We start from the raw sequence: 265,620 nt of genomic DNA, 5'->3' as shown, positions 1-265,620 counted from the left end.
AGCAGAGACAGGAACACAGGAATTCCATTTTTATTTTCTATAATTTTTATTTGATGGTTTTAGTAATTTAACATTCCTCATTTTGCTGCCCTCCCACTCTCAACAAAATATTTTTTAAATGTTATGATTGGCTAAGGTTAAAATTAAGAGGGCTAAATAGAGACTAAGAACAAATTGAGACTTTCAAAATGGTCTGTATTTGATAATCATCCAATCACCTTTCTTAAAGGACAGGAACTCTGATTTGATTTTTTGAAGCCATTATTAGGAGGATGAAACTACATCAAGGTCACTGAACAAGGGCTATGTTTACCATTCTGTAACTATTGCATTAAAAAGGAAAAATAAAAGCAAAGAGAGAAAAGGAGACTATGAGAAGAAAAGGGAGGGAGAAAGAAAAGTATAATGTTAATAGAACTTAAGGGAAAAGGGCAAAGAGAAAGAAGGGATTTAGACTTGACTGTGTTGTCATTTGCTAAAATTAGCAAGAATTAAGAAGGAAATTAAAAGACACTTACTCCTTGGAAGGAAAGTTATGACCAACCTAGACAGCATATTAAAAAGCAGAGACATTACTTTGTCAACAAAGGTCCGTCTAGTCAAGGTTATGGTTTTTCCAGTGGTCATGTATGGATGTGAGAGTTGGACTGTAAAGAAAGCTGAGAGCTGAAGAATTGATGCTTTTGAACTGTGGTGTTGGAGAAGACTCTTGAGAGTCCCTTGGAATGCAAGGAAATCCAACCAGTGCACCCTAAAGGAGGTCACTCCTGGGTGTTCATTGGAAGGGCTGATGTTGAAGCTGAGACTCCAATACTTTGGCCACCTCATGCGAAGAGCTGACTCATTGGAAAAGACCCTGATGCTGGGAAAGATTGAGGGCATGAGGAGAAGGGGACAACAGAGGATGAGATGGTTGGATGGCATCACTGACTCGATGCACATGAGCTTGGGTGAACTCTGGGAGCTGGTGACCAACAGGGAGGCCTGGCATGCTGCAGTTCATGGGGTTGCAGAGTCGGACATGACTGAGCAACTGAACTGAACTGAAGAAGGAAATATGTGATGATTTCTATCTTCTGAAAATAAAACCATAGTTAGTGATAAATGTCACTAAGCAGACAACAAAATATATGAAAAGGAAATGAAATACTACCCTAGGGACTGTGGTTTCCTAGTCTTGTATTCTATCCAGGCTCAGGTGTATTTTGCCATCCTGTGGCCAAATAACAGTATTGATTTTTATCACATACTACAATATATCTGAAATTAAAATTTCATGAAATTTTATGGAAATTGATATTTTGAAATTTCATGAAAATTTTATGAAAATTTCATGAAATTTCAAAATATCATGAAATTAAAAGACGCTTACTCCTTGGAAGGAAAGTTATGACCAACCTAGATAGCATATTGAAAAGCAGAGACATTACTTTGCCAACAAAGGTTCGTCTAGTCAAGGCTATGGTTTTTCCTGTGGTCATGTATGGATGTGAGAGTTGGACTGTGAAGAAGGCTGAGCACTGAAGGACTGATGCTTTTGAACTGTGGTGTTGGAGAAGACTCTTGAGAGTCCCTTGGACTGCAAGGAGATCCAACCAGTCCATTCTGAAGGAGATCAGCCCTGGGATTGCTTTGGAAGGAATGATGCTAAAGCTGAAACTCCAGTACTTTGGCCACCTCATGCGAAGAGTTGATTCATTGGAAAAGACTCTGATGCTGGGAGGGATTGGGGGCAGGAAGAAAAGGGGACGACAGAAGATGAGATGGCTGGATGGCGTCACTGACTCGATGGACGTGAGTCTGGGTGAACTCCGGGAGTTGGTGATGGACAGGGAGGCCTGGCGTGCTGCGATTCATGGGGTCGCAAAGAGTCGGACACAACTGAGCGACTGATCTGATCTGTGATCTGACAATATGTCTGAAGCCTGAAAACTTATCATTTGAGATTTACTGAGGAATGATGCTAAAGCTGAAACTCCAATACTTTGGCCACCTCATGCGAAGAGTTGACTCATTAGAAAAGACTCTAATGCTGGGAGGGATTGGGGGCAGGAGGAGAAGGGGACGACAGAGGATGAGATGGCTGGATGGCATCACCGACTCAATGGACATGAGTTTGAGTGAACTCCGGGAGTTAGTGATGAACGGGGAGGCCTGGCGTGCTGTGATTCATGGGGTCGCAAAGAGTCGGAGATGACTGACTGAACTGAACTGATAATGGATTCTACACTTCACAAATGAGCAATTATAACTCTTGACTAGAGATTTATATAATGTCTCAGTTTTAAATAATCTGAGTCATTTTAGGAAACGTGATGATCTTCAACTGAAGTGAAAACAGAGAAATCAGTTATTCAAATGATCTATCCTCAAGAACTGGTATCTAGAGTGTAGTATGTGTTTTATCTCAAACCTGGAATTACTTTCTTTTTTGATTCTAATTTTACAGATGGAAAAAACTCACATGTTCAAAGATAGATATGTATTGGCAAACTCAGTTCAGAAGTATGTTCTGATTCCTAATTTTTATTCCACTCCACTGCTTAACATGATCTAGGCAAGGACAAAATAGAATCCATTTAATTTTCAGTGCTATCAATATTATCCTCATCTCTAATCATGGAGGACCTACTTTGTGCCAATCACTTAGATAGAGGGCTTGACATGTACTATCTCTTAGTCCTCCCACAGTTCTCTAAAGTAGAGAATTATTAATTTCACTGCCTGCCATTTTACAGATGAGGTAACTTGTCTATGCTTGGAACAAGGACAAGCATCTTAGTCTATGTAATTACAAAGTTCACGCTCTTGAGTACTGCTATTCCATTATTCCAGTCAATATACATGGCCTCTTCTAATTTATTGTGCAATGACATTGGCACAGACCCAATTTAATTATATTTTCCTGTCTACACAATGGGAGCTATACTATTGGTTCATCAGGTAAAATATAATAGAAAGCCTTCTCCTTCCCAATGTTCTACCACTAAAAAGTCACCCTCCATTCTCTTGTTTTATGAAAGCATTTAAAATATAATTGTAAAGTTAAGACAGAAAGGTTTTGATTAGAAATACTTGCTAGAAAATGACCACTCTTGTCAAATTCTGTAAATGAGTAAATGCTATTTTGAATGGGAAATGGATGATTTTCAACTAATGTAGAAACAGAGAAATCAGTTATTTAAATGATTTAATAAATGCTTTTGATGATGCTTTTTACAGATGCAATTACATTTAATTGGAACAAAGTCTCCAACTTTGAATATGTTACAGTTTCTTCTCCCAGGTGAAGTTTAACACATTATATAATTAACATGTATCTGACAAGCTTAAGGACCAGCACAGGGCTTCCCTGGTAGCTCAGCAGTAACAAATCTGCCTGCTAACACAGGAGACACAGGTTAGATTCCTGGGTCTGGAAGACCCCCTGGAGAGGGAAATTACGACCCACTCCAGTATTCTTGCTGGGAAATCCTATGGACAGAGGAGCCTGGCAGGCTATAGTCCATGGAGCTGCAAAAGAATCAGACACAACTAAACAACAACGACAACAGGGACCAACATTTAATTCAAATCCTTCACATCTTCCTTGATTGATAACTTGTTATTTCTAAGACAGGTGGAAAGAGCTTTGAACTTGGACCTCTAACACTTCATGAGAAAACAGCAATATGTTGGCAAGACACTGCTTAACCCGAGTCTGTTTCCTATCCATAACAAAGCGATAATATTACCTGTCTCATTGGACTATTACAAGTTTTAAAGGAGGTTGCATGTTTTTTAGAGTAAATTCACTATTGCTTCTCAGCTTGGCAGGGAACACAAGATGGCAAATTCCTCATCTTTTTTAAAACCTCCATTTTTTCCGGTTTAAACGTCCTTTCTTTGTGCCTCCTGGCTATCTCCTTACTTTGAGGAACCATCCTAATTTAATGCAGACCCTTGTTCTCAAGAAGGTATTAGAACTATGCCTCTTGATTTCCTCCAAGAAACCCTTGTTAAATCAAATACCAGCCCTCAGTATTTACACATTCCTTGCTTCCATTATGGTCTGAAATCTATAATAATCTTTCTGCCACCTCCCCTCTTATAATCTCTCCTACCTTTACTATCAGAGGAAGGTAGGTTTTGCAGAACTGAAATTGGCCCATCTAGTTTCAGTAATAATTCTCTAAGATATAGTTTGTAGATTAAGATTTAATTTACCTGCTATGATGTATTTTATTAGAAAATTGTCTGTGTAGTTATCCTTCAAACCTCTTTCAAGTTGAAGATACAGGAACAACGAAGTTCGTAGGTAAATCAAAGAAAACCTGGCCATTAGAAAGATAAGCAAGCACCTTACTCTTCAGCATTTCTAACTGTCCCAAATCACAGCTGCTCAACTTGCAGCTGAGATCCAAGAATCAGAGAAACAGGAAACCTGTGTAATTAAACAAAATGTTTAATATTATTTACAATACCAGGCCTTGCTGTATGGATAAAGAACCATTTGATTGTAAATGATTCACTGGTCTTATTTTGAATTCTTTAGTGGAAAATTTCATTTAATAATTCCTTTAATTTCATCACATATCCAGTAAGTGTTCAAATTTCCAGTTGTCTTACAAATTGTCATCTTTTATAGTTTATAGTTCTGTGTATTGTGATTGACTGTTAAGTCTCTTAAATGTCTTAAGCCTGAAAGTTCCACTCTCTTTCTGAAATTGTTTGTTGAAGAAGAGACATCATTTATCCCATACCTTCTCAGGGTCTGGATTTTAATGACTGCATTTTTGACACAAATAGTTTTAAATGTCCCTGCATCCTCTGTATTTTTTGTAAATTTTAGTTGGATATAGACGCTTGATCACATTCAGGGTTTATATTTTGGGGCGGTAGGAGTGTGAGTAAGACTACTTTACAGGTGGTAGTATTTTCTTCAAGAAGCACATAATATCTGGGATAAAAAGTTTTTAAAAACTTTTTAAAAAGGACAGGGATGTCCCTGGTGGCCTATTGCTAAGACTCTGCACTCCCAGTGCAGGGGCCTGGGTTTGATCCCTGGTCAGGGAACTAGATCCCACATGCCACAATTAAGAGCCTGAGCCATCAAATAAATAAATACTTAATTTTTTAAAAAAAGAAGGACACAATGTCAGGGTATTTTCCTTTTTATGATGCTGGCAGATGTCAGTGTCTATCTCTTAATTTATTAGAGTTTGGGAAATGGTGATATTTTATGATTCTTTATTCGCTTATTAGCTACTTCTTTAAAGAGAAACATCCTCTTATTTACTGTACTGGTTTCCTGAGGCTTTTGCAATAATCACAAACTTGGTAGCTTAAAAACAACAGAAATTTATTCTCGTAGTTCTGGAGGCCAGAAGTCCAAAACAAAAATGCTGGCAGTGACATACTTCCTCCAGAGGCTCTAAAGGAGAAATCTGTTGTCTCTTCCAACTTCTGTTAGCCGTTGGCATTCCTTGTTGCTGTACTGCTCCAATTTCTTCCACTGTAGTTACATTTCCTCTTCCTCTCCTGTTTGTTCATTTCTCTGTCCCTTATAAAGACATTTGCCAATGAATTTAGGGTGTACCATGGTAATGATCTCATCACAAAATCCTTAATTTAATTATATGTGCAAAGACCCTTTTTCCAAATAAATAAATAAGGATTAGAACGTGAACATATCTTTTGGGAGGCTACCAGTCAAACCAGGACATCTACTATTTGATACTTGGTGTACAGTTCATAGGAAAAGCTGGAAATGCTTGACTATTTTTATTTACCAATCTTCAAGATGATGAATTGTTTCTCTACCATTCTCCAATGGTGACCAATCAGAATTTTCATTTTTTTTAGCAGCATTATAAATTAACAAATATAAATATTCGATGGAGTTCAACTTGCTGCAAGAACAATCTTATTGATACAAGAATTCCAGGGGTTGCTAGCCACAACCAGAAGCTGGGAGGAGTCAGGGAAAGATTCTAACCAGAGTGTCAAATAGGGCACGGCCCTGTTGACAGCTAGATTTTAGACTTAAAGCTTCCAGAACTATGAGGCAATATATTTCTGTTGCTTTAAGTCACTCAGTTTGCGCTATTTTGTTACAACACCTCTAGAGAACTAATATACTTCAGTGCTAGCTGTATGAAAAGATATCCCAGGTTCATTCTGTATTAAGTAGGGCAATACTAAAAGAACTTTCCAGGTGGCTCAGTGGTAAAGTATCTGCCTGCCAATGCAGGAGACACAAGAGACATAGGTTTGATCCCTGGGTCAGGAAGATCCCCTTGGGGAGGAAAAGGCAACCCACTCCAGTATTCTTGCCTGGAAAATCCCATGGACAGAGGAGTCTGGTGGGTTACAGTTCCATGGGGTTGCAGAGTCCAGCAAAACTGAGTACCCACACACTCACATTGCAATAAGGCAATTTGGTTAAAATTAGTATTTTTCTTGCCCCAGTCCTGGAGTCAGAACTATTTTCAAGCAGTTCTGATTCCTCTCAGTGGAAAATGGTACTGTAAGATTATAACTTGGAGCTAGAAGTTATCATGTATACTGGGGTGATCACCAGTGAAGCGTCTAGGCTTTTTCAGAACTATGTATATAAGTTAAAATATACCAAATTTGGATTTTAGTTGCTTAAAAAAAAAAAAAAAAAAAAAGACGTTTCCTGCTCTTGACCTAGAATCAGAGTAAGATATTTCTCCAAGGAAAACTCGTCTTGAAGTATCATAATCTAGGTACTAGGTGTACTCATTGCTACTGGCTTGGTTCTTGTTTCTAGGCTTTTTCAGAGCCAGGGAGAAAAATTTAAGACAAAATACCTCATGATATCTCTATTTCAAATTCAGGACTATAGAATTTTCACTCAGCCTCTTCTATCTTAAATCTAAATCTCTCCTATGTTGGGACTCCAGATTCTCAAGAATGATTGGAAGGGCATAATTCAATTCAGTTCAGTTTAGTCACTCAGTCATGTCCAACTCTTTGCGACCCCATGGGCTGCAGCACTCCAAGCTTCCATGTCCGTCATCAACTCCCGGAGCATGCTCAAACTCATGTCTGTCGAGTCAGTGATGCCATCCAACCATCTCACCCTCATTCATCCCCTTCTCCTACCTTCAATCTTTCCCAGCATCAAGGTCTTTTCCAATGAGTCCGTTCTTTGCATCAGGTGGCCAAAGTATTGGAGTTTTAGCTTCAGCATCAGTCCTTCCAATGAATATTCAATGATTTCCTTTAGGATGGACTGGTTGGATCTCCTTGCAGTCCAAGGGACTCTCAAGAGTCTTCTCCAGTATCACAGTTCAAAAGCATCAATTCTTTGGCGCTCAGCTTTCTTTATAGTCCAACTCTCACATCCACACGACTACTGGAAAAACCATAGCTTTGACTAGACTGACCTTTGTTGGCAAAGTGACTCTGCTTTTTAATATGCTGTCTAGGTTGGTTATAGCTTTTTTTCCAAGGACCTAGTGTCTTTTAATTTCATGGCTGCAGTCACCATCTGCAGTGATTTTGGAGCCCCCAAAATAGTCTCTCACTGTTTCCCCATCTATTTGCTATGAAGTGATGAGACTAGATGCCATGTTCTTAGTTTTCTGAATGTTGAGTTTTAAGCCAACTTTTTCACTCTTTTTAATTAGAACATCATATAAAGTACTCATTTTCTTTATCTTACACATCACATTAAAAAAAGAATACATATACAACATTACTACCACCAATAAAACTACTAAAAAAAGTGAAAATAATCTTTTGATATGTTTGTCCTTAGAGAATATTCCACTGCAGATATACAATCTAACTACTGTGTTTTTCAAGTCACTTGAAAAAGTTCTTCTCTGTGTGTTAGGGAACATTCTGTTAATAATCTGCTTCATTTTGTTTTCAATTTTGGGATTTTTCTCAAAAGTTAATTTTGTTTTATAAGTAAAGTATTTGTTTCCAGAGTCAAATCTAAATAATTCAGTATATTTGTATAAGCCAGCTTCTATTCCTGTCCTCTATACACTATTTTCTCATTGTTCTTATAGGTAACTTTATTTTTAAAAAATTATGGTTTATCTTTCCCTTTCTAATTTTTAATGTAAGCAAACATATATGTGCATATTTTATGGTTATTTCTTAAAAGGTAGCATACAAAGAATACTTTCCTATTTTCACTCAACACTATATCCCAAAGATCATTACACAGTGGTACATAGAGATATTCCTCATTTCTTGTCATAGTGCACAGTAATCTACTGCTCATCCAACCAATCTCCTTTTACGCACATGTGGGGTATTTCCATTCTCTCAGTTTACAATTAGTCTCACAATGAATAGTCCTGCATATACATCTTTCCATATTTTTGCCATATAGCTGTGGGTCAGAGTCCTAAAACTAGGACTGTAAATGGGCAAGTTCACAAGTAACTTTGCTATATATAATTGGATATGTGAGTAAGCAACTTGATGAATTCAACCAATAAATTATCATTCACCTTAACTTTTAACTCATGATAGCACATAATTATATTTTGTATTCACCACTTGAAATACTAAAGCTTTGCCAAAGTTTTTGTAGAAAAGTAATCACTGACCATTGGCATCATTATTAAAATCTAATAGTAGTGTTCTACAACTGAGTTAGAGACATTCCACCTATTTGGACATCATTGATACAGCTGTTGTATACTTACCATAATTAATAAATTACTTATTAATAATTAACTAGTAATAATATAATACTAATAATTAGTAATAATAAATTACTTGCCACCAAATACTTATTAAAGCACTTTCTAGTACCTTTGATCTTCCCAACATTCATATGCGGTGGTCTTAGCAATACAGAGAGGCTTAGTTACTGCAGAAGGTCATACAATAATTACAGTCAAGCCTGATTCCACAAAGCCTCTGCTAAACTAATTTAATTCATTTTTGCTAAGTCACCACAGACTACTTTATATTTTGGTATATAGAAACTGCAGTTTAGTTTGCTGTTTTAAGGAACAGAATAACAATATCAAACTATAAGTGAGAAGGGAGGAAGAGAACATGAATAGAAATGATTTCTGTGGTCAGCCAATTTCATATTATACACTGGATCAAAAATTATGTGAAAATCAATATATATATATATATATATATTTTTTTTTTTTTTTTTGTAAAAGCCTAAAAATTGGGTGAAACCTTCTCTGAAGAAACTCTGCAGGCCAGGAGGGGCATGATATAGCTGAAGTCCTGAAAGGGAAAAATCTGCAACCTAGACTACTCTATGACTCAAAATATTTAAAACAGAAGAATTTAGAATAGAGAGATAAAGAGTTTCTCAGACAAGCAAAAACAAAAAGAATTCAGCAATACTAAATCAACCCTGGGCTTCCCCAGTGGCACTAGTGAGTGGTGAAGAATCCATCTGTCAATGCCAATGCTAGACACATGGGTTTGATCCCTCGGTCAGAAAGATCCCCTGGAGGAGGAAATGGCAACCTACTCCAGCGTTCTTCCCTGGAAAACTCCATGGACAGAGGAACCTGGCAAGCTACAGTCTTGCTACAGGGTTGCAGAGCTGGACACGACTGAGCACACTCACACACACAAACCAACCCTAAGAGAAATAGTGAAAGGTCTTCTTTAAATAGAGACGAAACAAGAATCTATTGGAAAGGGAACAGTCCAATAAAAAAAGGCAAAAATATAAAAACTTTGGTAAAAGTGATTATAACCACAGCCAACAGAAAAGGGTTGTGTTAATCATTCAGCACAAGGCTAAGCATAAACATGTAAAATTAGACATCAAAATCACAAAGTGTGGGGAAGGGGAGCATAAAAATCCAGGTCTTTTAGAATGTGTTTGAACTTATATGATCATCAAGCAAGCAGATATAGTTATGGGTCAACAGACTTGAACATCATGGTAACCACAAATCAAAAACATGCAACAGATTCACACACACACACATTAAACAGAACCCAAGCATACTACTACTACTACTACATCGCTTCAGTCGTGTCCGACTCTGTGCGACCCAATGGACGGCAGCCCACCAGGCTCCCCTCTCCCTGGGATTCTCCAGGCAAGAACACTGGAGTGGGTTGCCATTTCCTTCTCCAATGCATCAAAGTGAAAAGTGAAAGTAAAGTCGCTCAGTTGTGTCCGACCCTCAGCGACCCCGTGGACTGCAGCCTTCCAGGGTCCTCAGTCCATGGGATTTTCCAGGCAAGAGTACTGGAGTGGGGTGCCACTGCCTTCTCCAGAACTCAGGCATACTATACAAGAAAATCACCAGGCTATCAAAAAAGAACAAAAAGAAGAAATGAACAAAGAAGAACATAAACAACTGGTTTATGTTGTTTATGTTGTTATGTTTAACAACTGGTTAAAATGGTTGTAAGCACATACTATCAATAATTACTTTAAATGTCAACAGACTAAATGCTCTGATCAAGAGACAGAGAACGGCATATTGGATTAAACAAGAACCTACAATGTGCTGCCTACAAGAGACTCATTTCAGGGTAAAAAACACAAAGACTGAAAATATTGAGATGTAAAAAGATATTTCAAGCACATGGAAACAGAAAGTGGGGGTGGAATCGGTAGCAATACTCATATCAGCAAAAACAGACTTTAAAACAAAGGACATAAAAGAAAGCAGAGAAGGACATTCAGTTCAGTTCAGTTCAGTCGCTCAATCATGTCTGACTCTTTGCAACCCCCATGGACTGCAGCACTTAACCAACAAGGTGGCTATGTGTAAAAACTGTAAGACACTGATAAAAGAAACTTAAGATGACTCAGAGAAATGAAAAGATATCCCATGTTATTACATTGAAAGAATTAACACTGTTAAAATGACCATACTACCCAAAGCAATCTACAGATTTAATGCAATCACTATCAAAATACCCAAGATATTTTTCACAGAACTAGAATAAATAATCCTAAAATTTACATGGAATGACAAAAGACCAAAAGAATCCTGACAATACTACAAAGCTAGAGTATCAAAGCAGTATGGTACTGGTACAAAAAACAGACAATGGAACAGAATAGACAGCCCAGAAATAAACCCACACAACTACAGTCAATTAATCTACAAAAAAGAATATGAAAGAACATAACATGGAGAAAAGATAATCTCTTCAACAAGTGGTGCTGGGCAAGCAGAACAGTGATATGTAAATCAATGAAACCGTAACACTCCCTCACACCTTACACAAAAATAAGCTCAAAATGGCTTAAAGGCCTAAATATAAGACATACTGCATAAAACTCATAGAAGAGAACACAGACAAAACATCCTCAAACATAAATAGTAACAATATCTTCTTAGATCAGTCTCCCAAGGCCAAACAAATAACAGCTAAAATAAATAAGACCTAATGAAACTGAAAAGCTTTTACACAGCAATGGAAATCAGAGACAACGTGAAAAGACAACCTACAGAACGGGAGAAAATATTTGCAAACAACGCACTCAACAAGGAGCTAATATTCAAAATATACACACAACTCATATAACCTAATATTGAAAAAAATCCAGTCAAAAAATGGGCAGAAGGCCTAGACATTTGTTCAAAGACATACAGATGGCCAATAGGTACATGAAAAGATGTTCAACATTGCTAATTATTAGACAGTCAGTTCAATCGCTCAGTCATGTCCGACTCTTTGCGACCCCATGGACTGCAGCATGCCAGGCTTCCCTGTCCATCACCAACTCCTGGAGCTTGCTCAAATTCATGTCCATTGAGTCAGTGATGCCATCCAACCATCTCCTCCTCTGTCATCCCCTTCTCTTCCTGCCTTCAATCTTTCCCAGCATCAGGGTCTTTTCCAATGAATTAGTTCTTCACATTAGATGACCAAAGAAAATACAAAATTATTAGAGAAATGCAAACCAAAACCACTGTGAGGTATCATCTCACACAGGTCAAAATGTCTATCATCAAAGATCTACAAATAAGTGCTGGAGAGGGTGTGGAGAAAGGGAACCCTCTTACACTGTTGGTAGGAATGTAAATTGGTGCAGTGACTATAAAAAACAGTATGGAGGATCCTGACAAAACTAAAAATAGGCTACCATATGACCCAGCAATCCAACTCCTGGATATATACCTAGAAAAGACGAAAACTCTAATTTGAAAAGATACATGCACCCTAATATTCATAGCAGTACTATTTATAAAGCCAAGACATGGAAACAATCAAAGTGCCCGCCAACCAATGACTGCCTTCAGAAGATGTGGTATATATTTCTGGTGTGTTCACGTGTGTGTATATTTATCACTGAATATTAGTCAGTCTTAAAAAAGAATGAAATATCACCATTTGCAGCAACATAGATGGATCTAGAGAATATTATACTTAGTAAAGTAAGTGAGACAAAGAAAAGGAAGTATTATATGATATCACTTACATGTGGGATCTCAAAAAAAATCCAAATGAACCTAACAAAACAAAAACAGATTCACAAATATAGAAATCAAACTAGGGCTACCAAGAGAAAAAGGGAGGGTGGAGGGATAAATTAGCAGTATGGAATTAACAGATACAAACTACTACACATACAATTGATAAGCAACAAGGATTTACTGTATAGCACAGGGAACTATATTCAATATCTTATAATAACCTATAATAGAAAAAAATCTGAAAAAAATACACATATATAACTGAATCACTTTGATGTATACCTGAAACTAACACAATATCATAAGTCAACTATACCTCAAATAAAAATTAGGTGAAACCAGAATATTTTAGTAGGACTGAAATATATCAGTGCTTTTCACACCTTGAATGAATGCAGTATATACCTTGAATGAATGCAATAACTATGCAGTATACTTTACAATAAGACTTTCATTAGGATTAGCAAGTTTGAGATATAAGATCTTTCCTCTCAACTTCTGTATCCCACAAAAGAAACCAACACTACTGAACATATATGAGCTGCATGATGCCTATATACATCATTTGCTTTATTTATTCATTTATCATTATTTAAGATATAGGATAAAGGGAAATTACAAAACGATATTTTACTTTAAGCCAATGAGTAGTCTTCTTAGATTTTCTTCTTCCTTGGTATTGTTGCTTAATAGTCATTTGGACAATAAAACATTTAAATGCTTGGACACACTCAAGTTTGGTGTCACTCTGTTCATGGTATATTAAAATTCAGGTATTGAGTTTTTCCTTTTCTTTCTTGACAGTTACTCAGTGTTAGGCAGATATTAATATTAAAAGAAATAAATAAGTTTTTATTCTCAAACATAAAATGTTTTGAAGTTAAAAAAAGATTCATTTAGAGGCAAGAGAGCACTACTAGGTTACTATCTAAGTATGTGACTGCTATAAAGTATGAATTCACAAACTGAAAATCCAATATAAGTGTTTCATATATGGTATAAGGAGATGATAAAATTAGAAAAGTTATTTAAACTTTCATATATTAAAAAAAAGTTTCAGTTCAGTTCAGTTCAGTCACTCAGTTGTGTCCAACTCTTTGCGACCCCATAAACTGCAGCACGCCAGGCCTCCCTGTCCATCACCAACTCCTGAGTTCACTCAAACTCACGTCCATCGAGTTGGTGATGCCATCCAACCATCTCATCCTCTGTCGTCCCCTTCTCCTCCTGCCCCCAATCCCTCCCAGCATCAGTCTTTTCCAATGAGTCAGCTCTTCGCATGAGGTGGCCAAAATACTGGAGTTTCAGCTTTAGCATCAGTCCTTCCAAAGAACACCCAGGACTGATCTCCTTTAGAATGGACTGGTTGGATCTCCTTGTAATCCAAGGGACTTTCAAGAGTCTTCTCCAACATCACAGTTCAAAAGCATCAGTTTTTCGGCGCTCAGCTTTCTTCATAGTCCAACTCTCACATCCATACATGACCACAGGAAAAACCATAGCCTTGACTAGACGGACCTTTGTTGGCAAAGTAATGTCTCTGCTTCTGAATATGCTATCTAGGTTGGTCATAACTTTCAAAGAAAAAGTTTAGATAAAAGCAACTGAAATATGATGGTAACCCCAGTCTTACATGGGAGGTTTTCTGTTCACAAATTTTCAGTTTTGTGAAGTCGAGAGCTATGACCTCCAAATTACTCAGACTACCATTTTGGTGCAAGATCAGAAAACGTCTTTTTCAGAATTAAACTAGCTGACATATACATATTGTGATTGAAGGCACATTATAGTTAAATGAATATTGTAAACAATTAATTGGAATGGAATCCATGATGGTTTCTTAGATGCTAGTCATGGGAGAGGAGCAGTGGTGAAGGTAAATGTGCCGTGCTCAGTTGCCTTCCACTCTGTGCAGTCACGGACTATAGCCCGCCAGGCTCCTCCGTCTGAGGAACTTTTCAGGCAAGAATGTTAGAGTGGGTTGCCATGTCCTTCTCCAGGGGATCTTCCCAAACAGGGACCAAACGCATCTCCTGCATTGGCAGCAGGATTCTTTACCACTGAGACACTTGGCTAAGTATGAATCAAGGTATTATTGTAATGTAGAGTATGTAAAAGGAGGTTGATGCAGAGCCTCCAGGGAGTCTGAAGGTCCTAAATGGAGGCCTGGACTCAGTTTTCTGCCTTTTTAATCCAGTCACTGTATTCTATTATTTTACAGGTCAGATCCAGTCAGAGAATAACTGTCATCAATTCCTTTAAGGAATAATTCTGTGGCAAATAAATCTCATAAATTCTTCCCCATGCCCCATCTGCAATGATCTTAATTTTAACCGCAGAACACTTATCATTCAAGAACATGAAGCGATAAAGAAAATGAGGTTAAAAGTGAGGGATTCCACAGGCAAACAGCAGTATTATATAAGGCACCAGCAAGTCTTCTTAAAATAGAAAAGGAAAGTGTTGGTTAGTATTAACTTTTCCGACTAAAGGTCACCTGACATTTAAATGAACTACAAATGTAGACAGAATCATAATTTTATATAATGTATAAAGAACACTAAAGGAAATCAACCCTGAATATTCATTGGAAGGACTGACGCTGAAGCTGAAGCTCCAACGCTTTGGCCACCTGATGCGAAGAGCCAACTCATTGCAAAAGACCCTGATGCTGGGAAAGATGGAAGGCAGTAGAAGGGGACATCACCGACTCAATGGACGAGTTTCAGCAAGCTCCGGTAGATGAAGGGTGTGCTGCAATCCATGGGGTTGCAAAGAGTCAGACAACAACTGAGCGGCTGAACAGCATAAAGAACACTATCATTTTCCGTGATTTTTTTTTTCCTTTTGATGCTCCCAAACAAGCAACTCTGCAGGGAACTGAGAAGCAAGTGATGTTCCTCCAATATGGCTTTAGAGACTATCTAACTTTGACATTTTGTTTTGCTTTGCCTTTTGAGGATAAACTCCCTCATTTGTCCAGACTACATTCCGTGTCTCTGGAAATTCCCTATGGACAAAAAAATTAGGTACTGTTAAGTTCCACCTTTTAAAACATAGAACATTCTCTGTTGTGTGAAATGCTGCTATAAAGGCGGGTGATTAGCTTCCGCAGAGTAGGTCAAATGTCTATTGAGCTGCACCCCAAGACAAGAACATTTTCTGCCCGCTCTTTAGCAGCAGCAGGCCCTACCAGTTAGTGGGGGTCAGAGGCCCAATATTTCAGATGTTAATATACCTTTGCCACGTGGAGTCACTGAACTGGGGCAACGTTTTTAAAAACCGGTGGGACTTGTGCAGTCATAATCCCGGTGATCCGTTTCGGGTTGGAGAGGGAGGGGGTGGCTTTTTCCACTGCCTTGAAAAGTCATTTAAAGTACGTGGAGGCCGGACCTTTGGGAAACTTGAAACCCAGAGGCTTCGTGGATGTACCCGCGGAGACAACTCATCTGGCTTCAGGTGTCATTGATTCTGGAATGTGTTCAAGTGGGGAGGGGGGTGGTGTGGCAAGTCAGCTTTCATCCCTTTTAGGAACTCGGTACAATTCTGCAAGCTAAAGACCCAGGCCAGGCGAGAGGTGCCCACGCCTCCGAATGTGGTATCTGAGCTGAGCTCCTCTTCAGAGATGACTCCGCATTTGAACCTCTGCCCACGGTCCGAGCGCGCGCGGGCGACGGGGTGGGGCACGTGACCGACTCTCCTCCGCGGCCAGGCCTAGTAGGGTGACCGCCACAGGCCCTTCCACATCTTCGAGCCCCTCCGGCACCGGACGGCGTATAGACACCCCTCAGGAGGCGGTCCCCCAGCTAGCTCTGGACTCCAGGGTTACCAGCACTCACGCCTTTTCTCCAGCAATGGTTAGCGAGCCCCTATATCCCGAAGCCGGAGAAGGAAATGGCAACCCACTCCAGTATTCTTGCCCGGAAAATCCCACGGACTGAGGCCCCTGGTGGGCTTACAGGCCACAGGGTCGCAAAGATGCGGACACGACTGAACCACCTCACTTTACTTCACTATCCCGAAGCAGCTGCCCGAGACTTCCGCCTGGGTGCCGACCACGTGATCACGCGAGACTTGGGGAGGCGGCGGGTCTTCTTCACAACTTTAAGTCGGCCCCGCCCCTCACGATGCCTTCCACAGGGCTCGACAACGCGGCCTGCGGCGGCCTCCGCCCCGGCGCGCCTGCGCACGCGGCTCTCGCGGTGTTCTCGCGCTCGGCCCCGCCCACCGCTGCCCCCGCCCTTTCCGCCCCTCCCTCCCCCCCTCCGCCCTGTCTCTCGGCGGCGGCGGCGGCGGCGGCGGCGGCGGCTCGCGCAGCTCGTTGGCTCACTATATAAAGGGGAGAAGCGGGCGGACCGGACGGCTGGAGCTGCAGCCGGTGGCGGCGGCGGCGCGGGGAGCGGCGACTGGTGGTGGTTTCCCTCCTTGCCGCGGGGGTGGGGAGCGGGCAACGCCCCCCGGGACCCCTGAAGGGTCGTGGCCTTTTTTTTTTTTTTTTTTAAAAGGGCGATTCTCGAGTTTTTTTAGCTCCGGGAGGACTCCCCCTCCCGCCGTCCTCCCCTTCCTCCTCTCGCCGCTCCCCTCTCCTCCGTCAGGATCCGATTTTGTTTGAAAGATTTTCCCCTCAGTTTTGCGGTGGCTTGGGTCACCCTCGAGTGTTCTTTTTTTTTTTCCCCCTTTCTTTTTCGTTTTGTTTTCATCTTGTTTCCTCGGGGTGGCCCCCCCCACTCTTGTTTGTGTTGTGTGTGGAAATGGCGAACTCGGCAAATACAAACACCGTGGTAAGGACGTGGTTCGGTGGCCGGCGGGGGCTTCGTTCAGGCGGCGAGCAACGGCCGGACCGGGCGGGGGCGGGGACGGCGGCGACTCCCCGGCCTCGACTCTCCTCAGCCGCCCGCGCGCGGCCGCCGCTTCCCGCCTCGGGCGGCGCGGGCCGGGGCGGCGGGGCGCGGGGGGTGGTGGGGGGCGGGCGCCGGGGCTCGCGGCGGGGGCGCCGGCGGCGGGGAGGGCGGGGGCGCCGGCCGGGCCTGGGGCCGCCGCGGGGCGGTTGGGCCGGGGCGAGCGCGCGGTCCCGGCCTGGACCCCCCCCGGCCGCCAGGAGGGGAGGGCAGGAGGGGAGCCGCCGCTTCCCTACCCCCACCTCGCCCGCCCGCCCCCGAACCGGCAGGAGAAGGGGCTCCCCGCGAGCCGCCTCAAAGAAAAACCGGCGTCTGGGGGAGCCGGGCGAGTCCCCCCTCGAGACCCACCGCGATCCACTGTTAACGCGGTGGAAGGCGAATGGCTACTCTGGGGGTTACTCTGAGGTGTTCTGGCGGTTGTGCTTAGGGAGCCTTCACTGGGGCCATTTTATGTATTATTTAAAAAAAAAAAAAAGACGAAGGTTGAAAAGCACTTATCTCGGTTCCTTCCGAATCGGTAAAATGGCGAAGGGGAAGCAACCCCCACCCCCCCGCACGTCGTATATACCTCCGACTAGCAAAAGCACCAAACAAAACAAAGCCTCCAGTGTCCAAAGTGCCCCGCTTTCGCCTTGAAATCTGCCAACTTGCCACCGTTGGTCCCCTTTTTTTTCCTTTTTTCCTTGCGATCACGTAGGTTTGCAAAAAGCAGTCACATAAATAACCTTGTCTGTCAGTCACCAACGCAGTGTGATCACGAGTCCACCCCCACTCTTTTTTATTTTTATTTTGACAATAAAACACGTTTCTGCCCGGTCCCAAACGCAGACCAGCCCCGCGGCAGCCCGGCCCCGTACCGTTGACGACTCGGGTCGATCCATCATGGCTGCGGCCGCTTACCCTGCTTTTCAGTCCCTGAGCCTTGTGGTCCTCCTCCCTTTGGCTGCCCTGTTTATATAGAGCCATTGCCGCTCTCTAATATAGACTCTGCCAGGATGGGAAGGTGCTTTTCAGGCCTACGTCACCGCCTCTCCATTTAAACACCAGATCCGGCTTTAAATAGTGAGAGCTGCTGAGAGCGGGGCTGGGAGGTGCGTGCTCCCGAGGCGAGAAGCAGGCGCGTGCAGAGCTCACTTGTATTTCTAGGTCCTTTTCTCTCGACTGTGATTTTGTGCCCAGTCGGGGCGGCCTTCGGAGCCGCAAGTTTTTGTTTGGACGCAGCAGCTGGGATTTGCCGGTCTTTGTTAGGGGAGAATAGACTTGCCGTCTCTTCTTTTTATTTTTGTTTTTAAAAACAATTTTAAGCTCAGATGTCTAGTCGTTTCTGTATTTAAGAAGGTACATGCATTATTGTCAGTTATTTTTTTAAAAAGCTTTATAACCCTAACTGCTAGCTGTAGAGGGTTTGATTTGGTAGTATTTTTTTCACCGAGCATTCAGGACATGCTAGAAATACAGCTTCTAATATTTCAAAATGTTTTCCTATAATAAATGTTTGAGACACACAGCTTTGCAAAGAAATAGAGAAGTGCCTAAACCTTCGACGTAGGGTCTTGTGTCTACAGTATATTAATTGTTAGGGGAATTGTGAGTAATGTGAAGAGGCTTAGTGCAAACTGGGTATTAAAAAAGTTCTAAGTAGACTTTTTGCTGCATTGGATGTTCATATGGTATCCAGTGTAGAAATTAATCCAGTTTATTTTCCAGTATTGTACTAGGAACTAACACTTTTGAAAGAAATTCTTTGTTACTTAATGACACTAATGGCCCTTTAATTTACGAGTTTGGAATATCTGGTGTTTGAAAACCAGGACAAACCTCAATTACTGTGTATTCCATAAAAAGCAAAAACTGGTTCAAGTAAAGTTTAGCATTTTAAATAATTTGGAAATTGCTTTTTTCAAATATTGCCTATGTACTCGCATACTCTGAAAGATCACAGTAATTTGGGTGCTTTTTAACTCTTGAACAATTTAAAATTCTGGACTTAATGATGAATACACATTTCCCTTTAACTATAGTGCATACGAACACATTAAGTGGTCAGGTTGTGGGTTAATTAAAGCAGAAAAACAAAATATTAAAACAGGATTGTTTCATTAACTAGGGAGTGCCAGAAGAAAGCACATTGTACCAATAAATGTGCAGATATCCAAGCAGAATATTTTTAGGGATGACTAACTTCAGAAACATTACAATTATTTTGCTGAAAAATAAATTTATATTGTCAATATGAGATTTACACTGCCAATTGAAAATTACACTGCATCTTTATAATGCCTTGAATCATTGGTTAAAAAAACTTTATAAATGTATTTTTGTAATTCAGTAGTTGAATCACTATAGATAAAGTAATATCCATAGTCAGGCTTTCCTTGTTTATAGAATCAGAGAGACATTTTAAGGAGATATTGTAGAGATGGCAGAAGTCACTTGAATAATTTTAGTTCACAGAGACAGATGTGGCAAAATAAAAAGAAGTGGAACAGCAAAGGTGAGAACTCAGATACATTGTTATTCTGTTGCGTTGAAAGGGAACAAATGGATTTTAATGGTTGAGGTAAGTTATATAGAGGAACATAACTTGTATTTTTGGCTGGACAAGGACACATAAAGAGGTTTCCCCTGTGATAACAGTATTGCTGATGGAGATGCTAATAAAACTTTTCTATTTGAGGTTTGCTTATAAGAGCAAACCTTTGGTTTTATTGGGTAGCAGTAACTTTTACCTTAAGCAACATATAAAGTGCAAATAATGACAAAGCATTAAAACAAAAAGGCTGTTAATAGCTTTGTGTGATAATGGATAGAATTTATAACAAGGTGGTTCTGGTTTTACACTCTGACAGCAAACTTCCTTTTGTCCAACATGTTAAAAATAGGATGGGTTGGGCAAATTGTTCTCCTACTTTTTGGTTTTTTAAAAATACTTTATATACTTTTGAAGTGCTTTCACATCTATTCTCATTTTACTTTTTGGCAACCTTCTAAAAGCCCCCCCCCACCCCCGGCCAGTAATGCCAATAATAACAGTTATGATAATAATAGTTTAAAAAATAAGTATCAAGGCTGCTCAGTATTCTGTTCCATAGCGTCATCTGGGGCAGCTCCTTGGTTTTAGTCTCTCAGTCATGTCCGACTCTTTGCGACCCCATGAACCCACCAGGCTCCTCTGTCCATGGGATTTCCCAGACAAGAATGCTGGAGTTGGTTGCCATTTCCTTCTCTGGGCAGTAGTAGGAGAGAAATCCTGGAAAAGAGATCATTGTGCCTTGTTCCTCTGAGACCGAGACCTGTTATTGTGGTTATAGGAAAGGCTTTATGGTATAATTTAAAGGTACAGACTGGGTAACAAAAGCCAAAATCAGGTGATTTTAAATTTGAATACTCATTAACTTGCAAATTACTGCCAGGCAAATAATCACAGAACATAAGACTCTCCGAAGTCTTAAGAGAGAGATGAGATTAGGAGATACAATGGGTTAAACTAAGCAAGGAATAATAAGAACCAGACATAGCAACCAGTAATACTATATTGTTGGGTCCCATTGACTGTTTTGACTATAACAACATAGAAATTATAACTGAAAATAGTGTGGGCTCTTTATGTGTAATGATCTTCTCTGTTAAATATGAATTGTATTAGTCATAAAACTTTTGTTACAATATGCAGTCATCAAGTCATTCAATTTAACTAAGGCAAATGATCTTTTTACAATGACCATTCCTTTAAAGTTACATCTTCTAAAATAAGTTTTAGAGAGTTAGAAAAATGACTATTGTGTTAATTTGTTTTGAATTTGTGAAACATGTTACCTATTTTAATATGTGAAAAACAGTCTTTTTCAACAGTCTTAAATTTTTATTTTCCCTTTAAAGCCTAAATTATATAGATCTGTGATTGAAGATGTTATTAATGATGTGAGAGACATCTTTTTGGATGATGGAGTCGATGAACAAGTTCTGATGGAACTAAAAACTGTGAGTTTGCCTTTTTTTTTTGCCTTTTTAACACTCTTCATTCAAAAACGATACTCCCATTATTTTTTCATATGATGACCATTTGACTTTGTTGCAGGAGGCGGTGTAGTTATGTGAAGGATGCTCGTTTTGAATTCCATTTCTACCATACATTCTTCCTCTGACCTTAGGCAAACCACTTATATTTCAGTTTCTGTATATATCAGATGGGAGTTCATAGTACTGACCTTTTAGGTTTGTTTTGAGGATTTAATGTAATAACTATCTGAAGTGTTTAGCACAGTGCCTGGCAGTAGTATTAGCTATTATTAGTGGGCAGTTTCATTTATGATCTAATAACTTCATATTTATATTCCTGTAAGTTTTTTTTTCTCTCCTTTTTTTTTGTTGTCTCAATGTATGGATATTCTAAAATGTGTATGCTGTAGAGATTGAGCAAGTGCTTGATAAATTTCACATTCTGGAGTCAGATTTTCCGTGTGGGCCAAGTATTTGGTTTATCATATATCCTAGTTTGGGAGCGCCTTTTCTGTCTCTTAGATGTATGTGGATTTAAGCAGAAAAATATAGATATTTTTATTTTATGTTTGTGTTTTCTTATTGATCTAATGAGTCATGAAATCAAGGAGTATTTTTACCTTACTGCTCAGAACCGAGGTTCTCAAAATATGGTCCATGGACTTTCCCACAGGCTCTTCCAAGGGGTCAGTGAGGTAGAGCAATGCCCAAGTCTGAATAATCATAGTATGTCTCTCACATTTCCAGTAAAAGTTGTATTACATGAAAAAAGTGACCAGTTAAACTTGAAACTCAAATGAACAAGTGCTATTGCTTGAGATAACTGCTCCATATGCAGCAGAAGTGCATTATGCATGCTTCATATTTTGGTGCACTGACTGTTAAAAATATGCTTACTTTTACAGTTGAGATAAGATCATTGTTGATATTAAGATATTCAGTTGTTTGATATTCTGTAGTGAGATGCGTTAACATCAGCCTATCTGCATACTACACTGAACTCGCATTTTCCAAATGACCAATGCATGATGTTGCAAAATCCTTTCAAAGTTAAAGATAAATGAATGGATTTTAATCTAAGAATATGAAAAGTTAATTAGTATGTGGTTTCACATAGTACATTGCAGCTAACCTTTAAGAAACCATTACTTAAAATACTTCTTCCTTTCCCAGCTACTTAGCTGTGGAAAGACAGATTTTCTTAATATACGTCGATGAAAACAAAGTGAATGCAGAAGCAGATGAGAGAACCCAACTATTTTCCTTTAAGCCATTTCTCACTAAATTTTATTTGGAAGACATGGTTATTTTCATTGAAAGTATTTATGTTAACATATAATGGATACATGTTACTTTTAAATAAGTAAAAGTTTTTTTTTCAATCTTATTTAAAATTTTGTAAAAGCTCATTGAGGGACTTGCTTGGTGGTCCAGTGGCTAAGACTCCATGCTTTCAATGCAAGGGGCCGGGGTTTGATCCCTGGTCAGGGAATTAGGTCCCACATTGGGCAGCAGAGTGTTCACGTGCAGCAACTAAAGAGTGCACATTGCACAACAAGGATGGAATATCTCATGTGCAGCAACTAAGACCCAGTGCAGCTGAGTAAATAAATAATTTTTTATTTTTAAAGCTCATTGAGGTCCTCATTAATTTGTGAAAATGATAAAGGAGCCTGAGACCAAAAAGTTTTAAAACTGCTGGTTTAGAGGCTGGAAATTGAGCTCCTTTAGAGCTCTGTATAAATAAGAAATCACAGTTAGTGAATGCTATGTAGCACTTGTTGTGGTCTTATTTATCCGTTCAACAGAGGTGTGGAGGCTGCAATTTAGCAACTTATAAATTTAAATAAAGCAAATCTCACTTGTATTGTGGTGATGAAATATATCTTAGAATATTGCAGCATCTGTAGGCAGCTTCTGTAGGGTTTTCATTAAGAGTCTGCCCATGTGAGGAAGGGAGAATACAGGTTTGAATGAGACGAGGAAACATTTATTTACCTTAGGAGAAATATGGTGGTTACTGCAAGTGAAGAGTAGGTATCTAAAAATAAAATGAAGGAATGCCAACTTTGAGATATGAGTTGGAAAAATAGCAATGGAAATTGCTCAAACACATAATGTATCTCAGGGATATGAATAAGAGTATAAACTTATTTTGATTCCTTAGTGTTTTTTGGAATGAATATTTTACAAATTATGTTATAACCCTTAAGATGATTGTTGTAGTTCTGTGGCCTTATGTAAAAGATACAGCATTTTTAGGTGTAGAAAATTAGTCCCAAAGCTTTAATTTACCCTTGGTCAAACTACTGGTCAATCCAAGTTATTATCTGCTCTAGCTTTTCAGTCTGAGATTGATATTTTGCTACTGGTCCCAGTTAGAATCAAGGTGTTGTCTTCAAACAGAATGAACTGTCTTTGAGACCAAATAGTTCCACCTACATTTTTAGTACATAGGATTTTACGTATATATGCACACATACTTGCAGATATATGTACGTATATTATAAAAGTAATATATATATCTATGCTCTATAGGTTATGCACTGATTTTTTGTTTAATGCTTAGCTTTATATGACAAAAATTGCCTTATTTAATTTTGAATTCCCAGCCTCTACCACAATGCTTGGTGTATGTGATTGGCATTCAGTAAATATTTAATTAAACAACTTAATAACAAATGTTGCTTCAGAATCTAACTGAAAAAAGTATTTTAATGTTTTTGTTGCTTTTTAAATGGGACATACTCTTCTATTCTGGGTTGTAGCTGAACTTAAATATAAAACTGTTAGACTGAAATGAGTTTGCATTATTTTAATTCTCTGCACTAGATTTCTTCCAGATCTCATTAGAATTTACAGAATGTGCCCTAGTTTTTACAGTTTTGACAGCCAGCATTACCCAGTAGAACTTTCTGTGATGAGCAAATGTTCTATAATTTTTGCTCTCCAGTATAGTAATCACTGGCCACATGTGACTATTAAAGCACTTGAAATATGGTTAGTGGAACTGAAGAGCTGAAGTTTATTTAATTACAATTAATTTCACTTTAAATCATCACATGTAGCTACTGTATTGGACCTTATAGGTTTGAATATTCTTGCTAATGAAAACTAACAGTGTTTCATATTCTGTGGTTTATAAAGGACTTTGTCATTAGCTCTGTCCTCTTTCTCACCCTTTTATGGTATTTGACAGACTTTTATCAAAAACTTCCATGCGGCTGTGAAGGATACAGTGGTGTATTAGATTGTAAATTAAGATGAGTAATGAGAGTGCCTGTAATTTGAAGTTTAGCTAGATAATACAGGAAGGGACCTCTTGCGTTAAAAAATTCAACCTGATTCTTGAGGTTATTAACAGTATGGGTCTCCTTTAATGTATAAATTATAGGAGATAGAAAAGACACGTGAAATGTAGTGTTTTTCTTTCTTTTCTAGTTGAAGTGTAGTTGACCTACAACACTATTAGTTCTAGGTCTACAACATAGTGACTCAGGATTTCTATACATTTCAAAATGATCACCACTTGATTTTCATTAAATCTATATTTGAATGTAAATTGTGTTTTAGATTGGTGAATGACTACAGGTGGGAGTCTTCTTCAAAGAAAGTGAAAGAATTATCCTGATTTCTAAACTGTCAGACCCACCCCTGTCCAAGTACTGTGGGAGAGAGAACATGGACCCTCTTTTTAGCAGAACAAAGTGAGAAGAATTCCTCAGTTGGAAACAAATCTGAAGTAGTTAATCTTCCCCTACATCTGTTTTCTCATCCTTGGCACTGCTGACATTTTGGACGTGTTAATTATTTGCTATAGAAGGCTATTTATTGTTGGAATTTAGCAGCATAACTGATCTCTGCCCACTAGATGACAGTAGCACCCCTTAGTTCTAACAACCAAAAGTACTTCCAGGCATTGCCAGGTGTCCCCCAGGCAGAAGGGGCACAACCACCCCGACTGAGAACCACTATTCTAAATATTCTCTAGTTCTATATAAACACTTGTTGAACAGGGATCTACTGTTCTACGTCTTTTGGCCTTGGGGAAAGCTCTGTTTCCCAACGTCATTTCTACAGAGCCCTAAAATACATTTGTTTTATGTTTTGTCCGGAAGCTAGATGTTTTTGTGAGAGTAGGAGAATCCCTCAGAATTTCTAGCCCAGCGTACTTCCAGGAAGCAGTAGCTCTGATCACATTTTATAGATCAAAAATAAGACTCAGAGGGAATAAATATCTGATTGTTCAGTTTAGCTAGTGGTAGAGACTTGAACATAAGCCTTTTGTGTCCAGATAAGGAAGGCACCAAAGATGTGACTAGACCTGCTCTGATAGCAGCAGCACAGTTTAAAGATTAGAAATTTGGACCAGAGCTGGACTTGTATGAAGCAAGCAAGGTCCCAGAGTCCAAAACTTAAACTTTATATTTAAAGGACATTTATTCTCAGGTTCCAGTGTTCCTGACTCCATGTCTGGGAAGATTGGAGTCAGATTGCCTGGATTGTACTGTGGTTTTGCTTACTATTAGCTGGTGATCTTGGAAAAGATACCTAACTTCTTGTTCCTCAGTTTCTTTTTCTGTGAAAAGAAGATGATGACAATGTCTGTTGTAAAGAATTTTTGTGAAAAATGAGTTGGTACACATAAAGTACTTATCAGGTGCACATTAAGCTCAGTATTAGTCTAGTAAACGTGATCCTCAAATGCATAACCAAATCATTTTGGGAACAGAAAATGAATTTTCTCCATGTCTAATTTCAGAGACCTGGTGAAGATTGCTAAAGAAGGACTGCCAGAAATAATAGCCTGTTGGGGGAAAAAAGTACTATGAAAATGAGTAGAGAGTTCTTTATATTTTCTAAGCTAGCTGAATAAATAGCAAACAATTCAGTATTCTTGGTAGTCTTCAGGAGTATTAATATGATTATTGTTGCCACAAGAGTATTACATTATTTATAAAATATTTTGACTGATAAAATTATTTAAAAATGAAATTGGAGAGAAACAAACATTCAAGTAATTTTAATTTTTTGTGATATTAGAAGCTTAATGCTAAATATTTGTATGGTATTATTTTTCACAGTACCTAGAACAGTATCTGATACTTAGTAAATACGTATTCTCAGTGACCTGCTACTCCCAACATCCTCTTCCTTTGCTCCCCCCAAAAGCAGCTGGAAGTGCGTGCTTCCGTGTTTGCTTGTCATGACTAGAGGGCATCTTTGACATATAGTAAGCTAGAGGAATGTTGTATTTCCCGTACACTTCCTGTGGTAATATCCTGTAAATAAAGAGTTATTCTGCCTAAAATGTCACATCTTTATCGGGAAACTACCTTAAAAAACAATAGTTTATTTTCCATTATCTTCTTTGAAATTAATATTAAATTTCTGTTAAGTTCTTAGTCGTTTTGTTAGGTCCTGAATAAGACATAAGTCTTTGCCCTGAGGGAGTTCATAGTTTAATAGAGAAGGAAGACTTAGTGCAAAAAGTGTATCAATAGAGATATCTCTAAGATATAGAAGTAGTTAGTGATTTTTTTTTTCCCCCAACTATGACTTTGCCTTTGCATTCTTCAGGGAATTGTGTGCCAGTCATAAAGCAGTAGTTTACAAAGGTTTAGACATGAGATATGTATGCTATATTCAGGGAACTGCAGGTAGTTTGAAAAATAGAGTGCAAGTTATAGTAGTTGGAGAAGTTAGCATAATAACTGCTTGAAGGAGCTGCATCTTTAGAATGAGAAGGATTCTCTGGGGTGCTAGTTAAAAGGCAGAGTTTTGGACTTCTGCCTCAGAAAATCTCACTTGATAGTGGTACATTCTAACATTTAAAAAGAAAAATTTGCATTTACCAAAAAAACCCACCCTAAATTAACAATTGAAAATGCATTAATGGGTTGTAGTCTGCAGTTTTTAAAGTATTGGTTTATACTTTAAAGCGGCAGCTCTTCATTTAGTGTACATAATAACCTGGACAGGTTGTTTGAACAGATTCCTGGCTCTACCTTCAGAGTTGCTGATTTGATGGCGGGGGCGGGCGGGAGGGGGCTTAGAATTGGTCTGTCTTAACAAGTTCCCAGGTGATATTGATGCTGTTAGTCTAGAACCACTGATTTATAGAGGATAAGTTGGAAGGACAAGTTTGCACTAAAATGTTGAGTCTCTAAGGACAAGGATTTTTGTCATATTTGTTCACTCTGTTCTCAATGCCACTAACAGTGTAGCATATGAGAGATACCCAGTAATTATGTGTAGAATGTATGATTTGAAGCAGGGAGCTCAGTTAGCTTATCATTAACACTTTGCAGTAATATTGATGGGAGGAAAGGACTTGAACCTGGGACCATAATAGTAGGGATAGATTGGAATAATGCTTTGGAAGGGAAATCAACAGTGATAATAGGGTGTCAGGGTAGATTCTGACTCACAGATCATTGACTTGAGAGGCTAGATGAGAAGTGGTAAATAGCACTTAGCACGTAATGTGTATTCATTAATATTTGCCTTTATCATGGAAACTTCATTGAAGTAAGGGGTCAGGATTACAGTGGGGAGACCAACTGGAGGTGATAAAACTGAAGCTTTAAATTTAGAAAATTATGGTAAAGACTTGTATCTTAAAACATTAATTAATAGTACTTTTTTTCAACCTTGATTTTGGCCTACAAGAAGCAAGGTTTTGTGTTAGAGCAGAGCAAAGTGTCGACAGTTTGGGTGATAGACTTGTTTGGGAGGCTTACTATATAGCCTTACTGCATAATACATTTAGAGTGTATCTTACACTGTATAGTATATTTTATTAAATGTCTAAGCCTATTTTTTATTTTGAAGCCTCACATGAGTTAGACAGTATCGGAAGAGCAGATCCTAGGGGAGAAAACAAAGTTTCCATAGAGTCTTGTATACAAAATGATGGGATTAAATTTGATGTGTATGTTTAAGGAAGGTTTGCAACTTTCTTGGGCAATTTTTTATAAGTGCTCTATAGATTGAACATTGAACCTTGTAGAGAGAAAATGTATTTGGGAGACGGATGAAATAGTTGTAAATATTTTCTTACTTTTTTGCCCACTTTTTTTTTTCTCCTTCATCACAGAAATGGGTTAGATGAGAAAATAGAAGTGGTTAAGCAAAAAAGGATTGTCAATCCTTGTCATAATGAAATGAGGGAAGGGAATTTCAAGAAGTGTGGAGGTTTGAGAATACCTTTGAAAGTGCATTAAGAATTCTTTTCCCTTATATAGGATTGGACAGATAGAAAAGTGGATTTTTGTAACTTGAGAACTGCCTTTAATAGTGTTTCTCATAGTTCGAGGAAAGATGGATTTGTGTTTTACATGTTATTTAAAAGGAAAGAAAGATTTCCATAAAGTAGATAATGATTTGATATTAAAAAGGATGATTTTTGATTGCCGAAAAATTACTTATATGAAACTGGTAAATAAGGAATTACTATACAAAGTTTGTTGAAGATAATAGAAAAAATTCTTCAGTAGCAAAATAAGTAGCAAAAATGAGGTTTGATGCTTTAGAAATTGGTTTTCATATTTGTATACACTTGGGTCAGAATTAGAGATTTGCAGGTTTTATGGTTTTATCAGTTTTGAAAATGGAAGAATTTTATAAACAGACGAATAAAGTATGTTTTATCCACATGTCCAGATCTTCCCTCTTACTTAGAAATCTTTAATGTTCTTTGCTTCAGTTATGGGAGAATAAACTAATGCAGTCTAGAGCGGTAGATGGATTTCATTCAGAAGAGCAGCAGCTTTTATTGCAAGTTCAACAGCAACATCAACCCCAGCAGCAGCAGCATCATCACCATCACCACCATCAGCAAGCTCAGCCTCAGCAGACAGTGCCTCAGCAAGCGCAGGCCCAGCAGGTCCTTATTCCTGCTTCACAGCAAGGTGAGACTGGGTAATCCTACTACAGCTTGGAGGTGAAAGCTGTCATTTTCAAAGAAGAGAAATACTCTGCATGTCTCCTTTCTGTTGGCTGAGGGGTTGGATCTGTGTGTGTCTGTATATACGATGTGGGTCCTATTTGTGTAATAATGAAGAGTAATTCACTAACAGAAGCCTAAAATGATATTTAGGTAAGTATATTAATACTTTGAGAAGGCTACGCAATGGTGAATTTCCTAAAATAAGTCAGATCTATAAGTTTGTTTATTAAGAGTTTCATTATTATAGTAGGATCATTATCTTTATGAAACTGATTTGTTCCTTCAAAGATATTTCACCTTAGTTTTTATTAATAAACACTGGAGGATTTTTGTTACTATACTTTGGCAGTCTGAAATTCAAATTCCCATTTATGAGAATTTACTAGATTAGATTTCCTTTAAGTAAAGAGTGGATATATGATATCTTATATGATTTTACATAGGAGAAGGCAATGGCACCCCACTCCAGTACTCTTGCCTGGAAAATCCCATGGACGGAGGAGCCTGGTAGGCTGCAGTCCATGGGGTTGCGAAGAGTCGGACACGACTGAGCGACTTCCCTTTCACTTTTCACTTTCATGCATTGGAGAAGGAAATGGCAGCCCACTCCGGTGTTCTTGCCTGGAGAATCCCAGGGATGGGGGAGCCTGGTGGGCTTCTGTCTATGGGGTAGCACAGAGTCAGACATGACTGAAGCGACTTAGCAGCATAGACTGTGTCCATAGTGTTTTTGTACTGTGCAAATCATTTTAAAGATTTTGTTTCATTGAAGCCTCTTAAAGGCTTTGTGAAATAGCTCTTAAAAATCACAAGTGAGGAAAACCTGGGCCGTGAAAAGTCTTAGAAGCTTTATCCTCTACATGGAGTATTTTCTGTCTTGACAAACAGTTCAGTTGTAAAACTTCTGGGCATTCAATTATGTAAATCAGAGAGGAGAATGAAGGTAAGATGAAAGCTTCAATTTAAGGTAACTGTTTACTCACTTGCCTCACCTGAGAGTTTATATGAGACTGAAAATTGATATTGATGCATATTAGAAATGTTTGTTTTACTGTTTGTATCAAATATGACAATATTTGATTTTATTCTATACCTTATACTAAGTAACTTTGTCCTTTTAATTTTTTTTGATGACTGTTCCTCCTATTGCCTTCAGATCTGGCACTAGGATTTTAGGTCATCATAAATTAAAATTTGATTTTCTTCACTCAGAGGATATTAGGATAATGGAATTATCTGTTTATTCTCTGAAATTTGCGGAATCAAACACCTAATTCCTTTTATATCAGCGTAAGTATTGCCATTATTTATGGGTTGTGTTTTTTTTTAAGCTGAAGAAAATAAGATTCTGGAAACTGTCAGATTGGGAGAAAAAGATTTTTAAATGCTAAATTATAACTTTTTGAGTTCACTCTGAATGAGTTAATAACACATTCAGCAGTAATATATTAATAATATGGTCAGTGCTGAGTTGGCAAGACAGTATTAAATTTTCCAATTTAAGAATATACAGAGGGCTTCCTTGGTGGCTCAGTGGTAAAGAATCCACCTGCCAATGCGGGAGCCACGGGTTCAATCCCTGATCTGGAAAGATCCACCACGTGTGGCAGAGCACTGAAGCCCACGCGCCATGACTGTTGAGCCTCTGCTCTAGAGCCTGGGAGCTGCAGCTACTTAGGCCCACACCCCCTAGAGCCCATGCTCCCCAACAGGAAAAGCCACCACAATGAGAGCCTGTGTACTGCAGTTAGAGAGCAACCTCTGCTTACCACAACTGGAGAAAAGTCGGCATAGCAATGAAGACCCAGCATAGCCAAAAATAAACAAATAATATATTTCTGTGCATTTTTTTAAAAAAGTTTTAGGTGTTAGGTATCTCATTGCTTTGTGTTTCCAAGGTCCCTTGTATTTGTAGGTAGTTGTTAACTCAAATATTTTAAACTGTGGTTTACAGTAGAAGGAGGGTATATCATGGCTGTTATTTACCATAGAAGTTTATAACATTCTGAGATAGCAAATATTTGGACAGCATGAAAAAAAATTTCAGTATGGTATAGCCTTCTTATGAAATAGCCTCATCGTCCATTGTCTTTATGTGTGCTTATGTTTTTTATAGCTGCAGCACCACAAGTTATTGTTCCTGATTCTAAGCTGATACAACATATGAATGCATCAAACATGGTAAGACTCAGAACACAGTTCTTTGCTTGGCTCTATTTATTCTAGTCCAGGTTGTGATTATGCTTGAGTATGTTGTGTATTAACATCTTAAAGTTTTATTCAAGACTTGAGAAAAATACCTGTTTTGCTTGGTTTCCTAAGTATTAGATTTAACAGCAAATCTAAAGTTTAGCTTGATACTTAAGACAATTAAGGTTCATAAAATTACATAATTTTCTGTTGAAAATACCAAAAGGATGATGCTTCATGGGAACTATTTTTTGAAAATAGGTTTAGGGGACCTACCAAACATTATGCCAAGTATAGTTATGTTTCAGAAGATCTATTAACTGAAACAGGTTAGGAATGCTAAGAATTATAAATTTTTTTAAATGAAAATAAACTGTTTGAATAAAGATACCTAGTATCTTTAAGATCAGACATTTACAAATTCTGCTCTGATTTAACCATAGCATCGCCTAGTAAGTTTTATTACAGTATATAAATTGCTATACAATATATAAAATGCATTTTAACCGATTGAGTTTATTATATGTAGACTTGATATTTCTAAGGGATAGCCACTGAACTTCATAAGTCCTCAAATTTTCACATTTCACTCAGCACATAAAGTGTATCCCGTCAGATATAATACAGTATAACTATAAAACCGAAACATTAAAATAAAGTTGAATTACCATAGTTGTTCCAGTACTTTCTTATAGATGACTTTTCTTTTGTTTAAAATACACAGACTGTTAGTGGTATCTCAGCTCTGGCACTCCATTCTTAAATTCAACCAAATCTTTTTATTAGGTAAGAATTGTTATTTTAAATAACATCTCTTAGTTTAGTGCTATCTATGATATTTTCTTTTCTCATCCAAGTTTTTTTTTTTTTTTTTAAATGAAGAAGCAATTAAAAAAAAGTCAGTTTCTATGATTTTGTGAATGATGAGCAGTGAACCTGAAAACTCAATTGTGTTTTATAAGACATATAGGGAGCAGCGCTTAACATACCAGACAAATAACTTCTATCTGTTGCTATATACCAGCCTTAACATATGTATAATTTTACAGAATTTTCCACTTCTGTATGACAGAAATTGGAATTTTTAATTCACAAAAAATTGAGAATCTCTATTTGTACTTCTAGTTCAGGTTGCCAGAGTCAGTTATTTTGGGTAAAAATCACAAAAGTCCACTGCTGTTGATTCTAACACATAGTTTTGTTATTTTTTAAAAAATTTCCTTTCAAGTTCCAGGCACCAAAATTTTCTTTTTAACCTCCACCCTTAAAAATAAACCTCAGATTTTCCTGGTGGTCCGATGGTTGGGAATTTGCCTGCCAGTACAGGGCACACAGGTTTGATCCCTGGTCCAGGATTTCCACACGCCGCTGGGCAGTTAGTTAGCCTTGTGCTCTAGAGCCCGTGAGCCACAACTACTGAAGCCCACACACCCTAGAGCCTGTGTTTTGCAGCAGGAGAAGCCACTGCAGTGAGAAGCCTGCACACTGCAACTAGAGAATAGTCCCCACTCAGCAACTAGAGAAAGCCTGCATGCAGCAGTGAAGAGCCAGTGCAGCCAAAAATAAAATTAAAAAGTTCTCAACAAAAAAGTTTTACAGTACGATCCATATTATAGTTGGTACTATTGAGGCTGTTTCCTAGGGAATAACTTGTATAACTATAAAACAGAAAGTTTGGCAGAATCACTTGTAGTAGGCCCATCTAATTTTGAAGAATTTTTAGTGTTGTGGGAAAGAATTTTGAATTAAAATTGTCTTTAAAAGGACTGGCAAAATTAATGACCCATCTCTGATTAGTTGTGTCTCCTTGATTCTAAAGAACATATGTATTTAAACAGATCATAGGTCAGACTTCAATCAATAAAATGTGTTAGCATTTATATATATTTCAGCATTTTACTTGTTTTCAGTTAGTGTTTGTTCCATGTGTTTCTCATGTTCTAAAATGCAATCAGTATAGGCTCTTGCAAATAAAAGTTTTTTGGATTTTTATATGTTTGCATTACTATTCCTGATTCAGAGATAGCCATTAAAAAGTTTGATTAAAAAAAAAATCTAACAGCTCTTTGTGCATTGGAAATGAACATATTGAAGAGTTACATAATTTCATAAGATATGAAATACTGATAATGTATTTGGTAGAAGGCTGTTTCAGGGAACTTCTAAAACAGGACCTTATATCAAACTAGTTTTGCAGGTTCTCTTTATGAAATTATTGCTGAAATGCATTATTCATGTTATGGCCTTTTCACAAGATCCAGGAACGAACTTTCAGCAGACATTAAAAAGATGGTTTGTGTATGATGTATGTGTGTATACTCAGTTGCTCAGTCGTGTCTGACTCTTTGTGACCCCATGGGCTATATAGCCTACCAGGCTCCTCTGTCCATGGAATGAATTCTCCAGGCATAAAAACACTGGAGTGGGTAGCCATTTTCCTACTCCTGGGGATCTTCTCAACCCAGAAATTGAACCCACATCTCTTGTGTCTCCTGCACTGGCAGGCAGATTCTTTAGCGCTGAGCCACCTAAGAAGCCCATGTGTATGATACATCACAAGAGATATTTATAGCAACTTGAATGTGCAGAGGTATGCAGGTGGTATTGTGTCATGTGTGCTATAAGGAAAATGGTAGGTCAGTTTGCTAGTAGAGTGAGATCTATTAATCTTAAGTTGTGAATTACAGGCACTTAACATTCCTAAATAATATTTCTCAATACTGAGTGGTTTTTAGTATATTCCTTAAATTTAGATTACCTTTCATTTGCTTATATGGACAAGATTTATTTAAATCTTTCATTTATTTAATAAAATGAAATGCAGAATGCGGCATTTTATAAAGAGAACCTGGCAAGCTGTAGCTGAATTAGGAGGATATAATGGGAATTTCAGGCTTGAGATATAAAGATTACTTAGGGCTGTCAAATGGCAACAAGCATGTTTTCTTGGAGGGCTGTTTCTAGAGCCTAACTTGATAGTTACATCATTAAACTACTTCAGTATAATATTCCAAGATTTGTTGGCTTCTCGAAGATTAGCATCTCCAGAGCAGTTAATGTTTATTTCTTGAAGTGTTTTCAAATTAAAGTGTTAGTCACTCAGTCCTGTCTGACTCTTTGCAACCCCATGGACTGTAGCCCACCAGGCTTTGTCTGTCCATGGGATTCTCCAGGCAAGAGTACTGGAGTGGGTGGTGAATCCCTTCCCCAGGGGATCTTCCCAAACTCTAGTCTCCTGCAATGCAGGCAGATTCGTGGGCTGTGAAAATTCTAAAGGAATTCTCCCTTGATTCCCTAACCTGTATTGTCCCTGCACTGGCCCCTGGAGGGAGTGGAGGGTGGTGAGTACTCAAATAAAAGTGTTTATAAAAATGTGTTCGTTAGATTGTATATACGAGCCTGGTACCTTAAAGAAGGTTGAAGCGTGCTTCATGCTAAGTTGCTTTGGTCATGTCCAACTCTTTGTGACCTCATGGACTGTATGTAGCCCACTGGGCTCCTTTATCCGTGGGATTCTCCAGGCAAAAATACTGGGGTGGATTTCCATGCCCGCCAGCAGGGGATCTTCCCAACTCAGTGATCGAACCCCTGTCTCCTGTGGCTCATGCATTGCAGGCGGATTCTTTACTGCTGAGCCACCAGAAGCCCCAAAAAAGGTTGAAGGAGAGGAGGGGGGGAAACAACTCTTCTGTAGTTTTATAGTTACAGTATAGTGAGATACATGGAAATGGGCTTCCCAGGTTTCACTAGTGGTAAAGGACCTGCCGACTAGTGCAGGAGAATTAAACGAGGGTTTGATCTTTGGGTCTGGAAGATCCCCTGGAAGAGGGCATGGCAACCCCTCCCAATATTCTTGCCTAGAGAATCCCCATGGACAGAGGAGCCTGGCGGGTTACAGAGTTGCAAAGAGTTGGACATGACTGTAGTGACAGCATGCATGTGTTTACGTGGAAATACTTACAGCTCAGGATTTTTCTTTTTTTTTTAACAAAGAGGAAAAACAGTAAAAACGTATAATTCTTTTGGAGGAAAGGGGAGAAATCTGTTGAAGTAGTAAATCAAGAATTTATCTTGGATTTAAAAACAGAGTATGTAATTCCATGTATATTTTTGTAGCTTAAAGTCAGAAAATATAACTCCATTTTAAAATGCAGAAATTAATTTTTGTGACTCAAGATTTTTAAGGCATTTTTTATATTACTAAAACTGTTAGTAATATATGTTTAACCTTGATAATGCCAGTGTTGTCACCTTATGCCATAAGTATACTGTCATTTCAGAAATCTTAGTTAACAGCTCTCTATAAAGAAAATCTTTTATCAGAAGATTGCAATTCTTAGAGATGCCAGCTAAGAATTGCAATCTTTTGATAAAAGATTTTCTTTACAGACTTGTTACTTACGGTATAAATTAAGAATATTAGGATCTCTGAAATGAAGATATACTTTTGCCACTAGTATATTAGTTGACAATAAGGAATTGGGGGTAAGCAAATAGAATAAGAAAGAAATAATGGAATGGATATTTTATTTATCGTACGGCATTATTAGTGTGGGTTAGAGTTCCTTAGCGTACGTTCTCTAGGAGCGGAGAACCTCTTAATTACATTATTCTGCATAATTGCTTGAAATAATTAGGTAAGATATTTAGCTCATTGGTCTTTATTGTACCATTTTATTAATTGGGAGGTAGTCTACTGCCAGAACTTTTCATTTTAGTATATTCTAAATGAAACTTCAAATATGATTAATATATGCCAGAGGTAAACTGAGGTGCTGTTAAGCACATACATAGTTTGATTGTTTTCTTTTCAGAGTGCTGCTGCTACAGCTGCAACCTTGGCACTCCCTGCTGGTGTGACTCCTGTTCAACAGATATTAACAAATTCAGGTAAATAGAAATAACTGAACTGTTACTTACTTAACTCAGAATATGGTACCATCTAGCCTTAGTTTCGGAGAAGGCAGTGGCACCCCACTCCAGTACTCTTGCCTGGAAAATCCCATGGACGGAGGAGCCTGGTAGGCTGCAGTCCATGAGGTCGCTAAGAGTCAGACATGACTGAGCGACTTCACTTTGACTTTTCACTTTCATGCATTGGAGAAGGAAATGGCAACCCACTCCAGTGTTCTTGCCTGGAGAATCCCAGGGACAGGGGAGCCTGGTGGGCTTCTGTCTATGGGGTCGCACAGAGTCGGACACGACAGAAGCGACTTAGCAGCAGCAGCCTTAGTTTTGTCTTCCTTGAAACACAGAAAATTGTAATATTTCTTTTGCCATTTGGCTTACGTTATTAAAATAAGATGATTTGAGGACTATAGCTTATTAAACCATAGACACTGCTGAGGATGCAGTAAAGAAGATGAGAATTGCACTTGAACTTTTGATCTATGAATGAAATACTATTTCTTGAAATAAAGTATGATTATCTAGAATGCTTATTTCACTTGGTCTTTTTTTCTAAATGCATTTAACCTGTGAAATAATTAAAGTTTTACTTAAATTTAAAACCTGCCAAATTAAGCTTAATTTGTTTGAACTAATTTGTGGCATTAAACTAAATCCTATAGTACTTTACTATAAAATAGCAAAATTTATTGCATTCTAATAGTATCTCTCTATAGGCTGGCAAAATTTACTTCTGAGCATAATGTTTGAAGAATTTATTTATCTGGATTTTAAGTATTTTCTTTGTAATATTAATTATGCAATTTCTTGTTATTTTGTTAATTTCTTAATTTTTGAAGAACAAACTTAGGAGCTTATCTTGCTGCATATTTTAATGAAATATAATTGCTTGCTACTTAACTCAAGATTGTGAATTATCTAAAACAATATTTTAGAGGGATTTTGCGTAAGCCAATCATGCAGTGTTATATGGCATTGATAATTGGTTCAGCAAACTCTTACTTTTTTTCATGTTGAAGCTAAGTTAATGCAATGCTTTGGTTCAAGATATTAATGCTTTATTATACTTTTGTTTCTTTAAAGCTTTGAAAATAAACAGCCCCTGAAATATTTGGTCTTACATGACTTATCAAAAATAATTTATGCTTTTAATCAATTTATAACCTGTTAAAACTTTTTTGGAAAACAGCTTTATCAGGAAAATAAAGTATTTTAAGCAATGTATTTCACCATATGTGGAAGTTAGAGAAGGTGAGGATTATAGTTTACTGTGTATAGATGATAGCCCTTAATAATATTGTTAATTTTCTTACTCAACAATTTCTGACATTCACTATGGGCTGTCAGTCACTATAAATTTGTTTTATTTTGAGGTGGTCACTGCTGAAGTGGTAACTTGGAATGCATACTTTTTGCTTTAGGCCAGCTTCTGCAAGTGGTCAGAGCAGCCAATGGTGCCCAGTATATCTTTCAGCCTCAGCAGTCAGTGGTTCTGCAGCAACAGGTTATACCACAAATGCAGCCTGGTGGAGTACAAGCTCCTGTTATACAGCAGGTAAAAATCTTTTAAGTTCTGACCACCATGGGGTTCTTTTGTCTTCTCCGTGCTTCCCTTTCCTTTTTCCACAGCTGTATCTACACATATTCTTAGACTCTTCTCCAATACTACACAACCTGTCATTCTGAATTTCTCCTGTACACCTCATAGCTTAACTTAGATTCAGTATGTTTGACTGAATTGTTATCACTACTAATGGTTTCTCCTCTCCCCCCACCCCCACCTTCCTTTTTATATGTGGCACCACTCTCCATCCAGCCTCCTAAGCTAGTTACTCAGCATTCATTCAACACACATTTACTGGGTGGCTACGTATCAGGGTCTTTGCAAGAGACTAAAGACTTAGGAGCTTAGGAGTGAACAAAGCAGGAACACGTCTAGTTTCATTTTGCTTTTCTATTATCTGGAAAGGGGTACATGGACTCCTCCCTTTTGCTTACCTCTAATATCTAAGGTACCATGAAGTTCTACCAGTTCTTAATAGTTCTTTTTTTCAGACTTCAGTTTAAACATGTTTTCAATCCTTTAATATATTTGAAGCAAGTTTTGTTTTCCCATACTCCGTTTTCATTTTCTTAGTTCATGTTTTCATAATTTCTAACTTAAAATACTGTGTTATCCTCTTGATTTCCCTGCCTCCAGTCTTATGCCCTCTTAAGTTGACTGCCACTCTATTTATAGTCATTGTTCTAAACATATGTAAATCTTTTTTGCTTATTGGAAAACATGTAAATTTCTCAGCATGGGTCGTAAGATCTTTTTTTGTGATCTTGATTTTTTTTTAATCTTTCCTGTTTATTTTTTGCCATGCTTCCAGTTTTTACCTGCTTCAGCTGTTATTTATATCAACGTTGACAGATAACTTGAATCTGCTTGTGTGCCAAGTGTTAAACACTTTTGTGAGGACAAAGATGAAAGAGAAATAGTTATTTTCTTGAGGATCTTGTGTACTGTGAAAAAGAGGTAGAGACAAAAACACATGTTTATATGATAGTATGATGAGGGAGGTTAGGTCAGAGGAGTCGCATTCATCAAACCTGTTCACAGCTTTCCCAGTTTTGCTCTGCTGGTTCTTCTGGGTTTCTCTTGATGCCAGTCTGTATAGAATGCCACCTTTGGCCTTCCTTCTAGCAGTTCTCCCCACTGTCCCCCCGGGAAACAGAGAAAGCCTGGCTAATCTCCCAAAACACAAATACTAGAACCTCTAGTATTACCTACTAGAGAAACTTCCTTGACCAGGTCTTGTCCCCCATAGCTGAGTTTAGTACTCGTTCCTGTCCTCTCATATGCTATATCATATGTCTCTTACACCTTCTGTCTTTTTGAGTTGTTATTGTTTTGTCTATTGCACTTTATCTGTAAACTTGTAAAGAGAAATACTATCTTGTTATTTTTGCTTTCCTTGAACCTAGAGACAAGACATTGCCATTTAGTACTTTTAATTTATAACTGGGTATTCTCTGCTTTTTACTTAGTAACTATAATTATAAATATGTCCATTATAACAGATGTAATTAATGTTTATTAATATGTTCTTTTTGAGCTGCGATTTACTTCAGAACCCTAGAATGCAGAAGCTGGAAGGAACTTTAGAAGTCATCTGACTTGGTGGTTCGCAACTTCGGTTATATGATTAGAATTATCTGGGAAGCCTTAAATAAAATGAATAGATATTATCTCATATCAGTTAAATCAGAATATTAGAAGTAGTGACTTAGGTATCAATATTTTTAAATTACAGGTTGTTATAATTTGTAGCAGGGTTGAGAACCATTGACCTTAAACAATGAAGCGATGTTAAATGACTTGCCTCTGCTACATCTTTATCTGTGATCTTAGAACTGGAACCCAAGGCTTCAGTTTCCAGATCAGTGTTCTTCATAGAGTGAAAGTGTAGCATAGTATTAAGAGCAGAACCAGAAAGCCTAGGTTCATGTTTTGTCTCCTAGTGACTAGATTGCAAGCTTTGCAAGTTATTAAACCTCCATACCTCAAGCAAATTAATAACATATAACTCTTGGCCTGGAATCTGAAATATACATAATAGCAATTACTTGATAAATGTAGCAGTTGTAATTTTTTAAAATCTGTTTTTCTTTAGAAATTTGAATGGTAAAATGAAAATTGAGTGGATCTGTACACTCAATAAACATTCCTCTTGTGCTTTGGTAGTTTTTACCTGTATATGAGATACGGCCATTTGAGGGTGATTCTTTCCCACTGGGGCCTGTTTCTGTGTATCAAATGATGAATCTGAGCAATTTGATCCTCTGAGTAGTTCCTAATGTGTAGTTTTTCTTTTGTCTTAGGTCTTGGCCCCTCTTCCTGGAGGGATTTCACCACAAACAGGTGTCATCATCCAGCCCCAGCAAATCTTATTTACAGGAAACAAGACTCAAGTCATACCTACAACAGTGGCAGCACCTACACCAGCACAAGCGCAGATAACTGCCACTGGCCAGCAGCAGCCACAGGCCCAGCCTGCTCAACAGCAGGCTCCGCTGGTGTTGCAAGTTGATGGAACTGGGGATACATCATCTGAAGAAGATGAAGATGAAGAAGAAGACTATGATGATGATGAGGAGGAAGACAAAGAGAAAGATGGAGCTGAAGATGGGCAAGTAGAAGAGGTAAGTTTAAGTAAAAGACTCGAAATGAGGACCTGTTCAGTTGTTCTTCCTTCACTTGGTGCCAAATTGATGAATTCTGTTTTTAGAGGCTGTTAGGGTACTATACAATGTAAGATTTTAAATACTAAGATTTTAAATAATTTAAAAATTACTATACAGTGTAAGATTTTAAATAATGTTAAACTATTAATAAGTTTTTTAGATTGTTCTGGATGTATTTATAAAATATTTCTGTAGCTGGTAACAAAAAGCAGACGTATACCAAATTAGGTTTTACTTAGAAATGTGATGACAGTGCAAGTAATTCTAATTCTTTGACTTAATACATTCATCATGATGTGGCTTAAGGGTAAGACATTGGTAGAACCAGGTAAATGTGGTTCATCTTTTCCTTCAGTAATCTAAAACAGCATTTGGGAAGAGAAGACACTTCAGAGTTAAAATGTTCCATATTCCATACCAGTTCCTTAGATAACCTCATCTGCTCTTATTGTCTGTCGGCAGTTTCACAAACCATTTTTTCTTATTCATCTTTTGTTGTGTATTTCTAGAAGTACATAAATATATCTTTGTTTTCCTCAGTGCTCCAGCTTAGGTACTTATAGTCAAGATGGTGTTGGTCTTATCCACAGTTTTCACTGTTATTGCCTCTTGCAACAGCCTAAGATGTGATCTTCTGGTTTATCTTCTTTCTTCTTTTAAATTAAGTAATGTTTTTTAAAGAGTACTATTTTATTAAATATTGAATAGATAAAACAAATAAAAAGTGTTTTATGGTGTAAACAACCCAGTGTCTGCATCTAATTAAAAAAAAAAAATCCCCTTACCAAACATAAAGTCCCCTGAGTGCCCCTCCCTAATCCCCATCTTCTTCCTTCTACCATCAGAGTATCCTTGCTCATGAATTGTGTGTTCGTCACTACCTTGCCTTTATATTTTACCATAAGTATTTATATTCCTAAGGAGCATATTGTTTAGTTTTTCATGCCTGTTTAGAAGTGGAATAATTGTGTATTCTTCTGCAAGTTGATTTTTTTCCCAAGATGGTATTCTTGAGGTTCATCTAAGTTGTTGCATACACCTAAAAGTATTTTCACTGTTAAATGTTAAAAGTTTATCCATTTTTGTGATACATTGGGCATTAGGGTTGTTTCCACTTGTTAACTGTACAGTTATAAAATATTCTGGAATATGTCTTCTAGGGACACATTCAAGTGCTATACCTAAAGATTGAATTGCTGAATCATAAGGCATGCATATCTTCAAGTTACAATAAAATGGCACAATGTTGTACTAATTACACTTCTGGCATTCAGTATATAATGATGCATGCATTGTCTTCACCAATACTTGACATTGTCAGGCTTCTTAATTTTTTTTGCCAGTTTGGTAGGCAGAAAATTTTTCATTTTGATTTTAATTTTTATTTCCTTGATTAATGATGAGCAGCAAAAGGCTTCTGCTACACCACTTTTTTTTTTTTTCAATTTTCTTTTTTGTTATAAACACCATAGCAAATTTTAAAAAGCTCTTTGAAAAGAGAAACATATAGTTCTTGATTTCCTGAGTGTACTTAATGCCTACCTACTCCTTCCCTGTACACAGTGGGATGATCAAAAGAAACAGGATTTTCAGGTGAGGGTGCCGGCGGCCATGGTCATCTGTATTTACTGGGTAGCCTCTTGACTCTTTCATGTATTCTTTGTAGGCAATCAAATCAAATGTGAAAAAATAGCAGTTTTTCTTGCCTAGTTGGCTAAGTTCTATAATATTGGTTAGAAACGGTGATAGTGGTGATAATTGCACATACTAAGTGCAAATTGTACACCTTAGAATGGTTAAAAATGATGAAATTTACCTCAGTAAATTTTTTTACATTTATGTTGGTGATAACTATTTTGAATTACAGAATATATACATATACATGTGTGTAAGTAGGTACAGGCTTAGAGACTTAAAATCTGTTTTTTTCTTTAAATTGGAGTATAGTTGCTTTACAATGTTGTGTTAGTTTCTCCTATACAACAAAGTGAATCAGCTATATATATACACATATCACCTCTGTTTTTGGATTTCCTTCCCATTTAGGTTATCACAGATCATTGAGTCCTGTGCTATATAGTAGGTTGTCATTAGTTATCTGTATTATACACAAGAGTGTATATATGCCAATCCCAATCTGTCCCACCCCTGCCTTCCCCTTTGGATCCATACACTTATTCTCTGTGTATCTGTTTCTGCTTTGCAGGTAAGTTCATCTGTACCATTTTTCTAGATTTCATAGTTTATATACAGTATTTGTTTTGATTATTTTTCTTTCCATTTTTATTTTGCCCTAGCTTCTCTTTCTTCATTAATTAGAAATTAGAGTTGTATGTTTTATTGTCTGTCACAACTGAGGTCAAGGTTAACTTGATTGGTCATTTTATGTTCTAGCTAGATCTTGGCATTTGATTCTCTTCATTAGTGAGATCAAGATCCCCCCCTTTAAAATGTGGTTGCCTTAGTTATGCTTTAAGCCTCCACCAGTAGACATACTAATTTGTATTCCTAGTCTTTAATGTCAAGACTAGCTAGGCTGCCGACCTTTTTTATATCCTTGTTTTCCTTTTCCAGCTTCACCAGTGTTTTCTTTTTTTTACACAGCTGCTTCTGGTGGTACACATACCATTATCTCATTAAATCTTCATATTTTCCTAGGTCCACTTCTAGACAAATTGTTACTGGAAAGAGTTATCTTCTTGTGCTATTCTGAAAAAATGAAGTAAAGTAACATCTTTTGAGTCATATAAATTATATAGCTTAACTATTTTAATTACTATATTTAATTTCTTGCTGGAATTTCAGTGACACTGGCAGAATCTTAACATAGCCAATTAACAATATGTTCATGGTGTATGTGGATCTGTCTGGCCCTTGGTTCTCAAAGAACTTCAAGGTCACTGTGTTTCTTTTCAGTGAATATTAGAAGGACCTTTTTTTAGTAATACATGAAATATAAATAAATGAACTCTCTTTTTTAATTTTTAGGAACCCCTCAATAGTGAAGATGATGTGAGTGATGAGGAAGGACAGGAACTCTTTGATACAGAAAATGTTGTTGTGTGCCAGTATGATAAGGTAAGGATTTAATCAGTTCTTTACTGTCTGAGCCACCAGGGAAGCCAGTCATCAGGTTACTAACATTTTTGCTATTGTAATTTCTTTCTTAAACCATCCTGTCTGCCGTGTTCAAGCATTTGGTTAGCTGATTGGTGCCTCTTAGAAACTTGAGTATAAACTGTGTGAATGAAAACAGTGTTATACTTTAGTAGATTATTTTAATGGAGTGAGAAATTAATTTGTATAACTATAGTTGAAAAATAAGTTATGCATGAAATCATAAAAAGTATGTTGTTTTCCATTTAGATTGTGTCTCCCAACTTATTAACAAAGTAAAGCCAGTTTATATTGTCTTTTAATATGAATATTAAGTAAGTGGGATAACCCTATTTTCCCTCTGACCTCAACGGCCTCAAAACTTAAAAGGCTTTAATTGAACCTTTCTGTAGCCTTTTGAATGAGGGTAATAAACAAGACTGGTAACTAACAAAAGATACGTTTTTACTGAAAGTTATTTTAAATTATTTAACTTTGCTGTATGCAGTCCATGGGGTCGCAGAGCCATACACAATGTGGGGACTGAACAACAACAAAATTTTGGTAGCAATAGAAAAATTTTAAACTAGGTTCTATGAAAATTAGCTATTGACTCCTTAATTTCTTAATTCTTAAAAAGGATGTTACTTCTCAAGTATTTTTGTTATAGATTTGGCATTGTCGAGATTTTTTTGTTTATTGAAACATTTAATCAGAATTGTTTTCTGGCTATAGCCATTAAATTTATAATCCACAAATTATGCTTCATTTTTATAGTTTAATTTCAACAGAGATCTTTTCCGAGTGTTGAAAACTATGATAGATATAGTTGGGTTTTATTTATAAGCACTTCTCATTCACTAAACGTCTATTTATTAAGTGCCTAATTGTGTCAAGTACTAGAAGTGAAAGTGAAAGTTGCTCAGTCGTGTCTGACTCTTTGTGACCCCATGGACTGTCCATGAAATTCTCCAGGCCAAAATACTGGAGTGGGTAGCCTTTCCTTTTTCCAGGGGATCTTGCCAACCCAGGGATCAATCTATACTCATGCAAAATTTGTGCTCTTTATGCCCTCTTTTACAAATGATGAAAGTCTTAAATTTGTGTTGCTTTTATAAAATGAATATTATAAATAGCCATGTTTATTGCAAACATCTGTAGGAAAAATGTTTAAAAAATGAATCTTATCATTTCCTAATGTAAAGGTAAAATTAAGCCAGTTAAGTACCAGTGAAATTATAGAATTAGGTTAGTGAGGTCACTGATTCAGAGTAGCAGGGCATCCACTTTTGTACCTTATGACTACTAAGTTAAGCACTCAATACCTTACACCAAGCACATGATAATACAAGTAATTTCTTGTTATATGCATTTGGAGGAAAAGTATTGAAGTTGAAACAACAGGGGATACCAGTAAATCTTTATTGTCAGGAAGACTCAAGGGACCCTGTTGGCAACCAGATTATCCAGAATGCAGTATCATGATAGCAGGATGTCAGATACATAAGAAATGACCTTTACCTTAGCTTGACTGAGGAATATGCTTCTAAGTATTTTCATATTATAAGAGACTAGTATTCTCCTTTGTACACTTAATATTTTTAATGTTAAAATTGGTTTCTTTTGCTCATGGAGGCAATATTTTAATGTTTTAAAGTAAGAAATTTAAAAGTAACTTTTAAGTAGTTTGTTGTATGGTAAACAGTTTTAAAGTTTACAGAGATCTAATTTTTATTATCAAATGAGTTTTGGAGATTGGAGGGTTTTAGCCAACAGTGTAAGAATGGTGGTGTTCTGAAATGGGCTTGGGTGTAGTTTGAGGCAACTTGAACTTTAGGAGTTTATTTTTGAAGCCTAAATTTCAACAGTGAGTCAATTTTAGCAGCAGTCATACAAAGAATTGATTGTGTTGCCAGTCAGATGAGAGCTTTAAATCTAATAATGAGGCAGAGTTCTCACATAGTGTGGATAGGTAAGGACTGATGGCATCAGGTATTGAGGCATCGGCCTTGTTTGTAGATAGTGTTACTTAATATTTTTGTCATGAGGAAAGTTCAGAGGCCTTTTTCCTTGCACTCAGTCCTGTATACTCCTTTATACAGGACTTAATGTAAGGCCAGTAAATGAATTGTTTTTCAAGTTATATTTTGTGATTTAGTCAAGTAAAAATATTTACTACTTACTACTCAATATGACTTCAGTACTTAGTATATGGAATATTACTTGATGCACATGATACTTTCTATATTTGCTTTTTGCAAGTTGTCTTGCAGCAAACTGCAGTTTCTTTACTTGTCTGTGGAATTCTTTTTTCCTGGCTACTCATTGCTTGTTTATTTAATTCCATATCTTTCAGCTTATAGTTACTTGTTCCGTACTAGAAATAAATTTATATATCCATTTTTAGGATAATTAATACTTTCTCTATAGGAAGTCAAAGAGAAAAGGAGACAGAGATCTTTTTATTCAAAAAATACTTAATAGTGTCTGTGATGTTCCAGGGCACTCACTGTTCTAGGAGCTTGAGATAAGCCAGTGAACAAAACAAAACAGTCCCTGCCATTTGGAAGCTTACTCTAGTTGAGGGAGAAAAGGCTAAAACATAACAAAAAGATAAAACAAATTACAGTTACCTTAATACAACACTGGGGCTAATTGCATGTAACTTAGAGGCAGCCTTCTGTATCTGTGGTTCGTCTGTATATGTATAGTCATCCAACCACAGTCCACTTAATTCTGTGGTATTTATTATTGAAAAATACCTGTGTATAAGTTGATTTGTGCATTTCCAAACCCATATTGTTAAAGGTTCAACTGTAATTAATATGCTATGTTAGAAGTTGATAATTAGTGTGGGTAATTATAGAGTGGGAAAGGAAACAGGATCAAAGGCTTGATGAAAGTTAGCCATGTCGTTATTTGATGGCATACCTGCCTTCTTTGTGTGAGAAGCAGCAAGGAGGCCAGTGTAGCTGGGCTTGGGGGAGCAGTATAGCAGGAGATTAAATCAGGTAAGTGAGGGCAGGCGGTGTGGTGTAGGACTTTGTGAGGACATGGGCTCTCACTCTGAGTGAGAAGCTCTTGGAAGGTTTCAAATATACAAAAGTAGTATCACTTACATTTTAATCTTAAAAAAAAAATTGCTTTGTTGGGAACAGAATATAGAAGAAACAAAGGTTGAAATGTAGAAGAAACAAAGGTTGAAATGAGATTAATAGAGGGAAATCATAGTAATCCACATGAGTGAAAATGGTGATTAAGGCTAGGATGATAGCATTGGAAGTGATGAGAAGCATCTGGATCTTGGATGTTTTGAAGGAAGAGTCAACAGGCTTTCCTGACTCTTGTGTATGTGGAAGAAGATAAAAAAGGGAATCAAGAATGACTCCAGGATTTTTTTTTTTTTTAATGAGGAATTAGTCAAAAGAATGAAGATACCATCAACTGAGATGGGAAAAGCTGCAGATGGAGCAGATTTAGGAGGGGAGAGTGGCTGGTTTGGGACATGTTAGTTTTATATCTGTTAGATGTTCAAATCATCCATCCTAAGGTGTTAAGTGTAATAATCTAAATAGTGTAATTAGACCAGAGTTATAAGACCACTTGGACTTCTCTGGTGGCTCAGTGGTAAAGAATCCACCTGCCAGTACAAGAGACACAAGAGACATGAGTTTGATTCCTGGGTCAGGAAGATCCCCTGGAAAAGGAAATGGCAACCCACTCCAGTACTCTTGCCTGGAAAATCCCATAGACAAAGGAACCTGACAGGCTTCAGTCTAGGGGAAGTCACAAAAGAGTCAGCTACGACTTAGTGACTAAACAACAACAAAATAAGACCACTTAATGTAAGAGGCCCTCTTCTGAATACTGTTTCACTTTATTATACTCTATTTTGCTTTAATAAATGAGAAAAGATAGATATATGGTAAATTTATATATAGCTTAAGTTAGTGATCTTAAGGAAGGGCATGAGAGTGGTTTTCAAATATATGAAGTATTCACTGTTTTTTAGATTAACTTTCCAAAAGGCAGGACTAGGATCAATAAGAAGTTTGGGGTAAGCAGCTTTTAGTAAGGGGTAAAGTATGAAAGACTTGCAAGGGGGCTGTCCCAGGAAGGGATAACTGAATTTGCAATTCTTCACCTTCCACTTTTAATCACACTCAAGCAGACACTAAACAGTGATTTGCCAAGAATACTCATGGAGACTGTTTGCATGGGGATGTTAGACCATGGAGTTTTAGCAGTGGGATAAGAAAATGCCTGTACATAGTGAGAATTTCTGCATTATTATGGAAAACAGCCTGATAAATAGAAAGCGTCTTGGACTGGGGCAAAGGAATCATCTTTTGTCACTTAATTGTGATATGTCATTGATCATCTCATTGAACTTCTCCAGGCTGTAATTTTCTCCTTTTAAAATGAAAGCCTGAAATGGGAGTGATGCTTATGATTGAAGGTAAGGGAGAGAGTGAAGACCTGGAAATCAGTTAAAAAGTATTTTAATATGTCGTATGACAAGAGGCTATTGATGCAGTAACTAGAAACTTATTGGTGGCCTTTTAGAAAACAGTTGCCAGGTGTCCTGAAGACAAGTAAAGTAGAATTATAGATAAAATAATAATTAGAGAAATACTAATATTAGTATGAATTCTTATACTGGGGGGCCACAGTATTTAAAAAGTCAGCAATATGTAAGTTGTTAGTGTATGTGAAGAAGAAGAGAGTAGTTGTAAGCATGATACCAATAATGAGGAAAAAATGTCCTGGTGGTCAGTAGATAGGGAGAATGAAGAAAAGCCTATGGTTAATTAAATCGTATAGACTTAAAAGGAGTTACAGAGAAAAGGCAAAACATAAAAAGTGTTCCAGAAGCATCAGGGAGAACAAAGGGTATTCCTGTTTTAAATATTTGCCTCTAAAGAATTGTATAGGAAATGACACGTATATGCAGACCTGGTAGAGATTAAAATAATTTGCAGAGAAACATTATTAACTACTTTAATGAACCCAAATACTAAGAGCTATAAAATAAATATTAATTATAGACTTTTGAAAAATTCACCTAGCTAATTGGTTTTTTTGAGAGAGAGATTGTATCAAATTATTAAAATGCAATTTGACCACAGTTGTATGAAAATAGAAATCAGATGGAGATTAAACAATATGCTACTGAACTTGAAAATACTTTGAGACAAATGAAAATGGAAATACACCATACTAAACATGTAGAATACAGCAAAAGCAGCTCTAGGAAGGAAGTACATAGAAATGCCTACATCAAGAAACAAGGAAAAATCTCAAACAATCTAACTTTACACCTAAAGGAACAGGAAGAAGCCCAAAGTTAATGGAAGGCTGGAAATAACAAAGATCAGAGGGACTAAATGGAGACTAAAAAGATAATAGAAAAAAAGATCAATGAAACTAAGAGCTGATTATTTGTAGAGATAAACAAATTTGACAAACCTTAGTGAGACTCAAAAAGAGAAAAGAGAGGATTCAAATCAAATGAAAGAGTTAACAACTGATAATAGAAATACAAAGGATCATATGAGACTACTGTGAATAATTATACTTTAACAAATTGGACCATATAGAAGTAGATAAATTCCTAGAAACATAAAACCTTCTAAGACTGAATCATGAAGAAATTAAAAATCTGAACATACTGATTACTAGTAAGGAGATTGAATCAATAATGAAAAACTTCCCAATAAACAAAAGTCTAGGACCAGATGGTTTCACTGGTAAATTCTACCAAACATTTAAGAAAAATTAATACCAATCCTTCTCAAATGGTTCGAAAAAACAGAAGAAGACAAAACATTTTTAAACTCATTTTACAAGACCAACGTTAGTTACCTTGATACCAAAACTAGACCAGGGTGCCATAAGAAAAGAAAATTATAAGCTGGTATCATCCTGATGAGTATAGATGCAGAAGTGCTCAACAAAATATTAGAAAACTAAATTCAGCAATTTATTTAAAAAGATCATATACCATGATCAAGTGGTATTTATTCCAGGGATTCAAGGAAGGCTCACCATCTTCAAATCAGTGTGATATACCATGTTGACAACATGAAGGACAAAAATCATGGGATGGTCTCAGTAGGTGCTGAAAAAGCATTTGACAAAATGTAACATAAAAAGTCTCAACAAAATTGTTGTGGAGGTAATGTACCTCAACTGAATAAAGGTCATATATGACAGACCCACAGGTAACATACTCTGAAAAGCACAGAGCTTTTCTTTTAAGATTAGAAAAGAGACAGGCATGTTCACTCTCACCATTTTTATTCAGCACTGGATGGAAAGTCCTAGTCAGAGCAGTTAGGCAAGAAAAGGAAATAAAACACAAATGAAGAAAGGAAGGAGTAAGACTCATTATTCGCAGGTAACTTGATACTACAAAAAAAATGCTAAAGACTTCACCAACAAACTGTCAGAACTATAAATGAGTTCAGTACAGTTGCAGGATACAGAAATCTGTTGGGTTTCTATGCACTAATAATGAACTATCAGAAAGAGAAAATAAGAAAACAATCCCATTAACAACTGCAGCATAAAGAAAATCTAAACAAAAAACCCTGAATTTATAGATACAGAGAACAGATGGCCAGAGACAGGGTTTGGAGGTTAGGTGAAATGAGCGAAGGTGGTCAAAGACAGAAACTTCAAGTTATAAGTATTCACGGATACAATGCACAGCATGATGACTACAGTTGATGACACTGTGTATTTGAAAGTTAACAAAGAGCTTAAATGTTCTCATCACAGGAAAAAAATTTGTAACTATGCATGGTGATGGATGTTAACAGGCTTAACTGTGGAGATCATTTTGCAGTATACACAGAGATCTAGTCATTACTTTGTACATCTGAAACTGCTATGTTACTTGTCAATTATATCTCAAAAAAGAAAACAGTTTGCAATTGCAATAATATACATGTTTGGTGTGTGAATGGGTTTTGTTGTTGTTTGTTTCCTCTTTTTATTTTATTTCATGCATTTTTTACTTATTTATTTAGATACACAGAAGTAAAAACAAATGGAAATTTCATCTCAAGGATGGCATTATGAATCTTAATGGAAGAGATTATATATTTTCCAAAGCCATTGGAGATGCAGAATGGTGAAAAGAGTTGGTTCATTTTCTTTTATAAATAAAACAAAAGAAACTTTAAAAAAAATTTAAAGTGGACAGTTTGAAACTTGGGACATATACCAACCAAAACTTAACTTCTGCATGTCAGAAAAGTGCAGTAGAAGCAGAGCTACTGGAACAAAGAGACCTTGACAACACAGACACTACTTCTAACTGGCAAGCCATGGAACTGTAGCACCTGGGGTTGTTGGGGTGGGGAGGGTGGGGATTTGTGTAAGAAAACCAGAGTTGTCGATTTTAAATACAGGTACCTGCCACTGGTGATTAGCATGTAAAGCTTTGTTTATATTCCTTCCTCCAACTTGAGTTCAGCCAGAAGATACTTGTTGGAATGAACTGAAGAAACTTCCCTTTTGATAGATTGAACTGAAACTGCTTATTGTACGTGGTTATATTTGGTAAAAATTGCGTGTTGAGCTTTTTACAAAAGGGTAAGAATTATGGTGTTGAATTTTAATTCACTTGTATAAGGAAACAGTTTAGAACTCTTATAGGTCTTAAATATTTTTACTTGCTGTTCTCCCTCAGTAATATATACCTCTTCCTTCCCTGCTTGATGAAACATCTATTTACAAGTTAAAGGAAGTGTATAATCAGTAATTACAGTTTGGAGACAAAATTTACCTAGGAGTGGATGTTTATTTTAATTAGGTTTTCAGACTCATTATAAAGACTTGGGTCTTGTCTGAGTTGAGCAGAATTAAAATGACAACTTCAGTTTCCTAACAGAATTGTATTTGTTTCTTTTAGTCCCACACCTTAAAAAGAAACCCCAAGTGGCTCCTCAGGAATGCAGTTTTGTTGCACACAGGTACCATCTAGCTGGAATTATATACATATGAATAGATAATTTTCCTGTTGGGCTGAAGTGTATGCTTATATATATGTTTAGTCTTTAAGCTAAACAAACATTTAGATAACATTCTGTGCATTGATTGATGCATTGGGCAGGTGGTGAGGACCTGGATTTTTATCAAACAGTTTAGTAATTTTAAAAGTTTCTTGTGTTTACTAGTAAAGAATTTTAAAACTCTTACTCTAATTGAACACATTTTTTAAAATGCAACTTTGTAATTTGAGGAAGAAATTTTTGGGGTTAGAGGAGGGTGGGCCACTAAGTACATACTTACCTCTCTTGCACTGGCCCTTCCAGGCCGCTGATAATACAGACATGGGCTCCAGTTTGCACATCGGGAAGACAGCATAGAAATTTGACTTGTATATTAAAAACAGTAGAAATGTAATATGTATATGAAGAATGCATAGCTTTGTATTCTGTAAGGGGCTCTAAAGAACGATGTGGCAGTGCTCTATGTTCAGTGTGAACGAGTTGCTTGGGAGAATTGCAGGAACACGTGTCCTCACCTTTGTTCTTAACACCTAATTCTTTTCATGGTTTATTTTGACAAAATTCACATGTGTTTAACTTGTATATTGATTTTTTTTTAAGTCTTCCAATTTTGTCTTCCTTTTATTTGCCTTTGTGTTTCCAGAAGTAACAGAGAAACACTTTAAAGTACGTTGCAGAGAAAAACTGTGAGCTGTTTTATATTGTTTTTTTTGTTTTTTTTTGTTTTTTTTAGCACAAATCTTTAAACTTCTTGAAAAGGCTAATTTTTTTTTTTTTCTTTTGCCTACTTCCCTCCCAAAATACCACCTTGGTCCCTTTAACTTATGTTCTGAACTTTGATATAAATGGTGGTTTCTAGCATGCTAGTAGTTAGATTTATTTCGATGCCATATCTGGTGATACGGTTTTAATTTTTACTATATTAGTTTTTTGGAGGTTTATTTGTTTACCCCACTATGCTCAAAGCACACGCAGGTTTTTTGCTTTGTTTTTTTTGAGCCTGGGAGGAGAGAGGAAGGGAGTAAAATCACAGAAGTCCTGTTGTTCGTTTGTCCTTCAGTATAGTTGCTAGTAGGTTTATATTTACCTGGTGAAGAAGTCAGTGACCTGAACTACCTATAAAAGTTTAGCATTGCTGCAGTGTTGATTGAAACCCTTTGGCTATCTAGTAGTTCTTACGCTACTGAACCTTGGATTACTATATGATACTCAGCTTATATTTTGGACTCTATGTAGACAAAAACATTGTATTCATAATAGAATTGTATACTAGCCTGTTTTTATAACATTGAAATATGAACAACCACTGCTTTCAGTGTGACTTAGTAGGGTTGTTTTGAAGCAGGAAATAACCATTTATATTTGCACCTGTGTATATTGCATATCAATTATAACATACTTGGTAAGCGCTTTTCTTTTACCTGTGAAAATTCTGAAAACTGGTCCAAACAACACTGCATACCAAATTGTGCTCTTATATATCACTGCATTGTGTTCCTTTACAGTCAAATAGCATGTTTTAGTTTTATTATAGTGGCTTGCTGTAAGAATGCCACTTGCTTATCTTTTATTGTACTTGAATTGTTAATCATGCTTTTAACATTTTATTTAACATCATTTCATTAGGTTCCATTAAAAATGTCATTCCTTTGAAAATGCAAGGATTCCCACTTTGAAAATTTTGAAGTAAAGATAACGTTTATTCAAAGAAGGAAAATAGTTCAGACTTGGTATTATGAAATAAGTGAAGGTTTCAGAAAAGGATTTGTTTAGATTTGCACAGATGATGATGGCACCTTTTATTAAAAAACAATCAACAGTGCTAAGGAAAATTTACACAAAAGTACTAGGTTTAAGTGTGAAAATGTGTGCCTTTCAGTGTATGTACTCTTTTTTTTTTTTTTGGTGGTCATTTGGATAATCAGACCATTTGAATGGCTGAGAGCACATTTAAATTCTGTGGAGTGCCACATTTGGCTAAAACAACTCTAATGTGCAATTAGTTTCTGGACTAAAATGTCTGTTATATGAGGGGGATCTTTATATTGGGCTTTTATATTTTTTTAAATGTTCACATTTCTTTCTATTAAATGCCATCATAGCACCACATTTATATTGTTGCCTCTTAAAATCAAAGCCACCTTGATGATGTTCTTTTTGGCATGCATCAAGATTTGAGCAGTGTGTATAGCGATTAAAATGTGTTCTTGAAGAGCATAGTCTAATAGACTCTGGTTTAGACTGCAAGAACATAAAAATAAAAGTATAATAGCTTTTGTATAAAGATTTTCTTTTGCTATATGAAAATCAAGGATTTGGTTTGCTTTTTTTCTGGCTTTTATGGAGGAATGAAAAGTGTTATCTCCTTCTAAGAGTAATTTTTGATTATCTTATAGCAATAATGTCACCATTCTTTTCAGAAATAAATAAACCTTGTATAAGAAATCAGACATAATTTTCTTGGGAGCTCCCTTTATATCTTAGCTTTTTCTTCCTCTTAAGAAAATTCCTGTATTTTCAGATTATTTCATCTTGAACTTTTTGAGCTTTTGTGCAATGTAATATTTTATTGATCCACCTTTGTACATTTTCATTTTATTTCATACATCTATCTATCTCCCACCTATCCGTCTGAATCGGCTGTTTCAGGTTTTTAATTCATTGGTTAAAAAATAGTTGCTTTATATATTTCCTCATGGGTTTATGTTAAATAGTTTTGCATTTTAATCTATTATGCTATGGAAATTATTCTGAAGTTTGTATTCCCTTTTTAAGTCTGCCTTAGTCTATTTTTTGTCATTTTTTATGGTTTAAGGAAGAACACACAGAACTTGAAATTTTTATTTTGAGGAACAAGAAAAATTGTTTTTTCTTTTAGGAGAAGAACTACACTGAGTTATTAACTACTATTTCAAGTTAAGTTTCCTTAAATCATCCGGTATGCTTCAGGGCTACAATTTGGGGGGAGGAGCTAATTCTTTTTGCTGTTCTGAGCTACTATTGTCAACTGCTGTTGTACATACTGTTATGTGTAAGGGCGTAAATATATTTATTATGTTTGTAAAATTCATTCTGTACAATTGCAGATCAAGGTTGCTCTTCTGTGATATACGGGATATTATGTTTTAAAGACCATCTTGGAATACAATTAGAGAACTTAGTATTTTGATGTACTAAGACCTATTTTAAGTTTAATATTTTACCTTTGCAAAAACTTTAATTAAAGATGTTATTTAAAAAAAGTAATGCTGCTTGCTTTGCTTACTAGTTTATAAAATTGTTATATAGATAACTGAATAAAACTATAGAGTTGAGAAAGGAAAATGCTTCACATTGTTAATAAGTTCCATTATCAAAAAGAGGTATCATTAAATTCTATACCTTTAATTGGGGTGGGATGTCAGTCTGAATATTAAACTGTTATAAATTCTTAGTACTTTTTAAAAGGAATAGTTGTAATTTCTAGGCACACAGGAATTTAAATTGGGCTAAAGCCACACCAACAAAGTGTAACTAAAAATTGATATAAATAACATATTGTATTAAGTGAGTATTTCTACTCCAAAGAATAGATTACTTAGGATAAAATTATTTGAGAACAACCTTGTTTTTTAATTTCACTGTTTAGCTATATATTTTTATTTTACTTTAGAGTTTGTAAATAGTTGCATAAAAGAATCAGATCATTAAGGCCTGTACTACATATTGAATATATTTTGTGTTATTTTAGAAAGTATTAAATAATTAGCAAGTATTTTTATTTATAGTTATTTCAAATGAATCATTAAGAAGCTTGCTTTTTTGTAATTTTTTTTATCCTGTTACTATTTTATCTAGGAAACTTGCAAAGTTTAACCATTAAAACAATCATAATAAAGATGCTTTCTTTGTTGCAGCAAATCTTGTATTTTTGCAGTTTAATTCAGGCTCCTACATTGATGACCTTAACCTTTTTGGCCTCAGTTTCTCCATACATAAAATTACAGCAGTATGGTTTTGAGAATTAAGTGAGATAATATACATAAAGATCCTAAAGTGGTGCATTTTGTACCATAGTAGGCGCTCAGATATCCCAGTTATTAACTTCATAATATCCGTGGAGCTGAAAAATACTTTTAAATGGTCAAGAATAGCAAAAGAGAATATGGTCTGAATTGAGAGGCAGTAAAAGATTTGGATACACCAAAACAAATTAAGCCTGGGAGGTTTGAGTTAATGGAGCTGTGCGTCTGTCTGTAGCAGAAAGGGCCTAAGAGGAGAAAAGTGAATGATGGGGTATGGAGAAGAAGAATGAAACACACTGGGAAGTCTGTAAGCTTTGCTTTCCCTTCTTGAATTATATGTCTAAAATAGATTGGATTTTTCCCAAAGCTAAAACTGTAGTAATGTTATAACATTTTAAAAATTATGTAATTTTCCTAAATAGCACTGGGTTCTGCTCATTTCATTTGTGGAGAAAATAATGAAACACTGTTAATGAAAGACATTGAAAGAATGATTACATCACTCTGACATGAACCTCTCTCCCAGTGCTTGTTGGCAGTCCTGTTTATGGAGGCAAATAGCCTTTGTGTCATTGCTCCTACTTCCAGCCAAAGAGGAAGATGCTGTGTAAGTAACTGGTTACTTCTGTTTCTGTCTGAAATGTAAGTTTTCTGAGGCTGAAAGGGAATCAAGCACAGAGCATGTATTAACATACTCATTCAACTCTGTGATCTTCCATAGGCATGGAATTGTGATCAGTGTTATTGGATAAGCCACAGATGAATAAGGTAGTTGCTGTCTTTAAAAGCAGTGAAGTTGGATTGTCTGGGTTCTAATCCTAGTGTGGATTGGATTGACAGCAGTGACTTTGGGCATATTACCAAACTAGACTACCTCATAGGTTTGTTGTGACATAATGACAGATGACACGATACATACATTGCATTTATTACAGTCCTTGACACGTGTATGTACCCTTGACACCTGTATGTACCCATATGTCTTTGTAAGGCATGATGGTCACAGAAAAGATCTTAAACTGGCCAGGTTACTTATGTGAGTTCTCCTTATCTTCCTATTTAATAGAAAGAGGTCTACCATCTATAATGAGACTTAAGCAGATTAAAGTGAGAGATATGGTGTACTGGGACAACCCAGAGGGATGGTATGGGGAGGGAGGAGGGAGGAGGATTCAGGATGGGGAACACATGTATACCTGTGGCGGATTCATTTTGATATTTGGCAAAACCAATACAATGTTGTAAAGTTTAAAAATAAAATTTAAAAAAAAAAGGAATTTTAAATTAAAAAATAAAAAAAGAAGTGAGAGATCTGAGAACTTAATATTAGCAATTATTGAGAGCATTGAACTTGTTAGTGGAAATAGTTCTAGAAACTTATAGTTGTGCTCCTCACATTGGAAATGAATTTTGTGTCCTTGAACCAAGAATGGCCTGGATCTTAGCTTTGAACTTCAGCTTTCTGAAGGTTGTTGTGTTGATACGATACCAGTTACCTCCTGAGCACTTCTTGAAATAGCCTACTTTCTCAAACACAACATGACAGAAACAGAATTCATTCCGATTTCTATTTCCCCACTCCCAAATACACAATGTGAATTAGTGACTACTGTTTTCCCAATCACTTTTTTAAAGCAATAAAAACAATTGGAATAACTAAATCTGCAAAAACAGGTCCTTAAAAATAGCACATGTGCCTGCCTATATACTAGTTTTCTCTTGTTAGCCAAAATTATAAATTATCCCTCAGGGAAGTGCAAGTTACCAAATAATCAAGTTTTCACTCTCTTTACAGTGAACCAACAAATTATCAATTGGAAAATGGGTCACCAGAAATGGCCTTGATCATTGTAGCTTTAAAGACTTACACAGGTAACCTTGCTGTCAACTGTTTTAAATCAGTCCGATCATTACTAGGTGTCTTTTGGGACTCCTGAAAAGTGTCTCTAGCCCTCTTCCTTTTCCTCAGCACATATTGGATTTGATGGCTATTCTTGTTTTTTGTTGTTGTTGTTTTTTTCCCCCAGCCATCACTGGGATTTGAAGCTCAATATCATCTAACCTAGTCTTACAAATACTAGGAAATAGCTCTACTGCCTACTAAGTTTTGCTCAAAACAAAATCTACAAGTTGTTCCTTATTCCCTTCCTTTTTCTCTTTTCACAGGTACCAACTGTAAGTCACCCCTAAACCCAACCGGCATCAACCGGTCTGACAAAAGTTACACTTTACCTTCCTACAAAGGGAAGGGGCAAGCTTTCCTTAATCGGATCTCAGCTGTGTCTGTCAGAGTCCCTGGTCTGCCTCTCAGGATGTGGGCTCCTTCCTGTTCTTTTCTTGCTGACCCTGACTTGCAGATTTGTCTCACTAAAGCCCATTTCTTACCCCACATTCATGCACAGGTGCAACTCCACAGGGGGACTCACCTGGTCACATGAGCATACAAGTACAGTTCCTAAGTGAGGCATTTGCAGCTGATTTTTCTCTAGTCCTGCAACACTCTCCCTTCAGATCTTTAGATTCTAATTATCAAGAACATTCCTGTTGCTTCTACCATGCTTTGTTTTAACAGTGACATCTCTTGATTGGTCCTCCTTCCTCATTCCAGATTTGTTCTAACTTACTCTTATTAAGACAGCTGATATTTTTAATATATAATGGACTCTAAGAATGAGTAAGATACTCCAGGGAAAATGCATATGTGTAGCAAGTCAGTTCATCAAAGAAGAAAAGCACATATCATTTAATTGACTCTCTTAATAATTGAAGGAGTACAAAATAAGACAATATTAACAACAAATAATAACAAAATATTAAGTCATTTTTCTACTTACCCAGTGATCAGAAAACAATACTCTGTCATAGTCAGGGTGTGCATAAATGGACCTTACAGTGGATTGCTTGTGGGAGTGCAAAATGGTACTACTTTCTGGTGGACAGAGGGAAGAAACACAAGTGCTTCAAGTCAGGGCGGGGACGGTACCTACTCGTCCCCCTTAACAAAAGCTATCTAAGAAGAGTGTAGTGACCGTGGGGGAGGACAGGCCCCTGGGGGTGGGCTAAGAAGACCCATGTTTGGAATATTAACTTTGTGGTGCCTGTTAGACATCCAGCTTGACATACCAAGAAAGCAAGATAAGGAGACGGAGCCTGGAGCTCAGCAGGGATGCCTGAGCTGAGTAATACCTTTGGGATTTATTAGCATGTGAAGAGCATTTAAAGCCACAGAGATAATCCACCCAAGCAAGAGTGTAAAAAGAGAGGGTCAAGGACCAACCCTGAAGGCACAACCAAGCTAAGTATTGAGAGAAGAATTAGCTAACAGGAATGGCTTCATAATTTATAGAACCCAGTACAAAATGAGAAACGGAGGCCCATTGTTCAAAACATATTAAAAATTTAAAGGTAGTGACTGTGGGACCCTTTGTGAGTGCACTTGTCACATACCCTTGAAGCTGGCCCTGGGAGTCAGTCAGGGAGAATGAGGAAGCAAGGCTAGTGAAGAAGGAAGAAAGGGGAGAGATTGGTATCTTACAACTCAAAGAGCACAGTATTTTAATAAAGGTCGGGTCCTGGTCAGCTTGATGCTTTCAAATTGTGCTGGAGAAGACGCTTGAGGGTCCCTTGGACTGCAAAGACATCAAACCAGCCAATCCTAAAGGAAATCAGCCCTGAATATTCATTGGAAGGACTGGTGCTGAAGCTGAAGCTCCAATATTTTGGCCACCTGATGCGAAGAACTGACTCATTGGAAAAGACCCTGATGCTGGAAGAGATTGAAGGTAAAAGAAGAGGGCAGCAGAGGATGAGATGGTTCGATGGCATCACTGACTCAATGGACATGAATCTGCGCTAGCTTCAGTAGATAGTGAACTAAGGACCTGGCATACTGTTGTCCATAGGGTCACAAAGAGTCAGACACAGCTTGGCGAACACTGCTTTTTGTTGTTCAACAACAAAGCTTAAGCCATTCTTCCCTGGCTATGGTCATTGATTCTGGGGTTCACAGTTCTTACTTGAAATGCTCAGACTCTCCCTTCAGAGTTGAATGAGGAGGTATTAGTTCAACAGCCATCCTGTGACCTTGAGAAGAACTAAGCTTAAGGTAAAGATGATATGGGGAGGCAGAGCAAAAGACATAAAGAAACAATGTCTTTCATGACCTTATAACTAACTAAGCCTTTTAGTTGATAATTTATTCTGTTTACACCAACCATAAATACTGATTTTATATTTTCTGTTTACATTCTTTTCCTTTAATCTTCCTCACCTCTCTGCCTTTTAGCTGTATACAGTTTTCTGCATTTTACCTTGCTCACTTGCTAGCTTGCTTTAGGCCTGGGTTGTCAGACTGAGACTTGGGCTTCTTGGTGGCTCAGATGGTAAATAAAACGTCTGCAGTGCGGGAGAACAGGGTTTGATCCTTGGGTCGGGAAGATCCCCTGGAGAAGGAAATGGCAACCCACTCCAGTATTCTTACCTGGGGAATCCCATGGACAGAGGAGCCTGGAGGGCTACAGTCCACGGGGTCACAGAGTCGGACATCATGGAGCGACTAACACTTCACTTGTGAGATGGTTTCCCTGCAGACAGAGGAGCCTGTAAGCGTAGCTCCCAGACAGTGGACAGTACTAGAGGCTGAGACAGCTCTGACTTTGGAACCAGATCTGGGGGTGGGGGCTAGCTATACCACTCTCTCTCAGACTCAGATCCCTCATCTATAAAATCTATAGTAAAACCATTGTTATAATGGTTACCTTACACCCTTTTTGTAAAATGTAGTGTAATGTAAAGTGTAGAGTACACATTAGGTCTAATTTTTTTTTCTTTTTAGCCGTGCACTGTGGCTTTCAGAATCTTAGTTCTTTGACTAGGGATCACACCCCGGCCCTGGAGGTGAAAGCACCAAGTCCTAATAATCACTGGACTGCTAGGGAATTCCCTGAAAAATATTTCATTATATTAGCAAAAGGGCCTTAAGTTTCTTTTGGTTTGATCTTAATACTCTACAGTTGAGGCCTTTAAAAACCCAAAAACGAATGCAAACTAACCAACATTGTGCAACTAGTATAAGGTGTAGCCAGAAAGCCTCCTGATGCCTAGGTGGAATCCTTGAGGCAGGCGGTGGTGGTCCGTGGCAAAGTTTCATTGAATTTAAACAGTATGCTGTGATGTTTTTTAATGCACAGTTGCAGCACAAGAATAGCAATTCTCTTCTTGCACCCGGTCTACTGTACATATTTGTCCTAACTTTTTTTTTTTTTTGCAATACATCTCTGATCCCGTGTAACAGCCTGTCAGCTTGTGTTGGTTTTAAGAACAGGTTCAAAGTGATTGGTGAAAATACACCATTCAATTTGGAGTCAAGTGGTTACCCTCCTAGCCCACTGTATTTTCTCTGGGTTTATCAGTGAGAAGGTGCTGAAAGCCTTGCTGCCTTTTCAAATAAAAGTCAATTGTATTCTACAACAAGGCAGACTGCGGGGTAGTAAGGGGATACCTGGAGACCACCACAGTGTCTCTGTGGGCTTAATCATGTACCTTTGTGTATGAAATTCTCCTGAGTGTAATTAGAGAAATAGAGTAGAGCTGGCTGTTTTGTTGTCAAGCTTGATTTAAAGGCATAATTTCCATTCCTTGATACTCATTCCTTTATTAAGAGGTCTAAAATATGAAAAAAACTCAATATGAAAATTTTACACATTCCAAGTTTCCCATAGGATAAAGGAAACGAGGGGTTATCTGGGTCATTTTGTTTTCTTAGGCGTAGACTTTGGAGGCCATGTTGACTCATAAAATAGTCACAGTCTAAAAGTAGAGAGTTATATTATTTCCCATGGGAATTTTTAGGTCCTCAAGACTGGGAGACAACAACTCCAGTGACCCTGAGATAACTGCTCCAAGGACGTGAGGGGAGGAGTCAGGTGCTAAAGAAATCTTACAACAAAGGGCAGGTGGTCTAAACATCAAAAGATCATTGTTCATTAAAACCAGCTATCTTAAGGAATGTAATGCTTTTCTATGTTTGGGAAGATGCGAGAGTCTGCCCTCATTGAAATCATGCCTTTCATATGTATCTCACCTACCTGGGGCCAGTGTCCTGCTTTGTTTCATGTCCTGAGTTCCTCAGTGCTCACCATAGGCACTGGCATTTGCCTTACGGCTGCCAGATGGCACATATTGTCTCTTTCCTGGTATTGTGCCCTCCAGACTCAGAAATTTCCTTTGGAGGGTTGGAATCACTGATGTCTGTGACATCCATACTACTGATATGGCAGGAAATATTCCATTTCTCAGCCATCATATTGATCAGAATGTGGGCATTTATTAAAAGCCTCAATAATATTCTATGCGGTTCCTTAGGAGCTGAAGATGAACACTGGACTATACATTCCATTGGGGTTGTTCAGTTGCTCAGTTGTGTCCAACTCTTTGCGACCCCATGGAAGGTAGCACACCAGGCTTCCCTGTCCATCACCAACTCCCAGAGCTTACTCAAACTCACGTCCAATGAGTCAGTGATGATATCCAACCATCTCATCCTCTGTCATCCCCTTCTTCTGCCTTCAGTCTTTCCCAGCATTAGGATCTTTTCTAATGAGTCAGTTCTTAGCATCAGGTGACTAAAGTATTGGAGTTTCAGCTTCAGCATTAGTCCTTTCAATGTATATTCAGGGTTAATTTCCTTTAAGATTGACTGGTCTGATCTCCTTGCTGTCCGAGGAACTCTCAAGAGTCTTCTCCAACACCACAGTTCAAAAGCATCAATTCTTCGGCACTCAGCCTTCTTTATGGTCCTACTCTAACAGCCATACATGACAACTGGAAAAAAACATAGCTTTGACTAGATGGATCTTTGTTGGCAAAGAAATGTCTCTGCTTTTTAACATACTGTCTAGGTTGGTCATAGCTTTTCTTCCAAGGAGCAAGCATCTTTTAATTTCATGGCTGCAGTCACCATCTGCAGTGGTTTTGGAGCCTCAAAAAATAAAGTCTGTTACTGTTTCCATTTTTTTCCCCACCTGTTTGCCATTCAGTAATGGGACCAGATGCTATTATCTTTGTTTTTTGAATGTTGAGCTTTAAGTCAGCTTTTTCATTCTCCTCTTTCACTTTCATCAAGAGGCTCTTTAGTTCCTCTTCGGTTTCTGCCAAAAGGGTGATATCATCTGCATATCTGAGGTTATTGATATTTCTCCTGGAAATCTTGATTCTAGTTTGTGCTTCATCCAGCCCAGCATTTCATATGATGTACTGTACACACAAGCTAAATAAGCAAGATGATAACATGCAGCCTTGATGTACTCCTTTCCCAATTTTGAATCATTTCATTGTTCATGTCCGATTCTAACTGTTGCTTCTTGACCTGCATACAGATTTCTCAGGAGGCAGGTAAAGTGGTCTGGTATTCCCATCTCTTGAATTTTCCAGTTTGTTGTGATCCACACAGTCAAAGGCTTTAGTGTCGTCAGTGAAGCAGAAGTAGATGTTTTTCTGGAATTCCCTTGCTTTTTCTATGATCCAGCGGCTGTTGGTAATTTGATCTCTGGTTCCTATGCCTTTTCTAAATCCAGCTTGTACATCTGAAAGTTCTCAGTTCATGGACTGCTAAAGCCTATCTTGAAGGATTTTGAGCATTACATTGCTAGCATATGAAATAGAAACAATTGTGTGATAGTTTGAGCATTCTTTGGCATTGCCCTTCTTTGGAATTGGAATGAAAACTGACCTTTTCCAGTCCTGTAATCAGTGCTGAGTTTTCCAAATTTGCTGGCATATTGATTGCAGCACTTTCACAGCATCATCTTTTAGGATTTGAAATAGCTCAGCTGGAATTCATCAACTCCACTAACTTTGTTCATAGTGATGCTTCCTAAGGCCCACATGACTTCTTATTCCAGGATGTCTGGCTCTAGGTGAGTGATCCCCATCCTGGTTATCTAGGTCATTAAGACCTTTTTTGTCTAGTTCTTCTGTGTATTCTTGCCACCTCTTCTTAATATCTACTGCTTTTGTTAGGTCCATACCATTTCTGTCCTTTATTGAGCCCAACTTTGCATGAAATGTTCCCTTGGTATCTAATTTTCTTGAAGAGATCTCTAGTCTTTCCCATTTTATTGTTTTCCTCTGTTTCTTTGCATTGATCTCTGAGGAAGGCTTTCTTGTCTCTCCTTGTTATTCTTTGGAACTCTGCATTCGGATGGGTATATCTTTCCTTTTTTCCTTTGCCTTTCACTGCTCTTCTTAGCTCTTTGTAAGGCCTCCTCAGACAACCATTTTGCCTTTTTTCATTTCTTTTCCTTGAGGTTGGTTTTGATCACTGCCTCCTCTACAATGTCACGAACCTCTGTCCGTAGTTCTTCAGACACTCTATCAGATCTAATCCCTTGAATCTGGTTTCCCTTAATTAAGAATGATCTTGTGATGTTCAGACTACCTTCCACTTATTGCAGTCTTCTACGTAACCTGACTCTTCCTCCTCACCTCCTCGGAAAAGTTCCTTCAGGGTCACTTGAAATGCTGTCTTCAGGCCTTGACGTCCTAAAAATACCCACCAAATAAAACATAACTCTAACTTCTAGGTTGTGACTAGTTTTTGAGCTGACACATCGTAGTTGATGCACACTGGGGTTGCTTCCACGTTTTAGTTATTGTCAGTGATGCTTCAGTGAATATGAACGTACAAACATCTCTTTGAGATCCTGCTTTGAATTCTTTTGATTACATATCCAGAAGTGGAACTGTTGCATCATATGATAATTCTGTATTTAATTTTTTGAGGAACTGCCACACTGTTTTCCACACTGCTTTTCCATTTTATCAACAATGCAGATTTCTAATTTCTCCACATTCTTATTAACATTAGTTTTTCTTAAAAAAAATTTATAGTAGTTATCCTAATGGGTGTGAAGTGGTATCTCCTAGTTTTGATTTGCATTTCTCAGTGATTAGTGATGTTGAGCTTTGTGTGCTTATTGGCCATTTGTTTATCTTCTTTGGAGAAATATCTGTTCAGGTCCTTTGCCCATTTCTGAGATGAGTGATTTGTGTTTTCTGTTGTTGTGTTAGGAGTTCTCTGTATTCTAGATGTTAATCTCATATGATTTGCAAGTATTTTCTCTCCGTGCATTGATTTTTTTTTTTTACTGTTGAACTTCCTTTTTGAATACAATTTATCTATTTTTAAAAATTCTGTTGCCTGTGCTTTTGGTGCAGTATCCAAGAAATAACTGCCAAATCCAGTCTTGTGAAGATTTTGCCCTTTTTTTTCTTCTTCTAAGAATTTTATAATTTTGGGCCTTAGATCTAGACATTTAAGTTAAATTTTACATGTGTTGAGTCCAGGTTCATTTTTTTGCATGTGGATATAAAGTTTCCTCAGCACCATTTGTTGAAAAGACTGTCCTTTCCCCATTATCCTCAAGATTGTCCATTCCCCATGAATGATCTTGGCACCCTAGTCAAAGTAGTTTGACTATATTTGTGAGGGTTTATTTCTGGACTCTCATATTAGTCTAATAATCCAGACTCTCATATTAGACAAGCATATTTAGGCTATATATTTGCTTTTATAATTGGTGCCACATTGTTTTAATTATGATAGCTTTGAGGTAAGTTTTAAAATCCTAGAACTCTGAATCTTGAGAGTTTGAAACAAAGTTTCAGGAGCAGGCGGAGGTCCTGTATGTGTTTTGGTTCAGTGGTGTGACAGTGGCTATCTGGGGCAGGGGGCGCATAGTAGCTGCCTGGGTACACTGTTGCTGGGGCAGGGCTGTGGCTTTGCCTCCTTCACTTGGTTACTCACTGAACCTGGTTTTTCAGGCTTTGCACTGATTCAGCAAACTATTCCAATTTATTCTTCTGCTTAAGTTAATCAGAACCTGTTTTTATTGTTCACAACCAAGAACCCTGATGGTGTAGCTCATTTCATCTGGGAATGAGCCACAATGAGTTAACAGGTTAATTAATCATGCCAAGCAGTGTCCTTTGCATGGTTCACCAGCAAGGTTCACACTCAGTTATATATACCTATGCAGTATTCAAACACTTCCACATTTATCCCTTAGTAAGCTGGGGTAAACAAGGTTTGATTCAGCAGAACTGTGGAAACAGAGGTATGTCTTAACCATCTTCCTACGCTTAGTTGTCCGACTTCGTATTAACTCATTCCTCCCATTAGGCATTCAGTATCCCATAACCTCTCCAGGCCAGAATACTGGAGTGGGTAGCCTTTCCTTTCTCCAGGGGCTCTTCCCAACTCAGGGATCAAACCTGGGTCTCCCACATTGCAGGTGGATTCTTTACCAGCCCTCACTGGATACACAAGACAGCAATGTATTATTATTAATGTTATTTATTGTTTAATAGGGCTTCCCAGATGGCTCAGTGGTTTAAGAATCAGCGTGGCCATGCAGGAGACACAGAAGATGTGGGTTCAGTCCCTGGGTCAGGAACATCCCCTGGAGAAGGAAATGGCAACCCACTCCAGTCTTCTTGCCTGGGAAATGCTATGAACAGAGAAACCTGGTGGGCTACCGTCCATGGGGATCACGAAGAGTTGGAAATGACTGAGCAACTGAGCACAGAAACTTCTGCTCTTTTAATTCTCATAATAGCCCCAAGGATGGTTATTTTTGTGGAAGTAAAATAACTTGCCTAAGATTACATAGTGAAATGGTAATAGTGAAGCTTAGGTCAAAATGGTAGCTAGGCTGAGTTAAAGTCTCTCTGCTCAGTTTGCAGGAAAAAATGGTTTTCACCTTAGCTAAACTCGTTGAGAAGAGGCTGTCGCCTTCCAGTAGCCTGGTCACCTGTTTTTGTTATGAGGTAACATTCTGGGAACACTCTGAATCACCACTGTTTGCATTTATCACTCTAAAAAGGCACTGAAAAGATAGGGAGAGAAATGAATGTACCATCTTGGGCCACGTGGCAAAGCCAGTCTGCAGAGTGGTTCTGTGCTCACTTGAGGATCAGCAAAGTGGTTAGTTGTGGTTTTTCCCCTCTACTAATAGGATCAGATCAGATGAGTTAAAGGAAAAGAATATGGTTTCAGAAAAGAATTTTTTTTGTTTGTTTGTTTACTGGAAGGGAGGGCTGTCTTCACAGCTCACATTGCTTCTCTTCTGGAAGTTTACTCCCAAGTAAGCTCCCTAATGCAATCAGAGCAGTTTCTGCAGCTTTTGAGTGTTTCATTGCAGGGCACAGCAGGTATATGGAAACCCAAAGGCTGATGCCCTGCAGTCATCAAAAAGCCCTACTTTCAGTCTTTAACTGAAGTACTTGAGCATAGGTAGCTCTTCTTGCCTGCAGGTAAAGCTGTTGCATGCAGCCCTCCCAGACACATTTTGCAGCAATGACATCCTCAAGGCAGGGAGCAGTCTGTCCCAGGAGCAAGCAAGATGGTGGCAAACCAGAGAATTTAGATATGACGATAGCGCTGATTAAATTCGGTATGTTTTTATTATTAGTGTGTATTACTTTATTATTTATAATATTATTTATTATTTTATTATTACTGTGTATCAGCAACCCTAAGCAATGTAAATAGTAAAACAACTCCTTGCAAAAAATAATTTTTAGTGTGAGTTCTAATTGACCTAAATATAGCATTATTTTTAAATAACCTATATTATTTTAAAATATAGGTTTAATATATTAAATATTGTGTTAAAAATATAGGTTAAAAAACCTATATTAAATATAGGTGTTAAAAAATGAACCTATATAAAACAACCTAGTGTTGTTTTAATAATATATGTGTTTTCTTCATTTGCATTACATATCTTTTTTAAAGCCATTTTTCTTCATTTCAGGTGAATGAAAAAAGACAGTTAAAAAAATACAAATACTGTATGCTTCCACTGATAGGTGTCCAAAGTGGTCTGATTCATAGTAACTGAAAGTAGAATGGGGGTCCCAGAGGCTGGGGAGGGGAAGTGGGGAGTTGCTTCATTGATAGAGAGTTTCATTTTTGCAAGATGAAAAAGTTCTGGAAATTATTGGCACAAAAAGATGAATATACTTAACTGATAAAGTATATGCTTAAAATTAAGATGGTAAATTTTATATGTTTTTAACCAAAATTTTTAAAAGTATAAATAGCTTTTCATGACCATTGTAAGCAGCATGTAAGTTAATTTGGAAATCTTCCACTTAATACTGCCCCACCCAGACACTTGGAGCACAGTCGGACTTGTTTCAAGAATAAATTCCCCTGCGTCCAGTACCTTCACACTCACTGAAGGCTAAGCTCATGAACTGAACTCTTGTGGTACTATATATTTCTGCATCTAAACAGTAGATTAGAAAGAAACAGTTGGAACACAGTAATTGTAAGCAGAGAAACAAAATTTAGGTTTTTAATTATGTCCTTTGATATGACCGTTGGAAATTTTTATTTATGCTTAAGTACCAAACAGTGGGGCTTCCCAGGTGACTCAGTGGTAAAGAATCCACCTGACATTGCAGGAGACTCAGGAGACGGGGATTCAGTCCCTGGGTTGGGAAGATCCCTTAGAGAAGGAAATGGCAACCCACTCCAGTATTCTTTTCTGGAGAATCCCATGGACGGAGGAGCCTGGTGGGCTACAGTCAGACTTGACTAAGCACACACATATCTATGTGTCAAACAGTGAAACAATACAAACTCTGAAGTGCAACCGTTTTGTTTGGTTAATGCAAATTTTCATCTATAAATGGAATACACTCATTTCATATCATGACCGCTACTGAAAATAATTGTGTCGTCTACGAGAGGAGGAGGTGTTAAAAAATGAAGCACTCTGGGTGTCAGATATTCTAGAAACTGAGCATCAGGATGAGACCCTATTTAATGATTCAGAAACAGTTTATTAAATACAGAAATAGAGGCATGGTGGAATGAGCATGCGCCTCTGAGTTAGTTGGATCTGAATTTGAATTCAGTCTCCACCTTTCCTCAGGGGACTTTGGGTGAGGCATTTAAATCTTTAGTCTGTTCAGGGAGAAGAGCATTACCTCCCATGGAAGGAGGGTTTGCCCTGAACAGAGGAGGAAATGAGGACAAAGCACTTAGCACAGGGGCTGGCACAAGGCAAGCACCACGAGGGCCATGCGTTCCGTTCTAGGGCTGCCATAACAACCCAGCACCAACCAGGCGGCTCAAAATAACAGAAGTTCACTCTCTGATCTGGAAATCAGACATTCGAAGTCACATATCAGCAGGGCCATGTTCCCTCTGAAGGCTCTAAGGGGAGAATCCTTCCTTGCTTCATCAGCTTCTGGTGGCCCAGGTTTTTCTTATAGATAGCTGTGTCCCTTCAACTTCTGCCTCGTTTTCATGGCCGTTTCCTCATCTCCCTGCCTCACTCTGTGAAGACACTCGTCTTTAGGGCGCACTTCAGTAATCCAGGATAATCTCATCTGAAGGTCCTTAATTGTATCTGCAAAGTGCTTTTTCCAAATACAGTCACATTTAGGGAGCCACCATTTATCTTTTGGGAGGTCACCATTCCACCTACTACAGTCAGCTATTAGTATTATTAAATGCTATACACACCTCAGTGTTCATTACAGCACTATTTACAATAGCTGGGGCAGGGAAGGAACCTAAATATCCATCAACAGAGAAATGAATAAGGAAGATGTGGTACATATATACAATGTGATATTACTTAGCCATAAAAAGGAACAAAATTGGGTCATTTGTAGAGACATGGGGGCTTCCCAGGGGACACAGTTGGTGAAGAATCCACTTATCAGTGTAGGAGATTCAGGAGATGGGGTTTTGATCCCTGAGTCGGAAAGATCCCCTGAAGAAGAAAATGGCAACTCACTTAAGTATTCTTGCCTGGAAAATTCCCAGGACAGAGGGGCCTGGTGGACTACAGTATATGGGGTTGCAAAGAGTCGGACACAACTGAGCATGCACAGATGCACGTAGAGATGTGAATGAACCTAGAGACTGTAATACAAAGTAAGTCAGAAAAAGAAAAATACTGTATATTAATGCATATATGTGGCATCTATAAAAATGGTATCAGTTCAGTTCAGTTGCTCAGTCGTGTCTGACTCTGCGACCCCGTGAATCACAGCACGCCAGGCCTCCCTGTCCATCACCAACTCCCGGAGTTCACTCAAACTCATGTCCATCGAGTCGGTAATGCCATCCAGCCATCTCATCCTGTGTCGTCCCCTTTTCTTCCTGCCCCCAATCCCTCCCAGCATCAGAGTCTTCCAATGAGTCAACTCTTCACATGAGGTGGCCAAAATAATGGAGTTTCAGCTTTAGCATCATTCCTTCCAAAGAACACCCAGGGCTGATCTCCTTTAGAATGGACTGGTTGGATCTCCTTGCAGTCCAAGGGACTCTCAAGAGTCTTCTCCAACACCACAGTTCAAAAGCATCAATTTTTCGGCCCTCAGCTTTCTTCACAGTCCAACTCTCGCATCCATACATGACCACTGAAAAACCATAGCCTTGACTAAACGGACCTTTGTTGACAAAGTAGTGTCTCTGCTTTTGAATTTGCTATCTAGGTTGGTCATAACTTTCCTTCCAAGGAGTAAGCGTCTTTTAATTTCCTGGCTGCAGTCACCATCTGCAGTGATTTTGGAGCCCAATAAAATAAAGTCTGACACTGTTTCCACTGTTTCCCCATCTATTTCCCATGAAGTGATGGGACTAGATGCCATGATCTTCGTTTTCTGAATGTTGAGCTTTAAGCCCACTTTTTCACTCTCCTCTTTCACTTTGATCAAGAGGCTTTGTAGTTCCTCTTCACTTTCTGCCATAAGGGTGGTGTCATCTGCATATCTGAGGTTATTGATATTTCTCCTGGCAATCTTGATTCCAGCTTGTGCTTCTTCCAGCCCAGCGTTTCTCATGACGTACTCTGCATAGAAGTTAAATAAGCAGGGTGACAGTATACAGCCTTGATGTACTCCTTTTCCTATGTGGAACCAGTCTGTTGTTCCATGTCCAGTTCTAACTGTTGTTTCCTGACTTGCATATAGGTTTAGGTGATCTTATTTGCAAAACAGAAATGGAAACACATATGTAGAGAACAAAGGTATGGATACCAGGGCGGGGGAAGTTGCGGGGGGAGGAATTGGAAGGTTGGGATTGGCATATATTTATATAGTTGCTCTACTCAGTGCTCTGTGCTGACCTAAATGGGAAGGGAATCCAAAGAAGAGGAGATATGTGTATACATGGGCTTCCCTGGTGGCTCAGCTGGTACAGACTCTGCCTGCAATGTGGGAGACCTGGGTTCGATCCCTGGGTTGGGAAGATTCCCCTGGAGAAGGGAAAGGCTACCCACTCCAGTATTCTGGCCTGGAGAATTCCATGGACTGTACAGTCCATGGGGTCACAAAGAGTCGGACACGACTGAGCTACTTTCATTTTCACCTTTGTGTGTATACATACAGCTGATTCACTTTGCTGTACAGCAGAAACGAACACAACATTGTAATGCAGCTCTACTCCAATAAAAACAGATAAATACTGAACATATATTGAGCTCTTCTCCCTAGTCACGTGCCAGGGCAAATTTGGTTCTGTGTCTTCTCTTTTCGCTGTGTGGTCCAGATAATGTAGCAGACTCTGGAAGCTCCTTCATTACAGGGTTTTCTTGCCTCTAGGTCTTGGCAACTGAAAGAAGTTCATGAGTAGGAATGTGAAGAGGCCTTTGTTCTGATGAACTTCTTTCTTAACATATATATTTTATTGAAGTATAGTTGATTTACTATGTTTCAGGTGCATAGGAAGGTGATTCAGGTACACATACACACATAAATTGTTTTTGGAATTATTTCCCATTATAGGTTATTACAAATATTGACTATACTTCCCTGTGCTGTACAGTAAACCTTTGTTGCTTGTTGGAGGAGGGAGGAGGGTTCAGGATGGGGAACGCGGGTATACCTGTGGCGGATTCATTTCGATATTTGGCAAAACTAATACAATATTGTAAAGTTTAAAAATAAAATTAAGAAAAAAAAAATCTAGCATTCTGTTCATACTAAGTCAAACAAGTGGAATCAAAATGTCATACATTTTTTAGTTAGGCCAAAATTCATAAATTTTCTGAAATATATATGTTATGCATATTATCTGTATATATGTATACAAAAGCTTTTCTACTACACTTGATAAAGGCTTGAGAAAGACCATAAAAAAAAAAAAAACAGAGTTGGAGAAACTGGAAAACATAAACTAAATGAAATGGGAGTACTAAATATGAAATCAAAAAAGTGAAACAAGCTAGATAAAAGTAAAAGATCATCATATAGTCCAGTTGTTTTCAAACATGGCTGCTCGTTAGAAACATACCTGGAGCTCTGAAGGAAAAAAAAAGCAATACCTGGCCTGTGTATTTTTAAAAAAATTCTAAGATAATTCTGATATGCATCTGGGTTTTAAAAAATGATTACAGGTATTTTGTATTAAATGGTACTTTGGGTGATATAGAATTTTATTGTTTTTTTGTTGACCAATCATGATACAACAGTATTGAGTAATAGTTACATAATCACAACAGAATTATCTTTTATTTTTTGTCTGGCTATTAATTTGTGAATACTGATAAACATCTCTGATGAACTCTTAACTGAAGCACCCCACTTAAGGGGACTGACAGGGAGGGGTGAGCGTTTGTGTGGAGGGAGATGCTGTTTTCATGCTGGAAGGCTTCAGGAAAAGGAACCGATCCCTGCCAGGTTATAAATATGTTTAAGAATGAGGAGAATTAGATTGAAAAGTCAAGGGATCTGGTCAGGCACTGAACGTAGTGAGATGAGGGCCTTGCCTCTGTGGTCTGATGTTTGCCACCTTTTGCCTAGGGTTTTCTGATGAGCTTTAAAGCCAGTGTGAACCGTTCAGGCTCTGACCTTGGCAGGAAAGGAACTGTTTTATAACCACCCAGGCACAATCACGGAGAAGGCAATGGCAACCCACTCCAGTACTCTTGCCTGGAAAATCCCATGGACGGAGGAGCCTGGTAGGCGGCAGTCCATGGGGTCGCTAAGAGTCGGACACGACTGAGCGACTTCACTTTCACTTTTCACTTTCATGCACTGGAGAAGGAAATAGCAACCTACTCCAGTGTTCTTGCCTGGAGAATCCCAGGGATGGGGGAGCCTGGTGGGCTGCTGTCAATGGGGTCACACAGAGTCGGACACGACTGAAGCGACTTGGCAGCAGCAGCAGAATGGATAAGCCAGCTACTACTTTAGGCATACATTCTTGGTTTGCCTCTCATCTGGGCTTTGGCCGGTAGGAAAGGGGTATGGGGAAAACGGAGAGAGGGTCACCGTCATTCCACTGCTATTGATGGCCAGACCTGAGGCAAAGGACACCCTCAGGGCAGGTATGGGGTGGGAGAGAAAGTCACCCTTCACTGACCATAAATAAGCCTCGCTCTCTGTTGCTTACTGAGCGGTGAGAGGAAGGGAAAACTGTTGTGACCTCTCACTTAGCATGCAGCTTCTCTGAAGTGGGCCGGGGGAGTGGGGGTGGGATAGACTTGTGGTGGCCATCTCTCGAGCCCAGGTTATAAACAGCACTCCAGGACTATGGGGCCAAATGCCATGACTGTCGCTTGGCGGTTCTTTATTGTTTCATTTGTAAAAGAGGAGTGGAGGCCTTAAAAGTTACTGTGTAAGCACCAACTCATTGTTGGGACTCTTTCAGAATCACATGGTACAAAAACCTGGCTTAAGCAAAAATAGAAATGTAGTGACTCACAGAATTGGGATACCAGGCTTTTGAAGCAAGACTGGAAGTAGAAGCTTGTCTAATGTTATAAAGGCATTCCCTCTACCTTCATCTCGTGGTCCAATTTAACCTTAAATTTTAATCTCATTTTGATCTACCCTTGACAGACCATGTCAAAGGAAGATGGTGGCCACAAGTTGCCCTGTATATAAATTCTTAAAGCTTGCGAGCTAAGAAAGGGATATGTCTCTTAACTTCATATTTTTTAAAATTTAGAGAACTGTACCAGTTGGCCTGGCTTGGACTGTATACCCAATCTTTGGACTAATCACTGTATCTGAAAGAATGCAGGTCCATAATTAACCCGAGTTGGTCACATCTTCACCTCTACCCAGGAGTGTTAGGGGACACGCCATTATTGACAATAAAGACCACGCAGAGCAAGAAAAATGACTTCAAGCAAAAATAGATGTAATTTCTGTCATTCATTCATTTATTCACGCAGTGTATCCAGTTTATTGAGTGTGTACAACATGACAGGCACTGTTAAGTGCTGAAGATTTAACAAGGAACACAACAGACCAAGTCCTTGCCTTCTGGGAGCTCACATCCTAGTTGGGAAAGACATGATTCGTTAAAAAAACTTTTAAATTAATTAATAAATGGACAAGATAATATTGGAAAATAGTAAGTGCAATTGAGATCAAAGAAAGATGATAAAATAGAGTGGCCAGGGGAATGAGTACTGCTCCAGAAAATGGTTGGGGAAGTCCTCTTGGAGGAAGTAATGTTTGAGCTTACCTGTAGAAAATTCCTCAAGAGATAGGAATACCAGACTACCTTACCTGCCTCCTGTGAAACCTGTATGCAGGTCAAGAAGCAACAGTTAGAACCAGACATGGAACAGCAGACTGGTTCAGAGTTGGGAAAGGAGTATGTCAAGGCTGTGTACTGTCACCTGTTTATGTAACTTCTATGCACGTGGATCAGATGGTAAAGAATCCACCTGCAGTGCAGGAGGTCTGGGTTAGATTGCTGGTTGGCAAGATTCCCTGGAGGAAGGCCTGGCAACCCACTTCAGTATTCTTGCCTGGAGAATCCCATGGACAGAGGAGCCTGGTGGGCTACAGTCCATGGGGTCACAAAGAGTCGGATGTGACTGAGCGACTAAGCACAGCACAGCACATGCAGAGTACATCATGTGAAACACTGGGCTGGATGAAGCACAAGCTGGAATCAAGATTGCAGGGAGAAATATCAATAACCTCAGATATGCAGATGACACCACCCTTATGGCAGAAAGCAAAGAGGAACTAAAGAGCCTCCTAATGAAAGTGAAAGAGGAGAGTGAAAAAGCTGGCTTAAAACTCAACACTCAAAAAATGAAGATCATGGCATCTGGTCCCATCACTTCATGGCAAACAGATGAAGAAACAATGGAACCAGTGAGAGACTTTATTCTCTTGGGCTTCAGAATCACTGTGGACGGTTTACTGCAGCCATGAAATTTAAAAATGCTTGCTCTTTAAAAAAACAATGACAAACCTGGACAGTGTATTAAAAACTAGAGACATTACTTTGCCTACAAAAGTTTGTATAGTCAAAGCTATGGTTTTTCCTGTGGTCATGTACAGATGTGAGAGCTGGACAGTAAAAAAGGCTGAGTGCCAAAGAATTGATGCCTTCAAACTGTGGTGCTGGAGAAGACTCTTGAGAGTCCCTTGGACCGCAAGGAGATCAAACCAGTCCATCCTAAAGGATATCAGTCCTGAATGTTCATTGGAAGGACTGATGTTCAAGCTGAAACTCCAATACTTTGGCCACCTGATGTGAACAGCTGACTCACTGGAAAAGACCCTGATGCTGGGAAAGATTGAAGGCAGGAGGAGAAGGGGATGACAGAGGATGAGATGGTTGGATGGCATCACCGACTCGATGGACATGAGTTTGAGCAAACTCCGGGAGATGGTGAAGGACAGGGAGCAGGCAGTCCACAGGGTTGCAAAGAGTCAAACACAACTGAGTGACTGAATGACAACAACATTTGAGCTGAAACTTAAAGGATGAAAAGGGAGTAGACCTTGCTAAACTTTGGGGTAAATGAGTTCTAGGAAGAAGAACTATGGATAATATCAACTCTAGTGTCCTTTGGGTGAGAAAGTGTTCTCTGTTTTGTTCATGTGCTTAAAACATTACCCAGCACATAATAGATGCTCAGTATGTTTTGAATGAGAGCAGTGAAGGAAGGCTAGTAGGGCTGGAGTGTAACAAGTGTAAACAAGAAAGGGATTGATGGTCGATGAGGTTGGAGAAAGTACAAAAGGGCTAGAAAGTAGGGTCTGTAGGCCCTGGATTATATTCTGAGTGCAAGGAGAGTCTATTGGAGAGTTTAAAGCAGAGGATAACATGATTTATTTATTTTTAAAAATCAGTATTCCCAAAATAGGGAATGCTGCTGCTGCTGCTAAGTCTCTTCAGTCGAGTCCGAGGCTGTACAACCCCAGAGATGGCAGCCCACCAGGCTCCTCTGTCCACGGGATTCTCCAGGCAAGCACACTGGAGTAGGTTGCCATTTCCTTCTCTGAGAGAGGGAATAATACCCGTCAGTATCAGAGCGGCCACAATGCCTCCATCCCTAACACACGCCTGTCATTTGCATAGTCTTATCCATTTCCCTTCCAGTGGAGAACAAGTATTGCTCCCAGTAGTAGGAAGGAAATGTTACTATTTCAAACAAGAAATGGACTGTCTTTAGTTCTTTAAGGGAGATAACAGCAGCAGGTGGCACAATTCATACAATAGGAAGGAGGAGTCTTTATACCAGTTCCTTCTCTGTAAAGACTTTGAAGAGCAAGGCAGCCACTTCTGGGAATGTGCTGTGTTTGGGTTGGAGCTAGGAAAGAGGAAATGGATGACCCTTTCTTTTCTTTATCTTTTTTTGACATTACATTCATTCGGAAATTTTTTTCTTTTTTAAGTTTTTAATAATTTCTTTAAAACTTTGTATTTTGTATTGAAGTATAGTTGGTTGGGCTTCCCAGGTGGCACCAGTGGTGAAGAACCTGCCTACCACGGCAGGAGACGTGAGGGGTGGGTTCCATCCCTGGTCGGGAAGGTCCCCTGGGGGCAGGCATGGCCACCCACTCCAGTACTCTTGCCTGGAGAATCCCCATGGATAGAGGAGCCTGGTACCCTGCAGTCCATGGGGTCGCAAAGAGTTGGATATGACTGAAGTGATGTACCACACATCCATAGCCAATTGACAATGTTGTGATATTAATAGTTTCAAGTGAACAGCGAAGGGACTTAGCCATCCATATGTATGTATCCTGGGCTTCCCCAGTGGCTCAGTGGTAAAGAATCCACATGCAGTGCAGGAGCCATAAGAGACACAGGTTCGATCCCTGGGTCAGGAAGATGCCCTGGAGGAGAGCATGGCAACCCACTCCAGTATTCTTACCTGGTGAATCTCCATGGACAGACGGGCCTTGTGGGCTACAGTCCATAGGATCACAAAGAGTTGGACACAACTGAAGCGACTTAGCATGCATACATGTATCCATTCTCCCCCAAAATTCCCTCCCACCCAGGCTGCCACATAACACTGAGAAATGTTTGATGTGCTATACAGTAAGGTGACCTTTTATTTTTGAAGCACATTAATGACATTAAAAAGTAGGCTTCAGAAGATTTGAGGTAAGGCGTGCAGAGCAGAACCACTGTGTATAAAAAGTGCCAACAGGTTGTGGAAACTCGGAGGCTGGTTGGGGAAGAAAGAAGAGAAGTGAAGAGGGCTGGTCCTGCACCACGTGGAGGGGGTCCCCAAGGAGGAAAACAGCCGGGAAAAAAATCGCTTATCATTGACAGTTTTTCCAAGTTAATTACGTTCTACTATTTCTGATAGCCATCAGCATGAACCCTAATGCCTAAATGCAATCTCATTTATGTGTTTGAACAACTCATTATTTGATTACTTGAGGATAAATATTGGATTAATTTCATTGGCAAAGTCTGTTGATATTTTGTCTCATAAATTTAACTTACCTATACGTGTATAGCAACAAGTCCTAGAGTCCACCTACCCTCATAGATGGTGATCACACTTTCTGGAATAGTGTTGCTTTGGATTTGACAACAGTTGGACAGAGGAGCTCAGCATGCAGAAAGAAGAAAAGAGAGGTGTGTCAAAGGGATCTACATCACTGAGTTTGGTTCCACCCAAGGAATACAGTCTAATTCTTATGGAAGTTTAGAGAGAGACTGTCCTTTCAGAGTCCAGTGTTCAGTATGTTCAGTGAAAGTTATTAGGCTGCAAAAAGCATTCTTATCTTGTCTGATGTTCTCCTTAAAACAATTCCTGCCTCTTGACTGTTCACAAGGTCACTTGGCCTCAGATTAACTGGATTCCAGTGTCCCACCTATTTTGAGAAAGGAAGCTTGTCTTTAAACCACCTGTGGTGGGGAGGTGAGGTGAGGGGTACAATCTCCCATTCCCCAATTCAACCATCATTATCAGATGTGACAAATATAGTCCTAGAGAGTTTTAACTAAAACGAAAGGATGCTCTTATGGGATGCAGTAAAGCCCCTTAATTTGGTGTTTTCTGGTACTGTTGGGGCCATGTTAACATGGATGTGCCTTACTCATGGCCTATATTGCAGACCAAGGCAAAAAGGTACAAAGAACTAAGTTTTAGGCTCACACATTTTCCATCCAGAGCGAGAGGGCCACCTTCTAATTTGTATAAAAGTTCAACATGGGCTAGTGATGGCCTTGACTGTGCTTCCAAGAATCAAGGGAGAGGTCATTTGTCTGTGACTACAGCTGGTGTTCAAGTGGACTAGATTTTGTCTGAGGTCAATGATACTTCCTGAGAGAGCTCCAAGAGGAAAAAAGTCATGCAAATGGAGTTGGAGCTCTAAAGCAGAATTTCACAACTAATACGTCTTCAGTGTGTTGCACATATGCCTCATGGTTGAACTGCTTAACCCTTGGGGAAGCTGGCCAAGGCGGGGGCAGCTGGAGCCTCTATCTTTGTCACCTCTGGCCAAGAGCAGCCTCATCCATTCAGGTGATATCCTTGGCAATATGACGATATTCTCAGTGCACCATGATGAGGGCAAGTGTGGGGAGCTCTGCTACAAGCTCTCCCTTGTCAGAGGACCTGGGTTTCACATCTTGAAGGAAATGTCTAATCATCCTCATACTTTGTTATTTGGTTCCCAGAACCACCACAGACTAACATCAGAAAATAAGTGGGGAAATGTCTGCTAAAGACCCTTCTGCTATGACTGGTTTCTAAGCCAGAAATGCAGGAGGATCCTGCAGAATGGGCACAGGTTGATGCACAGGATGAACTCTGGAATACTGGAGAGAATATGAGCTATTTAGCTCAGACTTACGTAGTTGTGACGACTTCTATTTAAAACCGACAACCGCTCTTGCCTGGGTTAGTATCATAAATTGCCCATGATAATCTGAGCTACTGGTGGCATTGTCAAGTTGATTCTCTCCTTGAAATATCTCCCAGACCAGCCTCCTCTGTGTTCTCCTTAACCACGTCACCCCCTTTCTTAAGAGGAAGGCCTTCACATTTGGTTGTGTACTGCACAACACAGTACTATATGCTAAGAGCCTTGATATTCTCCACTGTATACTGGATAGAGGTAAAATTTTACAGTCTGGCATGTAAGGCCTTTTCATGGTCTGGCTTCAGTCTACTTGAATCAGTGAAGATGCTGGTGGGAAACAGATGGCCCACTACAAGGGTTTAACTGAAGAGAATTTAATGATCAAACTATTTACAGAGTGATGGGTGAGGCTGAGGGAACGCAACAGGGATGATGAAACTCTAACCCAGGAGTTAGCCACAGCAAAGCTGTTGCTACCCCTGGGCTGGGCTGAGTGGATAGGGAAAGCAGGGATGGTGGTACTAGACCCTGGAGAGAACTTGGAGCCAAAGAAGAGAGATGGAGAAGTCGGAAGCTGAAACCATTTACCTACCACCACCAGAACAGTCAGGAGACAGGGAGAGAGCTGGAAAGCTGATTCTGATCTGAAGCCAGTGCCCACCCCACCCTCGTTGCTAAACCAACTGGAATCCAGAGGGCAGCAGGGTGTGGGTGATGCCATCCCTAGGGTCAGCGTCTGCAGGGCAGAAAAGGTTGGAGGACGCCTCTGGGAAAATAACCTGCACATTCCTTCCCTCCTCCCAGTCCTCTAAGCCTAAGCGTTAGGCGTCCGGGTTCCTTTTCTTATTGGTTCTGTGGTGGTTCACATCCCTGTGGTGGCTCATGTTTAAGCCTCAGTCTGGAATGCTCTCCTCATCCCCCTCCTGTATTTATACATTTGAAATCCGACTCATCCTTTAATCCCAGCTTACAAATGGCCTTCTTGAAGTCTTCTTAAAGACTTGTCTGATCCTGCTCTGGCAGGATCGTCTAGGCTAGGGATATGAGTGGCTCGCAAAGCCTAAAATGTTTACTCTCTGGCCCTCCCTGTGCAGAAGAAAGTTTGACCGTGCTTGCTCTCAATCTGCTGCTATCCACCATGGTAGCCATTAGCTGCATGCGGCTAATGCAAACTTGCATGTGGCTGCTGCAACTGAGAATGGAATTTTAGGTTTTACTTAATTAAAAAAAATTCTATTTATTATGTATGTATTGCATTTTTGTCTGAGCTGGGTCTTCATTGCTGTGCGGGCTTTTCTCTAGTTGTAGACAGTGGGGGCTACTCTCGTTGCGGAATGCGGGCTTCTCATTGCGGAGGCTTCTCTGGTTGTGGAGTACAGGCTCTAGGGCACGTGGGCTTAGTTCCCCATGGCATGTGGGATCTTCCCGGACTAGGGATCAAACCTGTGTCTCCTGCATTGACAGATGGATTCTTTACACTAAGCTACCAGAGAAGCTCGAATTAATTCAGTTTTAAGTTATAAAACCAATATGTAATTCAGTTATGGGCAACTTTTAAGTGTTTAGAACACTTTGGGTACGAAAAATCTGTTTATTTTTAACCTGTAAATTTGATGAACGTTGAATACGGATCAAGTATTTCTGAAGAAAATTTAGCTGAAAGTTGCAGTGTGCCATAAGTCCACAGTGACTTTTGAAGACAGTGAGAGAAGAAAAAAGGATGTAAAACATCTTAATATTATTTTGACATGCCAAAATGAAAGTAGTTCATATATATGGGGTTAAAGTGTATTATTAAATGTAATTTTACCTCTTTCTTTTTAAAGTGTGGTTACTGAAAAGTTTACAGTTACATAGTGGTTTGCATTGTGTTTCTACTGGACAGCATTTTTTTTATACTAACATCCAGAAACTCTTTGCAAATGTTTTTATTACAGTGAATATATCTCTCTTCCTCTCTCATTGTAAATTTCTTAAAGACTGAGACATAGTTTAAAAAAAAAAATCTCTGATTTTCATGTGTTGCATGTAATATTCAATAAATGCACAATGAATTGAGCCATTCAAACACTTCTTGGAAGTTGTGGTCAATTCTCTGGGTTTTTGAAAGGGAAATTTAGGCTGAATTTCAGTGATCTTCAGGAGTTTCAGATTTGTAATCCCAAGTGCTTCCTTAGATTTATGCCTCAACAAATGACTTCTTGCAGAGGAAAAGATATATAGTGGAATCTTTTTTTCCTCATACTCATTAAGAAGAATTTATATAAGGCCATCTCTGATTTTTTAACCACAGCAGATGTCTAACTGTATCATAAAGCAGAAAATTGATATATAGTTACACTATACCAGAGATGTACTGTTATAATTGAAGTATGCATTTTAAGGATTCAGCATCATTTAAATATTTCATAGACATTAAGGATAATTCAGTTAAAATCTAACACATATTTATTGAGCATCTACCATGTGTTAGGGATTCTTCTAGGCTCCTGGGATATTACCAACAAATAGAAATCAACAGAATGTCTATTCTTTTGGAATTTATGTTACATTATATTTAGTATAACATGATAAATAAATAAATCCAGCAGTTTGTTAGGAGGTGATGAGCACAATAGAAAAAAAAAAAGAATAAGATAAGGGAGACTACAATTGTAGCATGGAACAAGTTACAGTTTTAAGTCGGGTTGTCAGGACAGGACTCTGAATAGGTGCCATTTGGGCAAAGGCTGGATGAATGTGAGGGATTTATCCATGGAGCTATCTGGAGTAGCTCCCCAAGAGGTGCTAGTGGTACAGAATCCGCCTGCCAGTGCAGGAGACTCAGGAGACACAGGTTTGATCCCTGGGTTGTGAAGATCCCCTGGAAAAGGAAATGGCAACCCACTCTGGTATTTTTGCCTGGGAAATCCCATGGACAGAGGAGCCTGGCAGGGGTCTCAAAGAGTCAGACATGATTGAGCATGCACACATCTTAGGGGTGAGCATTCCAGACAGTGATGAATCCATGCCAAGAGCCTGGTCAAGGAGCTTTTGGTGTAAGCAAGAAATAGTAGGCAGGCAGAGCAGCTGGAATACAGTTAATAGTGAGGAAAGTCAGAAATGAAAGCAGTGAGGCAGTTGGGGCCAGATCAGAGGGCCTCGGGGACGACTGTAACACTTTTGCTCTGAGAGAACTGGAGAGCGCCTTACTTTGTGCAGAGGAGTGACCAGGTCTAGCCTAAGTTTTAAAACGACAACTCTGTTCTGTTGAGAATATACCGGAGGTTGGCAGATTGCTCTGTAAAGGAGCAGAAAGTAAACATTTTAAGTGACAGCATGTGATATTTATCTTTCTCCTTCTGACTGACTTCAAACTTAGCGTGATAATCTCTAAGTCTATTCATGTTGCTGTAAATGGCATTCTTTCTTTCTTTTTTTTTTTTTTTATGGCTGAGTAATAAAAAATGTCAACTCCAGTATTCTTGCTGGGAAAATCCCATGGACAGAGTAGTCTGGAGGACTGTAGTCTGTGGGGTTGCAAAGAGTCAAACGTGACTGAGTACTTGCTGCTGCTGCTACTGCTAAGTCACTTCAGTCGTGTCCGACTCTGTGTGACCCCATAGACGGCAGCCTACCAGGCTCCTCTGTCCCTGGGATTCTCCAGGCAAGAACATTGGAGTGGGTTGCCATTTCCTTCTCCAATGCATGGAAGTGAAAAGTGAAAGTGAAGTCGCTCAGTCGTGTCCGACTCTTAGCGACCCTATGGACTGCAGCCCACCAGGCTCCTCCATCCATGGGATTTTCCAGGCAAGAGTACTGGAGTGGGGTGCCATTGCCTTCTCTGGAGTACTTGCTAATTAATAATATTCTATGTATGTATGTACCACATCTTCTTAAACCAGTCATCTGCTGGTAGGCATTTGAGCTGATTCCTTGTCTTGGCTGTTATAAATAGTGCTGCTGTGAACATTGGAGTGCATGTATCTTTTAGAATTAGTTCAGTTCAGTCACTCAGTCATGTCCGACTCTTTGCTACCCCATGAACCACAGCACACCAGGCCTCCCTGTCCATCACCAACTCCCGGAGTCCATCCAAACCCATGTCCATTGAGTTGGTGATGCCATCCAACCATCTCCTCCTCTGTCGTCCCCTTCTCCTCCTGCCCTCAATCTTTCTCAGCATCAGGGTCTTTTCCAGTGAGTCAGCTCTTCGCATCAGGGGCCAAAGTATTGGAGTTTCAGCTTCAACATCAGTCCTTCCAATTAGAGTTTTAGTCTTTTCTGAATATATGTCCACGAGTGGGATGACTGGGTCATATTGTAGCTTTATTTTCAGATTTTTAAGTAACCTATTAAGGAATTTCTCCCATACTGTTTTCCATAGTAGATGCACCAATTTACATTTTCAGCAAGAGTACACAAGAGTTCCTGGATTTCATATACTTTTTATGTCTCAAAATACTCTTAAACAAATTTTTTTTTAACCAATAGTCTATAGGGAGACCAGAGAGGTACAATGGAGATAATTTAATAATTGAAAGAAGAGAGATGATAATAGTCCAGATGCTAGCAGTGAATGAGTAAGAAGAGGTCATATTTTAAATATATTCTGTAGGTTAAGCCAAAAAGACTTGATGATTTGGATGTGGGGAGGAAAGAAAGAGAAGAATCAAGAACGGCTTTAAGATTTTGGTCTGAGCCCCTTGAAGGATTTGCAATCAACTGAGATGGGAAAGGCTGTAGGTGACGTGGCTTTTGTGATAGAAAATGAGGGGGTTAGTTTTGGACACATTGACTTTGAGATGTCTGTTAGATGTCAAGTGGAGTTGGTACAGAGGCAGATGGATATGCACATACAAGTTTGGAGAAAGGTCTGGTCTGGAGATGTACTTTTGGGTATCATTGTATACAGTTAGCATTCAAAATCTTTTGCCCTTATGAGATCACTTAGGGCACAAATGTTGCTAGAAAAGGCAAAAAAAGCCTAGGACTGAATTCCAGGTTATCATGACATTATGAGGTTGATGCATAAAGAGAGAACAGGAAAGGTCTTTGAGAAAGGGCAATTCATGAAGTAGGTGGAAAACCAGGATAATACGGCATCCTAAAAGCAAAGGGGAGAGAAGGCATCAATAGGGAGGAAGGGAGCAGTTGTATCAAGTACCCCATGTAACTGGTCAAGTGACATGGGGACTGAAAACAGGCCATTGGGTTTAGTATCATGGATTCATGAATTACCTTAATGTAATCAATTTCCATGGAGCTATGGGATTGAAGTTCAGTTCAGTTCAGTCACTCAGGAGTGTCCGACTCTTTGTGACCCCATGAAACACAGCATGCAAGGCGTCCCTGTCCATCACCAACTCCCGGAGTTCACCCAAACCCATGTCCATTGAGTTGGTGATGCCATCCAACCATCTCATCCTCTGTCGTCCCCTTCTCCTCCTGCCCTCAATCTTTCCCAGTATCAGGGTCTTTTCAAATGAGTCAGCTCTTTGCATCAGCTGGCCAAAGTATTGGAGTTTCAACTTCAACATCAGTCCTTCCAAAAAACATCCAGGACTGATCTCCTTTAGAATGGACTGGTTGGATCTCCTTGCAGTCCAAGGGACTCTCAAGAGTCTTCTCCAACACCACAGTTCAAAAGCATCAATTCTTCAGTGCTCAGCTTTCTTTATAGTCCAACTCTCACATCCATACAGGACTACTGTAAAAACCATAGGTTTGACTAGATGGACCTTTGTTAGCAAAGTAATGTCCCTGCATTTTAATAGACTGTCTAGGTTGGTCATAACTTTTCTTCCAAGGAGCAAGCGTCTTTTAATTTCATGGCTACAGTCATCATCTGCAGTGATTTTGGAGCCCCCCAAAGTAAAGTCTCTCATTGTTTCCATTGTTTCTCCATCTATTTGCCATAAACTGATGGGACCAGATGCCATGATCTTAGTTTTCAGAATGTTGAGCTTTAAGCCAACTTTTTCTCTCCTCTTTCACCTTCATCAAGACGCTCTTTTTTCTCTTCACTTTCTGCCATAAGGGTGGTGTCATCTGCATATCTGAGGTTATTGATATTTCTCACAGCAATCTTGATTCCAGCTTGTGCTTCATCCAGCCCAGTGTTTCTCATGATGTAGTGTGCATACAAGTTAAATAAGCAGAGTGACAATATACAGCCTTGACATACTGTGTTCCCAATTTGGAACCAATCCATTTTTCCATGTCCAGTTCTAACTGTTGCTTCTTGACCTGCACACAGATTTCTCAGGAGGCAAGTCAGCTGGTCTGGTATTCCCATCTCTTTCAGAGTTTTCCACAGTTTGTTGTGATCCACACAGTCAAAGGCTTTAGCGTCATCAATGAAGCAGAAATAGACTTTTTTTCTGGAATTCTCTTGTTTTTTGTATGATTCAGTGGATGTTGGCAATTTGATCTCTGGTTCCTCTGCCTTTTCTAAAACCAGCTTGAACATCTGGAAGTTCTCAGTTCATGTACTGTTGAAGCCTGGCTTGGAGAATTTTGAGCACTACTTTACTAGCGTGTGAGGTGAGTACAACTGTGCAGTAGTTTGAGCACTCTTTGGCATTGCCTTTCTTTGGGATTGGAATGAAAACTGACCTTTTCCAGTCCTGTGGCCACTGCTGAGTTTTCCAAATTTGCTGGCATATTGAGTGCAGCATCCGGTCCCATCATTTCATGGCAAATAGATGGGGAAACAGTGGCTGACTTTATTTTGGGGGGCTATTTTTTGGGGGGCTCCAAAATCACTGCAGATGGTGATTGCAGCTGTGAAATTAAAAGACTCTCTTACTCCTTGGAAGGAATGTTATGACCAACCTAGACAACATATTAAAAAGCAGAGACATTACTTTGTCAACAAAGGTCCGTCTAGTCAAGGCTATGGTTTTTCCAGTAGTCATGTATGGATGTGAGAGTTGGACTATAAAGAAAGCTGAGCACTGAATAATTGATGCTTTTGAACTGTGGTGTTGGAGAAGACTCTTGAGAGTCCCTTGGACTACAAGGAAATCCCATAAGTCCATCCTAAAGGAGACCAGTCTTGGGTGTTCATTGGAAGGACTGATGTTGAAGCTGAAACTCCAATACTTTGGCCAGCTGATGTGAAGAGTTGACTCATTTGAAAAGACCCTGATGCTGGGAAAGATTGAGGGCAGGAGGAGAAGGGGATGACAGAGGATGAGATGGTTGGATGGCATCACCAACTCAATGGACATGGGTTTGGGTGAACTCGGGGAGTTGGTGATGGACAGGGAGGCCTGGTGTGCTGCGGTTCATGGGATCACAAAGAGTTGGACACGACTGAGCGACTGAATTGAACTGAACTGAGTGCAGCACTTTCACAGCATCATCTTTTAGGATTTGAAATAGCTCAATTGGAATTCCATCACCTCCAGTAGCTTTGTTCATAGTGATGCTTCCTAAGACCCACTTGACTTCACATTCCAGGTTATCTGGCTCTAGGTGAATGATCACACCATCGTGATTATGTGGGTCGTGAAGCTCTTTTTTGTACATTCTGTGTATTCTTACCACCTCTTCTTAATATCTTCTGCTTCTGTTAGATCCATACCATTTCTGTCCTTTATTGTGCCCATTTTGCATGAAATGTTCCCTTGGTATCTCTAATTTTCTTGAAGAGATCTCTAGTCTTTCCCATTCTATTGTTTTCCTCTTTGTTTGCATTGATCAATGAGAAGGGCTTTCTTGTCTCTCTTTGTTATTCTTTGGTACTCTGCATTCAGATGTATATATCTTTCCTTTTCTCCTTTGCTTTTCAGTTCTCTTCTTAGCTCTTTGTAAGACCTCCTCAGACAACCATTTTGCCTTTTTGCATTTCTTTTCCTTGAGGATGGTTGTGATAACTGCCTCCCGTACAGTGTTACAAACCCCTGTCCATAGTTCTTCAGTCACTCTCTATCAGATCTAATCCCTTGAATGTGTTTGTCACTCCCACTATATTATCATAAGGGATTTGATTTCGGCATACTTGAATGATCTAGTGATTCTCCCTACTTTCTTCAATTTAAGTGTGAATTTTGCAATAAGGAGTTCATGATCTGAGCCACAGTCAGCTCCCGGTCTTGTTTTTGCTGACTGTATAGAGCTTCTACATCTTTGGCTGCAAAGAATACAATCAATGTGATTTCAGTATTGACCAAAATCTGCTGATAGTATCTGGTGATGTCCATGTGTAGAGTCATCTTGTGTTGTTGGAAGAAGGTGTTTGCTGTGACCAGTGCATTCTCTCAGTAAAACTCTGTTAGCCTTTGCCCTGCTTCATTTTGTAGTCCGAGGCCAAATTTGCCTGTTACTCCAGGTATGTCTTGACTTCCTACTTTTGCATTCCAGTTCCCTCTGATGACAAGGACATCTCTTTTTGCTGTTAGTCCTAGAAGTTCTTAGAAGTCTTCATAGAACCGTTCAACCATTCAACTTCACTGAACCTTTCAACCATTCAACTTCAGCTTCTTTGGCGTTAGTGGTTGGGGCATAGATTTGGATTACTGTGATATTGAATGGTTTGCCTTAGAAACAAAAGAGACCATTCTGTTGTTTTTGAGATTCCACCCAAGTACTGCATTTTGGACTCTTCTGTTGACTGAGAGTTTTTTTTTTTCTTTTTTAGTTTTGTTAAAAAAAAATTATTGTGGCATAGTTGATTTGCAGTGTTGTATTTCAGATGTACAGCAAAGTGAATCAGTTATGCATATACATATATCCACTGTTTATTAGATTCTTTTCCCATATAGGCCACTACAGAGTATTGAGTAGAGTCCCCCCATTTAGTAGGCCCTTATTAGTTATCTTTTTTATATTGTGTAGTGTCTATATCAATCCCAACCTTCCAATTTATCCCTCCACCTCTTCCCCCCTGGTAACCACAAGTTTATTTTCTATATGTGTAACTCTACTTCTGTTTGGTAGTTGAGTTCATTTGTAGACCTTTCTTAGATTCCACATATCAGTAATATCATATGATATTTTCTTTCCGTCTGACTTACTTCACTCAGTATAACAATCTCTAGGTCCATCCATGTGGCTGAAAATGGCATTATTTCCTTATTTATATGGCTGAGTAATATTCCACTGTATATATGTACTATACCTTCTTTATCCTAAATGAATGACTTTTAATAGAACAAACTTAAAATAGCACTTGGAACCTAGTAAGAACCATAACAGAGTTACTATATACATATACACATACATAGGTATGTGTTAGCTATTAACATAGAAAGTGTTTTTAAAGTTTAGGGTTTAAGAACTCATGTGTTTTCAAAGGGATTAGATGCTTCTGGACACTTTTCCAACCATTGATTTTGTTGTGGTTGTTATTGACTTAAAAAGTTAAAGAATCCTTCTGCAGAAATGGGGGACAGTAGTAAGTAATTGCTTTAAGAGGCCATCAAATGAAATTATTAGCCCCTTCATTTCCTTTTCAGCTGAGGAGATGATAAACAGCACCAGCCACACATTTCTTTCTCGTATGTAATCACCACCTTACTCCTGGACCACGGAGGCCCTGCTACTACCGCATTCTGCACCTTCTCACTCTCTCCGTCAGCAGCCTATGTGATGGTTCTTGAACAGTTTCTGAATATGCCCTGGATGCAGCCTCCAGACCCCTTTCCCCTTTTTTAATGGTGGAATGAGGACCATAGCAATGATCTTTTTATGACCTGGAGAGGGACAGCAAAGAATGAACAGGTTGGAAAGACGGTATTAAGACTAGGATAGGATGGAAGCATTGGAGGAGGTTGAGGGTCTTCCACATGGAGGACAGTATGGCTGCAGGTTGAGTGGGTACCAGGGGCACCATTGAGGCTGGATGAAAAAGCAGAAGGAAATGCTTTTATTTCCTCCAACTGTTGCTCCCAGTAGTGGCTCAAGTGCACTAATTAAAATGAAGTAAGTAGCAACTTGGATGTCTGGGAAGACATAAGTGCCAGAGGTGTGTGCTCACTTTTTCCTTTTCTCCAAAGCTGGCCCACAGATGGTGAAAACAGGTATGACGTCAGGCATCTCCCCTTTCATCTGGACCGTGGCACCGACTGGCCAGGGTATCTCATTTCTCCAACATTTGCTGAAGCTATTAATACTTCCCTGGGTTCCTCTTCTGTGAGAGTGCTTAACAAACACTTAGAGAAGTTAGAGAAATACCTGAGAGTAAATTGAGCAGAATGGTTCTAATTTGTTACTAATGAAAAGAACCCTAGGAGTCCCGTATTCCCACAGATCCACAGATCATCTGCCAATATCTTGTGTGACAATATCTAACTTTGTCCACTATCATTCCAGAAGTCTTTTCCATGTGGTGTCTGGGGAACTGATGTGGAATGTAGTAAAATTTAAACCTGGGATTTACTTTAAAAAAAAAAAAAGTAGGGATGAAACTAGTCTTGTTTTTCCCAACCTTTGCTTCATCTATTTAATATGGCCCTTGCTGAGATACTTGAAAAGCCTCCTAGAGAACTGAGGCTCTTTCTCAGTTTCTCATACTTTTTTGTGACTCTCTTTGGGGTTAGTCTTTACATGGCAGGGCCTGTAGTGAAAGAAACCTGGGTCACAGGAATAAATTATAAATAGTCTTTTGTTAAAGTACTTCCCATGTAGTGGGCAGATCTGTAGTGCCATTTTGATTGTAAATTTCTCAATGACTAGAATCCTTTATTTATATCACATTACAGTGAATTATTAATACCTCATTGCTTGATTTCCAAATGCCTCAACTATTTCTGTAGTTCACTGTGACATTTAAACACCCCCAAAATGCGCTATGAGGAACTGTGTTGTGTTTTTTTAAGACTGGGTGGTACAGGGATGCGACACAGTTAAACTTTTCATTGTATGCTGTCCAAGAACAAATGTCCATCACCTCCTAATCCCTCTCCAAATAAAATACTTCAGTAAATGAAACAGAATATTCCTCAATATTCTCAAATTCCCAAAACAGATTTCAAAATTATACTGAATGGGTGATGAAATTGAAGTGGTTCACACGATCTTGGTTTCCTTACTTTATTCAAAGTTTTACTTTTTACTTACTAAATTCATTACAGATAACAATTACTTGTTTAATTTTCCTTATGCCACTTTTACAGCAATCCATTTTAAGGGAAACAAAAAGTCTGATTTAATGTAAATAGGTTGTCCAGTAGAATAAATTCTAAAGGGCTTTTACCTTTTTAGTGATTAGCTTATCAGATATTGCTGGAAAGTAAGCACTTTAAAACTCATTGTTTTGTTTTGTCAAATCCTAAAAAGCTAGATTTCATAGTGGTTAGGTTATTGTTCAAGTGACCTTCAGTGTGATATCTGCCTCCTGCCCTTGTAACTCTACAGACATAATAACTCAACTACCTGATAAACTTGGCCATTTTGTACCTTTCGTTAAATGCCACATTTTGATTAATTATCTTAAAGCATAATATTAGTATAATAATTTCCATTTTAATGTTTTTAAAAAGTAAGCATATGATAAAAAAAAGAATTAGCAGTACAGAGGAATACCAGTTGAAAAGTTTTCATCTACAATGGCACCCCACTCCAGTACTCTTAGCCTGGAAAATCCCATGGACGGAGGAGCCTGGTAGGCTGCAGTCCATGGGGTCACGAAGAGTCGGACACGACTGAGCGACTTCACTTTCACTTTTCACTTTCATGCATTGGAGAAGGACATGGCAACCCACTCCAGTGTTCTTGCCTGGAGAGTCCCAGGGACGAGGAGCCTGGTGGGCTGCCGTCTATGGGGTCGCATAGAGTCGGACACGACTGAAGCGACTTAGCAGCAGCACAGTGTATTAGCTTGAGCTGCCATAACAAAATACCACATGTTGGATGGCTTAAACAACGGAAATTTATTTTCTCATAATTCTGGGGGCTAGACATCCAAGACTGAAGCGTGAACAGATCCGTTTTTTGGTGTGGGCTTCTTCCTGGCTTGCAAATGGCCGCCTTCCTGCTGTATCATTGCCATCATGTTTACTGTGTGTACGTGAGAAAGAGAGAGTTGTGGCGCGTCTTATTCTCATGAGGACACCAGTCCGATGGGATTAGGGCCTTACCCTTATGACCACATTTAACACCAGTTACCTCCATAAAGGCCCTATTCCCAAATACACTCATGTTGAAGGTTAGGGCTTCAGCCTGAATTTGGGGGGGTTCAATTCAACTCCTAACAGTACTCAATTCCTAGTCCCAACCCCTAAAGGAAACTGCTTTTAGTCATTTTCTGATTTGATTTCTGCTGAAGGTTATTATTATATTTTTGTTATGCTTAGGTAGCTGTTATTTGAACTACAGATATTTAGACAATATATCTTTTGTCTGCACATAAGGGAGGTTAGGAAATTAGTTGTTTTAGCATAATCTCCTAGCTCCCAGCCTTAAAATTTGGAGGCTGGTATTAATTTCAGGCTTTTTAGTTGTTTGACTTTATAACAAACTTCTATTTCTTATTGTGTTCACTGTGGGCGGTCTCTCATCCCTCCCCACTGTGTAACATAGGGAATTAACTCCTTTATCATGTCCTTCTCCTTTACCATTCTCCTCCCCCTCCTGACTTTTGTCAGCAATACCATTACTTTGACTTGTCAAGGTTTGTAGTATTTATAGTCTATTGGGAAATATGAGTCATACAATTTGATTTTTAAATATTTATAGAATTATAGCACACAAATATTATCAAGTGTAAAACCAAGACTGTGTCAAGAGCCATTGAAAAGGAAATTACATTATATCTGAAGTACTACTTCAAGTAAGTTTTCAGATGGGAGATATGGGTAATGTCAGAAAATGACTCTTCTGCAAATGTAAACATTTTCAAAAGATTTTATTCAACTTAAAATTTGATGACAATATCAGCAAGTTGTTAAAACTGGTCCAAATATGCACTTAAGAAGTTAAGTACCTAAATGGCAACCCACTCCAATATTCTTGCATGGAAAATCCCATGGGCAGATGAGCCTGGTGGGCTATAGTCCATGGGGTCACACACAGTCAGGCATGACTGAGCAACTAATATTTTCTCTTTCACTTTCACCTAAAAGCAGTTGTAAGTGTTATAAAACTGCTGGGTTAGATACAAAACTGGTTAACATTCAGCGGGTCCACAAATCATGCAGAAGTTGGTTGAATCTCTGTCAATAAAGATCATCTAGACAAGTTAACCTCTGTCCTTATCAAGTTGCAAATTGCCTTAACAATAGGAAGTCAAGCCCAGCACTGCACTGAAAACACACCAAAAAAAAAAAAAAAAGTTATCTTTTTGCTTAATTCCAAGTTTTGAATAATTTATCTGACATAAGTAACCTTCCAGGTACTTGCTATATAAACATGTCATTATTTTGCCCTTATACTTGGATGAAAATTCGACTGGGTAAGGCGATGGCACCCCACTCCAGTACTCTTGCCTGGAAAATCCCATGGACGGGGGAGCCTGGTAGGCTGCAGTCCATGGGGTCACGAAGAGTCGGACACGACTGAGTGACTTCACTTTCACTTTTCACTTTCATGCATTGGAGAAGGAAATGGCAACCCACTCCAGTGTTCTTGCCTGGAGAATCCCAGGGACAGGGGAGCCCGGTGGGCTGCCGTCTATGGGGTCGCACAGAGTCGGACATGACTGAAGCGACTTAGCAGCAGTATAGGATCCTGGATTTAAAACACTTTTTCCCAAGGCATTGAAAACGTTGCATCACGTCCTCTAGTATATGATGATGTTAACTTGAATTAAACGTCACTCTGATTGGAGAAGGAGATGGTAACCCACTCCAGTATTCTTGCCTGGAGAATCCCTGGGACAAAGGAGCCTGGTGGGCTGCCGTCTATGGGGTTGCACAGAGTCGGACACAATTGAAGTGACTTAGCAGCAGCAACTACTTGTTAATTTTTTTTATAATACCTGACTTTTTTTTTTTTTTTTCCTATATCTTTCTTCATTTATTCTCCAACATTTAGATCCCTCTTTTACTTTTGGTGTTCTGATACTTTATATGGACTGTTCCACATGTGAGTCTTTTTTATCCATCCCCGTAGTACTAAGGAGACACTGTCAATCTGCTCAAGAAGTTTTCTTCTTCTGTGGCTCTGGTTATTATTACATTTTGTATATTTTCTCTAAAACTATTATACTTATGTTGGACTTTGAGGCTGATCTTCTATATCTTTCAACTTTTGTCAGATATTTCATATCTTTATTTATTTGTTGAACATTCTAGAGTTCTTCTACTTTAGCTCCTAGTCATTCTGTTAAAGCTCTTGCTTCAGCAATCCTATTCTAAATTTGCCAAAACTCCTTCTTGCTTTTGATTAGTAAATTTATCTGATATTATTAATTAGAAATTTAAAAATAATACCGTGTTTCTGAACAGACTTTTCTGGAGAAATGTTCTGTTTGTTCAATTTGGTCTTTGTGTGTGTGTGTGCTATTGATATGCACTTCATTTTTCTCAAATGTCTGGTAATTATTGTGGTTCATTTTTAATTTTTGATTAAAGAAAGAAGATGGTTCATGTCAGCAAATGATGTAGATCTCTCTCCACCTTTCCCTGGCTGGGCACTGATATTGATACCTTTGCATCAATGACCCGGCTTCACTTAACAATGTGAGGGAGGAAGTGGGCAAGTGAGTTCAGTTCTCTGCTTCCTGCCCCCCGCCCCGGACCAGAAACTTAGCCCTATCTACACTGAACATTCACTTTCTTTACAATCAGTTTCTTGATTTCAACCTGGGCAGAACCCTGAATATGTCAGTTGTTCTAACTAAATGGAATGAGAGGGGATGGGAGGGGCCAGATGAGATGGACTTGCAATTAATTACATAAGTCGCCTCTTAGACCTGTGACTTCCAGACCTGGGGGTCTCTTGGGACTCTGCAGGGAAGCCCATCCTTCCACTGCTCCAGCCTTATCCTGTGAATGAGTTCTAGGCTGTGACCTTCTGCACCCTAAGTCATCCATCAACTCAAGGCCAGAAATTTTCCATCTTTCGGAGAGTGATCAAAGCCTTGGGTGTGTTGTTGGTACCATTTCTCCTGTTCACAATACAGTTTCGGTTTGATCTCATTTTATATTTTCTCACTATCATTTCAGTGAAATTTGGAAAAGGAAGGTTGATAGATCCCAGGCCTTGTTCACCACTTTGAGTTGGAACTTTATATCTTTTGAAACAGTGCATTGCTACCAAGTTTTTCCTGTCTATTTAGGTATTTAGAATGAATGAGAATCAGTCCACTGTGTTATAATTTTTTCTTCAAAGACTTCAAACAGGATTATTTTTTCCCACACAGTTATTGTTTTTAATTCTAACGATTCAGTTTTATCTTCTTGCCCTCGCTTTTACTATATTGAGACTATCATGGTGCTGCCTTGTAATAGACTCTTCTAATCAGCTGCTTCTGATATGTAGCAGATTATCCATTGAGCAAGAGTCAAACTTTGAGAGATTTTTGAGAAACTCCTTTGAGCAACATGTACAAACCTTAGGGCATGAATTTTGTGACATCTGTGTGACTGACCTGAGGCTATTTGTCTTTATGACTTGGTTCCACATTTAGATAGCTGAAATATTTAGGTAGTTACCAAGTTAAACTAACTCTGACCAGGTCTTGTATTAATAGATGTATTATCTTCATTAAGGGCTAGCCGGGTGGCTTAGGTGGTAAAGAATCTGCCTGTAATGTGGGAGACCCAGGTTTGATCCCTGGGTCAGAAAGATCCCCTGGAGAAGGGAATGGCAACCCACTGCAGTATTCTTGCCTGGAGAAACCCATGGACAGAGCAGCCTGGTGGGCCACAGTCCATGGGGTCCCGAAGAGTGAGACATGACTGAGTGTCTAACACATAGCGTCTTCATTGCTTACTGAAAGTTGCTCAGTTGTGGCTGACTCTTTGTGACCCCATGGATTGTAGCCTGCCAGGCTCCTCTGTCCATGGAATTCTCCAGACCAGAATACTGGAGTGGGTAGCCATTCCCCTCTTCAGGGGATCTTCCCAACCCAGGAATTGAACCCAGGTCTCCCACATTGCAGGCAGATTCTTTACCAGCTGAGCCACAGAGCACTATATAAATTCCAAGGGTAAATACCAATCATTTTTTTCTCTTAGATGTCATTGCGTGTCAGTGAATCATAATTTATTTTACCATGAGTAAATTTTTTCACATAAAGACCATTTACAACCAAGATACAATGTTATACTTAAGTTATTCGTAGTCAATAATTTTTTGATATGGATTTATTAGGTAGTTAGAATAGAAAACAGGAGTCTAAAATGGCGGTGGCTAAAAGACAAGGTAGAGAAAAGCCCGTGAAAATAGAACAAAGAAAGGTCAAAGGAAGGTCTGAGGACCGGAGTGAGAACTTCAGATAGAACAAACAGCACTTCTGCTGCTGCTGCTGCTAAGTCACTTCAGTTGTGTCCAACTCTGTGAGACCCCACAGACAGCAGCCCACCAGGCTCCCGCCGTCCCTGGGATTCTCCAGGCAAGAACACTGGAGTGGGTTGCCATTTGCTTCTCCAGTGCATGAAAGTGAAAAGTGAAAGTGAAGTTGCTCAGTCATGTCCAACTCTTCGTGACCGCATGGACTGCAGCCCACCAGGCCCCTCCGTCCATGAGATTTTCCAGGTAACAGTACTGGAGTGGAGTGCCATTGCCCTTTCCGACAGCACTCCTGGCTAGCCCAATTTGCATAGGGCAGGCCCAGGGGGAGGGAAAAACATATAAAAAGAGGAGCCAAAGGGCTCTCTCTCTCCCCTACACACTGGTGCGCTCATCCACTCTTCTTTTTTGTGTCTTTGGGTTGGCATGCCCTCACGCTTTGAGGATGGATTCTCCTGCTATCTTCTAAATAAAACAGAGCTGTAACACTGATTCGTCTAAGAGCTATAACACGTTTGTCCAAGACCCGAGAGCTGTGATGCGCTGAGGGCTTTAATGTCCGTCGCTCCAAATCTTTGTTGTGATGAGACAGAACCGAGGAGCACACACTCGCCTGACAGATTTATTACCCAATGTTTTCCTGTCTTTAGTTTTAGCTCACAGATTATAAAAGAAATACTTTAGGACTCAGCACACAGGAAGAAAATTTACTTCATGTCACAAATGCAAACTTTAGCAACAAATCTGTAGAAGTTACTTTTTCTAGGAATGTATTATTTCAACTACTCAAGGTAAAACATTATCAGAATGTGATGTTTCAAGATGTCACAGATGAAAAGCACAAGTCAAAGGTAACACATTTGTTTAATTTCATTAGTTACAATTAATTTGTGAATAAGTCATGACTTTAGGTGTGTATATCATTTCTACTGAAATGTCTAATCCACATCTCAATGATAATCAGGAATGTGTATGGCTATTGAGAGATTCCAGGTGAGTCAGGGTCACCATCTCTGGGGGCCCATTGGGCCCACCAACCCTGCTCCACAGACTTAACAAAAGATTTTAATTCATGCTGTGGTTTTAATCCATAGTGTGCTTCATGAGCACTGAGAAGCAAATGCTGTCTCTGCTTAGAATGAAATTAAGGGGCTGTCTTGACAGATAACCTGGAGAATACATCTGTGATAAAAATCCTGTCCATATTAAGTAAGGGAGCACTGTTGGGGAATATAGACTTTAATGTCCAGTGGTCAACAAGATTGGAAAAAGCTGACAGTTTCAGAGAGAAGAAACCTGTCTTGATTGTTTTAGTGTTGTATCGTATTTCTTTACTTAGCCAATCCCCGAAGACAAGTTAAATGTTTCAAGTGAATTTTCACAGTGAAGTAGTAACTAACCAGCATTTGCAAAAACCACCTTTTATGTTATTTATTCATTATACTGTGTGTATCCGCCTGCTTTTGGCCTGATAATGATAGCTGTGTAGGTCTAGGAATTAGATGAGTGATTCAGAGCCAGCTTGATATGTTGGTCATTTACTAGAATTTCTGGTTCAGATCATAACCAAAAAATGAAACAAAGAAAACATTTCCTGGGTCACATGTCTAGGCTCCAAAGAGAAGGAGATGGCAGTGCTGAAAGATGGGAAAAACAGATTCTGCTTCCTTATTGTTTTTCTCTCTCTTCCTCATGGCAACCTATGTTTTGAGGGGGAGGGTTATCCATGGAGTTTTAAAACTGGAAGAGGCCGTTAAGCTCCTTCATTTCTACAGACTGCAGAGGCCCAGTAAGTTGGCCAAGGTCCAACAGTAAATGGATGTCCAGCCTGCTTTATTAATAAGCAAGTGATCTAGAATGCCCAGCTCATAATTCCCACTTGCCATTTAGAAATACTTTCTAAAATGCATGTTTTTAATGCCAGAAGACTGGCCAAGAAGAGCACTTCTTAGTTTGCTCAGCCACAACAGCTGAAATCTTGCCAGTTTTCCCAGGCAACAGTTGGTTCCCATCAGGTAGATTCTTGTGAAGAGATGATTACGTTTCAGAGTCAGAAAAAAAAAACAAAGCCTTCTCCTCTCCTTCATGTGTCAAAACGGCTGTTCCTTGTATGATGTCCTCTTGGACGTTTCAGTTTCGTGAAAATCAAACTCTCTTGGGTTGTATCAATGAGCGTGAAATTGAACTGAACCAACACGGAGTCAGTTTTATCTTGTGGTCACCAACCAAGTTAATAGCATTTGCCATTTGCTAAATCTTTAGTATGAAATGCTATATAAAAGTGAGAAAGCACAATGTCAACATGGCTCAGTTGATATGTATTAAGCATTTTACACAGTGTCATCACTGCACTTAACATCCAGTAAATCTTCCAGGAAGTATGGATTACTGTGATATCACCTGGAATTCAGACACGCCGGTTGCCTCTCTTCCTTCTTGGAGGCAATGATTAGGTTACTGCTAGTCCCTCTCCAGACATAAACATTATCTACAGATTAGATCAGCCACGTGTTGTGTCGATGGTTGGAATGATGCTCAAAAAACCAGCCTAAGTCCTTGTACCACTTACAAAACTGTTTGCTTATACTCTTTTGAGGTTTGGTCCTGCTGCTTTGGGGTTAGGTGAGAGTTTTCAAGCAGCTCATAGTCATCCTGCACATTGGGGAGACTCTGCCTCACATCTGGGGGAACCTTTTGGACCTGAATACCAGTGCTGTTCTTTGGAGAAACTCTCTGACCCCGGTATGCCTGAGCCTGGCGTTTACAGATGCCAAACTTGCTGAGCAGCATAAACACATCCCTCTGGAAGGCTTTGGTGAAAATGGCATAGAGGAATGGATTGGCACAGGAGTTAAGTGGGTAGAAGAGGACCAGCAAGATTTTGGAATTGGTAACGGTGATGAGAGGCTTGTTCATAAGGGCCGACAGAGCGTAGAAAGAGATTGGGGCCATGCACATGAAGTCAGTGAAGATCAACACAGCCATCCTTTTGGCAATTCTGGTATCTTTGTCCCCTGGGTTGTAGTGGGGATTTCGGACTGTGATGTAGATCTTCACGTAACAGGCACAGACGATGATAAAGGCAATGATGTTGAGTAACAGAACAAGGATAATGTACGCCAGGGCAAGAGGAGTCTCGGTGTCCATGGGCAGGCAGATGCTGACCTTGGCATAGCTGCTTATTCCCACCAAAGGGAGCAGGGCGAGCAGGAAGCAGCAAACCCAGCCCCCCAGCATGATGACGTAGGCGTGCCAGAGGCGGATCTTGCGGTCCAGGCGCATGGCGAAGGTGATGGCGTGCCAGCGCTCCAAGGTGATGACCGTCAGCGTGTACACAGACAACTCGCTGGCAAAGACGGTGAAGAAGCCAGCTGTGTTGCAGCCAGGGCCTGTCTGCCAGTCAATGGCATGGTTGTAGTACTCAGACTGAGTGTAGAGGTCTACGGAGGCGATGAGGAGCAGATACAACCCCATGCAGAAGTCTGCAAAGGCCAGGTTGCACATGAGGAAGCGTGGGACGGTCAGCTTGTAGTGGCTCGTGAGGAGGATGACCAGGACGAAGACGTTGCCCAGGAGAGCCAGCAGACTCACAAACCACACCACGATTCTCAGGAACTTGTAGCCCATGATGTCCTCACAGGGGTTGAACTCATCCGACTTGGGGGTACACACCATGTCCTCACTGCCCCCACACACGGTATAGTCGTAATGGCTGTCAAAGGCCTGCAGGGTCTCCTCCTGGGGGTTTTTGAGCTGTTGGCCAAAACCGATGATCTCATCTTCTTGCTCCTCAAAGAAGACATAGTAATGAGAGTTGCTGTGGGTATCTTGGAACTTGGAGTTCTCCTTGTACCCAGCACTGCCATCACCCAGATCCTCATATTCCTGGTAGAAGGGACCATTCAAAGCACTTGCAGATTTTCTCTGACGCAGGCCCCGAATACTGCTCTCATTACACATTAAAGACTGAAGGATTCTGCAAGGCAGTGGATAGAAAGTCACCACTTGTTGGAAACCCACTAATGGTCCCCACCACACTTAGCAAAATGTGCAGACTACATGGTGTGATACACAGGATTCTACAGGATCCTGTCAGGCCTGTCTCTCCTGCACCATTTCCTGTTACTGTCCCTCCCCAAGTATGACCCACTGACGTGCTGTCCTTATTGCTCTTCTGCAACCAGTTCAAGAACAGCAGTGATTTAAAAAAATAAAAAAAATCATGGATACTAGAGCCAGTCTGCCTAGGTTAGGACCTGATTCTACTATTTCCTGGTTATTTCACCTTGGGAAGGTCTGTGAGTATTGGTTTATTATTGTATAGAATGGGAGAGTGAGCGACAACTCAAATTGTCTTTCCTCAGAAGAGCCTTTCTTCCTCTTCTTTAATAAACTGTCTGCCCCTTGTGCTCATTTCCCTCGTAGCACTATCTGAGATCTTACTTGTTTGCCTGTTTCTTTTCTGACTTCCATGCTAGAATGTAAACAAAATGCCAGAAGGCTCTGGTCTGTCCTATTCATTGCTGTGGGTAGGACAGTGCCGGGCACATAACAGGTGCTCAATAAATGTTTACTGAACAGATGAATAAGGGACACTATTGTGCAGGCATGCTTACAGAAGTAAGCTTTAGTGTTTCACTAGCCCACCAGGTTGATCCCAAAGAGATTCTTTAGATGGCTTCAGCTGCTGCACAGATTCGTCTATGGAGTGGTGTTTAAAATCTGCAGCGGACTGCCTGTTCTACCTTGTTTGGAGGTTCATGAGAAATCATTCCTGTCTCTCCTGCATCACTGCCTAAAATCGTCCCCTCCTCTGCTTTGATCCAGAGATACAAGCCTTATTTCTTATCTATAAACACTTTTGGTCTGCAGAGTCGTCGTGTCCCATGGACTTCATGTTTCTTACGGACGCTTCCAAATTCTTCTCCACCTGTTTTGCAAACAACATAACTTCTTCCTCATACCCAGATATTAATTCATCTTCCACCAAAACCTTTTGTTACTTAATCCAGACACTGCCACTTACCCTCTGATTTTCTTCTGATTCTTAAAAGCACAGCAGTGGCTCGGATAAGAAAGGTCAGCCCGTGTGAGGTGAAGGAAACTCAAGGAAAGAGGAAGTTTCCTTAGAGTCCAAGTGTTTCTTGCTATCAATTCCTTCAGGTGTTCCAGGCCTTTGGATGGTAGGGCTGCGACACTGGTATAAGAGATGTCCCTGAGAGGGAGACACAGTGATCAGAGGGTGAGCAACCAGGACCTTTTAGAATTCAGACAGGTCTGAGATTCACAGGGAGATGACTGATTAGCCTTCTACTGAACATGCCCTCTGAGATATTACACACAGCCACTGGTCTAAGGAGGGATAATATGCTTCTAAGTTGATATGCTACCAGGGACTCCCCTTTTAATAAACTTTTAGACGGGAGTATAAGTGCTTTACAGTGCTGTATTAGCTTCTGCTTTACAACAAGGTGAATCAGCTATATGTATACATGAACATATATCCCCTCCTTCTTTAGCTTCCCTCCCACCCACCCCGTCCCCACCCTACCCCTCTAGGGCATCACAGAGCACCGAGCTGAGCTCCCTGTGCTATATGGCAGCTTCCCACTAGCTAGCTATTTTACACATGGTAGTGTATATCAGTTCAGTTCAGTCGCTCAGTCGTGTCCAATTCTTTGTGACCCCATGAACTGCAGCACGCCAGGCCTCCCTGTCCATCACCAACTCCTGGAGCTTACTCAAACTCCCGTCCATCGAGTCGGTAATGCCATCCAACCATCTCATCAACCTCTGTCGTCCCCTTCTCCTCCCGCCTTCAGTCTTTCCCAGCATCAGGGTCTTTTTAAATGAGTCAGTTCTTTTCATCAGGTGGCCAAAGTATTGAAGCTTCAGCTTCAGTCCTTTCAATGAATATTCAGGACTGATTTCCTTTAGGATGGACTAGTTGGATCTCCTTGCAGTCCAAGGGACTCTCAAGAGTCTTCTTCAACACCACAGTTCAAAAGCATTAATTCTTCAGCACTCAGCTTTCTTTATAGTCCAACTCTCACATCTATACAAGACTACTGGAAAACCCCATAGCCTTGACTCTCCGGACCTCTGTTGGGAAAGTAATGTATATGTGTATATGTATATATATATCTATATATATGTGTATGTGTTCATATGTTTCTGTGCTACTCCTGAGTTCGTTCCACTCTCTCCCACCCCTGCTGTGTCCACAAGTCTGTTCTCTACATCCACGTCTTTATTCCTGGGACTCTCATGTTTATTGCTTAGAACTCCAGTATCAATAAAAATAATAAATAGTACATCAGACATTTTGTTTTACCCATTGCAACACACACAAACTCTTGGAATCAGAGACAGTTGTCAATTTTACTCTGGAAAACTACACCATATAACTACTAAAGGATCTCAGGAGGCAAGAGAATAAATCTGAACAGGCTCAAAGGGCCTGTTGCTCCCAGTCTCTGTGGGGACTAGGGTTTGGGGACTGATAAATTACTTGTTGATCTGGATCAATACCAGTATCATGAAAATCTTCTAATGATACAGAGCTTAGGAGTCATAACCAGTTACATGGTAAATTCATGACAGGTCAATCTCACCATTCTTTACAAGATTCTAAATGTATTCCTGGAAAGAAAACTCTAGTGTTTATATTAACAATCTGAAATGAGACTCAGTAGAAGTAGTGTTAGTCGCTCAGTCATGTCCGACTCTTTGTGACCCCACAAACTGTACCCCGCCAGGCTCCTCTGTCCATGGGATTCTGCAGGCAAGAATACTGGACCCAGGGATCAAACCCTGGTCTCCTGCATTGCAGACAGTTTCTTTACCATATGAGCTACAGGGAAGATCTACTGTTTATATTAACAATCTGAAATGAGATTCAAGGTACTTCCAAAAACAGTGGGGGAGATAGTGAAGCTGGGAGAGTGTAGACATTAGTGTTAGTAACTAAGGTAGCATTACTTCATGGCTTGTAGACATTTTCTGCTCTTTTCTCTGTTCAAGAGTCTAGCTTATGTATCTTGCTCCATCATTTTTACTTGCATTGAATAATGGCTTGAATAAACCACAAATATTTAACCTAGTGCCTCTCTTATTTTATATTTTATCAGTGTTCATTACATATTCTTTTTATACTCATATTTTTATATGCCATATAATTAGCACGGAATATTAAACTGATTAGCAAATGAATTCCAATATTTACAGCTTCTTCCTCCACATCACGGTAACTGAACTTTGCTGGGATTTACCTTCTCAAGGTTCAAGGCTGCTAGAACTTGCTGCTGTTGTTCCGTTGCTACGTTGTATCTGACTCTTTGTGACCATGGACTTTTGCGTGCCGGGCTTCCTTGTCCTTCATGTCTCCAGGAGTTTGCTCAAACTTATGTCCGTTGAATTGGTGATGCTATTCAACCACCTCATCCTCTGTCACCCCCCTTTTCCTCCTGCCTTCAATCTTTCCCAACATCAGGGCCTTTTCCAATGAGTTGGCTCTTCGCATCAGGTGGCCAAAATACTGGCGCTTCAGCTTCAGCAACAGTCCTTCCAATAAATATTCAGGGTTGATTTCCTTTGGGAATGATTGGTTTGACCTGTTCCCAGTCCAAGGAACTCTCACAAGTCTTCTGCAGCACTACACTTTGAAAGCGTAAGTTCTCCAGCGCTCAGCCTTCTCTATGGTGCTATTTCTCTTCTCTTCGCTGGTAGCATGTTGGACGTCTTTGAGGCAAGAATATTGGAGTGATTTGCCATTCCTTCCTCGAGGAGGGACCACGTTTTGTCAGAACTCTCCACCATGACGTGTCTGTCTTGGGTGACCCTACAAGGCATGGCTCATAATTTCATTGACCTATGCAAGCCTCTTTGCCACCAGAGAGCTGTGATCCATGAAGGGGAGAACTTGTTACGTGAGTTTTATTAACATGAGGTTTGCGTGTTAACTCTATTCACTGTGGAACTGTGATTCTTGGGGGAGGGTATCATGTTTACCATTTTGTTTTATATTTACTTTTTATTTCTGGGACTTCCCTGATGGCCCAGTGGTTAAGAATCCACCTTGCAATACAGGGGATGCAGGTTCAATCCCCTGTTGGGAAACTGAGATCCCACATGGAAGGGGGCAACTAAGCCCTCCGTTGCAGCTTCTGAGCCCGTGCGTCCCAGAGCCGTGCCCCACCACTAGAGAGTCTGGGCACCACCACAGAAGTTCCTCACGATGCAGCGAAAATCCCATGTGCCACCACTAAGACCTGGCCCAGCTAAATAAATAGTTTTAAAAATTTAAAAATCCATATATTGGCATTTCCCAAACTTCCCTGGGGGGGTAACAATTGCTCTTTGTGCTTGTTGTTTTATGACCTCCAGGTGATTTTTAACCTTTGGAAAACAGGCATATATGAATAACTTCCTAGCCGGTGAAAGAGTTGAGGAATGAAGCACAGCTGTGAGGGAAATGCGGTTGGACTTTGCTCTCCTGCCTGTCCTGTTGACGCATACCTTTCTCTTTTAACTGTGCTGTCTTTGTGGCGTGGCCACCTTTCTGCCTCCAGTTTTCTGGAAGCCACTTATGTGTCTCTTTTCTGTCAGTGAAACAAGAGAGCGTCTCTTGGCTCCCTTTCTCTGCTTTGCTGTCTGTTGGATACACTGGTTGTGAGTGTTCATCTGAAGGTGTTTATCCTTCCAAGGAATGTGTCTGCATTTTAAAAGATATTTCTTAAGGAACCACTTTAATAACCGTTCCAGTTACTGCATGACAAAAATACCCCCAAACTAAGTGGTATCAAACCATTTTGTATTATAAGCATAGCTTTTATGGGCCAGGATTTAGAACAGGGCATGGAAGGGATGGTTTGTGTCTGTTCCTGCTGTCTGGGGCTCAGCTGGGCAGACTCGGTGGTTAGGGTGGCTCAGTGGCTGGGGCCTCCGTCAGACTGCTTCACTTGCATGTTCTGGTGTCAGGGCTGAGACGGCTCAACCCTGCATTCAGCTGAGATTGCAGATGTGGCTTCTCCCACTGGTTTGAGCTTCTCACAAAATGGTGGCTTACTTATGAGAGAGATCATCTGGAGAGAGGCCATTCCAGGAGCATCGGTAGATTCAAGGGCAGGAGATTCTGAGCCTCATGGTTTGAGCTAATAGCATCTCTTGCTCCTATAGTGGTCTTGTCAGTTACTTGCCTCCAATCCACTCTCCACACAGCAGCCAGGGGAGTCGTCACGTATGAGTGAAGCAAGGTCGCGTTCCTGCTCAAAACCTTGCAGTGACTTCCTAACGTACCGTGAATCACGTCTACCCTTCCTCCCATGCTTGCCAGTGCCCTGCAGATCCGTGGCCTTTCTCTCCTCTCCAACCTCGTCTCAAGGGCCAAAGCCATTTGCAGCCCAAACTGGATCCACTTAATACTAGGATCGATCTGGAGCCGTCTCCCTCCCCATGGGCAGGGGCCACTCGATGTCTCTCTAAGCATCCATTAAGCCCGCTGCTCCGAGAGTGCCCTGAGATGCTGCACTCTCCTGATGCAAGCCACTTCATGCCTGCTCCTTCAGCCTTTCCAGAGTCAAGCAAGGGGAACAGCTGCAGCCCCTCACCCTTTGAGAAACAGTTTCAGTTCCCCTGCAGAGATCTAGAGATCGCAGGGAGGAAGGGGGGAGCTCCCTACACTTCTCAATGGACGCAGCATCGCCTCTCCTCTCAAGATGATGGAATGGTTCTTCCCTTTAAGCCTACTGGCATTTCTTCATTTCCTGCCTACCAACTACCATCTTCCAGGACTTGCATCCTTGTGGATTCTCTCTTGTCCTTGCTCAATATTCATGCCACATACATACGCTATCATGCATATATACTCCTGTGAAAAAGATAGCTACTGGGGACCACTATAAAGCATAGGGAGCTCAGCTTGGTGCTCTGTGATGACCTGGAGGGGTGGGAGAGATTGAAGGTGGGAGGAGAAGGGGATGACAGAGGGTGAGATGGTTGGGTGGCATCACTGACTCAATGGACATGAGTCTGGGTAAACTCTGGGAGTTGGTGATGGACAGGGAGGCCTGGCGTGCTGCAGTCATTGGGGTCACAAAGAGTCAGACAGGACTCAGTGACTGAACTAAACTGAACTGAGGAGGGGTGGGAGAAAGTCCAAGAGGAAGGGGATATATGTGTATATATATACACATAAAAGCCTTTTTAGGCATTGTGTCCAATTTACAAATTATGGCAGAAATAGTGAAAGATGTGACTATGTAAAGTTATACACTGTGTTCCATAAAATACTGCACAGTATAGCATCAAATAATTTAAAAAGGAACATAAATGGAAAAAAAATATTCATGCCATGAATATTTACAGTAAAATGCAATTGAGCTAGAGCCCAAATCAGATGTCAGGTCAGCTGTTTATATGTCTGCAGAGTCATGGTTCTTATCACTACCACTTTAGTTTAGGTCTGAATTACATTTCAACAGAGTTTTGCATAGACTTCCTAACTCATCTCCCAGAAAGTGTCTACTAACTCTGCCTTCAGACTTAGGAGAGGATGTTCTTTCTAAAACTTGAATCTCATCCTGTTGCTTTCCAGCCTGAAACCCATGGCCTGCAGATTGAAGTTCAGGCTTCTCTCAGTCTCTGCACTCTCTCCAGTGGGAGTCTCTTCCTGAATCCACATGGCTTAGGGATCTTAGTTCCCCAACTAGGGATTGAACCTGCACCGTTGGAAGTGAACAGGTGGAGTCCTGACCACTGGACAGCCAGATAATTCTCTGTAGTATTTTTTCAAGTAATTTCTTAGAAAAGTGATATATGTAAGATATTTTCTGAATCCTGTATGACTAAAAAATGACTTTTTTCCCCCACTCTTAATGAATGTGGGGGAAAGTATCAATTGATACTTTACCTGGCTATAAATTTTAGATTGCAAATCACTTTCCTTTAGAATTCTTAAGGCTTTACTTTATTGAATTCCAGTACCTGGTGTCCCTTTTGGCTAAATACGATGCCATTCATATTTTTATTCTTTGGTCATTGACTTGTTTCTACTGTCTGATAGCTTTTATAGCTTTCTTTTCTCTCTCAGCTTTATTAAAATATAATTGACATATAACATATTAAGTTTAAAGTGTACAACATGATTTGAGATATGTATACATTGTGAAATGATTATATGGCCTTCTTTACCCTGGTGTGAGAGTTCATGAAAGTGTGCCTTGATACAGATATAGATATATATTTCATTTATTGTACTGGACCCTGGGGTGAAGGGGGTCCCTCCAATTGGAGACCTGTGCTGTTCACCTGTTTGACAATATTTGGCATTGTTCCCAGGATAGCTTGTGCCTCTCATTTCCTTTGTTTTTTCCCTGGAATTCCTGGCAAGTGGAAAAGGGCTGTCCTGGAACCCCTAGACATTTTCTTATAATTTTCTCCTACTATTTTTATTGAATCTTTTGGTAAAATTCTTGACTATATATATCTTCTATGTCTTCTATTGAATTTTTAAAATTAATTAATTTATAAAGTTTACAGCTTTACTGAGGTAATAATTGACCAATAAAAATAATATATATTTATGGTATACAAAGTGATGTTTTGATATGTGTATACATTGTGAAATGATTACCACAATCAAGCTAATTAACATATCCATCACCTTACATAAATGTAATTTTTTGTGTGTGGTGAGAACACTTTATATCTACTCTGAGCAAATTTCAAATATGCTATATAGTATTATTAACTATAGTCATCGTGTGAAATACTAGGCTGGATGAATCACACGATAGAATCAAGATTGCAGGAGAAATGCCAACAACCTCAGATATGCAGATAATACCACTCTGATGGCAGAAAATGAAGAGGAACTTAAGAGCCTCTTGATGAGAGTCAAGGAGGAGAGTGAAAGAGCTGTCTTGAAACTCAACATTCAAAAAACTAAGATCATGGCATCTGGTCCCATCATTTCATGGCAAATAGAAGGGGAAAAAGTGGAAACAGTGAAAGATTTTTTTTTCTTGGGCTTTAAAATCACTGTGGATGGTGACTGCAGCCATGAAATTAAAAGATGCTTGCTTCTTGGAAGGAAAGCTATGACAAATCTAGACAGTATATTAAAAAGCAGAGACATCATTTTGCCAACAAAGGTCCATATAAAGGTCCAAAAAAGCTGTGGTTTTTCCGGTAGTTGTGTCGGGATGTGAGAGTTGGACCATAAAGAAGGCTGAGCACCAAAGAATTGACGGTTTCAAATTGTGGTGCTGGACAAGACTCTTGAGAGTCCCTTGGACTGCAAGGAGATCAAACCAGTCAATCCTAAAAACAGTCAACCCTCTTGGGAAGGACTGTTGCTGAAGCAGAAGCTCCAATACTTTGGCCACCTGATGTGAAGAGCCGACTCATTAGAAAAGACCCTGATGCTGGGAAAGATTGAAGGCAAAAGGAGGAGGGGGTGGCAGAGGATGAGATGGTTGGATAGCATCTCAACTCAATGGACATGAGTTTGAGCAAACTCCAGGAGACAGTGGAGGACAGAGGATCCTTGCATGTTACAGTCCATTGAGTCAAAAAGAGTCAGACGCAGTTCAGGGAGTGAACAACAAGGCTGTGCCCGAGACTGTCAGAACTTAGGCTTTGTACTTTTTGACCAACGTTTTCTTATTTTCCTGTCCCCCAGCCCCTGGGAACCACCACTGTACTCTGTTACTATGAATTCCACTCTTTTAGATTCCACAGGTAAGACAGATCATGTGGTATTTGTCTTTCTGTGCCTGGCTTTGAAGATTTTAATTTTAGCTTGACAAGAGCTGGGGCTCTGCTGGTTCTGTTTCCTGTTACAGTTTTTGCACCCAGACTGGTAGGTAGAAGACAGAAGGCTCTGAATATATATTTGTCAAATACATTTTTAAAGTGCTTTCTTGTCTCATCTTCCTTTTTTATAGCATGTTTGAAGAAGCACACGCAGCAGTCAGGAGCAGGGGTTTTAAATTCAGACTATCTGGATTTGCATTTTCATTTCCCCACGGACTAAACTTACTATCAGCCACTGAATTATTTTGTCCCTCAGTTTCCTTGTCTTCTTGAGCAGTGGCTCACAGCGTGCTGTCAATAAATATTAACTATTATTATCATTGTCGTTATAGGGATAAAACATCTTCTCAGATTAACCTCAGGTCACTAATCGTTGCTTTGTAAAATGTTCTTTTCTGTTCTCTGCGTGCCTTTTGTTGTTCCGGCTCGTCCCTGCCCTTGACCCCTCCTGCACATCCATTTGTTTATCTTGGTTTCCATCTTTGAGGTTAGTAGCATTCTTTGAGTGGTGTTCCTCGTTGTCATATTCATGCTTAAGACTGAGGCACTGAAAATCTGATCTCAGGAGCTTGTCTACCAATAGACTTTGCTTTAGGGCAGTTTTGTAGGGAACTGGCCATTCTGCTGTTGAGCCCTAAAATGCCAACATGGAGGTCTTTTTCGTTTTAGAGTTTTTCAACTTCTTCAGAAAAGGTACTTCAAATCTCCAGCTTAGAGAGGAGGTACTTGGCAGCTGGTATTTTGCATAAATAGGGTAGAGGGTTACCAGATTGTTGTTGTTTAGTTGCTCAGTCGTGTCCGACTCATTGTGACCCCATGGACTGCAGCCCACCAGGTAAATCTGTCCATGGAATTTTCCTGGCAAGAATACTGGAGTGGGTTGCTATTCCCACGTCCAGGGCATCTTCCCCACCCAGGGATCAAACCAGTGTCTCCTGCATTGGCAGGTGGATTCTTTACCACTGAGCCACCTGGGAAACCCTCATTTCCAGACAGAGACGTAAAATTAGCCCTTTTGTCTTTAGCCCTGTATATCACTCTTGCTACGTCCAGCACCTCTAAATCCCCCCCCCCCCACACCCTTCAGAGGTGCTTCAGGGTGAGACAGTTGCCTCTGAATGTGGCTTCCTGTGGGCACTTTAAGCTTTGCCCTCCTTCTCTGCCTTCCCCCCAGAATTCTGTAGCTCTCTAGACCACCCATCTGTCCTCATCTGTCCTCTTTGTCCTTGTGGATGTCTATATATTAAAATTTTCTTTCCCACGTTTCTTAAGGGGATCTCAGGAGGGAGGAAAAATAAAAGCTTCGGTTCAATGCATCATCACTGACTTTTAATCACTCTTCCATTTCTCGTGTAGAAATGAACAGGAGGTGAGAATGAACACGTCTTGAGTGCTGAGCCACGCTGGACAACCTCCAAATCTGGAGTTGATGGGGAAAGAGCCTTAGTCTGTGGAAATCCTCTAACTTACCAAGGCAGGGATCATTTTATTTGAAGCTGTATCTCTTCCCATTTGCCTACATTTTTATTTGACCACTTTGAACCCAGAATTTCCTAGTGGTGTACCTTTTCTCAAATAAACCCTTCAGGGTACGGTTAAAATTTGTAAGTGCTGGTACTGGAGTGAGAAGGATATGGAGAGTAGCTGTCAGCCGGCAAGGGACCTGAATTCCTTTGCAAACGCAGCCATGCAGAGTGAAGTCTACAAGCTGGAGGGCCTTGCTCTCCCCTGTCTGACTCTGGCACTTTCCACAAAGAGCTCATCAAGTGAGGGGCACTGAGTTTCAAGAGAATTTGTCTCTAGCCAGTATTTACTCACAAAAAGCATGCAGCTGAGCCAAGCCTGGCAGACAGTTTGAAGTCTAATTGCCTAGGTCATGGGAACCTTCTCAAGTTAAGTGTCTAATGAAAATAACAGGACCTGAGTTTGGAGGGAATGAATCCTGCAGGGTTATGTGCTGGGCAAGAATATCACCAAATTTTAAAGATGCCAGGGGGAAAAAAAAAAAAAGCCAACTGATATTTGATGTCACAGCAAGAACAAATTGCTTCTCATTAGCAGTTATGTGCTCTAGCATTGCCAAACATTGGAACAATGTCCATTTTTTGTGTGTAAGATGTTTTGTCATGATCAAATACACAGTTAACCTTTGATGAATTCAATTGCAAGTTAAATAAGCACTAATTGGCTCGCCAGTGTTTCAGCAGCAATTACAAGTCTCTTTTATGTCTGCTTGTAATGAACGTGGGCTTCTCTAAAGGTCAACATGTAGACACAGATTCATTATGAATGTGTAGTCACATCTGTAAATTGGTAGATGGAAATGCATCTAAGAGCAGAAAGAAGGTTAATTGACTGTTTAAAAAGCAGTTTAATTAATTGATTGAAAACAAGGGCTTAGAGGCTTTAAGTTCAAGACAGCCTGTCATTATTTGTTTGAAAGAATTTTAAAATAGGATATGCATTTATTTAATAAGGATCGATTGATTGTTTTCTGTGTCTCAGGTATAGCAGTAAACTAAGCATGCAGAAATTACTGTGCTTCTCCTGCTCATTCTAGGGGGGCGAGAGGAACAATCTTTTTTAAATAAAAGTAAAACACACAGTATGTTAGCTGAGGATGATCAATACCATGGGGAAAAGCAACACAGAGGAGGGGAAGGGAAGAGCCCAGAGGTAGACCACAGTTAGAGAGTGTAGGGAAGGCCTCACTGAGGAGCTGGTTGAGCAAAGGTCTGAAGGAGCTGAGGGAGAAAGCCACACTTTTATCTGGGAAAGAGTATTCCAGGAAGAGAGACCAGTCAGTACAAAGGCCCTGCGGCAACAGTGTCCCTGGGTTGTTTAAACAAGCGGTGAGGCCAGTGTGGCTGGAGCTGAGACAGTGGGACGTGAGAGTGGGACGCATGCGAGAAGTCAGAGACGTTACGGGGAGCAGGTCACATGTGCCTTGTAGGCCATCCAGGGGAGTCTGTCTTCTTATCAGAGAGAGAGCAAAGGCCTTCAGAGGGATGGTACAGTCTAACCTACCTTAAAAGAATCAAACTGACTACGGCTTTGAAAGTAAACCAAAGGGAGCAAAGGGTGGAAACAAGCAGACCAACAATAGACAGGATGGTTCTTGGACCAGAGTGGTAGCCGTGGAGATGCTGAGAGCGGTTGGAGTCTGTACAGATTTAAAGGTAGAACCAATGGTATTTTCTGATGGATTTGGATATGGAGTATGAGAGGAAGGTCAAGAATGAGTCTATTACTAATGGTCTGCAGCTGGAAGAATGGAAGTGCCATTTCCCGAGATGAGGAAAGCTGCAGGTGAGGCAGGTTTGGAGGAATGATCGGCATCTAGTTTTCACAGGTCAAGTTTGAGATGCCTGTTAGACATCCAAGTGGCATGTCAAGTAGGGGGTGTGTTATATAAGTCTGGAATTTGGTGGAGCTGTTTGAATTGGTGATTTCTATTTAGGTATCACAGGCAGTATGCAAAGACATATGAGTGGATGAGATAACCAACGATGTGGATAAAGAGATAGAAAGAAGGCCAAAGGTGGAGCCCTGGGGCACTCTGACAACAGGAGATCAGGAAGAAGAGGAAGGACTAGAAAAAGAAACTTGGAAGGAGCAACCAGAGGTGTGGAGAGAAACCAAGGGACGGATGGTGTCTTGGAAGCCAAAAGAACAAAGTATTATAAGGAAGATCAAGTCATCAACCGAGTCAAATGCTTCTGAGACATGAACTAAGAATTGGCCATTTGATTTAGCAACTGTGGAAGTCACTGGTGATCTTGAAAAGAACAGTTTTGGTGAAAACCTAACTGAAGTGAGCTTAACAGGCATTGGGGAGAGGATTTAGAATTCTAGCCAACTCTTTTGCCACATCTTGCTACAAAAGGACACAGAATTAGACATAAACTTGAAGGACATTTTTAAATTATAAGCGTTTCAATATATAATCCTAAAAGATAAAGTATCTTCTAAAAATTAAAAAAAAAAAACCCTAAATATAATAATAACTCTTTAAAGTCACCAAATAATCAGTGTTCTAAAAGAGGCAAGGCAGTTGTCTCACTGGAGTCAGGATCCATATCGATTTAAGAACTGCAGCTGACTGATGTGTCTCTCAGGCATCCTTTAATCCATAGGCTCAAGAAATATTGTTTTATGATGGGAGAAACAATAGCATGTTTAAATGTTGATGGGAGATAATCCAGTAAAGAGGAAAATATAGATGCTATTGGACAGAAGGGCAAGGATTGCTGAAGCAATGCCCTTGGATTGCTGAGAGGGCATGGGGCCCAAGATTAAAAGGTGGCTTAAAATTCAGGAGAGGAGACAGAGGATGTGGACACAGATTCAGGAAGATGGGTAGCTGTGGGACCATGAGGAATTCTCTTCTGGTTGATTTTATTCTAGATGAAATGGAAGTCAAGGTGATCACGTGGGCATGAGAATGGAAGAGAAGGACTAGAGAATGGAGGAGAGGGGAGGAGGCCTGGCGTGTTTATCTGGGGGAGAGGGAGAGTAACTCGGGAAATGGGATGTTATTGCTGTATAGCACTTAGGGTTTACTTGGGGTGAATGACTTAAAGTGAAACTGCTTGCCAAGCTCACCTGCAAAAGTCCAGCCCATAGTAGGTGGGTAATTGGATTTAAACAAGGTAGAGTTTTTCTAGGCAAGGATGACAGAGAGAGAGCCAAGGCTATGAATACAAGTCAGTGCTTATAATGATAGATGATGGAAACTAATCTTCATAAGAAAGAAATGAAGATATGAGAGAGGTGAAAGACAGTGAGGTGTTAATAATGGACGTGAGAAATAGAGTATTTCCTGCCATGGTGGTGGTTTAGTCACTAAGTCATGTCTGACTCTTGCTACCCTATGGACGGTAGCCCACCAGGCTTGTCTGTCCATGGGATTTTCCAGACAAGAATATTGAAGTGGGTTGCCATTTCCTTCTCCACGGGATCTTCTGGACCCAGGAATCAAACCTGGGTCTCCTGCATTGCAGGCGGATTCTTTACTGACTGAGCTAAGACAGAAGCTGTTTCCTGCCATATCAATAAGCAAAGGACGTCACGTGCGTGCATGTGATAAGTCACTTCAGTCGTGTCTGATTCTTTGCGACCCCATGGACTGTAGCCCTCCAGGCCCCTCTGTCCAGGGGACCTTCCAGGAAAGAATAGGAAGTGGGTTGTCATGCTGTCCTCCAGGGGCTCTTCCTGACCCAGGGATCACACCTACGTCTCTTACATCTCCTTCACTGGCAGGTGGGTTCTTTACCACCAGTGCCACCAGGGAAGCCCAAAGGGTGTCACAGTCAGCAGCAGTTGTAGCCACCACGAACGGTGAGCTGGTGAACCCTGCGGGAACACAGAAAGGAAGAATAGCTGCCATCTAGCAGCTATCAGACTGCAGCCACTCCCCACAGTGAGCCCTGAGGAGACCTGGAATGTGAAAATGCAGGACACTGGCCCCAGACAGCTGAGGTGCATGTCAAAGGAGTGATTTCAGTGAGCCTGGACTTGCATCTTTCCACACATAGAAAAGCACTAAATTCCTTAACTTGACATGTCTGATTTCCTTAATTAACAGTAGTCCTTGGTGTTCCCAAAGTTGGTGTCCCCGACTACCTACCCTTTGTTGCAAAACCTCTATATATCCTAGTTCCTCCTCTCACCTCCTCAGAGCAGTTTCTCATAACTGTCTGGGATGCTGTCTCCTAGGTTGCAGTCCTCATTTTGCCCCAAATAAAACTTAACTTGAAGCTCACATGTTGTGAAAAACTGTTTTTCAACAGTCTGTAGCTCCTAATCAGACCAAAGAATTGAAGGAATGACTGTCTGAGAAGGAGACACGTGGAAAGACAGCAGGATGTTTGAGACTGAGACTATGAGGGTTTGGAATCTTCGGTAATGCCAGGCCTATGGCCGCAGAAGGGGAGTCGAGAGGCAGAGTGGTAAGCACGTCTACTGGAGTGACCAAGTGACTCACTCAGAGGCCAAGGCATAGGAAAGAAGATCTGCATGGATACTTGATCTACATCAGCAATTACAAGAGAAGGAGGACAGAAGATTCAGTGCATCAGGAGTTGAGATCCTCAAGCAATGAAGAGATAGGATGACTCTGCAGTTCATCAGTAACAGCAAAAAAGATATCTGGGTGGTAATGGCTGAGGGCATAAGAATCAAGGTAGGGTTGGAGCTGGATGTAGTCTGGTACTTAGTTGCTGAAATTCTGGAGGAGGAGTAAAGGAAGGGTGAGGGCACAGGCTCTTGGCTAATATCTCCATTATCTGGAAGACAGTTTTAGGTTATAACTGCAGCAGCAGCATAGGTCTGTATGTGCATTTTTGTGAAGCACTTATGTTTATTGTGGACAAGGTTCATTATTTTGCAACATCTAGGGTTTTTAGATGTCCTGAGGTAACAGTGTATGATACAAAGTAGAAGTAATGAATTAACCAATTTGTAAATACCTTCATTATAATTGCTTTTTTAAAAAAGGCAGCATCTTGGACCTGGAATTATTAAATCGTCACTGAGAAATGTATGTCAGGACTTGTTCGTTTAGGTTGGCAGCTGAGGGGCAGAAGGAAGTATAGAGGGAGGGCTGTATGCGGATGTGTTCATATTTATATTCTGGTGATAACCACTGATGTATGTGCATCTCTGGCTGTACCACGGGAATGCATAGTTAAATAATTCAGCAGAAACATACCTCCTTTCTAACACTTTATAGTTTAGGTTGGATAATGAATCCTCTTAGAGGCATTATCCCTTGTGTACTCTGTTGCTTTATGTCTCATTTTTAATTGAACATTAAGGGGATGTAGTATTTTAATCATAGTTATGCCAATGTTTATCTAGAGGCCTATTGCCATTTTTTGTCTTTGAAATTTTTGTCGCCAAGAAAGGCAAGATTACGTTTTTTCCTTCCAGATTGAGTCAGTGTAATGTATTCTTGGTTATCAAAACACTCATAGCTTTGGGATTTTGAAATTGTAAATATTCATGATGTGTGAAACAGCATGATCCATAACTGTGTGATCTTAATTACATAAAAATGGATGCTCAGTTGTGAAAATACACAAATGAGACCTAGAAGGCCATGTCCAATGGTAAACTGCTTGTGACTATGAATGACTTTGTTTTTTGCTTCTTGTATTTTTTGGTTTCCTATTATGTACATGTTAATTGTTAAAAAATGTTATCTTAAAAACCTTACGAAAAAGAAAGAATCGAGGTTGAGAACAGATTTTTAAGGAGGAGGAGAAATAATGGTCCAAAGCACAGTGAGGAAGGAGGGCATCTGTTCAACTTCATTTTTAAAATATATAAATATATATATTTTGTTTGTTTGTTTGTTTTTGGCTGCATTGGCTCTTAGGTGAGGCACGTGGGATCTTTGTTGCATCACGCGGGGTCTTTCCCAGCTGGCGTGCGGCCTTCATGCAGGCTTCTCTCTAGTTGTGGTGCACGGGCTTGGTTGCCCTGTGGCATGTGGGAATCTTAGTTCCCTGACCAGGGACCGAACCTGCGTCCCTTGTATCGGAAGGCAGATTCTTAACCACTGGACCACCAGGGAAGTCTCAACTTCATTTTATATAAACTGTTTATGTTTCTATAACGTGAGTCAATAATTAGCATATTTTACAATTAGATATTCTACTCTAAGATCCTTCCAAGCTGCCAGTGCCCACCAGTAAACACCTTTCATCTTCTCACGTGTGGACTGACTTGCAACAAGAATTTGCAAGTTGTTCACGTGCACTGCTTCGCTGCTGTGCTTGTTCGTTTTCAGAAAATGAAGATTTTTCTCATTTTCAATTCAGAAAAAGAAAAGCATTCTTCCTGGAACTTCAATGCCAAGACAAACAACCCAGGAACAGAAATGTACAACGATTCTTGCCCCATCTATTGCTTTGGTTCAAAATTATTGATTATCTATCAAATATTTAAGAATTTTCCACTCTGTGTCTTTCCGTTCGGAAAGACAGACAAAAACCCCTCCTCCCATTGCCTTTATATACTAATGGAGGGAGAAAGAGAGAAAACACGTCAGCAGATGTCTAAGACGTCTAGAAGTTTGGGTGGTGCTAAGTATCACGGAGAAAAAGAAAGCGGGGAACTGGGATGAAGGGTGATGGGCAGCTTCAAATTTAAATGGAGAATTCAGGGAAGACCTCAGTGAGAAGCTTACGTTTAAGGAAAAACTTGAAGGAGGTGGAGGAACAAGCCCGTGGATCTCCCAGGAAGGAGCCTCCTGGGTAGAGAAAACAGCGAGTGCGTAACTGCCAAGGTGAGAACACACCTGGGGGCAGCGGTTCAGTGTGGCTGGAGTGGAGTGTAAGGGAAGACAGAGGACAGGGGGTCACAGATAATGACTCGTAGCTGGGGGGCAAACAGCAATAGGTCTTTGAGGACTTTGTGAGGATTTTTTTTTCCAAGTCAGATATTCAAGAACCAGAGGGTTTTAGGTAGAAATTTAAGAAGAGGATGAAGTGAAGTTCGGAAATTACAACAGGCACATGAATAACCTTATGTGAAAAGGGTTGATCTGATGTTCTAGGAATTGATGATGCTTCTCCGTTAGGGCTGGGTTTGCATCCTAACATCACCGCTTACGGCCAGGTGACCTTGGGGACTCATCTGATTTCTCTGCACCTGAGTTTTTGTTAAATAGGGATAACGACATCTCCTATTGAATAATTAAAAAGACTCAAGGTAATAGACCATCTGTAAAGAACCTAGCACACAGCTGAAGCTCAAAACTGGCCCCTATTATTAGGAAAATGTGTGTCTAAAGATTTAGATGATCATAAATGACCAGTCTTTTCTTAAAGTCTGCATACAAACAAATTGCTTTGTAACTCAGATATCACTGTTATCTTCTTCTCCCTCTTGAGGTTGCATAATTACACTTCATTTAAGCCCCTGGCTTCCATGACCTAGGAAATCTCATGGAGTTCATTGTCTCAGCATTATAGATCCTGCGATGAAAAAACTACCTCCATATTGTAATACTTTGGCCACCTGATGTGAAGAGCTGACTCATTTGAAAAGACTGATGCTGGGAAAGATTGAAGGCAGGAGGAGAAGGGGACGACAGAGGATGAGATGGTTGGATGGCATCACCGACTCAACGGACATGAGTTTGAGCAAGCTCCGGGAGTTGGTGATGGACAGGGAGGCCTGGCGTGCTGCAGTCCATGGGGTCACAAAGAGCCAGACACGGCTGAGCGACTGAACAGCAGCAACCACAACACTGTAATTCAGTGAGGTTGGGGCTCCTCCGCACAGAAACACAGGGAAATGATGGGAACTTACTGCCAGAAGTCAAATGCTGAAGCTCAAACATACCCTTCCCAGCAAAGTCCTCTCCTCTGTGCTCCAGCACCCCCAACCCCCGTATAAAATGAGCATCACCATCAGCCTGCACACTGCCTGGGAGAAATGAAAAGTCCACTTTCTTTCAGAGTGTTTCTTTCTTTTAGACTCAGAAGCAGAACATAATTAACAAAATGGATTTCGGAGACTTGGCAGAGAGAGTGTGTCAGAATGAAAACCCTTAACTACCTTATTTCCTTGCACCTGTTTTCCAAGAGGAAAACCTCCAGATGAGTCAAAGATGTAGTATGTGTGCTGTGAGCTCAGTTGCTCAGTCGTCCAACTCTTTGTGACCCCGTGGACTGTAGCCCACCTGGCTCCTCCGTCCGTGGGATTTCCCAGGCAAGAATACTGGAGTGGGTTGCCATTGATTTTAGTACTCATCCCTGTTTACTTGGGAAGAATTGAGTGCCTCATTGTATATACCATAAACTGCTTCTTTATTTATATTTGTTGGTTATTTATTTAAAAATAAATAACCCAGGTTGATTATATAATTACATAATATATAATAATTATATAATAATAATGATATATAATAATCCCAGGTTGATTCACCCCTCCTATCAGTTGACCTGTTGTCAGCATTTTTTAGTTAATTATAAGATCATGAGTAAAACTTGCTACAAAACAGAGTACACATCATTTTTACTTCATCTGTGTGGCCCTATACAGTCTGATTTCTTTTCTTTGATCATACAATTGAGACTTGATATGGGTAAAATCACCAGAAATTATGAAAGGAGTAGTTTGGAGAGGTCAGAATCCTTTGGGACTGCTAATATAAAAGAAAATAATTTAAAAATTTAAGATATTCAGCACTGAGACTGGTAGGCACTCACTAAAAAGTAGATTTAGTTAAATGTAAAGTTGCAAAAAAATGTTCTCTTACTTGCTTTTCATTCGAAGATTCATCACTGTTGAAGGGCTCTTGGCTAAAGAGCACTGATTAGTTAATAAAACTGTTCAGAATTTATATGGTTTAGAAATATTTTTCTCATTTTTTCCCGTATAACTTCAAGTGTTATTTACCTAGAATTCAGACTCAGCAAAAATTCTTTTATGTTCTACCAATTTTGATCAAAGTGAAAAGCCCTTAAACAATTGAGCAAAACTGAGTTACAAGAAACAGTTAATGGATTTGTGAATTATTCTTCTTTGGCAATGAGGTCATCCTAGTTTACTTTTTGGCTTGGCACAGATACAAGACTGAATCCCCTAATGTTACTTTTTGGCTTGGCATAGATACAAGACTGAATCCCCTAAAGTAAAATGAGTGATCATTTGAGGACACTGCACTCAACCGTGGCTTCCATTACTTTGAAGAACTTTATTTAAAGTAAACATTTTTTTTTTAATTTTTACTTCTTTATGGAAGGATAATTGCTTTACAGAATTTTGTTGTTTTCTGTCAAACCTCTACTTGATCAAGTGAACATCTTTTGAGGATAATAGTAGCTGGGCTTTTAGTCAATTGAAGAAACCCAAAGATTTGTACCACTTTGAGGATCTTTGCAATAATTCCATCATCCATCTACCAGAGTCATCTCCCTAGTAGGGAAGTGCTCTGAAAATTTCTCAATAGTTGTAAAAAGGAACCTTATCATTAGAGATTTCTGTGACTAAAGTCTTAATCCCCTCTTCTCATATCAATGGCTATGATAGTAAGAGATTCTACTAATCAATAAATATGGATTTGGAGGGAATCAAGGATCCTGTCCAACGGGGTTCTCAAGGCAAGAATCCTAGAGTGGATTGCCTCCTCCAGAGGACCACATTTTGTCAGACCTCTCCACTATGACTGGTCCATCTTGGGTGGTCCTGTACAGCATGGCTCATAGCTTCATTGAGTTATGCAAGCCCCTTCACCATGACAAGGCTGTGACCCATGAAGGGGACTTAATCCTAAAGGAAATCAACCCTGAATATTCATTGGAAGGACTAATGCTGAAGCTCTAATACATCGGCCACCTGATCTGAAGAGCTGACACCCTGATGCTGGGAGAGATTGAAGGCAGGAGGAGAAGGGGACAACAGAGGATGAGATGGTTGGATGGCATCACTGACTCAATGGACATGAGTTTGAGCAAACTCCGGGAGATGATGGAGGAGCCTGGCGTGCTTCAGTCCATGGAGTCACAAAGAACTGGACGCAACTTAGCAACTGAACAACAACAAAGTATCCTGAGTGGCTGACATAACTCCTTTGGTCCAAAGATTCCTAGGGCTGAAGCAGACCATCCTTTTGTTTTTAGCAAGAAGCCAGCACACACACAATTCTAGAAAGGTAATTGTCTACGCTTTCTCTTCAGATTCTCCTGTGACCTTCCCCACAGCTCTCATAGACTGCACAGAATGGCTGCGCAGCAAAGGCCCTCTCCTTTGCTGGGCCCCTGGAGACGAGGCCCCTGGAGACTTAGGATGGCTTTGATTGCTTCCCCAACAACCCAATTCCCTTGCCATAAGTCTGGCTGGGTGCCCAAGCCAGGCATGGCAAGAAATCTGTTTGTCTTTGCAACTCATTTCCCAGCCCAGAGCAGAGCATCCTAGCAGACAAACCTCTGGTCTTCTACGCCTAGGAGATTCCCTTCCTTTCCGAGAGAGCTGCTCCAGAAAGGAAGACAAGGAAAATGAGTCTGATTAGGTCTTTGGGCTTGATTTCCTACCCTAAGCGGGGCAAGTGCCTGCCAAATAGCCAGGAGGTAGGTAGAGAGGAGAGGTCCCAGTGTTGCTGGGACCCAGCTCCCCAGGGCTAATACGGTTGGGGCCAAGGAAACAAGGCCCAGGGCAAGTTGAAGAGGACCACAAAACTGTACTGGACTATGAAAACTATGACTGATGTTCCATGGTAATCCTTCAGTGGGTCACCCTTACCTGCTGAGTGAGGTCACATTCCCACAACATGATTTCAACACAGCACACTTTTCAGACACTGTCCTTTGGCCCAAATTATGTTATTTGGTTCTCATTGCTCTTAGAAAATATCCAGTGTTTTCCTTAGGCTTACCTTTGTTCTTCATCTTATCATTTATGTCTCTGTCTCTTGCCATTTTAGCTCTCATCTGAAGCCCATCTCTAACACCACCTCCTTTAAAAAGGCCTTTGCTGGTCATCCTAACCAGAAATGGGGTCTCAATTCTCCAAATACTTCTTATGATCCTTTTTACATTAAACTCACAGTTACTTATTCACATTTCTCCTGAATTTGATTGTGACCTCATTCAGGGCAGAGACTGTGTCTTATTCTTATAATGTCCATGGGGTTCAGTAGGTGCTCATTAAAATGCCTGCAGAGTAAATGAACACCTTGTGTTGGATTAGCTATCTCTCCTTAAAAAGAAAAGAGAAACAGAAAGAATAAACTAGGAATGACAGAGGACTGGTAGTTTGGACTAAAACTAATTTCATTCTGGTCAAAACTCTTCTCCAGGACCACAATGCAATAATAAATTGAATGGCAAACCACTCATTTTTAAAAAACAGGCCCTTAACAAAAGAAAATAAACAAATGGCTAACAAGTACATGAAAAGATGCTCAACATCATCAGGGAAACACAAAATAAAATCACCATGATATGTTACTTTACACCCACAAGCATGGCTAGAATATAAAAGATTGATAAGACTGTAAACTGGCAAGTAAGAAGCTCATACTTCACTGTTGGGACTAGAAAATGAGACAATCATTTGGAAAACAGTTTGATAGTATTTCCTGTAAAAGTTAAATATACACCTATCCTGTGACCTGACAGTTTCACTCCTAGTTTTTACACCAGAAAAATAAAAAATGTGTGATTGTCTATGGAAGATGGAGCAAGAGAGAACTTTCTGGGAGATGAAAATGTTCTAAGTCTTGACTGAGATAGGGTAATATAGTTTTGCCAAGACTCATCAAACTGTACACTTTGAAAATGTGCGTGTTATAGTGTATGTGAATTATACCTCAATAAAAAAATAATTTTGCCCAGGATCAACCTAAAAAATCATTTATTCTACCTGCCTGTGGACTTCGGGCATGCTGGAAAGAACCCTGCCACAGTTTTCAGCCATCTAATACTATGACCTTGTGAAGAGCGTTACGAGTCAAAAGAAATACATGAAAGGTTTATTTTTCTCTAAACCCAGATGGCACTGCCATGACTCCTAGATTTTCAAATGATTAATCTGATCAGCTACTAGCAACAATAGTTTATTTTTAAAGTTTGTTTTTGTTGATACCCAGAATGCAAGCTCAAGGATATGATCACAGAGATCCTGTCTTCTTGGGAGTTACTTATAATAGTAAGTGGGACAATTATAATACAGTCATTATCAACAGTAAGTTAAATGCTTATTACAGCGAGTTACGTAATTTAGACCTTGGAGGACTTTGGTTATTTATTATAGAAGGCATTACATTTCAGTGTGTTCTTTCCTTTGGGACTTTAAACACGAAGAGCTCCTCTTAAAGGATAAAAGTGGAAAATGAGATCATATATCGATTAAAAAATCAATGAGTAAAAATGTTATGAAACTAAATTTAAAAGGCTTTTAAGAAACCAGTGAGGATTGGAGATAAGATCTCCCTTTAGATGCTGCACCTGTTTTAAGTTAGATTCTTTTTAAAGCAGTGACCTTGAAAAAGGTGGTAAACTAACTGGGCAAATTTGATCATTTTTGTCAGCAGAGATGATTGTGTTCATTCACAAATACCTTTATGAGGCATACACATATTCGCATTCTCTTCTCTTTAGATAGAGTTTAAGATTTTTCAGCTTGGGCTTTTATACCAAATCACAGCCAAAATATGGCTATTTGATATTCAGTTATAATTTATCGAATACTTATTGAGTATTTACTGTCTTTTTGATTCATGGGGTCACCAAGAGTCGGACACGACTGAGCGACTGATCTGATCCGATCTGATCTTGAAGTGGGGGGATTATAGAAAGTATGAGACACAGTCAATTTCCTCTAGGATCTTCAAGTCTAGTTATGGCGGAAAGTTACGGGGGAAACAAAGTAATGAAGATTTTGAAAAAAATTTAAGACAAGAGTTAAAATATGTTATAAGACCATGCATGGTTAGTTAAGAGATGCCTTTTAAGACAGATGCTTGGGATTGGAGGAATGAGGCTGAACTCTCATTCATTTCTTACGTTCCTCCTGCGGGCCTGTCAAATGCTGCAGTCTCCATTGTCCTCTCTTGCTATGCTTTTGTTGCATTCTTTTAAAATTTAAGCTAAATACGCATTAAAATAATGCATGGACGTATTTTTATAAAGCAAATTACACTGGAAACTTACCACACACAGCAGACCTTTGGGCAGCTCTTGCCTGCCTTCTGCTTTCTGATGTCCCAGAAGCAACCACTTTCAATTTTCAGTATTCTTTCCATAATTGAAAATATTTCTTGATTTATTGGGTTTTGATTCACCCACTGACTCCCTTTAGCTCTCTTCCTTCACCCACACATACACCGTCCTGACACTTGCCTCTACTCTCCTGAAATACTTGTAGGACATATTTGGTTATGGCCATTACAAGTATATATTTAGTATTATGGCCATTACTTGTCTATATTTAGTATTATGGCTATTACAAGTGTGCACACTGTGATTTCATTTCTTGTGTAAGTTTTTTTGTTTCTTCACAAGATGTCTGTTCCTCCTTTTTTAAAATTTTGCATATCTTGGTTTGAAGGACCTCTTGCTGAGTCTTGTCACATGCTCTAAAGTTTTTAAAAATATCTCTCAGCCCAGTTTTTCATAAAGTTGACCCTGTCCGATAATCTATCAGTCCCTTTTTATTTGTAGGCCTTTCTCTTGGAGCCCTCCTTCACCGCTGATGTAGACAACCTGGTCTCAAAATTCCTAAGACTTCCCTTTAGGTCATCCTGGAATGCCATTTGCCTCTTCCCTGTGTGGACCACTAAATTCCTCATTTTTCTCTTTATTGATCTGTACTCCCAGAAAAGGTGATTGGGAAATCAAGTTGTTGAGACTTTGCACATCTGAAAATGTCTTTATTTTACCTTCACCTTCGACAGATAGTTTGGAAATTACTACTTTTTCTCAAAATTTGAAGGCTATGCTCTGTAGTTTTCTAACTTTCAATGTTATTGCTAAGACTGGATGGCATTCTGATTCTTCAGCCTTCAGAGGTAACAGGATTTTTCTCTGTGTAAGTTTCTAGTATATTCTCTTTATCACAGCATTTTTTTTTTTTTTTTTTTTGGTAAGCCTGGCTAAAAGTCTATCCATTTTGTTTATCTTTTTGAGAACCAGCTCTTAGTTTTGTTGACCTTTTCTATTTTTTAAGTCTCTATTTCATTTATTTCTGCTCTGATCTTTGTGATTTCCTTCCTTCTACTAATTTTGGGTTTTGTTTATGTGTCTTTTTCTAGTTCTTTTAGGTATCAGGCTAGGTTGTTTATTTGAGGTTTTTCTTATTTCCTAAGGTAGGCCTGTATCACGATAAACTTCCCTCTTAAAAAACGCTTTTGATGGGTCCCATAGATTTTGGAATACTGTTTCCTTTTTCACTTGTCTCAGGGTGTCTTTTCCTCTCCTCTTCGATTTCTTCATGGTCCATTGCCTGGTTAATAGCGTGCTGTTTAGCATCCATGTGTTTGTGTTTTTTCCAGTTTTTTTCTTGTAGTTGATTTCCAGTTTCAAACCGTTGTGGATGGAAAAGATGCTTGATATGATTTCAATCCTAAATGTATTGAGACTTCTTTTTTGGCCTAGGCTGTGATCTGTTCTGGAGAGCATTCCATGTGCATTTGAAAAGAACGTGTGTTCTGCTGTGTTGGGATGAAAGGTATATGCCTATTTAGTTCACTCTGCTTAAGCGATAACAGCCTTCTTGCTACTCTTCAGACAAGCCAGGTATGTTTTCACCTGGGGGTCTTTGCACTTGTCTAGAATGATTTTCCCTCATATAGTCACATGACTCACTCCATTATGACCTTCTGATCTTTTCCCAATTGTCACTTTTTAAAAAATTAATTAATTTTTAATTGAAGGATAATTGCATTACAATACTGTGTTGATTTCTACCAAACATCAACATGAATCAGCCATAGGTTCACCCATGTCCCCTCCCTCTTGAACATCTCTCCCACCTCCCTGCCCATCCCACCCTCTAGGTTGTTACGGAACCCCGGTTCGAGTTCCCTGAGTCATACAGCCAAATTCCCACTGGCTATCTATTTCACATATGGTCATGTATGTTTCCATGGTACTCTCTCCATGCATCCCATACTCTTCTTCCTCCCCCCACCAGCCATGTCCATAAGTCTGTTCGCAATGTCGGTGTCTCCATTACTGCTCTGCAGATAGGTTCCTCGGTACCATCTTTCTAGATTCCATATATATGTGTTAGCATATGATATTTGTTTTTCTCTTTCTGCCAACTGTGACTTTCTTAAAGAGGCTTTTCCTGACATTACTTTAAAGTGGTGACCTCCTGGGTTGAAAGTTGGTAATGAAGAATTTTTAGGCTTAGAAAGTTTTCAGTAAATGTTTACTGTACATTTTCAGAGGTTGGTTAGGAAAAGTTTCATCCAACTGACTGGAATGGGTAGGAATGAGAGGAAAAAGAGGGGAAATTCCAGGCAGGTGAGCCGACTAAATGAGTTACAGCCTGAAACCTGAAATTTAGAAATTATTCATATTCTCATAATATTTGAGAGCAAATGATTTAAACAAAGGAGAAAATATGAAGGAGAAATTTCCAGGGCTAACCCTCATTGAAGGTTGCAGGGAGGGGCAGGGAGCTCTAGTGCGAGAAATTGGGAGGGAGTTATCAGAGAGGTTAGGGAAGGAAGAGTAGTGATGTTGTCCAGAGTCAGGAAGAAGTGAAGGCAAATATATGAAGTGATTTAGATTTATTTTCCTACTAAAGTTTCACTACTTTTAGCTACCCTGTTTTGACATATAAGAAAATTGAGACTTGGATCTCACCAGTAGTGATGGAGCCAGGAATCAACTCCAGATCTGGCTTCTAATCTAGTTATGTTTTACAACCTGGCCTGCTTATGTCACTTATCTGCAGAGTACATCATGAGGAACGCCGGGCTGGAGGAAGCACAAGCTGGAATCAAGATTGCAGGGAGAAATATCAATAACCTCAGATATGCAGATGACACCACCCTTATGGCAGAAAGTGAAGAAGAACTAAAGGGCCTCTTGATGAAAGTGAAAGTGGAGAGTGAAAAAGTTGGCTTAAAGCTCAACATTCAGAAAACTAAAATCATGGCATCTGGTCCCATCCCTTCATGGGAAATAGATGGGGAAACAGTGGAAACAGTGACTGACTTTATTTTCTTGGGCTCCAAAATCACTGCAGATGGTGACTGTAGCCATGAAATTAAAAGACACTTGCTCCTTGGAAGAAAAGCTATGACCAACCTAGATAGCATATTAAAAAGCAGAGACATTACTTTGCCAACAAAGGTCCATCTAGTCAAGGCTATGGTTTTTCCAGTGGTCATATATGGATGTGAGAGTTGGACTGTGAAGAAAGCTGAGCACTGAAGAATTGATTCTTTTGAACTGTGTTGTTGGAAATGACTCTTGAGAGTCCTTTGGACTGTAAGGAGATCAAACCTATCAATCCTAAAGGAAATCAATCTTGAGCATTCATTGGAAGGACTGATGCTGAAGCTGAAACTCCAATACTTTGGCCACCTAATGCAAAGAACTACCTCATTGGAAAAGACCTTGATGCTGGGAAATACTGAAGGCAAGAGGAGAAGAGGGGTGGCAGAGGATAAGATGATTAGAAAGCATGAATCTGAGCAGACTCCCAGAGATAGTAAAGGACAGGGGAGCCTCGTATGCTACCGTCCATGGAGTCATAAAGAGTTGGACTTGACTTAGCAACTCAACAACAACAACAACAATTTACCACTTTCAAAGAAGCAGAAATAGACACTCTTCCGTACAGGCAACATACTAAATTATCTTTAAAAAGTGACTGCTATTTAAATGCTGTAGCATTTATGGAAGTGTGATTCAGATATTTATTGTGGTAGTTTAGTTGCTAAGTCATGTTTGACTCTTGCAACCCCACGGACCGTAGCCCACCAGGTCTACAGTCCATGGGATTTTCCAGAAAAGAATACTGGAGTGGGTTGCCATTTCCTTCTCCAGGGGATCTTCCTGACCCAGGGATCAAACACTGCTCTCTCACACTGCAGGCGGATTTTTTAGCATCTGAGCCACCAGCAAAGCCCAACCATACATTTAAAAGGATAGGATAAAGACAAGTAATACTTTTTAAAAATATTTCACCAAAAATGTCCTTAAGTATATTTTACTGATTTTGAAAATTGTTGTTTAACCCTTTCTGATACAGCTATTCAGGGTCTGCTTCTGGGTCAGTTTATTTTGGTTTTGGTTTATATTATTGTCAGTTGAAAGTTACCTCACAAAGACAGATGGTTCCAAATGGAATAGGGCAGGCTTGGCTGTACTTACTAAATTAAGATTCTCATCTCTCAATCCTATTCAGTAATCAAATATGTTTTTATTGAAATTCATATTCTCAGATGTCAGTAAGTAGTTTCTGCAAACTAAATCTAAAGATTTTTCATTTTCATATATTATGCATGTGGATTTTACCCATTGCAACTCAATTCAAAAGGTTTTAAAACATGTTAATATTTGATTTCTGATTTTTAAAAATATTTTTATAAGCGATAGTCACTATTTTCATCAGGAAAATTACATAACATGTAAATGTTTCCAAATACCTGCTTCTAAAGACTCTTTCCAAAGCACACATTTCTTTAGAAAAGCAACAAGTTTCCTCATTCATTGGTGAAATACACCTTTTATCTGAAAAGAACAGTTAAAGGTATCTTTAAAAAATATCTTCAAGGTTAAAAAACAATCACAGAAGAGGGCAATACAATTTTTTCACTTGTCTTTTTGTAAGAAGAAAAATGCATAATACTTTTAAGTACTTTGCCATGAATTATCAATGAACCCCAGTATACGTAAAAGAGATTTTCAGGGTCACTCTGCCCTGTTATATGGAGGCTGTGTGTTAAGAAAGTAAGGCCATAGACCCTTTTAACTGGGGTGCATTCAATCTTAAAGTGAAGTGAAATTGTTAAAAATGAAAGAGTGAGGGTATAAGTCTTCAAGACTGTGGGCCACGCACTGTTGCCTTGGGCTGCACCTACTTGATGGAACCTCTTATTTATAAACGGAAACTTCTCGTCTCTGATGGATCGTCTTCTGCTTCTCCTGAGTGGCTGTGTTCCACTTTGGCAAGGATGGAACGACTGCTCAAGAATGAAATTCTAAACTAAGACAAAACCAAGGGGATGAAGAAGGTGGCCCTGAGAAAGAGGCTTGTGGGAGGCAGAATCAACAGGACTTGATCATGATTAGATACAGAGGTATCAGTATAAATCAGAGCAAATGCACACATACAACTTTTTCTATGCTGCTTCACAAAAATGTTCACATCTCATCTTTTCTAGTCAGATTTCCCAGATGTGAACCAAGCTATTTGTATTCTTCCTTCTTTCTGCCATGCACTGTGCAACGCACAGTCATTGCTCGGCAAAGACTAAGTATCTTCTGCTTGTTTGTAGACCTTATGCCTGCAAACGTCAGCTGCTCAAAAATGTCTTTTTTTTTCATAAGAGGGCCTTCATGAATGTCCACACCAAGGTGGTATCAGGCATCAGGATGGCACAGTGGAGTGTGGGACCCTCTGAGTCTCAAAGAACAAGGACTTTCTTCTGAACTTTTTTCTGCCCTATATGGCTGGGCAGAAAAGCACTAGCAGAAACCTTTATCCAAGACAACATTCTCTCCCCATAAACATCATCAGCTAATCGTCTTAATGGCCCCCTCCCCCCGCTGCACCAAAAGGCAAATGCTCTTCCATATGTCTTACTCACAGCAAGGTTGGTCCGCTATAGACCCCTGCAAATGCATCTTGGCCGATGACTGTCAGGTATTTATTCTTGTTCAGGTAACTGGAAAGAGAGACACACACACAGAGAATGGATTAGGTGAGGTTAAGCAAATTAATATAAATACCAAGATAAAATGTGAGTGTGGTCTCCTTGGCTATTAACTGTTTCCTAGGAATTTAGACCATGGGGTCACAAAGAGCGACTGAGCGTGCGCGCGCGCGCACACACACACACACACACACACACACACACACAGGGATTTAGAAAACATCTTCCCTTCTTCTGCCTTAAGCACTCAAAATATTCTAGGTTCCGATTGTGCAAGCTTTAGATGCATTCATCACGGCTGAAGTCTTTGAAAGTGAACGTGCTTATGATCTAGTTTACATATTTTAAAGATTTTATATAAGTTGCCCAATTCCCTATTTACCTGGCCAGTGGTGACTGTGTTTTTTAATCCTCTTCAATACCAACTAAATTAATTTTTGTTTCTCAATACTGATCAATATTTCCATTTACTTTTGCTGCCTGGGCTTATATCAGGTATTAAAGTGAAGGTGGTGAGTGGTGATGGGGACTGGCAGAGATTCAGATCTTTTGTTTGGGGAAAGGTTGCCAGATTGTGCAAGTAAAAATGCAGGATACTAAGATAAACAATGGATAATGTTTTAGTATAAATTGTGTGTATGTGTGTGTGTCAGTTGCTCAGTATAAATAGTTCCCACGTAATTTTTGAAACATTCTTATACTGAAAGTTTATTTGTTGTTCATCTGAAATTCACATTTAATTGGGTGGTCTACATTTTCTCTGGCAATTCTGAGCGGGGGCAGATTATACTGCTAAAATTATAGAATATAGCTTCCGTAGAAGGGGTTTGATGAACACTTTGATTTTTCCATTTTGAAAAACACTTTGGCATTTGAGAGGAAAATATTTTTGAAGCAATTTAAGTCATAAAGTAATCCTGAAAAACAAAATTACCTCTAAATGGATAAAAAGCTTTCAAGTGTTTTGAAACTGGCTTTTTTCTCCTAGCTGTTTTAGAAAACAAAGTTATCTGAAAAGAAACCAAGTATTATATTTATAAGTATATATTTTTATTTCTTTTTAGATCAATGTAACTTTATAGATATATGTACCTTCTTTCTATATATATCTTTATTTCCTTTTAGATTACATATATGTATGTATATAATCTCCTTATTATAAATGATCTCAATTTACACGTGTTTAGAATAATTCACCATATAGACAAGTCGGTTTAGAGTCAGTGAGTAGTCACCTGTTGGTGCAACACGAATACAGCGGATACTCTTGGAGACTCTTTGTTTAGATATAGACAATGCTTCCATTTTTCTGCTTATGGTGCTTGCTCTTCATGATGCAAAATTCTTGAGGATGATGGTTAATAAGAATAATATGACACTGGTATATATAAAATGGATATCCAACAAGAACCTTCTGTATAGCACAGGGAACTCTGCTCAATGTTACTTGGAAGCCTGGATGAGAAGGAATTTGGGGGAGAATGGAAACATGTATATGTATGGCGGAGTCCCTTTGCTGTCCACCTGAACCTATCACAACATTGTTAATTGACTATACACCAACATAAACCGTTAAAAAAAAGAATAGTGTGATACTAGATAAACTACAAGGACCTACGGTGTGATACAGGAAACTATACTTGGTACAATTATCTTGGGATAACCTATAATGGAAAAGAATCCGAGAAACTATATCTATATATATCTCTGACTGAATCACAGTGCTGTATACCTGAAACCTACCCAACATTACAAATCAACTATACTTCAATTTTTAAAAAAACGAACAGTATGCCATGAACACTTTGAGTCAGAAGGATGCTTTCTCCAGAGCCCGTGCAGAGGAACTTGCCCTCAGTGAACTGGCTGTCCCTCCTTTTCTCTGAATCTCGGAGGGAGACTGAGGACAGGGAGGGTGGCTGTGTCTGTGGCTGAGCTGGGGGAGGCAGCGTCTGTCGCAGGCCAGAAGGCAGAACAGGAGCAGCGCTTCTGTGAGCCCCCGGCCCCTCCTGACCCACCGTCGGCTCCCCTCCAGCCCTTTGTCCAGGATGGAACCTGGAAGAAGAGGGGGCAGCCTCAGAGCCACAGAAGGGTCTCCACTGGGGCAGCTGGACGAAGAGTTTTACCAACCACCACCAAGTCTCCCTCTCCTGGATGGGGGATGAGGACTCAACCGAATGACAAACACTGCGGCTCCAAACGGTATTGTCGTTGTTCAATCACTCAGTCGTGTCTGACTCTTTGCAACCTCGTGGACTGCAACACCACACTTCCCTGTCCTTCACTGTCTCCCAGAGTTCCTCAAACTCGTGTCCACTGAGTCGCTGATGCCATCCAGCCATCTCATCCTCTGTTGTCCCCTTCTCCTCCTGCCTTCAATCTTTCCCAGCATCAGGGTCTTTTCCAATGAGTCAGTTCTTCACATCAGCTGGCCAAAGTATTGGAGCTTCAGCTTCAGCATCAGTCCTTCCAATGAACATTCAGGACTGATCTCCTTTAGAATGGACTGGTTGGATCTCCTTGCTGTCCAAAGGACTCTCAACAGTCTTCTCCAACACCACAGGTCAAAAGCATCAATTCTTCAGTGCTCAGCCTTCTTTATGGTCCAACTCTCATATCCACACACGACAACTGGAAAAACCACAGTTTTGACTAGACGGACCTTTGTCGGCCAAGTGATGTCTCTGCTTTTTAATACGTTGTGTGATTTTATACATCTTTTCTCAAATCAAGGTTCAGAACGAAGTTGACCTAAAGTAGCCACCACCTGTTTTCCTCATTGTACTCTTTATTTCCTTCACGGCATTACCACAGTCTGTGATTATCTTGCTTCTTTGTTTACTTTTTCTTTATCTCCCCAATCAGAATGTAAGCTCTCTGTCTTACTCATTGCTATATCACCAATGCCAGGTTCAGTGCCTCTGTAACTATCTCCTGAATGAAGGTATAAAGGATTGAATCAAAAAAGCAATGCACTTTTCCTTCAAAATAATGAGGTGGGCCATGCTAAACTTTCACTGTAAGGAAAAAGTAATAGAGAATCAATCATCATATGATGTGTTGGCCAGTTGACTCCTCAGATGGCAGTGATAAGCAGCCTTGTTTACAAATGCCACAGGGTATGGTCCAGATGTGGCCTCTTCAGGAATGGCTGGATATCAAGCTTCCAGGATACTGTTAAGTCTAAAAATGGAGGGAGGGGGTCAGTTAACCTCATATATGTACAAAGACCCAAATAAGAGGTTACAGCAGCCAGTCTGTGCCTTCTGAATGAATGGTTGTCATGTCTCTCTCAAAGACTTCATTTGAACACCGTTTGACTCTCCTTCAACTCAACGTGTCTACAGAGTTCATGGTCAGTGATAGCTAGAGCAGACAAAAGCCACCTTGGAGAAACAAGAACTGCAGAGAAGATCTTGAGCAGCATGATCTTGTAAGAAGACAACTAACTCAGCACAAGTGCCACACTGACTCGCACCCCCTTTTGTGTTCTTTGGACCATGCAATTTGCAGATCACATTCTGTTCCCAGACTGCTGGAAATCAAGTAAGGATTGGTGCGTTCATCTCAGTTTTTCCTCCTCATCTCTGACTGCCGCAAGTGAAAATCGGCTTGCTCTAATCAGTAGAAATTATTGTAAAACTAAATAATTGCTTGTCCAATTCTGCAGTGTTTTCATCGGATATTCAATACGCCCCCAAGGATCAGGAGGCTGGTTGATAAGTGCTACAGTTTACCAGAAATGCTGCAGGGGATTTTAAACTGGGAAAGCCAGCCAGAGTCCAGGAGGGGAGCAGCCGGATGAAGAGAGGGTGCAGCCAACTTGAACGGAGATGAACTGAGTCTTGGGGGGAGGCTGCCTTCTCTAAAACCAAGGATTGTTTGTAGACTTCATCCCTTAGAAATAACGAGGGGCTTAAAAATGAAACCCCCACTCTGCCATTGGCAGTTTGGAGGCTGTCTTCTTATCACAGATGATGATAATGCCACGAAGTGTTAACCTTGGGTTCAGATTGCGGATTCTACCTTCCTTCTGAAGCAAAGTGGATGGGGTGGGGAAATATGTTTGCAGAAGCCTTAATATTCAAGAAGTGTGGACTTCGTCAGCCCCATGTATCATATAATGTTCATGGGGAACGTCAGTTTAAATTGAGTCTTTGACCCTGACTTATCCTGATTCCTCTAGAATCCACAATCTGTAAGCCAGCTTGGGTAAGTCAATCACAGATCTTGGCAGGGCTACATGGGTAACCTACTGAAGACGATTATTTCATATGGAGGGTATATCAGTGTGATCAGCTAAACTCTCTCTTCCACAGAAGGATGAATGTAAAAGACGAAAAAGAGTAGAAAGTCTTGGAGTCTGAGGTGAAAATAAAGACTTCTTGAAAGGATTTCTAAATACTGGGAGGGGTTTACTTGAAAAGGACTGGTATCTTCTTTAAAAATAAGCTAGACACTGCACCACGTGTGCATACCATGCCTTTTTACTCTTTGGAGTATGTAGGCCTCTTGGAGAACTTCTTGGAAGAGATTAAGTTCCTCCTAGAAAAGATACATCAGATTTTTTCATATGGGAGTCGGGGACGGTGTGGGGAAGGGGAGGGGAGTTAAGAAGCCCTGTGCTGATTTAAGTGCTGTGTATCTCACAGTTATGGAAGAACAGTATGGTCAGGGAAATGAAGATGGTCAGGAGTGAGTTGCAGAAGACTATCCAACTGATGAACTCAGCACTACAGACACGGCTCACATTAATCCCCATTGGACTCACACTGGGCACATAGCAGCCATTCAGGAAAAACAAGCTGAATAAAATATATGAAGGTCCAGGCGCTGGGTACCTCCTAGTTTGAGGCACCCTCTACATTATGTTTAGATGAGGACATGTCAGAGGGAGAAGCATGACGTTGCAGCAAGGCAAGTTGTGGGTGCCACTAAGCTTTGTTCTCTGGGGTGTTTTAGGATATGTCGCGGCTCCAAGGTAGAATTTCAGCCTGCATTTCCATAATCCCTGTAGGGTACCTGTTTATGTTGTGAGACTCTCATGGGAATACTTCTGTGGGGAACCGTGTTTCCCTCTCACAGCATCAGTTATTTGGAAAATTGAAGATTACCCCTGTCCAGCCCTCAGTGCTCCGTAAAAGTCCTTTTGGTGGCAGAAATCAGGACTGTTGTTCTTCAGTCACTAAGCTGGGTCTGACTCTTGGAGACCACATGGGCTACAGCATGCCAGGCTCCTCTGTCCTCCACTATCTCCTGGACTGGACTCAAATTCATGTCCATTGAGTCAGTGATGCTATCTAATACCTGTCTGTAAACAGTAACAGGTGAGAAAATGCTCAAGGTTTCAATAGGCAGAGGTAAGAGCCAGCCTTGGAGCATATTCTGCAAGCTGTTCAAATACTTACTCCATAAGAAATAATAGCCTGCCTAATCCTATAATCTTTGCTCTCATCATCTTTTCCCAATGCTCCAAGCTGTGGGGTTTTGCTTGTAACAATGTGTGATGCTAATTAGTACATGGATTGTGTTGACTTCTCTGTCCATAACGATTGGTGTTTCAGTACACCCTTAGCCCATCAAAATGGTATTTTTTTCCTGCCCAAATGTTTACTGTCAGTTAGTAGCTTGTTGCTAGAATTTGACGATAGAAAATACTATACAGAGAATGAAAAGTTCTGAGATAAGCAACATATCCTCATGCCTGATGGTGTGGAGGAGGGGAAAAGAGGTTGCAAGGACTGGATGTGTGACTTAACTTGAGACTGAGAGCAGTTCAACTTCTGTTGAGCAAGGGATGCTGGTATTATTATTAATTTCACATCTGAGTGATGACAGTGTGCTTGGTTCCATGTGAAATCACAGGACCGTGTACTCTCGCACACCAGCCATCACTTTCATGAACTTTTAACTAATTACCCAACTGCTGCTGAGGCATCAGTGCTTATTCTCAATGTGGAATTTGTCCAATTTGGCTGCAATCATGTTCTTCAGTTACACTAAAAAAATAGGTCTTGGTGAGGTCAAATCTGCTAATTTCAGCACATTGACATGAGGCAGAAAATGGGGAATAATCACTGTTTTGGATGAGCCCTTGTTTAAATTAGAAGTTAAAATATTTTACATCAATAAAATCTTTGAACACTAGTAGGGTAATTATAGAATATTGATGTGTTTACATTAGTTTTAAAGCATAATTCGCATTGAGGCTAGCAGCAACAGCTCCATGTTAAAATCACAAAATCAGTACTATTTTGTTATTACTATGGAAACCTGACCTCTGTTTTCTCCATCTACAGCTCAGCCCTTAATTTATCTTCCTCCAGTTCCAGGTCTCTTTATCATGATTACTATTTTGATTTTTACCTTGCATTATTAGGATACCTTTTACTGAAGAGAATAAAGCTAAGAAAAATTTAGTTTCTATCAAGCAGGAATTAAGAACTTAGGGTAGAATGAATAGATGGAACATTTAGTTTTATAACAGGAACAGAGATTAAGTTTAGATTTCAAATACTGATTGGAAAAAAAAAATCTTTGTTTTATTTTATGATTGAATATGAACTTTCAAACCCTTAAATATTTTTATCTAGATACTTCTTATCTTTATCCCATGCTAGCCATTTAATCTTTACAAAGAATTGGGAGAAACAGACTACATATTTCGTGACACAATAGTCATCCTCACTGAATACCTACATCTAGATCAGTTCAGTTCAGTTTAGTCACTCAGTCATGTCCAGTTCTCTGTGACCCCATGGACTGCAGCACGCCAGGCCTCCCTGTCTGTCCATCACCAACTCCCAGAGTTTACCCAAACTCATGTCCATTGAGTCAGTGATGCCATCCAACCATCTCATGCTCTGTCATCCCCTTCTCCTCCTGCCCTTAATCTTTCCCAGAATCAGGGTCTTTTCCAATGAGTCAATTCTTCACATCAGGTGGCCAAAGTATTGGAGTTTCAGCTTCAACATCAATCCTTCCAATGAATATTCAGGACTGCTCTCCTTTAGGGTGGACTGATTGGACCTCCTTGCAGCCTGAGGGACTCTCAAGAGTCTTCTCCAGCACCACAGTTCAAAAGCATCAATTCTTCGGTGCTCAGCTTTTTTTTATAGTCCAACTCTCACATCCATACATGACCACTGGAAAAACCATAGCCTTGACTAGACGGACCTTTGTTGGCAAAGTAACGTCTCTGCTTTTTAATATGCTGTCTAGGTTGGTCATAACTTTCCTTGCAAGGAGTAAGTGTCTTTTAATTTCATGGCTGCATCTAGATCAGAGTTTCACAAACTATGACTATGTGGTCACATTCTACTTGCCACCAATTTTTATAAATAAAGTTTTATTGAGACATGGTGACACTCATTTGTTTATGAATTGCCTGTGGCTGCTTTCACGCTACAGAGGCAGAGTTGAATAACTATGACTGAGATCTCATGGCCCACAAAGACCAACCTGTTTTTTATCTGGCCCTTGCCAGAAAAAGTTTGCTTATCTCAGCTCTAGACTTCTAAAAATCAACAAGAAAATGATTTTCAGTTAAGAAATATTTCCCACATTTGTGAAACCCTTCCAAATCTTACATAAAAATGTCAAGAAAGTATGTGAAAATGATGCATTGATTCTTTTCTATGTTTCAAGGGGTAGTAGTGACTAGAACAGACTGTAATTCTGGGAATCGGTGAATTAAAATCCACTGTCTTCAACAGAAAAACCCTCTCCCGTCAGCCAAGGCTCTCAGAGAGCCCACGACATGGTCTGAGAAGAAACCTGGTAGGAAGGTAGAAACAGTCTCCCTTCATAACCTCTTCATAGATTTAACTTCAGAAGACCCCAGGATGATCTGAAACTTTACTGGCTCTTATATCCTCCATAGCCTGCCTCTTGAATAAACCTTGTTAAGTTCACCTTCCCCCCAACAAGGCAGTCTATCAAAGATTTCTCTTGAGTGTTTTTGTTGTTCAGTCTCTCAGTCATGTCCAACTCTTTGCAATCCCATTGATTGCAGCACACAAGGCTTCCCTGTCCTTCACTATCTCCCAGAGTTTGCTCAAACTCACGTTCATTGATGCCATCCAACGGACTCATTCTCTGTCTTCAGTAACTTTCCCCAACAAGTATTCTGTGGCATGCCAGTCCAGAGAGAGGCTCCTGAACCAAGACCTCCTTAAGAAGCTCTGCATACTGTATCCTCCTACTGTGCATGTGTGTGTGTGTTCAGTTGTGTCCAACTCTGTGACCCCCATGGGCCCACCAGGCTCCTGTATCCATGGAATTTTCCAGGCAAGAATACTAGAGCTGGGTGCCACTTCCTACTCCAGATCCTCCTACTGGATACTAGGAATTCAGATTCTTCTATCAAAAGACCTAAGAAGCCCAGCTGTACATTTTGTTTAACTTTATAAGGTCATAAACAGCTTTTAAGAAGTAAGCCTCATTAATTTATTATGGAAAGAGAGTTCAAGGAACATAGTTTGGGAAATGCACTCTTTTACCCCAACCCAATTTATTCTCTTACCACAAAGGCTGGGAAGAAATTGGGATAGAAATTATTGTTCCATTGTTAGTTTTTCCTTTTTTATTCAATACAAAATGTATCTATACTTTTTTGATATTCTGCAACTGACTTTATGTCCAAACTGTAAAATAACAGGCTACCGGATTACACCCAGATCCTCTTAGCACAGTAGTCTGCCGATTAAGGAAGATGCACTCTGGAAACCTCCTGAAGTGTCTGTGGAGTTCTCTAAATATGACCAAATGGCCAGTTATGAGCAGGCATGAGATGTTTTGGAGCAAAACAGTGAACATACATGGAGTGATTTTAGTCCCGATTCTTTGAAATTAATAACTTTTGATCATGCCCGCCTCTTCATCAAGGTGTCCCTCACTCAAACCTCATCTAGAAGTAGGTTGAGTGGGTGACCTTGCTGCACTGGTAAAGCCAGACTCTCACTGACAAATACCACTGGTGCTTGGTGTAACTGTTCTGTGAAACTTCCACTGGTTGTATCTTGAGTCTTGAGTGACCTCCTTTCTCCAGCATGAGTCCACTCCTCTGCAAGATCTACAGATCTGCAAGGTCTTTTCGTTTCTGTGTTTCACATCTTTAACAGACTAAGAAGGATACATATTATCCTGGGCTATGAAGCAAGGAGCAGCAGCTAGAGGATTTGGGTGTCCAAGCCTTAGAGGTGGCTGGTAAGTCAGCAGCAGTGAATCCCAGCAGAGCACAGGGGAAGGAATCTTGAACTAGGGGTTCCAGGCCCTGGCTTTGGCCTGGCCACTAGATAGCTCTATCAAATGTAAAAAGCCACATTAAAAAAAGAAAACCCATGTGTCATTTATATTTTGGGCTGGGTCTGCATTGCTGTGTGTGGGCTTTCTCTGGTTGTGGTGAGTGGGGTCTACTCTCTAGGTGCGCTGTTTGGGCTTCTCACTGTGTGGCTCCTCTTGTGGAGCACGGGCTCTAGGGGGCTGGGGGCTCAGTGGTCATGGCGCAGGGCTTAGTTGCTCCATAGAGGCATTTAGGATCTTCCTGGACCTGGGATTGAGCCTGAGTTCCCTGTACTGGCAGGCAGATTCTTAACCATTGAACCACCAGAGAAGTCCAGCTATGGTTCTTGACCTTTGCATAGAGCAAAGGTTGGACTCACCTAAGGGGACTTCTAAATTCCCATGCTCTGGCTACACTCAGACCAACTAAACCAGAATATCTGGTGATAAAATCTAGGTATCAGTGCTTCCAAATCTCTTCAGGTGATTCAAATTGGTAGCCAGTACTGAGAACCTTCCTCTGCAGAACTTAAAAAGTCTGAATTTTATACCCAAATCTCTTGTCAGATACCTGAGAGTGACTGAGGGTGATATCGTCCAATGACTAAACATGGCAAGATAAGGAAGCGAATAACTGAGAGCAGGGATCCTCACAGGAAGTGAAGTCGCTCAGTCGTGTCCCACTCTCTGTGACCCCATGGAGCGTAGCCCACCAGGCTCCTCCATCCATGGGATTTTCCAGGCAATAATACCGGAGTGGGTTGCTATTTCCTTCTCCAGGGGATCTTCCCAACCCAGGGATTGAACCCGGGTCTCCTGAATTGTAGACAGACGTTTCTCAACCGTCTGAACCACCAGGGAAGTCTACGGATCCTCATTTTGGGCATTACAATCATTCGTGTATGGAAAAGCAAAAGTTTTAGAAATGAATCACTATATATTCAAGGTTGGTTTCTTGTTCTTCTTATTATCCAGAATTCCAGAAAAGTAATTTGGATTCTGGCAAATTTGGGTTCAGCTGGATATGGTGGATAATTCAGAGCCATGTGACTAGCTCTCATCTCCCTGACTGAAAGGCTCTTCACCATTCCTTTCGAGCGTTTGCTAATGTGGTTCTCTGTTGCCTTAATGCTAACATTGTGATGACCCTGATGTCCCTAACGGTGTGACAGTCTTCTGAAATCTCTATACCTTAAGTATCTACAAACTGACTTAATTATTTTGAGAAGTCCCAGTTGCCCACTTCATTCATAGAAAATTTGAATTGGGAAGATTATTGCCCTAAGGGTCATGGCTTTCTGGGTATAAAGAGGAAAAATATTTGGTTAAACTCAAGCAATATTAAAATTGAATGCTAATAATTTTTTAATGTGATAGCTACAGAAAATCATGCTCAGGTCTCCAAGCAAGGGTTGTTGGGGTTATTTTCAATCTGAAACGCATATTTTGGATTGGCTACCTTTCTCCCCAGGATACTCTGACCCTTGATATTGCTTCCCTCAAGTTGAGGCCACTGGGATGTGTGTTTGGTGTGGGCAGGAAGTACATTGGTCTTGTTCATCTTGATATCGCACAGTTCCAGGATCGTTGAGGGCTTTCCCCGGTGACTCAGCGGTAAAGAATCTGCCTGCAATGTAGGAGCCACAGGATATGTGGGTTTGATCCCTAGGTTGGGAAGATGCCTTGGAGGAGGGCATAGCAACCCACCCCGGTATTCTTGCCAGGAGAATCCCGAGGGCAGAGGAGCCTGGCGGGCTACACTCCATAGAGTCGCAAAGAGTCAGACATGACTGAAGCAACTTAACACGCACACAGGGCTGGAAAAGGCGTTCAGTAAACATGTTGTAAAACAAATGAAGGATTGTGTGAGATGTGTACATAAAGTTAAGATAGAAGTAGGGTCTCTCCAATATATAAATAAATTTGATGTATAAGTATTCACATTACTCCTTTGAGTCTTTTCAGACTTACCCTGTAATTATGTTTTGGGTTTTTTGGGGGTTTTTTTTGGCCACACCACAGAGCATGTGGGATCTTAGTTCCCCAACCAGGGATTGAACCCACTCTGCCTGCAGTGGAAGGGCGGAATCTTAACCACTGGACTACCAGGGAAGTCCCTGTAATTATATATTCAAACAAATGACTAACATCAACCTGAATGAGCCCACAACTAGACAGTCTAGAGAAAGGTACTAGGATCTTCACTTCACAAATGAAGTACTTGGATTCACTTCACAAATCCAAAAACGTGGTAAAGAGTGAGACCCCACTATAAATAGAACTCAGGGAGTAACACCAAGGTGTAAAGACTTTGAACTTATTAGTATATATTGTATAGGTTATTTCTACCACCTGTTCAAGTGTGGCCAATGGACCAGCAGTATCATATCACCTGGAGGCTTGTTAGAAATGCAGAATCCTGGAGCTCACCGCAGATCTACGTAAATCAGATTCTGCATTTTAATAAGACCCTCCCACCCCAGTGCTCTATATGCTCAGTAAAGTTTGAGAAGCATCATACAGCACAAGAGATCAAGAAACAGAGGTCTTCAGATTTTGCAGTGATCATTTTGCAGAATAAAACAACTATGCATGAAATGTTTAAGGGCGGGGGGATGAAATTACAGAAATGATCCGGCAAATTTTTTTAAACAGCAAACAGAACATCTGAAGTTGAAAAAAAATACAATTGTTTAAAAATACTCAATAAACTGTTATAAAACAAATTAAACACCTGGGAGCCTGTCTTGGGGTTCTGTCCTCTGCAGAGGTTTGCATTTGTTTCTGCCAGGAGTCCAGAGGTTCTCCTAGCATGGTCCCACTCCAGCTGTCATCCAGGTTCCCTGAATTAACCCAGGGGTCTCAGGTTTGCCTCACTTCGCCACCTTCTTACTGACTGAAGTCTCGTCTCCTGGCACCGTGGATGCTGGCAGCTGTCCAAGGGAACTGCACCTTCTCTACCCACCACTTTGGTTTTAGCTACTGGTGCATTACTTTGTTTCATCTCCCTCTCTTTGGAGCTATGGCATAAAATATAAAACTTTTAAATGTGTGATCTAGTTGTTTCAGAGTAGCAGGGCCCTACAGATTACTTAGCCCACCTTACTGTAGAAAGCAGACTCTACAAAAGCTAATTGTCATTTACTAGCTATGGGGTTAAATCACACACCAGTACGGCTGAAGCAGTCTACCAGCTCTTAGACACAAAGCATGCCCTGGCACAGATGCCAGGGACCACAGAGACCTGATAGAAAAGTACAACAAAGATGGAAACCCGTGTCAGTGACTATCTTTTTTGCTTACATCCTATTCTAGGCATCATTCATTTGCAGTGAAGGCAAAATCGGGATATGGCTTTTCAGCTCTTTCTGAATCAATCAAATATAAACTGACACCTTTCCTGAAAACATGTCAGAAAAAAACTAAGTGAAAACCCTCTTGGTGTGAATAGCTTTGGATTTAATTAAGACCTTCGTTTACTTCATGGACCTAGTCTGGAGTCCTGCCCTCAAGGCCGCAGGTGCCAAGCTTTGCACGAAGCGGAGCCCAGAACCAAGGACACCTCTGAAGCTGACAAGCCCCTTTGTAACCTTGCCCAAAGCCCCCTGATCATCACGAACAAGCTCCCTGACTCCCAGTTAGGCAAAGATGCCCACTCCAGCAGGCAGCCTATAGCTCCCCAACCAATCACCTCACGCCAACCTTCCAGCAGGAATTTTCTTTGTCTTGAGGCTATAAAAACTGGCTACTAACCCACGAAAACTGTCAGCTTTCCCTGGTCTGTCAGAGGTCGGCTCGCTGTGCTCGCAGTGCCCACTTTATCTTTGCTCTTCTTAATAAACTCACTCCCTTCTGAAATGCTGTCTGAAAATTCTTCTCCAACCTGTGCTAGGACTGCCTCGAAACCTAGTAGATGAATATTTACACACAAACACACACACACTCCTACTAGGTAATTGAAGGTGACTCTATGGTTCTCCATTTAAAGATAAAAGCTTTGAGATTTAGAATTGGAGTCAATGTAAGTGTCCACTAAAAGCTGGCTCTTGCAGAGTTTCTTAACATCATCCCCAAGTCTTGCTCTAACTAACCCTGGGGTTGAGGAATGCTCTGGGGGGACCCATCTCCAGCAGAATTATGACCCACTGAATGGTCCTTCCTGGGGCTACTGGAGGTGTAGGGGAAAGATAGCGGTTTTCATGGCAACCCTTGACTTACACAGCATCCAGCTTTGTCCCGTTGAAAGCATGTCCTTGGATTGAAGTAAAGCCATTGTTGTATAGCTTCCTATAATCAACAGAGAGAGAAGAAATCAGTGACTTACAAGAGGTAGTGCTGGCCCTTGGGTCAGGCTTCATTTTTTCAGTGCCAGAAATGTGCATGAAGTTTCTCAGATCCCATCTACGAGCCCTACGAGAAAACTTTACCATATGTCTTTTTTGGGACATGGAATAATATTTTCTAGTTTGAGTCCTCATCCTCCAGACTTGGCTCCTGTTTCTCAGAAGTAGACTCACTTTGATGAACAAAGATTTGCAATCATTAAAGATTTCTTAATAAACATTCTACATATACTCAAAAAATAGAGTTTTAGGAGTTAACCCAATGTTGAAGATGGAGAAATACGTGCTGTTTTTTAAGAAGAGCACTTTAAAAGACATCATTCATCTGAATGCATAGGTTTCATATTTTAAAATGTTATTTCACATTTATATTCATGTTTTTAATCCTCAGGGCTTACCACAGATTAAATGCTTAATTAAATGGTTGAGAACTGAATTAAACTGACCTTTAAAAACAAATCTAAGAAAGTAGATAGACCTTGGGCTTTGGGGAAATTTTAATGTTTTTAACTTGCTGTTATGTTGCTGCAATTAGTTAATTTATACAGGAATTCTGAGGGCTGGTCCAAAGCATCGTTGCCTGCATTTCCTAGTCAGGTTGTGAGGTGGAGGTGGCCTAACAAAGCCGCACTGATACACAGCTGTCCAGAATCAGGATTTCTGAATTCAGAAGCAGTTCTTCCCACCCACAAAAAGGGCACAAAGCCATGGGAGGTCTGATCCACACAGGACTGCGGCGGGGCTTCCTGGGAGCTATCGGCTGGAGATGAGAGAAGGCTGTCAGGACCAGTCAGGCACAGCTAGTGGCGATTTAGGGGAAGTCTGGAAACGACTGTAGCCTGCCTCCTGTGAACTCTGGAAACACAGCAAGAAGCGCGCAGGAGACTGCAAATTTAGAATGAGACCTGGGTCTGTCACTTCACAGTAGGTGATCCTGAGAACTTCTCAACCTCAATTATCCTCAGTTTTCCTTGTCTGTCAAAGTATGATCAATTGATACCTCATCAAGAGGTTGCTGGGAGCACAGGGTAGCCAGACATTTAACACAGTGAGGTGTGGCCGCTTACAAGACCGTGTTAAAAGGTCTTCCGAGACCTGAGAACTTGGATTTACCTTAGGTAGTTGTGGAGAACTTATCCTGTTTGTTGGTCTGTTTTGTTTGAAACAGTTACACAGTGAGTTTAATTCCAGCTCGAAGGTGTCCTAGGTAAGGACTGCAATGCACAGGGATGCTCAGCACCGAGCTGGGAAAGGTAAGTAATTTTTATAGGTAAGTTAATTTTTCCTGAACTAGAGTTCTTAAATGAAGATGTGAGAACTCCTAATTTTGGCATTTCTGTTTATCCAGAATTGGTTGAGAGACCTAGGCAATAAAAATGTTCTTTGTTGGAGTTACATTTCAGAAGATTAAATAACAATCTTTATTTGTTTGAGACCTACGTGAGGACACGTAGGTCTCAGAAAGGGAAACAGTGAAGGAAGAAAAACATAGTAAAGAAAGAACCAAAGGTGCAAATTTTCACTGAAACTCTATCCTACCAGGAAGATGGGTACGGATTTTGCTGTTGGACACATACCCTTTTGTGTTTACAGTTTTTTGAGCATCAGCTTCAAAGAAGCAAGGACTTTTGCAGGAACATAGAAATAGTCATCTGAAAAGGTAGTGGGCCAGCCGTGGCATCCCCACTTCTAGATTTCAGGAAAGTTGAGGTTCCCTCATTCAGAGGTTTATCAAATGCCTATCAGGCCCCATGCTGGGTGTGAGAGAAAGACCAGGCTCCAATGGAGAGGGCTGCTTGTGGTATGAGTCCTTAGAGAAAAACGCCGAAAGGTGGAGGTAACGTTCTGTAAAGAAACTGAGACTGGTGTTTATGTATGATGCGTGGCCAATGGCACAGGGGAAGCTTTTACAGGAGATGCAAATGGCCTTGAGGTTTGGGACCGAGCCGACTACACCCCAGTCTCTGCTGTGTGGTCAAATGAAATGGCTAAGGAGCCTCTTGTTTCTTTAAGAAAGCTCTCCTCCTGTTTGGAGAAGGACGAACTGAAATGCTCCACTCTGAGTAGAGTTCCAGAGGTTGAGATTGCCTCACAGGGTCAAGATTGCTGGCCCAAGACTACTTCGAAACAGTCCTTCAAAGAGTTGTGTGGAGTCTTGGATCAATTTTGCTGGAGGATAATTCGATCAGGTTTGGATACATTGGTGAAGAAGATGCAATGTGACCCAAGAAAGGAAGCTGGATAACAATCCACACCAAACACCCACCGAGCCTGAACGTGAACAGTGGTACTGAGACCAGTCAGGTGGGGATCATTTGATGAGGCCCCAACTTTACTTTGTGGTTAATTTGACCAAAGAAGGGAATTCTTTATGGCTTGGGAAATTAACTTATCTTTTATACCCCTATGAGATCTCCTTCCTGAGAACATTTTGCAAATTTTCCCAATAAAGCATTTCCTTTTGAACAACTCAAGAGCAGAACCCATTCAAACTCTGGAAAAAATGATGATATAGAGAAGGACTATGTTTTCTATCCAATATCCCATAGTAGGAGCTTAGTAATAGTTAGTGATGACACAGCTAAAGTATGAATGCAAAGCATTAAAAGCCCTTATTAGGAGCACTGTTTTCTACTTCAGGGACCTTGGGACAGTCACTTAAATTTGCTTTAATCCAATTCTTCCTCTGTTCAATTGAGATAATGGATACAGGATATTGTTTTATAACGTCTGCAGGCCAAATGTGGCCCACTGCCTGCTTTTGTCAATAAAATGTCGTTGGAACATAGCTGCTGTGCTCATTAATCTGTGTATTGTGGATGGCTGCTTTTGCCTTACAATGGCAGAGTTGAACAGCTGCCACCAAGGCCATGTGGTCTGGAAAACCTGAATGGCCATTCACAGATAGAGTGTGCGGACCACTTCTGTAAGAGACTACCCTTTGTCTTGCTGCCTAAACCACTGTGTCAGCTGCAGAGCTCCGCACCATAAGGTGCCACTCTTATTTAACTGTATGTAACCCTTGGCAGACCAAAGAGCAACATACTGTGCGGCAGTGTGGTTCTTGGATGGCCTGCGGGAATATGACAGTGACCCAGATAAAAATTCCAGAGTTGGCAGGAGTGGAACTGGCCATACTCACAGTGTCAAGGTTTCGTTGCACAGGCCCTGAAAAGCATTCGCAGGGATTGAAGTCATGTAAGGGTTGTCTGTAATTTCACTGCAAGACAGGAACAAAAACACTTGGTGGAAAAAAAAAAAAACACCTCTGGAGCTGGGCTCTTGCTGTACATATGCACCTAAATATATACCTGACATGATTCCATTTTATCTTATTTCTTTGTAGGTATTGTTGACTCTTAGCTGCTGGTGGCTCAGAGCTCCAGTGAGGCGGTGAGAGCTGACCTAGGTGGCCATGCACTCAGAGCCCCACCTGTGCAGTGAGCTAGTGAACTTTGTGTGGGGGCTGAAGTTCCTGAAAGTCCTCATGTGCAAAGGGAGGACTCACGTGACAAATACTTCATCCAGAGCAACTCGTTTCCTCAGTGTGTGGAATCCCCGAAAAGGGTTGGTAGAATGGGATCGATGGGTATCATTTCATGATTATTATTAAAGTGTCATTCACTTGAAAAACACTGCCAGGCAGATGTTCCTGGAGACCTTTTCTGTGTTCTAGTTGCTGGAAGATGGGTTATATTTTGAACAGAGCTCTTCTGTACCAAAGGAGCATGCGCTTTTTTTTTTTTTTTCTAGCAAAATCCCAAGAGTTTGGATCCTGTCATCTTATTGATATATTTTGCTGATTCCAAAGTACAAACTCAACCTGTAACTCTCTCTGCATATGTCCTCTCATGCCCGTACAACTAGTAAGACACTTGACTATGTCACGGGTTTTGGAAAAGAGCACTTGTCCCCAATCAGAAGTCCCAGGAAGTGGTTGGAGACCACTCATGACCGCTCCTGGGACCCTCCTCAGACCAAATCCCTTAGGTTTTCTATTCCTCAGCTTCCTCGTTTGTATAGTGTAACAACTATAACTTCCTTTTATGTCTTGTAAGGTGGTTAAAAGGAGCAAACATGATAACACATGGGAAGGTGTTTGAAAAGCTATGTGAAGAATAAAGTGTCCTCAATATCATCAAATTTCCTTCTATTCAGTCACTCCCATCAGCAAACACTCATGCCACAGGTTCTCCTATTTAGGAAAAAAAAAAGAGACCCTTTTCTCCTTATTCCATGTGCTCCAACTACTGAGACATTTTTCTGCTTCTTTTTAATAGTAAAACTTCCCAAAAGAGTTCACCATCTCTAATTCCCCCTTCCGAATCTCTCTTGAGCTCACTCCAAACAGACTTCTCCACCCAGAGAGTCCCACTTTTCAGAATCACAGTCCCCCATATTACTAAACCCAACGGGCATTTCTCAGTCCTTGCCTGACTTCATTCATCAGGGCGATTGTCACAGATGATCACTGCTTCCTCCTTGAAACAACTGCTTCACTTGGTTCCAACCATCATCTACGGCTGCACCCTAATTCTCGTTAGCAACAAGTCAATACTGCCGAATATTGCCTGTGTGCACACTTACAGTATGAAGAACACATCGGTGGAATAGATTTTGGTCAGGTCGGGGAATACTCTAAGTCCAGTGTTGAAAATGCCACTACAGTACATGAAAAAGAAGAAAAAAAGAGTAGAAACAAGGTAAGAAAATTAACACATAGGAAGTAGAATAATGTAACAGCTGAATGTGTTCTGACGTCAGACTAGGATCAAATCCTAACTCCTTCGTCAATTATCTGAGAGACCATGGCAAGCTCCAGCCCTTGGATGGGACGATGCTTCTCAAAGTACAGGAATTTACCCAGTCCACCAGCGTCAATACATCTATTCTATTTAGGAAAATCTGGGGATTGTTTGAGCCATGTGGGATTCCTAGAAATAGGAATTCAGGTTTCTTTGTGTGTGTGTGTGTGTGTGTGTGTGTGTGTGTGATTACCTTGTTTTAACTGGAGGGTATGATGCATGTGTCGGAGGAAGGGAGGGTGGAATAAGGGAAGGATGGAACAGGAAGACAATCTAATTACCAACTCCATGCCAGGCTCCCTTTTGCAAACTCTACCTTATATTGTGTTGGTTATTTTACCAAGAATGATACGCCTATGGCAGCCTCTTGAGAATACCACGGCAGCAGTACCATAAAAATATGTTCAGACAAAGAAGGAAATCAGTCAAAGACAATGTCTTCACTTTCCAAAGCTTGTATCATCAGGGCAAAATGTCAAGATAAAAATGTGCATAAAACAGCATGACTATAAAAGCTCAGGCTCCAGATGCCTCCCAGACTTAGTTGGTCTAACTCTGTTGTAGCTACTAGAACACGGGCAGTGGAGTTACGCTTTGTTTGAGAGCCTTGGCGTGCCATGCTAAGAGCTCGTCACTGCCAGTAAACCTTTATAGAATGTCTCCAGCAGAGAAAGCTCTGGTGTCCCTTCTAAGGCAAATTCTGACCTGATTCCTAGAGGGGAAGGCACATGATTTGAAGAGAAAGCAGGAGCCTGAGGTCTCAAAAAAGCAAATGGGAAGCTCCAAATAACCAAGGAGAGAAGTAACATTCCATAAGGAATATCTGAAGAACGGTAAATAAACCCATTCACTTGCAACAGCGCTTCATATGGAAGAGCAGGGGGCAAGAGCCTGAGAGTTAAGTGGGGACTGTATTGGAAAGGGCTGGAAATGCCATTTTAGGGACTTGGACCAAGATCTCTTTATTCTTCAAAACCCCAAATGAGTCCATCTCCTTTTTGATGTCTCCTGTAATTACCTGGACCCCCAGATAAAGGTATGTACCTCCCATTTGTCACTTCCCACTATTCTTCTAGGGGACGAACGTTTCAATTCCATAGATAAATCTTCCTTTAAAAAATGGTAACTTCTTTGAAGGCAAGGACAAGGTTTTATTATCCAACATGTTCCCCACCAAGCCTTGCACAGACTAGGGAACCTGATGTCTACTAATCAAAGAGTTACTAAAGGACTGAAGCTCAGAGTCCACACAGGAGCAATTGCCTTGTGCTGTTAAGTTTTTATTGGGCTTCCCTTGTGGCTCAGCAAATTTTTATTACTTCCTAGATACCCCGTCAGTATCCCATCCATGTCCTCTTCTGTTCCCCTGGCGTCTCCCACCCTTACCTCTTCAACACTGAACTGTTTTCCATTCCCCAAATAAGCCACGTGGTTGCACACTTGTGTGTCTTTATCGTGCTATTCCACCCACCCGTATTTCTCTTCTCCCCTTCCTGGGTAACCTCTACTCATCCTTGAAGAAGCTTATTTCATGGAATATATTTGGATATATACTTTTATTTAAAGTCCCTAGATGGCAATGAACTAATATGTGAATAGTGATTGTTTCTGGGTATTGGGATGAAGGTTAACTTTTTTTTTCCTGTGTAATCTTTTCACATCCTAATCTTTTACAGCCCATGTGAGCAGGAAAGGAGGCAAGAAAGGAGGGTGCCCAGAGGACCTGAGCGTATGCACACACATCTGCTGAACACGCTTTGTTGAGCAGACAGGCAGTGAAGTACAACAGAGGACGAAAACGTGTGGTCCCCGCTCCCACTGAGACTGCAGTTAGCTCACAAGGTGTCACCCAAGCAGAAAGTGCTGTCCCTCTCTGTTGGGTGCCCCTCCCAACCTCTCAGAGATTAAGTGTCGCCGTTTTTGGTTCGTTTTAGTGTAACAACCACTCTAATATTGCGATACCTGTTCCCTAACAAAATTGACCGGTGGGCTCTCAGAGGGTATATTCATTTAAAGACCATGCGTACATGAGGGCGTTTTCTCTCTCAGGTCTCCTGGGGCGGTCTCTGGTCCCAGCACGAGGTGCCGACTTTTGAACAGGTTTTACTTCATTTGGCTGCTCTGGGTCTTAGCTGCAGAGTGCGGGCTTCCTCGAGTTGGGGCGAGCAGGGTCTACCCTTGAGCTGCGGTGTGAGGACCTCTCATTGTGGGGGCTCCTCTTGTTGTGGAGCACGGGTTTAGTTGCCCTGAGATAGGTGGAATCTCCCCGGACCAGTGATTGAACCTACATTCCCCGCATTGGCTGGTGGATTCTCAACCACTGGACCACCAGGGAAGTCCCTTGAATAGGTTTTAAAAATGTGACTCACTTCACCTGACACCTTGCCTGAAGGGAAGAGGTGGGGAGTAAGTCACAGGATGTGGTGTGTCCCAGGCCACCCAACCACTCACCACTAAAATGACCCAGGTCCACATTATCCCGGGGATATTCCTACATTATAATTCTCTTTTTTTTAAAAAGGGCAGGATGGGATAGGCGTTAATACTTACAGGAACTTTAGAAGGGGGAGCTCTTTTAGGGCGCCAGAGTCTATGTAAGTTAAACTTCTGGTATTCCGAATCTCTCTGTAAAAGTTATAAGAAACATAGTCACTATAATATAGTCATTTCTGTTCTTATGAAAGATAAAACAGTCTTAATCAGGTTTAACAAAGGTTCATGAGAAGAATACATATTTCCTTGGTGCCCAGGGACTTTTTCTGCCAGGAACCAGTCCCACCAACAAAAAGCTACTTTTTGGTTCTCTCAGGGACATAACAGCTGTTCAGCCTTCTTCCATCATTAACTTAGCTTTGATCCATCTAAATTTTGGGGTGACCTTTCTCTTATCCATAGCCTCAGAGACTTTTTTTCCTTTTAGGTTTAGAAATCTCTCCAGTGGTCTGTTGAGGGCAGATATCTTTACTATTGATAATAACAAGTAACCTGGCCATGGGGAGTGGGGGATTGCATGGATTATATAATGCATAACAGCACAGGAATCGGTCGGTGAGGTTCCTCTGTCCATTGCTATTTCAGAGGCAGTACAGTTAACGAGTATTCTTAATTCACTTGGGTTTATCTTCATATTGTTGTTTAATCGGTAAGTTGTGTCCAGTTCTTTGCGACCCCATGGATTTGGCATGCCAGGCTCCTCCGTCCATGGGATTTTCCAGGCAAGAATACTGGAGTGGGTTACCATTTCCTTCTTCAGGAGAGCTTCCTGACTGAGGGATCAAACCCGCACCTCCAGCGCTGGCAGCGGAATTCTTTACCACTGAGCCACCAGGGAGGCCCTTCTCTTCCCACGTGTGCTTAGTCGCTCAGGTGTGTCTGACACTTTTGTGATCCCATGGACTGGAGCCTGCCAGGCTCCTCTGTCCATGGGATTTTCCAGGCAAGAACACTGGAGTGGGTTGCTGTTTCCTTCTCCAGGGGATCTTCACAACCCTGGGATCAAACCTGAGTCTCCCGTGTCTCCTGCATTTCAGGTGGATTCTTTACCCACTGAGCCATCGGAGAAGCTGTTTTCCTATACAGTTATTTAAAAACACTTCAGCACGTGTGATAATATCATATAGGTCTATAACTTACCTACTTAGGTTTATATACATGCTATCAAAATGCACAGCTAGCATCAGTGAAATCAGTGCCTGTTAGAAACAGGTTCTCACTGGTATTAATAGAAGTAAATATATTCAACATGTGTAAATTGGTTAAGAGTTTAAAGGCCCTCCCCAGGCTTACATGAAGAAGGTAAGAAAACTTAGTAAGGCCTACAGTCTGACCCCTTCTGAATGGCACCTGAGGCTTGATTCCTAAAAGGAACCTGAATCTAATGGTTGCTGGTAACAACTGGAAGACAGAATCTGGCCTCTGGGATTTTTAAAAAATAGTTTTGTTGAAGGAAAGTTTCCATAATTTTATGCATTGCAATTTGATACAATTAGATGATTTTTAGTAAACTTGTAGAATTGTGCATTCATCATCACAATTCAGTTTTAGAACATTTCTATCAATGATAAAAGTAATCATATGCATACTTGCAGTCAATTCTCACTCCCTGCCCTCTTCCTAGAAAGCACGGATCTCCTCTCTACTTCTAAAGTTGCCTTACCTGGACATTTCATATAAATAGAATCATAAATACATTGTCTTCTGTGTCTGATTTCTGTCATTTAGCATGGTGTCTGTGAGGCTCATCCGTGTTGTAGCATGTATCAGTAATTTGCACCTTCTTATTACCTTTTTATTTTATTACTGAATAATTGGATGGACCTAAGGAAAAAGCAAGAGAGTTCCAGAAAAACTCTATTTCTGCTTTATTGACTATGCCAAAGTCTTTGACTGTGTGGATCACAATAAACTGTGGAAAATTCTGAAAGAGATGGGAATACCAGACCACCTGACCTGCCTCTTGAAAAACCTATATGTAGGTCAGGAAGCAACAGTTAGAACAGGACATGGAACAACAGACTGGTTTCAAATAGGAAAAGGAGTACGTCAAGGCTGTATATTGTCACCCTGATTATTTAACTTATATGCAGAGTACGTCATGAGAAATGCTGGGCTGGAAGAAGCACAAGCTGGAATCAAGATTGCCAGGAGAAACATCAGTAACCTCAGATATGCAGATGACACCACCCTTATGGCAGAAAGTGAAGAGGAAATAAAAAGCCTCTTGATGAAAGTGAAAGTGGAGAGTGAAAAAGTTGGCTTAAAGCTCAACATTCAGAAAATGAAGATCATGGCATCTGGTCCCATCACTTCATGGGAAATAGATGGGGAAACAGTGGAAACAGTGTCAGAGTTTATTTTGGAGGGCTCCAAAATCACTGCAGATGGTGAGTGCAGCCATGAAATTAAAAGACGCTTACTCCTTGGAAGGAAAGTTATAACCAACCTAGATAGCATATTGAAAAGCAGAGACATTAGTTTGCCAACAAGGTCCATCTAGTCAAGGCTATGGTTTTTCCAGTGGTCATGTATGTATGTGAGAGTTGGACTGTGAAGAAAGCTGAGCACCGAAGAATTGATGCTTTTGAACTGTGGTGTTGGAGAAGACTCTTGAGAGTCCCTTGGACTACAAGAAGATCCAACCAGTCCATTTTAAAGGAGATCAGCCCTGGGTGTTCTTTGGAAGAACAAAGCTAAAGCTAAAACTTTAGCTAAAGCTGAAACTCCAGTACTTTGGCCACCTCATGTGAAGAGTTCACTCAGTGGAAAAGTCTCTGATGCTGGGAGGGATTGGGGGCGGGATGAAAAGGGGACGACAGAGGATGAGATGGGTGGATGGCATCACTGACTCGATGGACGTGAGTCTGAGTGAACTCCGGGAGTTGATGATGGACAGGGAGGCCTGGTGTGCTGTGATTCATGGGGTCGCAAAGAGTCGGACACGACTGAGTGACTGAACTGAACTGAAGGTCAAATCTTGGCCCTGCCGCTTCTAGCTATGTGACCTTGGGCAAGTTCCTTGACCTCTCTGAGCCATAATTTCCTAATTTGTAAAACAGGGACAGTATTAGTGCCTCTTTCGTAAGACTCTTGTGGAGAGTAAATAATGTCTCTATGAGGTTTCACGTGTGTACAGTAAAGGCTCTATAGGTGTTAGTTTTGTTACCGTTTTTCACCTGAGCAGAATGAAAGCTGGAGCAGGCATTGGAGACCTCAGGTTGGGGGCGCTGCGATATTTGTAAAAATTCAAACAAACAAGCAAAAAACCCCACAAGGTGTGACATTTGACGAAGTACAGCAAACATGCAACAGACTCGTGGAAAAGAGAGAGTGGCATTAACTCTCAGAACAGAAACCATCTCCCAGCTCAGTTTACTGTTTCTTGCCGGTGTGACCTTACCGGTCTCGTTTCTTCATTAGCATCATTTTGTCAAGGAAAATAACTTTATTGTTCATTGTGGGAACTTCTTGAAAGACCCATCACCACTTCAACAGTTTATGTCCCAAGACACCATCGCCTCATCATCTTCCCATTGTGTCAACTAATCCTAAATTATCATGTCATGACCTTTACCCAACCAAGACCCTGCAGGGAGAGACCCACTTTAAACCAGACTGTTTACATTTCGTTCTGACTTGAAACTAAGCGTCCTGTGTCCCTGATACTCCTTCTATGCTGGGTAAATGGACTGCGGGCTGTCCCTCTGCGTGGGCTCCTGGCCGCCCCCGCTGCACCTCTAAGACCATCAGCTGAGTCAAGGTGCTCTTCGTGGGGAGCAATAAACTCCTTGCCAGAGCTTTCCATTTGCGGGGAGGGGTTGAACTGCTGTCAGTCAAATGCAAACTAGTTAGAAGAGTTTGAAAACTCTCCGAGTATGGTTTGCCGTCTGGAAAACTGCTCCATGAGTGACTGTTGTTGAACAAGCGAACTTAAGTGAGTATCCCAAGAGAATGTCACAGCGAAAGGGTATAGCCCAGCTGAATCCACTTTAGAAGCAGCGAGAGAATTAAGGGAAAATAAACACCGCTGTTGGCCACAGCTGATTAAATGAGGCTGGCAACCAACATGGTGGCTGCAAGAGAAGAAAGAGGTGGGAGGGAGGGAGAGACACAAAAGAGGAAATGGGTTTTTCAGTAAGAGTGAAAAAAAAAAAGGAAAAATGGACAGGAGATATCAAAAGAAAACACCAGGCAAAAGAAGCCACTTTCTGAGGTAAGTTAACACTTCCTCACAAATGACTTTTTAAAAATTTCTGCTGAGGGAAATATAGACATTGTATGAAATCATTTATATGTGAAATCTAAAAATTGCCAAACTCGGATAGGGGCTGCGATGGGGCTGTGGGCAGGGGACTGGGGAGATACTGGCTAAAGTGTACAAGCTTCCAGCTGTAATTGTAGCAAACTCTGAGAATCCAGTGTACAACATGATGATTATAGCTAATAATACTGTGAGGGCAATGGCACCCCACTCCAGTACTCCTGCCTGGAAAATCCCATGGATGGAGGAGCCTGGAAGGCTGCAGTCCATGGGGTCGCTAAGAGTCAGACACGACTCAGCGACTTCACTTTCACTTTTCACTTTCATGCATTGGAGAAGGAAATGGCAACCCACTCCAGTGTTCTTACCTGGAGAATCCCAGGGACGGGGGAGCCTGGTGGGCTGCCGTCTGTGGGGTCACCCAGAGTCAGACACGACTGAAGTGACTTAGCAGCATATCATTGAAAGTTGCTACTAGAGATCTTAAATGTTCTCAAAAAAGAAATGGTCATTATGTAACGGGGTGGAGGTGTTCCTTCACGCTATGGTGGGAATCATTTTGCAGTATGTGAGTATATCAAATCAACGGGCTGTATACCTTAAACTTCCACAGTGTTGTATGGCAATTATACCTCAATAAAGCCAGAAAAAATAAAACCTCAGCTAAAGCAAGGAACGGGTGTGGACTGTCAGTAGTTTAGTTAAATGAAGACAGATGTCAGAAATGAATGCAGCTGGTATAACCTTTTCAAAAAAAAAAAAAAACAAGGGAGGTGTAGGGTAAGTACCAGAAGCGTGTGATGAAAGAAAAAGGGTGAAAAAGAAGTACAAATTTGAGTGAGTTCCAAGAATGCCTGTGAGGGTGAAGTTGAATCTGCAGTTATGGCCCAAGCATGCAGGAGGCTAGATGTGCTTCCAGGAAGCTGGGGAAAGCAAGAGGAGGGCAATCCACATGTAACTGCAGTGCAGTGGGTTGGGATGGAACGGCGCTGCGGGGCGAGTGTCAACAACAGCTGAAGAGGTCAGCGCCTCTGGACCGACAGCCTGGATCCCTGCGTGACGGCACGGAGGAGGGCGGCCTGCCACCTGCTCGCCCACCCAGTACGGTCCTGTGAGCAAGAAATACCCCTCAGTTACACAGGGGTTTACACAGTTGAAATTTTGTCTATTTCCTACAGTAATTAGTCTACCCAAACTCATACAATAAGCATGGAGAAAATTGTTAAAATACAAAGCACACAGTTAATAGTGGTCATCTCTGGGAGGTGTTTACAGGCTAGGACTTTGTGATTTTCACTTTTTATTTTATCTTGTTCAAATGAAGAAAAAATAAAAGGCATGCAAAAAAGTCCCACATTTTAAAAGAGCAAAACAAAGCAATATGTATTCCATATAAAAAATTTTAACACGCAGTGCCAAATAGTCTGCTTAAATCTTCAAGTATGCTCTTTTACAAAAAGGTAATTTAGCTGTGTCAGGGAAATGTTTGAGGATTTTGAAGCTTATTGATTGGAACAAGGGCCTACCATATAGCTCAGGGAACTCTGTTCAATGTTATGTGGCAGCCTGGGTGGGAGGGGCCTTTGGAGGAGAATGGATACATGTATACGTGTGGCTGAGTCCCTTGCTTTTCACCGGAAACTATCACAACGTTGTTTGTTAATCGGCTACACTCCAATACAAAATAAAAAGTTAAAAAGCCTAGTGTTGGCAGATTAAAAGGCAAAAAGACATCGGGTATACTTATTACTCAGAAAGTTTCTACCAGTGAGGGAATGGAAGAACTGACTTAAGTGAAGCAGGTAACATCATCCTTATTTTGCAGACAAAAATGATGGAGACGCTTAGAAAGATGAAGTGACTGATCTCCTGTCACACAGTTAGAGGCAACTCTGGACCTTAAGATAGAAATTCTAACTCCAAATACAGCTCTTTCTTTTTCCTTTTTTTTTTTTTTTTTAATGATGTTTAAAGGAAATCACCAACCAGACCTTAAAAGAAATAGAAATGCTCATTACAGATTAATTTTCTTTCATTTGATTTAAAATAAAATGGACATTTAGATGAAAAGTCTAACATTATGCTCAGTATGCAGTGTTTTCACAAGAGAGCAGATTAATAATCTAGCATCACTGCTGCTGCTGCTAAGTCACTTCAGTCGTGTCCAACTCTGTGCGACCCCATAGATGGCAGCCCACCAGGCTCCCCTGTCCCTGGGATTCTCCAGGCAAGAATACTGGAGTGGGTTGACATTTCCTTCTCCAGTGCATGAAAGTGAAAAGTGAAAGTGAAGTAACTCAGTCGTGTCCGACTCTTCGAGACCCCATGGACTGCCGCCTACCAGGCTCCTCCATCCATGGGATTTTCCAGGCAAGAGTACTGGAGTGGGGTGCCATTGCCTTCTCCGAATCAGGTTAGGTTCATTTAACCATATGTCTAGGGCTTCCCTGGTGGCTCAGTGGTAAAGAATCTGCCTGTCAATGCAGGAGATGTGGATTTGATCCCCGGGTCAGGAAGATCCCTTGGAGAAGGAAATGGCAACCCACTCCCGTATTCTTGCCTGGAAAATCCCCCGGACAGAGGAGCCTGGTGGGCTACAGTCCAAGGGGTCGCAGGAGTCAGAAACTACCACCAATCATATGTCTAGACTCTGGGTTTTTCTTCTTCTGAGAAATCTTTGTTAATTCTCACTAAGAGCCAAAACAGGGAAGTTGGCATTATGGCAGGTACTTAGTACACAGTCCAAACCCAAAGAACAAGGGAAATCTGCAAGGTGAGAGAAGGGAGTTCTCAGGTTGGGGAGGGATCAGCCAAAGAAAGGGAAAGGAAGGCTTAAACCCTCCTATGAAGGAACTTTTTCCAACTACTGATATTCTTCCATTGTCATATCCCCGCTCCCCACCTTGATTATTCACTAGGCATTAGTTGCCAGCGTTTGACTGTGATCATCAGCCTTAGAGATATTTGCCCACACCCTAAATACCTCCAGTCCGTGAATGAAGAGCAGGCCTGGGGGGAAGAATTGAGGGCAACAATAAAGTCGAGTTGGCCTTTCACTTGCAAAGTTAGATGGGCCAAGGGTATTAGGAAAGCTTCAGACTCTCACTCAGCACGGAGACTGAGTTAAAGTAGCTTAGGAGAAGCTGCTCCAGTCAGCAGAGCTGGACTTGAAAGAAATTCAAATACAATGAGAGTCCCTTGGACTGCAAGGGGATCCAACCAGTCCATCCTAAATGAAATCAACCCTGAGTATTCATTGGAAGGACTGATGCTGAAGCTGAAGCTCCAATACTTTGGCCACCTGATGGGAAGAACTGACTCATTGGAAAAGACCCTGATGTTGGGGAAGATTGGAGGCAGGAGGAGAATGGGACGACAGAGGATGAGATGGTTGGATGGCATCATTGACTCAGTGGATGTGAATTTGAGCAAGCTCCAGGAGATAGTGAAGGACGAGGAAGCCTGGTGTGCTGCAGTCCATGGGGTTGCAAAGAGTAGGGCACGACTTAGTGACTGAACAGTATGTAAGATTGTGTTGTTTAAAACAAGGAACTGAATGAGGATATTGGCCAAAAACCTAGTTCTTAGCCAGTCCCAGATCCTTATCAACTTTTACTTAAATTTGATATTCAGGGTTTTTTTTTGTTTTGTTTTGTTTTTGTAGTCTGCTTTTAAGTGGTAGTGGGTTTGGAAAAAATTGGAGGCAAGCCTCTCTGACTAAATTTGCTCTCTCTAGTTAACAAGTGTGGAGAGATTCATTAAAATTAAATAATTACCGGACATCTATCAGGGCAACTTTGTTGTGTGCTTTGAGAAGTATAGGGAAGTAGTAACTAATTAACTACTTTAAAAACAAGATGTGAATATATTGGCAAAGCCAGAATTTTGTTAAATACTTTAAACGCTGTACTCTACTGATGCAAAATGGGGACTAAGAATTGGGTAAATTAATTTCGATAAAATTACTTTGTGATAAGCATTTATTAATATTTCCCTAGCCCTAAGATACTGCCTAAACCTCTGGTCATTTTCCCAACCCCTCAGCTGTTGTTTACAATTCAGAAAATTCTTCAAGAGGAAAACGGTCGAATGCTGTGTTGAGGATCTCCTTCTCTCCCCTTAAGTTCTTGCTCCCTTCATAACATTCAATCCCTTTAAACAGATTTTTTTTTCTAGTTCCTCTAGTTGTTTTCAGACTGATGGTTGATCTAATACTGTATGCTGGAGACAACTTTCTGGGCCTCAGTATTCTTTTTTTCTCCCTAGATTGCATGTTTATTTATATTTATTGGGATATAGCTGCTTTACAATGTCGTGTTAGTTCCTGCTATACAAGACAGTGGATTGGCTCTGTGTATACATACATCCCCTCCCTCTTGGACTCCTTCCCACCCCTCTAGGTCAACACAGAGCACCGAGCTGAGCTCCCTGGGAAGCTTCCCACTAGCTATATTATGCAGGTATCATACAAAGGAACAAAGTTGAGCCTCAGTGTTCTTGAAGGTAGCACACTGTCATGTACCGGGAAAAAATATTTGAGGCAGATATATATGATGTAAAAAATTTGGCCCTCTTCCTTAGTAAATGTGTGACCTAGGATAACATGTTTATCTCTTCTACATTTATGTTTTTCTTAATTAAATGATACAAATGATAATCTCTACTTCACAGGGTTTTTGAAGGTTAAATAAAGTCCATAAATGTTCAACATAATGTCTAGAACACTATTTATAGATGATAAGTATTTTTGTTCTTAATCAAGAAAAGAGTTAATATTTCACAATACAGGGCTGCTTAAAAGAATATAATGTGATTATTTATATAAAACTTTTTATAGCTTGTAAAGTACCACAGAAATAAAAACAGTGTGAAGTGTATTGATTGATGTTGTGTGGTAGGGTGTGCGCATGCTCAGTTGCTCAGTCCTGTCCGACTCTTGTGACCCCATGGACTGTAGCCTGCCAGGGTCCTCGTCCATGGAGTTCTCCAGGCAAGAATACTGGAGTGGGTTGTCATTTCCTCCTCCAGGGGATCTTCCTGAGTCAGGGATCCAACCTGAGTCTCCTGCACTGGCAGGCGGGTTCCTTACCGCTGAACCGCCTGGAAAGCCCTCTGTGTGTAGGCAGTGTGCTCAATGCTTCCGTGCATCATGTCATTCAGTATTTATAATGAGCATGTTAAGTTGGAACTCTTATTACCATTATTTTACAAAAAAGGAAACTGAGGTTAGGAAGGATTATGTGACTTTTCCAAGGTTAGATAATGAGATTGCTGAGACCTAACCACTACGCCACCAGGGAACATCAAGGTTAGATAATGACAGGCAAAGAAACCAGGGTTTTAACCCCACTTTGACCAACTCAAAACCTAGAGTTCTTCACTCCTGTTTTAATCTCACAAGGCTACATTTCTCTTTCCTAACTGAGGGGGAAAATGTTAGCTTTTCAGAAACTTGCACAGAAGCTGGAATCTAGTAGGTAGCCAGTAAATATTTAGACTTACTGATATCCATGCCAATAAAATCTACAACACAGCAGTAATAGAAATGACAATTTAGGAAGAGGACTTCTAATTTTGTCTTTAACTTCTGCCATGGAAGTGAAAATTAGGATGAATTAATATAAACTGAGAGTGAGAACAAGTTAAGAATTTAATCATTAACAGAAATTCTGATCCATGTTCTAGAAAACAGCTCTTATTGCCATCTGCTGCTACTGCTGCTAAGTTACCTCAGTCGTGTCCGACTGTGTGTGACCCCATAGACGGCAGCCCACCAGACTGCCCCATCCCTGGGATTCTCCAGGCAAGAACACTGGAGTGGGTTGCCATTTCCTTCTCCAGTGCATGAAAGTAAAAAGTAAAAGTGAAGTCGCTGGATCCCCAAAATTATCAATCAAAAAAGGGCTGTGGATGTATGTTGCTCCTCAGTTTAACAAAATCTGTTGTATCTTAGCAAATACTTAAATGGAGAGAAACACTTGAGAATTGGTAGTGGAATCTTGTGAGGTTTTACTTAACACCTGATGTGAGAGTGGACTCATTGGAAAAGACCCTGATGCTGGGAAAGATTGAAGGCAGGAAGAGAAGGGGGTGACAAAGGATGAGATGGTTAGATGTCATCACTGACTCAATGGACATGTGAGTTTGAACAAACTGCGGGAGGTGGTAAAGGACAGGGAAGCCTGGTGTGCTGCAGCCCATGGGGTTGCAAAGAGTTGGACACAACTTCGTGACTAAACGACAACAATTTGGATTTTCAGAGACAAATGCCTGATATGTAGAAATACAAAGTTCCTAACTAAAAAAATAAAAAGACAACCCCCCCCCCAAAAAAAGTGGCTGCAGCCTGGATTTATGCTGCACTTTTCATTGTACTTACATGTGAGTCACTTTACTTAAATTGTAGAAGGAATGTGATTCCAGCTGCTGCAGAGTTGCATCTATTGACAAGTAGCTGAATGTCACAAAAGTAAAAGACAAAGTAGAAAGTTAGTAAGGTCATGAACTGCAAACATACCATTAATTCTGATGTAACTGCTTTGTCAGGGGCATCCCAGGTCATGAAACAGGTACAACCCTCATGATTTCTCCCTAATTATGTTAAAAGTAGTTACGACTACTTTTTTTAGATCCTGTTTTATCTAAAAGTTTACCAATTCATTGGTCTTACTCATTTTTCAGGTTTCATTGAACTGATACTTCCTTTAGACTCTTTCCCCAAATTTCCTGATTAGGTCAAATTTCTCACAGGATAGCCTCATGGCACCACGAACTTCTCCTTCCACTAATTATCACAGTGAAACTTTGCAAGTGCTTGGATGATATTTGATTTATGTTGTCTCATTAGACAGCCAGTTCTCTGAAATGGAGAACTGAGCCTGGTGTCTGATGAACACTGAATGTTGAGTGCCTTTCATATTGCTTGTCTTGTAGTAGACTTCCAATAAATATGTAATTAAGTGAATGAATGAGTAAATGAATGAATAGGCTAGTTACTCAAAATAGAAAGTGAAAGACAGCAGAATAGAATACACAAATGAATAAGAAGCGTCTTTAATGGAGTACCTAACAGCATGAGAGTAGAGATGTAGTTTCAAAGATGAGACTTCTTTCATCTTTCAAAGATAGAGACTTCCCTGATGGCTCAGAGGGTCAAGCGTCTCTCTGTGATGCAGGAGACCCGGGTTCGATCCCTGGGTCAGGAAGATCCCTGGGAGAAGGAAATGGCAACCCACTCCAGTACTCTAGCCTGGAAAATCCCATGGACGGAGGAGCCTGGTAGGCTGCAGTCCATGGGGTCGCAAAGAGTCGGACACAACTGAGAGACTTCACTTTCACTTTTCAAAGATGAAGAAAAGCTACCATTCTCTATTGGAGCATTCCATGCAGTGGTGGCTGTATACTCTCTCAAGACTTTGCTTTTTTATTTTGATGAGGCTGAAAACTCAAGGTTGGTTTTGAACTTTGTAAAGGAAAGGCAACACAAAGTTCTAAGTACTTTAAAAAAAAAAACAAACAACTCATGAAGAATACACAAGGGATGATATTTCAGATAGTCTCCTTAAATTCCATTCCGTAATAAGAATGACTAATGCAGCCAGATTCAAGGACTGCCTGTTCCTGAGAGGCATTTCTATGAGATCTGGGAAAATTAATGATTAATAGACGGTGCCCACCTGTATGTGGAGCCGAGCTTCTCAACCTTGGCCACACAGCTGAACTATCTGGGAGGCTTTTGAAACATGTCTTAAGACTCGGTCCAGAATAATTAATTCAGAGTATATAAAGGATGGTCAAATACTTTTATTTTTAAAAAGGTTCCCAGATGACTCTAAGGTATGTGCATGCGTGCTCAGTCATGTGTGAGTCTGTACAACACTATGGACTGTACCCCAACAGGCTCCTCTGTCCATGGGATTCTCCAGGCAAGAACACTGGGTGGGGAGCCATGCCCTCCTCCAGGGGATCTTCCTGACCCTGGGATCAAACCCATGTCTCCTGTGTCTCCTGCATTGGCAGGACGTTTCTTTACCACTGTGCCACCTGGGAAGCCCCTCTAAGGTACAAGGCAAGGTTAAAAACCCCTGGAGTATAGTTTGAGTTGAATCTGCCAGTAAAATGTTTTCATTAATGCGCTGCTTCTAAGAGGAGTGCTGACTGTTCCATCTGAGCTTTTATCACTGGTGGTGTGAGTATTCTAAGGGTCCTGTCCTTTCCGTCTCGAGCTATCTACTCTCTAGCCAGTAATCCTTTGATTTGTCGGGTCTCCCAAGCCCTTGCCACTTGTGGATAACATTACATAAATTATTTTGATCCAAATGTCATATCTCTGACAGAGAGGAAACCATTGAGGATGTTGAAAAGAATTTATTGTGTAGACATTATGGGGATTTAAGGTGGGTGAAGCTGAGCAATCTGAGGGACAAGCTTAATTACGAAGGTAGCAAACTTGTTTTCTTAACTTTGCATCCTATCCATTGCTCCAGTATTTCTCCTGAATTTCTTAGTTTAGGAGGGGCAAAGCTTTCTTAAGGTTTTAGTCATTCAGCTCGTGTCATAATAAATGAAGTTCCAATTTCTCCAACTGTATGATACCTCCTTAGAGGGCTGCCATAGCTTGGTTGCAAAGACAACACATAGGAACCATTTATTCAGTGGGATAAAAGCAATGATTCCCTAACAGCTTGTCCTATTTTTATAATCAGGAAAAATCAGATCCAACCTCTTCCTCAAATTTCTTCTTAGCATGTAAGTTGTATGTAATCACTAGGGTAACCATATCGTCTATCATCCAAAATAGGATATTTTTGTGAGTTAAAAAATGGTACTATTAATACTTAAGTCAGCATAATAGGTGGGACAGTGTACTGTCCCAGACAAACCTCCTGCTGACCTCTCTCCTCCCCTGAGAGGTGATGGCTCCCTGACTGTTCTCTGTGCTGTGTGCTTAGTCGCTCAGTCGTGTCGGACTCTTTCGACCCCATAGACCGTAGCCTGCCAGGCTCCTCTGTCCATGGGACTTTTTATGTGTGTGTGTATGCTTTCATTCAAGAAATATACATTGAACATTTACTTTATATGTTAGTAAATGGGCACTGAGCTTCTAGGAACTCACAGTAGTGAGAGATACACACTGGTAAATGGGATTAACACGTGGAGTGATAAATTCTCTGATGGGATTCCGGGCATGCTTAATCCGGACTGGAGAATCTCAGCACAGACTCCTTGGAGGAATCTTCCTCAGGACCTTCAGATCTGCCTGGACATCCTGAACATCTCAGTTAACCTTCCTTCTTTTATTGTCTATCATTTTATTTTAAACCTTCTCAAATTTCTAACCCTGCCCATTCTACCCTCAGTATGAGTAGATAATCTTTTTAATAATTTGTAGAAAAGATCAAAACCTTGAGTTGAGAATTTCTGGAATTCCCCTCCAAGAGGCCTATTAATTTACCTGCCTCTGCCCACCTCATACTACGACTCTCTTATTACAGCACCAAGGATGCCCATCTTCCTGCAGGTCAACCCTCTATTTGGATGCCATTCCCTCCTGCCTCCCGAGGGACCTCATACTCTTAAAATAATTGTCTTTCTTCAGTTTTTTTTTAGCCTCTCTGATGCCTTTCCCTGGTCACGTTACTTCTACCTGTTTGTGACTCTCAAGTTTCAATCTCTACCCAAATCTCTCCCCAGTTCCCCTACATACCTGGGATTTCCAGCTCTAAGGTCCTTAGTCTGCTTCAATACCCAAATCCCCTCCTGAATTAACATATTTATTGATTATGTTTTTGCTTCCTGAATTAACATATTTATTTATCATGCTTTTGCTTCCTTGTCTATTTCTTTTCATTTGAATGTAAACTCCACAGGTGCACGGTTCCTTGTCCATTTGTTTCCTGAGGCATCCCAGTCACTTAGACCAGCAGTTGATATATACCAGGGAATGAATAAATATTTCTTGAATGAACTGATGAAAACTGATACCCTGATGTCTACTAGATAGAGCTGCTTGATGCCTCCAAGGCACCTCCAATGCCCTGTGCCCCAAACTGAATTCCTGACGTATCCCCTGCCCCTCCATAGCAGATGCACAGAAAACTTCTCTGCCTTGGCAAACGTGCTCGTCAACCACACACAGGTCCCAGTCAGAAACAGCAATGAAATTCTCCACCTCCAAGTCAACCAACTTTTGTTCTCTTCTCCCTTATTTTTCAAACCTAGCCACTTTTTTTTAAATTACGGCTCAAGCCATCCCCATTCCGTCTGTCATCCGCATTCAGCCTGCCACCCCTCTCGCTGGGCACTGAGTCAACCTCCTCACTAGCTTCCTGCCTCCAATTTGCTCCACTTCCACCCATTTTCCACAGCACAGACAGAGCATGTTTCTAAAACATCTGATCTGTCACTTCCCTGTATATTCTGATCTGTCACTTCCCAGATTTCATATTTTCTAAAACATCTGATCTGTCACTTCCCTGTATATAGTCATCCTGTGGCTTAGTCCTTAGGGGAGATTTCAAACTCCTTAGGGGAGATTTCAAAAGATTCACAAAGCCCTGTCCTCACTTACGTCCCAGTTTTATTCTTCTCTACTGTTCCCACTTTGAGACTAAGCTCCAGCTTCCACAAACTTATTTTTAATTTCATTGACAGCCATTTTTTCTTCTTATTCGACTTATCTTTCCCTCATCTGTTTTTGTTTTTTGTTTTTTCCCCAGACAATAGAGATCACAAATTAGGCACCATTTCCTCCAGGAAGCCTACCCTGACCACACCCCCTATCGAGGTAACAGACTTCTCACATGAGTTCCTAGGTCACCCTAGAACTGACTCCATCATGGCACTTACTACTCTCTTAGGAAGGAAACTGGAGGTTCCGTGAGTATTGTCAACTATTGTATATGACACATCTAGCAAAGTGCCAGGCGCAAAGTAGGGCTCAATAACTATTTACTGAATGAATGAGTGAATATAGCCAAGTAGAGACACTAATGGCTTCCCTGGTGGCTCAGACGGTAAAGCGTCTGCCTACAAAGCCGGAGACCTGGGTTTAATCCCTGGGTTGGGAAGATCTGGAGAAGGAAATGGCAACCCACTCCAGTATTCTTGCCTGGAAAATCCCATGGATGGAGGAGCCTGGGAGGCTACAGTCCATGGGGTCACAAAGTGTTGGACTTAAGGGCTTCCCTGGTAGCTCAGCTGGTAAAGAATCTGCCTGCAATGCAGGAGACCCTGGTACAATTGCTGGGTTAGGAAGATCTGCAGGAGAAGAGGTAGTCTACCCACTCCAATATTCTTGGGCTTCCCTTGTGGCTCTGACGGTAAAAAAAAAAAATCCATCTGTCAGTGTAGACTCACCAATTTTAACAACTGTACCAGCCTGGTGGGGGAGGTTGATAATGTGGAAGAGTGTGCGTGGCAGGGGGCAGAGAGTATACGGCAACTTTCGGTACCTTCCCCTCAGTTTTGCTGTAAACTTAAAACTGCTCTACAGTGTATTTAAAGAAAGAAAGAAAGAAATCTATAATATAGCTCTGAACTGTAGGAACAAGTCAGAACTAGAGATAGTCCTTTAAGAATTAGTTGCGTTAGGTAACAGTGAGTCCAAAGGCGAGAGAGAGTTCATTCAAGGGGCAGAGGGCATAGAGCAATTAGGACAAAATAAACAAAGGACTGGTATGTAAGGATCTGAATGAGACAGGAAGCCAGGAAAGGAGACGGGGAGGAGTCAGGGTAAGATGTTAAAAAGAGGGAGGGAACAACAGCACAGAAACCAAAGAAGACATGCATTTGAAAAAAAGGAAGGGCTGGTAGGAAAAAAACCAAGCTGCAGAGACGTTCAGCTGGGGTGGCTCCTCAGCGTCAGCACTACTGATATTTTGGTCTGGATCATGCTTGGTTGTATGTAGGGTGTCCTACGCCTTATAGGGTGTTGAGCAGATCCTTCAACTCAGCCCTCAGATCCTGGTAGCACCCCTCTCTCCGGCCGTGACAACTAAAAACCACAACTGCCCCTGAAATGACACACGAGACAATAAGTGGTCACGAACTGACTAATTTCAGCCAGAGACCACGCAGGCTGCTCCTGGCGGTGTTGTTACTGGTGTCCCTGGATTATCTGTGCTGCTTGTCAGAATCAATGACTTAAAATAAAAACCTGGCTCATTTCGTACACAGATACACTCGTCAGTGCAACATGGAAGCTCTTTTTCTCCTCACTCTTGAGTGTACAGCAGTTTGGTTTTCTATGATTAAGAATTATTTTTCGTTCTTTTTTTTAAGTGAGAAGTCTGAAATCATTGACTACATTTATGAGAAAATGTTAACATTTGTACTGGTGGTGAAAAGAGAATCAAGAATTGGTAATGAGGATAGATAGATTCGAGAGATATATATTTGTTTTTGGGAGAGATTTCTGGCTAAGGTTTTGCCATGTATCAAAATATATTGACATACACTAAGAATTAGTAAGTTCTTAACACCCAAAGGTACTTAAATTTGCTTTAGGTTTAAAAAAATCATCTAGGGATTAGGGGGTGGAGATGCAGCAAAATCAAACAAACACCTCGTACATAAACTTCATTTTCATACTGAAAATGTAGACATCATTGCCTTACGTAAGTGCAATATTTAACAGGTGTGTTTCTTGATAGAACTCCATTAGAAAACTCCATATCACAATTGCAAACATCTTTTTATATTAGAAAAATGTGACTTACATCCTGGAAATATTGGGCAGATTTGAGAACGCACGACTGGGAATGGTTTTCAGATGAGTCTCTATAAACTTCCTATAAAAAAAAAGTGACACAGAGTTCCAAACCATTAGATTTTTCTAGTAACCCACCCCAATTATACAGAACACATTATTAGAAGCATGACAGTCATTACAATATATATTTTATCATCATCATCAACAAAAATAATACTCGATGAAAAGCAAATAATTTTCTCCCCAACAAAACCAGAATTAAGAGATGCAAAGGCAGAAAATAAATCTTCAGGCATTGCCTTCGAATTTGCAGTAAACTGGTGTGCCTTGTATAACATCATAATCTGTTAACAGAAGGGCAACATAATATATTCATAAGTTTATTAGGACTACTGAATTCTTTGTCAATAAAAAATCTTGAAATGCCACCAGAGTATTATTAAGAGTATACTAAGAGGATTAAAAATAGTGGTATGATTATAACCTTTTTGCCCAAGCAAAGCTTTATTCAATCATTACCTTGATCTTATCATGAATTTGCTGCAATTTGGAAATAAATGACTAACAAGGACCTAATGCTTCAGAGGATCATGGTGTCTTAGTTGCATATGCAAACTACTGGGTGTGGCTTTTCTTCCTGTTTGATTTTTGATACTTTTCAGAAGATTGAGACTGGTTTTCCTGTGCAATGAGACACCTTGATGCATTCTAGCGTGTCTCTCCACCTGGACCCTCCACTGTCTACTCCCTTTCTTTGTTATGGGGCTTCCCTGGTGGCTCAGCTGGTAAAGAATCTGCCTGCAATTTGGGAGACCTGGGTTCGGTCCCTGGGTTGGGATGATCCCCTGGAGAAGGGAAAGGCTACCCGCCCTAGTATTCTGGCCTGGAGAATTCCATGGACTGTGTAGTCCAGTCCATGGGGTCACAAAGAGTCGGACACGACTGAATGACTTTCACTTCACTTTTTCTTTGTTATGGCAACCTCTTGAATTCTGTATGGAAAAAGATGTACCTATTGTCCTAACTCAGTTTGCAAAAAGCCAATGCACATGCTTATTATCTTCTTCATGGGTTTGTTTTTGCCATTTGCATGTTGGTAAAGCTTTTTTAAAGCTATTAGACTGAAATTGTGTATTTTTCCTTCTAGGCTGCAGGGTGATTTCTCAATACTTGATTTCCTTGATCTCCGTAGTCTTTGAACTACGAATTTTTGCAGTGATTAAAATGTATTTAGAAATTCTGGTGTCTGGTTCTGTCTGACTGGAGCCTGGAAGTCCCCTACCTCCCTCCTAACAATAAATAAAAAGCTAGACAGACAGAAAAATCGATAACTCTTTTTAGATCTGTGGGGGAGGGGAAGATAGGACAAACCACAGTCCCCAGGACAGGAGAGACAAACAGGAGTCGGTACTTCTCAGAGCAGAGACTCATGAGCAAAAACTGTAGGGGTGGCGAGGGTGGGGGGACCAGCGCCAGGGTAGAGATTCATGAAAACCTGAGCTGTGAAATTGCCACAGGTGCAGTGCACACAACTCTGAGAACTGAAAACTCCAGGACAACCTAGTTATAGGTAGACCTTCACCGTTTTGTGAGATTTACCCCCAGGAGTTCCACCAAATATTAAGGAAAAAATCCCTTTGTGCTTCTGTCAGAGGAGGGGGAAAAGGAAGCATTTGGAAATTCAGCTGACTCTTGAACACTGGAGGGGATGGTTAGGGGCATCAACTCCCACACTTTAAAACGTCCACGAATAACTTTATTGTTGGCCTTCAGTATGTGTGGTTCTGTGCCTGCAGATTCAACCAACCACTGCTGGATCATGTAGGATTGTCGTATTTGTTACAGAAGAAAACCCACAAATGAGGGGACCCAGGCAGTTCAAAGCCATGCTGTTCAAGAGTCAACTGTATATGGGAGCACTCTATTCTTAACAAAGTCTGCCCTCAGGGGAAGCTAGTTATCTACAGCCTGTAGAAGGGAAACAAACTTGAGCTCACTCTGGCTTATTCTGTCCTACCAAGGGGGAGAGAAAATACTGAGAAATGGGAAACTCATGGTCCAGAGGCACAGGCTTAGCAAAAGATCTAATCACGGGACTACAGAGTGGGTTCTCTCCCCTCTCACCACCACCTTACTGACCTGTTTATAGCCATTCTTTTTACCCAGTATGTCCGTCTGTCTATCAAGAAGTAAATCTGTAACTTGCCTAATCAAATCATCAGTAAGGCCAAATTAATTTCTAAAAGGGCCTATTAACTTGAGGGCAGAGAGAGGTGATGTGAATAACAAAAGAGTAGAATGTCAGCCTTTTGCAACATTGGTGATTGGGCATCAAGTGCGATGTGCCTTCATATGAGTCCAGAAATCCAGGGCCTGTAAATTACCTGCACCCCCTCACGGCTCTCCTAATTACACTCTCTCAATTGGACTGATTAAATCCAATTGGTCCAGATCCAAGATTCTAAAGTTATAAAAAAAAAAAAAGAATAACAAGTCATTGCGACTAAAATCTCCCAGTCAAATTGGGCCAAGCCTAAGGAAAACAAAAAGATAAGATACACACCTATTGGGTATCACCTGAAGAGACCCAGTTTCTTGAGCTCAAAGACAGTCTTACTTATAGAGCATGTCCTAAGGCATGGATCTTGAGGGCAAGCTTATCTAAGATTGCACATGCTGCTTGTAGGTCATATGGACCTAATTTGTAACTTGCATTGGCAAAAATTCTGTCTCCAAAAGTAAAGGATCTATGTTTAATTTAAAAAAATTTAAAAGCCCACCAGATGGACTTTGCTGGTGGTCCAGTAACTAACAGTCCATGCTCCCAGTGTAGAGGACTTGGGTTTGATTCCTTGTCAGGGAGGGAACTAGATCCCACATGTGGCAATTAAGAGCTCACATCTTGTATCTGAAGAATGCACATGTTGCAGCGAAGCCTGAAGATCTCCTATGTGCCACAGCTAAGACTCTGCACAGCCAAATAAATAAATATTGGAAAAGGAAATTAGAGTAACAATGGTTTCTAAGAAGTTTAACTTGGAGCAGAAATAGCATTTAGATGCAGTTTAAAAGCCTTTGGATTAAAGGTTCAAACAATGTTTATGTTCTTTTCCAATATATGAATTTCTGAAATCTGTAATACACGTTTCTGGGATTCTCTCTTTCTCTTTCACACATGTAAACACACACACAACTACTGAGTTCATTGCAGTTGATGGAGTTCGGAATATACTATCCCAAAACACACTGTGTTGGCATATTGAACATTTTAAGCTGGGGGAATGTGAGAAGCAGGATGTAGGAAGGATTTTGTGACCCCCTCTATTGCCTCACCCTCTGAAGCAAGTCATAAAACCCTCCTGTGAGAGGTGCCTTCCCAATGCCCAGAGAGAAGCACAGTCTTATGGGGAAGACAGGGGGATGCTAGGGGATTTGAATGAACAGACTTTGCAGGATTCCCATAGTTTACTAGTCTTAGCCCATACCCCTCCATCCTATCACATTTTCCCACCACTCTTCATCAAAGAGTGGAACGCTAGCCTATGATCACTCAGGTTTCATCACTTCTTCAAGTCTCCATTTCTTCATAAAGCTCCCATGCCATGTAAAACTCATTTTAAACACACCTCTATGCTTTCCTCTTGTTACTCTATCTTTGGTTACAAAGCCCTAGTTGAGAACCCAGAAGACTAGAAGGAAAATAATTTTTTTTTCTTCACCTAAAGAGTAGAATGTGCTTTAAAAGACAAAATTTTTGAAATGCTCACAAAACAAGATATTCTTCTTGGCCAAATTTCTCACCAAAGAAAACCACCCATATGAATATAATTATAAGAATTACATATCTCAGTGCAACTGTCTTACTAATGATAGAATATGCATGGTGAAAGTAGCTCAGTCATGTCCGACTCTTTGACACCCACGGACTATAGAATCCATGGAATTTTCTAGGCCAGAGTATTGGAATGAGTAGCCTTTCCCTTTTCCAGGGGATCTTCCCAACCTGGGGATTGAAACCAGGTCTCCCGCATTGCAGGTGGATTCTTAACCTGAGCCTTAGCTGAGCCACAAGTCCTAAGCTATAAGTCTTCACCTAAGATGAAAGTGAATTATCTATTTATTGAATGAACTTAGTTAATAACATGATTATAATGCATAAGACTGGTTTCAATAATGTTAAGTGAATTAGCAGAAAGGTCACAGCTGATCATATAAATTGTTGAATTCTATTTGCAGATTGTACATTTTACCTGGATATATTCATAATAGTGTGTACATAATCTGGAAAAATGAACTCATTAATGAGTTTAAAAAATATATGTATATATTAACTTTTGGTATAAATTGTCTAGGTCTCCACTCTAAAATTCACCACATGTCTCCTCTTTCTTCCCCAACTTTTAAAATGTTATTAGCCTGATTTGCACAAAATCATGTAGAAAGAATTTTCTCTCAAAGAATCTATTTCTCTTCTAATAAAGAGCAAATATCATTGGCTAGGACATAACATCTAGCTAATTAAATACTGAAGATATCATATTTATTTACAGAGACTTTGGTCCATTTTTCCCAACAGTTTTAGTATGAACCTCCTGCAGAATAAGTTAGTGTATTGATAATATATGGATACCTTAGTGACCTCTAGCTCACCCCAGATGTGTGAGCGTCAACCCTTAAGGAGGTTTGATGGTGGTTTTATTAGGGAGTAATTTTGAACAAAGCTAGTGGAGGTGATGGAATTCCAGTTGAGCTATTTCATATCCTGAAAGATGATGCTGATGAAAGTGCTGCACTCAATATGCCAGCAAATTTGGAAAACTCAGCAGTGGCCACAGGACTGGAAAAGGTCAGTTTTCATTCCAATCCCAAAGAAAGGCAATGCCAAAGAATGCTCAAACTACCGCACAATTGCACTCATCTCACACGCTAGTAAAGTAATGCTCAAAATTCTCCAAGCCAGGCTTCAGCAATGTGTGAACTGTGAACTTCCAGATGTTCAAGCTGGTTTTAGAAAAGGCAGAGGAACTAGAGATCAAATTGCCAACATCTGCTGGATCATGGAAAAAGCAAGGGAGTTCCAGAAAAACATCTATTTCTGCTTTATTGACTATGCCAAAGCCTTTGACTGTGTGGATCACAATAAACTGTGGAAAATTCTTCCAAGAGATGGGAATACCAGACCACCTGACCTGCCTCTTGAGAAACCTATATGCAGGTCAGGAAGCAACAGTTAGAACTGGACATGGAACAACAGACTGGTTCCAATTAGGAAGAGGAATATGTCAAGGCTGTATATTGTCACCCTGCTTATTTAACTTCTATGCAGACTACATCATGAGAAACACTGGACTGGAAGAAACACAAGCTGGAATCAAGATTGCAGGGAGAAATATCAATACCTCAGATATGCAGATGACACCACCCTTATGGCAGAAAGTGAAGAGGAACTAAAAAGCCTCTTGATGAAAGTGAAAGAGGAGAGTGAAAAAGTTGGCTTAAAGCTCAACATTCAGAAAACGAAGATCATGGCATCTGGTCCTATCACTTCATGGGAAATAGGTGGGGAAACAGTGAAAACAGTGGCAGACTTTATTTTTGGGGGCTCCAAAACCACTGCTGATGGTGATTGCAGCCATGAAATTAAAAGACGCTTACTCCTTGGAAGGAAAGTTATGACCAACTGCGGGGAGTGAGCTCCGCCTCTGGCAAAGGTCATGAGGAAGGAGGCTTGGCATACGCAAAGGCGGGATCAAGCCTCAGGAGTCTCCCTGGAAATTCTCGAGCAATCTACCCCCAAAACCAGAGTCTGCCTACTTTCTGCTTTGTGCTTTCACCTACACCTCTGACTTTACGGGGGGCTGTCCCCCACTACCTCTCTGAAAAAAGAGTTAGCTTACAGCTCCAGTTAATAATTCCTGGGTGTGACAGTGTTTAACCTACAAACTCCTTTGGAAATCCTCTAGCCTGCCTGAATAGGTTTTTCCAGCCACATGTGATTGTTCAGAGCCTCCCAACTGTGAGAGGCAGGAGATGTTCTAAACTGTGTAAACACAGATTCTTTTGAATAGTTAAAAGATTGATTAGAAATTGTATTGGTGAAGGGTTTTTCACTTGTTGGGCCAATGTTTGCTGCTAAGTTTCCATATCCCTTACCTGCTGTGTCCCTGGCAGTGTATTGATTAATATAATTGGTGTAAGTAGTAGCTTTAATGTTTGTAACCTGGGACCCTTGAGTTAATTCTTTTTCTTGTTATAGCCCACCACACCTTTGCGCTGTAGGAATGCAACTTTATCTAATGCTTTTGGAGGGTGGCTCCTGACCAATCACCTTAAGAGAAAAATAAGTTTTCTGAAGAAAAGGTCTTAAAATGTTAACAGGTCTCCGGGCCAGAAGATGATGCAAATCACCTAACTTTTGCATATGCTAAGTTTGCAGGAAGAAAGCCTGGCTTGCTGCCTGACTCTACCCCTTCCCCCATTATCCTCTATGCATAACTTAAGGTATAAAAACTACTTTGGAAAATAAAGTACGGGCCTTGTTCACCGAAACTTGGTCTCACCATGTCGTTACTTCTCTTACCTTCTGGCTGAATTATTCAGCCTCTTTTCTCCACTGAATTTCCTCACTGAGCTATCCTTATTTCAGCCTCTTTTCTTCACTGAATTTTACTGAGCTATCCTCATTCTATTACTCTTTATATCCTTAATTAACGTTTAATTAAGCAATTGTTTCCTGATCTTCGCCTACGCCGTCTCTCCTTCGAATACCCTGGATCAGCCGGGGCTGGTCCCCGGCAACCAACCTAGATAGCATATTGAAAAACAGAGACATTACTTTGCCAACAAAAGTCCGTCTAGTCAAGGCTATAGTTTTTCCAGTCTATGTATGGATGTGAGAGTTGGACTGTGAAGAAAGCTGAGTGCTGAAGAATGGATGTTTTTCAATTGTGGTGTTGGAGAAGACTCTTGAGAGTCCATTGGACTGCAAGGAGATCCAACCAGTCCATTCTAAAGGAGATCAGTCCTGGGTGTACATTGGAAGGATTGATGCTGAAGCTGAAACTCCAGTACTTTGGCCACCTCATGCGAAGAGTTGACTCATTGGAAAAGACTCTGATGTTGGGAGGGATTGGGGGCAGGAGGAGAAGGGGACGACAGAGGATGAGACGGCTGGATGGCATCACCCACTCGATGGACATGAGTTTGAGTCAAATCCGGGAGTTGGTGATGGACAGGAAGGTCTGGCGTGCTGCAATTCATGTGGTCGCAAAGAGTCGGACATGACTGAGTGACTGAACTGAACTGAACTGAATTTTGTAACTAGAGCTAACTGATACATGTTTATCACCAACTTCTTTCTCTTTTTTGTCCCTTCACCTAGGGACATACAGCTGTATATTCTTCCCATTGTCTATATATACAAAAGAAGAGCTTTAGTCAAAGAATCTTGTGACACTGTGATATGACCCCTTTAAAAGCAGATGGGAGAGAAAAAAAGCAAATGATTGAAAGGTTGTTGTTGAATCACGCGAAGACACTGGGATTCTTGACCCCGGGAGGAGAAGAATTCAATCCAGGGCCAGAGACAAGGCTTGATCGCTCAGAGCTTTTGTGTAATAAAGTTTTATTAAAGCATAAAGGAGATAGAGAAAGTTTCTGACATAGGCATCGGAAGGGGGCAGAAAGAGTACCCGCTTGCTAGTGTTAGCAAGGAAGTTATATACTCTCCAGTGAATCCAAAGAATGTCTGGAGGTTATAAAGACCTCACCAGACCTACTCCCATAATTTACATTTTAAGATAACAGAATCAGCCAGAAGGTTTAATCCAGAGACTGTCCTCAGGCAGGATACATCCTTGTAAAGACCAGGTCTACTCCCATAATTTACATTTTAAGATAACAGAATTAGCCAGAAGGTTTAATCCAGAGACTGTCCTCAGGCAGGATACATTATTGTTATATAATCCTAAAGAATGTAGAGAAAGAAAAAAAGTTTGTCCTTTCTTCCTCCTTGAGAATTCCAGACTCCTCTCTCCTTGGGGACCCCTAGACTCCTTATCAACCTGCCTAGGAAATGACTCTCTCATGATTGTATTTGGCCAAAATATTTTACTTTCAGAATACATTTTAAATATTTTTGGAGAGAAAAATATGTATCTAAGAATATATTCTTTAGACAAAAACATTAGAAAAGCTTCAAGGTGTTACACTATTGTCCAAAGGATTAGCATCAAAATAGTGTTTTATTTTGTAAGAAAACACACCAGCTACTGAAGAGACTCTGCTTTTCTTTTTTCTTTTTTTTTTTGCTTTTGATGGTTCAAAATAAGACAATGATTATTCTCTAAAATATAATGAAAAAAACTCAGCTTACTTTATACAAATAGTATCCATATTTACTATTAATGACTAAGGTATCACATATAACTCATTGGGGGAAAAAAGTTTACAGCTGTAGTTTTGCACCCTAAATGGAGTATGTACATTTAACAGTTAAACAGGTTGGCTTTAGGATATGGAAATTACAAGAGAGAATAAATATTTAAGATGATGATGTAATTTACCTTTCTAAGACTTATTTAACCAAGAATGATCAGTGAGAATGTGACTTGGTCAAATATTTCCTTTGTGCTTTACAAGATTTATATTTCTCAAATATCTGCATTTGGAAGCTGTAATGCAGAAATAGAAATGCATTGGAAATGCCACTGATTGACTTGCAGATTTTTTATTTTTTTGCTGAATAAGATTCAGTTTTAAGTACTCTTGCAATAGCAAGCAATGGAGGAGGGAAATCTGGTTAATGCTACTGAAGACAGCGGATAGTTCTCTATGTTCCTACAAGAACAGTTTGTACAATTAGATTTTTCACAGTGATCTTAAACGATAGGAGGCTCATTTCACTGAATTTTTTATCAACATGTAAATTCAATCAACATTCCAGCATCTGGTGTTTTACAAGGTTTCTGGACTCACACCTACAGAGTTTGTGTGTAGATGTGTACATGTGTGTGGGTTTTTAATAAATGCTTCATGTGCCCCACTACACCCTTTACTTGATAAAGAATGTGAAGTATGAGCAGTCGAGCCAGACTGAATCATCTGAGTTGAGAATCCCTGCTGATCTTTGCCTTGGCTGAGCCTGTACGGTCCAGGAACACCAAGCTTCCCACTTGGGTGTCACGTTTTTGGTCTCTTGGCAATCAGGCTGAGAGGATTTTGTGACTCTGCACCAAGAGCTTGTTTGTTTAATATCATCATCTGCATTTCTTTCTTTTTTTTTGGCTATACCATGTGGCTTGTGGGATCTTAGATCTCCAACATAGGGCTGAACCCCAGCCCTGGCAGTGAAAGTGAGAGCCCTAACCACTGGACTGCCCGGGAATTCCCTCATCACCTGCATTTCAGGGGCTCTTTTTTATTTTTTTTTTAATTAAAAAATTTTTAGGAGAAAGAGTATCTTTTATTCAGAATTACATTACATATTTTTAACAGCTTTGTGTAGAGGTAATTGATATATAGGGCTTCCCAGGTGGCGCTAATAGTAAAGGACCCTTATTCCAATGCAGGAGACATAAGATATTATGGGTTCTATCCCTGGGCTGAGAAGATCCCCTGGAAGAGGGCATGACAACCCACTCCAGTACTCTTGCCTGGAGAATCCCATGGACAGAGGAACCTGGCAGGCTATAGTCCATAGGGTCACAAAGAGTCAGACACGACTGTAGCGACTTCGCATGCACAACAGACATAGAACAAAACTATATGTAGTTAAGGTACATAGTTTGGTGAGTTTAGACATATGGACCCACATGGATTTCATGCACCCATGGAACCACAACAATAAAGGTAATGGACATATCTGTCACCTTCAAAAGTTCCTGTCCCCCTTTTTTGATTGTTTTTTCTTTGTTGCACGCATGCACGTGTGTGTGTGTGTGTGTGTGTGTGTGTGTGTGTGTATGGTAAGAACACTTAACATGTGATCAACCTACTAAACAAATCTTTAGTTAACAACACATTGTTGTTAACCACGGGCAGTATGTCACAGAGTAGATCCTCTGAAAGCTTATTGTTATTAAAATATCTGTTTCAATCAACTGATAATTTTTTGAGCTATGCCAAGTGTGACCATAAAAAGTATTGAAAAGGACAAAAAGAGAGAACTGGTGTAAATAATACAGATACTTATATACTGTGAAGTTGTAGACTATAAACTGGACAATATCAAATATAACATTTATCACTTGCCCATTGTTTTTATTTTGCTGAGAAGAAATTCCCCTTGGTGAATGTATTTTACCACTGTGAAAGGTCTTTTTTTATTTTTTTACCTCTGTGATGAGTTGTGAGAGAGTGCAGCAAGCACAGGGATCAAAGTCAGGGATGCAGACCCAAAAGGATTATGCATTGAGATTCCTTAGACAGACTGTGTTTTTAGTATGAAAATTGTAATCTGTACCATGTTATGTTTTCTTGTTTTGGTGGTAGGTTGGAATCTTAGTCAGTGTTGATGCTTCAATATTTACAAATAGTACAAAAATCCCAGGGGATGCTTACAACACAAGGTGTGACACTCCAGCACCCAGATTCCAAAGGCACTTGTGAGCCGTCATTTTGTGATAGTTCCCATCGGGGCTTGAATTTTTGTGATCTGAGACTTAGAACCCAAACAATGGCCTCACAGATCTGGCTTATGGAAATTGTTCAGCTTATATCATCTGGGAGAGAGTTTTCTATTCATGATGCTTGTTTTCCAGGTTAAAAAAATACATATTTAATTTGGTTTTATTTCATTACTTGGGATACTTTTGTACTGACATTTTTCAGAGGTATAATTTATGTCTAGTAAGATGCATAAACCTTAAATGTCTACTTAGATACTTAAGGTATACCAGCTTGTCAATGAAAAAAATTAATCAATAGTCTAAGAATGAAATGGAAGATTGTATTTGAGCCAGTCTGAGGATTATAACCCAGGAGACAGTCTCTCAGAGAGCTTTGAAAACTGCTCTGCAGAGGTGAAGGGGGAGGCCAGTATACATATGGTTTTAGTGAAGAGTTACATGCAGTCAAACACACATTTCAGTAGAAAGTTGCTCAGAAGGAAGAGACATCTTAGTTAATAGCTTAGTGCTTTTCTAATGGGAAGATGCAAGAATCTAGGCTCATAAAAAATTTCTCCTAAAATACCCACTTATCTGAAGGTCTGTTCTGCCGGTTTTCCCAAAGCACAGAGTGCCTCGTCCTGATCTCCACTGTGAAATCCTTTCAAAGTGTACTGGAGGTCAGCGGCTGCTAATAACTTGATTCTTGTAGATCTGGATCGTGGACAACATTCTTTATTTTACAACATTCTTAATTTTTCTTCCCTTTTGGTCTGAATTTCAAACCGAGGTTTGGGAGGCATTTCATGACCAGTTTGTCCCGAGGTGCTAGGCATGCTCATCCCTGGATCAGGTGAAGATTTAATTGATAAGCCATTCAGCGTACTGTTACTGGATTAGGCCCTGTTAACGGTAGTCTCTGGACTACCTATTGCTGGACCACCTAGATATCTTACTGATCTGAAAAGTGAAAGAAAGTGTCAGTCACTCAGTCGTGTCCGACTCTTTGCGACCGCATGGACTATAGCCTATCAGGCTCCTCCTTCCATGGGATTTTCCAGGCAAGAATACTGGAGGGGGTTGCCATTTCCTTCTCCAGGGAAAAGGAAACCCAGGGATTGAACCTGGGTCTCTCACATTGTGGGCAGACTCTTTACCATCTAAGCCACCAGGGAAGCCCAACTTATTGGTCTGAAGAATCCAGGAAATTGTTCCCTCTGGTTCCTTCTTCCCATATTTAGAGTTATATTATTACAACAATTGATCTCATAGAATTATATATTTGATGAATCAGGTTTCAAGTTGCCTAATCATCATTAACTTTATCTGAGTCTCGGTCACACATTTGGCAATGTAAGAAATAATAACCTTATAAAATTAGGCAGAACACAAGTAATATGACTAGTAACTTTAACAGGTCATCAGTTAAGTATTTAAGCTGAGGACTTGCCTTAGGCGTGGCCCAGAGTCTCCCCATGTCATACGACTAGTCTGTTGTGTACCAATCACTGTCTTTAAGGGAAGTGATCCGTTGGCAATGTACATAAAGTTCACCAGAGATGCCTACACACACAGGTGAGTAGTGAGTCACTGCGATTCCTTCTAGGATTGCGAAAGGAATGTTATATTCCAAGGAGTTACATGACTGGGGCCAGAAGGAGAAAATTGATTTTACAATTGAGCAGTTACTTCTACCACTGGGAGGTCTGCTTAATGTATAATACAGACACACAGTGCACAAGAGAGGAGGGAAGAGACCAAAGGGCAGAGAAAAATTTAAAGTTAAAATTTTTTTGCCTTGCCTTAAAATATTAAATTGTATTTCATTAAGTATAGGTCAGTATACTTATACTGTACATATATGTACATATATATCCATGGACCCGAACCTGGGTCAAAACATAGAATACCTCTATTATCATCCAAGAAAGTTCTCTTGTGCCCCCTTCCAATCAGTAGCCCCACCCCTCTCAGAAGATAACCACGGAATTGCTCTTTGTTGAGATGATACAAATGAACTTTTTATAAAACAGAAACAGACTCACAGACTTAGAGAACAAACTTGTGGTTGCCAGGGTGGAAGAACAGGGGAAAGGCATAGTTAGGGAGTTGGGATCGATATGTTATTTAAAATGGATAACCAACAAGGACCTACTGTATATCACATGGAACTCTGCTCAATGTTAGGTGGCAGCCTGGATGGGAGGGGAGTTAGGGGGAGGAGGGATACATGTTATCTATATGGCTAATCCCTCTGCTGTCCACCTGAAACCATCACAGCATTGTTAATTGGCTATACTCCAAATTAAAAAGTTGAAAAAACAAAAACATTGCTCTCTTTGTTAACTTCACATAAATGTAATCATACATTAGCCTCCTTTTTTGCTGTCTGGCTTCTTTTGTTAAACATAATGTTTTTGAGATTCATTCACATTGTTGCACATATCATTCTCTTTTATCGTTAATTATGAATATGCACCATTTTTTGTTCATTCTCTGATATTTTTCCAATTTGGGGCTTTTATGGTTAAAGCTTCTATGGACATCCATGTGCAAACTTTTTATGAGCATATACAATCACTGCTCTTAGCTGAATTCCTAGGAATGGGATTTGTGAATCGTAGGCAAATATATACTTAACTATAACAAACACCACTGATTTCAAAAGTGACTGTGCCGTGTTCCCTTTTACCAGTGACAGACTAGAGTTCCAGTTAATTCCATGTCCTCACCAACACCTGGAATTATCCGTCTTTTAAATTTTAGCCAGACTGGTAGATGTGTATGTATATAACAGTATTGATTGGTAATTTTAGTTGCTAATAGATTTGGAGAAATGCAAGGTCATATAAAAATGTATATTTGTAAACCCAAGGGTGAAGTTTAACTTTATCTGTCAACCTGACAGGGCCATAGAGTGCCTAGATATTTGGTTAAACATTGTTCTGGGTGTGTCTGTGAGGGTATTTCTGGATGAGGTAAACATTTGAATGAGTAGGTTGAGTAAAGTAGGCTTCCCTCTCCAGTGCGGATGGACCTCATCTAATTCACTGAAGGCTTGAGTAGAAGAAGAAGTCCGTATAAGAGAAAAGTCTCTCTCTCTGCTTGTCCATCTCCAGTGGCAGGGACTTGGTCTTCCTCTGCCTTTGGATTCGAACGTAACTGGAACTTACACAGAGGCTCTCCTGATTCTCAGGTCTTTGCACTCAGAGCCTTCCAGTTTCAAGTCTTAGACTTCTCAGCCTCCATTATCATGTGAGCTTATTGTAAAAAACCCTCCTCTCTCTTTCTATGTCTCTCTCTCTCTGTCTCTCTCTCTCTGTGTATTCTATTTCTCTGAAGGATCCAGACTAATACAAGGATCTAAACTGAAAATGATAAATACCTACATAGCTTTGGACTTCCCTGGCAGCTCAGCTGGTAAAGAATCCACATGCAATGCAGGAGACCCCAGTTTAATTCCTGGGTTGGGAAATTCCCCTGGAAAAGATATAAGCTACCCACTTCAGTATTCTTAGGCTTCCCTGGTGGCTCAGATGGTAAAGAATCCACCTGAAATGTACGACACCTGGGTTCAATCCCTGGGTTGGGAAGCTCCCCTGGGGGAGGTCATGGCAACCCACTCCAGTATTCTTGCCTGGAAAATCCCTGTGGACAGAGGAGCCCTGCAGGCTACAGTCGATGGGGTTGCAAAGGGGTCAGACATGACTGAGCAACTAAGCACAGCACTACATAGCTCGAACTGTGCCAGGCACTATGAAAGTGCCTTATATTTATTATTACATCATTGTAATAGCTCTGTGAGTTAGGTAATATTATTATCCCCATTTTATATATAATAATCTGAGATACAAGAAAGTTAAATCACTTGCTAAAAGCCACACAGCTGTGCAGTAGGAGAGCAGGGTTTTAATCACAGGCAAAAGGCATCAGATTCTTTGTATACTCTATTGCTGTTCTGCAAAGTATGAAGCAGATGATGATAATAATACTGCCTCATAGGGTTGTCATGAAGATTTCATAAATTATTAGAAACACTCAGAACAGCATTTGGCACGTAGTGAACACTAGATTTGTCTCTTAAAAGACATGAAACATACAAATCAGTTTGCCCGTTTATTAATCGATGATGAGGACTACAGCTGTCACATGACACCAAAGCCCGTTTTTTCATGTGAGCAGACACTATGGGAACCCAGGACAGAGTCAGAAGATTCTTTGAAGAAAACATGAAATCAATCAAAACAAGGAGTTGAAATCATTTTCTTAGGGCTCTCAGGTAAGACAGTGTAACACCACCACTTCTTCCGAGGGAGGGCCTTCTCTATGGGATCACAGCACTTGGTGTTCACTGGCTTCAGTTTCCTTTGACTAGATGGGAAGTCCCATGGATCTCATCTGTGACTCCACTCTTCTCTGTGTTTATGGCTGACCAATTCTTGGCCTGATGGATATTTTCTTCAGCCAGATTGCAGGTGGTCATTCTATTTCCCTTAAGAGATTTTATATATCTCTGTTGTGATCCATTATGTGTTACTTTCAAATTTTACTCTCTTTTGTTCCTAATTCACCAGGGAGCGTTAAGGGCAGCCTCAATATTATTGGGAATATTTTATCATAGATCCTTGGACTGTTGCTGACTTTGTATGGTTGAATTACTTGGTATGCAAATAACAGGAAAAAGCATAATGATTCCCTTTAACACTCTTCCTCAACCCTCAGGGCACACTTAGTGCTTTGAGGAGCACCGCTTAAAACCTATATATTTGTCTAAACCTTGTTACTTTGTGGATGAGTAATCTGAAGAAAGGTCAAATGACTTAACGTTCATAAAATAAAGGAATAGCAGTCCAGTTTCCTGCAAGACTTCCATTATAAAGTATATACACACTTGTTGTGGTTCAGTCACTAAATTATGTCCAACTCTTTGTGACCCCATGGATTGCAGCACATCAGGCTCCCCTGTCCTTCATTCTGTGATGTCCTGAAACTACATAACCATAGACTCTTTTGTTTGTTGTGAAGTAGTATCATACGGATGTTGAGTGCTTGCCATGTTCCAGGCACCACACATGGTGCAGGGAATGCAGTGATTAAGCAATTCAGATGGAGGTCCTGCCTTCTTGCAGCTAAGACTGGTGAGGGAGCTAGACATGAAAAGATCTATTTATTAATAATAAAGTGAAGTTACTATATTATTATCACTGTAAGTGTGATGAAAGAAGAGCCCAGATCTCTGCAAGTTATGTAAGAAGTCCTCTCTGAGGAGCTGATTTAAGCTGAAACCTGAAGGCTATAATTTGTAACAGAATCTGAAGGATTAAAAGAATAAGTGAAGGAAGCAGGGTGATGGACTGGAATTCAGGGAGTTCTGAATCTTAGCCAAAGAAGGGTGATAATATTATCCACTTTTCTCATGAGTTATTATGAGGAAAAATGAAAAGTGAATTATATATGGCACAATACTGAGTGAACGTCGGGAATTATAATGTATTCAGTTCAGTTCAGTCACTCAGTCATGTCCGACTCTTTGCGACCCCATGAATCGCAGCACGCCAGGCCTCCCTGTCCATCACCAACTCCCAGAGTTCACTTAAACTGATGTCCATCGAGTCAGTGATGCCATCCAGCCATCTCATCCTCTGTCGTCCCCTTCTCCTCCTGCCCCCAATCCCTCCTAGCATCAGAGTCTTTTCCAATGAGTCAACTCTTTGCATGAGGTGGTGCATTATAATGTATCAAGTCTTCTATAAAATGATGCCTGTAAACATAGCTGGCCTTCAGTTTGTACTCCAGATAAAAGCAGCTTGGTGATACCTGTCATCTGTCCAGTGTTTGAAAAATAGCTTTCCTTAAAAATGCCATTGCAGGCTTTAGCAGAGGATAACATTAACCTTTTTTTTTTCTGGTAGCCACACTGCAAACTGGCAGTTCATTAAGTTCACCATCTTTCAATAAAATTTCAAAGTAGCATCAGTGAATTTTATCCAGGGAGAAAAGACTGTTGGCTTAAGAAATTTTTAAACCAGTCAGGACAGTGAGTGAGACATCAAAGAGAGATTATGCATATATTTATCATCTGTATATTCTATTCAGAAATGCTAAAAGCAAGGGTCAAATATTTCTGAAGGAGATGTGTGCATGTGTATGCATGTGTATGTGTTATGTTCCTGTTGTTAAGGAGAAGAAAAATAATTTTATTTGAAAAATGATAAAAAAATAAGTTCTTCCCATTCCTAATTTGCATTTCAGGTGTTACGATTTTTGAATGAGTTAATTCTCCTTTCTGTGCTGCGTGCATCTTATCTTAACTGTTATACATGGATTTCAAACTGCATTCTCTCTCCACACCACTTCAGCTGCTCTTATGTAGATCCAAATTTCCATTTTATACATGTTTTTTCCCACCTAAAGAATTTCCTTTAATGTGTTGCTCTTGTTGTTGTTAGTACAGGTCTGCTAGCAATGATTTTGCTCAACTTTTATCAGAAAAAGTCTTTACTCTGACTTCAGTATCAGAAGAAAGATATCTTCACTGGGTATAAAATGATAGGTTACCAGCTTTTTCTTTGTTTCAGTACTTAAGGATGTCATTCTGTTGCATTCCAGCCTGTGTCATTTCTGACAGGAAGTCTGTATATTTATTTTTTCCCCTGGCTATTTTTAAGATACTTTCTTTATCCTTGGTTTTCAGCAGTTCAATTATGATGTGCTCCAGTGTAGCTTTCTTTATGTTAATTCTCCTGCTGCTTCATTAGAAATCCTTGGACTTGTAGGTATAGAGTTTTTATGAAATTTGGAAAACTTTAGGTCATTATTGCTTCAATATATATTTTTTTTCTGATCCCTTTCTCTCTCATCTTCTTTTGGAACTCCAATTACATGTCTGTTCAATAACTTGATTTTGTTGTACAAGTCATTGATGCACTCTTTTTTTTTTTAATATATACATTTCCCCACTCTGTGCTTGATTTTGGATATTTCCTATTGCTAAGTTTTCAAGGTCTTAACATTTTTCATTGTGTAGTCTTCAATGCTATTAAGTCCATCCTGTTGATTTTTCATTGTCTGTATTTTTAACCATAGAATTCCATTTGGGTCTTCTCTGTATCTTCCATTTCTCTCTTCATTATGGTCATGTTTTCTTTTCTTCTCTTGAGGTTGTTTAGAAGACTTATAACTGACACTTTGTCTCACAGCTGGTTAATTCCATAGTCTCTGTCATTACGGGTCTGTTGGTATCAACTGATTTTTCTCTATGCTGTGGATCATATTTCCTGTCCCTGAAGGGAAAAAAAGACTTATTGATGTTCACTGTGATAGTAAAAAGATGGCCACAAATTTTCCTCCCTTTGAATTTGGGGTGGCCTTGATCGCTTGACCAAAGACTGTGGTGGAAGTGGTGTTCTTGGGGCTCGAGATTGGATTAGAAGTCTTGCAGCTTCTGCCTGGTTGTCTTTGAATATTCTCCTAGAAGGATATTTCATAACTCGTCATGAACGAAGTCTGACTACCCTGAAATGGTCATTCAGAGTGTAGGCGCTCCAGTCCCAGTCCCACCTAAGACCAGCATTCAGCCATGAAGTAGCAGACATGCAAGGAAGACACCTTGGGCTCTCCAGCCACACCCATTTGTACTCTGCCATGAGAATGCCTCAGCCACACCTTATCCCAATTTCTGATGTGATTTAGATATCCTGTAATGATTACTTGTTAATTTTGGCCATGACTTATGGCATGTGGGATCCTAGTCTCCTGACCAGAGATAGAATCTGTGCCTGCCTACATTGGAAGCGTGGACTCTTTAACTACCAGACCACCAAGGAAGTTCCTATAATGGCTGTTTTGAGCCTCTAAATTTTAATGCAATAACAGGTAATCAAAATACCCAGTTATAAATTGTGCTGTGAATTTTATGCACATCATGTATTGCTGATAGTAGCCACATCTTATCATAAATCTCAACAAGCTAAAATAAATGAAACAGGACTGGTTTAATAAGCAGAATGACAGAAGTTAAGTTTCATGTCCACAGTTCTCTTTCCCTTTATTATTTCTGTCCTGGTTGCAAAATTATTTGAAAACTTGGGTAATAACAGTTTAATAACGTACAAAGAGGCAATCTAGAAATGATTCTTCAGCATACAGAATTACTAGGGTTTATTTTACCACCTGTGTTCCATCAGTATGATAAGGGAGAGATTTTAGCTGCGTTTTAACTGGGCTGGCCAATCCTAACTCTGTTAATAACTACCTCTGTGACTTTAGATAAATTATAAACTCTCTGAGCCTCAGGTTTTTTTTCACATATGGAGAATAATATTTCTTCTTTGCTTTTTTCCACACCCTGAAAATGAGACACTTGAAGCAGATATTTTACATTCAGGAAATTACCCTTTAGATCTTGAGCTTCCCTGACTATTCAGAAAATGAAATGAGTTTGGATTTATGTTTTCATCACAACAGTGATGATGGCTCAAAACACAAACTATAACATAAAAGAGATAGTGTTTAGCAGTTTTCTTTAAGAATATCTACTTGGAGAAAAGGAAGAGACTGTAATTGTCATTCTTTCTTTCATTAGCCTTAAAAGCATTTAAAATGCATTCAGTCTTTAGACATGTGTCTGGTTTTTCTGTACATTACCTCAGGATCCTTTATGCATGCTAAACTGAATATTTCAAACTATTCAGACAAAATTTAAAAAAACTATCATATAAATGGCTGCAGTTTTCAACTATCTTCCTATTCTTTGGATTACCTATAAAATTGTTCCCTGCTCCCTCACTTCAAACATGAGCAAAATACAAACCTACAGAATAGAGTCATTTGTAACAGCAAACTTTTTGATAGGTAAATAGTTGCAATGTCCAGAGACAAAGGATTGGTTAAATAAATTACAGTACATGCACTAAATGAAATATTATTTTGCCATTAAAATTTATCTAAATGCTGCATAAAAAGAACATGAGAAGATGTTTAAAATGTAATACTAGGTTAAAAATAGCAGTTACAAAAGAGTACATGCATTATGAAACTGCTTTATGAAAAATCACACAAAAAAACTTCTAAATAGATATACAAGAAAATGTTAGAAGTTCTCAAGGAGTGTGATTAGAGATATTTAAATTTTTCTTTTTGTAATCTGTACTCTAATTTTTCTACAGAAAACATGTATTTCACTTGTGATGAAAGAAAAGTTATAAACCGTTTTTTAAAAGTGTGGTTAGGTGGAGCAGGGTTGGATTGTTATTAGTTATGAGTATGCTCTGTAGTTCTAGAAGAGTCATGTTTTCATAAAAATGTCAAAGGCATCGAGGTTGAGGATTGTGATTCTTTCCACCCAGTACGATAGCTGTAAGTTCCTTCATAGAGTAGAATTGCAATGACCAACACAACAGTCATAGTAACGTGTGGCTCCTAAGCCCTTAAAATGCAACCAGTATGAACTGACATGTGCTGGAGGTGTCAAATGCACACTGGATTTTGAAGACTTAATAAGAGTAAAATATTTATAAAATTTATTTTGGTTGCATGTTAAAATTACACATTTTGGATATGTTAATGTAATCAAACATAGGCTTCCTAGGTGGCACAGTGGTTAAGAATCCACCTGACAATGCAAGAGACTCAAGAGACTTGGGTTTGATCCCTGGGTTGGGAAGATCTCCTGGAGATGGAAATGGCAACCCACTCCAGTATTCTTGCCCGGAGAATTCCAACGACAGAGGAGCCTGATGGGCCATAGTCCATGGGGTCACAAAGAGTCAGACATGACTGAACATGCTTGCACACATGACTGACATTAATTTCACCGATTTCTCTTTACTTAGTTTAATGTGATAACTAGAAAATTTTAAATTATGTATGCGGTTTGCATGATAATGTCTCTTGGAGTAAGCTCAGCCTTAACATTCTGTTTCTTTCTGAACCACAAAGGACTTTTTGGAAATTGATTTAAATGCATACGATACTAAAACATAATTGAAAGAGAAAAAACAAATGCAGATTTAAAAAATAACTTCTAAAATCTGAAACAAGATACCCTATTGGTGTTCTATAGAAGCAAGGTGTAAATAAATAAGAAATAAATGTAGACAGGATTGCCCTTAAAATTTATCTATTTCTTCAAATTGAAGCTTAATGTTTTTCTTAAACATATACTGATTTTTACCATAACTCAAATTATTGCTCAATTAAAAATAAGTTGTTTTGGTAAATATGATTTGTCAAAATATCAACGTAGTTACAGCCATGCCCACTTTGCTTCCTATGGTTGTAATTCCTCCAACGGCGTGACTGTAGAGACTTACACAGGTGACTTGAGGCCAAGAGTAGACCGGTGGGGTGAAGGAAACCTGTGCTCTTCCAAGTAAAGTGCTGCATATGTCATCAATAGGCCACCTTTCCATCTCCCCTGTCCTTAGTTAGAAAAGTGTGGACAGATTTTCTAAAATTGAGGGCTTATGCAGGGCAAACCTGAATACTCAAATCTACAGAAGAAAAATCTAGGATTTCCTGGTGGTTTTATTCATCATGGCCAACGAGTCAGAGCTTCCTGGTTCCCAAATACACCTCAGCTTTCACAGACAGGTCTTAAGTTTAACGATGCTATAACATGATATGAAAAGGGCAGCAGAACATAATGTGTACCCCTGAAAAAATCTCCAGTGTGATAATGGAAAAGTGTCATGGCCAAGAGGTCATATTTGCTCCATGTATATTTTACACAGAAATCATCTCCTATGGACAATTCTCTTGATTAAAACAAAAAAAGACAATAAAGATTGCCTCCTGACAATTTTCTCAATCGAGACAACAATAAAAATGAAACCACATGATTTTCTATTATGAGTCAAATAGTCTAACTGAATGGGAAGTCCAAATGCTCTGGTATCTGGGAGCTCATATTCATATGGCTGCATTCAGAATGATTTAAAAACACTTCAGTAAAGTCCTTTTTTGAGTGATACCTTCAGATATGGAAAAGCTGGTTTCACAAAACAAAAGATCACTGGAGAAAAGGATTCAGCATTTATTATCTCCTGGCATGATTTTTAAATAATGCTTCTATGTGTTTTAATTCATTGAAAGAGAAAAAGACTAATACCAAAATATTCATCCCATAATTAAAGCGGGATTGACTTTCAATAAAATTCAGAGAAAGAATTTCAGACTTTTTAAAATATATATATTTTGATGTGATAACCTGGAGCTCAATCCTTGAGGTGAAAAATGAATTTAACCAAAAGCAATGTAATTTGTAATTTTTTTTCTTGATTTTAAGTGAAGGATCAGTTCTCTGTGGTCTTTTAGCCAACAGACAAAGAGAAAAAAATGAACTTAGCCTATTATGTTTAGATATCAGAGAGCAGGCAGTTGAAAGTTCCCTGTGAAAATAACTTTTTTGTCCCTCAAGGGCTCTTGAGGGTTTAAACAAGAACATTAGTAAACTTGTTTTGCAGAATTTGCATCAGCCATTCTTAACTGCCCTCTTTGCTGCAATCAATATGCTCCAGTAATTATAGGTAATACGTTTCTAGAACCAATAAACACCTTTCCTCAGACGTCAGCGGCTGCTTCTTATGACAAAAAAGGCTTTATATGGACTCTCAACCATGGGGTTGCAAAGAGTCGGAGATGACTAACTCTCACTGAACCCAACGTAATTCCCAGCGTATCCATCCCGTACTGTAGTCCAGAGTCAGTGTTAAGTAAGTACATAACATAAAATTATTTGGAGGATGGTTTTAGTGAATTATTTTTATAGTGCTGAGACTTGGAAATTCCAGACAACGCTGGGCAGTCTCAACAGACCGTGTTACAGATAACTGGCAAGGATGCAGAGTCCCTGGTATATTTTTTTAAAAGAAAGGCCAAGTTATTGTTTCACTTTGTTTTCTTTAGAAAAATGTCAAGTGTTTTGATCAACTCATAGGCCATCAGATCAGGTAGGCTAACTTAGAACAGCTTCCAGGAATGGCCATACTCATTTCTCCCACTTAGCATAGTTTGTATTTCCACTAAAGAAACATAAAGAGACTTTGGATGTTTCCTCTTAACACATTTTAAAACCTAAAATCAAATCACATATATTTTATTTTTTCTCCATCATAATTATAAACAATAGCTACTATTCATAGAGTTTTTCTATGTCCTAGGTTCTGTACTAATATAGTGACATGTATTTTCTCGTTTAATTTTTACAATGATATGGTAGATGTACCACGATGATGTTTATCTCATAGATTAGGAAATTGAAAATTAGAGGGGTTACGTAATATGTCCAAAGACCTTGATGAAGGATTATAAGACTACACACTCACCCCCCCAACACACACACCTTAACCACTTTCCATATTGCTTCTCTGAATATATTTCATATTTAATATCATCTATGCCTGTTCATGACTATTACATGTCAGGAGGCTATAAATAGGCAACAAAGGGTGTGGTTTCAATCAGGATGGCTCCTTGTGTTCTTCCTTCTTCCATATTTCCCTCCTTTTCTTCTTCCTGCCACCTGGTCTGTCTTCCTGTGGTTTGAAATATAATTGAGAGCTATGTAGTATAACATATAACCCTTAAAAGTTTGAGAAAGTTGAGTAAAATAAGGTGAAGAGGAAACAGGGACTAAAAAACTCCCCAAACATTCCTATGGAAAAATTAGTACTTTCTCAAAAATATGGAAATAAAGTTTAAAGGAGAAAAAGTGAGTAGGTTAAGTCTGGAGAAATTACAATGTGCCTTTGTTATGGTTTTTAATTTCTTTAAGCTTATTGGATAATTCAGACTTTCTATTTCTTCTGGTGTCAATTTTGATCAGTTGTATTTTTTTCTAGAAACTTGTCTATTTTATCTAAATTTGAATATTTGGGAATATAAAGTTAATAATATCTTTGAGTGATATGATAATTTTTAAAATATCTGTTAAAAAATAAAAATATCTGTAAGCTTTGCAGTGATATATCCCTTTTCATTTCTGATTCTTTGTTCTTAATAAGCGTTACCAAGGATTTATCAATGTTTCCCACCTTTTTTAAGAATCAACTTTGGGTTTTTAAAAAATCTCTTCAATTAAAAGTTTTAAAGTTGTTGTCTGATAACTCAGTATCTGAATCTCCTGTGCATCCATTTCCATTACTGTTATTTCTCTTGATTTTTATTTAAGTCATCTTTCCTTTTTATTTGGCCAGTTACTTTTAATTGTGTGCAAGATATTGTTGAAAATAATGTTGAAACAACATTATATGAAAATAGTATTGAAATAATTGAAAGCCTAGGATTATCTTCCTCCCGGGAGGATTAACATTTGCCTTTGGCATGTAGCTGGGGCACTCACAATCCTCAGTTCAGTTCAGTTCAGTCGCTCAGTTGTGTCCGACTCTCTGCGACCCCATGAATTGCAGCACCCCAGGCCTCCCTGTCCATCACCAACTCCCGGAATTCACTCAAACTCATGTCCATCGAGTTGATGATGCCATCAAGCCATCTCATCCTCTGTCGTCCCCTTCTCCTCCTGCCCCCAATCCCTCCCAGCATCAGAGTCTTTTCCAATGAGTCAACTCTTCGCATGAGGTGGCCAAAGTACTGGAGTTTCAGCTTCAGCATCATTCCTTCCAAAGAAATCCCAGGGCTGATCTCCTTCAGAATGGACTGGTTGGATCTCCTTGCAGTCCAAGGGACTCTCAAGAGTTCTCCAACACCATAGTTCAAAAGCATCAATTCTTCGGGGCTCAGCTTTCTTCACAGTCCAACTCTCACATCCATACATGACCACTGGAAAAACCATAGCCTTGCCTAGACAGACCTTTGTTGGCAAAGTAATGTCTCTGCTTTTGAATAGGCTATCTAGGTTGGTCATAACTTTCCTTCCAAGGAGTAAGTGTCTTTTAATTTCATGGCTGCAATCACCATCTGCAGTGATTTTGAAGTCCCAAAAACTAAACTCTGACACTGTTTCCACTGTTTCCCCATCTATTTCCCATGAAGTGATGGGACCAGATGCCATGATCTTCGTTTTCTGAATGTTGAGCTTTAAGCCAACTTTTTCACTCTCCACTTTCACTTTCATCAAGAGGCTTTTTAGTTCCTCTTCACTTTCTGTCATAAAGGTGGTATCAACTGCATATCTGAGGTTATTGATATTTCTCTCAGCAATCTTGATTCCAGCTTGTGCTTCTTCCAGCCCAGCATTTCTCATGATGTACTCTGCATATAAGTTAAATAATCAGGGTGACAATATACAGCCTTGACGTACTCCTTTTCCTATTTGGAACCAGTCTGTTGTTCCATGTCCAGTTCTAACTGTTGCTTCCTGATTTGCATATAGGTTTCTCAAGAGGCAGGTCAGGTGGTCTGGTATTCCCATCTCTTGGAAGAATTTTCCACAGTTTATTGTGATCCACACAGTCAAAGGCTTTGGCATAGTCAATAAAGCAGAAATAGATGTTTTTCTGGAACTCTCCTGCTTTTTCCATGATCCAGCGAATGTTGGCAATTTGCTCTCTGGTTCCTCTGCCTTTTCTAAAAACAGCTTGAATATGTGGAAGTTCACAGTTCACGTATTGCTGAAGCCTGGCTTGGAGAATTTTGAGCATTACTTTACTAGCGTGTGAGATGAGTGCAATTGTGTGGTAGTTTGAGCATTCTTTGGCATTGCCTTTCTTTGGGATTGGAATGAAAACTGACCTTTTCCAGTCCTGTGGCCACTGCTGAGTTTTCCAAACTTGCTGGCATATTGAGTGCAGCACTTTCACAGCATCATCTTTCAGGATTTGAAAGAGCTCAACTGGAATTCCATCACCTCCACTAGCTTTGTTCATAGTGATGCTCTCTAAGGCCTACTTGACTTCACATTCCAGGATGTCTGGCTGTAGGTGAGTAATCACACCATCATGATTATCTTGGTCGTGAAGCTCTTTTTTGTACAGTTCTTCTGTGTATTCTTGCCACCTCTTCTTAACTCACCTTAATCCAGTTATAGAGACTGAGATGATTTGAAACTATACTTTAGTCCCAAGTTCTTCCAGCTACTCTTCACATTAAGATGAAGCCCTTGGGAATCCCAACTCCATGTGTGGAGCTTTGTCATGGATTCTTACTTGACAAAACTTGATTAGAATTTTTTTTTTTAACCATCTACCCCTATGGGGCTGCCAAAATCTGTGCTCACCTTCTTCCTTAATCAACTCTTCCAGAATCGTCACCCACTCCTGGGATTCACCTCTCTAGGTTTCCTTTTCCTCTTCTTTGTTTCTATTCTTTATTACCTTGGTGGCTGTTAGAATTAAAAGAATTGTTCATCCTGCTTTATGAATATTTCTCAGCAGGAGTGATTTACATTATGTGCATGTTTTTGTGAATATTCTCAGAACATTCAGAAAAAAACATAAGCCTTTTATGATTTGTTTCTAATATTTTACCATTGGTTTATGATTTCTTAGTTCATTTTGCCAGTGTGTATTTTTTTTTTCATGATGTGGAAGATTGATGGTCCAATTTTAGTTCTAGTAATTTTTGTCACTTTCTAACATATACCTTCATATATATAATATATAATATAATTTCTCTCTTTCTTTAACCAGTATCTATTAATGCCCCGCTCTGAATGATTCTGTTTGTAGAATGCTTTGTTTCTTTCACCTTCTTGCTTTTCTTTTCTGCTACACTTACTTTGTTTAGTTACATGCTTGATCTTAGATCAGCTGTAAATGTCTACTTTGAAGACCAGGAAACCGGTACACTTACTCTATCTCCATTCTCTTTTCTCTCTAGATCCTGGTTTTTGTTAGTTATATTATTTCTACAAAATAATAATATATTACATTTACAGTCTGTTCTATAATCATATAATCCCTCCAAGTTATTTTAACCTGAGTTCTACATAAAAAGTGTCTCTATGCTCACAGCTGGCTCCTTTATTATATGTAATTACATTCATATCTTGACTGACTTAAGTTTGATAATCATTTTTAAAAGCTCATGTAGTTTGTATTTTCCTCAGTTCTTAGTAGACTTTAAAAAGTTACTGCATATATGAACAGTGAGATAAAGTACTTCGTGTGTCTCAGTATATAATTTGGGGGTTCACACTTTATTTCCCTGAGAACTTTTAAGACATGACTTTGTTCTTCCTAGCACTGAACATGGAAAGTTTGAAGCCAAACTTTAATTCTTTCGCTTTTTTAAAAAATGTAATTTTATTTATTTCAGGGATCTAACCTGTGTATCGTACATTGGCAGGTGATTCTTTACCACTGAGCTAGCAGGGAGGCCCGATTTTCTTGCTTTTAAGATGAGATCTTTATGTTTCCTCTCTCTGGATATTCTTGTGTTGTTTTTCCCTTTGAAATCCATTAACTGTACTAGATTTTCCATGGGTATTTGTAAATATTTATGTCCTCTGCTGGAATACAGTGTCCTTTAATTCTATAGATTCATGTCTCCTTTTATTTCGGGAGGTTTTTTTTTTTTTTTTACACATATTGGAATATTTTTGTGTTCCCTTTGATCTGTTCTTGTCTTTCAAAACATGTGTTGCACCTGTTGAATTTCCTTGTGTTCTTTAGCCACGTTTTCCCGTCTACTGTAGTCGGTTTCCTTCTCCAGTTCGTTTTGCTTAGTTTTCTCCAGATGTCTTGAGTGCATTTTGAACACTGGCAGCATTGCTGTTCCCATTAAGGCTTTTGTGTTTATGAACGCTTTATTTTTCTTTTTCCCTTCTGTCCCAAGATCTGCCAATTAATTTTTTAAACATGTTAATGTTGTCTTATTCTTTTTTCCTTGAGACTCTGTATCCCATTAAGTAGCATGAGCTCACAGATAACCCTTTAGTCACATGTTCTGTTTGCTCTACAGCAATAAAAATATCTCGATGGGTGCTCTTTTTATGATTTGTATTTGTTCTATTCTTTTTCTTTTGTTACTTGAATAGGTTTTTGTTTTCTGCATAAATCTCATGCTTTTAGATAAATCCTATCAAATTCTTTCTTGATAATGCAGGATTTTTCTCTGAATGCGGCAGAATAGTTTATGAGAATATGTGAAAGAACAGAGAGGTGCTCTGCGATAGCAGGAAGATTTTGCAATTCACGTGAACGTCGCACAGTTATGTCCAACTCTTTCCAACCCCATGGACTGTAGTCTGCCAAGCTCCTCTGTCCATGGAATTCTCCAGGCCAGAATACTAGAGTGGGTAGCCATTCCCTTCTTCAGGGGATCTTCCCAGGAATCAAATCGGGGTCTCCTGCATTGCAGGAGGATTCTTTACCAGCTGAGCTACCAGGGAAGCCCCAAAGTTTCCCATCTTTAAGGTCCCAAATAATACAAAAAGATGTGTGTGTGTGTGTGAGACATATAAGTATGTAAATGGGTTGATTTAGCCATAACCTCTCTTCACCCATCCATCCAGCCACCCTGCAGATATTTGTTTTGCGTTTTCCCTGTGTCAGGTACATGCTAGATTTGGGGAATACAGCAGCAAAACAGAACACAATCCTGCCTCCATGGTGTATATGTTCTGCGGAGGATGAAGATTGAGAACCGATAGTGCTTATCATTCAGTTTCTCACCTGATCTGCCAAACAGAAAAACTTCTTGAAGAGTCAGCTTGTCTGCAAATGCCTCCATTAATCACAACATCCCCTCCCACCGCAGGGTATCTATGCAGTTTCCAGAGCTCCTTGAGCCCACCCATCTTGTTTTAGGCCTGTCGTGCTCATTGGTGATGACAGTAGTTCTCCTGCTTAGGAGAGCGCTAACCTCTCAGGCTGTGACCCTTGGGAGCCCTCTTGCGTCAGTTCGTTCCCTCCTTCTGGTCCAGTTTTACCGCACTTGACCAGCTGTTCCTCATGCACATTATGGTTCAAGTGAATTTTTTTGTTGTGTGTGTGCTCAGTTGTGTGCGACTCTCTGCGACCCCAGGGACTGTAGCCCACCAGGCTCCTCTGTCCATGGAAATTTTCCATGTAAGAATATTGGAGTGGATTGCCATTTCCTACTCCAGGGGATCTTCCCAACCCAAGGATTAAACCTGCCTCTCTTATGACTCCTGCATTGACAGGTGGATTCTTAACCACTGTGCTACCTGGGAATCTAATAATCACAATGCTGCTAATTTTCCTCATTGGTTTTAGCTGGCTTCCAGAGACTAGTATAGGATCTAGATGTCTTTACTGAAACAAAATATTCCAATTTTTCACTTTTAAAGTGAAGGAACCTGAGCCTGGAAAGACTCGGTAATTTGGTCAAGTTTCACATATAGTTATAATAAAGAATCCAACCATCCAGAACTCAGGTATCTGAACTCCCAGTTCACTGTCCTTCCCATTGCTTAATTTATTTTTGGGAAAGATAAGTATTAAGTTAAAAAAATCAACATTATGGATTCATAAAAACAGCTTCAGACTTGTCCAAACCTAACTTTCCACCTCTTCTCATGTTAAAAAACAAGTACGTATTTCTACTGATTTAGCTATTGTATTAGAGTTCTCCAGAGAAACAGACCCAACGGAGATTTATTATAAGGAATTGGCTTTCATGTGATTGTGGAACTGAAAGTCCCAAGATTTGCAGTTGGCAAGCTGGAGACACAGGAGAGCTGATGGTGCAGTTCCAACATGAATCTGAAGGCCTGAGAACCAAGAAAGGCGAAGCTACAATTTCCAGTCCAAAAGCCATTAGCTCAAGATCCAAGAAGACCCATATTTCAGTTAAGTCTAGAGACTGGAAAAGACCAGTAATCCTGCTCAGCAGTCTGGCAGTAGGAGTCTCCTCTAACCGCAAGAGGGTCAGTTTTGTGTTCTATTCAAGCCTTCAACTTCAGTTGAAGGCACCCACATTCGAGAGGTCAATCTGCTTTCCTCAGTATGCCTAGCCAAATGTTAGTGTCATCTAAAAACACCTAGAATAATGTTTGACCAAATACCTGGGCACCTCATGGCTCAGTCAAGTTAACACATGAATTTAACCATCCTATCCATACTAATAACTGCAATTTTAAGGCCCACATTTAGATCAGTGAATGACATACCAGCTATTGAGTAGCATCAGTCATTGAGAACTGAGGTTGTAAACTTAGAAAAGAGTCAAAGTAGATGATAATTGAAAGAGCAGTCAAATATGGATATTGTTATCTAGAAAACATCTTTACTTATAACTTAAAAAGTGCCTGCTGTTGCCCACATATTTTGAAGTTTCAGATTCTTATGGAATCTTCTTCAGGGAATTCTACCTTTCCTGTTCTTCCATACTACAGGATCTAATCTCATGGGTTAGATCTGATTCCTGTCTGATTCCAACTTTGCAAATACAAGCTGCTTTGCAAGTACATCACTTGGTACAGAAATCTGCTTTGGCTTTCTCATCTCTAGGTAGGTCTATGCCTACCTTCAACTCTTATCTTCATCTTCATGAAATGGTGATTTGAGATGGGTTTCTGAATTACAGACTTCCCTGGTGGCTCAGATGGTAAAGCATCTGTCTACAATGTGGGAGACCTGGGTTCAATCCCTGGGTCAGGAAGATTCCCTGGAGAAGGAAATGGCAACCACTCCAGTACTCTTGCCTAGGAAATCCCATGAACAGAGGAGCCTGGTGTCCTTAGGTCACAAAGAGTCGGACACGACTGAGTGACTTCACTTTCCTTTTCTGAATCATTGCAATCACAGGAGTCCTAATCCAGTGGCCCTAATCCATAGTGCTGTAGTGAACCTTATCATATTAAATAATAAGAAATTGTGCAAAAGAGTGTAAAATGAAAGAATTTGAATGCAAATATGAAGCATGACCTTTGCTGAGTGTACATTCGGCCTTCTTTCTCTTTAGGAACTGATCAGTTTGGTGGTTTCTAGTCCATTGCTCTAGACTTCACCTAAGTCAGAGTCACAGCACACAAACACACGTGTGTGCACACAAACACCACCCCCACCCCCCCGGCCCCGCAACTACCTCCACCCATTTTCCAATCTGTCTCACTACAGCTCATCTGTCTAGCCTGCCTCTCCTGGATCCTTGGTCTCTAGTCCGGGAAACACTTTCTCGTAAATACTTTCTATGTGGTCCAAGTGGGGCTAATCCCTCAGTCTGCTCACCACCCACACTCTCTGGGCAAAGGTGCAGTCTTCTCCTTGGGATCATCAGCATAAGAACAGTGTAAGCCTAGATCTCCCAGTGCCCATTTTTGCCACCATATTACAAGGCTGTCTGAGGATAAAACCTGTGCAGAGGTAAGAGCAGTTGTGGTGTGAGCACAATGAGAAAGTTTGGGCGATGCAGTTTATTTTCAGCTTTAAAATGAGGGTTTGGTCCACAGTAATGTCCACAGCTAGGTACACTGAAACTGTACCATATGCTGGACACTTTGCTAAACACTTTTCATGCATGAATTTCATTTAATATTCATAACAACTCTTTGAGGCATATGCTTTTATCCTTATCTGACCCCACTCACAGAGAAAACTGAGTCTCACAAAACCAATCATGTGTAAGGTGGTTAGGATGGCTTTTGTTCATCATTTGAAGTTTGCTTCTATCAGTATCTGGCTTAATGAGGTAATAGCAAAAGGGGTTTGTCAAATAAATAGATAAATCAAGATCTCTCTGACCTCAACACTGCCCTGTAACCAGTGGAAATAAATGGAAACATTTATTATAGAATGAAATTTTGCCATTTGTGACAATACGAATGGACTAAGAGGGTATTAAGTGAAATAAGTCAGACAGAGAAAGAAAAATACTGTATGATTTCGCTTATATATGAAAGTGAAGTCGCTCAGTTGTGTCCCTCTTTGCGACCCTGTGGACTATAGCCCACCAGGCTCCTCCATCCATGGGATTCTCCAGGCAAGAATACTGGAGTGGGTTGCCATTTCCTTCTCCAGGGGATCTTCCCAACCCAGGGATCAAACCCAGGTCTCCTGCATTGCAGGCAGACGGTTTAACCTCTGAGCCACCAGGAAACCTAAAAAATAAGCGAACAAATAAACATTGTTAAATGTTTGTAATCTTTGTATGGTGACAGATGGCAACTAGACTTATCATGGTGATCATTTTGTAATGTATAAAAATATCAAATCGCTATGTTGTACACCTGAACTTAGTATAGTACTATAAATCAATTACACTTCAACTTAAAAAAAATAGGAAAAAAAGTCAACCATGGTGCTCCCAAGACTGAGATGTGGATAGGTTAACAAATTCTTGATTTGCATAAACAAAAATGAATAAACTGAAACAGTCGTTCACTTGATTAACTACCTAAATTCCCTGAGTAGTTATCTAGGTTGTTACCAGGTTTAACAGTCTATGTTTCCAAGAAATTTGAAATGATTAAAGATAGAAATGAATATATATTGCCCTCAGATTCAACATTTATCTTTCAGTAAAATATAAGGAAAACCTCTATTTATCCATCTGACTATCTAGTCTGAATTGATCTTGAGTTGTTTTGACATGAATATCATAGATTTCCTTTTAATTCATCAAAGATCCCAAGGTACTGGTCCAGAACTTTTGGTCACACCATATGAAACCCACACAAAACAACTTATATTTCAACAATTATTTTTCACCCAAAGCCAGCAATTTCTTATATTTCAGCCTAATAAAAAGATTGAAAAGCTGTGTATGTTCACCTATAGAATATATCAAGTTGTTTTGGTTAAGGGTACTCAGTTGACTTATTATTCAGGCTTTCTCTGAAATATAATGACTACTTCTAAGTAATATATATACCCTTGTGTTCTTTTAGTTAGCATAAAGTTGAAGAAAAGCAGCTCTTCTGGGCAATCAATTCCATTTCAAATAATAGATTTACTGCATAAGAGGCTTTTAGAATAAACAGCCTGAATATTAAGATTTTCCCTGCTAGCGCTTCATATTTTTAAGCAGAACTTTAGCTTTGGTTTAAAGGTTTTGGTTCGATTTTTGGATTACAGGTAAGTTTTCTGTGTTTCACTATAACATATTGAGTTCACAGGCTGCTGCTGCTACTGCTGCTGCTGCTAAGTCGCTTCAGTCGTGTCTGACTCTATGCGATCCCATAGATGGCAGCCCACCAGGCTCCCCCATCCCTGGGATTCTCCAGGCAAGAACACTGGAGTGGGTTGACATTTCCTTCTCCAATGTATGAAAGAGAAAAGTGAAAGTGAAGTCGCTCAGTCATGTCTGACTCTTAGCCACCCCATGGACTGCAGCCTACCAGGCTTCTCCGTCCATGGGATTTTCCAGGCAAGAGTACTGGAGTGGGTTGCCATTGCCTTCTCCAGAGTTCACAGGCTAACTGAGCTTAACTATACCTCATTATGATCTGACTCCTAATATCATCTCTGTCCATCCATTCCAACCTCAAATCTGCCTTTTCTCCAATTTTTCTCAACTCAATAAATATCCCCAGATGTTTAACTCAAAAGCTTGGAAGACACCTCTGGCAGACTGATAATGCTTTTGCACATCTACAATAAAATGCATAGTATTCTAAAGGAAATCGAATATACTAAAATACAATTACCAAAATATTAAAACAGATTTATGATTTTTAGCATGTAGGTTTATTAACATGTTAAATACAATATCTAAAAGTGATGTGATAGACTATGTTTCCAGATGTCTACAACAACAGAATATGAAAACCTCTGTGATTCCTATTGATGACAATGTTGCAAACACTCCTGATGCAACTGTGGCTTGCGCCTATATTCATAATTGAAGGACATGATGAACTGTAGTTAGATACCCATGAAAATTAAAATGTGATTTTTTTCCCACCCAAGTTCATGGATCCCGATAATGAAACCTAAAAAAAATACTTGAAGAGATCTGATGTCCCAAAGGGGAAAACCACAGAGCAAGTGCCTTCCAGTACAGGAGGGGAGAAGAGGAATTCCTCATGCAAGAGAAAGTCTGCAAGGTTTTGGTCCCAAGAGTAGAAACGTCACCTCACCATCTGTTACTACCTTGGGTGGGGGCCAGGAAGAAATCGCTGCTGGGAACAGTTTAGGAGGCTCTGTCCTGAGCAAGGTGGCTCCCGGCTCCAGTAAAGGACCCCTGCGGTCCATTAACCATGGCTTGGACAACAGGTATTTTAGGGGTACGGACTGGAGATTTGAAGGATCTCCCAGAGTGTCTTCTATGGGGAGGTATTGGACCTCTTCATACTGTACATTCTCAGGTTATAAAAGTGTGGAGAGAGAACCTCAAAAGAGCAGGAGAAAGGATCCGAGTTCAATTTATTTTAAAGATAAAGAATTTTTGCACATCTAGGTTTTATACACACACACACACACACACATCATTCCCACTATGCACATTTGACTCTCTTCCTTGTCTTAATCCCCAAAGCCAATCAACTGGCCCATCTTGTTGGCTCTGAGTTGGACTGTCTCTCCCATCACTGAGGCTCAGGCTACTGTATTTGTCGGCCCAGTATTCACTCTTGCCACCTCCAAAACATTCTCCACCCTGCAACCAGGGGTGTCGAATATTCATTCCAAAACACCAATCTCAAAACGGAATATGGTTTACCTTTCCCTTAGAATAAAGTTAACCAAATTCTTAACCTTCTCTGGACAGGCCTGTCTAATTCTCTCAGCCTCATCCTCCTTGACTTTTCCCCTTGCCTCTCTAGACCACAGTTGTGATTGCATTTGCTGCACTCCTGCACCCAGGCCATTGCATATACCATTCTGTCCCTGGCGTTCCTCCATACCAACTCATATGTGGATGGCGCCCCCTAGGGCTGGCGCAGGGCACTACCTGTTCAGCCTTATGCTGTAGCTCTGTTCCTTCTTCCCTTTCACTCCTCCATAGAGATACCTATACATCTAGGTGTCTATGTATGTATTATTGAAGTATAGTTGACTTGCAACATTTCAGGTGATACAGTGATTCAATATTTTTACAGATTATATTACATATACAGTTATTATAGAATATTGGCTATATTCCTTGTGTTTCATGGCACATCCTTGCATCTTATTTATTTTATACCTCCCATGGAGATATTTTTATCTGAACCTCTGGCTTAAGTTAATTGCTACGTGTTGTCCCAACAGAAACTGGTACTTTCTTTTCTAAACATAGTACTTTTGTTTGTTATCCCAGTAGACTATAAGGCCCATGAGAATAAATACCATGTGCGCCTTAGGACTACACCTCCTCCCTCTATCCTCCCCTCCACCCCATGCTTTCCCACCTGTCTGTAGCCCACCTGTCAACTCCTTCCCGCTCAGTGCCCACATACAAACCTCACCCACTCATTGCATGGCTGCACTCAGAACCAGTTTAACCTAAAATCTGTGTCAAAATTACTCTTTATTATGCTGTGTGTAGTTTCTCTCCCACCCTTGGAAAACCAAAGGTTGAATTAATTCATGCTACTGGATGACTGTTTCATTTATTCAACTAAAATTCTCAGTTACTCCAAATGGAATCTTACACAAGGTGAAGTGAAAATATTCTCATTACTGAAATACACAAGTTAAGCTGTATGATCATGACAGTAAGTCATTAAGACATTGATGCTTTTGAACTGTGGTGTTGGAGAAGACTCTTGAGAGTCCCTTGGACTGCAAAGAGATCCAGCTAGTCCATCCTAAAGGAGATCAGTCCTGAATATTCATTTGAAGGACTGATGCTGAAGCTGAAGCTCCAACACTTTAGCCACCTGATGGGAAGAACTGACTCACTAGAAAAGACCCTGATGCTGGGGAAGATTGAAGGCAGGAGGAGGAGGGGACGACAGAGGGTGAGATGGTTGGATGGCATCACCAACTCAATGGACATGAGTTTGAATAAGTTCTGGGAGTTGGTGATAGACAGGGAGGGCTGGCGTGCTGCAGTCCATGGGGTCTCAAAGAGTTGAACACAGCTGAGCAACTGAACTGAACTGACATTAAGTCATTTATTAAGTCATTTGTTAGGCAGCTTTCATGTACTAACCTCTGTACTAAATAGAGGAGACAAGTAAATGACCCTGAAAAATACATGGGCAAATGGCAAAGACAAATCAGTAATTAAGTAGAGGATATTAACTGCTATTATAGAGCATTGCTGGGCTTCCCTGGTGGCTCAGACAGTAAAGGATCTGCCTGCAATGTGGGAGACCCAGGTTTGATCCCTGAGTCAAGAAGATCCCTGGCAAAGGGAATGGCTACCCACTCCAGTATTCTTCCTGGAGAATTCCATGGACAGAGGAGCCTAGTGGGCTATAGTCCACGGGGTTGCAAAGAGTCAGATACGATTGAATGATTAAACTACTACAGAGCATTGTGCAATATGGAATCTGAGGTGGTCAGGTTCCCCAGAGGAAGTGACACTTGAACTAACACATTAAAAACAAATAGAAATCTGCCCTCAAGATAAAGACATCCTAAACAGAGGGAACAACCAAGTGCAAAGGCTAAGGGAAAGCTAAAGCTAAGGGAAAGCATAGTCCATTTGAGGAAATGCAATCAGCTCACTATGGCTGGACTCTACATTTCAGGATGGAAAAAGGATGGATATGAAACTGATCCTGGCCAGTCTGTCCCAGTGTTATCCACTTATTTTTCATTTTGCAATTCTTTCCTTTCTTACACTATAGATTCTCCAAAAATTCATGAAAGTTTGAAAATTCCCCAGTGACCCTGAAGGCAATTAAAGAGGAGATCCTGACCTAAGGGTTATGGAAGCCTAAGTAGAGGTTATTTTTATAGATGGTATTTGTAGGTTTCTTTCCAACTTGCACTTTCTTACTTACTTTTGACTTATTCTTTGGCACACAAAGGAGTTTGCGTGGGAACTTGATTTTAACAGGCTCCCAGGTAATCTGAATGCAAGCTGTCCTGGGGGCCACACTTGGAGAAATACCACTCTGGAGTGTCAGGCATGGCTGACCTCGGTTGTAAAGGGGGCAAGTTTCCATCTGTGCTTTCCCTCCCCTCCTTCTGCCTTCCTGGGACCCTCAAGTTGCCCCTGGTTTACTCTGGGGTCCCTCGGGTCATTACCCTGATGCCAGCCCCTTTCCTCCACCATCCAAACTTACCATCCATAGAATTACCAAATGTTAGCAGAACATTTGAGCTGGTGGAAACATGTAACGTGGATAAAAGTGAGGCGCTGCCCGAATTCAATTCCTTCCCTAGTTCACCTCTGAAACCCCCAAGTGCATTTGGCATTCCGTGGACCGTGAAAGCTTGTGTTATGTTTTTTTCCTTCATCCCTTGCTGTTCCCATCTCTTGTGCTATTAAAATTTAAGGAGTGACATCCACGTGCTGGATTTCTAACACATATAACACTGTATCTGTTGTTGTTCAGTCACTAAGTCGTGTCCAACTCTTTGCGACCCCATGGACTACAGCATGCCAGGCTTCCCTGTCCTCCACTATCTCCTGGAGTTTGCTCAAGTTAGTGTCTACTGAGTCGGTGATAGTATCTAACCATCTCATCTTCTGCCGCCCTCTTCTCCTTTTGCCTTCAATCTTTCCCAGCATCAGGGTCTTTTCCAATGAGTTGGCTCTCTGCATCAGGTTGGCCAAAGAATTGGAGCTTCAGCTCCAGCACTGTAACTGTCTGGATAAAACAAATTGAAATTTTTGCCAGTCTTGAATGCTGTACAACAGAAATTTAATACAAAGTTTTAAATTGACAATAATTACGTCTCCCCCATCCTTTGTTCCCCTTTACCGCAAACCAGAATTTTCTATCATTTCCCTTTCAACTTATCCAGCTTCTTTGCCAGCTTCAGGTTTTCAGAGATATTTTTCTAAAAGAGGCTTTCTAGATGAAGTGCAGAACTTTATGGCAAGAAAACTCAGTGCTTATTTAAAGTTTCTCAAAGGGATTTAGGGCGTTTGCAAAGACCAATTTCAATGCTTCAAAAAATAACATGTGACTTAGAGAGGTTTTAAGTTTATATTCAAACGTTGATCTAATCCTTTGACTCAGAACCAGTCCTTTCTGTATTTATACCATATAAACAGATTCTAAGATCTCTGTCCTCAACACTCAGATCACCAGTCTATGGAATTGAAGTCAAAATTAGGATCAGGTGGAGATTTGTTTTTAAGGAACATCTGATCCAAAATAAACTTAAAGCATAAATTCTGTTCTCCCTGACACTCTAGTTTCTCCCTGTCATTACAGTTGGCGAAAACCACCTGTGTGAGGAACCAGGTCCTTGGAAAGCACTTAGGAAATAGTTTTTTGAGCTTGCATTCCACTAACACACCATGACTAATAGCAGCAGGAACTGCGACCAGGTCTCCAAGTCATTCTGTGCCTTCTCCATGGTGTGGGAAGCCTGCGATGACACAGTGCATTAGCTTAGTTTGGCTGCCAACTCAGATCCTAGTTGATGCAACTGTAGAAATCTGAGTGTGTTAGTGTCTAGGAGCATTAGCGGCTTGGTGCCAAAGTGCAAGCAAACCTTCGGGGCTTACACAAACAAGTCCAGGAGGGTGCTCAGCATAAGAGGAAGAGGAGAAGGAGGAAGTGGCACTCTGGATGGTTTTTTGTATGTAGGATCTCATTTATCACTCTTTATGTCCCTTGCATGGGGCTTCCCCGGGCTGGCTCAGCAGTAAACAATCTGTCTGCAATGCAGGAGGTGCAGGTTCGATCCCTGGGTTGGGAAGATCCCCTGGAGAAGAAAATAACAACCCACTCCAGTACTCTTGTCTGGGAAATCCCATAGACAGAGGAGCCAGGCAGGCTTCAGTCCATGGGTCACAAAGCATCAGACACGACTTAGCAACTAAACAACAACATCCCCTAGGTACAACTCCCCGCCATTCTGGACCCTGACACCCAACAGGAAGATAGTTGTTATCTGGCATCATGTGGATCAGCCAGGATACCTCTAAAATCATGGACTGACTGCTCACAGTAAACCTGACCGTTGTCTCTAGTCTTACCCTTAAGTTCACATCATCCAATTTCCTCCTGGGGATACGAACACTCCTGTATGGGCAGACCCTGTAGGGCTTTGAGGAGAACCATCCCTGGCACTGTTTCCACTCCCCTTCAAGCCTGCAAGGCAATGAAAAACAGCCCCTTTTCACAAGAGGGCTGGAGAACCTTGATATAGAACAGATCTCCAAATGGCTTTTGGACTGAAATAACTGAATCAACAAGATATTTTAAAAGTGTTTATGTATTGCATTTCTCAAGTGAAGATGAATTTTATAGACCCATCTCTCTTGGGTATATCTGTTTAAATCCTAAACTAAGTATCAGTACACATTTTTTCCACAAATCACTTTATGAGTGGGAAAAATCCCACAAATACCATGACCCAAAAGGTTAACACGTGAAAATCCTTTCATCAAGACCTAGGATTATACTCTATCCCCAAATCAAGCCAAGTAAATATAGATAATGCCAGTCCACTAAACAGTGATTTCTCGGACTCTGAAAAGACAGAGTAAATAGCCCTCCTTGAGCCATATGTGTGGTCTGGTATGAAGAGAACTTTGCAGGATGGAATACAAGCTCACTTGCTGTGAAATCCAGGCCAGCCACTCTCCCAGGAAGGCAGTGCGCAGTGTCAACGAGAACTGATGAACAAAGCCCTTGACTCATAACAGTAGAGTGGACTATAAGGAGTGGCTCTAAATTTTCATTAGCTTGAAAAGTCCTAGAGGACAGGGCATGTATGTTCATGTATCACAATGGCACTTATCTAACAAATCCTATATAAACATATGTTCATTAAAAAATTCATATAAATATCTTTACACTCAGGTACATCTGTTAAGATTCTCCTTGCAAGAACAACATAGAAGAAAATCATATTTTCCAGGGGATTTTGCAGAGTCATTGAAACAAACTTTTTTCTAGAAATTACTACATATGGCTAAAAGTTCTAATTATCGTTTCATTTCGTCCATAAATACTATACTATAATTATAAAAATTAGATAAACTAACATAAATGCTGGTTCCCTGAGAAAATAAAATAGACAATTATCTGACAAAATTAATCAGGGAAAAGAAGGGAGATAGCACAATACATAACTGTATTAGGAATGAAGAAGAGGCTACAACTATGAATACTGTACAGGTTTATAAAAATGACTTGAATACTATGAATAGCTTTATCCTCATAATTTTTAAGATGAAACTGATAAGTCTCTAGGAAAAAAAATGAATGACCAAACACATAAATAGAAAAGCATGAACAGACAATGATTAAATTCCATCTATTTATCTTGTTATTTATCTCTAACCCCACAAAGGTACCAGCCTGAATGGATTTACCAAACCTTCAAGGAACTGATACTCCCTTTCTTGTACAAATCATTCTAGAAAAAAAAAAAAGAAGGAAAGGAAGAAAAAGAAGGAAGGGAGTGAGGGAGGAAGAGAAGAAAAGTGGAAGAGAGGAAGGGAGGGGGAGGGAGCGTGTACCAAGTCTTGAAGTTCATATAATCTCGACAGTACAGGAAAGGAAAAGCCCACGCCAGTCATGCTTATTCCCTATCTTTAGCTAATTGGCTGCTTACATTTGGGCCTCTGAATCCTGAGACAATGACAGCAAGCCATAAGGGAGTTGATAAGATTTCTAGTAGCTATGGCAGCGAGGGCTTCCCTGGTGGCTCAGTCATTAAAGAATCTGCATGCAGTGCAGGAGACCTGAGTTCGATCCCTGGGTCAGGAAGATCCCCTGGAGAAGGAAATGCAACCCACTCCAGTGTTCTTGCCTGGAGCATCCCATGGACAGAGGAGCCTGGTGGGCTACAGACCAGAGGGTTGCAAAGAGTCAGACACGACTAAAGCAACTTAGCACACATATATGCGTGACAGTGAGAGCGTGGCGGAACCAGTACTTAGTTCCATGAGTCAGCAATGCCTGTAACAGCGTCCTTGGCAATGGATTTGTCTGATTTCAGCTTAAATTAATCAGGGTAAGTTCCTATTACCCAACCCTATATCTTGACTGAAATACCTTACAATGGGCAGCTACTAAAAAATATAACAAATATCATATGTAATGGTGAAACTTTAGAAGCATCCTCTTTAAAGTCAAGAAGATAGGATGCTAGTGTTGAACATTGTAATAGAGTTCCTAATCAATGCATTAAGACTAGAAAAAATTAGGAATAAGATGGAAGAAACAAAGTGATCATATTTATATATTCTTCTATAAGGAAAATCAAGAGTTAAGCAAAGTTGGTGCAAATAAAATTAACATACAATCATCAATAGTATTCTTAAACACCAGAAAAAACTCACTTAGAAAATATAATAACTAAAAGATCTCATGGAAAAATAAAAAGAAAACTACAAGATAGTTAAAAATGGAAGATATGCAAGACCTCAATGGGGAACATCACTAGATTTGATTGAAAGGAAATTAGAGATTTTTTTGGGTACACCAAAATTTAAAGTTACCTCTATAATAAAGGATTGCAAAAATAAAATTAAATGACTAGGCTATAACTTCCTAGTCAATACATATTTTAAGAATTAAATCAAAAGGCAAGTGATGGGCTGGGAAAAGATATTTACTAACTGTATGAAAGTGAAAGTGTTAGTCGCTTAGTCACGTCCGACTCTGTGACCTCATGGACTGTAGCCTTTGGTACACAAACTATATACCAAAGTATTAATACCTAAGATATATAAAGGAGTCCTTGAGGCAATAAAAAAACAAGACAATGAACAATTTATAGAAGAAAAAGTTGAATAAGTATAAAAAATGCTCTCCCTCAGTAGTCATCAGGGCAATGAGAACAAGAAGAATATTCATCAGATTGGCAAATATTTAACGTCTGAGGATGTAGTGAGGATATTTGGAAATAAGAATTTTCATGTATTACTCTTAGAAGTGAATTGCTACAATCATTACAAAAAGAAATTTGACAATGTCTGATAATGCTGAAGTTTATTACATCTTACAACTCAAAAAATCCCCTTTCCTAGGTGCATACCCCAAAGAAGCTGGTACAAGGCAACAACCCAAGGGTGTTCATTGCAATATTTTTCACAAGAGTCAACTTTTGAAAACAAAAGTCATCAATAAGGAACCATTTCCTTATTGATATTAAATAAGCTTTGATATTCCTTAATATTTAATAATATTTAATATTCCTTATTAAATAAAGCTTTGATTAAGTGACATGATAAAATACTATATAGCCATTAAAATGAACTAGACTACATATATCAATAGTAATTTCTCTTGAAGATATATATGGAGTCAAGAAGGTAAACTATAGAATGATACTCAGAATATGGTACCATTAAATAAAATGCTAAAATACAAAACACAATCCTATGGTGTTGATGGATATAGCACATGTGATAAAACTGCAATTGTTAACAATTTTCTTGAGGAAGGGTATTTGTTATAGTACTGTGTATATTTATGCATTTTAAATGTTCCATAATAAATAACCTACAATTAATATGCAGAGTGTAGCCAGTATGTGTATGAACAACAGTGGCCCATACAACAAATGATGCCACTGAAAACCATTTTGCCAACTTGATAACTCCAGAAATTTCATTAAAAATTTTTTCCTATATTTGAGACAAGATCATTTGCTTCCTCTTATAAAGTATAAAGAGATAGAAGTATGGTTACACCAAAATTGTTTTAAAAAATCTGAAAATGTGGAAGCTATTAATTACAATCACTCCTCTAAACTAACATTGTAGAGCCTGCCTTTAAAAGTGTGGATATTTTGCCCATGCAATCATATTTAATGGGGCTTAAACTTGATTTTAATTAGTTGTGAACAAAAAAATGATCATCTGAGGACTGTTTATGAGTAAAATACAATTCCATGTCACTTGGGTAAAATGCTCTTGCTGTCTGGAACAGATGTACCTCTATAATCATTAAAAAAGGAAATCTTAAAGAACAACTAAATAGTGTTCTAATATTTAAAGAGAAAAAATACCTATTATTCCTAGAATAATTGGAGCTTTTAAGAATATATTAAAGTGAATACTTTTAAGCTGGTGCAGCAAATAGAAAATTGATATGAAAAATTAGCAATTCTTCATATTTTAAGAATAATTCATCTCATAAAAATTAAAGACAGTTTCCATTTAACACTTATTTGCTTTATTTTATATATTCATCTTGGTTCAATTTCAATGCATCCATTCTATACTAGAATGAAAAGTGTAAACTACATAAAGTTTGTATTCAAGGTAAAATTTCTACCAAATTTTATGCTTTAGTTATAGAAAATGGTACTGAGTTTCTTGCTTGTCAGACTCAACTAATCAGCAATCAACATAATTACTGAGTACTGACTACTGAAAACAGGGCACTGCATCCAAATCTCTGTCCTAGGACAGAGGAGACCCCCGAAAGCTTTCAGAACTGAGTCTGAACACAGGAGTTAAGTGACCTGCCCGAGTCTGATCGATATTACTAGGGCCAATCTCCAAGGAAGTAAACTATTAAACCACCTTACATTTGCAATGATGATGATTTTTTTTTTTTTTTTTTTTAGTCACACAGTTTGCAGTGAATGCTAAGTGAAAGTCATAGGTTTGAACCTAAGTGAGCCTATATTCCTACCCTGTTCTGTATATACAGATTTCTTTTTAAATCAGAACACTTCTCATTGATTATTAGGGAAAAAAAACTAAAGATGATTTAGAAATCAAATAATCCAGCCCTGCTGGTTTACAGATAAAAAATGTGAAAATCCATCACCCCTCATTCCTTTTTTTTTTTTTCACTCCTCATTCCTGAAGCGCAGGCCACACATGGTGATTTCCCTCCAAAGAGCACAGCGTTGAAGGGGAGGGAAAAGCAACTTTAGAGTGGGAAACCTGAAAACCTGAAAAAGGTTAAAACCAATAGTGATAGATCCTACTGATACGGTAAGAATAGCATTTTCCTTCCAAATACCTGTAATTCCAGTATAATCATAAGAAAAACATCAAATTCCAGTTGAGGAAAACTCTTCAAAATACCTGACCGCTACTCTTGAAAACTGTCAGGGTCATCAAAAACATGTCAGACTCAAGCGGAGCCTAGGGAAACACAATGACTGTTTTTGTCTGCTTGGCAGACAAAATGCTATAGGCTGGGTGGCTGAAACGGACTGTTTCTCACAGTTTTGGAGACTGGGAAGCACAAGATTGTGGGGCTGAAGATTCAGCTCCCAGCCAGCAGAGGGCAGCTTTCTTGCTTTACCCAGAGAGAGGTCACTCTGCTGTCTCTCCCACTTACTGTAAGGGCACTAATCCCACCACAGGGCCCCACCTTAGAGTCCACAGTTAAACCTAGTTACCTGGCAAAGACCCCACCTCCAAACACCATCAACTTGGGAGTTGAGGCTTCAATATAAGAATTTGGATGGGGGAGGGGAGAAAAATGCAATCCATAATAATAACAAAACATCATGTGGTGCCTTTTAAAACGTTTTTTAATATGAGCCATTTCAAAAGTCTTTATTGAACTTGTTACAATATTGCTCCTGTTTTACCTTTTGTTTTTTTGGGCTAGAGGCATCTGGGATCTTGGCTCCCTGACCAGAGATTGAACCCATGCTCCCCGCATTTGAAGGCTACGTCTTAACCACTGGACCACCAGGGAAGTCCCTAATGTGGTGTCTCGAATGGCATCCTGGAATAGGAAGAAGTCGTTAGGTAAAAATTAGGGAAATATGGCTAAAGTGTGAACCTGGTCAAGGAGTTAAGATCATGCATGCCACCTGGCCAGGAAGCCAAACGTAAAACAGAAGCAGTGTTATAACAAATTCAATAAAGGCTTTAAAAATGGTCCATATTAAAAAAAAAAAAAAAAAAAAACACTTAAAAAAAGTGAACTCCAAAGAAGCTAAGCAAGGCAGTACCTAAGTCAAAAAAATGCTGCAGTGAAGCCTGGTTATCCCTCATGCTGTGTGGGCAGGTTATTTTCCCTCTTTAAGCCTTTGCTCATTTGTAAAATGAAGGTGGTGATATCTGTCCTACTTATTTCCCAGTGTTATTATGACATCAGTTGAATTAATACATGCAAAAGCAATTTAATCAAAGGACATGTTATTAAGCATTTCACTCAAGTCCCATAGCTATTATAGGCACAGGTAGGTCGAATTATTTAGAACTCTTATCTGCTCTTAATCATCCAGCCCTCTTCCCATCACTCCTACCTGATCCCAAATTCAAAAACTTCTGTAGCCCAGCAGTTTCCAGGGCACATTAGTCAGATTATAATCTGTGGCAGTTATAATTTATTTTCCTAATTAGGGCTGCCATCTCAAAAACTGCCAATGCTTGTCTTTAATGTTGGCCTGTGGGATGTGGCATGCAGACCAACACACCTTGAAAAGCAATTCTGTGAATAAATATTGATTGTAAGTCAGTATTTCTGTATGTGCAGGAAAGCATGTTTTTCTGTTAAGTATAATACTTTACGGGCTTCCCTGGTGGCTCAGTGGTAAAGAATCTGCCTGCCAGTGCAGGAGATGCAGGTTTGATCCCTGGTTTGGAAATATCCCCTGGAGAAGCAAATGGCAACCCACTCCAGTATTCTCGCCTGAGAAATTCATGGACAGAGGTGCCTGGTGGGTTACACTCCATGGAGTCGCAAAGAGTTGGACACGACTTAGTGACTACACAACAATAATACTTTATAGCTGGTTTCCGAAGTGCAGTTTCCAAGACAATATTCTGGGGTACAGAAAAAAAAAAATAGAACCTTTACTTATAATTGGGAAACTTCTGGATGTCTGTTTCTGTCTGTCTTATAATTTCCATGGTGTGTTAATATAGTAGTATGTGTCTATGAAACATGCACACAAACACATATATTTTAAAGTGCTGATTGAGACCATGTTCACAAAAATGTTTGGAGACCATATCAGTAGTAGTCAGGAATAACTGAACCACTGGGTAAGAGAATATAAGCTAGATTCTTAGGATTTTTTTCCCTCTTAATACAATAGCAGAGACAAGTAATACATTTTCATCTTTAAGGATGTTTTCAAACTATAGGCTTTGCCACTTACTGAGTATGTGTGTTGCACAAATTATTTAATCTCTCTCTGCCCTGGCTCCCTCATCCTTTAAGTGGGAATCATAACATTCAGATGGTAAAGAATTCCCCTATAATGCAGGAGACCCAGTTTCCATCCCTGGGTTGGGAAGATCCTTTGGAGAAGGGAATGGCGACCCACTCCAGTATTCTTGCCTGGAGAATTCCATGGACAGAGGAGCCTGGCAGGCTACAGTCCTTGGAGTCGCAAAGAGTTGGACATGACTGAGTGACTTTCATTTCACAATAGTACAACCTCATGTTGCATTGGGTTAGCCAAAATGTTCATTCAGGTTTTGCCATACGCTGTTACAGGAAAAAAAAAATGAACTTTTTGGGCAACGAAATAGCTCCACATAGGGGAGGGATGAGGAGAAAACCCTGGTTCAATCAGGATGGCAGCTTGCTTAATCTAAAAGCCAAGGCATTACAAAACCTGCAGACCACACCATTAGCTTCAGCCTTCTCCTTGTTCTTCAGTAAAACTTGAACCTGACTTTCAGAATCTCTGAGACTGAACACATCAGAAACAATGAGGTGCAGGCCACTGCGCCTGAGTGCTATGGAGTGAGCCGCTAGGAACTGCGCGAGCTGTCGCTAGGACCATGCTCGCCAGGAAAGAGTAACTGGAGAGGCACGTACCGTCGGCTCAGTGCCCCTGCTATGGAGCTGTCTTTTGTAAAGAAGTTATGGTTAAAAGCGTGAAGTCACTGGTCTGCATGGTTGTTGACGGAAGTTCCGACTAAAGCAGTAGGTAGACTCTGGTGATGATGCTGAAAACGAATTGGTAGGATTTGAAGCGACTCAGCAGCAGCAGCAGTGACTAACTGAATGTGGAAAGTAAAGAAAGGTGGTGATTTGGAATTTCTGGTTAAAGCTAGTAGGTGCAGTACAATGTGGTCGAAACTGAGATTAAGAATGAAGTACAGATGTTGTGCTGCTCTTCTGGGATGGGGAGTAGGGATGATGGTCAGGAGGTTGGTAAGAAGAGGACGAGTTTTGGCCGAGATGAGCTGAACTTGAGGTCACGGCAGGTCATCCAGGTGGGGGTGTCTAGGAGACAACAGGAAAGCGGAAAGTACCAGGAAGAGTTCAGGGTTAACGGTAAACCCGAGCAGTCATTATCATCCAGATGATGGCTGACATGTTAACTTTGATGAGACTTTCCTTTTTCCTTTTTGGTTTATTCAAATTATATTCCTTTACAAGGGTACTTAAATCACTTTCTTATGACTCTCTAAAAGAAGGATTCATTGAGCCCATGAATAAGAGATAACATTCTAACATGTCTTTTAACTGTGGTTCATTGGTGATACAATGAAAGTAAATGGAACTAAAATAAACGAATCAATAGAGGTACATCTTAGGATGAGACTTTGAAATTTTTATAAAATGCAGTAATTCACTGAAGAACATTAAGAGAACAATGTAAGATGAGCAATTTTACAAGGTGGCAAAAATTAACTAATTGTCTGTTACTTTACTGTGATTTTACCAAAGTGACTTTTGGTTAACTCTACTGTATGCTCATTATGTTACTGAACTGCATAATAATATGTTTGCTTTAATATTGCTCAAAAGAAAATATCTTTCACATAAGCCATAATATGCTACTGCCAACATGAACTGCATTTTCTTGCTGAAAAATTGAAGAAAAATTTACTACTTGTCTATTGCACAGCTGCCAGCTAAGTGACATAAGCAAGTCACAGAAAGACAAACACTCGTAAGATTTTCTAAGGAGCCCGGTTGTCTGCAAAAAGAACAAAGGTCAGTATCTCGGTGAAGGTCACCCTTTCATGAGCAAGACTCACAAGACAAGATGGGAGGAGGATCCATTTGTTACAGAAATATCATAATCTATGGAAATATCAACTAGAATAAAAATTAGACTGCGACATTTCAAATTGGCAGTAAAGAGTGAGAAGAGAGCTTTAGGGCAGCAGCAATCACAGAGTTGAGTAAAGGGGTAACGGACAGGATTTTAGCCGATTGAACCTAAGTGGGAGTTGCAAATGTGTAGTCTTCCCTTTAAGAGAGAGAATGGGTTTTTACAATGGGAAAATTAGATAATATTTGTAGATAGTGGTAAAGGACAGAGCATGACAGTGACAGTGAATGTAAAATGTTTACTATTTGCTAGGAATTATTATTAGTCAAGGCTATGGTTTTTCCAAGGGTCATGAATGGATGTGAGAGTTGGACTATGAAGAAAGCTGAGCACCGAAGAATTGATGCTTTTGAACTGTGGTGTTGGAGAAGACTCTTGAGAGTCTCTTGGACTGCAAGGAGATCCAACCAGTCCATCCTGAAGGAGATCAGCCCTGGGATTTCTTTGCAAGGAATGATGCTAAAGCTGAAACTCCAGTACTTTGGCCACCTCATGTGAAGAGTTGACTCATTGGAAAAGACTCTGATGCTGGAAGGGATTGTGGGCAGGAGGAGAAGGGGATGACAGAGGATGAGATGGCTGGATGGCATCACTGACTCGATGGACGTGAGTCTCAGTGAACTCCGGGAGTTGGTGATGGACAGGGAGGCCTGGCGTGCTGTGATTCATGGGGTTGCAAAGAGTTGGACACAACTGAGCAACTGAACTGACTGAACTGAGGAATTATTCTAAGCACTTTACACAGATTTCATGCTATTTTTCACTACACTGAGGTAGGCACTATTATTGTCTCCATTCTATAACCCAGGAAACTGAGGCACAGGGAAGTTAGGTAGATTCATTCAGCCAGGTCCCACACAACTGGTGTCAGCGATAGGATTTAAATCCAGCCAGGGACACTACAGTCTGTGGTCTTAACTTCTACACTTTGCTGGAAAGGGGAAGGTGTAGGAAAATAGAGCCCTAATGAATATTCCATATGCAAATATGTGAGTGAATTAAGAATACATATAACTCACTTCAGTTTGGGCCAAGTTCTGCTTCTGCTGCTCTGCTGCTGCTAAGTCGCTTCAGTCATGTCCAACTCTGTGTGACCCCATAGACCGCAGCCCACCAGGCTCCCTCCTCCCTGGGATTCTCCAGGCAAGAATACTAGAGTGGGTTGCCATTTCCTTCTCTAATGCATGCATGTGTGCTAAGGCACTTCAGTCGTGTCCGACTCAGTTCTGCTTCTATGAGTTACCAAAAAATTGTCCCTGTCCAGAGTGTCTGAATTTTGGGTTCATGGATAAAGAACTGTGCTCCCACAATAGCTGAGCATGTCAGGAAAGGAAGGGGAGAAGTGACTGTGGGGGGTGGTGTGGCCTTGGAAAGGGCTGGGAACACCTGTTCCTTTGTGAAGAGAGAGAGGGGGAAAGGAAGACCAACAAAGCTAGGTCCCAGCCTTTCACTCCCAACTCCCACCAGCAGCTCTGTGCTACTTCCTTATCCAAGGTCAGACAGACACCACACAGGATCACCTTCTTCCCTTTAAGGTCTAGCATGACCTGTCCTTGCTTTTCCTGTATTGTACTTAACCCACTGGAGGGTCACGGTGATCTTGCACATGATTCTGCCTCTCCCTTCCAGGTGTTACTAAGAAAATGGAGAAAGACATTGAAAGGGCAGAAGATGCTACTAGAGAGATTCCTTCTAGTTCCAATTTCCCAAGCAATATTCATTCATTATTTTGGTATGCACTGGGGTTGGGGGGGGGGGAGACACTTTAGAAAACTATTAAAAACTTGGAAGAATGCTTAAGGGACAAGAGAAGCAAAATTGAAAGACTTCATCATGACAACCAAGCCCCCTGCCCCCTGTCCCCAGGACAACAGAGAGAGAAAGAGAGACTGAAGATGAATTATGAAGAGGCTATGAATCAGGGCTTCCCGGGTGGCACTAGTGGTAAAGAATCCACTTGCCAGTGCAGGAGATGGAAGAGACCTGGGTTTGATCCCTGGAGTGGGAAGATACACTGGAGCAGGAAATGGCAATGCACTCCAGTATTCTTACCTGGGAAATTTCATGGTCAGAGGAGCCTGGTGGGCTACAGTGCATGGAACTGCAAAGAGCTGGATAAAACTGAGTACACACACACACACACACACACACACACACACACACGAACCAAGCTGACAGGGAAGGAAAGAATGGGAGTCTGAGTAGAACCAGTGAATTCTGAAAAGTAAACCTGAACAGCATGCTTTTTTTCCATAAGGTCTTTAGCATCCGTCACCTCCCAAGCCACCACCAGGCTCAGGTCCGAGCCTCATGTCTCTTTGTTCAGCTGACCGGGGCAGGGACAACTCAACTGGAAACGAAAGGGAAAGCCTGAAAATGTTCTTAGTGATCCAAGTTGTCACCTGGACATTTGACATTTTAATCCATAAAAACATCATTGAGCACTCTGTCGGAAGCCAGAATATTTCTGGAAGTGCTTGAGGTAGATATGAAGCAAAAAACCCCGAGACTGCATTCCAGTTTACAGCTGATTTCTGGTATGGTATTACAGTGTCTAGCATCTTAATGGTTAAAAAGCCTTCAGTAAGCTGGCTGGAAAATTTAATACATGTGTGAGATACATTCCAAACACAATCTTCTGGAACACAATCCTATACATTGAGGACTGACCATTTTTTATACTCCCTTTACCAAGGTTACTAAAATTAGTAGCATAACAGAAATTAAAAATAATATATTCTTGTGACTCAACAGCATGGCAACATCTTCAAACCCAAAGCTTAATTTTAGAGTCAGTATTATTTTATTGGGCATTTTCTAGAACCACAGAGGATGAGTTGGCAAACCATCCCATCTGGCAATATTAATGGAGAAATTCTGCTTTTATCTTTATAATTGAAGTAGCTCTGTGCAGTTTAATTATCAATATGAATGGGGGCACAGGTGGTATGTTGATCTAATCTGCTGATGTTGCAAAAGCGAGAGAAATAGCAAACATGTTAGGTAAGAGTCACAAGCGCTTCCCAGGTGGTGCTAGTGGTAAAAAACCTGCCTGCCAATGCAGGAGATGTAAGACTCAGGTTCGATCCCTGGGTTAGGAAGATCCCCTGGAGGAGGGCATGGCCACCCACTCCAGTATTCTTGCCTGGAGAATCCCTATGGACAGAGGAGCCTGGGATTGCAAAAAGTTGGACATGATTGAAACAACCTAGCACACATGCACGGGAAGAGATACAAATACTTTGCTCCTCTTCCATCTTCTCTGTGTATTATCCAAAATGGTAGCAGTTTGGAGGATCATGTTGTGTAGAAAATGGAGAGGAAAAAAATGTATAGCCTAGAAAAGATTTAGTAGGTAGGAGGAGGAAAGTCATTAAATATGAGAGATTATCTCTGATCTGATCTGTGAGACCCAAGTGGACACATCTAAGAACAATGGTGCAAGATTTTCTCCAGTGTAGGAAAGCGTAACAGAATTCTTCAAAAAGAAGGTAGTAAATTCTCTTTACCACATGTATTCAAAGGATGAATGTCATGAATCAAATACAGAAGATTCTTACATTGGGCAGAAGATTAAAGTGGATGATCTTTCAGTTCCTCTTTCCAATATTAAAACTCTATAAGTCCATGAAAATCATAATAACTAACTACTCCTTTTTTCCCCAAGCAACACGATATCCTTAAAATTGGATGCCAATGAGAAAATTCAAGTTGATGCTAAGACTCTAGTTGGTCATACAATTGTGCAATCAAGTTTTAAGTGTTCTTGATGGAGCCAGCCAACCTAGGATTGCCCATTTCCTTAGTCATGGAGATGTACTTTTGGAAACCAAAATCTGTAGCGGGCAAAAATCAGTCCAAACCATGTGGCTTTCCAATAGGGTATGATTACAAAAGAAGCCAAAATTATTATAGCCCAGAACGGGGAAAGTCAGCAGAATTCATTATCCTTATAAAACACATTCTTTGATCCTTCTTTCCACCATACTGCATGCACTGTTTCTTGGGCTATCTGGTGGTCACTGAGGTCAAGATAATGTTGTATAGCTCTCATTTCCATTATACTGGCTTTAGAGAGACTGAGTGCCAAGATTAGCCATTCCAGCTTCTTTTTAGAATAGTTACAATTTAAGAAATGCAAGTTTTTCATTGTTGGAAATCAATTTGAGTTCTTTAGAAAGTCATACTAGCTTCTTGATTTTTATAAGTAATAATTCAAGGTGTTGTCCCCTTGTCCTAGGTCAGAGCAAAGATTCTGTATCCTCTTTTTAAACTACTTATTAATCTTTGTGACCATCAGTATCAAATGGGCACTGGGACAGTTCACAGTGGTATAAGCACAAATCACCTGGCTTTCAAGGTTCCCCTCTAAAGCACAGCACTGCTTCTAAGTCCCATCCCGAGGAGAGCGACCTGTGAATGGCTTCCCAAGCAGGTAACACTACTTCATGAGACAGTCGAGACAGGCAGCCTCATAAGAAAAATGTAAGTAAACATGAAAGATTGCCTGCTTCTAAAATACCTTCAAATGGCTCTTCTGGCAACATTGCTTTCGGAGAGGCAGGACGAAGGCAGCAGGATTGTATGTCAGCTCAGTCCAGTCTCTCACTAGTGTCCGACTCTCTGCGATTGCATGAATCTCAGCACGCCAGGACTCCCTGTCCATCACCAACTCCCGGAGTTCACTCAAACTCATGTCCATCGAGTCGGTGATGCCACCCAACCATCTCATCCTCTGTCGTCCCCTTCTCCTCCTGCCCTCAATCTTTCCCAACATCAGGGTCTTTTCCAGTGAGTCAGTTCACCGCATCACATGGCCAAAGTATTGGAGTTTCAGCTTCAGCATCAGTCCTTCCAATGAACACTCAGGACTGATTTCCTTTGGTTGGACTGGTTGGATCTCCTTGCCATCCAAGGGACTCTCAAGAGTCTTCTCCAACACCACAGTTCAAAAGCATCAATTCTTCGGGGCTCAGCTTTCTTCACAGTCCAACTCTCACATCCATACATGACCACAGGAAAAACCATAGCCTTGACTAGACGGACCTTTGTTGGCAAAGTAATATCTCTGCTTTTGAATATGCTATCTAGGTTGGTCATAACTTTCCTTCCAAGGAGTAAGCGTCTTTTAATTTCACGGCTGCAATCACCATCTGCAGTGATTTTGGAGCCCCCAAACATAAAGTCTGACACTGTTTCCCCATCTATTTGCCATGAAGTGATGGGACCAGATGCCATGATCTTAGTTTTCTGAATGTTGAGTTTTAAGCCAACTTTTCACTCTCCTCTTGAGTTTTCATCAAGAAGCTCTTTAGTTCTTCTTCACTTTCTGCCATAAGGGTGTTGTCATCTGCATATCTGAGCTTATTGATATTTCTCCCGGCAATCTTGATTGTATGTACACCTGGATTGTATGTACTATGTACTACCTGGGAATTGAGAGGCAGGGAGATGGTCAGTGTTAACCATTAGCCTTCCCTGCCTTACAGAAACCAGACAATAGTTTAACCATGACAATCTTAATGATAACATTATCTGGGTTTGTATATTGTCCACTTGTTCCCTAAACACCTACATCTGTTATTTCATTTGAACTTTGTAATAACAATGTTAGATAGTTAACATAGGTATTAGTTATTGTTATCGTTATTACCATCTATTTTTCATAGACAAAAACTACAGGGCTTAAATGACCATTTGAGAGTTAAGGTGCTAGTTATGGGCACACTAGGTCTCTCTGTCTCTGGGTGACAAAGCAGTGTGCTGGAGCAATCATAGGACTAAAGCCTGCTTAATCCCAGCTCCATTTATTATCTATATGACCTCAGAAAAATCCTTTGCATTTTTGAAGCTTTGCTTTCCATAAATATTTTTTAAAATATAAGCTAAAGAGGTACATAGTAATAGGAAGGAACAAATTGCTAAAGTGCTCTGTAAGGTATCCCTGTGAGATGGTATTACTCTTCTTATTCCCAAAGGAAGTACAGAGCAAGGGGCTTCATTTTAAATCCCAGGGCCATTCCTTTCTAACTGTATGACCTTGCCTGAGTTCCTGAACCCAATAAACCTCAGTTTCCTCATCTGTAAAGTGGGAACAATAAAACCTGACTCTTCACCCCCATGTCAGTCCCATGCATGTCTGTGCTAAGTCGCTTTAGTCATATCCAACTCTTTGTGACTCTGTGGACTGTAGCCCGCCAGGCTTCTCTGTCCACGGGATTCTCCAGGCAAGAAGACTGGAGTGGGTTGCCATGCCCTCCTCCAGGGGATCTTCCTGACCCAGGGATTGAACTCGTATTTCCTGCGGCTCCTGCACTGGCAGGCGGATTCTTCACTGCTGAGTCACTGGGAAAGCCCAATGCCCTGTGAGTCAGGGTTAAATGACATTAAGTACAGGAGACAGAAGTGACTAAAAGGATGGTAATAGTATAATAATAATGATGACAGTGACGATGAGGATAACAGTAATGCCTGCTTTACAGCTGAAGAAACTGAGACTCAGTAGTTCGCTGGTTTTGGCTCAGAGTGCCCACAGAGCAGAGCAGTGCGAGACCTGGTAAACCAGGGTGAAGGGCTGTGTTTGATCTGGGAGAAATGGAATTGGTGAGTGGACACTGGAGGAGAAGAAATTTTCTTTTTCTCTCGATCCGATCACCTCCACCCTCCCCAGTTCACAGGGTCTATACCTCTAGGATTTGAGAAAACAGGAGCCACGGAGACCCAAGGAGGAACTGGCATGAGACTTCCCCTCCTCAATTGCTCTGGGAACCCCAAGAAAACTTAGGCAAGAGACAGGATTCCCAGAGGTGCCACTGCTTAAACCCCAGGTCTTCTCATTTACTAGAATGATACTTCTTCTCCCTGAGGAGCAGATCTGAATTTGTGGGAGATTTCTGGCCCCTTCTGTTACTGGAAGGAAATTTCTGAGATGAAACCTGCTTGTCTCTCAGTGCTCCCTCTGTTGGTTGGCTGAAAGTTTACTGCAACAGAGCAATATGATTCAGAAAATGTTGCAATAAACACTCTGTAGTCAGTTACTTAGGCCAAAGGACACTGTTTCCCAAAATAAAGAACAATCATGGGAATGTGCAGCATTGAATTGCATCATAATATATTCAAAAGCAGTTCAAGTCTCCCAGGAAAGAGGGAACACACTGGAGAAGCAAAGAAAGGCTGTGGGGGTTATGTTGGGACTTAGGGACTTAACTGAAAGTTTGATAGAAAAGAGCAAGAGCTCTTGATTTAGTTCCTACTGATGCATTTATTTGAATTTCTGTCTCAACAGAACACCACAGGGTTGCAATTCTGCAAAATTTATTTTATTTATAAGTGACTGCACCTGGTTTCGAGACACAAGATAGGAAAACTGGATCAAAATCATGCAAGGTCAACAGAAAAGAACTTTTTTGACTTACAAAAATACACAGAAACTCCAGAAAATCATCTATCCTTCTTTAGAAAAACCAGAGCTAGTTTCATCTACATGAGAAAAGGGAAAAGGAAAAGTTTAAGATTGATAAGTAGGTAATTCAGCCCAACAAGCATCTCATACATCCAGGTATTGGAGACAGAAGCACGGTAAACTCCTTAACGGGTCCACTGGTTCTCTGCAAAGTGGGGGGTGTGCTGAGCCACCATAGTGCAGAAAGGTAACACACTAGCTTTTCCTTTTCTCTTTCTCACACATATGCCTTGGCATCATTTGTGTTTTACAAACATGTATAATGTACAATGATTAATTCAGTACTTTAGCATGGAATTTATAAGTAAATGTGTATATTAAGAGGACGCATTCCAAAATTTAGTCGTAAGAGTACGTGATGAATTGCAGCTAGAGATTATGTCTGGATAATTTGCCCAATTCTAAACTTTACAAGGCAGAGCAGGCGTGCACTCATAATAAATGTAATCATTTCCCTTGGCATCAGCCTGAGAAAAATATTTCAGAAATATGGATTGTGTGCTTAGTACTCTGCTAGGCACAGAAGGGACTCCTATCAATAGAAGGTCTAAGCCACAGGGGTTCAGCCTGGGCCTTAACGCTTGTCTCTCGGTCTTCTTGAGGAGCCCATTCCATTGCTGGACAGCTGTTATCTTCAGGGAATTCCTTCTTACATGGTATCTAAGTCTGATAGATGACAATTTAATTCGGAAGTAAATTTTTACGGGTCTAAGTTTTGCCTACAAGGGCAAACCTGGATAGCTTTGAAATATCTAAAAATAGCTCAGGTCTGGCTGTATTTTCCTCTCCCCCAGGGCCCTATTTGGGTTCTTTCAACTTTTAAAATATAGCCTAGGATATGGAGAAGGCAATGGCACCCCACTCCAGTGCTCCTGCCTGGAAAATCCCATGGACGGAGGAGCCTGGTGGGCTGCAGTCCGTGGGGTCGCAAAGAGTTGGACACGACTGATTGACTTCACTTTCACTTTTCACTTTCATGCATTGGAGAAGGAAATGGCAACCCACTCCAGTGTTCTTGCCTAGAGAATCCCAGGGACGGGGGAGCCTGGTGGGCTGCCGTCTCTGGGGTCACACAGAGTCGGACACGACTGAGGCAACTTAGCAGCAGCAGCAGCAGCAGCAGCTTAGGGTATGGTCTGCCTTTTCAGATGGCAGTCACCTGAATTTGGTCATTTGTCAATTCCCTTTAAAAATGCATTTAGCATGACTTGTGCTAAACACAGGGAGGCTATCATTTCTCTTGATTTGAATGCCCTATAGTATCCGTACAACTAATACTAATATTTTTAGAAATTTCATCTGCCTCTTGGCTCTTTTTATGGTTAACTACAGCTCTGGGAGGTTTTTACCATGAAATCTGGGCTAGGAATAAAACCATCCTGTAACTGTATAATTTATTATTTAGAGCTGATTATAGGGTTTATATTTATCTTGATTATTTCATCCAGCATATTTTGATTTATGGCATAGCCTACAGGATTATTTATATTCTTCTCATTCAACAGATATTGATTAAGCGCCCATTAAGTGCTAGTCCCTGTTTGGGGTTGTGGAGTCAAAAGAAGAATTAAGTCACAGTCTCCCTTCCTGAGTATTTCATGTTCCAGTCAGGAAACGGCACATAAGCTCTTTCATCAGGCAACGTTAGGACCTATAACAGAAGTTTAGGTGTTAACATGGCTACTCTGGTGGCTCAGTGGTAAAGAATCTGTCTGCCATGTAGGAGGCACAGATTCAAACCCTGGGTTGGGAAGGTCCCCTGAGTAGGAAATGGCACCCTACTCCAGGATCTTGCCTGGGAAATCCCATGGACAGAGGAGCCTAGTGTGCTACTGTACGTGGGGTTGCAAAAGAGTTGGACATGATTTAGTGACTAAACAATAAATAACAGAAGTGCATGTAAAGTACAATGAACGTGTAAAGAAGGAAGAGATTTAAACACTTGCTAACATTTTAATATTGATTTATGACTAGGGATCTCTTCAAGAAAATCAGAGATACCAAAGGAACATTTCATGCAAAGATGGGCTCGATAAAGGACAGAAATGGTATGGACTTAACAGAAGCAGAAGATATTAAGAAGAGGTGGCAAGAATACACAGAAGAACTGTACAAAAAAGATCTTCATGACCCAGATAATCACGATGGTGTGATCACTGACCTAGAGCCAGACATCCTGGAATGTGAAGTCAAGTAGGCCTTAGAAAGCATCACTACGAACAAAGCTAGTGGAGGTGATGAAATTCCAGTTGAGCTATTCCAAATCCTGAAAGATGATGCTGTGAAAGTGCTGTACTCAATATGCCAGCAAATCTGGAAAACTCAGCAGTGGCCACAGGACTGGAAAAGGTCAGTTTTCATTCCAATCCCAAAGAAAGGCAATGCCAAAGAATGATCAAACTACCACACAATTGCACTCATCTCACACGCTAATAAAGTAGTGCTCAAAATTCTCCAAGCCAGGCTTCAGCAATATGTGAACCGTGATCTTCCTGATGTTCAAGCTGGTTTTAGAAAAGGCATAGGAACCAGAGGTCAAATTACCAACATCCGCTGGATCATCAAAAAAGCAAGAGAGTTCCAAAAAAACATCTATTTCTGCTTGATTGACTATGCCAAAGCCTTTGACTGTGTGGATCAATATAAACCTGTGGAAAATTCTGAAAGAGATGGGAATACCAGACCACCTGACCTGCCTCTTGAGAAATCTGTATGCAGGTCAGGAAGCAACAGTTAGAACTGGACATGGAACAACAGACTGGTTCCAAATAGGAAAAGGAGTTCGTCAAGGCTGTATATTGTCACCCTGTTTATTTAACTTACATGCAGAGTACATCATGAGAAACGCTGAACTGGAAGAAACACAAGCTGGAATCAAGATTGCTGGGAGAAATATCAATAACCTCAGATATGCAGATGACATCACCCTTATGGCAGAAAGTGAAGAGGAACTCAAAAGCCTCTTGATGAAAGTGAAAGTGGAGAGTGAAAAGGTTGGCTTAAAGCTCAACATTCAGAAAACTAAGATCATGGCATCCAGTCCCACCACTTCATGGGAAATAGATGGGGAAACAGTGGAAATAGTGTCAGACTTTATTTTTCTGGGCTCCAAAATCACTACAGATGGTGACTGCAGCCATGAAATTAAAAGACACTTACTCCTTGGAAGGAAAGTTATGACCAACCTAGATAGCCTATTCAAAAGCAGAGACATTACTTTGCCAACAAAGGTTCATCTAGTCAAGGCTATGGTTTTTCCTGTGGTCATGTATGGATGTGAGAGTTGGACTGTGAAGAAGGCTGAGCGCCAAAGAATTGATGCTTTTGAACCGTGGTGTTGGAGAAGACTCTTCAGAGTCCCTTGGACTGCAAGGAGATCCAACCAGTCCATTCTGAAGGAGATCAGCCCTGGGATTTCTTTGCAAGGAATGATGCTAAAGCTGAAACTCCAGTACTTTGGCCACCTGATGCGAAGAGTTGACTCATTGGAAAAGACTCTTATGCTGGGAGGGACTAGGGGCAGGAGGAGAAGGGGACAACAGAGGATGAGATGGCTGGATGGCATCACTGACTCGATGGACGTGAGTCTGAGTGAACTCCTGGAGTTGGTGATGGACAGGGAGGCCTGGCGTGCTGCAATTCATGGGGTCACAAAGAGTCAGACACGACGGAGTGACTGATCTGATCTGATGACTAGCTTACATATCTTATTTAATTCTCAAATAAATTCTGATGGATAATAGGATTAGTAAATAATCCTCAATTTACAGAAGAACCAGAGGCTCAGAGCAATTAAATGACCCAGCAAATAAGTATCTTTTCCCTTTATTTAGAAAAGCAGGACGAAACGGTCCATTTTTCTGTTGAACACTTGTTTTCGAAGGTCCTCCAGGTAGTCCACACAGAACCCTCAGAGACTGATGACTGCATCTCTTCAGCAGCCTCTGAACTTGTCGATGTGAATTAATTTAAAGCAACATCTCCACCAATACGTCAGTTGAATTTGGTCTGCAAAGCTCCTTTCAAACTTGGCAGTCTGTGAGCCTCCCTCCAGCTCCTGTTTGTCATCTGTTATTCCCATGTCCTCTGACCACTTGCTTATCCTCTAATTCCTCTTCCTTTACTATAAACACGGTTTGTAAATGTCTCCGTCGTGCTGAGTTTTATTTTCAATTCCCAGACTTTTCTCCCTCCTCTGGTATCTGACATTAAACTCTGGACAGGGTGGTAGGGTTAAGAATAAAAATGAAGCAAAATCCTTGGACCTGTCATCATTAATTGCTTTCAAAAATTGGCCTGGCCTTACGAAATTTGTTTCTTTATTTCCCCTTTGAAAACAAACCTAGGTTATTGAACGTCTGGGCTGGAATTTCTGCTGAAGAAAAATATTCAGAGGCTCTTGAAGTGTGTCCAAGTTCTCAAGTCTTTTTTGTAAGTAGGTAAAACCACTTGTCTGAAAAAAAGAATTCTTTTCCCTGCTCAAGTGTTTTCATGTCGTGTGCACTGGTGAGCAAGATGTGAGTTAACATGTGAGGACAGAAAGGGACAGGTTAAAAGGGTGGACTCTTTTGTACTCAACTGAGCAGTGTAATGGAAAGAGGAGTTTATAGATCTTTTAATGTAGCATAATGACATTATAAGAGAAAATACTGATTTTTAAAAGCCACGTATGAATTCGCAAATGATTGGATTGATTTTCTCTCTCTCTTGATTGAGAGAGAGAAAAATTAGGACTTGTTCAATCTGTGTTTTAATCTTCTTCTTCATGAATGTCACTACTGTATAAAAATTTTTAAAGTTTTTCCTGTTTCAGGCCTCTGTCTTAAAACTGCCACCAGTCTTGTCTTTCCGGCATCAATATAGAATCTAACACAGTAACGATCATAACAGGCTCAGGTCAGGGGTATTTTACTGGATGCCTCTTATGTGCATCCTCTTCTATTTTGGACTCAAATGAGAAGCCTTCTAATTGGACATGGAATCTGGCTTTCTAAGGGGACATCGAGGAAGCCAGATGCTGCGCCTGTAACTGCAGAGGAGTGATTTTGATCAGTGGGAACCAAGAGGTAGGAGGGCGTAGGTAAGGGCCTTCTTACAAGCTGCTCTAAAGCCTGGGTTTCCTGCAGGGCTTGTCCACAGATTCCCTATATGGCTGTGCAGATGCGCTGACCTGCAGGGTTCTTCCTGGCTCATTGCAAAGGAAGCTGTTCAGAACATCCCAGCAGTACATTGCTTCCCAGCCATCGCTGCCTGCCTTCTCTGATTGCTCACTCTCACATCAGCAAGTAACCTCTGTCTCAGAGTTGATAAAGGACAAGACAGCTATTAGTTTACAATATCAATGATATTTTCCAGGGAATCCAGGACAAGATGGCTATTAGTTAAAAATATCAATTAACTAGCATGCTCAAGTTCATTTCAATTTAGGATAATTATATGAACCTGCAAGCCACTAGATTAGATATTATGAGGGAAGCACAGCTGAACAAAATCCAATTGCTGACCTTAGGCGCTAATAGTCTAGAAAAGAAGATAAAATAGTTGCATGGGCACCATAGCTATGAAGAGGAATTTGCGAGAGTTGCCTTCTCAGTCTGGATCTATGGGTCACTCGTTCAAGAATAACATTTACTCTTTCTGGGCCTTGGTTGTCTTAGCTATAAAATCCAGGGTTGCCTTAGGTAACCTCGAAAGTCTTTTTCCACATCTAAAATCCTGTGACTTTATAAATTTGACAGGTGCACTTTCTGAATCCAAATGCTGTGGGAACCGAGGGCTTTAGAGATTTGGGAAACATTTGTGAAGAATGAGGCATTTGAGCTTGTGGGATTTGTTAGGATTTTGATAGGCACTTACGGGGCAAATGAGCATTTCAGGCAGGAGGAGAATACACAAAAGCAAAAGTCTAATGTGCATGCAGGAGAGTATGGCTACTTGACTTGGGCTGAAGCAAGGGGTAAGTGAATACCTAAATCAAAGACAGTGGTGAAGTGGCCAATGGAAGAGCTCAACAGTCGAGTTGAGTGTGGGCTTTATCCCATATTCATTGACTCAACGTATCTATAGAACACTTGCCATGTGCCAGAGAGAGAGCAAGGTGCTGAGAACACAGAAATAAGACAGAGTTCCTGGCCTTAAGAGGGTGATGATCAGAGGGCAGGAGAATGGGGAGCACTGGCGAAAGCAGTGTGTGAAATTCTGTAACATAAACCTGGACTGCAGAGCACGAAAGTGTGAAACGTGTCAGAAGTACAGGCACATTGAAGAGGCAGAAGAGGCAGTGATGATGGGAGATGGAAGATAGCGAGAAAGAGTGAAGGGTGACTAGCTCTGCTGAAAGGAAAAGGCATTTGCTTTGGATGTTCAGTTTAAGGTCCTTCCAGACAACCAGGCAGAGACGTCTAAAAAGTAGAAAAAATTTTGGTCCTGTGATGAGGTTAAAATGTTGGAGCAAGAGACTGAAGTATGAGTGTGTTCTCTGAATAACTCATGGCTCTGGGAGGGATTGTCAAGGAAGAAGATAGGAAAGATCAAGGAGAAGACCTTAAGGAATGCCCATGCTTGGGGGTCGGAAGTAAGAGGAGTGAGTCCAGAAGACAGAGTTGGGACTCCCATGGTGGTCCAGTGGCGAAGACCCTGTGCTCTCAACACGGGGGGATTGGGTTCAATCCCTGGTGGGGGAACTAAACGCCACACGCTGAAATTAAGACTTCACAGGCCAGTTAAGACCTGGTGCAGCCAAACGAATAAATAACAAATAGAATAAATCAATAAAAAAGAAGGCAAGAGTCAGACTATTAGAGACATTGGACAACCAGCATAAAGGACGTCAAGGGAAGAAAGAATGTAAAAGATTCCCCAAGACTGGTGATCGGCTATATCAAAATCATTTGAAACATATATTAAAATACAGACTTTGGTGTATGGATGGATCTTCAAGAAACTGTTAACAGTGTTTGCCTTAGGGAACTTAAGATGAAGGATGGAGAATGATTTACATGTTAGCATTTACCCATTAGTATTATTTAAATTTTTACCACAGGCATCTTTTACCCAACTGAACAAATATATTGAAACATACATTTCCAACTTCTACCTCAGACCTCCTAGGGAAGAATTTTCAGGAATGGGGCCTGGGAACCAATATTTTTAATAAGCTCTCCTGGCAATTTTAACCATAGTCAAATTTGGAAACCCCAAGCATCTACATGCAATGCAGGAGACCTGGGTTCAATCCCTGGGTTGGGAAGATCCCCTGGAGAAGGAAATGGCAACCCACTCCAGTATTCTTGCCTGGAAAATCCCATGGACAGAGGAGCCTGGTGGGCTACAGTCCACGGGGTAGCAAAGAGCTGGATACGACTGAGCAACTTCACTTCTTTCACTTTCAAAGCAGCTTCCCAGGTGGCATTAGTGGTAAAGAACCTGTCTGCCAGTGCAGAAGATATAAGAGACGTGGGTTCAATCCCTGGGTCAGGAAGATCCCCTGGAGGAGGGCAAGGCAACCCACGCCAGTAATCCATAGGGTCACAAAGAGTTGGACACGACTGAAGTGACTTAGCACACAAAAGAAATAGCTTGTAACAGAGCTTCCAGTTCTTAGAATAAATGTATTATGGGTAAAAAGGAAAGGAGGGGGCAATAAATTCAAGGACCAGAAATCATCCAGAAGATAAAGCTGAAAAGAAGCCCTGATATCCATAGGACAGCAAGTTTTGGTAGAAGAATGGGGCAGAAGTAAGCTGGAAAGGGGGTGAGGAATAAACAGAGGATCAACACACAGTGGTAGTGAGGAATGTGGGAGTGAAGGGAGGATTCTAGAACCTGAGGGGTAACTACACCCAGCGAAAAGGTTAGCATTAGAAATTTAACCTAATCAAGGTACTGGCTTGTCAGTTACTGGGAGACCAGAGAGGGCTTCCAGAGCTGAGCACCTGGTGGAGAAATCTCAGCTCAGGGTGAGCTCTGGTGTCTGTGAAACACTGTGGGATGCACGGTTTTATGTTTTTAATTTTTGGAAGTGCGGGATGCAGCCTAAGACTTGAAGTAGAATTCAGTTCAGTGCAGTTCAGTCACTCAGTCGTGTCCGACTCTTTGTGACCCTGTGGACAGCAGCACGCCAGGCCTCCCTGTCTATCACCAACTCCCAGAGTCCACTCAAACTCATGTCCATTGAGTCAGTGATGCCATCCAACCATCTCATCCTCTGTCGTCCCCTTCTCCCACCTTCAGTCTTTCTTAGCATCAGGGTCTTTTCAAATGAGTCAGCTGTTCACATCAGGTGGCCAAAGTATTGAAGTAGAATTCAAACATAATTAATAAAAGAGGACTGAACCGGAATTGAAGTACTCAGATAGAAATGATGAAGTACAGGTGTCACGGGGACAGCAGGAGGTAAGAGAATTGGCCAGAAGTCACAAATGCTGGCATCGGGTGTCCGAGTGAACGGGAAGCTGTCTCTTGGGGGGACCAGCATTGGTTTGGAAATGACATACGGGAAACACCAAGACTGCTTTGCCTGGCTTTTTTTTTTAAATTGAAGTATAGTTGATTTACAATGTTGCGTTATTTTCAGGTATACAATAAAGTGACTCAGTAACACACATATACATATATTCTTTTTCAGACTCTTCGCTATTATAGATATACAAGGTACTGAATATAGTTCCCTGTGCCATACAGTAGGTCCTTGCTGTCTGTTTATTTTATATATAGTAGTATGTATCTGTTGGTCCTCAAATCCCACTTTATCTCTCCCTCCCCTTCCCCCTCTGGTAACCATAAGTTTATTTTCTGAGGTTTTGAATCAATTTCTGTTTTGTAAATAAGTTCATTCATATGATTTTTTAGATTCCACACAGAATGATATCATGTGATATTTCTCCTTTTCTCTCTGACTGATTTCACTTAGTATGATAACCTCTAGGTATATCCGTGTTGCTGCAAATGCATTGCCTGGCTTTTTAAAAAATTAATTTATTTTTTAAATTGGAGGCTAATTACTTTACAGTATTGTAGTGGTTTTTGCCATACATTGACGTGAATCAGCCATGGGTGTACATGTGTCCCCAATGCTGAACCCCCCTGCCACCTCCCTCCCCACCCCATCCCTCAGGGTCATCCCAGTGCACCAGCCCTGAGCACCCTGTCTCATGCATCGAACCTGGACTGGTGATGTGTTTCACATATGGTAATAATATACATGTTTCAATACTATTCTCTCAAATCATCCCACCCTCGCCTTTTCCCACAGAGTCCGAAAGTCTGGCTTTTAAGAGAACTCACAGACGCAGGAAGGGGAGGGGAGTAGTACTGCACAGAAGAATAGACAGAATGCTATCTCCGGAGGGTGCGAAGTACCAAGACAGAGGAGGCCTGAGCAAGTTCATATGCAGAGGAAAAAAAACTTGAGTGAAGAAAGAAAGGTCTGCAGTGTCAGAATGATGGGAGAAATGCATTTGCTCTTAGTCAAAAGGCCAAGAAGCAATTGCTGGGGGAAATAAAAGGCTGATAATGGAATTTCCAGAAAGACACTGAAAATTTTCAAGTATCTTTGGAAATAACTGTGTTATTTCCTATGATGTGTTAGTTCCTATAATATGCTGGTCTTTGTGCAAGGTGCTCTGGCATCATTAATCAAGAGGACATTCGCCAGCATCTCTGAGATTGTATAGTCCAGTCTAGAAGATGCAGACAAGGCAATATACAAGTAAAACGGAGTGACAGAATGAGGAAACACATTGCTGAATTAGGTCTATGTAATCTAGACTTGCGGAGAAGGCAATGGCACCCCACTCCAGTACTTTTGCCTAGAAAATCCCATGGACGGAGGAGCCTGGTAGGCTGCAGTCCATGGGGTCACTAGAGTCGGACACGACTGAGCGACTTCACTTTCACTTTTCACTTTCATGCATTGGAGAAGGAAATGGCAACCCACTCCAATGTTCTTGCCTGGAGAATCCCAGGGATGGGAAGCCTGGTGGGCTGCTGTCTATGGGTCACACAGAGTCAGACACGACTGAAGCGACTTAGCAGCAGCAATCTAGACTTGAGAAAAATCTAGAAACTAATGCCTAATTTATATCGTAAACTTGATAGCATAGGATCTATGTCTGTTTTCCTTAGGACACTGTCTCCATCACCCTGTATATATAGCCCCTGAGATAATAAAATATCTGTAGAATGAATAATGTAGAAATTGAAAGATTGAGAATGCCTGGAAGTCTACATAATCCAAAAAAGCCTTCTCACTATAACCACCTATAAATTCTGGGTAATACATAACAATTCTTTCAATGAATAGATAAACTCCCCTGGTATCAAGAGAGAGTGGCACACAGAATGGGAAGCCTCATGAGTGCCCTAGAAACAGGAAAGTGACAGTGGGGAAAGAATGGCCAGACTCAGTAACGTGCGAGCTTGACTTTTAATGCTGACCCTGTCATAAGAACAGACCTTGGCACAAGTGAAGGGCACAGTTAGAATTAAGATGCTGCTATGATATTAATATTATCAATGTAAGAAGGCTAGACACTTAGTAAAAAATGTGAGTCAGAAAAGATCTGCCCATTGGCCGGAGTTTGTATATCCCCTGTACACATTCTAGATTAAAAATACTCCTGAGAAGCTGGAATGCACCTACCCACAGATGTAGGTGTTTGAGTTAGCATTCGAACAGCTGCCTGGTTGAGGTGTCACCCAAGCAGTGAAAGTAACACAAAATATGGGCCCAAGTGATGAAATCCCTGCCACTTCTGAGACAGACCAATGCAGAGCTCCTGATAAAATGTGTCCAGCTCATAGCCCAGGCTGCACAAGACTCTCAGTGACAGCTCTGCTGAAGGTCAGCTTATGATCCAAAATTTAAAAATAAGGGTATAATTCACCACGAAAGAGCTAGGAGACCCAACAGTTAGCAAATTGAGACCCCAAGAATTTCAGAAAATGGAGCAATCTCATAGTGTCAATAAAATAAGTTTGTTTAAAATAATTCAAAACATAAAGGATGTAACCCAAACCACGAAAAGAATAGAGCAACATTAGAAAAGAACAGATGCCTGTAATATAACAGACATGAAAAATATATGTAATAATACTAAATGGATTAAACAGGAAAGTAGTCAGCAGAAGAATAGTGAAATAGAAGACAAAGCTATGAAAAATAGACAAGACGTGGCACAAACAGATATCATGCTGGGAAATATTAAACAGAAGTTAAGACAGAAGAACGGAAGATGGATGATCCGACTTACATCCAAGAGGGCTGACAGAAGAAAAATAAGAAAATGAGGAGAGACAGTATTAAAGAGAGAATGACTGAGAACTCTAATTTAAAATAGGACGAGTTCAAAACAGATAAATAAAAGTTAAATAAGAGCTACGTACATTCTAGTAAAACTGTTGACCATCAAATACAACAAGAACTTAAAAGCAAACAGAAGTCACAGATTTTAAAAATTGTGAAAAGAATGACAATAGACTGATGGCAGATTTCTAACACCAACAGTAGAAGGCAGAAGACAATAGAATTATATCTTGACCTATAGGGAGGGAGGGAGGAAAAGATAGGCTAATGGTAGGGCTTTGACTGTTTCTATTGCATTTTATTTATTTAAAATATAAAATATAAAGGAAAGAGCTGAAGCAAATAAGGTCAAATGTTCAGTTCAGTTCAGTCATTCAGTCCTGTCTGACTCTCTGAGACTGCATGAATCGCAACACGCCAGGCCTCCTTGTCCATCACCAACTCCCAGAGTTCACCCAGACTCATGTCCATCGAGTCAGTGATGCCATCCAGCCATTTCATCCTCTGTCGTCCCCTTCTCCTCCTGCCCCTAGTCCCTCCCAGCATCAGAGTCTTTTCAAATGAGTCAACTCTTTGCATTAGGTGGCCAAAGTATTGGAGTTTCAGCTTTAGCATCAGTCCTTCCAATGAACACCCAGGACTGATCTCCTTCAGAATGAACTGGTTGGATCTCCTTGTAGTCCAAGGGACTCTCAAGAGTCTTCTCCAACACCACAGTTCAAAAGCATCAATTCTTCGGCTCTCAGCTTTCTTCACAGTCCAACTCTCACATCCATACATGACCACTGGTAAAACCATAGCTTTGACTAGATGGACGTTTTTTGGCAAAGTAATGTCTCTGCTTTTCAATATGCTATCTAGGTTGGTCATAACTTTCCTTCCAAGGAGTAAGTGTCTTCTAATTTCATGGCTGCAGTCACCATCTGCAGTGATTTTGGAGCCCAGAAAACTAAACTCTGACACTGTTTCCACTGTTTCCCCATCTATCTCCCATGAAGTGATGGGACCAGATGCCATGATCTTTGTTTTCTGAATGTTGAGCTTTAAGCCAACTTTTTCACTCTCCACTTTCACTTTCATCAAGAGGCTTTTTAGTTCCTCTTCACTTTCTACCATAAGGGTGATGTCATCTGCATATCTGAGGTTATTGATATTTCTCCCAGCAATCTTGATTCCAGCTTGTGCTTCTTCCAGCCCAGCATTTCTCATGATGTACTCTGCATAGAAGTTAAATAAGCAGGGTGACAATATACAGCCTTGACATACACCTTTTCCTAATTGGAACCAGTCTGTTGTTTCATGTCCAGTTCTAACTGTTGCTTCCTGACCTGCATATAGGTTTCTCAAGAGGCAGATCAGGTGGTCTGGTATTCCCATCTCTTTCAGAATTTTCCACAGTTTATTGTTGGGGTGGGGGCCGAGAGGAGCTACCCCATGTCCAAGGAGCCGTGGCTGCACGGGCGCAGGAGGGCCGAGAGGAGCTACTTCATGTTCAAGGTCAGGAGGGGCAGCTGTGAGGAGATACCCCTCTTCCAAGGTCAAATGTTAACTTCTGGTTCCAAATAGGAAAAGGAATACGTCAAGGCTGTATATTGTCACCCTGTTTATTTAACTTATATGCAGAGTACATCATGAGAAACGCTGGACTGGAAGAAACACAAGCTGGAATCAAGACTGCTGGGAGAAATATCAATAACCTCAGATATGCAGACGCCACCACCCTTATGGCAGAAAGTGAAGAGGAACTCAAAAGCCTCTTGATGAAAGTGAAAGAGGAGAGTGAAAAAGTTGGCTTAAAGCTCAACATTCAGAAAACGAAGATCATGGCATCCGGTCCCATCACTTCATGGGAGATAGATGGGGAACAGTGGAAACAGTGTCAGACTTTATTTTGGGGGGCTCCAAAATCACTGCAGATGGTGACTGCAGCCATGAAATTAAAAGACACTTACTCCTTGGAAGGAAAGTTATGACCAACCTAGATAGCCTATTCAAAAGCAGAGACATTACTTTGCCAACAAAGGTCCATCTAGTTAAAGCTATGGTTTTTCCTGTGGTCATGTATGGATGTGAGAGTTGGACTGTGAAGAAGGCTGAGTGCCAAAGAACTGATGCTTTTGAACTGTGGTGTTGGAGAAGACTCTTGAGAGTCCCTTGGACTGCAAGGAGATCCAACCAGTCCATTCTGAAGGAGATCAGCCCTGGGATTTCTCTGCAAGGAATGATACTAAAGCTGAAACTCCAGTACTTTGGCCACCTGATGCGAAGAGTTGACTCATTGGAAAAGACTCTGATGCTGGGAGGGATTGGGGGCAGGAGGAGAAGGGGACGACAGAGGATGAGATGGCTGGATGGCATCACTGACTCGATGGACATGAGTCTGGGTGAACTCTGGGAGTTGGTGATGGACAGGGAGGCCTGGCGTGCTGGGATTCATGGGGTCGAAAAGAGTCAGACACAACTGAGCGACTGAACTGAACTGAACTGAATCTTGATAATAATACATAGCTATTTGGATTGCTAATTTTTGTCCTTTTATATAGACATTATAATTTTAAAAAGTAAAGGATGAGTAAGAGTTAATCAGAAGAAAATCAAGAGTGGAGATAAAGAATGTTCCAGTAAGAAGAAATAGCCTGTGCAAAAATGCCCAGCAGAGTGCATACAAATTCTAGAATATAAAAATAATGAAAAGTGGTTGAAATAACAGAAGTGACTGAAATGGAGGAAACTCTCAAGAGATCTGCCTGAAAAGAGAAGAGGGCCAGATCACACAGGTTTCACAAACCATGTAAAGAGTCTGAAATTTCCCCTGAGAGAACTGGAAGGCAATGATGTATTTTAAACAGGGAACCGAGACCCCACCCATTGTACATTTTAGATTTACCACTCTGACTGCTGTGTTTAATAAAGACAGAAGAATCTCCATTTATAATGTTCAGGTGGAAAACACGGTGGTGGTGTGAATTTGCATGGCAATAACACAAATGAAATGGAACAGATCCAAGAGATGTTTATATTGGTAATGATTGTGGATTTGATATCAGGGATGTGGGAAAAGACAATATCAAAGATACTATTATACGGAGTCTGTTTTGAGCATCTGGGTAAATGGTGATCCACTCACTGAAATAAGCAGAGCGTTTTGGCTAAGAAGATAATGAGGTCACTTTTGGAAATACTAAATGTTAGGACTCAGTAGGATATCTAACAGGTATTTAGATGATACCGATCTAAGGCTCAGAAAATAGACCCAGCCCAAAGATCTGAAATTGCAATTCATTAGCTTGCTTCTTGAAAGAAAAGCTATAAAAACCTAGGTAGCATATTAAAATGCAGAGAAATAACTTTGCCGAGAAAGTATAGTCAAAGCTATGGTTTTCTCAGTAGTCACGTAAGGATGTGAGAGCTGGACCATAAAGAGAGCTGAGCACTGAAGAATCAATGCTTTTGAACTGTGGTGTTGGAGAAGACTCTTGAGAGTCCCTTGGACTGCAAGGAGATCCAACCAGTCCATCCTATAGGAAATCAGTCCTGAACATTCATTGGATGGACTGATGCTGAAGCTGAAGCTCCAGTACTTTGGCCACCTGATGCGAAGAACTGACTCATTTGAAAAGATCCTGATGCTGGGAAAGATGGAAGGCAGGAGGAGAAGGGGACGGCAAAAGATGAGATGGTTGGATGGCATCACTGACTCAATGGACATGAATTTGAGGAAACTCCAAAGGACGGGGAAGCCTGGTGTGCTGCAGTTTATGGGGTCGCAAAGAGACAAACCTGAGTTAGCGACTGAACAAGCATCTCATTCGGTATGCGAATTGGAGTGGACCAGATAGGGGAAGTGAAATCAATGTGTCATTATTACTTTATAGCACCACATGCCCACTTGATGACAAGTTAATCACGTTGAGCCCTTTCTTCCTAGAAGGACCAGTGGTTTATTGTCAAAAGAGTGGATATTATTGGTCACTGTTCACCTTTCCTGCCTCTAGAGCCTCAGCCAGCACCAGTATCAGAGAGATTTCAAAGTGTCTGATCCACAGGCATAGAATCTCATACCACAGAGCATCTGACCACGAGACCCGCTTCAGAGAGAAGGAGATAGGGGGGTGAGCCCATGTCACGGATCCACTGGCCATATCAAGCATCATATCATCTAGAAATAATTGATTTTACAGAACAATGGAATAGCTTTCCCAAGGCACAACTGAAGTGTCCACTGGTAGGCAATCCTCTGCCATGATGGAGCACCATTATGCAGCGTGCATATTAGGATACTGTGTCCCATTAGGATACTGTGCCCCCCAACTGGTTCAACATCTCAGTATCTGCCCTCATTGTGCAACAGCAGCCTGACCTTCAGGGATGATCAGAGAGCCACTCTGAGGCACCGGGCAAGCAGAGTGCAAAGTGGAGGAATCCAAGGGCGATGTCATCACTGACAAATGCTACCAAATGCTCAGCCCAGGGAAGGCTCTAAAAATGTCCACTGAATTTCGCAACCGAGGCTGTTAGTGACTTTGGCAAAGAAATTTTTCAGTTGAGTAATGGGGGCAGAAGCCAGATTGCACTAAGCTAAAGAGTGAATGGGACGTAGAAGTATCAAGAGAGCGACTTGAGAAAACTCTGACTGCTCTGCTGTGAAGGGAAGGAGACCAGGAAGTAAGAGTGACAGATGGACTAAGACGTAGGAACTATAGAGGAATGTTTTTTAGGAGACAGAGACTCAAGTGTGTTTAGATAGCAGTGGAAAGAATTTGGGAGACCAAGAGAGAGGGGAAAAGTCTAGGATGAAGAGACCAGCGGGCAAAGGAAACAGGAGGAAACATTCCTCTTCCATTGTTGTAATAGTGGAGGAGGTAAGGATGAATGTGGATGCTTTTAAAGGAAGGACTTGCTGTTGCTTTGTTTTTGTAGTTTAATTCCCCCAACATCCCTGTATGATACATCTGTGTTCCTGAATATTTGATAAGCATGGTGGTGGTGGTGGTGGTTTAGTCACTAAGTCATGTCCGACTCTTGCAAGCCCGTGGGCTGTAGCCCTCCAGGCTCCTCTGTCCCTGGGATTCTCCAGGCAAGAACACTGGAGTGGGTTGCCATTCCCTTCTCCATTTGATAAGCATAACCCCCTGTATTCTTACTCCGCTGAAGAATAAAGATCGTCCTTGAGAAATGAAGAGCCCCCTGTACACTTAAACAGTTACTTCCCTGGTCTTCCCACCAGTTCTTCAAGGGAGGACAGAACCATTCCTTGGCTTTCATTTCACAGATACACACAGTGAGACACAGAAAGATTAGGTGCCTTGCTGAAACGTTCACGACTCACTGGAGGTCTCCTGACTTTTGATCTCCCTTTCTGTTGACCACTCTGAATGTACAGCCCTGTTCCATAGTCTTACAAGCATTTCCTTACTGCATGGACACCTCCATCCTCTACTCTTCACGAAGACTTTTAGCTGACACAACTTTAACCACGATATTCTCCCCTCCCTACTTCGTTGCTATTGACATTGAAGATATTGGATACAGTATACAAAAAAAGCATAGCCCCTCCAAGTCCTTTTATTTATGTATTTATTTATTTTTTGGTCATGAGATATACACTTTCTATAAAGTGCTGTTTCCAAAGAGTAAAAGGGGGGACTTCCATGGTGGTCCAGGGGTTAACAATCCACCTTGCAGTGCAGGGGTACAGGTTCGATCACTGACTGGGGAGATAAGACCCCATATGCTGCAGACCAACTGAGCCTGTGCGTTGTATGCTGCAGCTGGGACCGGATGCAGCCAAATACATAAATATAACAACAACAAGCAAGTAAAATGAACCGGAACTTCCACTGTCACACGGAACAGAATCAGACCAAAACCTTAATGGATTCTCCCATGCTTCGTAGAGCACATTTCAGAACTTCTGGCTTTGTTGTTTTACATTCCAGGGACTGAGGATGGTTTTGAAATGGCAACTTGGTTATGGTACATAAGAAGGCCAGCCAAGCATTAAATGGGGCATCTGGAGAGTCTGGAAATAATAACAGTTCGTTTTAGCCAAACTCTGACACAGAACAGATAAATCTTTGTTAGAGATTTACAAGCCGTACTGGGACAGAGACCCTCCCAGCTAGAATTGTGGTCACTTTACCCTCCTCACAGTAACTCCTAGGGGATTAAAAGCTCTGGAAGAAGATACGAAATCTTGTAAATCTGGAGACTGCCCCTTTTGCACAGTGTGCATGTGGTTTTGCTCTTCTTAATAAAGCTGCACAGCCCTCAAGCTGAACAGCTGGTGGATGGTCCCCGCATGGAAGCTTGCCCTTCCCGAGTCAATATCATGCCCATATCGAGGGTTAAATCAGGCCAGATCTCACAGCCTCTCGGACCCACTACTGCTGCGGTGAAAACAGATAATGTGTGATCCAGGCTTTACTCTGGTTTACCAGGTATTACACATGCATGCCGGGGAAGGCAATGGCACCCCACTCCAGTACTCTTGCCTGGAGAATCCCATGGACAGAGGAGCCTGGTGGGCTACAGTCCATGGGGTTGCTAAGAGTCGGACACAACTGAGCGACTTCACTTTCACTTTTCACTTTCATGCATTGGAGAAGAAAGTGGCAACCCACTCCAGTGTTCTTGCCTGGAGAATCCCAGGGACAGAGGAGTCTGTTGGGTTGCCGTCTATGGGGTTGCACAAAGTCGGACATGACTGAAGCGACTTAGCAGCAGCAGCAGCATGCATGCCACCAGCATGACCTCATGTGATCCTCACAGTCACTCCATGATGTGCATGGGGCTAGCATGCCTTGCTAGCTTGTGCGTCAAGTGAGTTGAACAAATAGTCCCCCTCACCAGTGAGTTGGTGGAGAGCTAGGATTATTTATGTATTTATGCCTATGCTGGGTCTTCATCACTGCCTGTGGGCTTTCTCTAGTTGCGGCAAGCGGGAGCTATTCTCTAGTTGCAGTGCACAGGCTTCAAACTGCGGAGGCTTCTCCTGTTGCAGAGCAAGGGATCTAGGCACGTGTGCTCAACAGTCGTGGTGCACAGGCTTAGTTGCCCAGCAGCACGTGGGATCTTAGTTCCCAGACCAGGGATTGAACCCATGTCTCCCACACTGGCGGCAGATTTCCAACTGCTGGACCACCGGGGGAATCCCTGGAGAGCTAGGATGTGACCACACATCTTCTGCCTCCAAGTCCAGAGTGGGTTGGGAAGAAACAGCTGAGAAGTAAACTCTGATAAACATAAGAGGAAGAATAATTTTCTTCTCTCATATAACCTTTTTTATTCTCATCAAGTTTTCTTTCTTGGCATATCGGTTAAATGTTTAATGGAGGTAGAGAATATGATTATAAGAAACACCATTACAAATGGGATATTGTTTGAGTTCTGCAGTTTCCCTATAACAAAGAAAAGTCCTTAGCATAAATCCTGGCTCTTAAAAGAATGAGAGTTATGGATAATGGCTCATGCATTGCTATTAAGTCACCTCTTTGTCCAAGTGTGGACTGAGATCACCACAAGATCCGGAAGGGACAGGAACATGGTGTTCCTCACCCAACTGGCTAGAAATAGTCTTACTCATGGGATGGGTATTCTTAAGACCTTTTGACATGGGAAAGTAGTTCTGAAGCTCTAAGTCTCTGAGAATAAGTATGAATGTTTTTGGTGCTCGGATCATTATATCTAAGGTGCAAGGCATTTGGACAAAAGTGGGGGTGCTCTTTATACCAGTGCATTAAGGTAAATCCATCCCCAGAGACAGCGAGCAAATTAATGGTTGGCAGGGGCTATGGAGAGAGCAGGAATAGGGGTTGATCAGTACAGATCACCTTGAGAGATGAGAGTTTGGAACTAGCGGTGATGGCTGTAGACATTATGAATGCACTAAATACCACTAAATGGTGCACTGTATGAATTTCACATCAATGAAGGCAGGTGGAGGGAGGGGAGGGAATGGAAAAGGACCAGATGTAGGACATTAACCTCAGAATAGTAGAGAGAGCCTTGGATTTAGAGTTAGGAGACCTGCGTTTGAATACCCTTTTTCACTTATACTTGTTGTGACATAAAAGATAAGAGAGGTGACATTTCTTAAGTCTCTGATTCCTCATCTAAAGTGGAGTCAAACAACTACCTCACACGGCTACCATGAGTCCTAAACAAGATACAGGATGTGAAAACTCATAGTTTCGGGCTGGACACGGAGCTGACACACAGAACATCATGTAACACGAGAAAACAATGTAACAGCGATGGGCTTTTTAAGGCAGGACAGAAAACCCACTGATTTCATATGATATCTCAAACTGTTACAACATGTAACTTGGATTAATAAACCATAGTGGATAAAAATGTTGACTATTTTCAGAAGTCTTCGCTGAAGGACTAGATGTTTTTGAAACTTAAGTTTTCTGGCATCGAGGCATTAATTTAACCCTAAAAATAACTGTAATGGCCAATTCTTCACTCTAGTGCTGTGTTTGAATTATATTGAGTTACTCTATCTCATCAATTTAAGATGCACATTAAAAAGAAAACTTTATTATCTCTGAAACCAGGAGTCCACTGATCAAAAGAGAGGCTGGATCACCCTAAGGAAATTTCTACAGTGCCACCCTAGAGGTGATTCTCAGCAACCAGTGGACAAGGTGACTCCTTCTATGGATGCCAACCAGTGCCGATGCAAAGGACATGAGTGAAACATCCATGGTGATAGGGATTAAAGCCAAAGAAGGGCTCCTTCTCATCAAAGCTAGTCAAGATACCGCCTCTGTCACTGCCTGACCTGCCGACAGCAGAGCCTTATGCTGTACCATTAATAAGGCAAATTTGCTCAGAAAACAGCCAGCCATTTGCTGGCAGTTTGGTTGCATTGGACCCTTTCCCTGCTGTAGAAAGTAGTGATTCATTTAAAAAAGAATCTTTATGTTGGATTTGGGTTTGCCTTCCCTGACCTCAATGCCTCCACCAGGGCCACTATTCAAGGGCTTCTAAGATTCTTATACAGTTCATCTACCACTATGAACTCCTGCACAATGTTGAACAAGCAACTAGTACAACACTGCAACACAACATTCAACCAAGAGACACGTTTCATGGCTGAGAAGGCACAACAAAGAGAGCACGACCGCCACCCACTAATTCTACCCTGTAACTCATCAGGCAGAAGCAGACTGCCTAATAAAATGAGGGGCTGGGCCATTAAAGGCTCAGCTAGGTGAGGCACAGGGGAGCCTGGCGTGCTGCAGTCCATGGGGTTGCAGAGTCGGACACAACAGAGCGACTGAACCACAAGGTTGCAACTCGGAGGCTAAGTCCTGCATGGTTGAGGATCTGACCTAGTGAAGTACACACACGCTGAACCAACAGCTGCTGTATGCTATCATGTTCTTTAAAGCTAGAATACCTGGATCTGAAGAGCTAGGGCTGTTGGTAGGATTGGCCCTTCTCACCATCACCATAGTGACCTACTTCCAGAATTGGAACTTCTCAATTCCTTCCAGATTAGAGGTCCTCGTTCCTGGATGGACAGATGACTTCCATCACGTCAAACACAGTGTTCCTGATGCTAGTCATTTGGGCTCCTCATCCCAGTGGATAAATAAGAAAATAAAGGATTTTCTCTACTGATGGGAATAATAGAACTGTGAGAAGCTAGGTGGCTGCTACGCACTACATTAGCAGCTGCAAGGAGTATGGACTTTCACTGGGACATATCGTGGTTCTTCTGTGGCCAGTGATAATTGTGAATGAGAAAAGGCGGTGACTGTAGCTGATAAGGGCAAGGCAACTAAGGGTTTAGAACCTTTGGAGGTGCAAGTCTGAGTCTTTCCACCAGCCCTTCACCCCAGCCAGTCTTGCCCTTTCTCTCTAAGGGTGAGAGAAATCTAGAACTGGAGTTGCAGAGAGATGATAACTATCAATTATAAACTTGGGATCAAACACAACAGAGGAGACTTCCACTCGTGTCAGAAACCCTCTTGCATTGTTTTTGTAAAGACTGCATCTTGAAGGGAGTTCAGTGACTGGTTGGACTTGTATCTCCCTCTCTCTCAGGAAAGAAGTAAGAGTATCTTATTTGAACAAAACTGAAGATCACATGTTTTAGTCTGGGAGCAGGATATAATGGGAAGCTCTCAGTGGCACAGAGTGAACTTGCAGGAGACCTCTTATACATCACTTGAGATCCTCTCAGCCTCCTTTTCTAGCGATGCTGCAGCCAAGAGTTCATGCAGAAGTCAACTAGCTTCCCCCAGGTACACCGTGACACTAACGCATCTCAGCTCTGTATCACACTCCTCTTGCCTTCCACCCAGGGGCTTTTCTGTTAATATAATATCTGGAAACCCTTTTATCATCCATGCACAAGAAACCCAGAAGCTTGGTGAGTTAAACACCCTGACCTATGGGGGATTTTTTTTTCCCTTGTAATTTGGAAGGGGTTTAAAAATCCTTACTAGCTTCCTATCATTCAGAAAACAAAACATAATAATATTATATACATGTTTGTGTATATAGGCTTCTCTGGTGGCTCAGCAGTAAAGAATCTGCCTGGCAATGCAGGAAATACAGGCTAGATCCCTGGGTTGGGAAGATCCCCTGGAGAGAGCAATGGATAAAGGAAAGGATAGCTTTTAAAAATCTTTTTTCTCTCTTTTTAACCATCTGACTCTCAAATTCAAGCAATCTGCTTCTTTTGAAAAACCTTAAGCAAATAATTTAGGCTTTCCAGGGGGCACCAGTGGTAAAGAACCCACCTGCCAATGCAGGAGAAATAAGAGACATGGGTTCAATCCCCGGGTTGGGAAGATCCCCTGGAGGAGGGCACAGCAACCCACTCTAGTATTCTGGCCTGGGAAATCCCATGGACAGAGGAGCCTGGCGGGCTACAGTCCATGGGGTCACAAAAGAGTCAGACACAACTTAGCGACTAAACAACAAATGTGTGTACAGTGTATATGTAATAATGACATATAATATACCTAAGTACAACAGTGATCTGCCCCTCTGTAATTGCTCTGGTCTCATTTCCTACAACCCACTCTCCTTCAGCCACATTTTCGTCCTTGCTACTTCTTAAACCTCCTATGCATGTTCTTCTCACATCCCCCCCGACTGTGCTGCTGCTAAGTCACTTCAGTCATGTCCGACTCTGTGCGACCCCATAGATGGCAGCCCACTAGGCTCCCCCATCCCTGGGATTCTCCAGGCAAGAACACTGGAGTGGGTTGCCATTTCCTTCTCCAATGCATGAAAGTGAAAAGTGAAAGTGAAGTCGTTCAGTCGTGTCCGACTCTAGCGACCCCATGGACTGCAGCCTACCAGGCTCCTCCGTCCATGGGACTCTCAAGGCAAGAGTACTGGAGTGGGGTGCCATTGCCTTCTCCGCCCTGACTCTGGGTCTCTGCATGTATTCAGAATCTTTTCTCCCCTAGATATCAGCTTGGTTTAAGTTATTTTTTTCTTTTTTGGATCCTTCTGGTCTTTACCTAAATGTCACCTTCTCAGTGAGGCCTTGTCTAACCATTTAAATTGTAACTTCCAGCACTGCTTCTCCCTCTTCCTTAATTTTTCTCCATTACACTAATCGCCACCTGACATTCTATGTGTTTTCCTTATTTATTCATTAACTTGTTTTTGATGACTACTTTTCCTGCTAGAATGTAAGATCAAGGGGGTCATTTATTATATATCTCCAATGCCTAGAATGGTACTTACATATAAAAAGTGATTGGTGAAAAAAGAAAGAAAGGGAGAATAACTAACTAGAACAAATGCCATTTATCCAGAAGTAAGATTTCTGGCTATCTCAAATCTCTGGAGCGTGGCCATGAAGCCAGAAATAACTGAAAAGGATGTTGAGAGGAAAACCGAACGGCAACCCAGCCCACTGAGGACTTTGCTGCCGGAAAGCCCCCCAGTTACCCTCTCCCTTTAAAGTCTGTGTATTCGCATGTCTACCTCCTTTCCCCAGAGTTAGCCTTCTAGTTTTTCAGCTCACAAAAAGACTGAAATAACAAAATATAAGTAGCACCTGGCAATAAGAAGAGGCAATTTCAATCCCCTAACTGGAGTTGAGTAATCATGATAACACTCGGGTGTGGGTAAAATTAAGCTAATGCTTGCAAAATGTAAGCCAAGAGCTTCGTGTATCATATAAACACAGGGATTGTGTTTTTGAAAGAAAAAATTGGGACACAGTGAGTTCTTTCCAGGTGCAAAATGGGTGTGGGGAGTTTAGTTAGGATGATGATGAAATATTTGAATTTCTGGACTATTCTGATGGTAAAAAAAATCTAGGGCATATTTACATGTCACTACATGTAAGACAGTAACATTTATAAGATGCTTGAAAAATCACAAATGCCTGCTTGTAATTTTAAGAAGAGAATTGTTTTGAACATTTCTGGAACACCCTAAATGTCCTTAAAGATTCATACAAAAATGAAGCAAAGTAAGTAGTCTGACATCTAAATGGAACCTTTTAAAATCCAATGTGTAGCTTTGAACAAATGGGACCACTTTGTTCATACTTGAAATTCTCTTCAATGACTTTTTTAATTGCAGTAAAGAAAGGCCAAAGATGAAAGAAACACACTAACCAGCTTCAGTGAAAATGGAAACAGGGTCAGTGTGGAAGATTTAATGTCAGATATGAGGCCTAGACTCTTGTAAAATCTGGTTTTAAACTATTGAAGAATAACCACATTCAGTGAACTTCTAGCCTATTCAAAGGACAGGCTAAGTGGGAGGCATCAGAAAGTAACCATAATAATGTATTTTGGAGAAATATATCACCCCCGAATGTCAGTAAGTTTTTAAAAAATATATATTTCAGCATTGTTTGCAGTAAAATATTTATAACAAAAAGAGTTATAGTTAACACAAAATGTATACTTCGGGTCACACAAAAATCCCAAATTATGCCCAAATATAATTTCTTTGGTGATTTGGCTATTTGTCTTATTTGAACTCAGCCTGTTGGAACGCATAAGAGATTGCTCTTGCAATTCCAATTTAAAATGTTTTATTGAGTAATTTATTTCAACCTGTGATTTAAGTTGAAAAGAAAGTTATTTTTTGTACTGAGTTTACTTGTCAGTGCCTCCTGTGAGCCAGTAACTGTTCTCAGCATTTTATATACATTGCAGGGGAAAACTGTGCTTCAGGGGCAAATTATACATTGATTCAGAGCACATTCTTCTAAGATTTCGAGTGTGATTCAACCAGAGCTATTTTACAGCTCTGTAGGTTGTAGATAGCTGACAACAGTGCAAAATAATTTTGTCTGTAGACACACAAATTCTGTCTGTTAGAGCTTTACTTGACTCTACAAAGGAAGTTAGTTTTGACAACAAAAGTGGGAGAGGGGAACTGCCTCCCTCTTCTTACCCCCAGCAGCCAGGACATTAGCAGGTCACCTCTGCCAGACAATCAGATGCTCTCATATAGGATACCACTCTCTGGCTGGCGATTCAAAGAGGCAGGGACGATTGAGAGATGACTGGTGGTGGCACATGGAGAGTGTAGTGGCTATATAGCCGGGGGCCCGGCACTACAGACATCCTGTAGTTGCGACTGTGGTCTTGTCCACGGAGTGGTTCCCAGCAGATGGTTGGCGGTGGCTCCGACTTCCTGCCTGCCATGTGCCTTGGCCTATTTTCAGAGCCTGATTCTACAATGATTCTGTAAATTATATGTAATTCTTTCAAAACATTTCTTTTCTCCTTAAGCTAGACAGAGTGGGTTTTCAGTTACTTACCAATGAAAACCTTGAGTGTACCCATGCACAGAGAATAACAGAGAATAAATCGCGGAGCCTGGAGGTGTGGGGTGACGCTGCCTTTATAAGACACGTAGTATTGATCCTTGCTTGGGTGCCGAAGCAGAGGGTTTTGCTTTAGGTTGGGAACCAAATGTTATTCAAGTTATGACCACTAATTGGGACTAAAATAATTGTGCAATGTAGACTTAATCCACATGTCCCTGGGGGTAGAACAGGTGTGACGCGAAGATATTCAAGATTATTTTGGGTGGAGTGTCCACGTGGCATTAAATAGTGAATCACACAGGGAGAAAGCGATTCCCTTTCCATTGTCTTTCAGTCCTGATATCAAGAAGGACACTATGGTGGATTGCTATCTCTTTGCTATTTCTTGAACACCTATTACTCTTCCTTTATAACAAAGAAAAAGCCGCCCAAGGCTCACAGCATTCACAGACAATAGTACTGAGCTAGAATAGAATTACATTTTGTTTTTGCGGTGTTCAGTTTTCTGGTTACCCATTGTTTGGAGCAAGTCATGCAAATTTCCAGTTATATTCACAGCATAAGCCTTCTAAACAGATTTCTTTTAGTTAAAGAGGTGAATCAGTCTAAAAATATTGAGTAAATCACATCACAAGTAGAGCACAGATAAGGCAGCACACTTGAAGACGGTGAGTTACGGTCTTCCTTTTAGAAAACACCAGGATAGACCACTAATTGGAGCCACAGATCCAGAATCCAAATGACTTAAAAACTGAAGCAAAATTCAGAATTCAGAAACACAAGGTCCTCCAGAACCCTGACTGAAGGCTGACAAGTACGTGATAGACAAACCGTTATGCCACTGAAGCGCTGGACTCTGGAAGGCAAAAGATAGAGGGGGTGGAGGCAGTGATTGTCCCCATCACAAAACGAAAAGCAGGTGGGTCAACAGGGCAAGGCAAAGTAAAGCAGCATTTTCCTGAGGAAAAATCCACACAAACCCAGAACAGACATCTAACCCCATCCACCTCCTCATCCAGAGAAGGGACGGTCTCACATCAACATTTAAATTCTGAATTTTATTCTGCTTGTTTCATTTAAGTTAAGGAACTTCATTTAAGTCAGTTGGAAGAAACAAGTTTTTCAAACCACTTGTACATCAAAGGTTCTAGAATGTTCCACCGGGGAGTAGGCATGTCAGCTGTCCATCACTAGTCACCTAGTGAGAACCACTGTTATAAAGGGAGGGTACGGTGCCCACTGGGGCAGGGGTGAAGTGGAAGAAACGATTTTGAACCACTGCTTCAGTGACAACACAGATGGTATAACTTCCGTCCAGACCACCCGGCAGGTGTGTGGATGATGAGGAAACAGGCCATGTCTTCAGCACCATGCTATGTGGATAGAAAGCAGCTTCAGGAAAAACTGCTCTTGACACCAGGATAATTTGCAACATGACTAAGCAGTGATTAAACAGCATCTACGTTTGAAAATAGGGGTTACCACCAGATTGGGTTTTTAATGACAAGGATCTGGTCTGTTCCACCAGGGAAAGCCTTCTATGATAAAACTTGGATGTGGTCTTTCTTTTCCACCCTCCCTCCCATCTCCTGTCTCTTCCTTTCCTTCCCCTTTCTTCCCTTATTTTCTGTTCTTCCTAACTCCCTATTTTCTGAGTGACTGCATATTTCTCAGGCCAACAGCCCCCAAGGTTATGTGTGGCTTACTGGACATCTCAAACTTCCAGACTTCTTTCTCCAAAGCCTCATGACCATACTGAGTAGAAAGAGCTGGCGGGGTGAGACCCACTTTCCACCGCCAACGGGGCCCCAGGGCGTAGCTCTGTGGTGTACCTGGTACCACCGCTTACCAGCTGTGTGACACCGAGCCAACTGCTTCATCTCTCTTGTACCTCAGGGTTCTCATCTACACAATGAGAGTAATAAAATCACCTGCTCTACTGGATTTTGTGAGGATTCAGTGAATTAGTTGGCATAAAGGACTGGACTGAGAACTGCCCATAAAGTACCATACTGTAATAGGCACTCTGCGAGTGTTAAGTTTTGCATATTTGACTTCTCTTATAAGCTTGCCTTTCACAAAAGAGTTCTACTGCCCCCCAAAGATTTAAAAATCATTTTGCTGCTTTTGCCCAGGGTTGCGGTCACCGTTTACATTAGCATACCATTCACCCCATACTTTTCATGCATTTTCTCTTCTCCATCTCATGATAACGTCAATCTTCAGAAGAGCGCCCCTCCTGCCCTGCTTCCCGCTGTCTTCCCATCGTTTTTAAGGTCAGACTCTCCCTACCACTGTCTCTATCTAGGGAGTCAGTGGATTCAGACAGACTGGTCTCATTGCAGACTATTCTTATCACAACACAGGCATCAGAAGGAACCTGATGGAACCCTCGCTTCTAACCTGAAGGAAACGTGTGTCCTCCCACGTAAATTATCTCACCTAATTTCACAGTTAGCCACAGAAGGGGAAAGAGACATGTCTTCCAACTCTGATTCCATTGCTCCTTCTCTGACATTACCTTTCTCCTCATCGTTCAGAGGAAATCAAACAGGATGACTCCCACTTCCCTTCCGTGGCCAGAGCCACCCTGCTCTTCAATGACTCTTGAAACCCTGCTCCCTTAAAAGAAGTCTCTGAAGCCATGAAGCCTCTGGTCTCCATTCCCCCCAACACACGGTGGACAATCTGAGACCAGCGTATCTGTTTGTTCATTCATTCACCTAACAAGTTTTGTTTTTGTTTTTGAGCATTAAAGTAGTTCTACAGTTAAATGGGGCTTCCCTGGTGTCTCAGTGGTCAAGAGTCCTCTTGCCAAGCAGGAGATGGGGGTTTGATCCCTGGGTCAGGAAGATCCCCTGGAGAAGGAAATGCCAACCCACTGCAGTATTCTGGTCTGGGAAATCCCTTGGAGAGAGGAGCCTGGTGGGCTATAGTCCATGGGGTCACAAAAGACTCAGACGTGACTTAGTGACTAAACAACAATAACAAGGGCTGAAAGACAGGGTCCCTGGGTTAGACGAGTTCATTTTCTTCTAATACAGGCACTCAAAGAGATAATGAGTTACAGAAAACCTGTGTGTTGGGGTGAGGCTGGGGTTCACACGCAGGATGCTGTCAGGGCTCAGTGAGCTCACAAAGCTCACTGAGCCTAGGAGTCATTGGCCAGGAGAGGCTTCCCGAAGGGAGTTAACTCCCAATCTGGACCTTGGAGTAGGAATCAGCCAGATGAGGAAAAGGGAAAAGTCGCTTTAGGCAGAGGGACTAGAATGCGGAAGGAAAGGCAAAAGCAGCTTGCGGGAGCATAGAACTTGAGGGAAAGTTCCAGAAATTCTGTTCAGTAGCAGAAACTCTACCCCTGAAGTGTGACAGACTATGAGCCATGAGGTCTGAAAAACTGGACTAGGTCTCAAAGGATCTTGTAGGCTGTACAAAAGAACTTTATCACGGGAGCTGCAAGGAGTCAATGCAAGGGTTCCATCAAAACATCAAGATGCTAAGAACAGCTTTTCTTCTGGGGTGGCAGCATGGGCAATGAAGCAATACTTGGAGGCTGCACAGAAGTACATACTTGTGCTGAGACGTTCATAACCTACTGCTAATTGCTGGAGGGAATTTTAAGCACAACTTCGCTATTGCTTTCCATTTATCTACTTGTGCTTACTGACCTTAACTGGTTTTAACCAGTTAAGTAAATAGGAAAACAAGATTGTCTTTACTATTCTTTCTTAGCATTCTGTTTCTGATCACCCAAAAAAGTCTTCTCTTGATTACAATCATCCTCTCAATTGTCATTGACTTAAATGAGTGTTAAGGAACAATGGGCTTTCCTTGTGGCTCAGATAGTAAAGAAGTGAAGTGAAGTAGCTCAGTCGTGTCTGACTCTTTGCAACCCTGTGGACTGTAGCATACTAGGCTCCTCCGTCCATGGGATTCTCCAGGTAAGAATACTGGAGTAAAGAATCTGCCTGCAATGCAGGAGATCCAGCTTTGAGCCTTGGGTCGGGAAGATCCCTTGGAGAAGGAAATGGCAACCCATTCCAGTATTCTGGCCCGGAGAATTCCGTGGTCAAAGAGCCTGAAGAGCCACAGTCCATGGGGTCCCAAAGAGTCAGACATGACTGAGCGACTAACACTTTTACACACAAAGCTTATTTAACATTAAACTTCTAATTTGGTAACATTTAACATGCAGATAAAAATATATTATTTGAAATTTCATCTCTTTTTATCTCTACCGTGCTTATCCAAAAGGAGATTTCTGGATGTGCTACATAAGTGGGTGTGGCTTCCCAGGCGGCTCAGTAGTAAAGAATCTGCCTGCCAATGCAGGAGACCTGGGTTTGGTCCCTGGGTTGAGAAGATCCCCTGGAGAAGGAAATGGCAACCCACTCCAATATTCCTGCCTGGAAAATTCCATGGACAGAGGAGCCTGGCAGGCTACAGTCCATGAGGTTGCAAAAGAGCTGGACACGACTTAGTGACCAAACAGCAACAAGAAGCGTGTAGTTCATCATTGAGTAAGTAACGCATATACTTCATACAAAGTATAAAGGGTATTCCATACGGAAGGTGTTACATCTGTAGATTCAACTAACCCTGGATTGCATATACTCAAGGGTAGGGTAGAGGGCATTCCAGAAAGTTCCAAAAAGCATAACTTGAATATCCCCCACACTGGCAACTACTGACACAGCATTTACATTGTTTTTAACATTATTTACATAACATTTAGACTGTATTAGGTTTTACAAGTAATCTAGAGGTGTTCTAAAGTGTACAGGAGGATGTGCATAGGTGATATGCCAATACTCCACTTGAATATCCTTGGATTTTAGTATATATGGGGGTCCTGGAGCCATTGGCCATGGATGCTGAAAGACGATTGTAGTTTAAAAAGAGCCCTGATTAAATTCCATCCACTATTTGATGAATCAAGAAACCTACTAAGATAACTTCTCATCTAGAAAGACTATAAAAATTGAAACACTTTTTTTTTTTTTTTTTTGGCAGTTTTTCATCACCCAAAATAAGATCAAAAAGATCAGTTCTTGAGTTGTCAGCAAGCTCGTTTACATTTTAAGTAAAATTGAGATTCTGGCTCAGGCAAAGTGCAGAAAAACAACTCTCTTAGAAAGGAAAACTGTCACTTTTCATCTTGTACTAAAGTTTTGTTAACTTTTTCTGCGTTGTGAATAACTGGGGTATCATCAGTCCCACGTTTGGTGAATGGAGTGTTTACTCACTACACACACAGACACACACAGACACACAGACACACACACACACACACACCCTCTGGCCTGTTCTCAAGCTCTTTTTACGCACTTCCAGCCTCCTTCCCCAGCTGCCTGGGACCCTGGGTTCCCCCTGTCCTCCCCAGGTACTCACAGGGTCTGCGTGCTGGGGGGTAAGCTAGGGATGCTCTGGATGTCCTTGCAGGTGACTCTGAAGTCGTCCTCCTGGCGGCATTCGCAGGGCGGAGACGGACACCTCTCCCCACCGAGGCTGCTGGGCAGGACCAGAAACAGCGCCAGCCGCAGGAGGGGCGTCGGCCGCATCGTCCTCCGGGCCCCAGGCTACCTCTGCGTGCTCGGCGATCGCCTCCCTCTCATCCCTCTGCGCCTCGGGCTCCTCGGGGCCAGGAGAGACGGCGCGGGGCGGGAGGGAGGAGGGCTCGATGGGGCTGTGACTTCAGCACCAAGCCGGAGGCTGGAGAGGGCGCCGAAGAGGCACTTAAGGGCTCCGTCGCCCTGGCAACCCTGCGCCCAAACCAGCTCCCCGGCTTCGCTCTCCGCGCCCCCAGCCTCGTCTGTTCCCTGCCTCCCTCTGCCCTCCAACCTGCCCCCACGCGCTCTTCGCCTCGCCTTCCTCCAAAAAGCCTGGTTTGGATTTTCCCTCCTTTGCTGGTCCCTAAACCCAACTGGCCACCCCATTTTCCCGTGTGGGGCGCGGTCCCCAGGGAACTGCCTCTCCGGATCCACGCGCACGCACCCTCTCTAAACTGACAAAGTTCCAGTGGAACGGACTGTCCTTCTGGGGAGGACCCGGGTCCCGCAGAACTTCAGCTCTCCCTGGCCCAGGGCGCCTCTGCCCGAGGGTCCGAGGCAGGCACGCGTGGCCGGCCAGCCCGCGATGCGGCCGGGGCGCGCCTCTCGCGCAGGATCCTCGCGGGTCCCGCGGGGCGCGCGCCGACACTCGCGCAGATCGCAGCGCGGGCTGGCTGGGCGGCCCGGCTCTCAGCGCGGCGCACGGCCCGGCAGGCGATGGACTCTGGCGCCATCTGGTGTGCAGACCCGGGGACGAAGGAAACTGTTCAGTCCAGTTCAGCCGCTCAGTCGTGTCCCACTCACTCTTTCCCACCCCATGGACCGCAGCACGCCAGGCCTCCCTGTCCATCACCAACTCCCAGGGCTTGCTCAAACTCATGTCCATCGAGTTGGTGATGCCATCCAACCATCTCATCCTCTGTCGTCCCCTTCTCCTCCCGCCTTAAATCTTTCCCAGCATCAGGGGCTTCTCCAATGAGTCAGTCCTTCACATCAGGTGGCCAAAGTATTGCAGTTTCGGCTTAAGCATCAGTCCTTCCAGCGAATATTTAGGACTGATTTCCTTTAGGATGGACTGGTTGGATCTCCTTGCTGTCCAAGGGACTCTCAAGAGTCGTTTCCAACACCACAGTTCAAAAGCATCAATTCTTCCGTGCTCGGCTTTCTTTATGGTCCAACTCTCACATCCATACATGACTACTGGAAAAACCATAGCCTTGACTAGACGGACCTTTGTTGGCAAAGTAATGTCTTTGCTTTTTAATGTGCTCTCTAGGTTGCTCATAGCTTTTCTTCCAAGGAGGAACGTCTCATCCCTTATCATCCCCTTCTCCCCCTGCCTTTCCCAGCATCAGGGTCTTTTCCAATGAGTCACTTCTCATCAGGTGGCCAAAGTATGGCAGTTTCAGTTTCAGCATCAGTGCCTGTGGCTTAAACAGAACTCGGAATCCAGTGCTGTGATGCTGGAGTTGAGTCCCACCTGATAAATTCTTGTCTGCCCAGGAGTATTATCAACCCCATGGATCCCCCCAGAAGATGGGAAGAAAAAGAAGACTCAAGGGGAAAACTATTGTCTATTCATCATTCTTCATGCAGTAACCAACAAGATAATTCAAAATAGAAATTGGATTATGCCTGTTTCTCTCTTAAAAGTTTTCCTGTTGCTTACTAATTCTTCTTGAGGTAAAGGGAATATCATCTCACATATTACATGCTTCCACTTATATGAACTTCTGGGATGGGGGAGAAGCTATGGTAAAGAAAATCAGAACTATGGTTAGGGAGATTGGAAAAAGACAGGAGAGAACTTATGGGGATTATAGAAATTTTCTATATCTTGACTGGACATAGGTGGATGCATACATTTTACAAAATTCACTGAACTGTGAAGTTTAAGTATGTGCATTTCAATTTTTGTAATGACTTTATTTGTATTCCACCCAAACTGGAAACCACCCAAATGTCCTTCCACTAGGTAATGTATAAACAAAGAATGATATTAATACATCCATATGATGGAACATTATTTCACAATCAAAAGGAGAAATAAAAATTTTTTCAGAGAAAATTAGATTTAAATTCTACAGACTGATCAATAAAGTCCTGCTTTGTGATTAGTTACTCAGTTGTCTCCAGCTCTGTGTGACCCCATAGACTGTAGCCCGCCAGTCTCCTCTGTCCATGAGGCTTCTCCAGGCAGGAATACTGGAGTGGGGTGCCATGTCCTTCTCTAAAAGTCCTGCTATGCTGCTGCTAAGTCGCTTCAGTCGTGTCCGACTCTGTGCGACCCCATAGACGGCAGCCCACCAGGCTCCCCCGTCCCTGGGATTCTCCAGGCAAGAACACTGGAGTGGGGTGCCATTTCCTTCTCCAATGTATGAAAGTAGAAAGTGAAAGGGAAGTCGCTCAGTCATGTCCGACTCCCAGCGACCCCATGGACTGCCTACCAGGCTCCTCCGTCCATGGGATTTTCCAGGCAAGAGTACTGGAGTGGGGTGACATTGCCTTCTCCAAACCATCAGTTCAGTTCAGTTGCTCAGTCATGTCTGACTCTTTGTGACCCCATGGACTGCAGCATGTCAGGCTTCCCTGTCCATCACCAATTTCCGGAGTTTACCCAAATTCATGTCCATCCAGTTGGTGATGCCATCCAACCATCTCACCCTCTGTTGTCCCCTTTTCCTCCTGCCCTCAATCTTTTCCAGCATCAGGGTCTTTCCTAGTAAGCCAGGTGGCCAGAGTATTGGAGCTTCAGCTTCAGCATCAGTCCTTCCAATGAATATTTAGAACTTATTTCCTTTGCAATTGACTGGTTGGATCTCCTTGCAGTCCAAGGGACTCTCAAGAGTCTTCTCCAACACCACAGTTCAGAAGCATCAGTACTTTGGCACTGTTCTTTCTTTATGGTCCAACTCTCACATCCATACATGACCACTGGAAAAATCATAGCTTTGACTAGACGGACCTCTGTTGGCAAAGTAATGTCTCTGGTATTTAATATGCTGACAAGGTTGATCATAGCTTTTTTCCCAAGGAACAAGTAACTGAATTTCATGGCTGCAGTCACCATCTGCAGTGATTTTGGAGCCCAAGAATATAAAGTCTTGTCACTGTTTTCATTATTTCCCCATCTATTTGCCATGAAGTGATGGAACTGGATGCCCTAATCTTGTTTTTTTTAATGCTGAGTTTTAAACCATTGTTTTTCACTCTCATCTTTCACTTTCATCAAGAGACTCTTTAGTTCTTTGCTTTCTGCCATAAGGGTGGTGTCTGCATATCTGAGGTTATTGATATTTCTCCTGGCAATCTTGATTCCAGCTTGTGCTTCCTCCAGCCCAGCGTTTCTCATGATGTACTCTGCATGTTAGTTAAATAAGCAGGGTGACAATATACAGCCTTGATGTACTCCTTTTCCTATTTGGAACCATTCTGTTGTTCCACATCTGGTTCTAACTATTGCTTCATAACCTGCATAAAGATTTCTCAGGAGGCAGGTCAGGTGGTCTGGTATTCCCATCTCTTTCAGAATTTTCCAGTTTGTTGTGATTCACACAGTCAAAGGCTTTGGCATAGTCAATCAAGCAGAAATAGATGTTTTTCTGGAACTCTCTTGCTTTTTCTATGATCCAACGGATGTTGGCAATTTGATCTCTGGTTCATCTGCCTTTTCTAAATCCAGCTTAAACATCTGGAAGTTCTTGGTCCATGTACTATTGAAGACTAGATTGGAGGATTTTAAGCATTAATTTGCTAGTTTGTGAAATGAGTGCAATTGTGCAGTAGTTTGAACATTCTTTGGCATTGTCTTTCTTTGGAATTGGCATGAAAACTGACCTTTTCCAGTCCTGTGGCCACTGCTGAGTTTTCCAAATTTGCTGGCATATTGAGTGCAGCACTTTCACAGCATCATCTTTTAGAATTTGAAATGGCTCAGCTGGAATTCCATCACTCTCACTAGCTTTGTTTGTAGTGATGCCCACTTGACTTCGCATTCCAGGATGTCTGGCTCTAGGTGAGTGATCACACCATCGTGGTTATCTGGGTCATGAAGATCTTTTTGTATAGTTCTTCTGTGTATTCTTGCCACCTCTTCTTAATATATCCTGCTTCTCTTAGGTCCATACCATTTCTGTCCTTTATTGTGCCCATCTTTGCATGTAATGTTCCCTTGGTATTTCTAATTTTGTTGAAGAGATCTCTAGTCTTTCCCAGTCTATTGTTTTCCTCTGTTTCTTTGCACTGATTACTGAGGAAGGCTTTCTTATCTCTCTTTTCTATTCTTTGGAATGCTGCATTCAGATGGGTATATCTTTTTCCCCTTTGCCTTTTGCTTTTACTCTTTTGCAGCTATTAGTAAGGCCTCCTCAGACAACCATTTTGCCTTTTTGCATTGCTTTTCTTGGGGAATATCCGGATCATTGCCTCCTGTACAATGACATGAACCTCTGTCCATAGTTCTTCAGGCACTCTGTCTTTCAGATATAACCCCTTGAATCTATATCTCACTTCCACTGTATAATCGTAAGGGATTTGATTTAGGTCATACCTGAATGGTCTAGTGGTTTTCCCTACTTTCTTCAATTTCAGTCTGGATTTGGCAATAAGGAGTTCATGATCTGAGCTATAGTCAGCTCCTGGTCTTGTTTTTGCTAACTATATAGAGCTTCTCCATCTTTGGCTACAAAGAATATAATCAGTCTGATTTTGGTATTGACCATCTGGTGATGTCCATGTTTAGAGTCTTCTCTTGTGTTGTTGGAAGAGGGTGTTTGCTATGACCAGTGCATTCTCTTGGCAAAACTCTATTAGTCTTTGCCCTGCTTCATTCTGTACTCCAAGGCCAAACCTGCCTGTTACTGCAGGTATCTCTTGACTTCCTACTTTTACATTCCAGTCTCCTATATGAAAAGGACATCTTTTTTGGTTATTGTTTCCAGAAGGTCTTATAAGTCTTCATAGAACCTTCAACTTCAGCTTCTTCAGTGTTCCTGGTTGGGTCATAGACTTGGATTACTGTGATATTGAATGGTTTGCTTTGGAAACGAACAGAGATCATTCTGTCATTTTTGAGATTGCACCCAAGTACTGCATTTCAGACTCTCTTGTTGACTATGATGGCTACTCCATTTCTTCTAAGGAATTCTTGCCCACAGCAGTAGATATAATAGTCATCTGAATTAAATTCACCCATTCCAGCCCATTTTAGTTCACTGATTCCTTAAATGTTGATGTTCACTCTTGCCATCTCCTGTTTGACCACTTCCCATTTGCCTTGATTCATGGACCTGACATTCCAGGTTCCTATGTAATATTGTTCTTTACAGTATCATCTGTACAGCATTGGACTTTACTTCCATCACCAGTCACATCCACAACTGGGCGTTGTTTTTGCTTTGGCTCAGCCCCTTCATTCTTTCTGGAGTTATTTCTCCACTGATCTCCAGTAGCATATTGGGCACCTACTGACCTGGGGAGTTCATTTTTGAGTGTCCTATCTTTTTGCCTCTTCATACTGTAAAGAACCATCTGCTGCTGCTGCTGCTGCTAAGTCACTCCAGTAGTGTCCAACTCTGTGCGACCCCATAGACAGCAGCCCACCAGTCTCCCCTGTCCCTAGGATTCTCCAGGCAAAAACACTGGAGTAGGTTGCCATTTCCTTCTCCAATGCATGAAAATGAAAGTGAAAGTGAAGTTGCTCAGTCATGACCGAATCCCAGTGACCCCATGGACTGCAGCCTACCAGGCTCCTCCGTCCATGGGATTTTCCAGGCAAGAGTACTGGAGTGGGGTGCCATTGCCTTCTCCAAAAGACCCATCTCGTACATGTTTTAGACTCTGTGGGCCATGTTGGATCTTTGTCACGTCTTCTCTTCCTTCTTCCTTTTTATAGAACACCCTCTAAAAATGTGAAAAGCATTCTTAGGTTGTAGGCTATATGGCAACAGGCCTTGGACAGGGTTTGACCTAGAAGCCGAGTTTGCTGGCTTTCCTTGTTTTCCCTGTTTTTCAAGAGCTGGCCCTTATTATCACTTGCTGGACCTGGAATGAGACAAGTTTATTATCACCTCTAGTCCTTTGTCATTGTTGAACTCTGCCTGGAGCAATCTGTCCTCAGATCTTCTGTCTTGGTTTAAATATCACCTCCTTAGAAACTTTTCCCTGAAAATCCTGTCTCAAGTAATGATCCTCCTATCATAATTCCTCACCAAAGCACTTATCTCTGGCTACTATTATGACTAGTTTACTCATTTATTCCTGTCTTTTGCTGCTCTCCCATCACCATCCAAATATAAGCACCATGAAAGCAGGAACCTTGCTGATTTTTGTTTTTTATTTTTTGGCCACTGTATCCCTAACACTAGGAACAATGCCTAATGCAGAGTTAGGAAATAATAATGTTAAATGAATGAACAGTCAGTTCAGTCACTCAGTCGTGTCCGACTCTTTGTGACCCCATGGACTGCAGCACGCCAGGCCTCCCTGTCCATCACCAACTCCCGGAGATTACTTAGACTCATGTCCATTGAGTCGGTGATGCCATCCAACCATCTCATCCTCTGTTGTCTGCTTCTCCTCCTGCCTTCGATCTTTTCCAGCATCAGGATCTTTTCCAATGAGTCAGTTCTTCGCATCAGGTGGCCAAAGTACTGGAGTTTCATCTTTAGCATCAGTCCTTCCAGCGTATATTCAGGACTGATTAAATTCCTTTAGAATGGACTGATTGGCTCTCCTTGCAGTCCAAGGGACTCTCAAGAGTCTTCTCTAACACCACAGTTCAAAAGCATCAGTTCTTTGGCACTCAACTTTCTTTATAGTCCAACTCTCACATCCATACATGAGCACTGGAAAAACCATAGCCTTGACCAGACGGACCTTTGTTAGCAAAGTAATGTCTCTGCTTTTGAATATGCTGGCTAGGTTGGTCATAGCTTTTCTTCCAAGAAGCAAGCATCTTTGAATTTCATGGCTGCAGTCACCATCTGCAGTGATTCTGGAGTCAAAAAACTAGTTTCTCACTGTTTCCTTTGTTTCCCCTTCTATTTGCCATGAAATGGTGGGACTGGATGCTATGATCTTAGTTTTCTGAATTTTGAGTTTTAAGCCAACTTTTTCACTCTCGTCCTTCACTTTCATCAACAGGCTCTTTAGTTCTTCTTTGCTTTCTGCCATAAGGGTGGTGTCATCTGCATATCTGAAGTTAATATTTCTTCCAGGAATCTTGATTCCAGCTTGTGCTTCTTCTAGCCTGACATGATGTACTCTGCATGTAAGAATTCCCTGTAGCTCAAGCGGTAAAGAATCTGCCTGTGACATAGGAGACAAGGGTTCAATCCCTAGGTTAGGAAGTTCCTCTGGAGAAGGGAATGGCAACCCACTCCAGTATTCTTGCCTGGAGCCCCATGGACAGAGAAGTCTGGCGGGCTATAGTCCGTGGGATCGAAGACGCAAAGAGTCGCTCAGAATTGGACTAAGCAACTAACACACACATACACACACACACTGCATGTAAGTAAATAAGCAGGGTGACAATATACAGCCTTGATGTACTCCTTTCCCTATTTGGAACCAGTCTGTTGTTCCATGTCCTGTTCTGACTGTTGCTTCTTGACCTGCATACACATTTCTCAAGAGGCAGGTCAGGTGGTCTGGTATTCCTGTCTCTTGAAGAATTTTCCATAGTTTGCTGTGATTCACACAGTCAAAGGCTTTGGCATAGTCAATAAAGCAGAAGCAGATGCTTTTATGGAACTCTTTTTTTTTTTTTTCAGTGATCCAATGGATGTTGGCAATTTGATCTTTGGTTCCTCTGCCTTTACTAAATCCAACTTGCCCATCACAAGCAATGCTTATATTAGTAATCTGTTGCAGCATAATCAATAGCCCTAAAATGTATTGGCTTAAAACAACACTTATTATCTCAGAGTTTCTGTGGGGCAATTTGGGAGTGGCCTAACTGGATGTTCTGGTTTAAGGTCTAGTGTGAGGTTGCAAACAAAATGACAGCAAGGGCTGCCGATATCTGATAGCTTGGCTGTAATATTGCTAAATTCATGTATTAATTCTGGAAGCTGTTTCATAGATTACATCCAATTATCTACATAGATGAATTGTGTGGTCTGAGAATAGACAGTCTACTTTTTTCAAAGCTGGAGTCTTCTCATTTCTTTTTCTTATCTGACTGCACAGGCTAAAAACTCCAGTACAATTTTTAGTGGAAAGAATAAGGGCAGATATCATCTTGTTCCTAATCACATGGGAGAGATCATTCTTTCATCACGAAATATGATGTCACCTATGCAGTTTCCATTGCTGCTTTTTATCAAATTGAGAAGTCTCCTTCTATTTCTCCTTTTCTTAGAGTTTTTTTTTAAAATCAAGAATTGATATTAGATTTTATCAAATGCTTTTTCTTTGTCTGTTGAGATGAGTCAGCATTTTTCTTTTTTTAGTTTGTTGATGTGGTGAATCATAGAGATTGATTTTTGAATGTTTAACTCATCTTGCATTCCAGGGAAGAACCCCACTTGATCTTAATGTATCAAGTTTACTTATATTTTGATTAAATTTTCTGAAAATTGGTTATCATTTTTCCATATACGTTAACCAGTGATAATGGTCTGTTATTTTCTTTCTTTATAATGTTTTTGTTTAGTTTTGGTATAAGGATAATTTTGCCATGATAGGATAAGTTTGAAAATATTCCCTCCTCTTCAGATTTGCATGAGTTTGTGTGGAATTGATATTACTTCTTTCTTAATTATGTGGTAGAATTCACCAGTGAAGCTATCTGGAGATTGAGTTTCACCTGTTGGAAGATTTTTAACCACAAGTTAAATTTCTAAAACTAGATGTAGGGCTGTTCAGATCATCTAATTCTTCCTGAAGTAGCTTTAACAGTTTGTGTCTTACGATGGATTTGTCCATTTTATCTAAATTTTTGAATTTATGTCATAAATGTGTTCACAATATTCTTTTAACCTCTTTGTATTTGTATAATCTGGTGTAATGTCAGCACTCTCATACCTGATACCAGTATTTGTGTCTTTTCTCTTTCTTGACAATTATGTCTAGAGGTTTATCAATTTTATAAATATTCCCAAGGAGGCAAATTTTTGTTTCATGGGGTTCTCTATTTCTTTCTCTATGTTCTATTCATTGATATATGCTCAGATCTTTATTAACTCTTTTCTTTTGCATCTATTGGGTTTAATTTGCTCTTCTTAGTTTCTTAAGATGAAGGCTGGGTCATTGATTTGAGACCGTTAAAAAAATCATATTTACTGTTCTGTAGGTTTTCTCTGTAAGTACTGCTTTAGAGACATCTCATAAGTTCTGATCTCTTGTAATTCTGTTTTCATTCAGCTTACAATACTTTCTTTGTTGTCGTTGTGCTCAGTCGTGTCCGACTCTTTGCGACCCCATGGACTGTAGGCCACCAGGCCCCTCCATCCAAGGGATTTCCCAGGCAAGAATACTGGAGTGAGCTGTCATTTTCTTCTTCAGGGGATCTTCCTGACCCAATACTTCCTAATTTTTTGTTTGTTTCTTCTTTGATTTCTGAGTCATTTAGAAAGGTGTTATTTAAATTCCAAATATTTAGGTATTTTCCACATATTGTTCAGTTATTGGTTTCTGAATTTATTTCATTGTAGAGAGAGAACATAGGTTATATGACTTGACAGCTTTTCAATTTAGTGAGACTCAGAGTAAGGTATATTTTGATAAATGTTCAGTATGCATTTGAAGAAAACGTATATTCTGAATGGGTCCTACAAATGTCAACACGTCAAGTTGTTGACAGTATTGTTCAAGTCTATATTTTTGGTGATTTTCCTGTCTACTTGTTATGTTAATTATTGAGACATGGTTAGTAAAATCTTTTTAACTGCAATTAGGGATTTGTCTTTTTTTCTGTTGTATTTCTATTTTAATTTTTGATTAATATATTTTGAAGTCCTATTATTAAATATAGAAATGTTTAGAACGCTTTTATTTTCTAGGTGAATCAATGCCTTTATCATTATTAAATGCACTTTTTAATCCCTCGTGAATGCCTTTTCTCTTTACTTTTTTTCTTGTTATTGATAGAGCTAATCTAACTTTCTTTTGTTTAGTGTTACCATGTTATTCTTTTTCTATACTTTTACTTCAACCTCTTTGCATCCTTATATTTAAGGCACATTTCTTATAAAGAGCAGAGTTGGGTTTTGCTTTTAATCTTTGCCTTTTATTTGGATGGTATAGATCATTTCCCTGGAGGAGGAAATGGCAACCCACTCCAGTATTCTTGCCTGGAGAATTCCATGGACAAAGGAGACTGACGGGCTAGACTCCCCAGGGTCCTAGAGAGTCGGGCATGACTGAGCGACTAAGCACCACACAGCACAGCAGCAGGGAGCTCTGTGCTCTGTGACTACCTAGAGGGGTGGGATGGGGTGGATCATTGGAGATCATTTACATTCCCATGGGATTCTCCAGGCCAGAACACTGGCGCGGGTAGCCATTCCCTTCTCCAGGGGATCTTCCCAAACTAGGGATGGAACCCTGGGGAAGCCAATGATCCACTTCCCATCCCATAGATTATGTACATTTGATATCACTATTGATATTAGGTTTAAGTTTGTAACCTTGTTTCTTGCTTTCTATTTTTCCCCATCTGTTCTTTGATCCCTTTTTCCCTTTCTTTAACCTCTTTGGATTAATTCAGGAATTTTTTAGAATTAATTCATTTTTAATTGGAGGATAATTGCTTTACAATATTGTGTTGGTTTCTGTTACATCATCATGAATCAGCCATAGGCATACATATGTCCCCTCTGTCTTGAACCTGTTTCCCACTTCCCACCCCTTCCCACCTCTCTAGGTAGTCACAGAGCACTGGGTTTGAGCTCCCTGCTGCTGTGCTGTGCTTAGTTGCTCAGTTGTGTCCAACTCTGCAGCCCCAGGGAGAAGGCAATGGCACCCCACTCCAGTACTCTTGCCTGGAAAATCCTATGGATGGAGGAGCCTGGTAGGATACAGTCCACGGGGTTTCGAAGAGTCAGACATGACTGAGCGACTTCACTTTCACTTTTCACTTTCATGCATTGGAAAAGGAAATGGCAACCCATTCCAGTGTTCTTGCCTGGAGAATCCCAGGGACAGGGGAGCCGAGTGGGCTGCCATCTATGGGGTCACACAGAGTTGGACACGACTGAAGCGACTTAGCAGCAGCAGCAGCAGCAGCAGCAGCTGCTGCAACCCCATGGACTGTGGCCCACCGGGCTTCTCTTTCCATGGAATTCTCCAGGCCAGAATACTGGAGTGAGTTGCTGTGCCCTCTTCCAGGGGATCTTCCCAACCCACGGATTGAAACCAGGTCTCCCACATTGCAGGCAGAGTCTTTACCATCTGAGCCACCAGGGAAGCCCAAGAATACTGGAGTGGGTAGCCTATCCCTTCTCCAGGGGATCTTCCCAATCCAGGAATTGAACCAGGGTCTCCTGCTTTGCAGGCGAATTTTTTACCAGCTGATCCACTGGGAAAGCCTGCATCACAGAGCAAATTTCCACTGCCGATCTATTTTACACATGGCAATATACATGTTTCAATGTTACTCTCTCTATTTGTCCCACCCTCTTCTTCCCCCATTGTGTAATTCAGGAGTTTTTATTATTCCATTTTATCTTCTTTGTTGACTTTTAGCTATAACTCTTTGCTTGGTTATTATAGTTGCTTTAGGGCTTAGAGTGTACACCTTTAAGTTATCAGAGTTTACTAGTAAGTGATATTACACTACTTTAAATAGGGTTTAAAAACCCCACAACAGTATTAGGGCTTCCCTGGTGGCTCAGATATTAAAGAATCTGCCTGCAATGCAGGATATCCAGGTTTGATTCCTGGGTCAGGAAGATCCCCAGGAGAAGGGAATGGTTACCCACTTCAGTATTCTTGTCAGGAGGACTCCATGGACAGAGGAGCCTGGTGGACAGTCCATGGATTATTGCCGAGGTCCAGCCCTGGCTGATCCAGGGTATTTGAAGGAGAGACGGCTTCGGCGACCTATTTATTTATTTATTTATTTATCAAAGATATAAAGAGTAATAGAATGAGGATAGCTCAGTAGGAAAATTCAGTGGAGAAAAGAAGCTGAGTAGCTTGGTTTACGCAGAAAATCAATATAACCTGTCACACCAGGTTAGCTCTGACCATGGAGGCCACAGGCGCCCTCTCGAATAGCGGAAGGTGCCCCACCTTAGACACCTTTTCCAGTGGGTCTTAGAAGCCCAGGCAAATAAATGGTCGCAGAGGATATCCGCGCTCCAGATGGAGACTCAGCTGGAAATTGAGGGGAAGAATGACATGGGGAGACCAACCTTTGGTGAGCAAGGCCCGTAGCTTTATTTTCAACAGGGGCTTATATACCCTAAGTTACATATAGAGGATAATAGGGGATGCAAAGTCAGCAGTCTTTGATCCTTATCAAAAACCAGGGTTTCTTTCCTGCAAATTTATCATATACAAATGGTTTAGGTGATTTACATCATCTTCTGGCCAGAAGGCTTATTAACATTTTATGACTCTTGACAAAGACTTATCAACATAGACTTATTTTCTCTAAGAGTAATTATTTTAAGGTTTGGCGCCATCTTCCGAAGATAAAATTGCATTCCTATAGGGCGGATGTGTAATGGGTTTACAACAAAGGAAAGCATTTATTACCTTAAGGGTCTAAAGTTACTAACACCAAGGCCACTACTTATTTTTTCTACATACCAACTATATTAATTAATACACATTCAAGGATACAATTCAGGGGATGTGAAAACTTGGCAACAGGCATTGGTTCATCAATGAAATCTTTTACTAGTTTTATTCTGACAGTTTCTAACTCTCTGAGAGGCTCTAAGCTATTTGAATATCTTAAGCTTCCCGTGCCTCTCGAGGCTGGGAGACTGTAAACAATCCTATGCATAGCTGTAGGAGTCTGGGTAAACTTGTCAGGCGAGTTAGACAGCCATCTGAGGGGTTTGGATTTAAACACTCCTAATTGCCCAGGAACTTTTATTAATTGGAGCTGTATGTTAACTCTGACAGAGAGAGCGAGATGGTGGTGGGGGACAGCCCCCAGTAAAGTCAGAGGTGAGAGCACAAAGCAATAAAGTAGGCAGACTCTGGTTTTTTGGGGGTAGATGCTCGAGAATATCTGAGGGGACTCCTGAGACTCGATCCCGCCTTTTCGTATGCCGAGCCTCCTTCCTCATGATCTTTGTCATGAGTGGAATGTCTCGCGCCGGCTCCCGGCAGATTATAGCATCTGGTCCCATCACTTCATGGCAAATAGATGGGGAAACAGTGGAAACAGTGACAAACTTTATTTTCTTGGGCTCCAAAATCACTGTAGATGGTGACTGCAGACATGAAATTAAAAGATACTTGCTCCTTGGAAGAAATGCTATGACAAACCTAGACAGCATATTGAAAAGCAGAGACATCACTTTGCCGACAAAAGATCCATATGGTCAAAGCTATGGTTTTTCAGTAGTCATGTATGGATGTGAGAGTTGGATCATAAAGAAGGCTGAGTGCTGAAACATTGATGCTTTTGAACTGCGGTGCTGGAGAAGACTCTTGAGAGTCCCTTGGACTGCAAGGAGATCCAACCAGTCAATCATAAGGAAATCAGTCCTGAATATTCATTGGAAGGACTGATGCTGAAGTTCCAATACTTTGGCCACCTGATGTGAAGAACTGACCCATTAGAAAAGCCCCTGAAGCTGAGGAAGATTGAAGGCAGGAGGAGCAGGGGACGACAGAGG

At 40.6% G+C, this 265,620-nt stretch overlaps 2 protein-coding genes, 1 long non-coding RNA gene and 1 other non-coding gene across 5 annotated transcripts; 2 read left to right on the top strand and 2 right to left on the bottom strand.

The window, feature by feature from the left end:
- Positions 1-5,320: 5,320 nt before the first annotated feature.
- On the bottom strand, positions 5,321-16,562 carry LOC139185408 (uncharacterized). The gene is made up of 2 exons (XR_011569037.1): positions 7,111-16,562; positions 5,321-5,542 (listed from the first exon to the last, which is right to left on the bottom strand). It is a non-coding gene; the product is annotated as an uncharacterized lncRNA (long non-coding RNA).
- Positions 16,563-16,753: 191 nt separating this feature from the next.
- On the top strand, positions 16,754-54,934 carry GTF2A1 (general transcription factor IIA subunit 1). The gene is made up of 9 exons (XM_070797960.1): positions 16,754-17,176; positions 21,173-21,274; positions 29,001-29,205; positions 31,360-31,424; positions 36,248-36,323; positions 37,763-37,896; positions 40,209-40,529; positions 43,560-43,649; positions 50,702-54,934. Exons 1-9 carry the CDS (start codon positions 17,147-17,149, stop codon positions 50,807-50,809), a joined length of 1,131 nt encoding a protein of 376 aa, XP_070654061.1. The 5' UTR covers positions 16,754-17,146; the 3' UTR covers positions 50,810-54,934.
- Positions 30,372-30,515, top strand: LOC139185512 (small nucleolar RNA SNORA79). The gene has a single exon (XR_011569092.1). It is a non-coding gene; the product is annotated as a small nucleolar RNA SNORA79 (small nucleolar RNA).
- Positions 54,935-92,440: 37,506 nt separating the features above from the next.
- TSHR (thyroid stimulating hormone receptor) lies at positions 92,441-252,250 on the bottom strand. 2 transcript variants are annotated; one of them, XM_019969347.2, is made up of 10 exons: positions 251,661-252,250; positions 166,257-166,328; positions 159,917-159,991; positions 149,331-149,405; positions 146,563-146,637; positions 145,118-145,195; positions 141,851-141,919; positions 128,285-128,362; positions 100,211-100,399; positions 92,441-99,160 (listed from the first exon to the last, which is right to left on the bottom strand). In XM_019969347.2, the coding sequence occupies exons 1-10, from the start codon at positions 251,828-251,830 to the stop codon at positions 97,750-97,752; spliced, it is 2,292 nt and encodes a 763-aa protein (XP_019824906.2). In that variant the 5' UTR covers positions 251,831-252,250; the 3' UTR covers positions 92,441-97,749. The 2 variants fall into 2 exon arrangements, with proteins under 2 accessions (XP_019824906.2, XP_070654054.1); XM_070797953.1 differs by lacking the exons at positions 92,441-99,160; positions 100,211-100,399 and adding an exon at positions 127,519-128,134.
- Positions 252,251-265,620: the final 13,370 nt, after the last annotated feature.

Source organism: Bos indicus, chromosome 10, assembly GCF_029378745.1.
Source record: "Bos indicus isolate NIAB-ARS_2022 breed Sahiwal x Tharparkar chromosome 10, NIAB-ARS_B.indTharparkar_mat_pri_1.0, whole genome shotgun sequence".
NCBI lineage: Eukaryota > Metazoa > Chordata > Mammalia > Artiodactyla > Bovidae > Bos > Bos indicus.
This window is presented reverse-complemented; position numbering and strand designations above follow the sequence as displayed.

Excerpts from the sequence above, each read along its gene's own strand:
- TSHR (XM_019969347.2), bottom strand. The coding sequence starts at position 251,830 with ATGCGGCCGACGCCCCTCCTGCGGCTGGCGCTGTTTCTGGTCCTGCCC. Across the intron at positions 166,329-251,660 it reads CCCCCCAGCACGCAGACCCT|GAAGTTTATAGAGACTCATC; the intron begins GTGAGTACCTGG and ends TTTTTTTTATAG. Across the intron at positions 145,196-146,562 it reads ACCGATGTGTTCTTCATACT|TGAAATTACAGACAACCCTT; the intron begins GTAAGTGTGCAC and ends CCTGTCTTGCAG.
- GTF2A1 (XM_070797960.1), top strand. The coding sequence starts at position 17,147 with ATGGCGAACTCGGCAAATACAAACACCGTG. Across the intron at positions 29,206-31,359 it reads TATTCCTGCTTCACAGCAAG|CTGCAGCACCACAAGTTATT; the intron begins GTGAGACTGGGT and ends TGTTTTTTATAG. Across the intron at positions 37,897-40,208 it reads AAGCTCCTGTTATACAGCAG|GTCTTGGCCCCTCTTCCTGG; the intron begins GTAAAAATCTTT and ends CTTTTGTCTTAG.